The sequence below is a fragment of the Homo sapiens genome, chromosome 1 (assembly GCF_000001405.40).
Source record: "Homo sapiens chromosome 1, GRCh38.p14 Primary Assembly".
NCBI classification, from domain to species: Eukaryota; Metazoa; Chordata; class Mammalia; order Primates; family Hominidae; genus Homo; species Homo sapiens.
Genome location: NC_000001.11, coordinates 198,758,920 through 198,965,111, shown reverse-complemented (window position 1 = coordinate 198,965,111; position 206,192 = coordinate 198,758,920). Strand labels below are relative to the sequence as shown.

General features: G+C 35.5%; 1 long non-coding RNA gene, 2 other non-coding genes and 1 pseudogene across 3 annotated transcripts, besides 9 other annotated features; 3 read left to right on the top strand and 1 right to left on the bottom strand.

Annotated features, from left to right (window-relative positions):
• On the bottom strand, positions 15,270-15,965 carry RPS2P9 (ribosomal protein S2 pseudogene 9; annotated as a pseudogene).
• Positions 27,383-27,432: an enhancer, noted in NCBI's record as "active region_2288". NCBI's record gives its function as "activates an Ori minimal core promoter by ATAC-STARR-seq in GM12878 lymphoblastoid cells {active_cell/tissue: GM12878}" and the evidence as "EXISTENCE:reporter gene assay evidence [ECO:0000049][PMID:35858748]".
• On the top strand, positions 27,683-157,109 carry MIR181A1HG (MIR181A1 host gene). The gene is made up of 3 exons (NR_040073.1): positions 27,683-27,886; positions 64,543-64,701; positions 156,869-157,109. It is a non-coding gene; the product is annotated as an MIR181A1 host gene (long non-coding RNA).
• Positions 27,833-27,892: an enhancer, noted in NCBI's record as "active region_2287". NCBI's record gives its function as "activates an Ori minimal core promoter by ATAC-STARR-seq in GM12878 lymphoblastoid cells {active_cell/tissue: GM12878}" and the evidence as "EXISTENCE:reporter gene assay evidence [ECO:0000049][PMID:35858748]".
• Positions 35,953-36,002: an enhancer, noted in NCBI's record as "active region_2286". NCBI's record gives its function as "activates an Ori minimal core promoter by ATAC-STARR-seq in GM12878 lymphoblastoid cells {active_cell/tissue: GM12878}" and the evidence as "EXISTENCE:reporter gene assay evidence [ECO:0000049][PMID:35858748]".
• Positions 45,168-45,257: an enhancer, noted in NCBI's record as "active region_2285". NCBI's record gives its function as "activates an Ori minimal core promoter by ATAC-STARR-seq in GM12878 lymphoblastoid cells {active_cell/tissue: GM12878}" and the evidence as "EXISTENCE:reporter gene assay evidence [ECO:0000049][PMID:35858748]".
• Positions 105,959-106,068, top strand: MIR181A1 (microRNA 181a-1). Its single transcript, NR_029626.1, has one exon. It is a non-coding gene; the product is annotated as a microRNA 181a-1 (primary transcript).
• On the top strand, positions 106,130-106,239 carry MIR181B1 (microRNA 181b-1). Its single transcript, NR_029612.1, has one exon. It is a non-coding gene; the product is annotated as a microRNA 181b-1 (primary transcript).
• Positions 156,162-157,361: an enhancer, noted in NCBI's record as "BRD4-independent group 4 enhancer chr1:198776880-198778079 (GRCh37/hg19 assembly coordinates)". NCBI's record gives its function as "activates an origin of replication core promoter dependent on BRD2, P300/CBP, MED14 and CDK7 cofactors, and independent of BRD4, by STARR-seq in HCT116 cells {active_cell/tissue: HCT116}" and the evidence as "EXISTENCE:reporter gene assay evidence [ECO:0000049][PMID:35650434]".
• Positions 156,162-157,394: a biological region, named in NCBI's record as "BRD4-independent group 4 enhancer GRCh37_chr1:198776880-198778079".
• Positions 157,225-157,394: an enhancer, noted in NCBI's record as "experimental_1547 CRE fragment used in MPRA reporter constructs". NCBI's record gives its function as "activates a minimal promoter by MPRAs in K562 erythroleukemia cells, with activity observed for the introgressed 1:198776932 or rs12137224 variant allele {active_cell/tissue: K562}" and the evidence as "EXISTENCE:reporter gene assay evidence [ECO:0000049][PMID:34662402]".
• Position 157,309: a transcriptional cis regulatory region, noted in NCBI's record as "Neanderthal adaptively introgressed variant 1:198776932 (GRCh37/hg19 assembly coordinates) or rs12137224 in the experimental_1547 CRE". NCBI's record gives its function as "modulates activity of the experimental_1547 enhancer by MPRAs in K562 erythroleukemia cells {active_cell/tissue: K562}" and the evidence as "EXISTENCE:reporter gene assay evidence [ECO:0000049][PMID:34662402]".
• Positions 176,262-176,381: a silencer, noted in NCBI's record as "silent region_1667". NCBI's record gives its function as "represses an Ori minimal core promoter by ATAC-STARR-seq in GM12878 lymphoblastoid cells {active_cell/tissue: GM12878}" and the evidence as "EXISTENCE:reporter gene assay evidence [ECO:0000049][PMID:35858748]".

Here is a 206,192-nt window from a genome sequence, read left to right as displayed (position 1 = left end):
TCAGACAAACAAATGCTGAGAGAATTCGCCATTACCAAACCAGCACTACAAGAACTGCTAAAAGGAGCTCTAAATCTTGAAACAAATCGTGGAAACACATCAGAGCAGAACCTCTTTAAAGCATAAATCACAGGATCTATAAAACAAAAATACAACTTAAAAGGCTAAAACAAAAAAACCAAAGTACACAGGCAACAAAGAGCATGATGAAAGCAATGATACCTCACATTTCAATACTAACATTGAATGTAAATGGCCTAAATGCTCCACTTAAAAGATACAGAACTGCAGAATCAATAAAAACTCAGCAACGAACTATCTGCTGCCTTCAGGAGACTCACCTAACACATAAGGACTCATATAAACTTAAAGGGGTGGAAAAAAAGTATTTCATGCAAAAGGACACCAATAGCAGCAGGGGTAGCTATTCTTATATCAGACAAAACAAACTTTAAAGCAACAGCAGTTAAAAGAGACAAAGAGGGACAGTATATAATGGTAAAAGACGACATCCAGCAGGAAAATATTACAATCCTAAACATATGTGCATTTAACACTGGAGCACCCAAATTTGTAAAATAATTACTAATAGATCTAAAAAATGAGATAGACAGCAACACGATAATAGTGGGGGATTTCAGTACTCCACTGACAGCACTAGACAGGTCATCTTGACAGAAAGTCAGCAAAGAAACAATGGATTTAAAGTATACCTTGGAACAAAGGGGCTTAACAGATATATGCAGAACATTTCGTCCAACAACCTCACAATACACATTCTATTCAACAGCCCATGGAAATTTCTCCAAGATAGACCATATGATAGGCCTTAAAACGAGCCTCAATAAATTTAAGAAAATTGAAATTATATCAAGCACTCTCTCAGACCACAGTGAAATAAAACTGGAAATAAACTCCAAAAGGAACCTTCAAAACCATGCAAATACATGGAAATTAAATAATTTGCTCCTGAATGAGCATTGGATCAAAAAAATCAATATGGAAATTAAAAAATTATTTGAACTGAATGACAATAATGACACAACCTATCAAAACCTCTGGGATACAGCAAAGGCAGAACTAACAGGAAAGTTCCTGCCCTAAATGCCCACATCAAAAAGTCTGAAAGAGCACAAACAGACAATCTAAAGTCACACCTCAAGGAACTAGAGAAAGAAGAATAAACCAAACCCAAACCCAGCAGAAGAAGGGAAATAGCCAAGATCAGAGCAGAACTAAATGAAATTGAAACAAACAGCCAAATAAAAAAATACAAAAGATAGATGAAAAGAAAGCTAGCCCTTTGAAAAGATAAATAAAATTGAGAGACCATTAGCAAGATTAACCAAGAAAAGAAGAGAGAAAATCCAAGTAAGCTCAGGAAGAAATGAAATAGAAGATATACAACTGACACCACTGAAATACAAAAGAACATCCAAGGCTACTATGAACATCTTTACACACATAAACTAGAAAACCTTGAAGAGATGGATAAATTCCTGGAAAAATACAACCTCCTAGCTTAAATCATGAAGAATTAGACCCTGAACAGATCAATAACAAGCAGTGAAATTGAAATGGTAATTTTAAAAATTACCAACAAAAAAAAGTCCAGGACCAGATGGATTCACAGCAGAATTCTACCAGACATACAAAAAAGAATTGGTATCAATCCTTTTGACACTATTCCACAGGAAAGAGAAAGAAGCAACCCTACCTAATTCATTCTATGAAGCCAGCATCACCCTAATACCAAAACCAGGAAAGGACATAACCAAAAAAGAAAACTACAGACTGATGTCCTTGATGATCATAGATGCTAAAATCCCTAACAAAATGCTAGCTAACTGAACCCAACAACAAATCAAAAAGATGATCCACCATGATCAAGTGGGTTTCAAGTCAATAAATGTGACACACTACATAAACAGAATTAAAAACAAAAATCACATGATCATCTCAATACTTACAGAAAAAGTTGTCAACAAAATCCAGCATCCTTTTTGATTAAAACTCTCAGCAAAATTGGCATACAAGGGACATACCTTAATATAACAAAAGTCATCTATGACAAACCCACAGCCAACATAATACTTAATGGGGAAAAGTTGAAAGCATTCCCTCTGAGAACTGGAACAAGACACGGATGCTTACTCTCACCACTCCTCTTCAACATAGTACTGGAAGTCCTAGCCAGAGCAATCAGACAAAAGAAAGAAAAAAAGGGCATCCAAATTGGTAAAGAAGAAGCCGGGCTGTTACTGTTTGCTGATGATATGAAAACCCTAAGGACTTCTCTAGAAAGCTCCTGGAACTGATAAAAGAATGCAGCAAAGTTTCGGGATACAAGATTAATGTACACAAATCGGTAGCTCTTCTATATACCAACAGCGACCAAGCAGAGAATCAAATGAATAACTCAACCCCTTTTACAATAGCTGCTAAATAAATAAATAAATAAATAAATAAATAAAATACTTAGGAATATACCTAACAAAGGAGTCGAAAGACCTCTACAAGGAAAACTACAAAACACTGCTAGAAGAAATCATAGATGACACAAACAAATGGAAACACATCACATGTTCATGGATGGGTAGAATCAATATCGTGAAAATGACCATACTTCCAAAAACAATCCACAAATTCCATGCAATCCCCATCAGAATACCACCATCATTCTTCACATAATTAGTAAAAACAATTTTAAAATTCATATGGAACCAAAAAAGAGCCCCCATAGCCAAAGCAAGACTAACCAAAAAGAACAAATCTGGAGGCATCACATTACCTGATTTCAAACTATACTATAAGGCCATAGTCACCAAAACAGCATGGCACTGGTATAAAAAATAGGCACATAGGCTAATGGAACAGAATAGAGAACCCAGAAAAAAACTCAAAAACTTACAGCCAGCTGACCTTTGACAAAACAAACAAAAACATTAAGTGGGTAAAGGACACCCTTTCCAACACATGGTGCTGGAATAATTGGCTAGCCACATGTAGGAGAATGAAACTGGATTCTTATCTCTCACCTTATACAAAAATCAACTCAAGATAAATGAAGGACTTAAACCTAAGACCTGAAACTATAAAAATTTTAAAAGATAATGTTGGAAAAACTCTTCTAGACATTGGCTTAGGCAAGGAGTTCATGACCAAGAACCCAAAAGCAAATGCAATGAAAACAAAGATAAATAAATAGCTGGGACCTAATTAAACTAAAGAGTTTTTCCACGGCAAAAAGAACAGTCAGCAGAGTAAACAGACAACCCACAGAGCAGGAGAAGAATCTTCACAATCTATATATCTGACAAGGACTAATATCCAGAATCTACAACAAACTCAAACAAATAAGTTAAGAAAAACTCAAACAGGCTGGGCGCGGTGGCTCATGCCTGTAATCCCAGCACTTTGGGAGGCCGAGGTGGGCAAATCATGAGGTCAGGAGATGGAGACCATCCTGGCTAAGATGGTGAAACCCCGTATCTACTAAAAATACAAAAAAGTTAGCTGGGTATGGTGGTGGGTGCCTGTAGTCCCAGCTACTCATAAGGCTGAGGCAGGAGAATGGCATGAACCCGGGAGGCGGAGGTTGCAGTGAGCCGAGATCACACCACTGCACTCCATCCTGGGTGACAGAGCAAGACTCCATCTCAAAAAAAAAAAAAAAAAAAATCAAACAATCCCATCAAAAAATGGGCTAAGGACATGAATAGACAATTCTCAAAAGAAGATACACAAATGGCCAACAAACATATGAAAAAATGCTCAACATCACTAATGATCAGGGAAATGCAAATCAAAACCGCAGTGTGACACCACCTTACTCCTACAAGAATGGACATAATCAAAAAATCAAAAACCAATAGATGTTGGTGTGGATGTGGTGAACAGGGAACACTTCTACACTGCTGGTTGGAATGTAAACTAGTACAGCCACTATGGAAAACAGTTGGAGATTCCTTAAATAACTACAAGTAGAACTACCATTTGATCCAGCAATCCCACTACTGGGTATCTACCCAGAGGAAAAGAAGTCATTATTCGAAAAAGATACTTGCACACACGTTTATAGCAGCACAATTAACAACAGCAAAATTGTGGAACCAACCCAAATACCCATCAATCAATGAATGTATAAAGAAACTGTGAGATATATAGATAGATAGATAGATGTTATCTATATACATGTATATACACATATGTATCTATATATATATGATGGAATACTCCACAGCCATAAAAAGAAATGAATTAATAGCAATTGCAGTGACCTGGATAAGATTGGAGACTATTATTGTAAGTGGTGTAATGTAATTCAGGAATGGAAAACCAAACATCATATGTTCTCACTGATATGTGGGAGCTAAGCTATGGGGATTCAAAGACATAAAAATGATATAATTTGGGGGAGTTTGGGGACTTGGGGGGAAGAGTGGGAGGGGGCAAGGAATAAAAGACTACAAATAGTGTGCAGTGTATACTGCTCAGGTGATGGGTGCACCAAAATCTCACAAATCACCACCAAATAACTTACTCATGTAACTCAATACTACCTGTACCCCAATAACTTATGGAAAAATAAAATTAAAATTAAAAACTAAATATTAAAAACGATTACTTTCATTTGCAAAAAAAATTTATGTGGAATGTATTATTTCAAGTATAAACTTTCTGTACTAAAATGTTACCTTTAAAAATCTCAACAAGAGGTAATTTGTGCTTTACAAAACCCTATTGGAATCCTTTTATTGTCCTTCACAATTCAGAATTGTTTTCAGAATTTTAAATTCAAATGCATAAAACAGTTATAAGTAGATACTGGCAGATTTTTTAAAAACTTTATTTTCAGTACTGATTTTGTTATCTATCAGAGTACAAGCACATCTTGTTTTATTACTCTTCATTCATTTTATTGCACTTTGCAGATATTGCATTTTTAACAAAGTGAACATTAGTGACAACCCTGCTTTCAGCAAGCCTATCAGTGTAATTTTTCCAATAGCATGTACTCACTTCATGTCTCTGTGTCACGTTTTTGTCATTCTCTCAATACTTCTAACTTTCTCATTATTATTTGATGTGTTATGGTGATAAGTGATCAATGATCTTTGATATTACTATTGTAATTCTTGTGAGGAACCATAAACCACACCCATATAAGATGGCAGCTGAATCCATAAATGTTGTATGTTTTCTGACTGCTCTGCCGACCAGCCATTTCCCATCTCTCTTTCTCTCATTGGGCCTGCCCATTTCCTGAGACACAAAAATATGGAAATTAGATCAGTTAATCCCACAATGGCCTCTAAGTGTTCAAGTGAAAAAAAGAGTAGTTACACAGCTTTCACTTTAAATCAGAATTTAGAAGTGATTAAGCTAAGTGAGGAAAACATGTCAAAAGCAAAGATAGACAAAAACCTAGGCCTCTATGCCAAACAGTTAGCCAACTTGTGAATGCAAAGGAATAGTTCTTGAAAGAAATTAAAAGTGCTACCTCAGTGAACATACGAATGTTAAGAAAGCGAAGTAGCCTTGTTGTTGATTGGGAGAAAGTTTTAGTGGTCTGGATAGAAGATCAAACGAGCCACAACATTACTTTGAGCCAAAGCCTAATCCAGAGCAAGGCCAAAACTCTCTTCAATTCTACAAAGGCTAAGATAGATGAAGAAGTTGCAGAAGAAAAAAATTGAACCCAGCAGAGGTTGATTCATGAAATAAGGAAAGAAACCACCTCTATAATACAAAAGTGCAAGGTGAAGTAGCAAGTGCTGATATAGGAGCTGTAGTAAGTTATCCAGAAGATCTAGCTAAGATAATTGATGAAGGTGGCTACATTAAAACCACAGACTTTCAATGAAGGCATAACAGCTTCCTGTTGGAAGGAGATGCGATCTACGACTTTCATAGCGAGAGAGAAGAAGTCAATGCCTGACTTTAAAGCTTCAAAGAATAGGCTGACTCTTGCTAGAGGCTAAGGCAACTGGTGACTTTAATTTGAAGCCAATACTCATTTACCATTCTGAAAATCCTAACACCCTTAAGAATTATGCTAAATCCACACTGCCTGTGCACTATAAATGGAACAACAAAGCCTGGATGACAGCGTATCTGTTTACAGCATTGTTTATGGATCTTAAGCCCCCTATTGAGAACTATTGCTTATAAAAATAAATTCCTTTCAAAATATTATTGCTCATTGACCATGTACCTAGTCACCCAAGAGCTCTGATGCAAGAAGATCAATGTTGTTTTCATGCCTGCTAACAAAACATCTATTCTGCAGTCCATGAATCAAGGAGTAATTTCAACTTTAAAGTCTTATTATTTAAGAAATACATTTCAAAAGGCTATCATTGCCATCAATAATGATTTCTTCTGCTGGATCTGGGTAAAATAAATTGAAAACCTTCTGGAAAAGAGTCATCATTTTAGATGCCATAAATAACATTCAAGAATCACAGGAGGAGGTCAAATATCAACATTAACAAGAGTTTGGAAGAAGTTCATTACAACCCTTATGGATGACTTTGAGGGGGGTCAGGACTTCAGTGGAAAAAATAACTGCTGATGTTGTGGAAATGGCAGAAGAACTAGAATTAGAAGTGGAGGTTGAAGATGTGATTGAATTGCTGCAATCTTACAATAAAACTTTAGTGAATGGGGAGTTGCTTCTAGTGAAGAAGCACAGAAAGTGGATTCTTGAGATGGAATCTACTTCTGGTGAAGATGCTGTGAATATTGTTGAAGTGACAACAAAGGACTTTGAATATTATATCAATTTAGCTGAGGAAGCAGCTGCAGACTTTGAGAGGATTGACTTCAATCCTCTTTACAGAAAGAAGCTCTACAGTAAGTAAAATGCTATCAAGCAGCCTTTTTAAGTAGAGTGTTGAAAGCTCCTGTAGACCCACTCCATCTGCTTGGGACATGAATCCTCCCTTTGTTCAGCATATCCATGCTGTCCACTACCAGCCTGCTAGTCACCTAGTAGCCATATGGGATATTAGATCAACTGTTGTGGTATTGCAGACCTTGTGTTCAAGTCACCCTTATTTTACTTAATGGTCCCAAAGAGCAAAAGTAGTGATACTCGCATGTTGTTAAAATTTTCCTGTTTTATTATCCATTACTGTTATGAATCTTTTACTATGATTAATTCATAAATTAAACTTTATCCTAGATATGTATGTATAGAAAAAACCATAGTATGTACAGGGGTTGGTACTACGCAAGATTTTGGACATCTGCTGGAGGTATATATCTCCTGTGAATAAAGGGGAACTACTATATTACCAAGAAGTATTATCAAACTTCTCTCCAAATTATTTCATTATAACCAGCTTTAAAATAAAATCAGAGAGTATTAGGTTGCATTTTAAAATTTATTGGAAATACTTGAGGTAATAAGTGAATAACCATAGCCAGATTCACCAAAGCACTTGAATACAGCATCCTCTTAGAATAGATGCACAGTGCACAGTGAAATAACAAGTAGGATTTTCAGGTAACATCGAGGAAATTGAAAACTAAATGTGGGTCTAGTAGACTTAGTAACCACAAATCTATCCAACAATAGTTGGAGAAGATAAATATATTTGCTTACAAATGCAAATAAAGTTGGTTTAATCATAATTGTGTACACAGTATTCTACTAGATATACTGGGGGATTCATACAGATTTGAAACCCAGTTTAGATTCTGCTAATAAACCTCAATAACTGTGTGAAGAAGGTTTTTCTGGGTATGAAAACTTTGCTGTACTCTTCAGTGGAACTTGCATAGGGTTTGGGGTTATGCAGAACAGTGACAGAAAAAGAGGCACCTGCTTAGCCATTCAGTTTTAGCCAAATCAGCCCTGACAATCTACAGCCAGATTGCCCCCACAGCTGTCATTTTGGCTAAAATTAAATATGAATAACTGGAAAACATTACAATATGTTCTCCCCTGGCCCCAGCTTACTTAAGGTATAATTAACAAAAAATGATATATATTTAAAGTGTACAACGTGACATGTTTATATATGCATACATTGTGAAGTTATCACCACAATCAAGCTAATGATTATATCCCTCACCTCACACTGTGTGTGTGTGTGTGTGTGTGTGTGTGTGTGTGGTGATGTGTGTGATGAGAATATCATACATCTATACTCTTAGCAAAGTATACAATACATTGTTATTACCTATAGTTACCTTGTTATACATTGTCTCCATAATTTATTCATCTTCTAACTGAAAGTTTATACCCTTTGACCATCATCTCATTTCTCCCAACCCTGGACCCCTAGTAACTACCCTTCTACTCTCTTTTACCATGAGTTCAACTTTTTTAGATGCCACATGTAAGTGAGATCATGGAATAGTTCTCCTTCTGTGTTTGCCTTATTTTACTTAGCATAATGTCCTCTAGCTTTATCTATATCATTGCAAGTGGCAGAACTTCCTTCTTTTTAAGGCTGACTAATATTCCATTGTAAATATATATATATACTATACTATGATATATATATTCAATGAACATGAGAGTGCAGATATCTCTTCAAGATAATGATTTCATTTCCTTTGGGTATACAGGCTGAGCATCCCCAATATGAATATCCAAAATTCAAAATACTCCAAAATCAGAAATTTGTTGAGTGTTGACATGATGTCACAAATGGAACATTTGACAGCTAACTTAAATGACAGTTCACAGTCAAAAATTTGTTTCATGCATAAAATTATTTAAAATATTATATAAATTACCTTTATGCTGTGTGTATAAGGTGTATATGAAACATAAATGAATTTCATATTTAGACTTCGGTCCCCTCTGCAAGATATTTCATAATGTATATGCAAATATTCCAAAATCCAAAATAGTTCAAAATCTGAAACACTTTTGGTCCCAAGCATTTTGGGTAAAGGATACTCAACCTGTATATCCAGAAGTAGGATAACTAGATGATATCATAGTTTTATTTTTAATTTTTTGAGGAGCTTCCATACTGTTTTACAAAGTGGCTATACCAATTTACATTTCCACCAGCAATGTACAAGAGTTTCTTTTTCTCCACATCCTTGCCACCTCCTGTTATCTTTGACTTTTAGATAATAGTCATCCTAACAAGTATGAAGTGATAGCACATTGTGGTTTTGATTTGCATTTCCCTAATGATTAGTGATGTTGAGCATCTTTGGAAAAGTATCTATTGAGGTCGTTTGCTAATTTTGTAATCAGGTTGTTTATATTTTCTATTGAGTTATGTGAGTCCCTTATAAATTTTGAATATTAACCCCTTATCAGATACATGGTGTGCAAATATTTTCTACCATTCCATAGGTTGTCATTTCATTTTTTTATTGTTTCCTTTGTTGTTCAGAAACATATTAGTTTGGTATAGTCTCATTGTTTATTTTTGCTTTTGTTGCCCATTCCTTTGTTTTTATAAAAACAAACAAAAAAAATCATTTTTTTTGTTTCAAAAAAAAAAAAAATCATTGCCAAGACTGATGTCAGGGAGAGTTTACCCTATGTTTTCTTCTAGAAGTTTTAGGATTTCAGGTCTTACATTTAAGTCTTCAATTCATTTTGAATTAATATTTGCATACAGTGTAATATAAGGATCCAGTTTTATTCTTTTCCATAAAAGATATGTTTTTTCCAACACTATTTACTGAACAGACTATTCTTTCCCCATTGTGTCCTCTTAGTGCCCTTGTCAAAAATTAGTGGACCCTATATATGTAGGTTTATTTCTGGGATTTTTATTATGTTCCATTGCTCTATGTGTCTGTTTTTATGCAGTACCATACTGTTTTGATTATGATAGTTTTGTAATATAATTTGAAATAAGGAAGTGTGATACCTCCAGCTTGTTCTTCTTGCTCAAGATTACTTTAACAATTCAGTTTTGTGTCTGTGGCAGTTTCATACAAATTTTAAATTGTTTTTTAATTTCTGTGAATAATGAACAATGTTATTGAATTTTGGTAAGGATTTCATTGACTCTATCACTTTGGGTAGTATAGGATTTTAACAATATTGATTCTTCCAATTCATGAATAGAAAGTATATTTCCTTTTATTTGTTTCTTCTTCAATTTCCTTCATTTATGTTTCATAGTTTTCATCCTACAAATCTTTGATCTCCTTCATTGAATTTATTCCTAAGTATGTTATTCCTTTTGATGCTATTTTAAATGAGATTAATGGTTTAATTTCCTTTTCAGATAGTTCATTGCTAGTATAAAGAAATCCAACCAATTTTTGTATGGTGATTTTGTATCCTGCAGCTTTACTCAATATATTTAATAGTTCAAAAGTTTTTGTTGAAGATTTTAGATTTTCTCATATGTAAGATTATGTCAACTGCAAGAAGATATTAGTTACCAATTGCTGCTATACTAAATTTTCACAAACTTGGTGGCTTAAAACAGCATATTATCTTATATATCTGCAGGTTATAAATCCAAAATCAGTATTATGGGCAAAAATCGAGGTGTTTTAAGAGCTGTCTTCCCTCCAGGGACTCTCAGAGGCCTTCTTGCCTCTTCCAGCCTCTGCCGATTGCTAACATTCCTTGGCTGTGACCACCTGATTCCAGTCTCTTCCATCTTCACATTGCCTTCTCTTCTTTCTGTGCCAAATCTCTCTTTGCCTCTCTTTCATTAGGACGCTTGTGATTACATTGGACTCACTTGGATAATCCAGGATAATGGCTTCATTTCAAGATGCTTAGTCACATGTTTTACAACTCCATATCAGTCTGCTATATCACTTATAACCTTAAAAAGAAAACCAAACTAAATATTTGTAAAATCTATCCTAAGAGAACCTAGATATTTTTCAGATAATAAAATAAAGCTATCCAGTATTGCTAAGCGACACTTGGGAGTACCTGAAATAGCAATACAAAATATCTATCTTTTTAATATTTATGTAATATTTTGGTTACTTTTGAATTTCTGTTTATGAATCTGTCATTTTAAAGTTGCATATGTACAAAATCCCTGTCCTTTCATTTTATAACTATAATACTAGTACACTACCCTGTTTGGTTTCAGAGTTGGGCTATTAATTCATGTAACAAACATTTTTCAATATCCTCTAAGTGCTAGGCAATTTTTTAGTTTTTAACATGAAAATTTTAGGACAGATATTACCAATTAGGTATTTTTTCATAAATTCCTATGTCAATGAATCAAACTGATTTGTGAAAATTCCTTATAATCATGATCTGAATTAACACATTACACTGAAAATGTTTTTATGAATGCTAGGTATGTTCTCAACATTCTACCATCTTCTTTGAAAAATAACAAAGCATAAACTCTTGTCAAGGAATGTTAGAGCTTTAAGGAAACAGACAGAGGGGATCTAGTTCAAAAAGACACAGACCCCTAGTCAGCACAGCAGTTTAAACAAGGCACGTACTCATTTGCTTCTTATTCTCATACTCCTGCCAGTGTTTCATGTTTACTCCCTCATTAAATAGATGGAATTTATCATTCAATGGAGAAATTACCCACATGAAATAGGAAGTTTAGTAGGGCGAGTGGGCATGAGATTTTTGGACCCAGATAAACATGGGTTGGTTTCTTGACTCTGGCACATGTGTGAGAGTGGATAAATTATTTACTTTGCTGCATTCATTTATATCAAGTGACTAGACATAGTAAGTCTCTCAGTATATGATAATAGCTATTCTGAATAAAAATATAAATAAGAAAATGTAAATAAGACCAATGTTATGTGGTTAGAGACAGTGTGTGCTATGTATGCAGGATTTTTCTTAAAGATGACAATCAATTATTTTTTAGGGACTAAGAGAAAACTTTAGAGAGGAGGTCTTTAGCCTTTAAAGGTTAAAGAAGGAGAATGAGGAAGGAAAGAGAGCATTTTACATATATAGTACACACACATGTACACAAACAAGAAGGAGGAGGAAGAAGAGAAGGAGCAAGAAAATAGTTACAGTGGGGCGAGACTGGCATGACATGTTTATATGATCTGATTGCACCAGGCAGAATCTTAGATAATACTAGAAAATAATGTTTTATAGTTAGAGTAGGGCCCAGGTACTATAGATCTTGAAAATCAGGCACAAATGGTTACATGTGATATGACACAAGATAGGGAACCATTGAAGGTCTTTGAGTAGAAGAGTGACGTGATGGAAATAGTTGATAGTTTGCATATATAGTGAAAGAGTTTAAAGAATACTGATCAAATGAAATTGGGAACTGAGAAAGATATATCTTCTGAAACAGACAATTTAATGGAAAATTGTGACACTATCCAAGTAAATAACATAACAAGAAAACGACTTTGCAGAATATTGATTTAATGCATCACTTAAGCAAGAGAATATCTCAAACCTGCATTATCTATGCTCTATTTCCTTGTACCTTGGACAGCTTATCTATTTACCTCCCTCGAAAGAACAGGCACAGTTTTCTACATGAATTGTTTGCTTATGATGTATAGTATTTAACAGACGATAAACTGCATCTCAAAGAGAATTCAGCACTTTTAGAAGTTATGTATTCTTTAATATGCCATGGGTTATAATATCATGAATAAAAATGACTGAAATTAAATTCAGACCAGCGGAAGATAACTGCCATCATCATCATCTGTTGAAAACATATCACTGCCAAAGAAATCACTTTCAATATGCACAAAAGTTTGTAAATTGCAATTTGACCCCATTGTATAAATTTCAATAGTCATCTGAAACATCGAAAGAACCCATTTAAAATAATTATGTTGATTCTAAATTGTGCATTCAAATGATATGTTCTGTTCACAGTTAGTGGATATGACAAGAATATATGCCATAAAACTAAGATGAAAAGTTGAAGTTAGTTATCAAGCCTATTGTTAATTTTAAAAATGTAGGTAAGAAAAATGTACCTCTTGAAAATGACTAAAATTTTTTTAAGGTAGAAATTGTTTGGTTATATCTATATATTTATCATATTAGAGATAAAAATTAGCCTTTATTACAGTGAAAGCTCTGTGGAATTCTCTTGGCATAGGAAAATAAATGTCACTCTCCATTAAAATGAAGCGAATGCCTTATTTGGTCAAATCAGCATGCATAATTTAATTAGATGCCCTAATATTCTGCAAAATAGCATGAAAGGGCAGCTCAAATATGTTTAGTAGTTCCGAATATTAGAAGCATTATAGTGAAATGGTATGTGTCCTTACAGAACACTTCACGGTAACATCATTCTGCTCATGACTACAGAGAGGTCTTAGCAAGTTTCTAGTCTTCTCAGTCTGCAAAGCACAACAGTCACAGGGACAACTGGATGTGAAAGTTGAGAGGCAGAGAGCTTGATGAATTTTATAACATGGATCTGAAGAGATCAAGGTTTGCAGGAATCTGGAACTGGTAGGAGCTGCAAAGGATGTGGCTTTGGGGAATGGAGGGTAGAGGGAAAATAGTTCTTGTAATTGAAATTCATTTGGGGGATGAGAAGTTTGATCTCACTTTTGCTTTCATGAAAGTAAGCAAATAGGAAAAGTGATATCTTGTAGTTTATAAAACCCTGGCTATTTGGACAAACCCCGAATTTAGGGTTGGAAGTCAGAGTCAGATGAAACACATCAGTGTCATTTGAGTTTCTCTTGCTCCTCTGGGAGTTGACTTGACCCTAGCTCAACAAGAGCATCAGTGGATGTGAAATGATGTAGATGAACTAAAGACATTGATAAAAAGCTAACATAGAGAGCTTAATGAAAGTCAGACCATTTAAGGCAGCAAAGAACAGAAAAAATCAAAGGGAAATAGTCATAAGAGATATTTGGAGAGCAATGCTCTTGACAGCTTTGGTGTTGGTGATAACTGGATTTTTATTTTTTTAATGTAAAAGATTGTTTCCTTGTGTATGGCTCTCCTACATATCATATACTACATAGTATAATATATATTACTCATATATTACAATATATAATCCACTATGTTTAAAGAAGCCGAAGAACCAATAGTACGTTTGTCATTTTTAGTTGCATTTCAATGGTTCCATAAAGGGTTTAGTATGGTAGGTTTAGCCATACCTTATTATCTCTTCTTGCCAGGTAAGAAAAGAGCATTATTGTCACTTTTATTTTCCCATCTGATAATGTTGGTAAATAGTACATTCTCAATAAATATTTGTTGACTGACTCTTTCAACCTCACAATACATATTATAAGTGAAAAAAGGATTTAAGCCTTTCATGGTGCTGGAGAAAAACATTAGGACAACGTATCAATTGTTACAGGAAGATGGGAGTGACTCTAAGGAAAGGAATTGTACCCTTTTTTATTAAAATGCACTGTATTGAATAAGTCAGAGGTACAGTGAGGCCTAGTTATATATGGTATGATGATAATGATTAAAAGTTGCATCAAAACCAGATGTTTGTCTCTGTGATGAGCCCATATCAGATCTCAATCCATGGGTCCTTTGTCTTTGGTCATTGAAGAAGAGATGTCAAGAAACCCAAGGGCCAGAACGTAACTCGGCATTAAGATTGAAATCTATGACATTGTAGAAAACTCTGCAAGTATACCATTCACATCTCTAGGCTCTGCGTCACTCCTTGTTCTTGCTGATGATTGACTTTCATGACTCTCTAGTGTATATTCTTGTTTAAAATGGGCTATTTTTCCCTTCTTAGTCTATAGGCTGAAGCTAAATCTTAGTCACAATTTTAAAGTCCTAAGAAAAAGACTTGATTAACTGAACTTAGATCAAGTCCCAAACCGGGACTGATACATTGTGGGCTGGGATTACCTCAGTTGCAAACATGTGAATGGAAGGCTACAGTGGAATTTCCGAGAAAAGAGGTGTGGGAATCCTATGCAATAGGCATTCACTGTATTTGTCTATCTTGAGCTGCTGGCAGGAGTTGCGCTCTAAACAAAAAGAAGTAAATACCTTCCAGTATGACTGGATTTTCCTCCCTCCCATGTCCCCATATCATTCCAGATTCCCTTGTCTACACTGAGCCAGTGGATTTGTATTTCATCTGCAAGTTTTCAATCTACAGATGAGTTCTACAATCATTTGAGTATTCAAGTTTGAGTTTAATCCATTTCTGCTTTTTCTCCTTCTACCCAGACCTGAAGCTCAGGTTCCAGCATGCTTCATTGATGACTGTGCCCACTGTACAGTTGTTTTCAATCTCCACTAGCTAAGAAGCATATTGTTATCATTTGCTTTTCATTCCTTGAAATCATCCCTAATGCCAAAGCTTATACTGGACTTTTTTTTTTCTTTTTTTCAGGCTTAATTCACTTTATTTTTCTTGTATAAAAACCCTATGTTGTAGCCACAGCTGGAGCCTGGGTCCTCTGCACTGAGACTCTGGTGTGGGTCTTGAGGAGATGGTCAGTGAATTCCTGATAGGGAGACTTGGTGAATACAGTCTTCTTCCAGAGTCGGGGGTCAGGTAGCTGTAGGTCTTAGAAACAGCATCAAAGGTGGCCTTGACAAAGTTGCCCAGGGTGGCAGTGCAGCCCCTGGCTGAGGTGTAGCAGTCATCGATACCAACCATCATGAGCAGATTCCTGGCCACAGGTGCCGAGACGATGCCAGTGCCCCTGGGAGCGGGGATGAGGCGCACAAGCACAAAGAGGGAGCGGCCTGTCACCTTGCCAGGGACGGTGAGGGGATTGCAGATCTTGTTCCCCCAGTAGCCTCTGCGCACGGGGACAATGGAAAGCTTGGCTAGGATGATGGCCCTGCGGATGACAGTGGCCACCTCCTTGGAGCACTTAACACCCAGACCGACGTGGCCATTGTAGTCCCTGATGGCAACAAACGCCTTGAACCTAGTGCACTGGCTGGCGCGGATCTGCTTCTGCTCCGGCATAATCTTCAAAACCTTGTCCTTGAGAGAGACCCCCAGGAAAAAGTCAATGACCTCAGATTCCTTGATGGGCAGGGAGAAGAGACAGATTTCCTCCAGGGACTTGGTCGAACTCCGCGGCCTCCGCCCAGGCCCTTGCCCTGAATGTCACTGCCAAAACCTCCATGGAAGCCACCGCGGTTCCCCATCCCAGGGCCCCAGGGGGCCTCTGCCCCGCCCCGCCTTCCCGCTGCATCTGCGTCATCCGCCATTTGGTGTTTTCTCAGAAAATACTCTAAATTGGAAATTTTTAACATAACGATCATCTGTTAAAGCAGCCAACTGATGTTACTGTTCCCCTCCCCAGCCCCCAAACCCCTATTCCTTTTAAGCAAAAATTGTCTCAGATTTGTAAAAGTGGAGAAAACAATTTGTCCAGGTGACAGGTATAATTTTATTTACCTGCCAATCTTTCTTCCAATGATTTTATTGCCCTCTTTAGATATAGTACATTAGTCTAAGGCAAGTTCCTATGAAGGACTTTTTTTCTCTGCTTTTAATGTCTTTTAAGACAATCATTAAAATTGCACATCCAGCAACACATTTTCTATCTGATATTTTCTCTGCTTATTCTAAAACTTTAAAATTTTAAGCCTTCCTTGTAGAACTTTCTACTTAAATTATTAATCCAATTTAATTTAAATTTTCATAAGTTATTGAAGAAGATTGCATGTGAGTAGCCAATTTTCAGATTTGGCAAGTTCTAATTCAAGACAGTGCTAATGTGCAGCCTTTGGGTATTAACTTTCCTTAAGTAAAACATGAAATAATTTCTTTCATCCAAGATAAAATGTGGATGGCAGATGCTTTTCAAAGGGTTTAATTAATTATCTCAATTTTAGACCACCCAAGAGTTGGAAGTAGAGTTGGAATTGAATATATAGATACAACTCAAAAGTAATATGATGTCTGGTAGGCCTAACAATTTTCATAATTGAAGTCATTAATAGATAATTTGGTGTGTCTTCGAAAGCCATGTATTCACCTACATTAGGAAGCTAGAGTTATGAAATAAACTGTTATTTATTGTGACTTTGCCTCTATTTTATTTTTCCAGGGTCAATGGGATAATTTCATAAAATTAATTGACCATTAGATACTTTCTTTCATTAAATAAAGTATCAAAGTAGTCATTATCATGGCCTGAGGAATATTTTTGAAAAGAAATAACAGAAAATAAACCTTTGTAAAAAGAAAACCCAAGGAACACCAACAGAAGGTTCAGCAGAAGTTTCCATAAATACATACACTCCCCAAATAGTGTTAAATGCACTTCAGCCTTGAATTCCACTGTGTCACAACCACATACATACTTAGTTAATATAAACGAGGCTAAAACGGCTTAATTGAATCATGTGTGCTATCAGATGAAACATAAATACTAACACAAAAATGAAGTAGATAGGCATTCAGTGGTGTTATTTGAGGGTCATATAAGAATCTCACCTTTTATCAAACATTTCTTCACCAAGTAGTCACATTGCCTAAAATTTTTACGACTGGTTAGTTGAATAGGAAAACATTCACCACTGGATACCCAAATGGGTAAATATACTTATTCATACTGGTGCTGTCCAGTAGAACCACATTACAAAACCAGTCTAGCAGAGCACTGAGCAAACATTTCAGAAAAGCAGGAGCTTATTTTGAAATTTATTTTTGTGTAAAAACATAGCAAAAAAACAAACAAAAACAAAGCCAAAGTTGGCTATTATGTTTTTGAGCTCTTGATCATTCAAGAGCTAAGTGAAAGCATACCAGAAATAAAGTTGTGGATGAAAGACAAATGTAACACCTTGGATAGATAAATGAGATAGCAGAAAGTAGAACTTTCGTTAGGAGTTATGGAGTGGTTCAATTAGATTTTTATAAATTCTGTTTTGCTAGTATGTGGCTGATGATGACATAAGAATAGCTGTGGCCTGAAGTTGTCATGTATGGTCAAGTGATAGCAAGGTATGATAAAGTTGGAGGGTGAGGACAAGAATTGACACAGAGGATAAAAAGAAAAAGGGAAAGAGTGTGGTGGGAGAAACTCTCCTGTTGGAGATCGTTATTAAGTTACCTTTAAGTAGTTAGCCTCTGATATTATGCCCTAAGATTTCTAAATGGTTCCTAGTGCCTTGCTAATGAGTGTACTCAGCAGAGCAGCAGATTCAGCATCTCCCAGGAGATTGTTAGATATGCAGAATTGAAGACAGTGCTTCAGACCTACAGAATCAGAATCTGTATTTTAACAAGGTTCCAAGTACTTCATGTGCATGTTAATTTTGGAGAAGCATTCCTGTTTGGTTATCTAGACGTAAATGCTCAAATGGTGTATTGATAAGTGAAATTTAAACTCTAATAAAAACATTGTTCTTTTATATAATTTTGTGGTTTTAATCTGAGACTAGGCAATAATGACACTTTGTTTTGCTCAATTTAATTCTAAAATATAGAGTATCTATTCACAGGCTGCATTCTGTCTATATAACTCTTTCCCTGTGATTAGAAGACAACGAAAATATACTTTGAGTTTTGTCAGCCTAGGCACTGGAAATTGGGAGATTGCCTATCTTCTCTTTTCCACATGAAGTCAAAGCAGCCACATGAAAAATGGAAAACCATGCCAAGTGCAGTGACATGCACCTGTTGTCTCAGCTACTCAAGAGGCTGAGCAAAGATCACTTGAATTCAGGAGTTTGAGACCAGCCTGGGCAACGCAGAAAGACCCAATCTTTAAAAAAAAAGGAAAAGAAAAAACCAAAATAATGAGTTTTCAAATTTGTTCTACATGAATGATATATGTATTTGAGAAATTCACTGTGTCTGAAGGCTTTTATGTACTCATAAGAAATCTGGCCATCACTCTTAAGAAAGGATAATAGACCAAGAAAAATCAAACACCTTACAGCCACTTAAAGGTAAAAAATCTAAGTTCACAGAAAATGTCATCTCTTACAGAGTTCAATGCAAAATAAGAGGCAGCCTTTTTTAGCTTGTTTACTTCAACTCCCTATGATCTGTCCACATATTCCAATATGTACTCATTGTAAATTCAGAACGGTTAAGAAACGTCCTGCTCAGATAACTCTCGTTTCATCAGATCCCAATTTTCCCACCCAAGGCCCAGACCACCCAAAAAACTGGGCAAAATTACTAGCAAGAACTATATAACTAAAGGTTTTATGCATACCTGTGAAAAGTAGCTATTTCTACAATCATTCTCCCCTTTAGTATGCAAGTTTGAGGTCAAATTAGAAATCTTAACATAATCCAATAATTTATTTGCATGTCCAAGATACAGAATAATTTCATAGTCATCATGAGACATGGTGCTGTTCCTATGCTGCATTGTGACTTACCAACAATCATATTATTTTCCAGATCTCAGTTTCTCTCTTTATATTAAGGAGATAAAAATACTAGTACCACATTCCTCATAGTGTTATTGTGAATATAGGTAACAGTGGGAGTTAAAGAGCTTTGAGATGTATCAAGCGCTATATTAATATAAAAGATTATTATTGGTAAGATATTTTCTTTTATTATTATTATTATTATTATTATTATTTTGAGATGGAGTCTCACTCTGTCACCCAGGCTGGAGTGTAGTGGCATGATCTCGGCTCACTGCAACCTCTGCCTTCCAGGTTCAAGCAATTCCCCTCCCTCAGCCTCCCAAGTATCTGGGACTACAGGTGCATGCCACCATGCCTGGCTAATTTTTGTGTTTTTAGTAGAGACGAGGTTTCGTCATGTTGGCCAGGCTAGTCTCGAACTCCTGACCTCGGGTGATCCACCCGCCTCGGCCTCCCAAAGTGCTGGGATTACAGGCGTGAACTATTGTGCTGGGCTGGTAAGTATGTTTTCTTAAAGACACTGTAGGATTTATAAAGTGGTATGTATTTGGGTTTATTTAATAACATGTAGTTCAGGATGTCCAATTCTGCCATCAATAACATTCATTTTTCAGTAGGTTTTTCTTCAGAAAGTTGAACATAGAAATTGACCATTTTAATGTAGACAGAAATATTTTTACAGGGCAACAACATAGATATACTTCTCTTCACTCTGTTTGGCCTTGAACAATTTTTCAAGAGCACATAGATACAATTTTGAAAGAGTGAGGGAAACATACTCATAAATTAAATTGTTGGTATTATTTTTATTTTCATGACTACTACATTTTGAGTACTTTACTCAATTTCATTTTCTCAATCAATTTATTTACAACTGAATATACTTAATGGCCATTATAAAGTGTATTTAGAATTTTTGAGCTCAGGGCCGGGCACGGTGGCTCACACCTGTAATCCCAGCACTTTGGGAGGCCGATGCGGGCGGATCATGAGGTCAGGAGACTGAGACCATCCTGGCCAACATAGTGAAACCCCATCTCTATTAAAAATACAAAAAAGTAGCCGGGTGAGGTGGCAGGCGCCTGAAGTCCCAGCGACTCGGGAGGCTGAGGCAGGAGAATGGCTTGAACCCGGGAGGTGGAGCTTGCAGTGAGCTGAGATCATGCTACTGCACTCCAGCCTGGGCAACAGAGCAAGACTCCATCTAAAAAAAAAAAAAAAAGAAAAAAAGAATTGTTGAGCTCAATTGTTTTACTGCAAACAAAAAAATTTTAGTCAAAATTAGAATGTTAGATAGTTCTCTGAACATTCAACATCAATATATTTTTTGTTAACTTGTATATTGGGTTTTAGCCTTCAGTGATAATGCAATAGTGTTTCTTTATTTTTTTAATATATAGAACTACATTAATTTTATTGTGACAGGTGATTTTTCCCCTCAAATATACTACTTGAATTATCTTATAATTTTTATAATTATTTAAGCATTCATTCATTCATTTAACAAAGACCTGATTGCTTATTATATGCAATGAAAAGTTCTAAGCACTTGAGAAAAAATAATGATGACCAGTATTCTCTCGTAAGACTCATATTTAGATGGGGAAGGAGAGATAGTAGACAAGTAAATGAACTACTAAGACATTTTCTGATAATAATTGCTATGCAAAACAAAACAAGACAAAAAGTTAGATAGGTAGATGTGTAGGGATCATTCCAAAAAAAAAATCGTTTCTCTGAGCAGTGACATTTGAAGAAAAATACAGATGATGAGGAGGAGCCAGCAGATGAAGATCAAGGGGAAGCACATTGACAGCAGAGAGAACAGCTAATCAAACAGCTTGCAGAATGTCTGAAACTAAGGCCAGTGTGATGGCAGTGCAATGAGAGAGGGGTGGGCAAAAGATGAGATCAGAGTGTGAGGTATGGATTATGACAGGATGATGTTATGTCTTATAGGTCATAGCAATGAATCGGGTGATTAATGTAGATGTAGTGGGAAGCAACTGGAGAATTCTAAGCAAGAAAAGGACATAATATATTTTATGTTTTAAAAGCTAGCTGCTGTTGGAGAACATATTGTGGTGGGAGTGAGTGCATGTGTGGAAGAAGAGTCCAGATGAAGATGATTGCAGTAATGCATGTGGGAGATAATAGTGGTTTCAGTGTGCACAGCAGCAAAAGACATGGTGAGAGGTAATTGCATTTCAAGTCTATTTTAAAGGTAAGCCCCACAATATTCACTTATCTGTGGGCATGCAGAGGAGAAAGAAGGGAATTAAGAAAGATAGGCAGGTTTCAGACTGACCAATTGTTGGGCTGCTATTAACTGAGTTACGAAATAATGAAGAATGAAGAGTGGTGAAAGAAAAGAGGGAAACTCAAGAAAATTAGAAAGCCATCTGACCTAACCCACCTTATAATTTCTATTATTGCATTGTATGTTTGGGATGCCCTCACTTTCACGGACCCCTGGAAAGGAAAGAGGCAATATAAAAACATGTAAGATTTCCTAGAACTCCTCTAGAGTTTAAAGACAGAAGATTCATCTGGGGGAAGAGAAAACAGGTCTCTCTGTTGCTGAGAGTGGGCTTTCAATCCTCTTGAAGAAGAAAGATATTGAATCTACTCTGTCTTCATATTCTAAGACTAGAACGTTAGTTCCCTTAGGAATTCTTCATGCCACTGGACAAATATTGTTCACTGCTGATGCCTCAGTTTCACTTGAAGATTTTAAAAGGTTTGAGGGCAAGTTTAAGAGACTTAACTAAGTAAATTATAATGTTATTCATACATTAAACATTTCCATGCATTTACTTTAATAAAACACTGGAGCTTACAAAAGCAGCCTCCTCAGGGACATTCACAGTTTGCCTTAGAAGTAATGGGACCACTAAAAAGTATTAAGCTGAGGAGTAAAAGAATCAGGTTGCCTTTTTAAAAGATCCATTTGGCTGCAAGTTTGAGAAAGGGTTGTTGCAGTCACAGGGATGCTGAAGTGGAGTTAAGCAAGACTGGAGACAAAAGGGACACCTAATGTTAACTATTATGCATACTGAAGCATGCCTACTATGAATGAGATGCTGCAAAGTGAACAGATGCAAGAGATCTATGGTGCATGCTGATTAGCTGGATATGAAAGCCTATGTAAAGGAAAGGAAGAGATAAATATTAGCCTCTTGTTTTCTGTCTTTGGCCCCTGGTGGATAGTGGTACTATTCGCTGAGATAAGAAACAATAAAAGTTACACAATTTTAAGATGAGATGATGACTTCCGTGTTGGACGTATTGGCTTTGAGATATCAGTGAGCCATCCAAGGGAAGGTGCAGTGGGATCTACAGCTCTGGTGCTCGAGAGAAAGTTCTGGTCTGCAGATAGAAATGTGGAAATCATTAGTACAGAATTGCAAATGAAACTGTGTAGGTGAATGAGATGACTGAAAGAGAGTCTTGTGGAGTGAGAAGAGAATATGGTCTACGGGAGATTCTGAAAAATACAAATATTCAAGAGGCAAGAGGAGGAAACACAGGAAACATAGGGAAGATGTGACAAAAGCCAGAACACATGAGGCTGAAGGAGAACACCTTAGGAAACAGAGTGGCCAACTGCACAAACATTTTTTTTATGTATACTTTAAGTTCTAGGGTACATGTGCACAACGTGCAGGTTTGTTACATATGTATACATGTGCCATGTTTGTTTACTGCACCCATTAATTCATCATTTACACTAGGTATTCCTCCCAATGCTATCCCTCTCCCATCTCCCTACCCCGCAACAGGCCCCAGTGTGTGATGTTCCCTGCGCTGTGTCCAAGTGTTCTCGTTGTTCAATTCCCAACTATGAGTGAGAACATGCGGTGTTTGGTTTTCTGTCCTTGTGATAGTTTGCTCAGAATGATGGTTTCCAGCTTCATCCATGTCCCTACAAAGGACATGAACTCATCCTTTTATATGGCTGCATAGTATTCCATGGTGTATACGTGCCCCAACCCAAATGTCCACAAACATTTTAGAGAAGCCAAAGACTGAAAATTGTTCATAGGTTTTAGTAGCACAGAGGTATTTCTCAAAAATCAGTATGATGAGGACAGAAGCCAGATTGATTAAGTAGAGAAACAAAAGGAAATGAAGCAGTAATAGTGAGTATCACTAAATCTTTGAAGAGATTTACCCAGGAAGGGTAGAAGACAGGAAGCAGGACCTGGTATCTATGGAGGAGATTTTTAAATATTAAAGAAAAAAACAGCATTTTTTAAATGCTAATATCAATGAGTTTAGTAGGCAGGGACATGTTGACAATTTGAGAAAGATAAAAACATCTAAGAAAAAATTTCCAAGTAGGTAGAAGAGATTGATATCCATGTACACAGTGAGTGATCTGCCTTGAAAAGGTTGAAAAACAACTTTTCCATTGTGATGAGAATAAATAAGAAAAAGTTGAATCTACATATGGCAAGTTCATTGGTTCTCCTGAGACTAAGAAGGCAACACAATCTGGTGAGAATGCAGAGTAGAGGTGGTGGAGAAAAGATTGGATAGCATTGTGGAAAATGATAAAAAGAGCTGATTGGGGAAACATAGATTTTTAATATAGCACTGAGTAACTGGTCAAATCTGGAGACTATTGGCCTATAGTAACATCCTTTCTAGGCTTAAGAGACTTTTCTCCAGCAGCTCTTAGAAAGCCCAGAATAGCTTAGAAAAGTTTAGGCTGGGCGCAGTGGCTCACGCCTGTAATCCCAACACTTTGGGAGGCCAAGGCGGGTGGATCACAAGGTCAGGAGATCGAGACCATCCTGGCTAACATGGTGAAACCCTGTCTCTACTAAAAATATGAAAAATTAGCCAGGCGTGGTGGTGGATGCCTGTAGTCCCAGCTACTAGGGAGGCTGAGGCAGGAGAATGACATCAACCCGGGAGGCAGAGGTTGCAGTGAGCTGAGATCGCGCCACTGTACTCCAGCCTGAGCGACAGAGTGAGACTCCGTCTCAAAAAAAAAAAAAAAAAAAAAAGAAAAGTTTAACAGTTGGATTGATTCAAAATCTGGTTTCCTTGGGAGGAGGAGGCCATCAGAAGAAAAACAGGGCAAGAAAGTTCAGGACACTGTATGAAATCATGAATCATGAACTCTAAGAGAAAATGAAGTATGAAAGGAAAGAGGAGAAAAGGAATGAAGGGGGTAATAGATAAGGAGAAAATGTAGACACCAAAGGATTGAAGGTATCAGAGAAGCTGAAAAACAAAGCATAGTGATAAAGAGTTGGAAACATTGAAGATGGTGATTAGAAAGTAGGCGGTCTGGGCTGGGCGCTGTGGCTCACGCCTGTAATCCCAGCACTTTGGGAGGCCGAGGCAGGTGGATCATCTGAGGTCGGGAGTTCGAGACCAGCCTGACCAACATGGAGAAACCGCATCTCTACTAAAAATACAAAATTAGCCAGGCGTGGTGGAGTGCGCCTGTATCCCCAGCTACTCGGGAGGCTGAGGCAGGAGAATCGCTTGAACCCGGGAGGCGGATGTTGGGGTGAGCCGAGATTGTGCCATTGCACTCCAGCCTGGGCAACAAGAGCAAAACTCCATCTCAAAAAAAGAAAAAATAAATAAATAATAAAATTTTCCAAGCTTTAACACATGAGCATGGGGTGATTGTCATGGGGAGTGGCGGTGAACCTCATCAAAATTGAGGAAGTTGCTGAACTGAGACATTAGAGTGTTGAATAGATTGCCCTTGTGAACACCGAACTAAAGCAGGACTAGACAAAAAGGAAATCCGCAAAACAGTAAATGAGAGGAATGAAGGAGAAGTTGGTAGATGACAGCAGAGAGGACTGAGGTTAAGTGTGTGCTAATACCATGACCATCAGTTTAGTTAGTATAAGTGTTGTATGTGATTGATTTAGACCAATATTAGGGAGACTCTGTGGTCTCATAATAATTTTCCTACTTGTTCTCCAGTGTCTGATTCACTTTTTTAGACTATATTTTAAAGTGCTAAGTTTTTAAAAAATATGTTCGCATTACCTCACCAGATTTATTTCTGATCTGTTGTGTACCAGTGAATAGGTCACTGAAGGCCAAAAAAAAGAAAATCAAATATTTATCTCATCTCTACTGTGATGGGCATTATGCAGGATTAAAATGTAACAAGATACAGCTCAGTCTTTGAAATATTTGTGATATAATAGAGAAGCTTATTTGATGAAGATAAGGAGAACATAATGTTATCACATGCTCACTATATGAGAGGGCTGACCTGGAAGGGTTCGGGACAGCATGAGGTAGGTGATTGGATTGTGGATCCAGGAAAGTAAGCAGCACTTATGGAAAGAAGCAAAAGTATTCAAAACAGAAGAGGACTAAAAACTCTCTTCCGATGCTATCTGGGACCTGCCTAACCTGTCCTATATGATACTCTGAGCAACAGCAATGTGTGCTTTAGAAAGTGCAGGTGAAGATGCTGTTGCACTTCAGTAATCACCTCCCATCTACAAACAAACCCCACAAGGGTTGCGGGAGCCAATGCAAATTTCCCATTTGTATGATTACAGCTGCTGCAGGAGGGTTACAATTCAGGAAACTCCTTGGTGGCTCTTGATATCTGGCTGAAATGGAATTTTTGACACTATTTTTGAAATGATCTGGTACTTATTCTGCTAAACAGTGGGTTTCAGATTTTGAACCAGCAGTAGGACTCATTAATACCCAGGCTGATGTTCTGAGAGCATGTGCCCCTTCAACTGATGTGGAAGCTCCTATGATTGCAAGACCCTGTGTGAGGCTGCTTGTAGGGCCCCAAGATAAATATGGTTCCATGACTGCTCCTCTGATGCTTATTTCCAGTCCCCTATGGATCACTTAATGGTATGATCTGGGTCTGAACCAAACAGACCCAGATAATGACATGACCACAGTTAATATTCCATATTTATGCCAAAATATTCTAATATATTAGACAAGAAAAAAAAAATGGAAAAATCAAGTCTTATTTAACACTGTGATGAGAATCCATATAGTGTGTAAAACAGATCAGAGCTGATTTGAATCACATGCTACCAGCTACCATCTACATAATACTGAGTAGTATACACCTCATTTCCTCATCAATGAAATCAGCAAAATAGAATAATTGACTCATTAACAGTTGTGAGAACTGAATGAGGGGCTCTAAAGGGTTTTGCACATTACTTGCCATACAGTAGGAAGGAACCTATAAGTGACAACCATCATTATTTGGAAGGACACATACCTAGTTGGAAAAAGTAGGTATGGAATCAGCCACTTGGGTTCAAATCCAGGCACTACCATGGTAGTAAAACATTTGAGTCTGTTTTTGCCGAGGAGAAATGAAAGTAGTCAAACTTATTCTATGGGTTGTACAATTATTGAATTAAATGAGAAGGTAACTGGCTCTTAGTAGGTACGTAAGACAGAGCAAACTAGTATTTATTTCAATGTTTCCTTCATTTATTTTGCATAACACGGTGGATCAGTGTTATGAAGAGAGTCACTACTGTCAGAGGCTACATTCCTCACCTTTAACATAGGGAATGTGAGACTTGATGACTTCTAAGGTAGTTTACAGCCTCTAAATCTTTACAAACACATTTAAGTATTTTTAAGGAATTGGGTGAATTAAAGAATCCTAGCAAAACTAAAAATACCTTCTGACTGGCAGTTTCTGGACATTCTGCCTTACATAAAGTGGTAAATTAAAGAGTGACTTTGATGGAGAAATATATTTCTTCTTTATCCCTTCTTAGTTAAAGCCCCTTATTTGATTTGTTTTGATATTGTTGCCTTTTATTATTTCCCAGAGTTATTTCTAGCCCTCCTTTCTCCAAAATGTAATAATTACTCAAAAGTTAATTCTGTTGTTGGTGTCACTAATGGACAATTTAGTTTATTAGTTTAGAACTACAATAAAGTCTCTGTAAATGTAAAAATAAAATTTGAAAATGCGTCATTGAAAATAATTGATTTTGTGCTTCAAAACATGACAGTTCTGCAAAGGAATATGATGATAATTTACTTTCTGTCACTTCCAAGGTTAACTGAAGGGAGAAAAAAATACAAAAAACATTTTTTCTGACAGGCAAACAGGCAAATTATAGACAAAACTGCAGGGCAGGGGGATAAAAAGAAAAAAGAAATCTTAAAAAAGCTGAGCTTCCAATCACCTCCCACCAGTCTCTGTGAAGGATGACTTCAGTCCCTTTCTTAACTAATTCTGTCACTGTAAAATCCTACAGTCATTCTTCCACACATAGAGGACAAATAAGCTCAAGAGGAGGATCTAGATGCTTTCAGTTTTAACTATTCACCAATGGTGGAAAAGGCAGAATGCCTAAGCTATGTCTTTGTGGCCAATAGGATAGCTCTGTATCTCTCACATGACTCACTGCCCCTGTCTTTCACATGGGCTGTAATTTAGTTCAATTCAGAACTGCAGATAGTACAGCTTCCACAGGAGCAAGGGATGTCTGAGCACAAGTGGCTGAGTTCCGAGTGACTTTATGAAGCACTTTCTACCTTCCTCTCCGGCATGAAAACAGGGATTCTGCACCTGCATCATGGACAGTCTGGCAAAAGCCTCTGCTCTGCCTCCGGGGACAAGAAACTAGAGCAAATAACCGTTTTGAAATTGTAAGTATACCTTTCTTTCCGTCAAGTGTACTGATTAAAATAGTTTTATGTCATAAACATCCAATATTTGAAGATTTCTTAAGGGTACTCTTTCATGTGTATATTGAAGGTTATTCAGCTGGCAGGAAAATATTCCAGGGACAATTGTTGCATACTTTATTCTGTTGAGGATAAAGAATTAAAAATAAAAGTCAGGCATTCCAAAGAGTAGCTGTAGGAGGCTGTGCGCTGGAACATCGCTCTAGTGTGCTGCTTTGTTCATAAGAAAAAATGAAGGCACACGCATATGTACTTAGTTCACTTCTTTTTGCTCTTTATGTCTAATCAGATTTGCTCTGTCCCCAAGAAAAATAAAAGACAAACTTTGCTGACTCCACTGACAAGGGCACCATAGACTTTCCAGACATCTGACAGTTATTATAATTAGCTATGAAAGACTGCAAAGACACTTGGGGGCAAATAGCTCTTAAATTCTGAACAATGGCTTCAAGCCAGGGCTTTATATGTTTTTTTAACCACCACTTTTAATTTTATAATAAGGATAGAGACTGAACTGGTTTCGGTGTTGTAGTCCACACAATGTGAAATAAAGTCCCAGCAGAAGTGAAGGCGACTGAAAGTGGCCAGTGTAAAGACAGAAGGAAAAGACAGCTTTCTGTCTTAGGATCTAGCCTTCCATGTATAAAGATTTTTTTTTTTTTTGAAATTCCTAATAGGGTGGAGTGAGGATGTGGGGGTGGGGAGGAAGCATGCGGAAGCTTCTTTATAGAAGAATGCTTGAAGAATAAAATAATTTGGCATTTCTTCTTTCTAGCAAGCAAAAGATATGATTAGCATCTAAGTTCCTTACATTCATAGTGAGGTTTTTTGATGGAGTTCAAACAGAAGCAACATACAATGCAGTTTTTAAATTTATAAAATAATTGGAAACAAATGGATAGAATGTTCCTGCATTACTGCTTTCTTTTTATATTCAGCTACAGTAATCTAGCAATACATTATGCCTTTACTTTTAGAATTATCCACATCCTTAAAAAGTTATAAGCTAAGTCTTATAAGAAATTAAAAGGCAAATCACACCAGTGTGATTATGACTGATGAAGATTTTGAATGACAAAGCCTCCAACAAAAAGAGTTTGTGAAAAACATTGTCCTCCTCATTTTTAAAAGAGAATATTAACTCCATCAATTATTGAAAGGAATTATTCAAAGGCTCCAGACATAACTAATTATGGCTTAAAGAGAGCTGCCAGAGCAGAGCCTGTGTTCTAATTATAAAAGTCCAAGACGTTAGGATTCATTTTCTTAAGGAGGGCTTGAAAATAAATACAAATTTTCACATAATCTTATAAAAATACACCATTTTTTTTCTTTGTCTGCTCTCATGTTATCTACACCTCCCCCACCGCCGCCCACTGTGTGCTGAGACACCTGAAGGCTAGACATAATGATCAACAGAGCTCCAGCCTGTCTGGACTCCAGCCAGATTTTTTTCCCCTTCTACAATCAAGGAGCTTGCACGCAATGCATGCCGAGCCTATTCCACTGCTATGTGCAGATCCGGGATGGAAGTCTTACACATACTGCGGAAAGATTAAAGACAACAATATCCCCTTTCTCTTACCCTAGACAGCCTCAATTTTTAACCCTTTCATTACCTTTGAAACCAAGACGTCTTACCCATTCAAAGGCAGGTCTCAAGGGACTTTGCAACTCCCGCACCACATCATACAGATGCACATGCCTCATTTGGTGTAGAAATCTCATCTCAACAGATCTTATCAGAATATTTTAGGAACTAATAGTGTGCTAACTAAACATAATGTAATTTGTTTGTGTGGGGAATGCATGTTTGAATGAACTTATGCTGCATGAAATCTGGAACAAGTCAAAGGTCTGTCGAAAGATTCTTGCAAACCTTGCAGAAGGTTATATACCATTTCTGATGATGCTGTTCTTTAAGCATCTTTCTCTCTCTCTCTCCTCACACACACACATACATACACACATACTCGCTCTCTTTTCTCTTTCTCTATCTCAAGATGCACACACTCAACCAGGAAATTATATCATTATATCACAGAGAAATCCAGGTTAGCTGGTGATGTCATCATATATAAAATTTTGCCTTTGTGGGCAACATTTTCAATCACCTAATCGCTAATGTATGTTGGGTGTGTGCCCATAGGAAGTTCACGTGCTCGTGGGGTTAACCGACACCCACAGGAAAGGACTATTTTATTCGCAGCTATCTTTCTTTTGAAGATGTGTTTATGGGGCAGGATGGGTATGTTTATCAAGATAGATGTAGTCAGAGTTTCCTGGTTCTAGGAAGCCTTATTAATATGCTGTTTGAACATTTGAAAGGTGGCTGAATTTCAATGATATAAATAGGATGTAGAAATGGTGAGCATTTTGAAATCAAGTTGGATAAAAATGCTACAATACTTCAATTTATTATGACTTGGTGTTTTTTATTCGCCACTTAACATTTTGTAACAATTAAATCCTTTTTACTTTTAACTTATTTCTTTAGGAGAGAACAGTTTTGTACCAATGATTTAGAAGTAATGCTCTCTCATGTGCTTTTATAAGGGTATATCTATGGATTAGATAGTAGTTGAATTAACTTTCGTGTGAGCTAGTTCAGGGTTTGTATTTATTTTCAAGTCTGTTTTATGGGTCTTATACTGGATAGTTACTCACCAAACATGTGCTCAGATTTTTATTAATGCACACATTTCAGTACATTATTTTATTTCACTCCAATAAAGTTTAATACTTTTACCAAAACATATTGCCAGATTTGAGAGGTAGATATAGAACAACTCTGTATACATTCTACCCCTTAACTACCAAGTTTTGATGTGTAATTTAAATTAATCTTCATTAGAATAGAATGACTGCTATACTTACCAGTTTTTACATACCACGTATCTGATACATGAGTTTTAAAATTTTGGAATTTGCTCTTAATACTTCTTCATTCTTGCGTACTAAAAAGCAATTAATCTGAAAGGAATTTCAAAGCATATATGTATAAACAGCACTACGTATATGTCAACAAATTAATAAGATTCATTTTGCCAATGTATTTTGTGACTGTTTTAAAACAAATGAAAAAATGTTTTGTTCTTTTTCTGCTTTCATGTTACTATTGTTAAGAAAAGTATGTAGCTAAAGAATTGACACATTTTGTACTTAGAGAAAACAAGCTACACAAGTTAGATGACAGTCTATAGGGTAAGACTCCACTATGAACTAATAAATAACTTCGTTAAGAAATTCTTGGCCTAACTCTGTAATTTTGACATAAACAGTTCTTCCAACATATAGTGGAAGATTGATGATTAATTATATAATTTCCTTATCAAAGATTAAAATGGGCAAATAGTTGTGTTTAAATTTTACCTACTTTCAAAAAACAATACATGACATTGCCCATTGGGTACAGGTTACTGAAAAGGCATCTTTCAAAGACAAGAAGATAATGGACTTGATTGAAATAGTTGAACTACGTAACGCCAATTCAAGAACAAATGGTTTTTCAGAGCATAACGGAGAAAGAACAATTTACTATAGTACAGTTTATTCTTCTTACACAATGGCAATGATTTATTTGAAATGGCAGAACAAACATAGTAGATATACAAAAACAACCAGTGGGCATTTTATGTCAAAGATATGTCAAGAGGCTTTTGTTTCATATATTAGAATATTTTAATCCAAGTATTTATCTGAAGACTTAGCTTAAATCTACATCGTTGTTTAGCATGTGCTGATATTATGATCATGTATGTCTCTTACATGCATGTAGCATATTTAGTATATATATATATGTATATATATATATAATGTATTTGAATATAGTCTTCTGACCCCAAATAATTGTTGTCACTTTATAATAAGAGTTCTTGAAGACTACTAATGTACTTCAATACAATAAAATTCAGATTGCGATATCAACTAGCTATGTCTATACTACCAGAAGGGCATTATCAGATATTGGATGAATTAATGTATTGATGTTATAATTACCACAAATACCTCATGTCAAAGAAGAATATCAAAAGATATGACTCTAATTTGACAAACAGTATAAAATGTGATTTTTAAAACCATCTCTGTTTCTTACTACCATGAAAATGATTTGCAAAAGAAGACTCAACACTTAAAATTTCTCTTCATGAAAAGAGAATTTTTTTTAACTTAGCCTTTAGGCATAGGGCCTGAAATTATTGTGAGTAGATACCTGAGCACTGTGCAGAGAATGCACAGGAACCTCAAGTTGCGATGAGAAAACAAGGGAAACTGGTTTGGCTGCTTTATGTTTCAAATTTTATTCTTGCAATCCTACATGACGACAATACTCAAAATTAATTTGAGTGAAAACTATCAAAGTTATTTTCACAATTTTCAAAAGATCCACTGTCTTGTTGACACTCTATGAAGGAAAAGTGTTCTAAAAATGATTGAATGTTCTACTGAGTGAAACTCAGTCAAGCTCAGTGAGGCGCTGGGGTCAAATGGGCTCATGAATCACAGATAGGAAATGAACTGTGTATTGCATATTTGAAAGTTTAAAAAGAAACATTTGGGATATTTTACCGTAAACAGATTTTGGTTTGATTTCTGGCACATCTTTTTAAACATCAAGACTGCAGTTCAGCTGAAATAACTTTTTATATGTATAGCTAAGACCAGATGGCCACGTGCTCCTTTCTTATTTAGATGAGACTTTTCCTTTCAATAACATCTTTCTTCCTGACCTGCTTAAAAATTCCAGCGAATGAAATCAGCACAGGATTTTCAATTCTAATTGACCATGTGCAGAGGAAGGGCCAGTAGAGAAATCAGTAGAGGCATTGTGAGGCTCACTGCCTCAGTTTTGTCTTTGTGTTTTACCATTACAAGCCAATCTAGACTAATCAAAAGCATTTAATTTTTATTAATATTAATATAGCTGCAAGATTTGTCTTCAATGAAAATTATTTGAGTTGGCTTTTTCTATCATTTTATCACAAGTAATTCTTTTAAGTTATTATTCGCTTACACAGTTTCAACTGTCTAGTAAGCACTTTATTGGTTAAAAAATAAAATATTGGTTGAATTAAGATGAAAGAATGGTTGTACTAAATTAATTTTTCTTGTTATTTAAAAAAACATTATTTTTGGAAGATACATATGCTTTTTAAATTTACCATGAAAATATTCACTATATAATATTCTTGGTTCATTATCTGTATAGTCATTTTATAAAGAAAATATTTTTATGTAAATTTTATTTGAACTTGGACCAGTAAAAAAAATCAAGAATAGAACGTGAGCTCCATATTCAGTATAGCTCAGCGAATTACGTATGTATTAAAAGTGGGCATCTAAGTTCCCAGAATTTTTTTCTTTTTGAAAAATTCTTGACTCAAATAATTATCTTAATTAATTACTGCAAAGAGTCAAAGATTTTTTTAAAAGACATTTATTATTCGAATGGTGAAAATATTAGATGAAAACAAGTTATCCAGACATATTGACATTTGTTTGCCTAATAAAGATAGAAAAAACCATAAACCAAAGGTGTATACTTTAAAAATATATAATAGAGTTAAGAAAAACTCCAAATTAATTATCAGGGTTTTTGAAGTGGTCTCAGGGCAACACTCTATCTGATTGGGTGTTCTTTGCTCATTCTTCATCAGGTACTTTATATCTCAAGCAAATCTATTAGTTGTCCAAAAATATGTGCTGCCTAATCATCAAAAGCCATGTTTTTTCAATTGTTTGAAAAGTGCAAGTCTTATGAATGATAAGATCAATTATAATTTTTTTAAATCAAAATTTCAGAGAAAACTGAACTGTATTTGTTCATGGGATTCACAAATATAAAGACATGTTCTAAGCCACCAAAATATGAAGTAAATTCTTTATGAACATGGAAAATTTAAATATCTGAGATCATCTTTTATATATATGTGTGTGTATATATATATTCAATCTATATAGAGAGAATATATAATTATATATATGTTCTGTGAATCAATTTGTGCTTCCAAAATATAAGAATTTTCCAATATTTGATGATTTTCCCATCAATTTAGGAATTATAAAAACCCATTAGAAAAATTAAGGGCAGTGATTTAGCCAATTCTTGTTTTCCTACCTCAAATAAATACAATATTTTTAGAAACTTAAGAAATCAAACAAAATATACACACAAAAAAAGCATAAAAGTATTACATTATACAAATTTCTAGTTTTGCTTTACTTTTAAAACTATACATTTTAATAGTGCTGAATCTAACTTTGTTGGTGGGAGGTAATGGATAATAGAATCTTGGGGGAAAAAACAGTAAAATTACATCGGTGTTATAATTTCAGATGGTTGAAGCTAAGATGTTCTGGACAGATAGTTTTAAATAAGGAATAGAACTCTGAGCTACTCCCATTTTTCTCCTTTTCCTTGTTACTCTGGAAAAATTGGTCTTGATCCTGCAAGATTGTAGATAATCAAAAATATTACATAAAATAAGAAACACTTTCTACTTATCTTTGAAATAAGTTTTGGTACTTTTATTTGTGTTGGGTCATGGTTGAGATTTACTGCTCTGTTTCCATGTATCCTGATTCTGTAGGCGAACAGAGCATAAAAAAATAGGGCCAGTTAGGGAAGCTTTGCAATCGTGCAAAATGTCTGCCCCTTGCTGTATCCTCTTTCCTGTTCTCTAAGACTGCGACAATCAGTTAGGAACAGCAATCCTTGAGAAACCCAGGCCTCTTTTAACTCTCCAGGGACACTACTTCTATCTGTTTTCATGCTCCTTCTAAAGGATCCTCCTTCAGACTATAGCACACTTCCTGAACTTCCACCCAGTTTGCTACATTCCCAGTCATTTCTGCTTAGTTAGGACTTTGCCTCACCCTCAATGGTGCTCTTTATGTTTCACACGCAGAGCTGTCTTCTTAAATTTTTGTTTTAAAATGTTATATTTTTAACTCTAAGGGAAACAGGGTTAACAGGGTAGACATGACATCAAAAGGATAAATGTAGGGACCGACGCAGATGTCTTTGGCATTCTGAAAATCTGCAGTGTAGTAGACAGAATAATACGATTACACTGAATTTGATTGGGCAGCTCTCACTTCTGGTTCATGAAGTGTTCCCACTTCAGAGTGGAAGGCTTCTCTCAACTAATGCACTTGAAGTAGATGCTCGACTCATTCTTGTGGTTTATACTTGATTCGGTATATTTCCTGTAGGGAAATTACTGTTTTAACTTAAAGGAACTAACTTCTCCTTCAGCAAATGTTGGACTAGAAAAATAAAAGACAAGTATGAAAAGAGGAGACTATGCCAATAAGAATATCAGGGTGTAAACTGTATCAAATAATTTGAAATTAGAAGAGTATGTCAAAAATTGGTTATAGACATTTTTATTATACCTATGAATTATCAAGAAACTCATGAAAATACAACCACTGTGTGATGGGAAAACAGAAGTAAAAATTCCTTGCAAGGTTTTAAGTATTAATTTAATTCTATTGCTTTAAAAACATTTATAAAAGAGACATAATTCACTGATTTGTATAATTGTTTGATTGGCTTGTTACTATTAGTTATCTATTCAAAATATATTGGGAGAAAATGAAACACTCAGTCACTACTCTGGTTATTATGAGCCACTTTACAAAGTGCCTCTTGCCCTGAAAAGAGTTAACGATTTAAGCTGACAACAGTGACTATGAAGAAATTCATTATTTGGTTAGTCTGAGGACAGAAAGGGGTTAATTTTTCAAATCTTTTTGAAGGGGGCAGTGGGGGGAAACTGAAAGATGAAAACCAAACCAAAGACTAAGCTGCTAGTGATTTGGTTGTATTTATGGATTATACTACATGTTGAAAAGAGGAAAATCAGAGCTGTAAGATGACGCTGCAGGGGTCGTCTGGACTTTTCACTGAGTCCAAAGTCTATTTAGTCAATGCTTATTAAGGACTGGTTTTGACCTTTGCCCTTCTCACTCCTCCCTGTTCCAGGTGCAACATTTTTGCAAGTGCTTGACCATTATTAGACACTATGTGCAAACTTTAATTGTGAACGGAGTGTGTTGAACATAGCAAATAATCCAGTAGCTATGATGCTCACATTTTTATTAAAAACTTTAAAAACTCAGTAAACTTAGATTCGTTTCCTTTTATAATTAATAAATAGTGCATATTGCTCTTCTTCAAGATATAAGGCTATTCAAGTGCAACTTACATTTAAACCAGATTACTACATTTGTTGTTAGAAAGAATTCTTGTAAGAATATATCTAAAATAGTGATTTCTATTTAAGCTACTTTACTTTGAGGGGGACATAGAAAACTTTATATAATTATTTCCTCTATGTTTTCACACATACACTTTTAGTAATAAATAAAGCTCTTCTATTCTAGGCTTATATTTGTTTAAAGGATTAATTTTATTTTTAAAAATTATAAACTAAGAGATGAATACACCAACTACTTTAGTGTTTTTAGTAAACAATTTTTACTACAACATTTTATAAAATATATTTATGTATTTACATGGTGTTTGATAAATATAAATGAGCATCCATTTATACATACTAATTAATAGATTTTTTTAACAAACCAACCATATATATGCCTCTAAAATCTAATGCTATTATATGTAACATGCATAAACATATGAAATGACTCTATATTAACTATATAAACATAAAAAGGGGAAATAAAGTTTTGCAAGTATTGGATTACATTAATAACATTCAGAATTTTACTTTACTTTTCTGCTGAATGCTTTGTTTAGCAAAGAATTATCCAAATTACATAAATTCATGTATTTTAAATACATGGCTTTGAATTGTGAAGACAATAAAATATCTAACTTGAGGAAAAGGTTGGTTTTAAAATTTCACTGGAGAAATAATATATAAGCATTTCTTTTAGCTAGAAATTTAAAATGTAGAAGAAACTTTATTTTACATTTTGAAATATTTTAAACTACACAGAAAAGTAAAGCAATATGATATACATATCCATATTTCCACGATCAAGATTTATAATTTATAATATTTTGCTATACTTACCCCCAAATTATTAAAAAAAGAACTATTTATATACAGTTGAAGACTCCCATCCTCATTTCATATCCTGATTTCCCTCTGGCTATGGAAGTAATCACTATCTCATAGTTTGCAACTTATCTTTCTTGTCTCTATTTTTACATTTTAATCACCTACATATCAGAAACAATAAAAAGAATGAGGTATCAAATATATAATTCCTAACTAGTTTTTAAATTTGTCTTTAAGTTATTGAAATTTTTCAAATAAATATATTCATTGGATACTGTACTTATTAATATATTTTTAGTTTAAAACTATAACGTTGATTAAAGATTTAAATTAAAAGATCTTTCCACCTGCTTCAACTAACTTTCATGGTTGCAGAAATTGAGAAAATATGCCTCATGCCTTTATTTTATTCAAATTCTTTGGAATTAAGTCTTACATTTTAGCTATTTTTATGTTACATAAGGAATTGGTAATATGGTTAAAATATTATTCTTTAACATTATTTCTGTTTCTCCCATTTTATTGTTTTCATAAAGAAGAATGTATTACAGTTAGCTCCATGCATTAATTTTCATATGCCACACTCTCAAAGGATTATTGTAAAATATTCTAACAATCCCTAAGAATTGTCTTTTGTTGGCCAAGAAAATAGCACCAATATCATAGTTAAAGAAAGAGCATTGACAGTAGGGTTGCTTTTTGGAACTAGATTTTCCTTTAAAAAGGGGCAAACGCAATTCTGAACAAGTGTACTGAAACCAAGATCCTTATTTGAATACAGTATTACTGCAGATTTACATGAACCATGTGGTAATGCATTGCCATACAAACCTCTAATGCTCTGAGTCTGCCACGGCATCAGAGTAGAAATCTGCATCAGCACCTTTCCTATCATGTATGATCCTAAACATAATCTATAGACAAAAAAACTTCAGATGTACGTAAAGGTGAGTTTAAATGATTTGCCCCCTATTAATACTTTCCTCACTAATTAAATTATCTAGGTAGCAATATATCAAGAGATACCTATAGTCAATTTAAAACTTTAGTCAAGTTCTTAATGCCTAAAACATGTAAGCAACTGTACTACCTTTGTTAGATATTTGAGATTGCTATCCACCTAAACTATCTTCAACTCACATTTATTAACTACGAGTTATTTCAAAATTGGACAATTAGTATCCACTAGTAAATATTTACTCCAGACAATGTTTGGGCTAACATGGTCTAAAGATGAAGACAGGTGAATATGAAAGACTCCATTTTTTCTCAGGTTCAGAGAGAGTATATTATAGCCCTCAATAAATGTGACTCCTGACTTTTTACACTAGATCTATGTAAAAAATGCTGATACAATGATTGCAGCCATACCATTTATCAAAAGAGCATATTATTACTATACAATAATATATTTAAAATTCTTTATTCTGTGAGTTTTGTATGCCAAGTCATTTATTCAAAGACATCACATTTTTGCTATAAAATAAATTCAAGAATATGGAAAGCTGTTTTTTAAAGGCTGTCTTCTTATAATTTGGCCAAAAGAACTTGAAATATGTTAACTAAATATTTATTATTTTTTTCTTTTTCTTGGACATTTGTATGTTTATTAGATTTAAAAACTACCAATACTCTTTCCTCCAGATAATTACATAGTCAGTGTCTATTATTTCGGTCTTTTTTGTTTTCTTCTCCACAATTTTGGTCAATTAATTAACTGTCTTTCAGAATACCCATGTCTGTTTCTCAAGATGAAATAGCAAATAAGAAAAGCACTGGGTAAGGAGTCAGAAGACATGTTATTCAACAGCTGGGTGGCTCTCTTTGGACCTCATTTTCCTTATCAGTAATTTAGAGATGTAGGGCTGGTGGATCTCCAAGGTCTTAGGACGTATCTCTACATGATTATCTAAAAATGAGACCATTAGCCAATTAATAAATTCTGAGCTCTCAAAATAATCTCTATATTATACATGTGCCAAGTGGTCCATCCTATTTAAAATGTGGCCTCACTTGTTCAAGGTTATTCTCTTTTAGTATTTAATTTTCATATTTTAAACTCATTTGTATATGAACTTTGGTTCCTATCTGTGTCTTCTGAAAAGCATTCTTCACCAGAATCCGCTGATTTTCTTTATGAAGTATCACTTGTAAAATCACATAGCTTAAAAGGATCTTATTCAATTCTGATAATGCATTTTACAGATAAGCCAAGTAAAGTCAGGAAACAGCATGGGCACTTATTTGTAAAGATTCTTTTGGGGTAGAAATTATTCTCTGCAAATTCTGTAATAATATGGAACCATTGGGTAGCTCAAAAAAAGAAAAGATTCACTGCAGGATACATTTTAGCTATTATTACTGAAACCACATGATATGACTGTGGGGAGTTTCCAACTGCTGATTTAGACATTAATACTAAGAGTTACAAAATGGATGTCCTCAGAGTATTATCAAATTTATTATGTTTTAAGTTAGCACTACCATTATTTTTTATTATAGGAAAGTTGATCATTGAGTGACTGTTGCCAACACTTTTACCCTGAATTTTGTCATTGCAAACTTAACTCAGATTTCTTATTTCTGAATAAATGATAATAAGTTATAAATTCTCTTGCTAATTCAGACTATGCTTTAGGTTTAAATTGGTTTATAACTACGATGTACACATAATGAAGTTCCATTAATAGTAAGCATAAGGGATGGAACTTATAGATTCAAATGTCAGAAGTAGTGATAATAATATAAATCTAAACATGAAGAGTGTAACATGAGTAATGGTAGTCCATGGAGAAAAAAATCACAAGTGAGTTAAAGAAGAAATGTAACATGAATTAAAAATATACTTGAAATGTAAATAGTTATAATTATATTGACAATATTTTTTTCCACTGAAGTCTATACAAAAGATTTGATTTATGAAATTCTAATCAATAACTATTTAGATCATGCCATAAAGCAGACAATTAGAAACAAATTTTTAAATCTATTTGTTTACCAAAACTATCCCCAGGTCTAGAATATTCTATAAACACAGAATAGATTCAAGTTAAATTGCTTTTTAGGTATTCGTAGCATACAAAACTCAGTTATTCTTAATCTATCCATAATATGAAATTGCAGAAATGTCTGTGATTTTCTTCATCCTTCTTTTTAAAAAAAAAATCAGTGTATTCAACTGATATTTGGTCATATAAGCCCAATCTTTAGACAGAGGAAAATGAAGGAAAAAAGGTTAGAGATGCAATAGCAGACCATATTAAATAAATATCAAAAGTAGTTTCTTAGTTGAAAATGTGGAATTATTTAATAAAAATAATGTAGAATTTTAGTAATATTTACTTCTATTAGATTTGGGTGTGATTTGTCATTGCATTAGGCATTGATGTGTCTATACCATGTGCACCTATTAATACACAGTACATTATTAATGATCATATTTGGACTTGGTAGGTAAAACTTTATTTCTATAACTGCTGTCAATGTTAGGCTGAGTTTACGGATCTGAATTTCCCTTCCAACATTTTTTGAAATGGGATGTTAAAAAAAAAAGGAAGAACTGGCCTAGGAGTGCCTAATATCAGTACCTAATTATTACCACAAAATAATCCATAACATTTTTATGGTCAAAATGTGGGTTCCTTTTCTTTTAATTTAGGATGGTTTGTTTATTAGAGTCAAATCTTAGAGTTCAAGAGTTTAATTGTCTAGTTTGTGAAATAATGTAACATCATTTTCTAACAGAAAAGAGCCTTAGAGATTACAGAAAGACAAAGAAACTGAGGCCTGAGAAGAGAAGCAAGTAATCTACATTCATATAGTATCTAGAGTGATAAAAAGTATAGTTCTTTCAATTTCTTGGACTTCCCCTTAAAAATGACTGTGTCAAGGGAAAAAAAGGGCACAATGAACCCATTTGGTTAAAAACATTAGCTCTGATAAAAGTCCTGCTAAGGATAAAGCTTAGCAATTCATTTTAATAAGAAACATCAGACTTCCTACAGAAGGACATAACCCCTTTCTTATTCAGTTTCCTCGCCTGTGAACAGTCATAACAGCACATGCTCTATATATCTCATAATATGAGAAACATTTATTAAGTGCTTACTACAAGTAAATCATAAAACTATGTATATTGCACCTAATTTTAATAAAATTTCTATGAGGCAACTCTCCCATTATTGTCCTATTTTGGAGATGAGGAAACTTAGAAACAGGATGGCCAGGTTATAAGCTCAAGATGCTATAATGCCTATGGGATAGGACTAGGATTTGAACTCAGAGGCTAGAGAGACTTTTTACTCCTGCATCTAGCTGCTTTGCTTCATGGCTTCCCACCACTTTTGTCTTAAAACATGAGATAATAGGTGGGGGGAGGGGGTAACATCAAAGTAATAAATAATTTTTCAAATGCAAGATCATATTAATCCTAGAAAGGATGTGGGCCCTATCTCAGATTATCATCAGTAATCAATACTTAGATGCACAGGTCAAAACTCTGTAATAAGTTCCATTACAAGGAAGACTGAGATAGAACATGTATAAGCACAATGGAAAAGTCCATTCGTTCTAATTATTTATTTAAAATTACTGTATACTAAACTCTCTTAAAATTCATCATAATAAGATTTGACCTGTGTGGATAATACACTTTTCATTTCCACACCACTTATATATATTTTTATAAATATGTTTGTTCTCAGTCATGTTTCCCTATGGCTCATCTGTTTAGTATTTTTATCTCCTTTACCTGTTCAACACGTTATATTCTGCTATTCCATCTAAATAGAACAAATGTTTCAAAAAAAATACCAATAATGGCTGCAAATTTAAAAAATAATCTCACAGTGTTTTAGTAAATGTACTGAGCTTGGCTACAAGACAGTTCACAGTAGCACAGAAGTCCAGCCTGTAGTGGCTTCCATCCAAATCAATGTAGCCACAAATAATCCTTGCAAAAGGATAAAACTGAGTCCAAGGACAGTGTTATCAAATTGTTACAATGTAGTCACTTTATAATCAGTCTCAAATGTTAGCTCAGGGGAAGTCATTGGGCATCAACATAATTCATGTTCTTATGGTTTAAAAAATAAAAACTGTAGATGGTCTCAATCTTGGATCAAGGTTAATGGAGTCTGTCAAGGATTAAAAATATGTACTTAGAAATCCGAAAATCTCACACCTCTCAATTTTTTTTTGGCATTTTCTAAAATTTCCATAAACAACTAAAGTTCGGTTTAGTTAGAGACTTGGTTGGACTCACAAGTCCTTCTCTTCTGTCCTGTGACTCTTTACGCATTAATCAACTGAAAGTTACAAGATGTGAAAGTGTGACTCAAGTCAACTTCTCTCTTAGACAAGTAGTGTTAAGTCATTGCCCGAAAATTTTCTTGTTGGTTCCCAGCTTTCTAAAAAAATAGTTCTTGATTTTATGTCAGGTAGTGAAACTCACTATAGAAACTCATTTATTCCATAAACAACAGAACAGTTTTTGTTATTTGCTAGATCTGAAATAATTTCTAATATACTTAAAAATATTTATGCATTTTATATATATATATATATATATATATATATATATATATATATATATATATATATTAGATATATATATTAGAAACTAGGTTGGCCAGGCACGGTGGCTCATGCCTATAATCCCAGCAGTTTGGGAGGCTGAGATGAGTGGATCACTGGAGGTCAGGAGGTTGAGACCAGAATGGCCAACATGGCAAAACTCCATCTCTGCTAAAAATATAAAACTTAGCTGGGCATGGTGATGTGCACCTGTGGTGCTAGCTACTGAGGAGGCTGAGGCAGGAATACCTCAGAATACCTTCATTTTGAAGGTATCCACTATTTTAAAACATGTCTCTAGTGTGTTTATATGCAATTTCAGCCTACTATAGTAGAACTTTTATTGAAGGTCAAATGCAACATAATAGTAGGGAACAGGAAGCAATTGTGGCAAAGTTCTCTACAGTATTGCCCTAAGTTCTAAGAAATTCTACAATAAATTTGAAATTGTCTGCTGAAGTCATGTTGACTTCCATTATTTATCCCTGAAAAACGAATGAGAGTTCCAAATGTTATTGAGTAGTCACTGCAAAAGTCATTAAAGAAACCAAAAACTATTATTAGAAACAGTTTTGTTTGTGCTTTCTGTTGGTTTGTGTTTGGTTTTGAGACAGGGTCTTGCTCTCTCACCCAGGCTGGAGTATAGTGGCAAGATCATAGCTCACTGCAGGCCTGGCCTCAAGCAATCCTCCACCATGGCCTTCCAAAGTGCTGGAATTGTAGGCATGAGCCACTGCACCCAGCCAGAATGTCTTGTATTTGAGTACCCATTTATAATTTTTCATCAGTTTTTTTCTTCAGCTTCCATACTCATAAGTGATATTTGAGTCACGAATTCAAGCATTCATATATTCATTTTTTTAACTATATAAGTAAAGAGTAAAGCTAATTTACTGATTTGTCCTTGAGGAGTAGAAGACAAAAGAGGAGATGCTGACCAAATTCCCTAGTTAATTTTCAGGGTAGGAGAACAGAGACTGGATCACTGTGCTACCTTAATTCAATATCTATTAATTAAGGCTTTGTTTATTCTAAACACTGCACTACACAGGTAGGAGGATATAAAAAATATGAGAAAAATGTATTATCTGCCCTTGATGTATCCATAAGTAAATTGATTCAAAATGACATTTTAAAATATGAACCATAATTAATTCTTCTTTTATATTCAAAATATATCTTCTGCATGTTTGCAGAACATTTTATTATAAAAATCGTAAATTTGTGGATAGCAATAAATTTCAGGGAATTACATTTTTTAAGTTGTCCTTATTCAATACTTTGCTAATATAATTGATATTCATAATGATGACCAGAGGAGTAAATATTCTAAAGATTTAGAATTATAAAAATAAACACTAAATTGGCCAGGCACAGGGGCTCATGCCTATAATCCCAGCACTTTGGGAGGCTGAGGCAGGTGGATCACTTGAGGTCAGGAGTTTGAGACCAGAGTGGCCAACATGGCAAAACCTCATCTCTACTAAAAATATAAAAATTAGCCGGGCATGGCGGTGTGCACCTGTAGTGCCAGCTAGTGAGGAGGCTCAGGCAGGAGAATTGCTTGAACCTAGGATGCGGAGGTTACAATGAGTCAAGGTCACACCACTGCACTCCAGCCTGGGCAACAGAGTAAGACTCCATCTCCAAAAAAAAAAAAAAAGGAAAATAAAAAATAAAAATAAACACTAAACTATGTTTAGTGTGATATTATAATAAAATCTAGAGTTTTTAAAATGAGACTCCAAGAATTAATCAAATGTATCAGTTTCAGAAAAAAACCTGCATTTCTGTATCAATATTTCCTATGACATTCTTAGGGCATTTTATTAAATCCCATAATTACTTCTTTCTCTGATAGTATGTAAAAAATGTTGTTATTAGTTTACTAAAGTAATATTTTCCCCAGTTCTTAAGGATGTGCATGCCATGAAAGAAAAGAAAATCACCAAGCAGGGACATTTTCTATGTGATCAAAGAAGTAGCAGCTGCGGTAGGATGTTTGTTCCAATAAATGTACAGGCCTTTGGAAGAGTTCAGATATACTACAAATAACACTGGAATCTTAACATTCATTCATGTCATTCTCAATGTTTCAGGATCTATCTTCATCAAATCAATGATATCATTGAGAGTTTAGATGGGCATAGCATAAATACAATTAGCATAACCACTGACCACATGATCTGATCCAATACACTATGACGTATGATTTCCTCAAGAATCTTCAAGATTAGGACGGTGCTCCTTTTGACACCCTATGCCACATAGCTTTTTCAGCAAACCTTAGACCTAAAAACTAGTGGTTTCAGAATCATTTCAGAGCAGGAGAAGTGGTAGGATGCCATGATGCTCTTGGAGCTAGACAGATGAAGACAGAATACTCTCATCAAACTGTAAATTCTGGAATGGCTTGGACTCTCATAGCAGCAGTAGTTTATGGAACCACTGATTTTAGAAAATTGGTCATCTGACACCCTCCAATTGACAAGTGAGTTCTCACCACTTGTCATGTTAAAACTTGGGACTACATTTCTGAGATTCTTGTTCTTACCACTGAAGCTTGATACTAATTCCATCCCGTTCATCAATGTCACCATCATTATCTTTTTATTTCTCTATATGCCAAACAAATGTGAAAGAGCTTAGTTTGATTTTTTACTGATCCACAATTAACCTGAAGAATACAGGCGTGCCTCAGAGATTTTGTGGTTTCAGTTTCAGACTACTGCAATGAAGCAAATATTGCAATAAAGTGAGTCACATGAATTTTCTAGTTTCCCGGTGCATATGAAAGTGTGTTTACCCTATATGATAATGAGTTAAGTGTGAAATGGCATTATGTAAAAAAATTGCATATCTTAATTTAAAATATTGTTAAAAATGCTAAAGATTGTCTGAACCTTCAGAGTTGTAATCTTTTTGCTGGTTTTGGGTATTGCTTCAATGTTGATGGCTGTTAACTGGTGAGGTGGGTGGTTGCTGAAGTTTGGGATGGCTGTGGTAATTTCTGAAAATAAGACACCAGTGAAGCTCAGCACACTGATTTACTCTTCTTTTCATTAAAGAGTTATCTGTACCATGCAATGCTGTTTGGTAGCATTTTACCCATAGTAGAACATCTTTCAAAATTGAAGTAAGTCCTCTCAAAATCTGCATCTGCTTTGCCAACTAAATTGATGTAATATTCTAAATCCTTTGTTGTAATTTCAACAATATTTACAGCATCTTCACCAGGAGTAGATTCCACCTTAAGAAACCACTTTCTTTGCTTGTCCATTAGAAGCAGTTCCTCATTCATTAAAGTTTTATCATGAGATTGCAGCAATTTAATCACGTCTTCAAGCTCGGCTTCTAATTCTTGTTGTCCTGCCATTGGCACTACATCTGCAGTTACTTCCTCCACTGAAGTCTTGGAACTCCTCAAAGTAATCCATGAGGGTTGTAATCAACTTCCTCTAAACTCCTGTTATTATTAATAATTTGACCTCCTCCTATGAATCACAAATGTTCTCTACGGCATTTACTATGATGAATCATTTTCAGAAGGTTTCCAATTTACTGAGATCCCTCAGAGGAATTACTATCTGTGGCGGTGATAGCCTTACAAAATGTATTTCTTAAATAATAAGATTACACCTTGATCCATGGGCGGCAGAATAGATGCTGTGTTAGTAGGCATGAAAACAACATTAATCTTCTTGCATTAGAGCTTTATCAGAGCTCTTGGGTGACCAAGTACATTCTCAATGAGCAGTAATATTTTAAAAGAAAATTATATTTCTGAGCAGTAGGTCTCAATAGTGGGCTTAAAATACAGCATGTCAACCATACTGTAAATAGATATGCTGCCACCCAGGCTTTGTTGTTCCATTTATAGAGAACAAGTGGAGTAGATTTAGCATAATTCCTAAGGGCCCTAGAAATTTTGGAATGGTAAATGAGCATTGGCTTCAAATTAAAGTCACCAGCTTCATTAGCTTCCAACAAGAGAGTCAGCTTGTTTTTTGAAGCTTTGAAGCCAGGCATTGACTTCTCCTCTCTCACTGTGAAAGTTATAGGTGGCATCTTCTTTCAATAGAAGACTGTATTATGTACATTGAAATTATATATTTTTAGTGTAGCCACCTTTTTTAATTATCTTAGCTAAATCTTCTGGATGACTTGGTGCAGCTTCTACATCAGCACTTGCTCTGTAACTTTGCACTTTTATGTTACAGAAACAGTTTCTCTCCTTAAACCTCATGAACCAACCTCTACTAGCATCCAACTTTTTTCTGCAGCTTCTTCGCCTCTCTCAGACTTCATAGAATTGAAGAGTTAGAGTATTGCTCTGGATTACGCTTTGGCTTATGGGAATGTTGTGGCTGGTTTGATCTCCTATCCAGACCACTCAGACTTTCTCCAAATCAGCAATAAGGCTGTTTTGCTTTCTTATCATTTGTGTGTTCAGTGAAGTAGCCCTTTTAATTTCCTGGAGAACTTTTCCTTTGCATTCACAACTTGGCTAACTAGCACAAGAGGCCTAGCTCTTGGTCTGTCACAGCTTGCCACATGCATTCCTCACCCAGTTTAATCATTTCTAGCTTTAAATTTAAAATGAGAGATGTGGTTCTATCTTTCACCTAAACACTTACAGGCCATTGTAGGGTTGGCCTAATTTCAATATTGCTGTGTCTCAAGGAAGAAGCAGGCCCAAGAAGAGGGAGAGAGACAGAGGAAAGGCTGGTCTGTGGAGCAGTCAAAACACACACAACATTTATCAGTTAAATTCTCCATTTTACATAGGTGCAGTTCATGTACCCGCAAAAATTACAACAGTAAATATAAAAAATCACTGATCATAGATTGCCATAACAGATAAAATAATAATGAAAAGTTCTGAATTATTGAGAGAGTTACCAAAATGTGACAAAGAGGCACAAAAAGAGCACATGCTACTGGAAAAATGGCACAGACAGACTTGCTCAATGCAGGGTTGCTACAAGCATTTTATTTGCAAAAAGCACAATTTCTGCAAAGTGCAATAAAGTGAAGTGTAATAAAATATGGTATGTCTGTATTTTGGCCAGATGACAGAATTATACTTCCTAGAAACTGGCCACATAAACGTCAGGGGTTTTATTCTTTCTATGGGGTGAACCTGGAAGATGTAACAAATGAAACTGCTAAAAAGATTTTAAGCTAAGATGGTTTTTAAAATAACAGCTGGAATTGATTTAGAAAGCAAATGAAATTGCAAGGAGATAGCAAAGGAACACATTGTGACGACTAAACAGAAGCCATGCATGGGGTTCTCTGATCTAGGAATCTGGATGAAGCTGGGGAGGCATTCAGAAGCAATAGCCACATTTTTATATGGGTCATAGAGACTCAGGTGTGCAATGCCAGCTCCAAAGAGATTTCAAGTGCCATGAAAGGCAGCCCCTGACAGTCTATGCTCTCTTCTTATTTTTGTGGAAATGGCACTCCCGTAGGATTCCCAGCAGCTATGATAACAACTGCCATGGTGCTCCCCCCAGAGTATGTCATTCTTTCCCATTAACACAGCTGATTGTCCCTAATGACTTTTCGGTATCAATATGGTTCTTTATTAGCCACTTCTAAAGTGTTGACTTTGACATATGTATAGTCTCAAATTATGTTTTTTAGAGTATAATTGTAGCTCATTGTCCCTAATACAGCCAGCTTCAAGAGTTTGACTGAATTGCTATAGCTTTTATGTAGTTCAATGTTAGATGCTAGAGTGGTTATAGGGGGTTTCAATTACTGAGAGAGTAAATGAAAAGGTAGCCTTTTTTTCTGCTCTTGATTTTGATGATTTTTCTCATTGGAGAGAAATAGTACCTCTGAATTAATGGGAACACTATAGGAAAGAATAAGGAAATCATAATTCAGAGCAGAGTTACCCTCTGCTGAGACTCCCTGTGTGCTTTACTGCAATGAGAATTTAAAAAGATTTATTAAGGGTAAAATATGTCAATTTTGTAAAATAACACAATCTGTGGTAAAATAGTTTTAAAAAGAAAGTTGTTGAAGTTGTTTTCTTTTTTGGTCAAGTTTATATTCCTTCATCGAGCAAAATCCAGGTGTTTGCCATCAAACGTCTTAATCCGTATTCTTTTGACTTATTTTCCTAATTTAGGTACAGATTATCATTTTACCTCAGAGACATGAAGTGTCAGCACAATTAATTGAAACAACTGATTTGTTGTTTGAGAAGAAAAATAAGAATATGATAATTAGGCCCTACTGCACACATATTTCTGAATCACAATTAAAAAAGAAAGTACCGAAACAGTAGTATAAAATATAGGTAAATATGTGTTGATAATACTTCATTCCACTCAGAAAGCAAGGTTATATTTGTTTCAAGCCATGCATTAGATAGTTGAAGTTCTTGAGGAAGTCAATAAATAGCACCCTTCTTCCCCACTCAAGTTCTGAAATAAGAAGCAAAATAGGTGGAGGCAGAATATCACCTTTATTATTGCTACAGCTGATCATTTTGAAGAATGTGACTCACACCTTCAAGTATGTGGGCTGAAAATTTATAGCATAGAGAGGTCATCTGGGAGGATTTACATTCTATAGGCAATACAAAGAGAGGAAGGGAACATGAGAGTTAGACAGTGAGAGGATGAGGGAGAAAGAGAGAAAAAGAAGATATGGAGATATGCAGGCTCACGTGTCCAGTTTTTCCTTCCCAACTTCCCATTTAAATGCATGTCTGGAGTAGAATAAAAAGGAGAGCTTAAAGTGTTACATTAATGGAACTCATTACATATGAAAAGACAAGAGTAGGGAAAGAAACTTTTCCCCATAAATATATGCATAAAAGAAATAAAAGGCAATCGAATATAAAGTACAAAAATATAGTAAAGTTAAAAAAATCCTAGCTTTATTTCTTTATTTAAATTAATATTCATAAAGATAGCTCACAAAAACCTACACATATATGGTAATAAGTAGATAATTCTCCACAGGAAAGAGTTACCAAAGCTTGAAGTGATTGCCAGAAATCTCCACTTAAAACAATGGGTGAAGAAGAATTGGGGATTTACACAAGAGGCATATGCCCTTCATTCCCCAGGACTTAGGAATAGTGCTCCAAACTGTAGAGGGCAGAGCAAGTTGATTGTCCACCCAAACCAGCTACAAGAAAATTGCCCCTCAACGTCATGTCTACACTCCACCAACTACTTCAACTCTGGTTTCAACATTAAATTAACCCTACATTTTAAGTAAAGGATTTCATTCAACATTTCTACAAAGTCTCCTTCTTAAACTGCCTATCATAAATACTTGAAAATAATAGGACATGGCAAATATCTAAAAAAGTACATTACCATATGAAAAACTTTGCTGCCTGAGATTCATACATGATGCAAACCTTCTAAAAACAATTAAAAGTTATTTATGTCCTAATCATGAGATGAGAACATCGCCAGCCACATCATTTCACCATGTAGTATTAATTTTTGCAGAGAGTAGAAACAATTTTGCTAAAGATGTTGATGAGGCATGGAATTCTCTCATGCTTTTCCTCCATTATCATCTGTTCTTGGTTCTTCCATTGACATCAACCCTTTGCCTTCCAGGGTAGCTAGCAGTAGGAGGGCTGTGGCATGCAGCAGAAATAGCCTTCAAAGTTGTCACCTTTCAGACCAGACATTCTAGAGATACTGTACTGACTACTGGGAAGGCCAGTCCTGCATGTTGGAATAATTTCAGTGCAAAAGTGAAGCTGACATATCCAACAGATTTCAAGTGTCCTAGTTCTAAAACAATTTTACGAAGGAGTCTGTGACAGGATTTACCAAGGAGTTGTAGAGCAAAATATATGTGAAGAGGCTGGTCAGTATTCAGATGGTCATCTTCAAGCCATACAACTTTCCTGCATTAGTCAATGTTATCTAGAGAAAAAAAATAAGATATGTATATATAAATGTATACATCTGCATATGTATAGACAGAGGGAGGGAGAGAGATATTAATTTTAAGGAATTGGTTTATGTGATTGTGGAAGCTGGCAAGCCCAAAATCTATAGAGCAGGCCATAGGCCGGGGACCCAGAGGAGCTGCAGTTTGAGTGTGAAGGCAATCTGCTGGCAGAATTCTCAGAAAATCTCATGGGTTTATGGAGGCATTTATACAACATTCCATTCTCAAAATGGATCTCAACATATATGTGTATGATTTTATTCTGGGAATGCCATCTAGCTCCTTTGCAAACACCTGATTCATTTATACGACCACGTTCCTTGAACACGTCTATGTATCAGGTAATTGACAGTCACCTGAAGATTGCAAACAAAACTATGACAGGATCAAATCTGCATTTGGAAAGATAACTCAGGCATCAGTTCAGATGAGGTGACATCGTAATTGCCAAAAATGAAATATGGATTTAAGCATGAAATGTAACTCATATTTTTCCTCAAGTGTTTATTCTCTAAACAAAAGACTTAAAAACAGGCAGCCATTAATTTTTCTCCTCGTGTTTTTCTTCATTTACACATTTGAAGCACATGTTTAAGTTGGTGTAGTTTCAGGCCGGATATAATTTTATTATTTCATAGTATAAAAAGCAAATGCAACCCACACAGGAAAAACTCTCAGTTGTTAATTCACATATGGACTTCCCAAGAGTGTGTGCCTGGTCACTTGGGGCTGATGTTGCATGGGCCTCTGCCAGCATTCCACGTAATTGCTCTGCCTTGCTCAAAATCATTCAAAAAAGAAACTATATAAAGCAAGCAATGCTTTCGGATGAGGAAAATGCCTAATACTGACATTCGAACTGAAGTTTACATTTTTTTGCTCTGCCTGAGATTCACACATGATGCAAGCCTTGTAACAATTAAAAGTTATTTGTGTCCTTCTTTGGCCATATATTTGCTAGTAATGCAATGTTTCAAGATAGTTATAGTGAAGTCATGAATTGCACATAGGAGATAACATGTTGATTCTCACTAAAAATACAAAGATGGAAGAGCAGTTTTATCTTAAGTTTCCCTAGCAAGTTCTCCGTGTTCATAATCACTAGGCACAGAAAACATGAAAACCATCTCAGTGTGCATATGTAGGCAGGTATTTTATCATGGAAGCAAATACCTGATAATGGTAACACATTTAAATAGTAACTTAAAGTGTGTGCCACATACTCTGATTACACTGAATATAAAGAATAATTGAAAACTTATGTAATTTTTTTTCTTCAAGAGCTCAAAGCTACATATGCCTACATTGCTGCAATTGTATGTATTACTTATTGAATTTTCTAATGCAACTTAAACATTGATTTTGGGGGTTTTTAAGTTATAAAAGCAGGAAAAACAAAATAATTTTTTATTTTTTAAGTACATGTTTTCAAGTGTATGTACAAGTCCACTTATATTTAGGCCATACTGTGCATTACAGTAAGCACACTCTTGCACAAAGAAATTGAGTGTGTAAACAATCATAGCCCAAGGTTTCCCATTATTATGTGAACTTATTGTTTTGTTTTCCATATACTTCCCAGATTTGCTTATGCTATTTCCTCCTATTGAAATGATTTTTTCTTGCTCTTTTCTGAATATCCAAATGTAGTTCAACTCAAATGCCACCTTCTCTAATACTTACTCATCTACCACTGTGGTACTTAGTCTCTTCTTTAAATGTCAATAACCTTTCACCTCTATTCTTTTAAGGGTACTTACAACAATGTTTCTTGTGTTACTGTATTTTCATCCTTAGAAGACCAATCCTTGGAGGCAGGATCTCAATCATTCAGCAGAGTGCCCTTGATCTAATAGATACAAGTAAATATTTGTTAAAATATTGAGTTAATGTGTAAGGATTTAGAAAAATCCCTGAAGAAATCCAAAAGCCAGCTCTAGAACATGAATATCTCTAGAAATGTGAAGGGTACTAAGTTGCCTCTTCCTAAATTGTAATATTCAAATAGTCCTATTTTTAAAATAAACAGAAAACAAAAACCTTAGGAATTGAGGGGAATCCGATAGGAGTGGGATTCTAATTATATGAATTAAAAATCTATGCCCAATACATGACCAATGTTGAAGACAATGATTACTTTTACAGATTTTAATGGAAGCATGCCCTAAATATGCATCATTAAAAAGCACAAATAATGAGCTTATCAAAGAATAAATCTTGAGAAACAAATGAATTGCATATAACAGAAGTACCATTATAAGACTAGGAGAAGAAGTGATTATGAAATACAACAAATAGATGTAATCTTAAAATATCTTATGGCTGATGTATCTCTGTGACTGATTGCTGTCTGATTCATTGTTTCATTCCACAAGTATTTATCGAGTACCTGTTATAAGTCTGGCACCCTTCTAGTTGCTGAGAAGACAATGATAAACACAAATTCACTGCACACAGTAAACACATACATAATCAATCAGGGGGCTATAAATACTAAAAAGATAAATAAAAGAATTATGAAAGTGCAATGATGTGGTTTGTCTGTGACCCCACCCAAATCTCATCTTGAATTGTAGCTCCCATAATTCCCACGTGCTGTGGGAGGGACCTGATGGGAGATAATTGAATCATGGGGGCAGCTTTCTCCACACTGTTCTTGTGGCAGTAAGTCTCACGAGATCTGGCGGTTTTATAAGGGGTTTCCCCTTTTGCTTGGCTTTCCTTCTCTCTTGCCTGCCACCATGTTAAGATGTGGCTTTTTACTTCTGCCATGATTGTGAGGTCTCCCAGACATGTGGAACTGTGAGTCCGTTAAACCTTTTTTGTCTTTATAAATCACCCAGTCTTGGGTATGTCTTAATTAGCAGGATGAGAACAGACTATTATATGTGGTATGACATTTTATATAAGGCTATCAGGAAAGGTCTCTATGATATGATATTATTTGAGCTGAGCCTTGAAGGAAAGAATGGTGGGAGTCATATGAATATCCAAAGAAGAGCTCTCCAGACCAGACTAGGGGAATAGCAAGTGCAAATGCCCTGAGGCAGGAATGCTATTAGGATGTATGAGCAAAGAGTAAAGAGGGAGGTCGTTAGAGTGAACAAGGAGACAGTGGCAGGGGACGCAGTGAAGAAGTGAGGTGAGCAAATCATGTAGGGTCTTGAAAGGCTCTGGTTAAGATTCAAAATTTTATTCTGAGTGTGATGGAAAACCATTGGGATCTGACCAGTGGACATATGTGATTTGGCTCTAGAATTAAAAGGATCACTCTGGTTTCTGTGCAAAGAACAGCTTAGGCTAGGGGTGGTGATAATGCGTAAGGATGAAGCATGGAGGCCACTGAGGCTGGTATGGCAATAATCCAGGCAAGAGGTGCAGGTGCCTTGTGTTAGGGCGGCAGCTGTGGAGGTGGTGAGAAGTGGCTGGATTCTGGTGTATTTTAAGTTAGAGTGAAGGTCAAATTATCGTATAAGACTTTACCAAGTAAGATTCTGCCAGATGTAAAGAGCATCTTTTCTGAGAGGACTTCATTATATCATATTTATAATGGTAATTATTCTCACAGTTACTCTCTAGGGAGCTCATCTGTTAGGATTAACCCCATCTCTCAGAGAGGCCTGGGTGACATGCTTTGTGTCACAAGTCAAGACAGATCCCAGAGCTCCAAAGCTACTGTTCCTTCTACTAAATTTCACATTTTGTTCTCAGTTTTCTTCTGCATATTCAAGAAGAGTTTTGATTTAAAATATATAACGTATTTTTAGCATGAGGAAAAATTCTGAATATTGACTTAAATGGTTATCTTCATAAAAAATTGTTAGCATCTTATTTTCAAAAGATTAGTGTAGTGATTTTAGCAATGTTTTGCATTTTTTAGGCTGAACACAAACATGCAATAATTCATTTTTGAACAATTTTAACAAGCACATTCTATGGGGAAAATACATCCTATTAGTGATATGTTCTGTGTTGTCTTGTTTTTAAATATGTGTGTTTAAAGCATAAATATTATTAAAAGCATCCTTAAAGATATCATTTAACAAACTATTTCTAGGAGAAAAAGTCTAACTTTATTGTTAGTCCTGACCATTCACATATTTCTTTATTCTGAATCATTAACCAATGACCTGTTTTTTAAATTCTGAAACATTTTTCAGTTACTATGCATTTACAGCACTCTAAAACACTAACCAATCAGCTAACAAGTTTTATTGTAATGATTTTATTGCGCTAGAGAATACTTTTTTATTATAATATTTGAGTTCTAAACTATTCATTTCTTTTTGTTCTTGAATAAGAATTTAAGGGATTCTTGGAGATTCTTAGCTGCTTTTATATTTAGAATGCTAGAACATGATGCAAATACCCTCACTTTAATCAGGAAATATGGACACTGACATTAAAAAGTCTTCCCCCTCACATACTTGTGAGTCATTTTTCCTCTACAAGATTCTTTTCTGCAGATTTCCACTAGACCCACACCTCACTCAAATAGACTCTCAGTCTCTTGAGTCAGGCATTCATTTATTTCTTTTCCCTACCGGCTTCCTCTGGAAACGCAAAGAGAATTTAATGCATTGTGTATTTATTGACAGCCCCTAAAATGCATGATATTCTGGCTAAGTGGTACAAAGATAACAGAGAATTGGAAACAATCCTTGCTTTCTGAGGACCTAACTCCTAAATAATCATTTAAGCTAAATAAGAAAGGAAAAACCTGCCACTAGTCTTGAGAGGTTAAATAACTGATAATCTGGTGACTCCCACCAACTGCTTATTCTCTAAGAAAAAAAAAAAAAGAAAACATTTTTTTCAGGTGTCCAAAGAGAATTTTTTAACCTTTTCTTTGTTCCATCAAAGATGAGTTCTGTCGTCTCTTTCAAGGTATTTTCTCTTAGATCCTTCTTTTCATTTCAGCCCTCAGTGTTGTGCTAATCCTTGATCATAGGGGAATTTGCAAAGTAAGTATGGGAGATAGAAGAGTATAAGAAACAGAGTTAAGGATTTATTAAAATACAGAAAGGAACAGTCTCTTTTAAGTATGGATAGTCACCAAGAGCAATCAAGATGGCACTGCATATTTACTGGGAGTCGTCTCATTGGTTATATGCTAGGTTTCCTTCCAATGAAAGAGGAAAAAGTCACTTTTTTCATTTCTTTTTTTTTTTTTTTTTTGCCTAAGAAGATGCTATAATGGATGCACGTAGATTTGCTAAAAGTAGAATAATTTATCCTGTCAGAGTTATTGATGCTCAACTCTGTCTTTTTGGAAATTGCATTTGTTGAAAGTCGGGCATGCTTAAACCCTGATTGCAAATTTTAGATGTTTTCAAAAGATTATGTAAGAGTAGAAATTGAAGTGTATCATCTTCTGTCTTCTATTTAGCGTTGTTCTGTTCTGCTTCCAATGAGCATCGTAAATGTGATGACAGAGTATAATGAAATGGTTATTTGGTTGTTTTGTTAGGTTCCAAAGTTCAGAATTTTCTAATCCCATTAACAATAATAAAAAAATACTCTGCCACTCAAAACCACAAATATCTCAAATATTTAAGTTTACTAAGCTTATAATTAGCATAAGAAATATTTTCTCATAGAGCTTCAAGAACACAACCAAATAATTCTTGAAATTATAGATAAAAATCTAGTAACATAGTATAAAATATAACATTATCTTTTTATAATATACAAGCAATAAATTTTATTTACAGTGTTAATTTTATGAGCAAACTATTTTAAAATATTACCACATTATGTATAATAAAAACTGTATTGTGCATAATGAAAAATAAATATTGATGGTTTTACATAATAAATATTGTTAAAGGAATGATTTTTGTTATCTGAAATTATAAGATTAAAATTTGTATACCAAGTTTCACTCAGTCACTGTTTGCTGCCATAGAATTTATAAGAGAAAGTACAAAATATACTAAAAAGGAAAGAAAATTGTTGTTTTTCTGTCCAATAAATCTTTCTTCCCAGATATATAAATGGCTGTTAATTCTATTGCCATCCCATGTAATGTGGAAGTCAATGAAGAAATAAGACCTGCCAAATAAAAGGGCACATACCCTATTTGTATTGAGCAATGGATACTTATTTAGAGAATGAAGAAACAACAGAAACAGGCAGAGCTGATTTGTGTTCTATTCTCTGTATACAATTTGACATGCCTATTTATCACACTTCAATAAAAGTGAACTGAACACTTTAGAGATATTGCAACCCATGAAGAACAGAAATGTAGAATCGAAGAGCATCAATTCCCAAAAGTTGCTTATACATTGTTCTAATTTCCTTTCATATAGAATTTATACAACATATTTAAAGTTTCAATAAACCCTTTATCTAGAAGCAAGTAGAATTTAACAAATTGACAATGTATACTTACATTTGCTAAGTAATCTATAAATAAATCCATGGGTTCTTAAAAGTCAGAAACTCTCAAGCAATATCATATGAATTCTCATTTAAACAAAAAAAAATGCAGCTATACTTCAAAATTATTTTTATTTTTAAATATCTGTAGTTTTTGTAAAGCAGAGCTAAATTCGTTTCTGAATATATTATGGATGGGATATATTATGAATATTCTACTTGTTAAACCACCAAGACAAATGTTATACTTTTGCTCTACAAAATTTGAATTTATAAACATAATTTACACTCTAGCAAAGCGAATTTGATTTCTCTTTGAAGGAAGAAGACATGTAAATGGTGAGAAATTAGAAAAAAGGATGCTAATTGGATAGCAGTAATGATTCACCATTTTGTTTTTTATTGTAAGGCCAAAATAAAAAGGTTGATTTTTATATGTTAGGCATGTTCTGTTGTTTATTACAGAAGAATCAGCACTCTTGATATTTATAGTCAATGTGCATGTCCAGCCTTGACCTATAGTTATGCTACAAATAAAATTGTAATTGTTACTTTAATGTAGATCCTATCAAAACCATCATTTATTCACATTTGAATAGATTTTTAAAAACTGCTCTTCAATCTTAATAATTTCTACTGCTAGCACATTATTAACAAAATAACATGTTTTCCTCCAGTGGGCTCAGCGTGTATTACAGGTCGCAGTGTTTAGAATGATGACAATGACAGGAAATATATTGGGATGTTCTAAGCAAAGCACACGACAATGCAAGACAAAAAGATCTCCAGAAACCTGGTTGGAGTTTGAAAGAACTTCCTTGTTTTGGGAAGTCTGAAATAGTCTTAGAGTTTTGTTTGATGATAACAATGAATCTTAAAAGGGAGCAGGAAGGGAGGTGTTGAAACTGCTAAATTCTCTGTCAAAGAATTGTACCAACGCTGTTTCCTTGCTCTTCAGCAAACCCTGTTGATGGGGATTACCCTGTTCATACCTGACATTCACAACAGAAATTACTCTGCTTGTATTGGAAATTTACTAGGTATCAGATAGATTATAGGAGCTACTGAAAGTGTTAGAAGGCACCAAGTAGTCAAGAAATAATTTTTCCAGTTTCCACTTATACCCATACGTTTTATCCCTGTAGAATACCTGTTAGAGGAAATTTACAAAAGACTAACTAAATGAATAAATTAATAATAGAGGGAAAGGCAGAAGTCAAGATGCAGATTTTTACTGTTTTCTGTGGCAGATTACTAAAAAGAAAATGGAAACTAGAAGACAGTATACTAGAGAAATCACCAATCGTGTGTTTATGATAGGATGAGCAAACAAAAATGAAATTTATACACCATACACAAACCACTTGAACCAAAAGACGTTACTATGAGAACATTTAAACAAGTCTAACTTGGAACTTTGCTTGATATATTTTAGCTCTTTGATTAAAATCTTTGTCCAAGTTCAGTGACATGTATAATGCTGTGGTCAATAATATTTTTTCTTCCAGATCTCATTTTCAAGAAATGAAGCTTTCATTAGTACTTTCCTACAAAAGCAAGATAATTTACTGATGCTCTGACAATCATACACAGAGCTCATTGTTCTCTGAAATATATACACCAAATTTTTCCTGTTTGATTCATCTAAAGACTAGTACATTGTGCTCTCATGGAGCCAAAGAAAGGAGGAGAGATTTTATTCCTACCAGGTATTGGGAATTCTATTCAACCTAATCTACCTGAGAAATTAGTGTAACCAGATTTGGGGTGGCTCTGGGATCATATCACTAAACAATGTAAGTCATATCATGTACATGGTCTTTATGATAAACCATTTCCAAGAATAGCTTTAAATATTGTGAAATGAGAGTATGATAATGAATCTGCCTGTGAAAATCATTATTTTAAATTTGGATATCCTCGTTTTTATATAAATTTATGATTGTTACTTAAAAGTTAGTTTATATTTAAAAGTTTTCCGAGAAGACTTTTATCTAAAATTTTTGGAAGGATATTTTATATTTTCCAAAGCATCAATTTGCAAATAGCATAATTCTAGTAAGAAACCTGATTGGCTTTCTTTTCTTTCTACAAGGATTTAACAAACGACAGCTTTATTGACATTTCTTATGATTTAGGATTCATTAACACTTTTTTCCCAAAAAGCTTCCCCAAAAGCTAATATATACCTAAAAAAATATATAGAGTCCATCCTATACTTAACAGCAATTCAAATAAGTACACTTTCATCACTTTAAATTTTTGCATGTTGTTCTTTCTTACCTACAAACTCACTGAAATTTTACAGCCAAGGAAACGTTTTACTTTCTCTTGCAATTAACAAGTGTCTACTCCGATAATTATTCCAACTCAACTGTCCCTTTAAATTCAAAGTATTTGTTTGGTTGATTCCAACTTCCACAATAAATATAAGATTCCAGAGTTCAAGTGTGTCATATGTCCTTCTCTTTCACTCAGGTATATATAAAATATGAAACAAGTGTTATTTATTTGTAATTGGACCTATTCCATTTTGAGTGTAACTTCCTTGACTCAAATTTATATCCACTGCGGATATGGTTAAGAAAAAAAATATATTTGGTTTTCAGTTCCTAAGTCAGTTGTATGAATGTATATTATGCATGTCACAAACCGCTGCCCTTGCCACCCAGGACACTTTCCATTCTCATTTTTCTAGTGTTAAGATACGACTTACGAGGGCCTACCAAGAAGGCAAGTAATTCTACTTATGTAGCACAGTTTAGGTCTCTTTATTACTCTCGAATCATCAAAATACATCCTTTAATGTGCAATACAATACATCATAAAACAAAAACATTTTCTTATTCCCCCCGTCATTGCTTATTCTCTTATTCATCTTAAAATAAACAGAAATAAATATCTGATTAAGCTTATTTTACATTTAACCATTCTCAGATAATCACCTTTAACATGTAATTTTAAAAAATCACTTAAGGATCAAGCAATTCATTCCTAATAGTTAACTTAAATAAGCAGCTAATTCTTTTTTGAAAACAAAAACAAAAATTTTAAACTCAAACTCCATGTTTCTAAGCAGGGACACCATGGATAACCTCAGTTTGCTACTTTCAAGGTCAATATTGGGATCAGAGAGTTCCCATTCTATGATACAATTGGAAGATAAAGATCCATTACTTCCAGGGGAAGCATTGTCCAGAGCTTTAAGCACAAATGGGTCAAGTTGCACAGTGAATTGTCTAATTAATGACTGTTGCATTTAGTGTGCCTGAGACCTCATAAATATACGCTCCCCAAATTGGATATACATTCCTCACCCCCCCAAAAAAAAAGTTACACCAAAATTATCTTATTATGTGTTCCCATTTCATTTCCAGAAGTATGCATCAAGAATGGACTTTCACAATCTTATAATAATTTTTTTTAAAATTGTCTTTCTTCATGTTTACTTGATAGTCTGGAAAATCTATATTCCAGGAAATAATGATTTTCTGCCTAAATGTTAAATGTCTAAATAGCCAGAGATCATTTTCAAATAGTAAGCAGTGGGATAAATGATTGTACTCTGCAAGTATGTGTTTACATGGTCAGAAATATATAATTAATAATCTTGGGCTTTGAGGTTTTATGTGAGTATTGCATAAGTGTATCCAAACCGAGCTACTCTTCTGGAATAACCATACAATGCTGCATTGTTTTCTTTTCCCATGTTTCTGTGTATATGTTACTGTTTCAGTTTCATTTGTCAGCAAAAGTCTGTTTACCAGGCTTCCTGTTATTAATTATGGGAAACAGGTTTTCTTGAAATATACAAGAGACTCTTTAAACTCTTGTCCAGACACTTCAAGGCAAGATATTGATGATTCCGTCCATGTTTGTACAAATCTGGAAAATGAATTTAAATACATTGTTGCTTCACATAACCTACAACTTCTTATTTCCCACAGAGGGGGTAAAAAGACAAGTAATAAGAAACAAATCACAGCAGCTTCTATCCTGGTTACTAGATACTGAGATAACAGAGTTGGTTACTTTCTTCATTTGCCACAAGGATTAATTAACAGATCACAATGTGAATTCTGAAATCTAATGGCCCACAAAAATAAGTTGCACAGATCGACTCAAATTGTAAAGTGCTGAAAGACAATGAGATGTATTCTAATGTAAATATTCTCATAAAGAGACAAAAATACTGACCTGATTATTGGTGTATTACAAAGCTTTTCATATAGAAACATCTGGTCAGTCCGTCTAGCTCTCTCTTTCTCTCTCTCTTTGAAATGGGAAGAAATATACTCGCATGCATTAAAATTATAAAGGAACCAAAACATCTGGAAGTTTTAGAAGAAAAGCAAAATAGTTATGGGGGAAATTCAGATTAAGAAATGCAGATGTTTAATTGGGCTGTCAGTTTTGTTACAAGGAAATAAGAGCAGAAATAACCAGAAGCCACTGGTGGAAAATTAAAATAGTTTCATGAGCCCTTGCCAAGCTAAAAGCAATGAAATCGGTAACACAATATGGACAGGGGCTTTCTAAACTGAGATCTGAAAATGTTACCATGTGCAATTTTGTAAATTAGCCATTTCCAAAAAGTCTTTTTCATTAAAGCACAATAAAAGTTTTTCAGACTCTCCTCTCTTTGGTCATTAACATTGGGCAGTTATTCGGGGTTTGGCTTTCATCAATGACAAGCTCTTCCCCGCACCCTCCTCACCCCCTTTCTAAGACCTTCTAATACTGCTGAGTGGCCAGAAATTACAGATGCAAGAAAAGCTGACAAATGACTGCCAGGCCCCTCCCCCAGTGCCTAGACAGTCAAAGCCCCTGCCAGAACATGCCTGAAAGCAGCGCTCCTAGAGACAAAGACACAAAGATTCCATTTTCTCAGTGAAAATAGATTTCATGTGTAAAACACTAGTGAGAAAAATTGAAAGCTGACACATATGTGCAATTTCAGAGAGGCAGGGCTGAATAATTCAAGATTGAAATTGCATTTGATTGCATCAAAGCCTAACAAATGTTGTTTAACCTAAAAGTCTTTTCAGTCTGTAAAAAGACATTCAGTGGCAAGATATTTTATTTTTTTTTTTAAGCACACGGCTGAAAAGGAAAAGGAATATTGAGCTCAGTAGAGAGATGTTGATTATATACTACTGTTGGATTAGGAATTAACACTGGCTCACATCACAGGGTCTACAAAATAAGGGGGAAAAGTTTTTTTAAAAAAACCATTAAATCAAAGGGTTCTGAAAGATAATATTAAATCCTTATGAGTATGTTTCCTATAAAAAGAATCCCCTCCCAGCAGCCCCAGGGTATCATTACTGGAGAGGCAGCGAGTGGTTTATTAGAGATTCAAACCTGGCATCTGAGCCTTGCCAAGCATGCAAGTTTTAGCTTGTGTGCCCAGGGCCTTGGCTTCTGCAGTCCCTTCTTCTGGCATCTAACAGTGAAGGCCGTCTGGTCGGCCTCCACACCACACCAGGCAGTGTGTAGGTACAAAGCCTAGGACTGGGAGACAAAGAAAGTTTGTCATTTACTAAGGAAGATTACGCTTTTCTTCCTGTCCGCTTACATATTCACCCAAATCCATTCAGTATCATTTTGTTCTTAACAGATAGGCTCAACACTTACAGAAAACTTGGCTTAATATGTTTTAGAGAGTGTTAGACCCCTAACAGGTGAAAGTATAATTAATAGTAGCTGGCAGGAGTAGTAGACCAAGAAATTGCACTGGGGATATTTTAATTAAAAAGAAAGTTTTAAAACAAATTTTTTAAAAATTGAGAACACACTTTGTTCACTCTCATCCCCTTCCTAGCTCCTGAATTTCTTAAATTTCTTTGGTCAATAGGAGGATCAGACAGAGAAAAGAGACTAAGAAATTACTTTATAATCTAATGAGAGATAATTGAAAGGAAATTGAAAGGAAAGAGAATATTAGGTAAACCCTATGTCTGTTAAATGTTTTATACAAACCCTTAAAGTCTCAGAGCAACATTCATGTCAGGATACATTTTCAGTATCATTTCGAATCTAAGAAGAATACTATGGAGTATTTAACCAAGGTGTTTAAAATATTAATTAATAAAATTAATATTTCATTTGAGATATTAAAATAATGTGAGTATTCATCTATTTGTTTATCAAATGGGAGCACTGGTTTGGGAATTTGGACTTTTTAGCCCTATTCAGCTACTCTGAAATCTTACTGAGTTTTAGAGCCTTAGTTTATCTGTCTGTAATATGAAGAATTTTGCCAACTGAAGAAAATGGGGACTAAATCTACAAAGCCAGCATTGACTACAAAATGCTAATATGTGGAGTTGAAGAGAGTGTGCAATACTTTTGTTGTCTTTTAAAACTTTTAAGCTTAATATGCAGAACAGTTCAGTGTATTAATAAGGACAGGAAGTCCCTGGTGAATACAGTAAAATAAATCAGTCCAAAGCTATGTAGTCACTACACCAAAGACCAGTTGATTTGTGTATTTGTTCACTTTTCAGAATGTTTCACATGCTATAAAATTAAATCTGATACTCTGTGACTTTTAATTTCTTAAAGTATATCTGCTTTATTTATTTATATTTGTTTACATGATTGGTTGATATTAACTCACCCTTCCTTTTTTAGTCATTTCACTACTAAGTATATGTACACAGAATAGCTGAGTGAGCCAGTGTGAACCAGAGTGACCCAAAAATCCATCCAGAAAATGCGGGCAAGATTATGCCCTTTCCCAGACTGCCAAGCGCACTGCCTCTGCCTTGGAAGGCAAGAACAGCACTGGATGACATGTGAAGCTTTTCAATACACTTCCTTGCGTTTCAGCCAACAGGGTCATTCACACATCTTTAGTTGTGCTTCCTAAGCAGTCTCTAGAGCTTTGAATATAGAATATCATGGGAATAAAACATATTGTAATATAGAAAATGTTCAAGAAAAAAGTAATAGAAATGCATTCCTGCAGAGATATGTAATGACTAACCTAAGAAGGTCATCAAACTTATAAATTCTAAGCAGTCTCTTACAGTATTTTTTTAAGCAAAATATCAGGATTCTATACTTCAATATTGAAAAGAAAAGAAACAGATTTGTTTGTCTTTATTTAGCCCAATTGAAGGGGGAAAAACCACACTGCTTAATCACATTTAATATTTTCTTATTTGAAAATTTATTATCATAGACTAGAAGAATGATTTTAACATAAAATAATATTATTATTATTAGGTAGATAAAGTCTCTTTAGAGATACTGGTTGATTAAAAAGCAAGTATATTTATATAAGATGTATGAGAATAAAATCTTAGATTTCCTTAACAATTATGCTAATATTTAATGTAATATTTTTAAGTGTTTTTATGCATGGCATATGCATTGAGAGAAAATGTGGACCTTGTATTCAATTAGTATGCCAGAAATATCCAAAACTAGTTTATCTTTTCACTAATCTCTGGTTGTTATTTGACAAAGCTTATTTATAGAGAAAAAAATATGTTTTCTGCGACCAAATTAGTAGCCCTAGAAAGGAGAAAATTTAGAATGTGAAAAGTTGGCAGATCCCTATGGATTGTTGAACTGGAAAACATCCCCATAAGAGGATAAAAATAAATTTCAGCTAATTTGCTCAGCATGGCCTGAGTTTCACATAATATCTTTTTGTTTTGTTTTGTACAGAGATCCTGGCAAAATTACCAACAATCAATGATGGAAACTGAAGGGAGATTGATTTAAATCTTCAATGACAGTTGTACAGAAGTTGAAGAAACACGTCATCTTTCCAAAGAAGAGTGAGTAGCTTGGTTGGTGGTACCCTAAAATTAGGGCATGATTAAGGTACGTCATTTCTTTTAGTTCAATCAAAGTGCTTTGCTGTTTCCATTTCAGAGAATTTCTTATTCTTTTTTTCAATTTCTCTCTCTTCCTCTTCTTCCTCTCATTAGTAGATGTCTTTTATAATTGATGTCATTTACTGTCCTTTCATCAAATGTATGCCACATCACTTAGGCGAACCAGCAGACAGGGCACCAAAATACACATTAGAGGAGACTGGCTTCCATGAGACGCTTCGACTGTCTCATCGGGGCACTTGTAATAAGCATCTTGGTGCCACTGAATGCAATGCTGTATTCAAATAATAGCTTTCATCTTCACTCTTTTTAAATATAAAAGTAAACCTTGAAGCCCTTTGAAGGACCTAACCAAACAACATACCTATGAAAATAGATCAGTAAGGCTTTGAGAAACATTCTTAAGTAAAATCTGTAAAGCATCTTTGCATTTTTTTTCAAGAAAGACCTCCAGGTAAATGATGGCTTTTAATAAGACACATGACAATCTCAATTACAAGAATCATTAGTGTGTGTCCTGTGCGCCATTTTATGTTCCCAGCAGGATATATCTTTTCTCGTCTAGGGTTTCCAGGGCTGTCTACTGTTCTCTATGTGTAAAACGTATTTAAGTGTTCCCCCAATGCTGCACTAATGTTGAAACAAAACAAAACAAAAACGAAGAAACCTTTGTCAAGTGGTCAGACAGACTGGAACTAGAGGATTATAGGTAAGAGAGATAAAATGAAGGGTTGAAAGCTATAATTTCTATTTATGTGGTGGCAACCAAATCAGCTGTTGGAGTCAGGCAATTTAAAGATGTGGCTACTGGAGCTCAGAGTCTGGGAAGAAGACACTTCTGCGTCTGACAGTGAATCAGGCTCCCAGTTTTGAAGATGTGCTGTAGGTAGTTCTCGCTGAATCCATTTCCCAGTTGGTTTCTATTCCCCGCCCCATTCCTGTGTCCCCACACTTTCCACTTGATTTTACCTCTTTGACAATTCTATATTTTACTTTCCTTCCTCTCATTCCCCTTTTCCCACCCCCTTTTTTTACTGTAGTTCTTGGCCTCTGACTACTGTTCCATGCTGGATGTCCCCAGAAAATAGAGTATGTTTAGAAAGGAGACAGTGCATCTCAGAAGGGCCTCCCCAGTCCACTAGTCCATTTTTTAATGTGTTGTGCTCTATGGGTGTCAGGAATATTTGTAGATGAAGTAATTTGTGGCATGAATTTTGATAGAAGCAGGATCACCAACAAAATGATAAATGTAGGTACCTGTCTACCTTGCATAATATTCACTATGATCTTGAGAATTTCAATGTATAATTTGTCTTTATTCTTATTTTTCATTAGAATTAACAGAATCTCAGAGCTGGTAGAAAGTATAGAAACTGTATATACAACTCTCATATTCAGATGAAGAAAATGATGCACAAAAAATCAACTGTCCTAAGCCATTCAGCTTGTCTATAAGTGCTGTTGGCTTAATTATAGTTTTGCATATATTTAGGCAAAGAAAATACTTTCTCAGAAACTGGTTAGGACTGTTTGAGAAGAAATATAATCATCAAAATATATACACAGTAAAATGTAACCGTCCATCATTCAACATAGGCAAGAATATATATTGAATTGCCTGAGTGTATTATTCGTATAGCAAAACTTACTTGAATTTCTAATAAATCTTCTGACCTCTGTATATGTATAAAATATATAAACCAACCAAATTCTGTACATAAATATATTTTTGGATACCAGTACAATCCCTATTTCACTTTTGTGTATTCCAGTTATTTATTACTCACAGTTCTGTAGTTTTAACCAGAACAAAGGGATTACCCAGAAGAAAAGAAGGTAAGCTATTTCATCAGTTTTGGTGGAAATCAGAAGTTTTTTTTTCTATTATTAGCTTTGTATTCTTAAAAAAGAAAAAAGAAGGAGAAAAAAAATCTCATCTTCTCATTTATAAGAATTCCCATAAAATTTGGCAGTGGTGAGGTGGGGAGGAAATGCATTATCAATAAACAGCTAGATCCTATTATTGGAGACAATCAGTTTTATTCTGCAGAAAATATAGTTTGTTCTTGAAGATTTAATAGATATAATATTTTTTAAACCAACATATTAAATATACCAGTAAATATTTTTGTTAAACAAGGCTTTTAAAATTTAAATTATACCCCTAAACTGGCTTTCTAGTTTTTCTGGAGAAATAAAGAAATTTTAAAGGAAATATCCACTCAGATTAATACTGCAAATATCATACAAAAATGTGTGTGGTGATATTACTGAAAATGAGGATTTTTGAAAACTAGAAGAGCAAAAAGTCGTTGCTCCAAAAGGCTTCAAGACTGCCTTAGGATTAACAATGCAAGTCTTCAATGTATTTAGGTAATCATAATTTGATTAGCTTTCTAAACCTAAACATATTTTGATTCAAATGTTTAAAATATGGTCATCTCTTCAGTTAAAGATGAACATTTTGATGAAATAACAATACTTAAAGCGTTCTCCGTCTCCACAATTAAGTGCTACCTGTTATTTATTCAGAGCATATGTTTCAGTCTCAAAACACCAAGGACACATCTCAGTGAAATAAAAATAATCACTTTTTTTAAGAAATCAGAATCATGTGGCAGTCGGCAGGCTTAATTTATATTTTATGGTCTCCAAATTCAGATGAATATCATCAAGATCTGAATTGTCTCAATGGCTGTCATAATTTAAATAATAATATATCAAAAATATACACTACTATCATATAATTAATTTGTATATATGGAAAATTGAATTCTCTTAGCCAAAAAAGTACAGGGAAATCATCACAAAGGAGGATGAACATGATTATTTTTTCCTGTTACTTCTATAGACTTCTCTGTAACAACTGATATGAAGATATCATCAGAGTTTGTAGGGGTGCAGTATCTGTGGTGTTAATAAAGGTATCTATAATCAAATATAGCAGAAATAATTAGGCTTCACGCCAATTGCCTTTCCTAGAATCTTCAGGGACAGGAAGTGCAGCTGTGTATCACCTGCCCATATTCTACAAATAGCACTGAAGGACATAACTCAATGAAACTTGAAATCAGATTGCACAAAAATACATTATTCCCAATTTTCTATTTTTATATTGCTAGATAAATTGTAAATTCACAGCAACATTTGTCTACTGTTATCTTTATGTTGCAAAATTACACTAAATTTTGAGTGACATCTTTAGCCAGGGGAGCCTAGAAACATCCTTTGGCTAAAAAATAAAAAGGTTATAATGTACAGTAGAGAAAACATTTCTAGAAAATATGCCTTTCACTGTGCCTTTAAAAACCAAGAATTTTTTAAAGGCACAGTGAAAGGTATATTTTGATCAACAGCTTATATTGTTTAGAAATTTGGCTGTGGTTTAGTATTTTGTCAACTAATTGTCAATCACAAAGAAAATTTAGAAAGAGATGAAATAGAAATAAAAGTCTTATTAGGAATAGTAATTATATAGATAGTGAAATTACTACTTTTTTTATAAGGAGCAGTAATTTCATAATGTAATAACTTCCTTTTCAGTAAAAGAAAGTGATTAACAAAGCTGAACATTCACACAAGGCAATGTACCACATAATTCAAAATGCCAGTGCAAAAATGTTAGTTAGTCAATAAAGATTCAATGCTTGTCTGTAATAATTAGTCATAGTTTCTGCACTTAGAAGGAAAGCTCTCCCCAGGAGTTGAGAATTAGAGTGGAAGTGGAGATTTTGAGTATAAGAAAAGTGAATTTCACTCATGTTGCAGGGTTACACTGCTGTGATGGAAGGCTTTCATTTTTCAAGTAGGAAACATGGAAATTACAGTAACTATGGCCAATTCATATTGGCCTAGAGAACACTTTATTTTTCTCTGGGCCCGAATTTCTCAACAGGTGCCACTATTGATATTTTGGACCAGATAATTCTTTGTCCTGAGGAAATTTGCTGTGCATTGGAGGATTTTTATCAGCATTATTGACCTCTCCCCAGTAGATGCCAATAGTATCCCCTCCCACTATGGTGATATCCATATATTGCCGAATGTTCCCTTGAGAACAAAATCTGCTTAGACTATTTGTCTAGGCAATTTTGCTTTCTTCATTTATCTTTATGCAAAATTAGTTTGATTGGTTATTTGCATTCACATTAATAGGAATTTTGCACAGAGAAAGTTTATGTAATAAGTTAAGAATAGCTCTACAATGCAAATGTTTCTGCAGGATATAAAAATAAGAATCGCAATGGTACATTCATCTCTTGAAATATTTGCTACACAACACATGTTGAATGTTGAAAGATGTTGAATGTAGGCTCTTATTTTGTGCCTTATTTGAAAATTTGCAGTGCAAATAAGGTAAATAGATGCAAAATGTTTGCCTTTGGGTATGAAAAAGTTTTCTTGTGTATTATAGTTAAATATGGTAATAGGTTTTTAGAGGTAACTTTCTGTGGCAGTGAACAAAACAAGACCCTACTATGATGATTCTACATGGAGCTGATTTTAACAGAAGAGTAGCCTTCATTGTGCCTTTCCATAAATGTTGGCTTTATCCATGTATTAAAGCACAGATTTCTTGGGAGACCACAAACATTGAGAGTGAAAGATAAAATCTGAAGAGAACCTGGGAAATCATCATTAAATTGAGCTGATAATCATGATAATCATGTCTAAAATATGGACTGTTAACTTTTTTTAAACTAAGATGAGATGGCAGAGAAGCTATTAACTTAATATGCCTCTCTCTCTCTCTCTCTCTGTGTGTGTGTGTGTGTGTGTGTGTGTGTGTGTGTTTTGGTGGAAATAAATTGATAAGAAAGGAAAAAATAATAGTCACATGGAAGCTTAGGAGGCAAGTCAATAACAGAGAAATATCTAGGTAGTATGAAATCTTCAGCTTTACACAATAGAAAAAAGTATATTATATGGAATTGATCCATTATTGTTTCAAAAATGGTGAAAGTTGTTAAACCAGTAACTTTTAGCTTAGTTTATCTGTTAAAAAAAAGCTACATGAACAATTCAAGATTTAGTAAATGTTGAAGATTTCCCTTCAGTATGAATTTATAAATATCTAATGAGTGTGTGTGTTTGTGTATATGGCTTCCTCATTGAGCACCTGGAATGACTTAGCTAATTTGCCCTTCATTCTTTATGACTTTCATGGATAATTTCCCAAAGCTCCTAAGGATTATTTATTTATTTATTTATTTATTTACTTATTTTTGGGACTGGTTCTCGCTCTGTTGCCCAGGCTGGAGTGCAGTGCCGTGATTATGGCTCATTGCAGCCTCAACCTCCCCCACTCAGGCAATCCTCCTACCTCAGCCTCCATTGTAGGTGGAACCATAGGTGTGTGCCACCACATCCAGCTATTTTTTAAAAAAATTATTTGCAGAGATGAAATCCTCCTGTATTGTTCAGGCTGGTCTTGGTATCCTGAACTCAAGTGATCCTCCCAGTTTGGCCTCCAAAAGTGTTGGCATTACAGGCATGAGCCACCTCACCTCACCAGGTCACTTACTTTAAAATTTTCTACTAGGTGATGTGAAGGCCCCCAAATTTAAATATACCAATATTTCTCTTTTATTATATTTTTAAAATTTGAGGTTTTAATAAGCTATCTAGATCCATGAATATTAAAATAGATTTTTCTTTTGTAGACCCAGCATTGTTCACTGAGGATAGATGTGGGATCAGTTCCTTTCAGGTATTAATTGTAATGTTGCTAAACATATTACCATGAATCTGTAGTATCAAAATTCAGATATTAAACTTGGGAGGATTTATAGTCCAACTTGTAGTAACTAAATAATAAAATGGTGGCATGATTATAGTTCAATTTTTTTCTTTATGAAGAGCTTAGGGTAACAATGCTTTGTTCCTGTATGTTGCACTTTTAAATTACAGTAAAGTGTTTCCCTGAAAACAAATAATATGGCATGCAATAAAGGGGAAAAGTGGATATGAGAACTTATCCTTGCCAGTATATTTGAAATGTGACTAAACATTTTTACAGTGAATATGTTCATATTGAAAAGAAATTACAATTTCCTTTAACCAAGTACTGGGTCACTATTTCTTCCAACTTAGTTATTGAAGAAACACTCAGCTACCATAGATTTGCTAGGCCGAAGTTTCTCAAACTTTAGCTGTGTCAGCATTACTTGGGGGGTTAATTGGAATGCATATTGCTGGGCTTGATGATCAGAGTTTCTGAGAACTTGTGTTCCTAACAAGTTCTCCGGCGATGCAGTAGTATAGAGAGGCATTGTTCTGGAGACATGCTTAATTTTAGGTACAACTTATTTTGACTTGAGAACTTTCTCTTTATTAAAATAGCAAAGGCGGTGTAGATGAAAATAAATAAATTGTATTCATTTGGGTTTTCTCATTTGCAACAGACCACATCAGCATTACCACTGGAAAGAATGACTTAGGAGAGTGGTTGTTTTAATGAGAGATTCTTTACATGCCATTGAAAGACAGGAAACCTTAAAAGAAAAACAAAACTGATAATCAACTCCTAAATGGGGATTTGAATTAGCTAAAATCTTTTTTTTTTCAAATGCCTACTACAAAGTCAAAGTTCATTCTCCTAGACTAGCAAATACTTTTTTATCAATATTTGTTTATATTTTCCCATAATTATCCTTATTTCACCTGCCACAAAAGAATTAATCATTTTATGTCCTCAGTCTTCAGCCCTCCCTAAAGTACCCAATAGCTCTTGTCCTTCTATAAGTCATCACCTACGTGTACTTTAAGACCCCGCTAATTCAATAATTTTATTTAAACGTTGATAGGATTCTATTAAATTTAAGGTATATTATTAATTAAACTAGAGGACATCTGCTGTAGTGAATAAATTATCCATGATTTAAAAGCAAAATTCAAAGGTAGACAAGGCCACCTGCGGCCATAGAGGCTGTGTAACTTCAGAAAGAACACTTATGAGTTAATGATAGGAATGGCACTCTCTGGAATTGTACAATCCAGTGTGCCTTAGTCAGATATAATAGGTCAGGTTTAGCAAGACAGGCATAAAGTTCTAGCCTTAACTTCAAAATTCCATAGAATGTGGGAGACATGAAATAAGAATGGCACATGGGACTTTTGGCTATTAGTTGACCATGAATAGCTCAGTGTGATTCAATAGTGATATGTAACTGCCCTCAAAAACTATGAAAAGCTTAGAGTTTCAGCAGAGGATGGTGTATCTGTTATGAGTGAGATGAGAAGTCTCTCTCTTCATGGCTGGTAGAATGAATCCAGAATTGTCAACTTCACATAAGTCTCAGAATATCCTCAACCCTGCCTGTTTTAGGTGAAACTAATGCACCAATTATTTCATTCATTTACAGAGAAACTTAAGCTAATATGTACATTCAGTACAATAAGTAATACAGACCCCTCAACAGAAAAAAAAAAACACCAGAAATTATCAAACTGAATTTCTTCAATTAATTTCAATTTAATTTGTGTGGACAAATATGTATTGGTTTTGACAATAAAATATGTCAAAATACTGTAGTGTTTAAAATTCCCATATGGAAATATGGCACCATGATTGTAGCTTCTGAATGAAAAACAGAGTTTTCAGTAATTTGTACTCTTCTGACTACATAGCATGGGAAGTTGAGAAAGAAATTCTTCTAGGTTGAATACTGGAAAAATCATCATCTGTTTCCTCTACTCAGTCACTAGTATACAAAGAAGGACTTAAGCAGATTTGCTGATTAATTTATCGGTATCTAAACATTTTGTTTTCTCTTAATTCAGTGGATGAGCTATAGTACTGGAACATTTATAGCTAAACTTTGTTATTTGGTTATTGTCCTTATAAAACCAACTTTTGCTGATAAAACATATTAACACTTATGGATGCTTTATAAATCCAATAATACAGCTTTGAGAGCATTTACTCTGTTTCCCACAAATTTTAATAAGCCTGGCTCAGCTTTTTCGACTGAAGCAAATGCACAGACCTCTACACTTCAACATGAAGACCTCCAGTTCACAATGTGCATATCCAAAGCACTGATACTAATGCTGTATCCAGAGATTTCAATGGGGAGGGTAATCTGTAATAACAAAATTGTATCCCTTCCTTCCTGCAATTACCTCACTATCCTCACAGCCTTGACATCTGGAAACCCACTGCTACTGTAGCAGCTGTGACTCCTCTCCTAGCAGGAAGTTAACTACACATTCCAAAGAGCACCAATTGTTTTGATATTTTCTGGCAGCTCAAAAAGCTTGGATATTGGTGAACACATTATTTTGTGGCAACCACATTTTGGAATTATACACAAATGTACAACATGTCACAATCTGAACAACTTACAGGTGTTAATGTTGTCTTTCTCTTAATGATATCATATTCCAAATTTAATCATTTTAAATATAGAGTAGTATGTTAGAGAATTAAACCTCATTCTGCTCATACTCACTTCTGCCATCATTTTCTCAAATGATCAACACGGAAGAAGACTTACCCAAAAATATGCTCCTATTTAAATCATTGGAAGAGAATTAATTAATTTGAGTTAGAAAGTAAGTATTGTGAGAATCATCCTGCTCTGTATTTGCCCACGTAGCACCTCTGTTAGCAGAGATTTTCAGATACTTATTAATTTTCTAGAAATCGAGACCTCCAAAAGAAGAGCAGAAATATTAAATGTTGGGCAAATCTAACTGCATTTTAGTGTCACCAAATGCCTAAAATTATTTTGTGTTTTTGAGCTGATAAATCTATATATTTTTTATTCAGATTTCTCTTATTCTTTAAAAATAATCAAAGGGATGACTGCTGGATTGATTTACTGCAAATTTATCTTTGAAATGGCTACAAATAATTGTTATTCTCATTTTAAGAGCATTAGTGTCTTTTGTTCATCAAATTAAGAATGAAATGGATTTTAGTACTGCCCTACAATTACTTTGGTAATCAAAATGATTGCCAATGATCTCCAAGAAACTAAACTGTCTTGCTACAGAACAGATTGAGGATTGTTTTGATTCACAGGAAAGCTCTGCAAAAATATGATTAATTATGATTTTGATTTAGTTTATAATTTTATTTTTTATTTCCGTTTTCCCTCTTCCCTACATTCTTTTAAAATATGGCAAAGTTTTCCATTGTATATTTTTATTTGACCTAATTTCCAATTAAATTTAATATTTCTCCTTGCTTAATTATTTCTTCTGGAATTTTACACTCATAGTGATTAAATCTCAATCTCCTCTCTCTTATTCTCTTTCTTTTTTTATTCTCTTTTTCTATCACACACAATTTAATAGTTCATCTTAAGTGATTTCTGATGCCTTGTATTCAGTGACTCTAATTTCTAATATCCTCTTCTTGTTAAAAATATTTTTGCAATGTATTTATAATATCTTTCTATTACACTGATTCTGTGTTATGTTTAAGCGTTTGATCACTTTTATTCAAATGTTCCTATGATAACCAGAAGATACTGTGCATTCTCATATTATTTTAATGCTCCAATGTATACTGCAGGCTTAAATAACCATAAAAGTAATGTTTGTTTAGAAAGTGACTGGTTTGTTTACCTTCACTGCTGCAGAAAATCTCACTAGGCAATTTGCCTGGGGCTGATACTTGTAACCATTAGCAATTATGGATTCTAGAAAGACGTTGATAGGAAGTTTTTAAAAAGCTATTTCAAAATCGGACACAAAAAATACAACACATTTTCTAGGATTGTTTTTCTTGCCATTCATGCTGCTTGCCTTTCTTATCTTAACTAAAATTCACTTTTCATCAGCCTGCAATGAGTCACAAAAAATGCTGTATCAATCTTGGGTTGTTCCTGGACATTCATAGTCAGATAAATTATTTTCAGAATCAGCAAAGCAGAATTATTTTTATAAAATGGTGTCTTTACACATCATTGATGTTTTGCAGAGGTCTGGACAAAACGCCAGTGATGTACTTTTAATTGCCAAGGGATCCACTTACACAAAGGAGACATGGGCACACCATTCTACCGTCAGGGCACTCATCATTTGACTTATGTATTGGACTTTAGGGGAAACACAAAGAGGATGCCTGGGACACTGTTCTCATCCTCTAAAGTCTTTACTAATAATATGTCAAAGTTGAGTAATAATACACACTAAGTAAAAGCTTTTCAACAGAAGCATCTCCATTAATCTCCACTTTGGGCCAGACAGCAAACTGAGCCTCTGTTTCTATTAAATACAAACTGATCTGAAATATTTAGAACAAAGAAAGCACATCCTTTCAGCTAAAAGTTATAGATATCCTTTGCTACATGACAAATGGTTAAAATTATCAAATATTTATAACAATATGATTGAAGAGTTCAGTTACAGGCTTTGATTTTGACTGTTTGCTTGTTGATGAGTGTTGTGCAGAAATGCCCAATATGTTTGAATTGCTTCACTTTGAGCATGATTTGTGCCAGAAATAGTGCTGATTAAGCTGTTTTTTTTTTCCTTTTTCTTACACATTTAAAAATCACTCTTTATTTTCCAAAGACCTCTTGGTCAGAAACTTGCATTCAAGAATTTTGCTATGCCATAATATAATAAAATGTATCAAGGCAGAAAATAAAATAAGCAGATGATTTATGCATAAGACGTTTTGCCTTTAAGCTATTCAAACCTGACTTTAGTGAAGTTTATTATCAAAAGTTTCTCACCTGATAACATAAATTTTGACAGAATGGAAATGTTAGTTTTAGCCAATAAACATACAGCCTTTAATCATCCCAAAATTTTCACCTAGGAAAGAAACTGGAAATAGTTCTTAAGTCTAATTAGAATGGAGAGATAAGTAACATTTTTAATACTAGATTTAATCTTGGCAAAAATATCTGTATCTCTAACTCAAACTCACTATCTACTTTTTAAAAATAATATTGCTCATCTTTTAATATAAAGGAGAATCACCATATAAGCCATTAAGACCTAAAATACACTGGGTGCTGGAAGCTATCATTGACATACTGTCATTCAAAAATTACATATGTATTTGGCATAAATGTAATAGTTCATGTACAATGAGCCATCAAGACTATGTGCAAATCCCAAGAACTACTTCCTTTTTCTAGTTTTCTTAAAGAAATAAGACATAATGAATCTATTACGAGAATCTCCCACAGTGTAGCTTCCCCTTAATAATGTAGTATATACATTTAAAATTACAATGTAATGCTTAAAAATTGTTAACATTTTACAATTTTTTAAATTTAGAGACTTGATCTGGAGAGCATTGGGTGTGATTCTGCAAATCATGCAGCATATATTTTATTACAGACTTAGCTGCTGAGGTTTCTTACAGAGGTCAAATGTGTGTGTTTATGTTCTGCTTAGTCTTATGACAAAATATATCACTATTGCTTAAAAAGAAAAACATATAAAGAAGAGAACTACAATGTTCTTAACTCCTAGCCTACAAATGCCACTAAGCTGTCCACATCAAGACATTTGAAGTTAGCGTCTCATCATTTTAAACCCAGATGTGTGTATTTTGGGCACATTTTTTTGAGCACTACATAATCATAATGTAACCTAAAATAACAATGGAAGAAAACTAAGCTCTGCTTGATAAAATGCACTTTATTTTACATGGTGTTCACAGAATGGCTTAGATTAAAAAAATGAAATCTGTCTTAGTTTAAGACAGAAGCACAAAGACATTTCCCTTCTGGACAACAGACTTTGGCATTGCAAGATCAAAGGAACAATTTTATCTGCATTGTGACTACAGACCAAAAGATTTTACAGTATTCCTGTCTCCGTGCTAAAGCCTATGTGTCTTTAATGGCATTTAAATTATAGCCCTCTGTAGCCATGCAGTCAAAACACCACATCATCTGATGGGACACCATGTTATATTCTGTCAGTATGTCTCATTTAAAAATTCTTCTATACTGTACTTGCCCTCATTTTTCTCTTCTGGAAGAAAAATTGAGTAAACTGCCTTTTTAACTAGGTTTACGAGTTGAAGTAATCAAGATAGACAAAGACATACTTTGGCTTACATTATTTTAACTTAATAAATTTAAACCAACTTAAAGATTTTTTTTATTCTTTTCATTCTTCCACATTTTTGTTTGTTTGATTTTAGGATTTTCTTCTCTCTAACGTATCACATGGCACATGGCATACTATAGACTTTTGTGACATGAAAAATAAAAATGTGTTCCCATCAGAAAATTATAGCTAAAGCATCGCTTTTTCTAAGCAAAGTATTTTACGTTAAACTGATTTATAATAGAATGACTATTATATATAAAAGAAAGGAGCTGTTCTCTGAATTCTGCTATAGCACATAATGCAGATGGTGTGTTTCAAATGTCACTGGAGAGACAAGTTTTCATTTGAATATGTACTTCTAACATAATGTTTATTATAGTAACTTAACAATAAAAACTTGCTGAAAATTAGCATTTTACTCAGAATATTCCTGTACGTATAAAAATAAGATATTACATTTTCTTGATCTGCAGTCCAATACTCTACTCCTGAGCTGTACACCCTCCTAGATGTTACATTTTCTACAGAATCAATGAGCTTTTTCTCAAAAATAGATATAATCAGGAATACACAATTAACCTACACCTTCCTGATATCCAATATTATATATATTGATAAGTAGTTACAGCCATTTGAAAAAGTAAAACATTTTTTTTCAGGAGCATATGCTAGATTAGTAACTGATGGATAACTTTGCTTTCATGCTTCAGAATACAACAGGGAGTTTCATGCATTTTTAAGAGTAGATTTAAATAACTTGAAAATATAATGAATTTTTAAATCACATGTTCATTTTAAGATTGAGATGCAATATGCTTGTTGAGGATAAGTGATTTTAACATGCCCATGGGAGGCATTTCTTTAAAGTGACACTATCTTAGATAAAATCAACGGAGAATATTTATGAGAATATGTATATCTGTTTTGGAAAAAGCCAACCATTACAATATATTGATTCTGATTTTGACTGACTTTTATACCTATTATTTTTGTGTAGAAAATCACATCTTCTATTTGCCACATATAGGGTAGAAATAAAGGGGGCTACTGGAAACATAACAGATTTGAGGTGTAAAGTCTTTTTCTAAATCTGGAAATGCCAAGGAACCTTTGACATATTTTACTTAGCTGAGGAATCAGGTAAAAAATGCAGAAGGTATTTATTGAGAATGGGGATAATTTATTATAACACTTTCTCATTGAATTAGGATTGGATGTCTCCATACTTGGCTGACATTTGATAAGAAATCATTGTCAAATAAGAAATTATTGTCAGAATATTGTGTAGCTAAGTGGGAACATATGATGCAATATTTTCATTAAAATACTTTTTTTTTCTTATTGGGAGCAAAAAAAATCGTGGTTTTCAGAGGCAAAAGAATAGAGTAGAAAGAACACTTTTCTTTGTGTGGAAAATAGTTAATTTTATATCCCCATTCTCTTCTACCCTACAACACTAGGATAATTCCCAGAATTATTTCTGGAAATATGTTATTTGATAAATACTAAAGACTATGTGCAATATAACGAACACTTGTAAATCTGTTATCCAATTTAAGAACTAGAGCAGCATCAAAATTGATAAAGCAACCTCTGTACTTCTCTGCCTTCTCTCCCTCAGAGGTTACTATTATCAAAGTCTCCACGTACAGTTGTGCAGGTTGTGTACTTTACAAATCTAGGGAATGCCTACCCTTACATACAGTTCTGATATGAACAATTCCCCTTAAAGTGTGCAGCGCATCACCTACACAGGTTTTCACGATGGTTCTCCATCCTCCTGAATTTCAGGGTTACCTTTTCAAATGAAAGTTTAGCTTGGTTTGAGCTTTACAAAAATGGTAATATTTTGTACATATTCCTACTATTACTGGCTTTTCTTCAGTCAAAATATGTTTCTAATTGTCATCTACATTGTTGCATATAGTTTTAGGTTCATTTTATTCCTTGGGGTATAGTATTAAATTATGTAAGCATTCTTAATTTATTTTTTGTCCTCCTTTTTGGACATCTAAATTGTTATCTGCTTTGGAATTAAGCAAGCTGTTGCAGCAAGTATTCTTGTATGCATCTCTTGGTGCACATGGGCAATAAATGCTCTAAAGTATGTACTAGAATAGAAATTTCTGAGTCATAGGTTTGTGGATGGATTAAGGGTATATATGTGGAAGGTAAAACTTTAAAACTCTAATGAATATATATGAAGCATATTATGATATTAATATAAAACTAGACAAGCTTCCTTTTAAAAGACCTAAATATTTTCTAATATTAAATACTTTCATCATTTTTACAAGTATTATTTATACACAGGCATCAATTCTATGTATAAGTAGCTACTTGAGTGGTTTTATAAAATACCTGCCTTGCTAAACCAATCAACAACCATTCTCTCCAAATCTATTATCTAGAAGAGGAAGCAAAGCCAGAATCCATTTTGGTTATCTTAATATTAATTAAACAAATTTATTTTAAACTCAGAAAATGGAGATCAAAATTAAAGGACTGAGCCAATGCAAAAATGACCCATTTCATTTTTCTTCCCATACCCTTTTCAAACCACTTTTGGAAATACTAAATATTAACACCAAACCTGAAGATTATAATTACAATCATAAGTATAAGAAAGTAGAGAATTGTACAGAAAATTACTAGATAGATTTTTATTATTGTGGTAAAATGTACATGATATAAATTTAACAATTTTAACCATTTTAAGTGTACAGTTCAGGGGCATTAAGTAAATTCACATCATTGTGCAAAATCACCATCGATCATCTCTACCTCTTCTATTATTTACCTTTTCAAACTAAAACTCTGTACTCAGTATACAATAACACCTAACACCTATCCTGCCTCTTTCTATCTCCTGTCAACCACCATATTACTTTCTGTCTTTATAAATTTGACTACTCTAGTTGTTTCATGTAAGTGAAACCATGTAATATTTGTCTTTTTGTGACTGACTTATTTCACTTAGCATAATGTCTTCAAGTTTCATCCATATTGTAGCAGAATATTCTTCATTAAGGCTGAGTAGTATTCCATTATCTGTGTGTGTGTGTGTATATATATATATAATATAGATATAAAATCAGAAGATATTATATATATAATCATAAGATTTTTATATATGTATATCACATTTCATTTATCCATTCAACCATTGATGAACAGAGAGCAGTGGGTTGCTCCACCTTCTGGTAATTGTAAATACTGTTTATTTGAACAGACGTATACAAATATCTTTTTTAGTCTTTGCTTTCAATTATTTTTAGCTATGAAGATTTTTAAGAACTCCCATTCGTTATCATCCTGGGCAGTTGCCATCCTAGGTGTTAAAAGAAAACTCTGAGACTGGCCGGGCATGGTGGCTTATGCCTGTAATCCCAGCAATTTGAGAGGCTGAGGCAGGTGAATCGCTTGAGCTCCAGCCTGGGCAATATGACAAAACCCTGTCTCTACAATAAATACAAAATACACCACAGGGCATGGTGGCATGTGCCTGGAGTCCCAGCTACTCAGAAGGCTGAGGTGGGAGAATCACTTGAACCTATGAGACAGAGGTTGCAGTGATCCGAGATCGCACCACTGCTCTCCAGCCTGGGGAATAGAGCTGGACCTTGTCACAAAACAAAACACCCTGAGAATACTTTCTTTAGATTGGCAGAAGGAAGGATAGAGACAATACACGTTTTATATATTTTCTTTTACAATATTTTTGTTACTTGAATGCATTTAATTTTCTAAAAATGAACAAGTGTTATTGATACAGTATCCAAATTGCTATATTCTAATTTCAATAATATGAAACCATTAGAATTTTAAGTATAGACACAAAGTTACTAATTTGAATAGCAGATTTTATAAACACTTTTTTTCATGCTACTCCACTTAATAATGGGATACATTTGCATGGAATACTAATCAAAAAATACTTTATTCTACTTCATTAATATTTGCCAATACAATCAGATGATTATTTGATAGATAAGCCAATAGACAGATAGATAAATGACAGATAGATAGATAGATAGATAGATAGATAGATAGATAGATAGATAGACAGACAGATAGATAGTCAAGTCAGTCTGGCTCAACTCTTTCTTGACCATTTTACAGGTGATGAAACACATTTTGAGAGGTAAAGTGTACAAGGCCCTTCAATTAAAAAGTGGCAGTATCAAAGTTCAAACTTTAGTCTTCCTGGTATCAAAATGCATTTCATCCACTATAGATTCTGCCTTTCTTAGCTAAATGAATCCTCACCAAAACACCATGAAGTAGATAGCGGAGTTGGCAGCTGTTCGTTTACTCTTGAGAAACAGATCTTTGAGATATTAAATAATTACCTTAGGATTTCATAGCTGATAAGTGGTATAATAATATCTCAAATCTTCTGGCTTTTAATGTATACTTTTTCCATAACCTGTGCAACCCATGACCACCATTTAGTTTTTACTGATATTAACATAGAGTATTTTATCCCAGGCAATGAAATATTAACTGTGTATACTGAATGCATATTTTAAATATTAAGTTAAGTATATAACTTGCCCTATGCCATATTGCTTTAATCAGGGGACTGAGCATCACATTTAGATTTGATGAGTTTGGGAAAAGTTCTCAAACATCCAGACCCATGGACCTTAAGAATTACTGCAGAAATCTCCTTCAATATAGTTATAGGGAGCATTAATGCTTTTGTGGTACTAAACATATTTTTGAGCTTAGATACAAATCCTTCTTGTCCTGAACTGATAGGGTAGGAATTGTTTAGGTGCTTCAAATCCAGATCTTTCAGGGGTTGCCACCTAAACTCATCTTTATGAGTAACTCTAGATAATAATACACTTTGGTATCTTCCAAAGTGCTTATCTAGGCATGGAAAAGTTCAGTAATTATCATGAGGACTGTTTGTAGTTTAGTTCTTTTTGAATTTTAGTGAATAGAAGTATCATTCATGCCTTAACACATGAGGGAAATCCCCTAAAGGTAACTACTCATTATCCTTTGGGTTAATCTAGTTTCATGTCAAAGAACTGGACTATCATTTCCACAGGCTCATGCAAAAAGAACAAGCACAGGTGTAGTGAATTTATCCTTCTCTTTATGTGGCCTGAAAATTTCACCCTGTAGTCACTTCATCAAAATATCTTTGCTCCTTTCATCATAATTATTTCCAAAAAGAAGGAGCAAAAGGCACTGTTAATTTTTAAATGTGGAACTATGAAATAAATAATAGTTCACATAATAATTCATAAAATATGAATGGTACTCTTTTAAAAAAGTCCCAGAACCCCTTCCTGTATTTCTCTTAAAAAAACGCAATACTATTACATCTTTGTTGTTACAAGAGTGTTTATCACCTTTACAACTACTGGGCTTCATTTTCAACTAAAGAGATCTATATTCTAAACCTATCAGTAATACCTATGCTATAACAAGCTCTTATCAATGCTCATATAGTGCCTGTCTCCTAGAGCATACAATTTTAGATTCATTTTGCTTTTATTAAATTGATTTCACTTCCTCCAACATTTTTATTTCATTAGCGCAAAACAAAATGGAGCTTAATGATTCCTTAAAGCTGAAATAAAGGACAAAACATTTTGTTGGTAAAAAGTAGTTGGTAATAATGCTAAAATATTTTCAGATACAACTAAAATGGAGTTGACTAGAAAAAAGAGAAACGTAATTTGGATATGAACATTAATTTAAAAATGCAAACATTTTGAAATATTAGTACAACACAATTTTATTTCTGAATGAGAATGGTTATTTGTCTTCATGTCTTCATCATTTAAATGAATAAACTTTGTTTTTCTTATCATGGAACAACTAATTGCATTGAAGTTTTTCCACATAAAATAGAAATAGTTATCTCTCAGACATCAATTTTGTAAGAAGCCTGCTGCCATTGAGCACTGATATAGTCATTTATTTTGGAAGAGCTGCATTCTGACTATGAGAAAATACTTCTCCAAGATCAATTTGCCTTAAAGTTTGGGAAGTGGCCATTCTTTTATATGATACTCTTCCTCCCACTTCAAAATATTTACTGTAAAAATATACACAAAATGTGAGACCCAAAATGTTTTAAAAACTTGAACAGTTTGGAGGCAACCAAGACATATATTCTAAAATATTATGAAGGCAGGTGAATAAATAAAGGCTTCGATTTAAAAATATGGAAGGCAGTCAAGTAAACAAAGAAAGAAAAAGAACAAAGTGGGGAAATAATACAGGTGTCTGTGGTTGTCATTGCTCAGAATATGAGGATCTGTTTGGAAAAGGAAAATAAAGCATATTGACTTATTAGTTCACTTCTAAAAATACATACTACTTAAAGCAAGGCAATTATATAATTTAAAAAATAGATACATATGCATATTACTAAAATATATACATATATAATATAAAATTACATATATACATACAAATCAAAACCATCAGTGCAATAATTCGTTTGCTTTTTAGAAACAATCACTATCATATGCAATTAATTTCATGTTTGAATACAGTATATTGATAGGCACTACAGTTGTTTCTAGAATGAAGTCATTATTTTATGTTGGTAATGTGGTTTGGCTTAACGTAGTTAAATTTAAATTTAACTAAATATACTTAAGAATTAACTCAAAATTTTAGATTTGAAAGTACCTGAAATTGTCCAATATGGTCAAAGTCTAGACATTACTTCTTTGCATTTGCATTTTACATTTTTTTCTTTTTGACTTATCTGTTTTGAAGTGGATTTCTACTAAATTTCCGTACTGCATTTTATATGGTGTTGCTGGAAACTATGTATTGATTTTTTTCCTATGGCTTCTGTGGTAGAGGAACTAATGTGCAACTGACCTTACAAATGATATTCAACAACTCTAGAGGAAAGACACATCTCCAGTTAAAAATGAAGGGTGCACATGGGTTACTCAACATGTGAGTCATCAAGAAATGCAATACTGTGCAATGACTGGTGAATCACAGTCTCTAAAGGAAGCTTTTTGAGATTTTTACACAGATGGCTATGCAAAGCATAAATAAGTGTGAGGAGGAAGGGAAAAGAAAGGAGGGAAAAAATAAATGTGTGGGAGGACAGGCAACTGCAACTTTCATTGTTCTTTATTTTCTTGACCATTGAACTAACTACTTAGATAAACCCTACAACTCTTCTCTTCAATTGCCATTACATGTCCACATAGCCTTTTAAAAACTCTAAATTTCACCTCATTCGATTTAGAATTTTTTTTTTAACTTTACACCTTGTAAGTGATTTGGGGAATGAGTTTCTGTGTTGTTTACATAATGCTCTTGTCTATGCTGTGATAGGCTGCGTGAGAGCAGGAACCCCACGCCTTACAGTCTACAAAGACCCAATACAGGATAGAAAGTAGAGGGGAGGAAGGAAGGCCTCCCAAAGTTATTTTTACACCTTTATAATTTATTCCAATAAATTTTTAAACTCTGTCTCTTGCTTCTCCACCTTCACTTGTCACAATTCAAATCAAGTTGAAAATATTTTAAAATAACAAACTGATTGGCTGGGTGCAGTGGCTCACACCTTAATTCCAGCACTTTGGGAGGCTGAAACAGGAGGATTGTTTGAGCCCAGGAGTTCAAAACCAGCCTGGACAACATAGGGCGAACCTATCTCTACAAAAAAATACAAAAATTAGCTGGGCGTCATGCCATGTGCTTGTGGTCTCAGCTACTTGGGAGACTGAGGCCAGATAATTGCTTGAGTCAGGGAGGTTAAGGCTGCAATGAGCTGTGGTCACACCACTGCACTTCAGCCTGGGAAACAGAGTGAGCTCCTGTCTCAAAACATAAATAAATAAATAAATAAATAAATAAATAAATAAATAAATTAGAAGCTGATTAACTTTTACTGTAACCCATACAGTAGATGTATCACTGACCATGTAAAATATATACAACTCAGATAACTTTGTGTTGCAATTGTCTAGACATTCTGCTGCCCACAGAATCAGGTCCACACTCCCTTCCATGGTATTAAAAGTTGTTCATATTCTGAGCCCAGAAAATTTAGCAGCTTCAAACATCCTTCTTCTCCCTCTACTCACTTTGTTTTTCAGTGACACCAGTCTAATATTTATGTGCTCTTTTTCTAACATATGAATTGTTATACCAAGTTGCCCCCCTTAATAACCCTTTTTTTCTCACGTGCCTTGTCTGTTTCTCTTCACAGATAATGTCTACTCATCTCTTTGGTAGATAAGAACTATTCAAACCTTTCCAGAGTGTTTTTGGGGACTTAATATTTAAAGATACGATACCATAAAAAGAGAAAAAAAGATTTAGGGGTTATCTAGCCCAATCTTTTCATTTTGTGGCTAAGGAAACTGAAGCACAAAGAAAGAATACTGCCCAAAGTCATACAGTAATAAATTATACAATCATGACTAACTATCTATGACTTGCCAGTCTCTATAGCAGTGATCACATGAGCCTTTGATTCAGATGGTTCTGGCCTTAACCTTGAGAACTTCTGGACGTTACCTCATGTAACCTTTCTGAATCTAAATTAAAATTGGGAATAAAAATATCCAGAATAGTGATTTGTCTTCCGTGATTACCAGTTCAGTCATTTAATCTACCCACAACATGTTCTTACTTTCCGAGAGAACTGGAAGCTACCGTAACAGCAGAAGATATTAATTAGAACACAGATTGTGGTGGTATACATATATACATGTATTTTTTTTTCAAATTCAAATATTAAGCCCACTACTTACCACCGTGGTACTCTGGGCAAATTAGTTAAATGTGTGTCAATTTCCTCATTGGTAAACTGAGAATAATTAATTTGTTTAATGCATTCAAACATATTTATTCAGAGATTTCTATTCTAGGCTATAAGGATTTAGTTGTAAACCACACAAATAAAATACCCGTTGCAATGGAGCTTCCATTCTGGTAGTAGGGGACACATAATAAACTGACAGACTAATGATACCCGTCTTCTCCTACCTGCATAGTGCATGTGCATGTGCTGTCTTCTTCCTGGAATTTTCTTCCCACAGAAATCTGAAGAGTTAGCTCCCTCTCACCATTCAAATTCTTGTTTAAAAGTCACCTTCACTGGTTACCTACTTTAAATTTAAATCCCACCCTCATCACAGTTCATATTCCCTTTCCTGTTCTATTAGTTTTCAAGTGTTAGTCCTATTTTTTTTCTAATACACCACGTCTTTTACTTATTTATCTTTATGTTTCATCTTTCTCACTAAACTGTAAACTGCATGAGCCCAGGGACATTTGTCTATTTTGCCATCTGCCATATCCCAAGATCTTAGAACAGTGCCTGGTATGTATCAGCTGTTTGTTACCTATTTACTAAAGGACTGAATTAGTATCTAATGTAATATTCTATGGTGATATTTGCAATTAAGCAAAACAAACAAACAAACAAAAAACCACAGTAAGTTGATAGAGTAAGTAAGGTACTATTACCTTACTTACCCTGAGAGGGTAACTTTTGACTAGAGACATGAATGAAGTGAGAAAAATGAGTCATGGTTCCAACTAATGGTCAAGCATTCTAGATAGAGACAACAGCATGCGCAAAGGCCCTGAGGCTATTTCATATTTAGCATGCTCTGCAAATGGAAAAGAAGCATTTGTGACAAGAGAAGAGTGAGTGAAAAGAAGAAGATGGGAAACAAAATGCGAGAAACAGTTCAGACCATTCATATAAGCTGTGGTGAGGACTTTAGATTTAATCATGTGACTGCCTACCAAGATGTAGTGTTGAGAGGTATTGAAGAGAAAGCATGTATAATTCTGTTCTCAAGCTGCTGATAAAGACATACCTGAGATTGGGTAATTTATAAAGGAAAGAGGTTTAATGGACTCACAGTTCCACATGGTTGGGGAGGCTGCACAATCATGATGGAAGATGAAGGAAGAGCAAAGGGACGTCTTACATGGTAGGAGGCAACAGAGCTTGTGTAGGGGAACTCCCATTTATAAAACCATCAGATCTCGTGAGACTTATTCACTACCATGAGAACAGTACAGAGAAAACAGCCTCCATGATTCAATTATCTCCACCTGACTCTGCCCTTGACACGTGGGGATTATTACAATTCAAAGGTGGATATGGGTGGGGACACAGCCAAACCATATCAGAGCACTTAGCAGAATAGCAGGCATGCACACAAATATTCAATGCAAGTTATTTATTACCATGGACTGATTCACAGTTATAAGTTACAAACAAGGACAATGAAAAGTGAAGAGAACACTTAATTTCATTCCCTATGTATATACTTGACGTGAACAATGCAAAACACACAGACAGAAGGCAACTTAGGTTTGAAAGGGATGTGTGTAAAGTTTTACTTAAGAAAGTATGTAAAGACTAGTAAAAAGATGTATTGGGCCCGGCTGAGGCAGGAGAATGGCGTGAATCCGGGAGGCGGAGCTTGCAGCGAGCCGAGATAGCACCACTACACTCCAGAGCTGGGCAGCACAGTGAGACCCCATCTCAAAAAGAAAAAAAAAATATGGATTGTAGTTATTTTCAAAAAATGCACATTACACGTAGCAGTCACACTCAGAACCTGAAATATTTTAGTCCTAATCTGTGTTATCGATTTTTCTGCACTTACACTCTTATAATATATAGCTGAATTTTATTAAATAATGAGTCAATAGAATAACAATAGTATTCTGTTCACAGAATTTGTTTATTTCAAGCTACTGTTTGTTCTCATAAACACTCCAAAATATTACCAGACAGTTCATTTCACCTCTTTAAAATGCCTTCCCTTGGAGGAAATGATCCAGTATTGTTGATTACCTCAATCTAAATTCTATATATATTTATAATTATTCTAAGCCAGAAAGTGAAAGGTAACTTTTAAAATATTATGCTTTATTATATGCCTTATCAATGAAGACTTTTTTATTCATTATTATTTTCTACATTCAGCACATTCTCTGGAATTTTCAATAAACATGATGACATTTCTGAAGAGAAAATTTTTAAATCACCAAGTAACTCATTGTGAAGGTGGCTATCATTTCAATGTAACACCAAAGTATCTTCTTTCAACCTTACCTGAGAAAGAGGAAAGTGTTTTCATACACACACACACACACACACACACACACAAAAACAAAATCCGAGTTTTTGAGGATTTTTAAAACTAGAAGCCATGCTTATACTTTGTTATTTAGTTCAATTCTTTATGTAAGAGTAAGCATCTAGTACACTTAGCAGATTTTGTCATATTAAAAAGCATGTGCTATATTTAGTTCCAAAAGGAGTTACAGAAATTGATTGAAAAAATTCACATGAAGTTGGTAGAATATATAGGCTTTTAATTATTTTACTTGTCTAAAGGGTACATCAATTAGACAGACTCCTACTATACACCATAAATTAATCCCATTCATTCTAAAAACTTGTTCATTTTTTCACAACTTTGAAATTTGGTTGTCCTAATTAATCGCTGTTATATAATTCAGGCACTGGAGCCTCTGCAAGGGCTGCGTTTTTCCAGCTTGTAATCACACATTCAACAAACAGCCAAGTGCTGCGGACAATGGGTCCTTCACGCTCCTCTGAGACAGACTTTCTGTCTCTGATTTATGGGCTGAGTCCTTCTTGAGAGAAATGCCTGGTTGGGGACAATGCACAGCCTAAGGCGGATTACTTGCCTTGGTTTTTGGCCATATCATCTGAAAACTGTCACTTGAGCACGGGCAAAGCTAAGAGGCCCCTTGGAATATTCCCTAGAAGAAACAAATCCACCGCATGATCAGCCTCTTCAGGTTACATCTGCTTTTTAAAATCCCAGCGCTGAGAAGTGCGCTGTACCCAGGGGCTCTGATTCTGCATTTCCTCACGGAAGGCAAAAGAGCCTGCAGCAAAGGACCCTGGTGGATGTGAATGAACACTGCCAACTCAGGCCTTCCCAGCTCATTAGACGCAGCAAAAAGGGTCAGCCCTTGCCATCCTGAAATTTGCTGTCAGAGTTCTTGGACTACAACATGACTGTTCCCTGCTTCAAACAAACGGAAAATGATTCTTAACTTAGGCCATTCTTAATTTAAATGAATACATTTTAAATGAAATGAATTTAAAATGAAAAAAAAAAGTATTCTATCTGACCTTTCCTAATTATTTTCCTTTTATTTTATATAATGATGCAGAGAAATTACTTACAGTGAGTGTTTCATAAAACAAACATAGAAAGCAAAAACAAAACAAAAACAAAAAAAAATCACCTAGAACTTCATTGATTTTGGGGAAATCTACTGCCTAAATCATCTCAGCAAGAAATCCTAGAGAAAAAGGCAGCACATTATTCTGCCCATTGATTCTTCTGGTAATTGCAGTGGCACGAAGAGGGCCATGACTCTGCCACATATGCCAACAGGGATCCAGGACCCGTTCTGATGTCTGACAATGCACACGGATTTTATAGAGAGAATTGCAGACCTCAGAAATGAGCTTTGTGCCTGGACAGACAAGAATTCAGAAAATTTCTGTTGTATGGAATTCCCACTTCTCATTTTCTATTGTTCTGTAGACTTAGCAAAATTTTACTTTTTTAAGAGTCTAATTATTTATATATTAATGTATATAGGTTGGGCTGGAGGTAGGAGACAAGACAGAAAAGCATAAATAACTCTCAAAGTGATATAATAGTCAACAAATTACCTAAATATCTATATTAATATGAAATGTTGGTAAATATCACATAAGTATCTCTCACATGGATCCAAGATAATTTGAATTTTTTTACATTTTTTAAAGATATCAATTAATAAATGGGAAGATATATTGAAAAAAATACTATTTTAAGGTCTGATGTATATTTCTGCAAGGTAAATTTTGGCTCTGTCTTCAAGTCTTGGTTTACCATTCACCATTTCAAATATTGAAAAATAAGTGATTTATTTGAAGAAGAGAAGGAGGAGGAAGGGAGAAAAAATATTGAGAAGTTTAAGAACCAGGTAAGCATTTTATTTATTACAAAGAATAAAGCATTCAACGCGTTGTCTCACATAAAATAATACAGAAAAATCCGTTAAGTGTCCTTGCTCTTCAGAAGAAAACAATGAATGGATGCTGATGTTTTACAACATTTTGAGATCAAATGTATTTCCTTGTGGCTCTCTGAGAGACAGAAGGGAAGGGCTGGAGATACTGGCTTTCCATGGGTACTGGTGTGATGACACTGATCTGAAGGCACTGCAAAGTTTTAGATTCTTGAGTGTACTTGTTAAATAAAACAAAACAAAAGAGAGAGAAAAAAATTAGAATAGGGCAGTAAGTTTGTATTGTTATAATGAAACATTGTAACACTCTAGGTATTATCTCTGCACTGACATAGAATAAAAATAAACTCATAAGATGAATCAAAAAATGGAACAAGAGCTGAAGCAATAATCATAGTCTTAAAAGTTGGGAAGAGACTTTTTGCCCAACCCATAAATTTCACTGAGCCCCTAAAAAAGAGGAAATAATTATTAGAAATGACTCCAGATTATACATTGACTCCTGGCTCTGTCTTTATATTTTTGTGGGGTTTTAGGCAAGTCTGTTACATTTTCTTAGTCATCATTTTATGAAATTAAGTGCTTCTATTAGACTATGTGGTTAACATCCAAAGAACTAGAAATTTAAGATAAACTATTTTGATAAGGAGTATAATCTAGGTAGAATATTCTTTATAATAAAATAAATAGAATTAGTGTGGATAGGTTTTCATTATTACCTGATATTAATTTTAGGGTTACTTCTTAAGATTTCTTTTTTATCACAGAATCTGTATAGTTGTATAGTTAAGTGAGAAATAACCCAAATTTATACTCACTTTCAGCTGATAATCTATAATCAAAGTAATGCCTAAAGTATAATATAGGCTTTATTAGGTATCTACTTCTTACATTGACATTATCTGAAATTAAACCATAGACTTATATAATTTTCAGTTTCACAAAAGAAAACCAAAATAAGCAATTTAAAATATTTTTTTCTTAAAATAAAGCTGCTATTGCATAACATATATTTGACTATAAATGTAACCTGTTAGCTAATGGGACATGTAAGTACTATCCAATTGTCCAAATATAAAACTCTGCAGTGGTAGTAAGTACAAGAGTTTATTCCTGCTCAGCTCAGGTATGGAATCTCAAGAGAGCCGTTGTTTAGATTAAAGAACAAAAAAAAAGACTCCAGTCAATCCATTAGTAAATATTCTCTCAATTCATACAGGAAAGGTAGATGTTTAGGTGGTTCCAGATCAGCCTTGCCTTTAGCCCTTATGTCCCTTGATGCTCATAGGCCTCTCCTGGCTGTCTACACCCATGACCATCTGTTACAGTGGCACCATGCCCATTAGAAACCTCTCCATTGTCTTTCTCTTCCTCTTTCTCTCTCCCTCTTTCTCTCTCCCTCTTTCTCTCCTTTTTTCCTTCCTTCCTTCCTTCCTCTTTCCTTTCTTTTCTTACTTCCTTTCTTCCCTTCCTTTTCCTCTCTTTCATTTCCCTCCCTTCTCTTCTCTTCCCTACTTTTCCTTTCTTTCTTCCTTCCATTCCTCCCACACACACGCTCTCTCTGTCTCATGGAAGTTAGGATAACAAAAAAAGTATTTATTTATTTGTATTAAAGGCTTTGATAGAAAATTGCTAAATTGTCAGATGAGTAGATTGCAAAAATTTTCTCCCATTCTGTAGGTTGCCTGTTCACTCTAATGGTAGTTTCTTTTGCTGTGCAGAAGCTCTTTAGTTTAATTAGATCCCATTTTTCAATTTTGGCTTTTGTTGCCATTGCTTTTGGTGTCTTAGACAGGAAGTCCTTGCCCATGCCTATGTCCTGAATGGTAATGCCTAGGTTTTCTTCTAGGGTTTTTATGGTTTTAGGTCTAACGTTTAAGTCTTTAATCCATCTTGAAATAATTTTTGTATAAGGTGTAGGGAAGGGATCCAGTTTCAGCTTTCTACATATGGCTAGCCAGTTTTCCCAGCACCATTTGTTAAATAGGGAATCCTTTCCCCATTGCTTGTTTTTGTCAGGTTTGTCAAAGATCAGATAGTTGTAGATGTGTGGTATTATTTCTGAGGGCTCTGTTCTGTTCCATTGGTCTGTGTCTCTGTTTTGGTACCAGTACCATGCTGTTTTGGTTACTGTAGCCTTATAGTACAGTTTGAAGTCAGGTAGCGTGATGCCTCCAGCTTTGTTCTTTTGGCTTAGAATTGACTTGGCAATGCGGGCTCTTTTTTGGTTCCATATGAACTTTAAAGTAGTTGTTTCCAATTATGTGAAGAAAGTCATTGGTAGCTTGATGGGGATGGCATTGAATCTATAAATTACCTTGGGCAGTATGGCCATTTTCACGATGTTGATTCTTCCTACCCATGAACAAGGAATGTTCTTCCATTTGTTTGTATCCTCTTTTATTTCCTTGAGCAGTGGTTTGTAGTTCTCCTTGAAGAGGTCCTTCACATCCCTTGTAAGTTGGATTCCTAGGTATTTTATTCTCTTTGAAGCAATTGTGAATGGGAGTTCACTCATGATTTGACTCTTTGTGTGTTATTGGTGTATAAGAATGCTTGTGATTTTTGCACATTGATTTTGTATCCTGAGACTTTGCTGAAGTTGCTTATCAGCTTAAGGAGATTTTGAGCTGAGACTATGGGGTTTTCTAGATATACAATCATGTCATCTGCAAACAAGGACAATTTGACTTCCTCTTTTCCTAATTGAATACCCTTTATTTCTTTTTCCTGCCTGATTGCCCTGGCCAGAACTTCCAACACTATGTTGAATAGGAGTGGTGAGAGAGGTCATCCCTGTCTTGTGCCAGTTTTCAAAGGGAATGCTTCCAGTTTTTGCCCATTCAGTATGATTTTGGCTGTGGGTTTGTCATAAATAGCTCTTATTATTTTTGGATACGTCCCTTCAATACCTAATTTATTGAGAGTTTTTAGCATGAAGGGCTGTTGAATCTTGTCAAAGGTCTTTTCTGCATCTATTGAGATAATTATGTGGTTTTTGTCTTTGCTTCTGTTTATATGCTGGATTACGTTTATTGATTTGTGTTTGTTGAACCAGCCTTCAAAAGGCTAATATCCAGAATCTACAAAGAACTCAAACAAATTTACAAGAAAAAAACAACCCCATCAAAAAGTGGGCAAAGGATATGAACAGACATTTCTCAAAAGAAGACATTTATGCAGCCAAGAGACACATGAAAAAATGCTCATCATCACTGGCCATCAGAGAAATGCAAATCAAAACCACAATGAGATACCATCTCACACCAGTTAGAATGGCGATCATTAAAAAGTCAGGAAACAACAGGTGCTGGAGAGGATGTGGAGAAATAGGAACACTTTTACACTGTTGGTGGGACTGTAAACTGGTGCAACCATTGTGGAAGACAGTGTGGCCATTCCTCAGGGATCTAGAACTAGAAATACCATTTGACCCAGCCATCCCATTACTGGGTATATACCCAAAGGATTATAAATCATGCTGCTATAAAGACACATGCACACATATGTCTATTGTGGCACTCTTCACAATAGCAAAGACTTGGAACCAACCCAAATATCCAACAATGATAGACTGGGTTGAGAAAATGTCGCACATATACACTATGGAATACTATGCAGCCATAAAAAATGATGAGTTCATGTCCTTTGTAGGGACATGGATGAAGCTGGAAACCATCATTGTCAGCAAACTGTCGCAAGGACAAAAAACCAAACACCGCATGTTCTCACTCATAGGTGGGAATTGAACAATGAGAGCTCTTGGACACAGGAAGGGGAACATCACACACCGGGACCTGTTGTGGGATGGGAGGTGGGGAGGGATAGCATTAGGACATATACCTAATGTAAATGACAAGTTAATCGGTGCAGCACACCAACATGGCACATGTATACATGTGTAACAAACCTGCACGTTGTGCACATGCACCCTAGAACTGGAAGTATAAGAAAAATATATTAAAAAAAAGAAAAAAGAAAAAAAAAAGAAAATTACTAAATTTCCCATAAAAGTAGAGCCTTTAGTTTCCATGTTTGCATCTAAAACTAAAAAAAAAGATTTGAAAAGGTGGCGGGGTTACTCCTGCTTGGAAATTTGAACTTCAGATTCCCGAAGACTTCCCTTATGTTTCCACAGTTCTACAGCAAGGACCTGAACATACCCTTCTGAGAATTCCAAAGCAAACTATAATGCCATAAAATAAGACAATTGGTGCAGCCTCCAAATTCAGCCTTATTGGTGGAGAGAAATATTGTGAAACACCTCTGGTACACATTTTTGTTTAAAAGTCTCTAAAATCTTCAAAAATATAAAAATCAAAGAGTGAGGGCTAAACAAATATTCTATACTACACATCTAAAAGCCTGAAAATAAGTCAGCTTAAAGCAAATTATTACTTTATTCACTCGTAAATTCCTTCAATTAGAAACACTGTCATACTTAAAATAATTTGTAAAAACTCAATTTTGGTTTTATCAGATGTAGAACTTTGAATAGAACGTATTCTCCCTCTCTCACCGCATCATCCTATAGACACACAAAAACTCTCCTAAAGATGAAATGTCATGTTTTGGAAAGATATGCTGTTTACAACGATGTAAATATACTAAATTTTAGGAGACATCTGTTTTGAATTTCTCAGTATGCACTGTATATTTTAATTCCATTATTTCCCCCCAAATTTTTCCAAATTTGTGATGATGTATGTGCATCTAATTTTAAAATTTTACTGTCCTTTCAAATAAGATATCTTTAGTAATTACAGAGGCTTACAAAAATTGTGCTTTCAATATAATGTTAACTTTAAAGTAAAAAGTTGTATTTAAAGACAGAGGAAAATCAAGCCACTTGCCATTACTTCTGCCATATGCTTCAAGCTATTTCCCATAATAGAAGTGAAAGCTTACTCATTGATATATTTTCTCCCCAATAGATTCTCTGGCTTTTTTATTTTAATTGTTTATCCCAAAGAAATGAAAGTATTTCTCTGGAATGCCCTCAAATGTTTCCATTATAGTATGAGAAAATTAGGATAAGTTAAAAGTGCTTACTGAAAAATATTTCACGAGGCTAATTTTGTTCATTACAGATCCAATCTTGCAGTCCTGATCCATAGAATGGTGTGCTTGTGTGATTGATTTTAAGTCAGTATAAATTAGTAACTTTTGTATCATTCAGGTGATCTTAACAAAACTGGCAGAATATAGAATTGAGAATGTGAAAGAAGCTATTTATAAATGAATATTTAGGTTAAAAACGTCCATTTAGTAAACAATTTTTTTACCCTGAAATGAAAAAAAAAATAATAGAAGATTTTTGAAATGGTATGGCCAAAATCACTTTTCTGCTTTATGTGAAAATAAAAGCTAAAAATAGATTGAAGCATAATATATTGTTATAGTTTTTTTTTCTCCAGAATGATAGGATTCATCTGTAAATCTCATTATTTAAAATATGCCTTCCCTGTAGTTAGTTATTAGGTATGGAGAGAAACGAATTGGATTGTTCAAGTCAGTCAATATGTTTGAAGCTATTTTGAGGATGCTTACTCTTTGAGGTGACTATATAATTCAATTTGTTGTTTACTGGTCAGAATTTCTTCCTTTGAACAGTAAGAAGAAATCCAATACAACATTTAGAAGTGTAATTTTAGGTACAATATGATGACCACAGATTACAATGTAAATCAGTGTCTCACAGAGAAAGCTGTACTGAAAGACAAAACAAGAGATGACATGACAATGGAATGATTATCAACTTTTTAGACATCGATATGTGCTGAATTTAATGAAAGCAAAAGAAGTGTTGGAAAAAAGACCCTAAGTTATTTTGTTATTTTTAATGTTCTTTCTAATGATATCTTTGGGGGAAAGTATCTGCTAGCTAAAATTACTTCAATAAAAAAAATCCAAGAATGCTAAAACATTTTCCCTTATGAACACTCTAATTGGCAGTATCTTAACTGTTAGTAAAAAATGCTTTTATTTTTTAAAATTTTTGGCTGTGAAACAAACTTTCCATTTGCTGAGTTTTTAAAATAAATATCAATATTTACATTCATGTGACTAATTTTTGGAAAAACACATCCCTATAGTGTATACATCCAAATGCTGTTTGCCCTTCAGAGTTAAATGCCTTGAAAGATGGCACCATAAGCCAGGGAATCTGCCACTGATCACAGTGTTTTTAGGAGTTGCCATTAAGTCGAACCATTTATTTTTTTAACCCCACTCTTCAAAGATGCTCAAACAAGACAACTTTCCATCCTTTGAGAATGATTCAAGTTTCAAAAATAGCTTTAGAAACTCTTAATGTTGCAAAATATGGTACATATAGTAGTTGATCAGTTTGGTTGATCAGCTTGGTTCACAAGAATTGGAATTTTAAGACTTAGGTGGATTTTAATCTGGGGTCAATGAAAGACCTCTGAAGGTCATGTGGCTGAACACAAGCAGATTAGCTGGATATTTGTCCTGAGCACCTAAGACAATACTAGAAAAGTAATAAAATGGGAAAACATATATATATATATATAACACATATTATATATAATATATAACACATATTATATATAATATATAACACATATTATGTTCAATACAGAACAAATATATATATGTTTTTTGTTTTTTGTTTTTGTTTTTTGCCAGAACTTACCTAAATGAGAAAATAGTATGTAGTTTGGATATCTGGGTAGGGGTGAAACCTATTGCTAAAGATATGTTAGGGTAAGAACAGAAATAGATAAACTCATTTCCAAGGAGGACTTTTGTCTAACCAAGGCATGGTACTGTCTTCTCTGCTTCCTTCCACTTACCTTTTACTAAATAAAACTAGAAACAGTTCATGAATACTGTTTTGCATGGGCCCCAAATTATTATACTTTACATGGTACCCATGTGCATTGATCAACAGGGATAATATAGAAATGTTTTCAAAAATGAAAATATTATTAGAATAAGCATACAGTCTCTCAAAAATAACTTTAAATGCAATAGATTACATTCAGACACATGGGGCACCAATATGAAAATTATCTACTTCTACACTGCTTTTTATGAAGTCAGGTAAATGGAGGATACTGGGGAAATAAACTGTGTTGAGTTGAATATCTAGATATTGATGTGCGCTAGGGAATCAAGGAAGAGGCAACAAGCACTTAGTGAGTTCCTCCTGTCTCCAGGAAATATATTAGGTGCTCACAGTCTATAGATGACTAAAAAACAGCCTCTGACCCAAAGGATTTCACTGGCTAGTGAGAGAGATAGGCCAAGAAAGAGAAACTTTGATTAAATTACTGGTGTGTCTATATTTCATTTTTAGAAAACTTTTCACAGTGAAAAATATGTAGCATTGAAACTAGAATTCTATATCATCTTGGTGTACTTGCCCTTAACCTACTACACTATCCTATTTTCTCCTTATATTAAAGGTCAACTGGAAATATCAGATAGCCTGTAAGTCTCGAGGTACAAATATGGAACTTAATTTATATTGTTTTCTTGTACAATTTTGAAACAAATTCTTGGTTAATAAATAGAAAATAAAAAACTGTTAATAGAAGCTAATACATTATATACATAGAATAATATAAAGGACATGGAAAATAAGCTAGAATTGTGTCACTATCTGATAGCTTGTCTCAAATTGTTCAATGTTCTGAGTCTCTGTGCCAATTTGAGTATGTAGCTCAATACTTCTAGGGAATAAATACTTCTGTCTTCCTCCTATGGCCGTACAATGTATTTGTTTATTTGTATAGTAATCGTCACTTTTTTCATAAAGCACTTAAGGTACTTATGGGCATATTTATATTCTTATGTCTGAAAGTTTTTGATAACTAAGCTTATTTTTTTTAAATCTATGCATTTATAGACCTTTTCCCAGAAGAAACTTAACTGTATTTGCATTTGCGTAATCCACTCATCCCTAAAAGACATCAGTTTCATGGTTCGAATGTTGCAGCTGTTTAACAGCTTCCAGGCGACACTAAAAACTTAGTTTTAAGACAGGAAACTGGGAAGAGTAGTATATTTAATTAGAGTTTCAGGCGAGGTATTTAAAAAGCACCTAAGTTAACTTGATCCAAGATCATCTAATTAATACCCTCGCTGATTAAAAAATGTAAACTATAAAGCCACTGTATTATTAATTGCAAATATTAATATTTTTGAAAGTAATTCTTCAGTTGGGTAATTGTATCAGTTTTTCTCTGCATTGATCTCCGGTAACCATTTATATTTAATGCAGAAAAGAGGTTGCTTGTAAGTTAAGCCCCACAGGAATAACTTTAAAAGTATAACACAATTACATCATGTATTTGCTAGAAACTAGGTGTTTTAGATGGATTAGTGGTAGTGGGAAGGGGTCCTTTCAGGATTGTAGGTAATAAATTCATAAAGATTGTTTAAATGAAATCATAGTTTTCCACAGTTACCTAATGACATCAAATGTGATTTACCTTTATCTCTGATAGGCTATCATCAATAATATGGTACTTTTTGAAAATTTAAGCCATTCATTTTTCTGTACATATGTAAGTATAAAAAGAAAGCAGACCAACAGTGAAGATTTGAAAATACGAATGGAGGAAAACTTTCTTACTGTGAAGTAACTTTCTCACTTATCTGTCTATCTTATTTTCAAGTATCTTTTTTGGAGAAGAAAATATTGTAAAGACTCTGAGTAGTTTAAAGTTGTTATAACATCTGTATTATTGCTACACATGTAATAAAGAACATCCTTATGTTGGTAGAAACACAAAGTAATCACCAGATTAAGTCTTTTGTTTTTTCTTTCCTCAGTTGTGATTTCAATGAATCAAGTAGTCACATGATCCTATTGTTCAAGGAATATGCTCATCTATAAATATTTTTTATAAAGAAAAAAGTACTGTGAATTGTTAAAAAAAATACTGGATTTTTGCCTATTTGTTCTTTTAAATGTAGCATAGAGAAAATATTAACTAAGCCCTCTAGAATCACTCTTTGATTAAGGAAAATAAAAAATAGAAACTAAAAAGTTGCAGAATCTCAGGACTATAATAGATTTCTTATCAGAGTCCAAAATCAATGCATGTATTCTTTAGATAATCCAAACATGTCATAACGGTGTATGTTTGAGCTAAAGTATTTCATTTTTATATTATTTATCAAGAAATAAAATATTTAACTATAATGGAGTCTTGACTTTTGGCTGGAATCCTTTCTCAGTCCACAGGTCACCATGGAGAGAAAACAGTAACCTGCTGGTTACATTAGGGAAGGTTTAGAGAACTTCTTGCATATTCAAGTCTATTTAGATTCTTCATTCTTAAAAGATAAATTTTTATAAAGACAATTGTGGTGAAGTAAACAATCCATGTAATGTGTATCAGAACTCAGTATCAAAAATTTTATAAATTTTCATATTATCCTAACATAGCATTTTATGTAATATTAGAGCCATGAGCAATAACCTTTTAATAGATATTCAGCTTTGTATTTACAACTTCTCAAGTTCTGTCAATTGATTTAAAAATGTCTATGTAGTATAGAAACCCAGAAAGATAGTGTAACTACTTTTATATCATACATTATTTTTAAAAGTTCACACAGATCTTACTTTGTAATACATTTTTGTTACTATTTTTCATCTCTCTTCCACCATTTTAATTACTCAAACAGTTTTTGACTGCAAAGTCAGTGCTTGCTAAAAGCTCACGGGAAATAAAATAGTATTATATACATTGTTTCACACAGATTGATGTAAAAAACAAATGGTATCCTGTTGATTGAAAGAACAGATGCTTGTATAATTTATGAAGCCAGAAATACGTCCACAATATCCTCCCAAAATAGTAAGGTATTCTAATAACATAGTGGGGAATGCAGTCAAAGAGCTTGGGAGATTCCAATTTGTAGACTGTATTTTGAATGGAGCAAAGAAAACTTGAAAGATATTATCAATATTCTAAAAATACAATTATAATCACTCATTCTCCAAAGTAACATGATACAATAAAATAACATTTTAATGATTCACGTAAAAAATTAAAAAGCCTAGCATGTCTTTTTGTTGATTGTACATTTCACGTTCCACTCACTAGCAAATTTTAATAATTTGTCTAAGCAAGGGGGTCTACTTTTCATAACAAATGTCCATCATGTCAATTGTCCCAGAAAAAAAAATTTTCCCCCAAAAATGCTTACTTTCTCTAACACACATATCACTCTTATTTTTCAAATATTAATTTAGTATTAATAATAACAACGTAATAACATAAGTTGTGTTACTGATATGGTAGTGTTTATTTGGGATTAATTTTAAGTTATTTTGAATATCAGTTAACGTATCTGTACTTTCTAAACTGAAGAATTAATCAACTATTAGTACAAATTCTTGGATCGAGGGCACTATATTTCATTGCTAAAAATAAACACTGCTCACTGTGGCATTGGCACAGTTTGTGGAAGTCATGGGGTTATACTATTACACGATGGATTCTCTTTATGAAAAAAATAACATGGCTTCAACTATGATTTGAATTTTTCATTACATTCATTTAACTTCAAACTTCACATCATCATTGTGCTTTTTTCTATAAAAATGAGATTTTTTCTATCAATTTTTTTGTAAATTGATTATTTAAGTAACTCATTGTTTATAAAAGATTACTTTTGATAGCTCAGTATAATTTATCTGCACTATAAGCTCATGGATTTTGAAAAAATTGTAGTTATATATATTTTCTTTTTTTCTTCTCTTTCTCTGTTTTCTTTCATTTTCTCTCCTCTCTCTCTCTCACTTTATTTTTATTTTTATTTTTTGCTTCAGGAAGAAGTCTAAATTTCAGAGCAAATAAACATTGAAATAGCTTTCCAGTAGACAAATCTCAAAATATTAAAAAATATGAAGATTGAACAATTTTCGAAACTACAACAAAATTTAAAAACTAGTCTAATTCTACGTAGACAGCCAATGGCATACTGATTTGATTTAAAATAATATATAGAATAAGCTCAAGAACAAGAAACTATTTTGAAAAGTTATCAGTAATAATTATCCTGAATACACTATAGTCTTCATACTTTGCATTAATGTTGAAGATTAAGACAGGGATGCATTAGATTAATCAAGGGTTCCTAACTTTAGGCGGGTTTAAGATTAATTATAACTTTCAAGTAGACATCAATCCTCTTTAGAGCTACCTGTCTTGGAAGAGCTCTCCCTGTCTGTCAATCATTACCACCTACCAGGTAAGAAAGCCACACAGCAGAGTGCTGTACCTTACTGGGAATATTATTGTGCCATAAATTAAAAAAAGAAATATATATATATGTTTTGAAGCTAATAGATTTTTTTTATTATTTTAGAAGTGGGAAAACAGTTGTTTTTGAGGGAAGAAGCGTTAGAATCTTAGGAGACGCTGATTTAATCTGGTCCCCTTAAATAATGGTATCCCCTATAAAATATCTGTTATAAAGGATTATTCAGAAATATATTGAACCACTGTATATGAGAATGGTCTTATTATCTAGATTTTATTCAGAAAACCAAATCTCATAGAGGTTATACAATGAAGCTAGTGACTGGGAGGTCATGGGTTCATTGACTCAGTTCTATTGCTGTTTCTTTAGTTATTATATTATGCTGCCCAATAAACTACACCTTTACATTGCTGCAATTCATATGCATAGAAAAACTTTATGCATACAGACATAGTGTGCATGTATACACTCTACTGAACAAAAACAGTTTAAACCAGCATGTGGTAAGAAGTGATCAATTTGAGGAAAGTAAAATAAGCAAAATATATCAATAATGATCAATAATATCAATAATCAATGGGAGATTATTAAAATATTAATGTTGAGTTACAATGATTCTTTTTAACTTTCTTATTACATTAAACTCTGAATGTCTGAGTTTGTATGCAGTTTTTGAACAAACAACACACAAACATTTATATCTGTAAACACTTATAAAAACAAACCAAAAAGTTGAGTAGACTGTAAATCTCTAAATCTTTCCAGAGCTTAAAGCTGCTTTAAAAATTTTTAATGTTGGCCAGATGCAGTGGCTTACGCCTGTAATCCCAGCACTTTGGAAGCCTGAGGTGGGCGGATTCATGAGGTCAGGAGATCAAGACCATCTTGGCCAACATGATGAAAACCCGTCTCCACTAAAAATACAAAAAAATTAGCCAGGCATGGTAGCGCGTGCCTGTAGTCTCAGCTACTCGGGAGACTGAGGCAGGAGAATTTCTTGAACCCCAGAGGCGGAGGCTGCAGTGAGCCAAGATCGTGCCATTGCACTCCAGTCTGGGAACAAAGCGAAACTCTGCCTCAAAAATAAAAAGAACAAAAAAGTTTCAGTGTTCAGTATGTGTCAATTGGTTGGATCTTACTATGGAAAAGATTTTTAAATCACTCGAAGTCTGTTTTGTAACAGAGGCACAATGTGGGTTTCTTATATGTAAATACAGTTAATATGTATGTTAAGAATAAACCTATTAATGTTTTTCAATTACTAATAACTTTATCAAATAGTGCAAAGGTTATAGTTGAAATTCTTCCCTTCTCAAAAGGAAATTCATAAGAAATTTTACAAAGAGAGTAATGTAGAATTATTCACACAGTTTTCTGGGATGGAAAACCAGAAACTTTTCAGGCCCTTTGCTGTTATCAGGAGTAAGGGCTATCATTAATTACAAAACTATTGGAAATATAATTATAGTCTTCTGCGGGGTGCTAGTGTTTCGCTAGTAAAAGATACCTCATTGGAGCCAAGCTTTGGCATGACTCGCCCTGATTTTCCTTCTTTCTCAGTGGAGAAACATGTCCAAGTGCCCAACTTGCCTCTCCATCACATTTAGTCAGTTTCTGACCTCTTTTGTGCTTTTGCTTTTTCTATTGAAGCAGCCAGAAGGCCCCATAATTACAATTATAATTACCCAGAAGAACATTTCTGTGATAAGCACTTTAACTGCATAACTGGGAAGGTAATAGTGCCAGTGCTGAAGCATTTATTAAGATTTTATATCCTGAGCAGAGGAAGAAATCTTCTAAGAAAATGGAGACAGACATGAGAAAGGGACTTTGGGACCCCAAAATACTGGTTAAGCAGAAATTTTATTTATGATGGGTTTCAGAGATAGTGTTATCTCCTTCGGAGGAGGAGGAAACAGCAATGGCATTTTTTTTAATGCAATATTTTTCACTTCTTTTGTTTTGAATAGATTCACTTTCATGACATAAAATAAAACTGACTAAACTATAAATCTATTTATGCATACATGCTGCTCATCAGATTTTAAAACTAGGTAGAACTAAGGATAAAACGTGCATGGCAGCAAAGACTCAGTCTCTTTCATTTGTCCAGATCAATGCCCACATGCCCAATTTAGGTCAAGGCATCAGGCAGAGGAAAGGACTGGAGACTGACATTGAGATGCTCTATTTCACACACTTGCCCTCTGGAAGGACTGGCAGAGGCAGTCACTTAAATTAAATACAGATCATCAAACAAGATATATAATCTATTCCTAAAACAGACAACTTCAGCATCCCAAATCCCTATGGCTTTTTACTGAGGCACATTGCACTACTTTTTTATGTTCCTCTGTCAATTCATGTTAGGGTTTGCTTTGTTTAAAAGTGGTATTTCATGTATTTCGTGACCCTCTTGCACAAAGCAAAAAAATTGCTTTGGTTTATTTATGACCTACTAACCTTAAGCAAAACTGAAATACTTAATGTTCCCACAAGCCTAGGGATGAGAAATGAAAGCTACAATAAATTTGGCTTTGATGCAAATTAGATTGGTTTTATCCTACCCACACAGCCCTCCAAAATTAGGAAGAGGGGGATAAGAGAGTATTTATGCATTAATGACCTATTGCTTGTGACTTTTTTTCATTCAAGGAAAACTATGCAAGAATGCATATTGCTACCACCAACTTGGAATTCTGGAATTATGAACAATGTGTTCTAAAAAATTGCCAGAAAATGTGAAATCTCAGTACCATTGCATCTTAATATTTTAAAGATAAATGATTTATAACTAAGGATTAAGTTGTGAAAATAAAGATGGAAAAGATATAGGATTGGAAGGTACATGACAGTAATTGCAAGACCATATAAGTGAGCAGAAAACTAAATTGCACCAACAAGTAGAACGATTTTTCTGTATTGCTCGAAATAATTTAGAATATAGAGCCTAAAGTTTACTATCTTCTCTGACATTAGATTAATTGGAAGCAAGAACACAGAGATCCTATTTTCCATTGTGGAGGATTTAAACTGTTAAGATATGAGGTTTTATCTTTAACAAACTATGACTATGATTAGCCCAAGGAAAGAAAAAATAATTAATCACTTTATTTATCATTGCTATTTTATGTGTAAATAACAAGACATTTAATGTAACTTCTATTGTTTCAAGTGAATCATTATAAGATTTTTAAGAATTTTAATGTTAAATCAATTATAGTTAAGATTTTTATTCTAAGAATGTAACAACTTTAGGATTAAGTTAATTGTATTCTTCCAAAGACTTCTAGGAGAATATTTTGGAAAACAAAAGATAACATAGTTATGCCTTTTAATTATTTGTAACTGACCTAGAGCTTTGCTTACTGGTAGGCCAAATGCATTTTGTGTTAAGGGAAAATACAGAGCATGGAGTCTTTTATCACAACATCCCTATTATACAAACGTTAGCAGATGTAGCAAGAGATGAATAGGCATGATTGAAAACAGTTGTATATTGACCTGACACTAATACCACAATAGGCAGGCAACAGAACAGGAGTGATATGCTTTCAGTCGTAATTGATAATGCAAACAAATGAATCCTCAGTCTCATGATAATATTCTTTCCAGCAGCAACACAGAAATGCCTACTGATAAAGCATTCTTCTAGGGTTTTATTCTGTGGGAGAAATTTGCTTCTTTCAAAAGAATTAAACAATGCAAAATTCAGATACATCACTGTTTCATATTCTGTGCCTATTTGTCACTTTAAAATTTACTTCCAGTTGATCTCTAGTCCCTGTTTCTCTCAAAAAAAATCTGTTGAAGTTTTCATGTAAATAGTTTGTCTAAAAGGTTAAACAATTATTGGCTTTAAAATAATTCTAAGTGACTGAAATGTAAGAATGTGTAAAAATTTGGGATACATATTTCACTAACATTTCGAGAGTAATTGCCTTGACTTGAATAGACCATTATCACCTTCAAAGTAGCATTCCAAATTATTGTGGGTTGTCCCTCCTACAGATAATTACTCTATAACCATATTAGATGCAACTTAAATGTGTGAAATAATGACTTTCTATTCTGGTTTAGATACATCCAAGGTGACTTTTGTTTTAATTGATGGTAGAAAATTATTGAAAATGGCTCTAAAAATAAATTCAGTAGAGTTCATAATAATTTTAAAATAAGCATTAATGATAAAACAGTCTTAGAAAATAAGACTATGAAAAGAATCCCTCACCCATCTACCCATAAAGAGATGTTAGATGTTAGATGTTATTTAAAATAATAGGAAATGAACGGTTTTGTAGCATACATAGATTGTATTTACCTTTCACTGTATTCATGAACTCTTTGTGCCATAAACTAAGAAAAATGTATTGAGCTGGTTTCTTCACTTATAATTTGTTCAGCATTTTCTAAATAAGATTGTTCTTAGGAAGTTATACTAATTTTAAAACCTTATTTTAGAATAAAATATAGTAAATATATAATGTAAATATAAATGATATCATCAATGCCAATTTGAGGAAATCTAAGGTAATTCTGTTTAATTTCTGTATAAGCTATATACATAATGCTTGCTTACTATAAGCGTAACAATATTTAAATTATAAGATATTGTTTGGATTTTATACCACAAAGTACTTTGAATAACAAATTGTCCCTGTCTTTAACAGTGAGATAATTCCATCTCTGGAACTAGCCCAATATCGGCCATGTTTTTGCTTAATGAAACCGATCCTTTTCTCTCATACAATGTGATGTGGAGGTTTGCCAAACTCTTTGTTGGAAGAATCATGCTTCTTATTTGTCTTCTTTTGTAGTCTTTTGAAATGGCATAAAAATGCATAAAATATATGACTAAAGGTACTGTTGTTTCTGTCTCCCATCCCCTTCAGATACTTACAGATACTGTAAAGTGAGTAGAATTCTGAGTTTTGAGGTTGCTTCAGTGAACATTCAACGCTGTCGGTGAGTTTGGAATTAAAATCAAAACCATCGACCGTTGATTGTACCCTATGGCTAACCATCATCTACTCCATGGTGCTCAGAATTCGCTGAAGACAGGAAACCAAAGGTGGACACACCAGGACTTTCTCTTCCCTGTGCAGAGATTATTTTTTAAAAGGTCACAATCAACATTCATTGCTGTCGGTGGGTTGAACTGTGTGGACAAGCTCACTGAACAATGAATGCAACTGTGGCCCCGCTTTTTGCTGTCACAATCAACAGATATTCCATCTTTGAAAGATGTGTTCAAAATAGTACTATTGTTCTTTAAGTTTTCCAATTCGTCAGCATCTTCTGGTTTATTTATTCAATTTATATCATGTGATGAGATTTCAATGAAAAAGACTCTGGTTTAAACAAGAATAATGCTTCTCTATCTTTTGTATGCTATAAACAGAGCATGTTTTAGAAAAGGCAAAACTATTTTGTCCATCAAACGTACAGTATCATCATCTAGGTTAGCTCACCTTCCTACTGTTGTAGTGTGAGTGAAAAAAAGACATAAAGTAGGACCTCAGCACCCATGCCATTGACAATAACACACTTACAAATATGTGTTCTTTACAACTTTTGTTAGATGTTCTGGTCAAAGTGGGATAGAAACACCAGATAATTTTAGCTTTCTGCTTCTCTGGGTGAGGATTTGCTCATATAATTCTGCCTCTTGCTATGTAACATGCTAAATACGAAGAAAATAATATATACATAACTATATAACTATCAGAACACTCATGACAGTCATATAGTAGATTGATTTTCCCAATTCAATTTCCACTTTAAAACTTTACCCACTTTCTATGTGCATGAACTGCGTGGTTAGACTTACAGTCATGGCCCATTAATTGCCTCATGTTTACTCATCTGACTTTGCAAGTAAAAGCCTATGCATATCATGGTTTTTCTTAAGTGGTTTGCCTCTGCATTTTTATATAGGACATCTGTCATTAAATTTGATCACAGCAGTTTTAAGTTTACCATTTGTAATGATAATAATTATATAGCAAAATAAAATGCTTTCTCAAGTGTCTATGTTTGGAGTACCTGGATGGCTTCAATGTTCATTTTTTTTTAATGGTCAAATAAATTATCCTTTCTTTTCCTTGATCTTTTAAATCCCATTTGCCTTTAACTCCCATTACAGAAACCCATTGCTGGGACCCGGCTCTTGACCTCATCATAACCTTAAAATATTTTACCACATTCGATATCTAATATCCCACTCTGTCTATCACTTCTTACCATTCTAGTTTCTCATTCTCTTATCTCCAAGGCAACTGTCCTTTCAATATCAGTGTTGCTGAAAAATAAAATCACATCATCATATGGACACATTAATACACATACTCAGGGGCCTCCAAGTGCCTCAGTCCCTCAACTCTGACCCAGCATTTCTTCTACTCCACTCCCTCATGTTTAGCCTAAATGTTTACCTCTTTCCTCAACTGCTCCTTTCCACGATTCCACTCTCAACAGATGAACTGACTTCTGTTTTTCATTGAGAAGCTTGAGTCCATGTGATTATTCCCTCCACTTCCTTGTTTATAGCCTATGAATGCGTAGGATTCTGCCCTGAGTTGTCTCACGTGAGCCTCCTGCCTTGCTTGGGACATCTCTTCCCCTGTGATATCCCCCTCCTCTCTCACCATCTGGCTCCATTTCACATGTAACAAGGTTCAGTTTTCTCTCTTCTCAAATAGAAAACAAAAGAAATTTGAGAAAAACTTCTCTATACTTGCTTTATCCTCAAGTTACTTACCCCACTTCTTTTCTTCTTTTTAAAAGCTAAGATTTTAGAAATAGTACATAGTAGCCTGCAGCACTGTCTATATTTGTTTACTTCCCATTTCACCTCAACTATATGTAATTTGGCATCTTCTACCATTTCTCTCTCCCACTTGTGCATAACATCATTCTAATGACACTGCTTTTCCCCAAATCACCAGTGAGCTCCATATTGCCAAATACAAATCAAACTTTTCTGCCAGTTGTCCTACTCGAACTCCCCTTGATGCCTGACACAGCTGACCACTTCTTCCTAAACTCCAGTCCCCATTCACTTTTGTGATCCTACTCTCATTTGGATTTCTCTCTTTATTACAGTGATGTCCTATTTATTTATTTATTTTTAAGAAGCTCTTCATCTGCTTGAACTCCCAATGCCAGTATCCTTCTGAGACCCATTCTTAACTTTATGGCTTTTTTTCTCTTCTCTTGTCTCACAATCTTTGAAGGAATCTCAGGCACGTGAATGATGTTTACATCTGCTCAGATGCTGCAGATACCCAAGTCTTTATCTCCAGCTTACACATCCCAAAGCTACATATCTGTCTTCTGCTCTTCTCACAGACCAAAGCCCATCCATGACTACAGATAACGTATCATCTTTTTCCCAAGGGATAACACTCTTGATCTACTTGGAAACCAAAGCCATAAATCTCAATTCATTTCATGTTCCTGGACCTTGCTTCCTCTCCTTTTCTAAACATACAATCGCACAGTCCTGAAGATGTTCACTTTTTATCTTGCTAATATTTCAATTATTCTGTATACTTCTACTGAACTTTAGTCCAGAAACGCACACCTCTTACTTGGACTATTCCAATGGTCTCCTAACTCCCACCATCAGCCATCCATCTGTTCAATATTTTCTTCACAGTATTTTAAAAAGTGATTTTAAAAATGTAATCATATTGTGAAACCGTTTAATCCACTTGGAATAAAATGTTTAATAGATGGATCGTTCTGGCGGGAAAAGCATTGTGAATATTAGCTAAATGAGAAAAAGATAATATCTGGAACTTCGTACAAGTTCTCAAGCTTAATTTCAGTATATTAATGAATTAAATGTAATTTCTGAAAATTTTCTAAAATAAACGTAGTTGAAAATTTAATATCCTTGAAATGATGAAGAACATTTTCAATTTTAACACAAACGAGGCAAAAAGAAAAGACAAGCATGACTTTGACTACATTGAACTTCAAACTATAACGTGTCAAAAATAACCATATAATGAAAAGGCAGATAGCCAAATGAAAATGAATATGAACAATAAGAAAGAAAAAAGATTAATACACTTAATATATGACATTTTTAATATACAAAAAGGAGTAAGAAAAAATTAACAACTAAAGAGACAAATGAACAGTGGACATGAACAGAGCGGTCACAGATGTAAAGCAAATGAGTGAGACCTACATGATGTAAAATTCTGCTTCACTTATGAAAATTCAAATTAAAACCATGAGATGTAATATTTCTTTAGTAAAGCTAACTGATGAAGAAAATTTAGTGATGGTGACATGAATGTTCTCATGCTATACTGGATTGTCTTTGGTTTCTGCTGAAACTTCTGGGCTTGATTTTTCCATTTCCATTACTTTATTTTTTGAACATGGAAACACACCCTTCCAGCTATGGCAAATTAGATCAGAAGTACACACCTGTGCCAAAGGGACTCAATCCATCCATTTGACTGAAACTTTTATATTTTCATTCTTATGAATTTGAATTAAGATAAACATAAATCCTTCAGGAGTAGAAGGTGTGTACAAAATGTATAATTTCATGAAGCTTTGGAATAGATTAACATTTTTCTTTGTTTATATATAAAAAAAGTAAATAAAAGATGGAAGTTGGTTAGTGAAAAGCAGCTACAAGAAATAGACATGAGATTTTTGCAGTTCCCTGAGAGACGGATGAAAAATCTTTAGTCCAAAAAGCTCCAGGTCCAGAAACCATTTTCCCAGCCATCTTTGCTCTGCTTTTTTTTTTTTTTTTTTTTTGATGGCTGTTTTCAGTGTCTATAATAATTTTAATGGCTTAAAATAAGTCCTATTTTATTTAGCTAAGGATGGTTTCTGTTCATTGCCTTCAGAACTATACAATGCTCATGAGAGTATGATCTGATTTAAATGTTATGGAAATAATTTTATCAATAATTTAACAATGCTTGTAAACTTTTATCCAATAATTGTGTTTTTAGAATTCTCATTTACCTATGTATTTATTTTTAATAGACTAATACTAATTATATATGTTTATGGGATACAATGTGATTTTTTTGTTTTAGTTTTTGTTTTATGTTTTTTGTTTTTTGTTTTGAGACTGAGTTTCGCTCTTGTCTCCCAGGCTGGAGTGCAACGGTGCAATCTCAGCCCACTGCAACTTCCACCTCCCAGATTCAAGTGATTCTTCTGCCTCAGCCTCCCAAGTAGCTGAGATTACAGGCACGTGCCACCACACCTGGCTAATTTTTTGTATTTTTAGTAGAGACAAGGTTTCGCCGCGTTGGCCAGGTTGGTCTTGAACTCCACAATGTGATATTTTGATCTACAAACATATTGTAGAAAAATTACATCAAAGTAATTAACATATCTAACACCTCAAGAATTTATCATTTTTTGATGGTGAGAATGTTAACAATCTGTTCTTTTTGGCAATTTTGAAATATACAACACATTATTATTAACTGTGGTCTCCATGCGATACGATAGGATCACTAAAACTTATTCCTGTAGTCTAAGTAAAGCTTTGTAAACTTTAATAAACATCTCTCCTATCACTATTCCTCTCCCATTCTCCCAACCTCCAGTAACCACATTTTTATTCTGTTTCTATGAAATTAAATTGTTTAGATTCCACATGTGTATAAGATCATAAGTATTTATCTTTCTGTGCCTCCCTTATTTCAGTTAGCATAATGTCCCCCAGTTTCACATAGGTTGTCAGGAATAGCAGAATTTCCTTCCTTTTTAAGGATGAATAATTTTCCATTGTTTATATATTCCACATTTATTTTAATCCATTCGTCTATTGAACACTTAAGTTGCTGCCATATCTTAGTTATTGGGAATAAAGTTGGAGTGAACATGAGATTGTCGATGTCTGTTTGATGTACCAATTTTCAATTCCTTCAGATATATACCCAAAACTGAGATTGCTGGATCATACGGTAATTCTCTTTTTAGTATTTTGAGGAACCTCTCTACTATTTTCCAAAATGGCTATACTAATTATTTACATTCCCCTCAACAGTATACAAGGGCTCTCTTTTTCTCCACATCCTCACCAACACTTCTCATTTGTTTTTTTGACAATGGTCATTCTAACAGGTGTGACGTGATACCTTAATGTAGTTTAAACTTGCATTTACCTTATGATAAGAGGTGTTGAGGCCGGGTGCAATGGCTCACACCTGTAATCCCAGCACTTTGGGAGGCCAAGGCGGGCAGATCATGAAGTCAAGAGATCGTGACCATCCTGGCCAACATGGTGAAACCCTGTCTTTACTAAAAATACAAAAATTAGATGGGCATGGTGGCACATGCCTGTAGTCCCAGTTACTCAGGAGGCTGAGGCAGGAGAATCACTTGAACCCAGGAGGCAGAGGTTGCAGTGAGCTGAGATCACACTACTGCACTCCAGTCTGATGATAGAGTGAGACTCTGTAAAAAAAAAAAAAAAAAAAAAAAAAAAAAGGTGTGAATGTTGGCCATGTGTGTATCTTCTTTTGGTAAATGTTTGTTCAGATCCTTTACCCATTTTTAATTAGGTTTTTTTCTTTTCTTGCTATTGAATTGTTTAAATTGGAATGCCTTACATGTTATGGATCTTAACCTGTTACCAGATATATAGTTTGGAAATACTCTCTTCCAGTCCATGGATGAGAATATATATATATATATATATATACACACACACACATTATTATATATCTATATATCACTTATGTGTCTCTTCACTCTCATAATTGTTTTCTTTGCTCTGCAGAAACAACTTAGTTTAATGCCATCCCACTTGTCTATTTTTGTTTTTGTTGTTTTTGCTTTTGGGGTAATAGCCAAGAAGTCGTTGCTCAGACCAATGTTATGGAGATTTTTCTCTCTGTTTTCTTCTAAAAGTTCTAGTTTCAGGTCTTATATTTCAAGTCCTTTATCCATTTTGGGTTGATGTGAGTGTGTGGTATAAGATAAGGGTCCAATTTTATTCTTCTGCAAGTGGCTATCCAGTTTTCCCAACACCATTTGTTGAAGTAGTTGTCTTTCCCCCATTGTGTGTTCTTGGCACCTTTGTCAACAATCAGTTGACCATAAGTAGTTGGGTTTATTACTGGGCTTTCTTGTTTCTTTGGTTGATGTGTCTGTTTTAGGCCAGTACGATGCTGTTTTTGATTGCAATAGTTTTATGAAATCTTTTGAAATTAGGAAGTGTGATGTTTTAAAATGTATTTATGTATGTATGTATGAAGAGATTCAAAGCAGCATTATTTTAAAACTTTTAATAATAGCAAGCTAAATGTTCAAAAACGAGGAGCGGGAAAATGAATTATGACATGTATGATGGAAAATAATAATAACTGTATTTTAATTAAAAATCATGCTTATATTTAAGTATAAATTTTTCAGAACTCAGATAGAGAGTTAAATTCCAACTTACTAGAAGAGTAATCATGGAGAAATTAATTTTCCTAAGCTTAAATTTGTTCAACTATATAATTTGTATAATATTCCCTACCTGAACATTGTTGCTTTCAGGATAAATGAAATAATCCATACAATGACTTTAGCATAGTGCCTGATGTTTAGTAAATATTTAGTAGTAGTAGTAGACTCTATTCCTGTGCATGATCATACCGCTATACATAACAAGTTATGTTTTTTTCTTTAACTCTTAGTGCTGGAATTTTGACCATTTTCTATCATATTCATTATATCTTCTACATTTCTGAGATAAAAACGTGTTACTTATACTCTTTTTAATAATAGTAAGCTACTAAATGATTTTATTTTAAAAATATCTTTATCATTAAATTCCAAATGTATTTGTTTATTGAACTAAAAGCCCTCCAAAGTGCTAGAACTCTAATACCTACTAGTCACAGGGCATTGATGACAGCATTTAAAATTATTAAATGTTATAAAGCACGCATTTATTTAAACATAAACAACACACACACAGAGAATGATACAATGCTTTATAAAAGCGCTTTATTTAACTTTATTCTCATTCTAAATCTGAAGATAAACTCAGGTCCAAAATTTTAAGGTAAATAAGCATAAGTAACAATGAGTTAGTTTGAAAGATTAAGTCAATTATGTACTCTTATCTTTTATATTTCCTCTGAAGGAATTTGAGTGCTTGACAGTTAAATGATATAAAGTTCATTGATGAAAATTCCATTTAATAGTATACTTTTCATGTACATGGACTGGAATTCATAACATAAAATATTAAAATGTTTAATTGACTACTCATTTGGCTTTGAATGTTGCTTTTGATTTTTCATAACATAACATAATCATTAATAATATAATGATTATTATTTCTGTAACTTGATCAGTTACAAACTTTACCAGTTTTTTAATGAAAAATAATAAGAATCAAGTCATAACTCACATGCTAGGATGTGCTTTTAAGTAATAATGGGCAGTCATTGCCCAATGGTAGCATCAAGATATCTTAAGAAAGGTGTATAAAAAATTAAAATGTATTTCAAATATTTAAAGGAATTATTATAAGTGGGTATCTTTTATCAATAATCTTTCTTTTCCAGATAGTTTGAAAAGAAGAGAGAGTCTAATTTTCATTTGTGATTTCCTTTCATGACCAGTCATTACAAAACTTTAGTTTAGTTAAAAATTTCTCTTGATTTTTGTCTAGATTTTGCCTTTTTGAGAAAATTTTATTTTCAAGTTTTCTCCCTTTTTTTGTTTTGTTTTAAGCTGACAACATACGCCTCTTTACTGTTTTAAAAGACTCTAGGTATTGGTTCAAAAAAATACAACACAAGTTGTTCTTCACTTTTTATTTGTTTGTTTATTTATTTTTGAGACAGACTCTTACTCTGTTGCCAAGGCTGGAGAGCAATGGTGCAATCTCAGCTCACTGCAACCTCCGCCTCCTGGGTTCAAGTGATTCTCCTGCCTCAGCCTCCTGAGTGAGTAGTTGGGATTACAGGCATGTGCCACCATGCCGGCTAATTTTGTATTTTTAGTACAGACGAGGTTTCACTGTGTTGGCCAGGCTGGTCTCCTGGCCTCAGGTGATTGGCCTGTCTCAGCCTTCCAAAGTGCTAGTATTACGGGCTTGAGCCACCATGCCTGGCCTATTCTTCACTTTTGATCAATATGCAAAATAAAGTTAAATGGGATTATTATTTACTTTATTTAATTCACACAATGATATGGCTACATGGTCTCCTTTAATCCTCACAAGAACCATTTGAGAAAGGAAATACTATTCTAAAGTTGAGCACAAGATAATAAAAATATGTCTGATGCCACAGAACTGATAAGAGTGATGGCTCTAAGCTATGTTATCTACTTTACATTCAAATTTTGAGAATTTAGCTTGTAGTGAATAACTATTTCTAAGAAAAGAAGAATAGTGTATTCCTTTAAAAACAATAGCTAAGCTTGACTTCTTTGTCACTGGGATTTAGGGCATGATAAACATGTGATCCAAGAACAAAGTTTATACCCTCAGACTACATATTTGGAAACATGACATGCCAATTCAAGTGATTTAAGTCCTGGTTTTCCTTATTAATCATAGAAAAAAAATTTCTACAAGTCAGAGGATTTACCTGCTTTGTTTGCTGCTCTAAGCCTGGCACCAACAACGATGTCAAACATACAATAGGAGCTCAATAAATATTAGTTGAATGAATGAGTCAAGAATGAATCTACTCATAAAGCATATAATCCAGTGCTTTAGGTCTGATGCTGTGAGTCAAAGTTGAGTTGTGGGTGTCTCAGAAAACTACATACAAAGCATGGCATTTATTTCCACTGGAGTCATAGCTTTTACTTATATATTTACCATATGAGAATTTACCTACTATATTTCTTCCTATCTAAGAAATAATTAATGGCAAGACAAACCATCATTGAATGAAGTAGTGAAAGAAGAAAAGAAAGAGAGAAAGAGAAAGAAAGAAAAGAAAGAAATCCTCACTGTTATAATCGTAAAATGCCTTGAATCATAAAACACATCTTAGTTTCAGAGATGTTAAAATGTGAAAGATACATCTTAGAGTAAATGTCATACAGTATTTACCCTCAGAATGTCACCATTGATGGGTTGCATTGTTTACATTAAACAAGGAATACACTTAAATCTGAAAAAGTAATATAAGGAAGAAAAAAATATGGAAAGATTTTGGAAATAATTTTAATTTTCTCTTTACCGTTTTGTGGAAATGAAATGAATTGTTTGAACTTTACAACTATTTTAAGGACATTCAAGGGTTATTTTATTTGTATATGATTTTTATCCTATGTACTGACCTTAAAATCAAACTTTCTCCTTGACGTTCACGTCAGAATAACTTCTAGGTAAAATAGATTTTTCTTAATTTCTAATACTATAAATTATAGCTAGTTAGAAGCAGTAGCATTTATGTTGCAGACATATTTGTGTTTTTCCAAATTATTTCTTTTACTTTACTCGTTGCTATCACAATCGAATACAATTTTAAATGGTTTTAACCACATTTTCAAGTTCACTCATTCTTCCTGCTCCTTCTAAGAAAGCTGATTGTGAATATGCTGAGCTGCTTACACAGCCCCTCACCATGTAAATATTCCTGAAAAATCAACACCAAGTAGTAGGAATAAAAGATTTCTCTGTGTTCACTGCCTGAGTCTCCCTAAGCCCTGGACAGCCAGCTTGGACCCATGGACATAAAGACTTAGCTAGTGGCGCCAAATCCCACAAAGCCATTTTTAAGATGACTGGGTTATGCTATCAATCCTCTTACCTTAGGCAACCCCCTCCTGCTGGTTAAGTGCTAACACATGCTTTACAACTGCAGGAAGGGATATGGTTTACAGATTAAAATTAGATGCAGAATTAAATTGCTTGAACACAGCGAAATAGAAGGGTAGTGGATGGGGTGGAGAAGACAATTTGAGCATGCCAATACTCACACACACTTAATTCCAAGACTTGGATTTCCATGAATTTCTATTAGAATTCTTTGGTTCAGGTTCTGCGTTCATTCCTGAGAGTCATTTTTAGAGCAGTAAACATAGACTCTGTCAAAATATATGCAGCCCCATGAAAATGCATGTTCAAATTATAGACTTTGCAGCCATGAGAGATTGCTGAGTTAAATACCAGAGCTCCTTTAGAAAGCCAAGCAGAGTAATTTAATGACTACTAATGACATTTGTAACTTTTCAGGCTACTATAATAAGAGTAATCAGATCTCAGGCTTCAGGATGTAACATGATCACCTGTGCTTTTCAGAAAAGAATTTCTGTACACATCGACAGTATTGTACAGCTGGCCAAGCACATTACTGGTAATGTCAGAAGAAAGGGGAGGACAGATAGCCTTTCTCCAAATCATTAAATTCCTTTTGCAACTGGTAAGCACATACTAATATAGCAATTAAGATAGATTCATCTATATTCTGTCAAAAATATCAGCCATTGCCTGAAAACCTAAGAACTAAACAACTAGAAAAGAAATAAATAAGTTCATAACATGTTCTTTCCTGGTTTTTAATATGAAGTCATGAAATAAAAAATTATTTATTCATTCATTCAACAAATATGTGCTGAGAGGCCATTTATTTAATGGCATGTTGCTAAGTGTTGGGGGAGATACCATGGTAAGCACAGACATACTACTTTCTGAAAGCTTGAAGTCTAGTGGCAGAGAAAGATATCAATCACACAGTTATATAAACAGAGGGCTCTTAAGTAAAGGCCTAGAGAATAAAAGGAACTAGGAAAAGTTACAGATTTTTACGTGCTAGACAGGGAAACTGTTGGTAATGTTCTAAATAAGAATTGAAAAGGAGCTCTCTGGATAAGCTAAATGAGTCCAAGGTCTATACATGGTTGGATAAAACAAATCTTATAGTTTATTCATTGGTAAAGAATCTTCACTTAGGTCCAGTAAATGTTTGGTGTACTCAGGTTATTCAAAGTTCATAGTCTTTGGGTCAGGTCTGGTGACTCACTCCTGTAATCCCAGCATTTTGGGAGGCCAAGTAGGGTGGATCCCCTGAAGTCAGGAGTTCGAGACCAGCCTGGCCAATATGGTGAAACTCCATCTCTACTGAAAAAAAAAATGCTGGCATGGTGGCATGTATCTGTATCTCAGCTACTTGGGAGAATGAGGCAGGAGAATTGCTGGAATGTGGGAGGCAGAGGCTGCAGTGAGCCGAGATCATGCCACTGCACTTCAGCCTAGGTGACAGAGCGAAACTCAATCTAAAAAACAAAACAAAACAAACAAACAAACAAAAAAGTTCGTGGTCTTTTATGAGCTTCAACTGGTTAGAACTAGTTGTGATTAAAACTAAATTAGTTTTGAGATCTCCTAGGCAAGAGCTGCATTAGTGGAAAATTTTCCACTTAACAGATGTAAATAATAACTGGTAGAGAAGTTGGGGGCATGGATTGAGGATAAGGAGACAAAGAGCATCCCAGGCAGAGAAAATAACATGTGCAGACCCTCAATACTGGAAGAAGAAATGCAGTTCAAGGAAAGCATAGAGACTCATATAATTCGGCTGGAACAGAGCCTCCCAGGAGGCTGCTGTTACCTGAGGCTAAGGAGGTCTATGCCAAGGCCACACAAAAATGTGTAAGCCATGTTAATATTTATTCTAATGTCTCAAAGGCAATAGGAATCCAGCAAAGTGTCCTTAAATGAGTGATAGGCGCAAAGGTTGAAAGGTAGAGGATGATCTGATTTATGTTTCAAAAAAATGATCACTCTGGGATGGTTTTAATGTTGAACTAACAGGGTTTACTAGTTGAGCTGCTTATACATCGTTTAGGAGGCAATTATTATTGCCCAGAAGAGAGATGGTGGAATTCAAAACCGATGATTCCAATGAACCTGGGTGATTTCAACAATGAAAGAGAGTGAGAGTGTCAAGGGAGATTACGATTAAGGTGCCCAAATATCAAACTGCATAATATTTCATAAACATAATAACACACTATTTAACCCTTGATCCAAAGCTTTTCCATCTTAGAGATTGTGATTGGCAACCTGTAAGATAGGCCCCAAAGATCCTCATCTCCTAATATTGGTGCTTTTCTGAAATACCCTCCCTTCAACTGTAGGCTGGATCTAGAATGCAGCAGAGGTGACGGGGGCACTTCCAAGATTAGGTTACAAAAAAAAAAAAAAGGTGGTTTCTATCTTGGTTGTTCTCTTTTGCTTACCCTTGATAACTCTCTGTGAGGACAACCAGCGGCTGTGTCATGAAGCAGACTTTTGTAGAGGCCCATATGGCAAGGGATGGAGGCCAGCCAACAGCCATGTCAATGAGCTAGCAAGCAGATCCTCCCCTACTCAAATCTTGAGATGACTGAAACTTGGACCAAAATCTTGATTACAAGCCTTATGAGAGACCCTGAGCCAAGAGAAGCCAAGCCAAGCCATGTCACATTCCTGACCCACACACACGATGAGGTAAGAAGCCTTTGTTCTTTTAAGCTGCTAAGATTCAGGGTGATTTGTTACACAGCAATAGATGACTGAGAGCTTCCCAACTAAGCAAAGATTTTGCCCTTTTTTTTGCCACTGTCACTATATACTTTTAAATGTCCAGGTGCATCTCTTTACTCTTTTTCACTACTTTATTCCTTTTTACTTTCCTTATTAAATTATTTATTAAAATGTTATTTTACAGCAGTCAGTGTACAGATAGATATAATAGAACGTTTAAATGATTTCAGCTTCAATGGTTTAGAGATTGATAAAGAAAAAAGAATTGAGATAAAAAGTCTTCGTAAAGGTATCTTCTGCAAATTTGGCATGTTTAAAGAATGGATAAGCTCAAAGTACAATATATTTATCTTCTCTGTTTCATCCATTTTCAGCAAAAACTCTGGTTATATTGATTAAAAAAGTAACTGTCTTTAAGGGTGCAGTGGTTCATGCCTGTAATTCCAGCACTTTGGGAGGCCAAGGTGGGTGAATCATCTGAGCTCAGGAGTATGAGACCAGCCTGGCCAACATGGTAAAACTGTGTCTTTGCTAAACATACAAAAACTATCTGGATGTGGTGGTGCATGCCTGTAATCCCAGCTGCTAGGGAGGCTGAGTCATGAGAATAGTTTGAACCCAGGAGACAGAGGTTGCAGTGAGTCAAGATGGCACCACTTCCCTCCAGCCTGGGCGACAGAGTGAGACTCTGCCCTCCCCCCAGCCCCGGCGACCGCACACACACACACACACAAAAGTAACTGCTTTCAGATTATTGTAGTGATTATGTAATGACAGGAGAAAGACTTTTGATGTATCTCATTCATGATATTTTGCTGCTGCTAAATAAGAACGAACAGTGGCTATATAGAAGATACAAAGTTATGTCCGTGAAAACTTTGCACGCTGGATACACCAGGGCCTCAGTCTTCAGAATTTCCTCCCCATCTCTACCTTCCCCAAAGTATTTCTGAAGGGTCCTAGGAGATTTTACAAACCCAGTCAACCTGCACGCTGCATGAGCCACTTTCTTCCACTTGTCTTTTCTTTTGAATTATAACTAGTCCCATTGAGGATCACTGTTCTTTTGGCTGCATGTAATCACACCCAGCCAGCACTGCTTTCTCCTGCTGACAGAGCAATCTCACTGGGTAACAACAACATTGATGCCAAGTTCTGCCGTTTCTGGGTCCTCTCACTCCCCTGGAGTGCTGATTCAAACTGCCAGAGCTTCACCATGTAGACAATTAGGAATTTCTTTCATTTTTCAATTGAACACTCTGGTAAAATGGTACCAAAGACTTACATTTTCCCCCAATGTCATATAAAGCTTTAAAAGAGTGATTCTATTTATATAGGAAATCAAGCATAAATCCATAAGGTGGAACGAACAGACTCATCTACAGGCCATGCACCTTGCGAAATTGAAATCTGCACCTCGTTTTGACGAAGCGTTCATGATTGGGCTAAACCTAAATTTATTTTATTTTGGCTTTCTTAGATGGAGCTGCCTGCAAGGAAGTTTATCAATTCTTCATGCAATAGATTCCAGGGAAAACTTGGCCAGAATCATCTAAATCACAGCAAAGGCAACTACTTGGCCTCTAACTCCAGAGTAAAATAATAAATAATAATATATGGGTAATAGTAATAATATATATATACTAGTAATAATAGTAAAATAATAATAAAAGTAAAATAATAAAAGCAGAACTCCAAAGTAGAATAATCTTCTGTCTATTCTTTATTACTTCCTGCTAACAACAGCAACAATAACAACACCACAAATTTTAAAATGTCTCATGATTTCATGGAAAAAACATTAAATTTAAAATTTGGAAAGCATGTGTCAGCCCAGTCTTACCATGAACCACTTGTTTGATGCAAGTCAGACTGATATTCTTCCAGAATCATATATAGCAATTAATTTTCTTATCTCCAAATGAAGTCTCTGAAAGAGTGGATCTCTAAGCACTCTTGAAACTCAAGATCTCTACAATTGAATGAGAAAAAAATTGGCAAAATTATATAGGAAAAAATTATATAAATGTTAGTTAAAATCTTTGTTTTCCATCTGCTTTATTGATATGGGAATTTTTAAAATGCAAATCAATTTTTAATCACATATCCATTTATTCAACTGAGTTATAAAACAGAGGTAGAAGCATTTGCTGGGGTGCGTTAATGATCAGGTTGATCACTTGAAAATATATAGCTGAGATGAGAAAAAAATAAAACTCCAAATAAAATAAAATAGAAAATACATATTAAGGCAGGATAAGTATAAAAAAGATGTGAAAGAAATGATAATAAAAGGAAACAAATGTAATCCTGATGTTTCCATTTTTTGTACCATCTCATTTCTACTCTTTGAGGAAGTAAGCAGCAGGTTCTGGTTTCTTGATGTTTTCCTTCACACTCGTAATTCCCAGTGAGATGGAAAAAAGATTCCAGGCCAACTGATAAAAAAGGAGAACTGACAAAGACTTCAGATTTTTCGCATTGGCCTCGAATTTTATTTCCAATGATTTTATACCAAAAAATTTTCCTAAGAGCACCCCCAATGTAAATAAGATATGCCAAATGTTTATGCATGTAGGCAACCAAGAAAGACGATTTTATTGCTAAACATTTGTTTGATCTTATATAGCATTTGCATGGGTACAAAAGCTCTCTTTGAGTAATAGAAACACTGTGTGTCTTCTATTATATTTGACTCAATGCTGTCAGAAGGGTTGATAAAAAATATCAACCTAAGATTGATATTTTTATTTTTTATTTTTTGAGACACAGTTTCATTCAGTTGCCCAGGCTGGAGTGCAGTGGTGCAATCTCAGTTCACTGCAACCTCCCCCTCCCGGGTTCAAGTCATTCTCATGCTTCAGCCTCCCAAGTAGCTGGGATTACAGGCATGTACCATCATACCCGGCTAATTTTTGGATTTTTAGTAGAGATGGGGTTTCACCAGGTTGGCCAGGTTGGTCTTGAACTCCTGACCTCAAGTGATCCACCCACCTTGGCATCTCAAAGTGCTGGGATGAGAGAAAGGTGTGAGCTACCGAGCCTGGCAAGACTGGTCTTTTGAGATGTTTTTCCGACTTCTGCATTCTGGCAACTGACTGACTCCATCCAGAGCAGGACTGAACCAGTCCTGTGGCCCCCACCCAGAGGCAGACACAGTGTATGAGTACCATCCTCCACATCCTATGATTTCACCCTCAACCATTCAGCAGCACTTATTTCCTAGCCCACTGCCTGCCAAATTATCCATAAAAACCCTAGCCTCTGAGTTCTTGGGGAACTGATTTGAGTAATAACTCCAGTCCAAACACTTGACCAGCTCTGTGTTAATTAAACACTTTCTGTACTGCAATACCGTAGTCTCAGTGAATTTTTTTTTTTTTCTGTGCAGTGGGCAGGAGGAACCCATTGGATGATTATAATATTGTGACCACATAGCTACGAAAACACACATCTTCCAGCTTTGCAAACAGAATGGGATTAAGAGTGGCTCATAATGGACCCTAATTCCAACATCTTAGGTCAAGGTTCTGATTGATGAGGAGATGTAGGCTGATCACCAATCCCAATCTGGTTGGCTAGGCAGGCAGTATCAGATAAATCCATAGTTACCCTGACTGAAAGCTTGTAGTGCAGAGTGTGGAAAGAATTATTCCTCAGAAGAATGGCATGGCATTCAGAGGGTGGTGTTAGCTCGCTACAGATAAGAAGGGTATTCTGGTACAGGAAAAAATCCAGGTGCGACATCATGGAATGGTGTTATGTCCCCTTAGAGGGCATAAGTTGAATGCTTTTAGGAGACCTTCTTCATAGATAGCAGAGATGTTTGTGAAGATGGTGTAATTTGAGATCAGCAGAGTCAGAACTATATTCACCCTCAGTCCTATTATGGAGCCTAACTTTTCCATAGCTATTTTGTTTTGGTTTAGGTAAAAGCTCTTTTTAAATGTAACACAGAAGTGAGGGCAAAGTAGGGAAATTATAGGTTATCCGATTATAAGCTGTTAATAACTTTTCTCACATTAGTTTCTTTGATGAGTTATACAGTCAAGGAAAGGCTTTGGTGGAATGAGTTATAGCAGCAAGAGAATTTTGATGCCTGTTTTCATGATGTAGTGCCTACGGAAAATATCAAACAAAGTATAAAATTCTATGAAAAACAAACCATTATCCTTAGAAAGAAATAATTCAGAGAACATGAGATATACATAAGGCCTGGGATGAACAGACCTGGCTGTGTTCCACACGTAGGTAGTGTTTACATGTCAAGCTTTAAGTTAGACTCTCAGGTTGGAATTCTGGTGGTAGGAGTTTGAACAAGGTACTTCGTACTCTGATTCAGTCTCCTTGTGTCGAAGCTACAAACAGTTTTAAAACTGACTTCATAAAGTTGCTGTGCATTTGAATGAAGAATATATATATATATATTAATATATAAATAAGAATATGTAAATTCTTTAAGAAGAAAGAATATATAAATAAGAATATAATATATATTTTTATATAAATAAGAATATAATATATATTTTATATAAATAAGAATATAATATATATTTTATATAAATAAGAATATAATATATATTTTTATATAAATAAGAATATAATATATATTTTTATATAAATAAGAATATAATATATATTTTTATATAAATAAGAATATAATATATATTTTTATATAAATAAGAATATAATATATATTTTTATATAAATAAGAATATAATATATATTTTTATATAAATAAGAATATAATATATATTTTTATATAAATAAGAATATATATAAAACACCAAGTGGTGCCTAGCATATCATAAGACTTGAAAAATATTAGTTATTATTATTAGCAGGAATCTTAAAAACTCTCAGAAGCAGTAAGTTTCTGGAAGTAATGAGGAAATGAAAGGGGAAGAAAGAGAAGTTCCAGGGTCTGAAGAGGCACCAATGGTAATACTTCAGTTGAGTGTGCCATTACGTGGTCAGCTGAGTGACTATAAAGTTGGTCTGCGTCCTCTGGTGCCCAGAACTTCACAAGCGTATTTTGAGATGGGATTTTGAGGCTTTTTCCATGTTGTGGGGATGATTCCCCCACTCTTATATCAGGAGATAGGAAGTGTACTATACAGAAACATAGAGACATGCGCACACATACACACACTCATGCCACACAAGCACACACATACAAGCAGGTACACACACTGGACTTGGTATCATAAGACGAAGATCTAAATTTCAGCTCAACCCTTAACAGCTATGATCTTGAGCCTGTCACATTGGGTCCTCAGTTTTCTTATCAGTAAAATAAAAAATTAAATAAATATCATTTATTTGTGAGGCCTGTTAGTCAAAGAAAATCTTACAGGAAGCCCTTTGTATACAATTGATAAGAATGATTCTTATTTGAATAAAATGGGGAAAACAGTGGAGTCCTGAAAATTCTTATCTCCTCCCTTTCCTTGCTAATCCTCTAGATACTTGGATAATACTGGACAGGAGGACTTCCCAGGCCCCTTTCTGTTTTCAGTCAAGTATTTCAACTACAGTACTCTCTTCTTTGAAGTAAAATTAACTTTAGAAGTTGTGTAATACATCTTTTGCCTCTTCTGTGGAATGACTTTATATTTTGCTTTTCCCCTATTTTAAGACTTCTTAAAATATATCCTTATGTCTTAGCCAGGCATGGGGGCACACATCTGTCGTCCCAGCTACTCAAGAGACTAGGATTTCAAGGCTGCAGTGAGCTATGATCACATCACTGTACTTTGGCCTGGGTAACAGAGTGAGACCCTACCTCTAAAAAAAAAAAAAGTCTTAATTAATTTTATTTTATTTATTTATTTATTTTTGAGATGGAATTTCACTCCTGTTGCCCAGGCTGGAGTGCAATGGCACAATCTCTGCTTGCTGCAACCTCTATCTTCCGGGTTCAAGCGATTCTCCCGCCTCAGCTTCCCAGTTAGCTGGGATTACCAGCTCCCGCCACCACACCTGGCTAATTTTTGTATTTTTAGTAGAGATGAGGTTTCACCATGTTGGCCAGGATGGTTTCCAAGTCTTGACCTCAGATGATCCACCCGCCTTGGCCTCCCAAAGTGCTGGGATTACAGGTGTGAGCTACCATGCCTGGCTTGTTGATTTTAAATAGAATAATCAGTAAACCACTACCAGGAACAACTTTAAAGTATGATAAAAGTACAAGTGTGTTCATATTAAGCAATCATTAATAGATCACTCTCAATGATCATGGATGGCTCTTACTTTTATGGCCTAAAAGTGGTCTAAATCTCTCATTGCTGACAAGAAAGGGCTTTCCTTTTGTAACTCTTGTTTGTAGCTTTCATTACATTTATAACAACTATAGCTTATATTCAGGGTTCCAGTATTTTGTAGATACAACCAGGATTTGAAGTCAAAAGAGCTGGCTTTAAATCCAACTGCTACCACTTACTAGTTTTATGAAATTTAACCAAATTCTTAAACCTTTAGAGCCACATTATGTTCTCCACTGTATTCAGCTGGTTTTTAGAACACTGTACTTTCTTGATCATCCTCATAGTTTATCCTCTGTGTCCTTTGTTATGTCTTTCAACTGTCTTTGTTGGTTCTGCCTCCTCTTTCCCACCTGTCATCATTAGAGTGCTCTGGACCCAGATCTTCATAATCTCTTCTTCTCCATTTGTACCCATTCTCTTGATAATCTCAACCAGCCCAAAGCCTTCGCATAATATCTATATGTCAATAATTTCCAAGGTTAATCTCTAGCTCAACCCTTGTCTCTAACTCCAGACTTATATGTCCAACTGCATACTTGATGTTGCCACTGCAATATGCACTAGACATACTTTCAATATGTCCAAAATCAAAGTCCTTGATCTTCCTCCACAAACCTCTTCCATGTACAGTCTTTCTAATCTCAATTTAAATGACACCATCATAATAGTAGTTTAGGCGAAAACCTTAGAATCAGCCCTTTCATCCCCCAAATCAAGCCACTTAGCTATTGGCTATTCCTTATGATGGTTTTCATTGTAGCCAGGGCCACCATCCTATCTGCCTGAATTGTGATAGACTCTCACCTCATTTCTCCTCTCCCTTTGGCTCCTGGCAGTCTCTTCTTCCTGAGGCAGAGGGAGAAATCATTTTGAAATGTAAATCTGATGATGTCACTCCTCTCCTTAAAGCCAGTAATGACCCCACTTTTACACAGAGAAAGAGAGGAAGTCCCTGCAATGGCCCCCCAGAACGCATGTGACCCTCCACCTTCATCTTCTATGGCTCTTCACCTTGTATATTCCCTTCCAGCCCCACTGGCCACCTTGCTGTTATTCTAATAGGCCTTCTCACAGGCCTGTCACACTCCTGCCTTTTCGTCTTTGCAGATGAAGATATACCCTATACCTGCAGCACCTTCCCACAGATATCTTAATAGCTATTTTTTGTCTCTTTCAGGCCTTTGACCAAATATTGGCTTTACAGTGAGACCTATACTGGCCATGCTATCTTATTAGACAAACTGTTCCCCAATCTAACTCTCAAATTTCTCTTATTCTATAACATTTAGCCCCTTCCAATATATTACACAATTTATGCAATTTTTATGTATATTAATTGTATATTTTCTCTCTTCCCCCACTAGAATGTAAGCTCCTTGAGTGATGTTTGCTTTTTTAATTGATTCATCCCAAGTGCCTGGAATAGTGCATGATACATAGCAATAGATGAATAAAATTTTAGTTTACTGAATGAATATATATTTTGAAGTGATTTGTGAATCTTAAATAAAATAATCTAAACCACAGCACCTACCACAGTGATTAGCAAAGAGAAAACACTAAACATACATTGTATCTGTTGTCAAGCAATTTGCTAGGGATATCTTCTGGGGACACTGGATCACTGAATGTATCGTTTTGGTCATGTGGAAATAGCTCTCTATATAAAGTTCTATGTGAATTCTGAAAGCGATGGGGTTAAAACAAGGAAACTTAATTTGAGGGATTTTTGTTCATCAAATCCCTTGCTTGTTTGCATGATGATAAATTTTTGGTGTAAAAAGACTATTCATGAGCATTTTATCAAACAAGATTGCTGTAGAGTAAGTTTCCCACTTAGTGGTAAGCAGTGCATTACCTTAGCTGTCTTCAGGCTGTCTTTTTCTGAACTTATTTATAAGTGTCTCTAGAGAAATCATCACACTTTATTTTGAAGGTTTTAAGAAGTATCTGACACACATGTCTCACAGGTATTTCATTAAGGGCCTAACGAATGAAATGGTTCACATTTATAACTAAAAAGAAATTCCCTTGGAATCAAAACAATTATTAAATTCCTTAATACTTGTGATAAGCGATGCTTGTGAACTCACAGGAATCATCATAAACAGCCCTTCTGGACTTTGCAGGTCTTTGGTTTCCAGGTTGGAAATACATGGTTACTATTTTTGGCATATGCAAGACTTTTAAGAATGAATCAAATTTCTATGTTTACTTTAAGGATTAACATATACAGGCAGGGCAGATTAAAAAGCTGTAAAATCTTTGCAATTTCAATAAAAAGACATGGAAAAACTTTATTACTTTTTAATTATCTTAGATATTTAGTTCTGATAGCACAGGTGAACAAGATGCTAGTGGAAAACACGGAAAACAAGATGCTAGTGTAAAACACCTTATTTTTTTGGTTTGTTTTTGTTTTCTTCAAAGAAGAACATTTATCATGTGTTTGAAGGGTAGTGAGTTAACAAGGCTCCAGTGCAAACCCTGCCTAACCATGGGGTGGAAGGTTTACAGCAGTGTCACTTCCAGCTGCCAGCAGGTGCTGCTCTGGGTGTCAGGCTAAAGACTCGATTCATTAAGTTCTGCCACTCCAGTACTGTACTCTTTATGACAAGAAAAACAAGAAGGAACAGTGAGTCTCTTATATTTAACCCATAAAACTTAACACTCTGACCTCAATCATATAAACCAGAAGTGAAAGAGGCAATTGCAAATCTGACCAATAAAACTGGTAAAGCACTTACATGCTGGGAGTAGAAGAATATATGTCTATGTGTATGGGAAAAAGAACAATCTGCAAATTCCTCTGTTAGGTGGTACCAGAACTGGTGTAGTCCATATCCTCTGCAGCATTTTAGACGTGTTTGTGCATGCTTGGTACACTACTGGGCGGCCCCATTACAAGCTCGGTTACACAAGGGAGTGGGGAAGCCTTGGGGTAGAAAGATATATAAAAGAAGGGCCACACCACCAAAGCCTCTATTGTGGGGAGAAAGTCGAATCCCAAGTCTGTTCATTTCCTTCTCTGGGTCAGGACTGAAAAAATCCATTTGTGTCCTAGAGAGGCTTTAAAGTAGATATGAGAGAACTATTTTGTGCTAAAACCCAGACATAGGGCACAAGGCAATGCTACTTTGGAACAAATCCTAAAGCACCAGGGTATAGAAAAGAGACTTCCAGGCATCCAGCAAACATGAGGCTTTGGTGCACAAGAACCTCAGCTTGTTCTGCTTTATGCAGTTAGAACAGGGAAAATGGTGAATCTCTTTATTTTTACACAGAATAATGCAAAAAGTTCCACCACTCCCATAGTTTTGTTGTATTTAGGACTAGAATAAATCCCTTTTAAAGCTCCTTTCTATGTTCTCCTGGAAGAGGTGGGGTGGGGAGGTTGGGGACAGGGAAGAAGACTCTTGCTGAGAATGAGAACCTGATTGATGCCTCTTTTGTTTAAGGAAACTCCAGATTGTGTGCTTGGATAGCTTTGAGTAGTTTGGGGTAGGTGGTAAACTGTGATACTGTCTTTCTAAGGAAGTCGCTGGTAGGTAGAGCATAAAAGAATAAAACAATCTTAAAGGAAACAGACTCTGAGTAAAGATGGTCAGTGAACTAAGTACGAAGAATGTGAGTAGGAAGAAATTTTAGTAGTTTATTGATTTTTAAAATTCTCTTAAAATTTTTTGTATTTATTATTCTCTGATATCATCTCCTAGTAATAACCCAACCGATAGTAAACATGTGCCATGCACAATAGTTTATTTGTTATACTTTTGGTGAATTATGGAAAATATGTTGCCTTCAGTATGGCATACAGTAGTGTGAGGGAAAGCAGAGCGGAAACGAGGGACTTTTTGAGAAGCAAGCAAGGAGATCTGGAGTAGGCATACTCAAAGTTGTTTATGTGGCTGGCAGCATTTTAAGATGACCCCCTATAAACACAATGAGCTAGCATGGCTGCAATTATGTTATATTACATGGGAAAGTAATTTGACAGATGTAGAGAAGGTTATTCATCAATTGACCTGAACATGGGGGTGTCTCCAGGTGGACCTAATCTAATCAAGCAAGCCTCTTAAAAGCAGACTTTCTTCTAGCTGGTAGCAGAAGACATTCAAGATATTGGAAGTTTCACGGAGATTTGGCATGAGGTTGGCTTTTTGTGGAGGTGGAGGGGGATGGGTAAAAAGACCTCAAAGCAGATTTTAGGAACTAAACGTGACCCCGTGACTGAAAGCCAGCAAGAAAACTGGCACCTCACGCTTGCAACCACATGGAACTAAATTCTGCCAACAACATGAATGACCTTGGAAAGAAATTCTTCCCCAGATATTCCAAATAAGAATGTAATCTGGGCAAGACTTTGGTTTTAGCCTCATGAGATCCTAGACCGAAAACCCAGTTGAGCCCTCCTGGACTTCTGACCTACATATCTGTGCGACAATAAATGGGTGTTGCTTTAAGCAGCTAAGGTTGTGGTAATTTGTTATGCAGCAATAGAAAACTAATACACCTGGGAAAACTGGGATGAGAAAATGCTGGTTTTCTTCAATAAGTGAAAGAACATTTCATTACAGCTATTAAAAGATTGGCCTAAAGAGCCTGGAGGATGTGGAGCCATCTAGGTGTCAGGCAATAAACAAGGGTGTTTTTAGGTCAATACTTATTAGGCATTTTGATTAGGTGTCCAAGGAATACCAAAATCCCCTGTTTGTTTGTGTGGCAGCCATGGGAATGTGCATCTCAACCTTCAACCACAGAAAGTGTAATTGAACTCCAGCTGCTGCTCTTTGAAATCCATCACTGCTTTGTACCAAGACTATGCCTTTCGAGGGGCTGCTCCTTGCCAATCATTGAGTGCAACATGGTTCCTTAGGCACATTCATTATGGAGCAACAAGAGACTTTTCTGATGGCTTTGGTTTGAGGAGTTCTTGACAGCTTTTGTGACACTTCCTTAAACTGTATAGAAGTCTAGGTGCTTCCCTCCAATCTCTCTTCCTTGCCTCCCTCATGGGGGTCAGACTTGCATCCTATCAGGCTGTTTTCTAAGCCCTTCCTTTCTTCCTTCCTTGATTCATTCCTTCCTTCCTTCCTTCCTTCCTTCCTTGATTCATTCCTTCCTTCCTTCCTTCCTTCCTTCCTTCCTTCCTTCCTTCCTTCCTTCCTTCCTTCCTTCTTTCTTTCTTTTTTAGAGACAGGATCTCACTGTCATCCAGGCTGGAGTGCAGTGACATCATCATAGCTTACTCCAGCCTTGAACTCCTGGGCTCAAACCATCCTCCAACCTCAGCCTCCTGAGTAGCTATGACTACAAGTGCATCCCCCCACATCTGGCTAATTTTTTAAGACTTTTGGTAGAAATGAAGTCTTGCTATGTTGCCCAGGCTGTTCTCAAACTCCTGGGCTTAAGCAATCCTGCTACTTTGGCCTTTCAAAGAACTGGGATTACAGGTGTGAGCCACTGCACCTGGCCTTCACCATTTCTTCATGCAGGCATTTTTTTCTAACAAAATCCTTGTAAGCTTAATACTGTCTTAAACAGTCTGCCCTTTGGAGAACCTGAAGTAACATAGCTGGATTATCTCTCCTCTTAGTTTTAATACGAACATAAAACAAATGCTGATGACACAAATATTACTAACTGAGGCTTTGTGTCTGAGTGCTAATGTAGATCTGTTGTAAACTAGGCAATACGTCATCAAGCCCCCTTTACCTCAGCTAAATTATACCCATGTTCACCTGAATGTACAAGGGCCAGAGGATCTTGTCAATCCAAACTTGAGCTTCAGATTCTACCACTACGATAATGGGATGACTGGTTGAGTCAAAGCATCTCCACCAACGCCAGAAGAGAAGAAGTCAGAGAAAAGAGCTATTAGGTTGGTGCAAAAGTTTATTGCGGTTTTTGCCATTTAAAAGTAATGGCGAAGACTGCAGTGACTTTTGCACCAACCTAATAAAAGCAAGTCTTTGCCTTCCTGCCTAGATTCCAATTGGCAGTAACTCTGGTCTAGATGCCAAATGGGTCAAAAAAGCATCCAAGGAGAGGGAGAGTGACTAAGTGACTCTTTGGCTGCACTACCTCAGCTACTAGTCTGGTCGAGTGGAAGGAAAGAATAAATTAAGATGAGAAGAGCTTTCATTTTTATTTTCTTTAAAGCATCCACCCATAGAAAATGTGGAGTAATTAGTGACCTGGAAAATGACCAGTCGATCAAGATCACTCCTTCCTGGGGAGGAAGATATTAAAGAGAGCAGCATAAAAGAGACTGGAACTCTCCTTTTGGAGTCACTTTGTAGCTTGAGGTGTGCAAATTTCTGGTGATGGCATCAGAAGACAGGACCGTTGTAAGGTCAGCAATTGTCTTAGTTCTTTTCTCTGACTTCTTCTCTTCTGGCATGGGTGGAGATGCTTTGACTCAACCAGTCATCCCATTGCTGTAGTGGTAGAATCTGAAACTCAAGCCTTCTCCCTCTGGCCCACAGAAGTATCAGCAGTGAGATATTTGCATGAACACAGCAGGCTGTGGGAATGTCAGGAAAATACTTTCTCACCTCAGGGGATCTGGGCAGAAGAAGAAGAAAATGGCAAATATCAGAGGATAACATAGTACTGGACAAACATAACCCACCCTAGGATCATCTCAGCCATATTGGATGACAATTTAAAGGAAACTTAAGGTCCTATAGTAGCAGACAGGGATTAAAACCTGGGTTGCAAAAGTTACAAATACATTGAAAAATCCTTGGTAGGCATAAATGTATTTATCTGCTCGTAAATTTGAATTTTATGCATCTCTCACTTGAAAACAGACTCAGTAAATACACTTTCGAGTACTTATTCTTTCCCCCAGACTTACTTGGAATTTAGTCCTTCTCTCTAATTAGATGTAATTTTTATGTTTTCCAATAATGTATGTGTATTAAAAATGATGTGACAATGCTTTTATTTTATGAGCCGCAAGTACATTATAATACAAATACTTCTAAATGGTAAAGGTTTTTAAAAGATGAGATGTGTAAAGAAAATCTATGCTCAACTCCTTGAAAGGGATGCACTATACCGAACTGTCTGCCATAGCCCATTTGGGCTATTATAACAGACTATTTTAAATTGGATGGCTTATAAACAGCAGAAATTTATTTATCACAGTTCTGGAGGCTGGGAAGTCCAAGATAAAGGTACCAGCAGATTTAGCATCTGGTGAGAGCCAGCTTCTTCATAGATGGCCATCTTCTCTGTAACTTCACATAGTGGAAAGGACAAGGGAGCTATTTAGGGCCTCCTTTATAAGGGCACTAATTCCATTCATGACCTAATCACCTCCCAGTGGCCCTTCCTTTTAATACCAATACATGGACATGAGAGACCTTGCCTCTCTCTCTCTCTCTCTCTGCTCTTCCTGAGGATGCAAGAAGACGGCTGTCTGCAAGCCAGGATGGGCCGTCACTAGTCACTGGCTCAACCAGTACCTTGATCTTGGACTTCTCAACTTCTAGAACTGAAAAAATATATTTTTTTTGTCATTTAAACCATCTAGTCTATGGTATATTTGTTGTAGCACTACCAATGACTAAGACAATCCTATAATTCACAATTGAAAATTATTTGCCTTAAAACTTTTGGCTTGGCTATAAAAATGACTTTTAATTTTAACTTTAAAGCAATAAATGAAGTTGAAATGTAGTCATTATGAAATAAAGTTAAACTTTGTGTCAACCAATGTCTATGAATTAAATTCGCATTTCTCTTTACACTAGGGTGATTTTTGTATGCTATAGTTGGCAAAGTTTGTAAATTATAAATCAGTAAGAGACCTACTTAAAATTTGCTTTTGATGAGAGACCTGAATGAACCCCTGAGGCTCAAGCTAGAAGACATCTCACCTTCAAGAAATTCTTCTGCATATTATTTGCCTAGACCCACTGAGGGGAAGGACATTAAATGAAGAAAAAAAGATCACTATTTTTTTGTTAAAGTTTTTTTAATAGGTCCTTATCAAGGTATATTTTAAATAATATATGAAACCCTATCATAACAATTGAAAAAATAAACTGGTTCTGAGGCTAGGTCAAGGATTCAGGGATTGAGAGATCAGGAAATCAAATTTTATATAAATAGAGGACCCAGAACAAATCATTAAACCTGAGTTAACATGTATTACTACAGTTGTTCGCTCTCAAAAGGAGTCAACATGGAAGGCACTGAAAGAGCACTGGCTTTGTAATTCAGTTCAAATCCGAGCTCCATCCTTTGCCCTTTGCTTTCTGTAGTTCAGTGTTTCTGTGCCTCACTTTGAAAAGTAAAGGAGATAGAAAATGTGAAAATGAATATCATATATATGAAATGAATGGTAATGAGGACATATATTTTAGGTAATGCCATTTTCTTTTTTTCTGATGCCTTTCAGCCAGCTCTTGGGTCAACTCTTAATTCATGGCAATGAAGTCATTTTGGGAGGCCAGAAAGATGGTGGGCAGTTAGGGAAAAGCTGAGTAACTGAAAACAATTGAAACTTCAAGATTCTCTGGACCCTGTTTTTACCCAAGCTTAAAAAAAAAAAAAAAAATCAGCTATCCTTTGTGTTTTGTTTGCTTTCACACCTCTTTCCAGTTTTTTCTTGGAAATGATACAAAGGGAAGTGCTGGGAAGGAAGGTGTGTTCCCTTTAAATGATACAGAAGAGAGAAAGGGAAGTGTTGGGTAGAGGAGGGCATGGTCCCTGGCTAGGCCTGTCCCCATGAACCTATGTGAGGACAGGTATTTTTGTTTTTCTGATCAAATGTTGCATTTCCCAAGACCACCCTGGCCTGCCACACCCTCATCCTGTGCCTATTAAAACTCCAAAACCCTAGCAGGCAGACACACAAGTGGCTGGACATTAAGAGGACATTGAGGGGAACACACTGGTGGAAGACAGCACCTACAGACGCTGGCACACTGGCAGGCCATCAAAGGTGGAACAATGAAGTTTGGCTGGGGTGGTCAGAGGAAAGCCTGGGCCTTTGAGTGGCTTGACTCCAGGAGAGAACTACCTCCCTTCTGGCTCCCCCAACTTCTGAGAGCTAATTCCAATCAATAAAACCTTGCACTCATTCTCCAAGCTGAAGGTGTGATCTGATTTTTCCAGTACACCAAGGCAAGGACCCTGGGATACAGAAAGCCCTCTATCCTTGCAGGAGTCTAATTGAACTGACTAACACAAACTGCCTACAGATGGCTAAACTAAAAGAGCACCCTGTAATACATGTCCACTAGAGCTTCAGCTGTAAACATTCACCCCTAGACACTGCCGTGGGGTGGGAGCCCCACAGCCTGCCCATCTGTATGCTGCCCTAGAGGTTTGGGCAGTGGAGCACTGAAGAAGTGAGCCACACCCTCATCACACACCCTGCAAGAGGGACATGAGAAATTTTCCCATTTAAATTAGGGGCTCGTCTGGGATCTCGGAAGGTCAGTGTGAACAAAAGCAAAACTGTCAGGTCTGCCTTTCTTCCAAAACCCTGCCACCTCTCTCTCTTTCCTGTGGGTAAGAGGCTGTGTTTTCCTTTCATGTCTTTTCTCTCTCTCACACAGTTTGAAATGGCTCTTATCTCTTCATTTATAATGTTAAGAGTTTTGCTACAGGCTGTGGCAATGTTACTAAGTAAAATGAGCATTTGGCTCAGCCAACAAATGTGCAAATCAGACCAATTTTTCTTACAGTTGCCACGTATGCCTCCACCTTGTCAGCCACAGGCATTCATGGCTCAGCGCACCTTTCCCCTCCCAGCTCAGGCGTGTGACTGTGCCTGCAGCAGGCAAAGGCCAAGTCCAACAGCCACGGGCGGGTGGAAGCCGGAGAAAACCAGTGGTAGCTGGGACCCTACTGGGTGCTTCTTGCCCACCATGCCAACCAAACCTTTCCTCCCCTGGCCAAGGAATTTAACCTGGTCTGACCTAAGGCAAGGATGGGAAAGTTATAAGGATTAGAGGGACCCACTTGCACTATGCAAGGGGTTCTTCTCCTAGCATCTCTCCCTTTTAGCCCCTTAAACTGTTTTTCTCTTTTTTCCTTTTCTAAGTGAGAGGGCTCCCTCTCCCAACTCTGTTTCTGGTAGGGAAGTTAACAGAAGAGCGACCCTTGCTGGCTGAGAACTGCAGATTCAGCAGGGCACATGTGAGACACTCTAAACAGAAACAGCCTCTAAAATGCCTTTTCAGTCCCAACCTTGATTCCAAGCTTCAGGCTGAGGCCCTGGAAAGAAAAAACAGGTCTGAGGGATCCAAAGCCAGGAAATAGGCACAATGTAAATGGGCAGGACCAATTCCTGCCAACTAAACCCCCCACCCTCTGGAAGGAGGCCATGATTCATGGCATAAACAGGCCCAGGGAACTCAGAGTTTGCCAACAGCAGGGAGAAAGGGAGGCATATGCGAGGGCAGTTAATTCTGATTCTCCAGGTTTTCCCTGCTTTATGGGTACACACTGCATTTGTACCTATGGCCGGCACCTGGCCAAGGTCACTGGGGCTCAGGGACAAGAGGTGAAAAGTCAAGGGAGGGCACTGACCTTCTCTCTCCATCTCACCCTGAGTTTTTTGCTGAAAGAAGAAAGGGAAATGAGGATGCCTCTTTTCCCTGTCTTTCTGAATGGACAACCAGTTCTCTTCACCACTCCCAGCTTATACTCTTCTGGAGTGTATCCTGAACCATTGGGATTGCTTTGACCCTCAGAATCTGGAGGAAAAGTGCCTCATAGCCCTCTGCACAAAGGTTTAGCCAAATTATGATTTACAGGAAGGACTCGGTTGGCCCCAGGAAGGAACCATTCATTTCAATGGCATACAGCAGTTGGAACGTTTCTGTAGATGTAAGGACAGGAATATATGTCTGAGGCCCCATATATGCAGGCTTTCTATACCTTGCAAGGCAATTCAGACCCTTGCCAACAGTGTAAGACTGATCCAGCTCTCCTGTTTGCCATCTCAGGGAAGGCTGCAAGGGGAAAGTCCAGGGAATTAAAGATATGAGTCCCAGAGGCACTTCCAGCAGAGGAGACAGCTCCCTCCAGCCCTGCTCCTCTGGGTCCACCCAGACCTCCCTATTCTGCTTTAGCCTCTCACTTGCCCCCTCCTAGAAATTCTCGCCCTAAACAAGCCCCATTCTTACTCTTGCTGCTCCAACAGATGTCCAGTGAATTTGGGCCAGGTAAGATCCAGGTCCCCTTTTCCCTACAGCAATTCCTTAAAGCAAATTAAGGGGGATCCTGGCAAGTTTTCAGATTACCCTGATAGATATATAGAGGCTTTCAAGAATTTCACCCAAATAGTTGAACTCTCCTGGAAAGATGTTCTGTTACTTTTGAATCAGACCCTGGTGGATACTGAAGAACAGGCTGCTCTGCAAGCAGCAGAGAGACATAGGGATGAGCTTTGTATCACATATAGCTTCAGGGAAGGAGGCAAATATTATCCCAACTGGAAGAGAAGCAGTACCAATGGATGACCCTAGACGGGATCCTAATGATGAGGTGGAAGCCTGGAAGAGGAGACACTTTCAGGAGTGCATAATGGAAGGCTTATGTAGAACTAGGACCAAGCCTCTCAATTACACTAAGTTGTCCATGATTGACCAGAGATTTGATGGAAACCCCACTGCCTTCCTGGAGAAGATAAGAGAGGCCCTGGTAAAGCATACCTCTCTCTCTCCTGATTCAGTCGAGGGACAACTAATCCTAAAGGATAAATTTATTACCCAGGCAGCTCCTGACATCAAGAGGAAGCTACAAAAACAGGCCCTGGAACCAGACAGTAGTTTAGAGAACCTCCTTAAACTAGCCACCTCAGTCTTTTATAATAGAGACAGGGAGGCCCAGGAATGAGAGAGGAAATACAGTAAAGAGACAGAAGCTTTAAAGGCCACCAAGCAAGCTCACAAACCCCAGAATTCTCAGTGTGCACCTGTTAACTGCTAAAGATATGGCAAGAACAGTTATTTCATTCTAAAAGTTTATCCACTCCCATGCAAGGTTTAATGTGTTTCACCTGGGTGAAACAGCGCAGGGTTCAATGTTGTTAGTATATTTTACTGCTTGTCTCTGTAATCTTTGGCACTAAATTCTTTTTTTGTATCATACACATATTTAGCCCATACATACTTAACCTTATAAAACTTGTTTTTTTCCTCTTACGCCTAGAAGCCATCAAATTCCAAAGGGTCAGACAACCGGAGCCTCAGACAATGGCTCCCCTTTGTTAGAAACCCTTAGATAGACCTCTGGGAGGAGTCTGACTGCCATTTCCCCCAAAACAACATGTCGCTGTCAGCAGGAAACAGCTAAGACAGGTCATCGTCCGTATTCTAATGACAGTTAGATGTACCTCTCCAGAGTGGGGAAATGATACTGAAGGGAAGTGCTGGGAAGGGAAGGGCATGGTCCCTTTAAATGATAAAGAAGTGGGGAAGGAAAATGCCGGGTAGAGGAGGGCATGGTCTCTGGCTAGGGCTCCACCCCTAGTCCTGTGCCCAGGGACTAGAGGAAGACAGGTATTTTTGTTTTCCTGCCAAAATACTGCATTTCCCAAGACCACCCTGGCCTGTCATGCGCTCACCCTGTGCCTATAAAAGCCTCAAGACCCTAGCGGGCAGGGACACAAGCTGCTGGATATCGAGAGGAATACATCCGCGGAAGAAGATGCAAGCAGCTGGACGTCAAGAGGACGTCGAGGGGAGCAAACCAGTGGAAGAGCACACGACGCTGGCACACCGGCAGGCCATCAGAGTTCGGCCGGGGTAGTCGGAGGAGAGCCCTGGTGCTGAGTGGCTCAACTCCAGGGGAAAACCATCTCCCTTCTGGCTTCACCATCTGCTGAGAGCTACTTCCACTCAATAAAACCTTGCACTCATTCTCCAAGCCCACATGTGAACTGATTTTTCCAGTACACCAACGCAAGAAACCTCAGGATACAGAAAGCCCTCTGTCCTTCCAATAAGGCAGGGGGTTCTAATTGAGCTAACACAAGGCACCTACGGATGCCTAAATTAAAGAGCAAACTTGTAACACACGCCCACTAGAGCTTCAGCTGCAAACCGCTAGACACTGCCGTGGGGTCAGAGCCCCACAGCCTGCCGGTCTGTATGCTCCCCTAGAGGTTTGAGCAGCTGGGCAATGAAGAGGTGAGCTACAACTCCCAGTGCACACCCTGCGAGGGGGACAAGGGAACTTTTCCTGTTTTAGAAATACCAAAGCACAATCAACCCATCAAACGAAAAAAACAACAACAGCCTAAAAGACAAGGTTGATGTGGAGGAGAAAAAAAAGGTATGTATAATGCTCAAACTGATCTTTAGCGCTGGACACTTGAGAGTTGACAATGTTTCTATGATTCAGAAGCGCCAAAAAGCTAAAGAGATTCCCCTAATATAAAGCCAGTTCTATACATTTTAAGAATTATTATGGGGAGCCAGGAGTGATAATTCAACTGAATAATTTTCCTCGAGTGTCAGGCATATGTAGAATTGCCTAATTCTAAAGTAACAAAAATCATTCTATGAGTGTTTCAATTTCATGTTTGCCTAACAACCAGTACACTCGCTATAAATGACAAGTTGTATACATTCCATTATTGGGGAAGCTATAAAGAAGTTCAAACTTGTTTCCTCTACTTCATTCTTAAACATGAAAAGACAACTGTTTTGAGCTGAATGTGTTTGTTTTCTAATAGAGTTATTATAAAGAGTTCTCTGTCCTCTCCTTTCAGGTATTTCCGAATGTTTTTATTTATTGTTTGAGCAATTCCAGGAACTATGTACCTGTGGTTCATGGTATTGATGGTTCTTTATAGGGCTCCACAGTTTTCAGGGAGGTTGTAAAGCTTTTATTATTTTCGGAGAAATCTCTGCTGTTGTGGTCAGGGTGGATATCTGCTCTGCTGTATTTGATATGCCTAAAAGAACCTGCTTATTACAGTACAATAGCGAGTATTCAAAAAGATGTGTAGAAACAGGAAGGAAAAAGTTTGAGCTAACGGAGTTTATGTGAAAATGATGCACAGGGAAAGATAATGGGATGGGTCTCCCACCTAGAGGCTGTGTCTGATCCATGCTGATCCTTTACAACCATCAGTCTAAGCTCAGAAGAGGGAATCTCTTTGCATAAGGGCTGTCTTTCTCCTTCTAACAACTGTTGGAGGCTTGATGTTTTTTGTTGGTCTCAAACAAGGATTAAGAATTTTTATTAAACTGGGGTTTAGCAAACCACTACCAACCAATAGTGATTGGAACCTTTAATAAATAATGAAAATGTTATGCTGTTATGAGATTAGTGTAATCTTGGTAGCATAGACATAGTTCCAGGTGATCTGTTATTTGGTTAGGTGTAGATTTAAATGTACATTTGAGGTTAGTCTGAAGTTAGGACTTAATTTTTAAAGAAATAGTGATCAATTTCTCTCCCACAGTTTATTTTAGATATGCTCAAGCTATCATGTAGACTAATACTGCTATTGCTGTGTCTCAGTTTGCTAACTTACTAGGGGTTTAGCTACACATGCACTGATTTATCTACATCCTTCTACTCCAGTTGGTCTCTCTGAGCTTCCAAAAACTCACAAAAGCCATTTTGAATTGATGACACTGCCAGGGAACCAATGGACTGTGATTTATAAAAGGGTGACTGATCATTTTTTCATGTCTTTGACATGTACAGACCTTGCTGAGAAGAGAGCTTGTGCCACATTTCTTGAGGCAGCAAGTTTTCTCTACATTATGGTATCATGGACTTGACAAAACATGGCTGAGAAAAAACATCTAGCTAATGTTTAATCTAAATAATTCCAAATACGGCATTAACTATCTAACAAAGAAGGTATATTTACACTGGGAAACACTGAAGAGCATATTTAGAATAACTCAGTACCACTTATATGGAGGAGGCAGCTAACTCAGTATTATAATTAGAAGAGCAGCCAAAGTCTCACCTTATTGCAAATATCTTCTCTAATGTAACATGCACACTTCCTATATTATCCATTTTGCCTACTTCACAATATTTGTGTGTGGTTTATGTTTTGACAATAGAGTAACTTCAGCATTACATTATGGCATTAAGTCTCCAGCTAAAATACAAACACTATTTAGAAAAGGTGACATGCTACGCTTTGCCTGTCACAATCATTCCAGCTGTGACATTTAGAGTAATGAGATTTAAAGTGGTTACATATTTAAAAGACTAGATGAAAAACAAATAATTTGAAGCAATACTGAAATTTGAAGTTGGCTCATTGGCATTTCTTCATGGTCCAAGATCACGTTTAACTCGACATAACTGAAGGTAAAATCATTTACTCCCCCGCCACACCTGATTGCTTTATTTAGACCCTTCTGCCTTCCCAGTCACTTAGGATAGAAACCTCAGGGTTATCTCTGACTCCTCCTTCTTCTCGGCTCTTCTCGTGACATCTGTTGATGGATTCTGACATCCCACCTCCTTTTCTATCCCTTTTCTAACCATATGCCTTGGTACAGGGCTTATGATTGATGATGTAGACATCGCATGAACCTGTTCATGAAGCTACTTGCAATTAAATTAATTAATTTGTTTAGCTGCTGTATCCTTTACTAATTGTAAATTAATTTATGATAGAAAACATTATTTAGTCATATTTTTACATCGATTCATCGATATCTAACAAAGCCCATTGCCTAGCATTTGTGTATATGTTTATGTATATTTTCGTGGATGTGCAATGTCTTTTGATAAAATTCAGCATTATGTAAATAGATCCAAGCTATAAGTCCAGGAAAGCCAGGTGACAGCATTAATGATAATATATACTATTTTTGAATGCCTACATTGTGCCATGTAGTTGAGACATATTCTGTAAGATCAGTCCAACAATCTTCAGAGGCAAGTGTTACTGGTCACATTTTCTAGATAACTAAATAAATATTCAAAGATGTTAAGCAATTGTCTAGATCCATCTAACTCCAGAACCTTTATATCCATAAAGCCAGGTGCTGTGGAAAGAAGGAGAAGGTGTCATGAACAAGAGATAGAAAGGTCTTGATGATAAGCTTTTGCCTGTCTTGAGTTTGGCTCAGATTCCCAGTCTGTCCACTAAGATCCTAAGGTATACTAGGAAAACTCATTTTGTGTTACAAAAATTATATTTGGATGAGTAGTAAGAGAGAATACTGGGTAGTCCAACACTCCATACACACATATAAAGTTACTTTTTGATTGTAGAGCTGTCATTTTCAGTTACGAGGTGCATAATCACGTGTATGTGCATATGCATGTATGTGTGTCTGTTGATGTTTGAAAGCCCAATATTTGCACTCCTTCAAGTTTCCTGACAAATCTATTTTCAGAGAAAAATCAGGATACTTATAACTTAGTGTAAATTGTTTATTGCATTTTTGAGAATGCTGCAAATCCTTTCTTCTCTTCACTTGAGCTACTAAGCTGATGCCTAAAGCTGATTAACAATTTTGTCCTAGAGTATTTAAAATAGCTTTTCTATGTGTCAAATGTGATAAATGTTGAGACTGACCATTTGTGATTCTTTCTCAGATTGGGAATTCCTTTCAGAATCAAATCATAAACATTCATGTACAATGTATGTCTGAAGTGGATTTGTTTAAATTTCTCTGTATCCCATGTTCTGGAGAAGTATTCTGAGTTGTATTTACTATGTTGAGATTTATTTTCGAAGTAGAATTTCACTGTACAGGTGTCTGTCTATTGTGCATTAGTGGTTTTTGCTGTTGTTGATTTTTACTTCCTTGGGTAAAAAGAAATAATCGTAAGTCAGTCAATTTGACAAATATTCTTGTAAGAATTTTCCTATTGTCACAGAGGGGTTTGATGTAATTGAACCAACACTCCTTAACTACTTTCCATATGCAAAGAACTCTGATACATGTTTTTGTCTTATTTAATCCCTGACAACACAGTGAGTTGGGTACCATTATCTCTATTATATAGACAAGGAAGGCAGGACCCAGAAACCATAAGGGAACTGCTAAGGTCACGCATTCGGTAATGATATGAATTCTAACTTGGAATTTTGAGAACAGAACAGAATTGTATAAATTGTCTCCTCAAGTCTCAAAGCCTACTAGCCACCACATATGTTATTTTAGCAGTTCCTCGTGGTCTCAGAGGTGTAAAGATTAAGATACCCAAGACGCCTTTGGAACTGAATTATGCCAGATCCCTAGCCTGCTAAATAGGCCAGAGATTTGAATGAACACAGCATTTCGAGTACAGATTCTTAAAACTTTAAAGAAACACAAAACATGTCTAAAATGCTTTCTCAATCAATGATTAACATGAAAGTTTATTTTCCAGTCATAGGAAAGGAAACCATAGAGATTCTGTGGATAAATAGTTAAGGTTGTAGAGTCAAAAGCTTAGGAGATCACCTGTAATACTTTTTAGCTTAGTGACCTTGTATAAGTTTCTTAACATTTTTGAGCCTTGGTTTCTTCTTATGGAGTATGGAGATAATGGCACTTATGAATCGTTGTGAGGATGAACTGGATGTTCACTGAAAACTATTGTTACAATTATTATCATTCCTTTAAAACTTTGAGAAGGTAAATTACATGATAAAACTTTTTCAATGGTTATTACTATATTTCAAGACATGTGATTGGAACTGAGGTATAAATGGTCTATGCAATGCGGTAATTTTTCCCTCAAGTTTACATTATCTAGAGGGTAGAATTATGCCATTACTTTTGGTTTCTCATGATAAAACATTTTGGGAGAAGTTATCATATAATATTCTTCCTGTCTCTAAGAAGTATTTTATAAACTAGTCTGATAAGTCAATAATTTCCTATAATTTATATAGCACTTTTAAAATTCTTAATATTTTTTCTACTTTATATTTATAACAACACTATGATGTTGAAAAGCTAAATATTACCATTCTTATTTACAAAAGTAGAAAGTGAAATTGAAAGTGAAGTTTCAGTAATCAAACACATGTATAAATCCGGAGTGCCTTCTCTTAGACCATCCCAAGGAAACATTTTCCCTAATGATAGGAAAAGAGAACACAAGAAAGACTGAACCACTTCAAAACTACTGTGATTTTTTCACTTTAATGTTAAAGTCTTTTAGAAGCTTCTCAAGCAAACATAGAATCCATTGCAGAAGTGAGAAATCCATTTATTAATTAACGATAAGTTATTTTCTCTTCAAAATCATGATTCAAAGTATTTTCTCTTACTAAGAGGAGAAACTGAGCCTATCAAGACATTCTGTAATAAATTTTTACAAGTAATGACATACTGAACATGCATATTTTATCTCTGCATTATGATTCAGTCTCAAAATAAAAATTAAAATACTTTAGAATATAACATCTTTGACAGCTCATTTAAGATTGCTACATTCTCTTGTAGAGCCTAGATGTTGTGGGTTAATCAATGTGTGCAGCTTTAAAAGACATAAACAAACATACAACCAACCACAACCAAAAAAAACCCCTCAAAATCCACAAGTGTCCCTACTTCCACTGAAGCTAACGGATGCCATTATAATCTTACCAATAGATGTAAGCAGAAGAATCTTGGTGGGGTTTACCTAGGAACATTTAGAAGAGAACCGACTTGTATACTTTGCTTCTCTTTCTATCTGTCTGAAATGTCAACTTCATGACTGCAGGTGCAACAGAAATGAGGGAAACATAAAGAGAAACAAGAGTCTATAGTCAAGATACCCTTGAGCTACTACTGTACCAGACTTGAATTGTCCATCTTGATTTTGTATTATTATAAACTGAGTGAATGAATGACTTAGTGACAGAATGACAGAATGAATTTCAATTTTATTAAAGTCATTATCATTTGAGATTTCTGTTATATAAGGCCATACCCAATTATTAAGTGAAATACTATCCACAGGAAAAAGTGACCATACATGAGCTCAAGCAGTGACTTAGTGAGGCCATCTGCCTACACGTAGTCACTATCTCTACAAAGACACAAGGTAAAACAAGCCCTTTGAGAAGTGATGGAAAAAAAGACTCATTGATGAAAACTAAGAAATTACACATATATATATATAAAATAAGCAATATATAACCACAATTACTAGTATTTCACTTGTTCGAAATTTTATTACACTAAAAATAATCTCACCGTAGACCTGAAAATTAAAGTAATATCATAAAACCTAATTTGCTTTTGTTTTTGTTTTATATCAGCTCAATTCCCTTTACAACCCAGTAAACTTTAATCTGAAATAAATGTAATAGAGCTAAAGGTCTGCCGTAATCTACAGAACATGTAAAAGGTCTGTGTCGTAGACATGAGCAGCCACTAGCTGAGCACCATACGCATACAGGTGATGGTGAAATCTGCAATTTTCAAGGAAGTTGAGGCTCCCTTTTAGCCCTGTGTCTGGGCTATATTTCATAGCAGCAGCTGGAGTGAACCGAGGCATGGAAGCTCAACCACACAGGCCTTAGCAGGAGTTCTCCGACTGTCTGCCTGCCAGGCTCTGTCCTGTGATCTGTGGGCAACATTCATAAACTTGGTTTCCCGTTAAAAAAAGAAATACTTTAAAAATCGTGTGTCTTCTACTCTTTAAAAACATAGACCTGTGATAACTATTCAGATTAAAATATGACAATTAATACTTGTTTTGTTGATTTAAATAGGATAAGGTAGGGAAAAGACCCCAAAGACCTTTTTTTATTAGACCAAAGTGATAGAAAAACTATGTATTTAATAAACTCAGCCCTGGAACCTGGATTCACACCCAGTTTTGTTGAGAGCAACAGGTGATGGGGCTGTGAGCATTGAAGACTTTGCTGGCAGGCCCTGGCCCTGCTGTCTCTCAGTTGAACTCTTGTTCATTGTGCTGCTCCAGGACCCATTCTCTGACTAGGGGGATATCCCATTTCCCTAGCATATAAGACAACTCCAAAAGGTTCTTTAATTTTATTACTGTAAGCCCTGGATATTTTCTTGTCTCTGTTGAAATCTTGCCTTAGCAACAAATAGCTTCTACCCCCAAAGCTTTTAAATATTGCTAAACTTTATCATGAATAAGTAACAAAACACTGTGATTCATGACAACAGATCGGATCCTCTGTCATCATTTCCCCTAGAATGGATCTTACAAATGACCTATTTTACATATACAATATATGTGAAATATGGTTGTAGTTGCATCAAATTATAAAGCTAGAGGAGTATTTGATGATGAAGAATGAAAATGCAAGCACTATGAGGTGGAAAACACTCGTCATTATCAGTTGTCACCCTAATAGGAATTACAAGTTAGTTTTTTGTCCCTCTTTCCAGTGCAATACATTAACTTTCTAATTAAAGTAAATGAAATGAAGCCAACAGTATAAGGAGAAGTAAGGGAAAACTTCCTTGAGGGGTTTATAGTAGGCAGAATAATGCCCTCTCCTAAAATACCCATATTCTAATTCTAGAAACCTGTGACTGTCTTACTCTACATAGCAAAAGGGACTTTGCAGATGTAATTAAGGGCCTTGAAGTGGGAAGATTACCCTGGATAATTTAGGTGTACCCAATACAATCCCAATGGTCCTTATAAGTGAAATAAGGAGGTCAGAGTCACAGAGAGCACTTTGAAGATGCCACACTGCTGGTTTTGAAGATGAAGAAAGGAATTTCTCCATTCCATAAGACAATGTGGCCTCTAGGAAACAGATTCTCCCCTGGAGTCTCTGGAAGGAAGGCAGGCCTGCCAACATCTTGATTTTAGCCTAGGAAGACCTATTTTCAACTTCTGACCTCCAGAAGTGTAAAATAATACATTTCCATTGTTTTATGCTACTAATTTGGGGAAATTTGTTTCAGCAACAATAGGAAACTAATGTAGAGTTGATATTTGATTTGAATCTTGAAGTTTGAATTCAGTAGAACAATCATGGAAAAGAGTGCGTTCTCATCAAAGTAAACAATAAATGTTAAAGCATGAAGGTTAGAAGGAGAATGTCAAGTTGACTTGCATAAAATGAAGATATATGTGAGGAGATATGTGTGTGTGAGGTCAGATTAGGTGACAGAAGGATATTCATATACTCAAGGAATTTATCTGCTCTTCTAAGGAGTTTGAAAAATGAGGAACTACTGAGAAAGACTTAATTATGTCTACATTTGGGAAAATTTTTAAAATAGCAGTCACAAGAAGCGGAGCAAGACTGAAATGCAATGATAGCAGTTAAGATCCAAAGATCTTAATACCAACCAGGAATGATATTTGATATGACCACCTATATAGGAGCACTAGGATGGAGCAAAGGCATAGCTAAGGTGTTGGCTGGGTACCAAAGGAAAACTTGCTTCTGGTTCTGATTTGCATATGTAGCATCTGAGCAGACCTGGCAGGATCAGAATAGTAACTTACTGTCCAAGTGTCTTAGAAATGCCCTGGCCTCTCCATTACTGCAAAAGAAGATGCACAGTAAGAATTTTCAGTAAATTGGAGACATTATTTAATAAAATCATTCTTAGAAATACACAATTTAAACTTCACTACTGTCCAAGAAAAACAGACTTATTTGTGACTAGAATTCATGCACATTAGCAGGCAAATCTTTAATTTTCTATTTATCTTAGACTTTTAACTACTTGATCTGTATAGGAGGTTAATTCTCTCCATTTTTACACTAATCTAAATAAATAAAGTGTCATTTTGACAAGCTTTTAAGCACTGATTAGTCAACAACAACTACAACAAGCAATCCTCAGGAAAGCTTTCTATTTTTCATACTTCTATATATAGGACAATGAGAAGTCATTTATTTTCACCATGTAATAGAGTTTGAATCTTTGACAGGTTTTCTTTGTTGAAGCAATTTACAAGAGCATGAGATACTAAAACATGCCTTATATTAATTCTTTGTTAAGAAAGCATTTCAAAATATTTACTCACTTGTTTTTCTTGCCTTTGAAGCCCAAATCTTTATTTTCTGTCTTTTGCTGATTTCCCAATATGCTTAGGCGTGGAGAGAGCATGTGTTGAAGTTTCTTCTTAGAACTCACCTATATGAATAAATATATTTATAACAATCTGTGTGAATCTTAAATGTGCATTTTACAAATTATGTATCAAATGCAACATATTATCTGAATATTCTAACCATGCCTTTTTTCTATATAACTCATCAACTTCTTTTCACTCTCAATAGAAGTGTAGACCAGCTATTTGTTAGACCTGAGTTAGTTTGGCATGCTTACATGACTTACAAAGAAGGTACCAGTGGAAACAATGTTTATTATATCTCAAAATATAGATCCTTATTTTTTTCTTCTACAAATTTCTGTGAACCATTAATAAAGTGAATATTTGCAGATATTTTATTCACTGAAAGAAATTGACATTATATTCATTTTGCCTAGGCATAATGAAAGGGCTATAATAAAATAAATTAAGACATACTGTGAATATTTCAATATTATGGTACCATGATACTGCTGTAAAAGTATTAAGACAGGAAATTGAAACTGAAAATATGTGGGGTCCGTCTCTGATCAGTAGAAATGTAAATAAACAATTATAAAATAGTAAAGTGATATGAAAATAAATGATTGTGTAAATGTTTTTCATTTTCTGTGAAGAAACAATTAAGAACTTTCTTTTTCAAAATAGAAAATAGACTGATAGTTAGTATAAATCTTAAGACAATGTTAGTAGATGCCTTTAAAGCTAAGGATAATCCACTGAAAATGACAGAAAGATAGCCCTGTTTCCCTCATCATCCCAGTTAAAAATAGCCAAAGTCCTACATATAAGTGAGGCTGTCCTGGACAAGAGTGCATAATTGGTCTGCCTGCTGACCATAGACACATGAGTGAGTTATCAGACAAGCCCAAGAAACAGCAGAATTCCGAATTAAATAAATGCTTGCTCTTTAGGCCACTAAGTTTTGGGGGAGTTACTGTAGCAATAAAGAATTTGTACAAAAATTAGGACCTAGGAAAAGTGATACTATAACACCTAAAATATGTGGTGTTGGCTTTTGGAACTAGGTGGCAGAAAGAAGATGACAAAATGGCAAGCAAATTGTTAGCAAAGCCTAAACAAAAATGGTGAGAAAATTATGATAAGTCTGGTAAAATGGACACATGCTATATAACAGCAAATAAATCTGTGTTCACTTTTGAAATTGATTAAGAAGAACTTCAGGTAGACTATTGAAAGTGTCATCTGGCCTGCACAGTGAAATACACTATCATCAGAGTGAACAGGCAACCTAGAGAATAGGAGAAAACTTTTGCAATCTACCCATCTGACGAAGGTCTAATATCCAGAAATTACAGGGAACTTAAACATATTTACAAGAAAAATACAACCCTATCAAATAGTGGGCAAAGGAAATGAACAAACACTTCTTAAAAGAAGACATGTACATAGCCAACAAACATATGAAAAAAAAAGCTCAACATCACTGATCATCAGAGAAATGCACATGGGCTGGATAAGTAGTTGGAATTAAGTCTATGTAGAGAAGCTTATCACTAACATAATCATAGGTGTTGTTTTTATAATTAGAGTTGAATGAAATCAGATTCATAGAAAACCTAAAAAGTGTTTAAGGGAGTTATATAGGAAGTAGTGCTGCCAGATTAAAAATAAGCTATTTGAAAATTAAAAAGGCTTCTGGGCTTTCAACTTTTTTTGGCCAAGAAGGAACTAAGAAACTTCCTCAAAGGCCCTGTTTTCTAGTATTGTCTTTAGAGTGGCCAAGGAGGTGGGGAAATGGAAGTAAAGTTGACTTGAACATTGTGGGGGTTAGAGATGCCAATATATGCATGGTCAAAAATCTATGTATCCCTTTTGACTCTCCACAAACGTAATTACTAATGGCCTACTCTTGACCAGAAGCATTACCAATATCATATATAGTTGATTAACACATTTTTGTATGTTATATGTATTATATACTCTATTCTTACAATACCGTAAGCTAGAGAAAAGGAAACGTTAAGAAAATCATAAAGAATAGAAACTATATTTACTATTCATTAAGTGGAAGTGGGTCATCATAAAAGTCTTCATCCTTATTGTCTTCATGTTGAGTAGGCTAAGGAGAAGTAGAAAGGGGTGGTTTTGCTGTCCCAGGGTGACAGAAGTGGAAGAAGAGGAGGAGGTAGGAAAAGAGGCAGGGGAGGCAGGTACACTCAGTGTAACTTTATGGAAATATATTGTAATTTCTGTCTTTTTGCTTTTTCATTTCTCTAAAAATATTTCTATACAGTAATAATTCTTCTTCCACCATTTGCTTTAGTATCAGTGCCACTATCAGAGAAGGAGCCTTGTCATAAAAAAAGTCAAAAGCAGTCTTGAATAATCAAAACCTTCCTTCCATCTAATTGTCTAATGTCAATTTGTTTTGTGGCACTGCTTCTTCTATGCCTTTTCCTCATAATCTGGCACTGGTTGGGAAGCACTCAATTCCATTGAGTCATATTCTGTTAATTCCTCTGATGTGGTGTCTATTAGGTCTTTAATTTCTCCAGGACCCAGATCTGGAAAGCCTTCATCTCGCACCTTTTTTTTTCTTTTTGCCATATTCACAATCTCTTTCATGATTTTCTTAATTGGCTCTGTTATAAATCTTGTGAAGTCATGAACAATGTCTGGATACTTTTCTCCAGCAGGAATTTATTGTTTCGGGGTTGGTGGCTTTCATGGCTTTTTCTGTAACAATGATGACATCTTTAATAGTGTAACCCTTTCAGACTTTCATGATGTTCTCTCTATTGGGGTTCTTTTCCATAGAATTGATAATCCTTTTCATAGAGTACTATGTGTAGTGAGCCATAAAGGTCCTTATGATGCTCTGATCTAGAGCCTGAATTAGAGATATTGAGTTTAAGAGCAAGTAGACCACTTCAACACCTTTGGCATAGAATTCATGGAGTTCTGGTTGGTTAGGGATATTGTTCAATATCAAAAGTACTTTAAAAGGCAGTATCTTACTGGCAAAGTGCATTCTGACTTCAGGGAAAAATATAGATTGAACAACTCCAGAAAAAAAAACCTTCTTATTCAGGCCTCCTTGTTGTGCAACTAAAAGACTGGCAGCTGGTGTTCATCTTTTCTCTTCCAGGTTTGAGAGTTAGCAGCTTTATAGATTATGGCAGTCCTAATCATAAACTCCACAGTATTTGCACAAAAATCTTGGGTAAGCCTACCTTTTCTATCTTAAATCTTGGTGCTTGCTTCTCTTTCTAACTAATACATAGTCTTTGTGGCTTTTTTTTTTTTTTTTCCAAAAATGAGGCACTGTTGTCTACATTAAAAACCAGTTTAGGCAGATATCCTTTCTCCTCAATGATTCTCTCAATGGCACCTGGAAACTTGTCTGCTGCCTCCTGGTCAGCAGAAGGTGCTTTTCCTGTTATCTTAGTATTTTTAAAGCCAGCCCTCTTTCTAAAATCATCAAACTATCCTTTGCTGGCATTAAATTATCGAGCTTTAGATCCTTCGCCCTCCTTCTGCTTTAAGTTGTCTTACAATGGCTTTTTCTTCAAATCATATTAGATTCTTATAGGGATTGCCTTTCTCATACAATCCTGCACCCACATAAAAGCTACATTTTCAATACAAGATTACAGGGTATTTTGAAAAAAGTACAAGATTTTCATGCCTGCTGGTATAGTTGCAGTGAGGGCTTCACAAATTTCCTTTTCTTTTTTTACAATAGCCCTTACCCTGGATTCATTTATCTTGAAATGGCAGGCAACCACAGCCACGGACCCCAATATACAGTTTACATTGAGCAATTCAGCTTTTTCTTGTAGTATCATGACTTTTCTCTGGTTCTTCGGAGCTCTTGCCACATCACTAGTGGCACTTTGTGTTGCAGGAAGTCAGGGACCCTGAATGGAGAGACCAGCTGGAACTGCTGCAGAAGAACATAAATTGTGAAGATTTCATGGACGTTTATCAGTTCCCTATAATACTCTTATAATTTCTTATGCCTGTCTTTACTTTAATCTCTTAATCCCATTATCTTCATAAGCTGAGGATGTACATCACCTCAGGACCACTATTGTACAAATTGATTGTAAAACACATGTGTTTGAACAATATGAAATCAGTGCACCTTGAAAAAGAACAGAATAACAGCAATTTTCAGGGAACGAGGGAAGATAACCATAAGCTCTGACTGCCTGCGGGGTCGGGCAGAATAGAGCCATATTTTTCTTCTTGCAGACAGCCTATAAATGGATGTGCAAATAAGAGAGATATCACTGAATTCTTTTCCCAGCAAGGAATACCCTGGGGAAGGATTGCATTCCTGGGGGGAGGTCTATAAATGGCCACACTGGAAGTGTCTGTCTTATGCAGTTGAGATAAGGACTGAAATACGCCCTGGTCACCTGCAGTACCCTCAGGCTTACTAGGATTGGGAAATTCCAGCCTGGTAAAATTTGGTCAGGCTGGTTCTCTGCTCTCGAACCCTGTTTCCTGTTGAGATGTTTATCAAGACAATATGTGCACAGCGGGACATAGACCCTCATCAGCAATTCTAATTTTGCTCTTTGCCTTGTGATCTTTATTGCCCTTTGAAGCATGTGGTCTTTGTGACCTACTCCCTGTTCATATACCCCCTCCCCTTTTAAAATCCCTAATAAAAACTTGCTGGTTTTGCAGCTCAGAGAACATCACAGACATACCGATATGTGATGTTACTCCCGGAGGCCCAGCTGTAAAATTCCTCTTTGAACTCTTTCTCTTTATTTCTCAGACCAGCCAACACTTAGGGAAAATAGAAAGAACCTACGTTGAAATATTGGGGAATGGTTCCCCTGATAACTTTGTGTACTCCCATGGTGTTAATCAGGGCTTATGGTATTGCACTAAGCAGGATGAAAAATTTGTGAGAACTTTGAGATCATTTTTTACTGCAATACACAATTTATTGGAGAGACAACTTGCTCCTGTGGAGATGATTAATGTCACAAGGTGGATTTTAAGTGGATACTCACTACACGTGAGCTCACCATAATAGCAACTGGAGGTGGCTAAAAAAAATCACACTCATACAGTATGTACCACAGTCAGTAACATAGTTATGATTTAATACTACATCTTTACATTCATTTACATTTCTGTCCACTGCAAATGGCACCATGTACAGTTAGTGTTTGTGTCAGCAGTTTCAATAAATTTTAACTTTTTGCAATTGATTTGTGTATACTTTATGATGAGTAAATTATAAAATAAACAAGTATCTATATATATTTTACGCATTCATGACATACCCATATTTTTCTTATTCTTTTATATTTCCAGACTGTATCATTCATCTGAGTTTTTTTCAAATTATCACAAATGTTCAAAGCTTTTTCTAATATAGTTATTGAAAAAAATATCCACTTATAAGTAGACCTATGAAGTTCAGACTCATGTTGTTCAAGGGTCAACTGTAGTTTCAACTGGCAAAGTCAAGAAAGAACACACAGGTAAAATAAAAATCCATAGAGAACAATTAACTTTAGAACATCCAGATTATAAAACAAAAAATAGCACTTAATCAAGGACTATTTCCCACTCCCAGAGTAGGAAATTTGGCAATATTTGCTCAGTAGGATTTCAGAATGCTGTTGGTTTCTGACTACTGTTTCATTCATTCTTTTCCACATGAGAGTATTTGTTATAGCTATCATGCTTCTTTTCTACCTTTGTATGTTAGGAGAATGTGGGACCCATAACTTGTCTTTTTGGTCCTTTAATATCTGCATCAAGAGGAACCATATCAGGACCTGATATAAAATTTCAAGCTTTATGCAGCAATTTCAAGCTTCATGCCACAATTGGATAAAACTTTGGGGATCTTGGGAGGGGATGAGAGGATTTTGCAAGTGGAAGTGATATGACTAGTTGTGGCAAAAGGTAGAGTAATTGTATATTGAAGATCAAGAAATGCCCACAAGTCTTTACCCTCTCGTCAGGGCCTTTCCAATGTGACTTTATAATTCCTCCCATCAATAAGCTCTTACATTTGTGGCATTTTTTTTCCCAAAATGGGACACTGTTGTCTGCATTAAAAACCTTATAAATGTATTATAATTGCCATGTATCTACCTGTCTAATTTTATGCCAGTTCCATACTGCCTTAATTACTGTTGCTTTGTAGTACATTTTAAAATTGGGAAGTGTGAGTCCTCCAACTTTGCTCTTCTTTTCCAAGATTGTTTTAGGTATCCAGTGTTGAGTTGTTGTCTATTGTTAAAAGTAGAAACAAAACCTAGTTAAACATATGTCATTGGCTTTGGACAAAAGAGGTGTTTGGTGCTTTCCCTGTAAATATGAACATGTTTAGCACAGTGCCAGCTACATTTTATGCACCTGGTAAATGTTTATTCCCATTTATGTCTGCTTTCTCTTCACACACAAAGGAGTATCCTATAGTGTAAGATAAATTTTGGCAGCTATTAAATTTCTGTGTGCATATTTTAGATCATGGGATTTTCTATCTTTCAATGCAGTATAGAGGAATAACCTCTAATGAAATGCATGAGATCACAAAGTTAAAACATAGTGATCTTAGTAAAACATGGTGGGAACTTAAATCATCTGGTCTAGCTGTACAGCACCTCGTGTAACAATGCAGGGCCAGATATGCACAGTGCTGACCAAGCTAGGAATGATAATATCTGACAAGCTAGGTTGCTTTGCTTGTTGATATGGTGATCTCAAGAGAGCTGTCAGGCATTTTATGCCTGATGAACTGTAGAGCAGCCTGTGCTTCTCTGACTGTGTTTTTTCCTGTCTGGGATGTAGGGAAATAACAGAGACATAAACCCCCGGAACCTCTATTTAGTGGCGTGGAACACTGAGTTTTTTTGTAGGCTATTTTCTGGGTATTGCTCAAATTTCCCATAGAAAGCAAGAGCCACTAAAATCACTTCTCTGTCTGCTAAAGGGATTTTCTTGTTCTTTAGATCCCTTCTCTCACCTCCACTATTTTGGTCAACATCCCTTTTTGAATTTTCTCCTCTTTCATGAAGGGTTACTTATTATAAGTACATCTTTCATTAGACATTGTTATGCTCTTCTTCCATGTCCTTATCGCTATGAATTTCCTGACTCTCCCTGACTTTCTCGCCAAATCATCTTTTTTGCAAAGGTTTCCCAAACTGGTGTAATTATAATAAAATCTGAAGAGGAGGGTGACAATTTTAGAGAATAGTCAGACACCAAATATACTTTTAAGTAGCTATTGTATTCTAGACATTCTGTTAGCTGCAGAAGACACTTCCATGAACAAGATGGATATCTCCCTTTCCACACTATTAAACAAATACTTATATATGTAGTAAGTGCTGTGAAAAAGTGCACGTTTCCATGGGGAGTAGCATTTGGCCAGAGATATCTAGAGGAAATTGAGACTTGAAGAACAAATAAGGGAAGGTTGATGGAAGGAGCATTCCAGCCAAAGGAAATAATGTATGGAAGCCCTGGGGTGGGAGTAAACACAGCCTATTTGAAGATCTAAGAGAAATTCTGTGTTACTGGAACTTAGAAGAAAGAAAGAAAATGAAGTTGTGCATTTGGAAGGAGATACATGAAGTCAGTCTTAGAGACCACTTTTAGGATTCTACCCTAATGTCTAGGGGAAGATTGATGGTTCATCCAGAAGGCTGGCATGAAGGGAGTGACATTTTCAAAAGATGCATCTATGGATTGGGGATATATTGGAAGGGGGCAAGTTTGGTATGGTTAGAAGATTATTTCCCAAATCTAGTGGACAAATTAAAGTGATATGTGTGTCACGCAAGGAGTATAAAGAAAAAGAAATTAATTTATTAACTCCTTGAAAGACAGAAACTGCAAATCTCGAGGTTTTGGGAGTAGAAGGCATGGAGAATGACATGTTGGTTGTAGCCTGAAAAAGTAGGGGTATGTAGAAGTTAGACATACCATACTGTGGATATTCCAAAATACCAGAATGAGAAGGGTGTGTGTATCACTGTAGGCAGGTGGGGTTATTAACAGTTTGGGGTGTGTTAAATTGCATGTCTGGAATAATACTTTACAGAGGGAAAGCACACACTTCATAACATTCCTAAATATTAAAGTCTATTGAGTTTAAGCTCTTGCTAAGTTAGAAATATTTTTGCCTGCCTGACCTCATCTTATACTGGACTTCAATAAAATGGATTCTTCATTTGAGTAATAAAACTCAGTCTGTTGCTTGTAAAATTTGAGCACACTTCCTCACAAGTCATAGACTGAAGAAGGAGACAGCAGGAGCCAGGGTCCTTGAAGAGAATCAGAAGGTTGATGACTGAGCAGCCTCTGCAAAATACATTAATTTCTATTTTTACCTTCAGATGGGACCTCGAAAGGCAAGGCCACAGGACAAGGAATGAGCCGGAGCAATGCCCTTTACTGACATAGCTTGGGAGTCATGACCATGGACTCTTAATAAACCTGTCATGGTGATTTTCATATTTTGATTCTCTGGAATAAAGCACAAAATTTAAAGGCAGCTCCATGTCATTTTATGAGGAATGAGGGAGTGGAGAAGGTTTGGGAAACAAAAAACAAAAAGGTGCCAATCCATGTATTTTAACAATCAGAGGAAGAAGCTTACTTTTCCCAAGTGAAGTGAAGCCAGTGGATGGCCCTTTCTTGTGCGTTTGTACTGCCGCTTTGCCTTTTGTGGTAGAGAAATAACTTGGATTCAGGAGATTCATATGCTCATGGGATCCACAAAGTTTGTTTTGATGAGACTCTACTGCTTAACCCAGCAAGAGTAGGTAGCCAATATTGCTTGATTTCCTGTCTTTCCTGTGCCTCCTCTCGGTTCTTGGAAACAGACTAAGAAGTTATAATTTTGTTCCCTAAATGCTTCATGCCTGTTTTCCTACTGTGTCTGTTATACATATATGAGTCATTTTCCAAATGTTTAAAAGACAAAAATATTGTGTCAGAGCTCATTGCAGCACCCTGAAATTCCTTGAAGAGACTGAAGTCTCTAATGGAAATTGCTCTGAACCAGGAACCTTGATAATAGCTTTCTATTATAGTTCACTTTGTCACTCACTGGCTGCATGAACCCAGACAAGCCAATATGTGTCTTCAGGCTTCAGTTTCCAACCTGTGTGAAATTTAAAGCATGGATTGGATGATCTCTAATCATGATTTTATGACTTTTTTGGTTGTATGAAGAACTCACTCTGTTAGATATACTCAAAGACTATAAACATACTAACACAATGGTTATCACTACAGAGCTATTGATAAAAAGAAATAGGGAGGAAAAGTGAAAAGGGAGAAAGAGAAGTACAGAGGAGATGCCAGACTTTAGCTGATGTGACTCATTTTAGTACTTGAACTGTTTTTTGGCCAAATAAGAAACTTCATTTAGGTTGTTGCATCAATCAGCTTAAGCTAGATTGTGCTGCAGTAACAAATAATTATCAGCATCATGAAACAATAATTTGTTTTAAATTCACATTTCATATCCAGTATGGTTTGGTCTTGCCTCTGCTTCATATTTAGTCACTTCTGGGCCCAGGCTTACAGAGCAACCTCCACCAGGATATACCATTCTTGAATCAAAGGCTACAATAAAATCACATGAGTGCTCTTAAGCTGCTGCTGAGAAGAGGCATGTTTCACCCCCATTTTCATTTTATCAGCTGAAGCAAGTCACCCAGACAAGCCTGAAATCAGTGGAAGCAGGAAACACAACCATTTTATAACCACAGCAAGAAACAAGTAGAATCAATAATGCAGTTGAGTACAGTAGCATTTTTATGAAAACTGAACAAAATGTAGTGGCCTCATCAAGGTAAGTAAGGTCATCTGACCATAGACATGCTAAACAAAGTCAAATTGTAGTCTACAAAACCATCATTATTGATGATCCATGGAGAATTTGTTCCAGGAACCCTGTCAGATACAAAAATTTGCAGATACACAAGTCTCTGATATAAAATGACGTAGCAATTGCATATAACCCACATACATCCTTTCATACACTTTAAATCGTCTCTAGATTACTTATAATATTTAATACAATGTAAATGCTGTGTAAATAATTGTTATATTGTATTGTTTTTTTCTCTTTTTTGAGACAGGTCTCGCTCTGCCACCCAGGCTAGGAGTGCAGTAGAGTGACTACAGTTCACAGCAGACTCAACCTTCCAGGCTCAAGCAATCCTCTCACCTCGGCCTCCCAAGTACCTGGGACTACAGGCACACTCCACCATTCCCAGCTAATTTTTGTATTTTTTGTAGAGACATGGTTTTGACATATTGTCCAGGCTGGTCTTTTACTGTCAAATTGCTATATTTTATTGCTTTTGTTTTTGAATATTTTTGATCCATGATTGAGTCCATGAACATGGAACCTGTGGACATGGAGGCCCAACAATAGTACTTAATGTCTTTCTAACACAGCTACCTTATGAACTCTGGAAAAAATTGTATGCCAGCCAAAGCAGTGGAACAACCATATTCTACTCACTGGATTGTCCTCAACTGTTCAACAATACCTCCCAAACTTGTTCCTGACTTCCGCCCAACATGCAATGACTCCATTCTCATTGTGCTCTTACCTGTTTCACTTAGTTGGATTATTTCTGTTCAAAAATATGTTTGATTTTTAAAACTCAGGCTTTCACAGCTTTTAAAAGTTGTATAAACCACTGTATTTGTTTGATAGATGTGGGTGAATTTGGCTTCCTACAAAGCAATAACAAATCATCCACATAGGAAAGTTACCATTTCTGCAGATGGAAAAATGTGTACCTTGCTTCTCATATCATTGTTTTCATTTTGCAAGATATGAATTTCTTGAATAGTGGTATCACCTACAATTACTTAAAAAATTAAAATAATTTAGGGCACCTTAGCTTGATAGCTTTCTAAAGATATAAACAAGTTATTTGGTTTAATGAGGGGAAAAAAATTGGTCTAAAGGAAAATGGACTGACAGCTTTGTTACATACTAAAAATCAACCAATAACTGTCTTTTAATGTTGTTGGTGATAGTTGTTTTGTTTTTTAAGCAGGAAACACACAGATGTACTCTAAAAATCATTCTTAGTAGAAGTCTTTAATATCATTTTACTTATAGATACTAAGTATAAATCTTCCACTTAATCTGTGTTAAAATATGATATTCTTTTATTTGTCAGTTAATAGTTTGTAAGGACCAGAAAGTAACCATTTCTATAAAGCAGTTCTCTAGACAAGGTAAAATGGTAAACCACCATTAGATGCTTTTTCTCCTTCTTCTCTGTCACGTGATATTAAAAAAGACTGGCCTGGGCATGGTGACTCATGCCTGTAATCCCAGTAATTTGGGAGTCCAAGGCTTTCAGATCACCTGAGGTCAGGAGTTCGAGACCAGTCTGACCAACACGGAGAAACCCCATCTCTACTAAAAATACACAATTAGCCGAGTGTGATGGCGCATGCCTGTAATCCCAGCTACTCAGGAGGCTATGGCAGGAGAATCACTTGAACCCGGGAGGTGGAGGTTGCAGTGAACCGAGATCATGCCATTGTACTCCAGCCTGGGCAACAAGAGCGAAACTCCATCACCAAAAAATAAAATAAAATAAAAAATATCCCAATAACAGGGTTTTCTTGGGGCATGTACCATTGTGCTAAATCTTCCATTGATGAACATATTGCAATCTTTCCATTGTTGCTTCACTTCTCAGCTTTTTATGCAGATATATTTTTAAAATTATCAGCAGACAAAACATGTCTCATCCTTTTCCTCTTTATTCATATTCTTTTCATTTGCCATTTTTCAGTATTTAGAGTATGCTGCCCACGAGTCCCACGTTATAGACTGGCTCACTGAAAGACTCAAACACTTCCTTCAGTCAAATATTCCCAACTGTTATTTCTAACAATTCCTTGTTCCTTGGTAGCTTTATTATGTTGGGCTTTTGTTTTCAAATTCTGCATATTGATTTATAACTAGCTGTTATTTCTAGCTGTGTGATCTTAAACCAGTCACATGAATTCCCTGGGTTCTAATTCTCTTATCTGTAAAATGAGCAAACTATGAGAATTCATCTGTGTTGTTATGAAAATAAAATAAGCTATTGCTAACAAAACTCTTAAAATAGTGCCTGGCCACGGTGGCTCGTGTCTGTAATCCCAGCACTTTAGGAGGCCAAGGTGGGGGGATCACGAGGTCAAGACATCGAGACCATCCTGGCCAACATGGTGAAACGCCGTCTCTACTAAAAATACAAAAATTAGCTGGGTGTGGAGGTGGGCACCTGTAGTCCCATCTACTTGGCAGGCTGAGGCAGGAGAATAGCTTGAACCCGGGAGGTGGAGGTTGCAATGAACTGAGATCCTACCACTGCACTCCAGCCTGGTAACAGAGCAAGGCTCTGTCTCAAACAAACAAACAAACAAAAAGTGCCTAGCACATAGTGTTCAATAAATGTTAATGATTACTATGGAGATCAATACATGTAATAATATTTAGTTTTCCAATTCAACCTTCCTACTAATGCAGCCCTTTCCATTTCTGACTTTGAAAATAAAAATGCTTTCAATAATACAAAAAACGCATTTAACAATTTTACTTACAAAACATTTTTGCACATAACATTTCAGTAAGCTCCATGAAGGTAGGGATCTCTGGTTTCCTGTCTTGGTCGGTGTGGTAAGATGCTTCTTGGTAACTACTGACTGAATGAAAAACAGAATAATGTCATTTTGCACTTACATTTTACACTTGCACCCCTGAGTCTCATGAAGAAATAGTGATATATATTAAACCAATTGTATTCATTTGGTAGGGCTACCATAACAAAGTACCACAGATTGGAGGGCTTGGACAACAGAAATTTATTTTTTCATAATTCTGAAGGCTATAACTCTAAGCTCCAGGTATTGGCAGGATTGATTTCTTCTGGAAGCCTCTCTCCTTGGCTGTAGATAGCCATCTTCTTCCTCTGAATTCACATGGTCTTCCCTTTGAATATGTGTGTTTTACTCTATGCTTCTTATAAAGACACCAGTCATATTGGTTAAGGTTCACCATAAGGATCTCATTTTAAACTTAATAATCTCTTAAAATGCCCCCTTTCTCCAAATATAGTCACATGTGAAGTCCTGGGAGTTAGGACTTTAACCTGTGAATTTTGGAGGAATTCAACCTATAACACTAGTCTCTCATATGAGAGTAACATAGAGAACCAACTCTCTTTAGTTATCAGATCCATTTCTCTTCCATCGAAATGTGCTTTATCTTGGTATCAGGGGCCATTGGTAAGCAAACATTTGACAAAACTAAGACTCATATAAGGGTCTATATCTATTTTCCTTTAAAATTCACATACAGAAAGACATGGGAATAGAGATTAAAAATCAAGATCAAAATTTTTAAAATTAGCAGAAAAATGCTAGAAAAACTACTAAGTGAAAGGAAGTCAGGAGGAAGGGAGAAAGGAAGAAAAAGGTCTGCTAGAAAAATAAATTTTTCTGTGTCTCTGTTTATTAAAGCTAACTTAGACACACAAAAGAAAGTTGTTTTATGTCAGTAATCTAAGAATTAGGGGAAAAGGTAACATTAGCCATAATATTGTTAGAATCCTGCTTAAATAATTTTTAAAAATTATCCAGATCCTAAACACTCTGAAAGAATTGATAAAACAAGAGCATTAAGAAAAATGTATATACAACAAACTACCAACAAGCAAACAAAACCAAAATTAATTGGTAGAGTTTTTATTAACTGCCCTAGAACTGGCTCCATTTGTGTCAGCCAACAGCTTGTCACAACAACCACAACTGCGATGTCCAAATTGTGCTGCTTAAAGCCTCAGCTCTTGAAGCAGTGTTCCACACACTATTTCTGCATTAATCCATGAACTTAATAAGCATTTGTCTCCCCAGTGGTGCCTCACTGTCTAACTGAACTACTTATATCCTGTAAATTTGCAGTCTGTTTGACTTCTAGAAAACAAAGCAGTCAGGCTTGCCTGATCTCATCAGTTTAATCGTAGAATATCTAACCTACTCCACAACCCTTGAATCTTTATATTTTAAAAATTGGCAAAGCAAGAGCTGTTATTAGAGACATGTGTTCCAGACTGTAATCAGAAATTGTGAGTCCTTCTGGATGAACATGAAAAGATGAATATAGTATATTAAAAACGAATGTGGCTAATGAATTACTATGTGCTAAAATTACCATAGTAGTCATTTATAGTATGACATTGTTGATGTCTTAAGTAACAGTCAAAAAATGCACTTTCCAAGGAATATGATTAGCCCAGAGAGTCATGAATCTGTCAAATAACCCCAAAAAGTGAGTGTATATTGGAGATTCTTACATATTAATCATAGTTTTACCTGAAAGTTTCTCAGCTCTGCTAATTTAAGTCTGAGAAGTCAAGAAATAACACATATCAATCAAAGGAGCTTTATCCCAGAGATATTTGTGAACAAAAATGTACCTTTTTGTGAACTGCATCCTTAGAGGCTTGTACCTTCTTGGTACTAAGCAAATTGATATCATGGTTATATAATGTTGCAGGGAGGCAGAGCGCCGTAAAGATGTATTCATTATAAAGAACAAAACCAGATAAACAGGCCTTCTTTCTGTTTTGCCATTTGGGCAGTACATCACAAAAACCTCCCCTGTTTTGTGCTTAGTGATAAAAAGTAATAATAAGAATGACTAGTATTCATAAAATACCTATTCAGTTCCAATCACATTTAATGATTTAATAATTAAATTTGATGTTAATCCAATTATCAGATTTAATTCATATAACCACCCTGTGTATTTAATACTATCATCAGTCCCCATTTTAAACCATGAGAAAGGGAGGCTAAATAGCTTTCTAATGGTGGCACACTCAATGAGCGGTAGATCGTGGACTTGAACTGGGGTATTTGCTGCCAGAGTACAATAACTAACCACTATGCTCTATAGCAATTTGGGGCATAAACCTTTAGTTAACCTTAGCCTAAGAGAGAAAATGCTGAAATCAGCCATGTGTGAATGTGTCTTAGTAGGACAGAGGCCAGGTTTCTTTCAAGGAAGAAATAACAATAGGACTTAGTCCATGTAGAGAACTTCCCCTGTGAACACCGCAAGCACCTTTTAAGCAGTAATGAAGAGTAAGGGATGAGATCCTGGGTTTGACTACCAGGTCTACTGCTCACCACCTATGGGACAATGAGAAATTCTTCTAACTTCTCTTAAGTTTCAATTTCTTCACTATTTACTTAAGGTAACAATAGTATTTATCTCATGTTTGAAGAAGCAATACAACTTTCTCATTTTTAATATTTTGAAAAATAATGCGAAAGTATTAAGAGGCACACATCATTAAGTCCATTTGACAGAGGAAAAAACTGGGATGTAAAATTTACATTAAATTCAGTAATTTCTGAACTGCAAATCTATGTTTTTCCTCCTAAAATGTGTAGCTTATTAAAAACACTCTTTTCAATCTAAATTTTCAAAAGCTACAATTAACTGTTAGGTGATAATAAATTCACTGTCAATGGGGACATTGATTTATGTCATGGGGTCCATCTAGCAAAGAAGTGGCATTTAGTTAAAATATGAGCTATGTAAGCATCTTTCCTGAGCCTGAGATACCGTGACTTGATGACCACTAAAATATCTGACCATCCATGGCTTTGACTCCTTGGAAGGTTTCAGATTCTATTATCATGCTTCTTCATGTAAGCAGAAAACAGGTGTTATAGTGTCTTTCTCTGTGGCTAGTTACTTTAGTTGGTTATTTTATGTTTCTAATTACATTGAATTATTGGGTTCAGGGCAATGTATTTATTACACTGTGAGCAAGTAAGCTTTGTGTTCTACGACCCTAGGGTAAATCCTTAAATTCATCAAGATTCCTTGAAATGCAAGTATGGATAAATGAACTCCAATCCATTTCCAATTCTGGGAACCAGACTAAGATATATGCACTAATAAAGGCACTCTGGTAACTTTATTTTTTATTCAAAAAATATTAATCCCTGGGTAGAAACAACTCATTACAAAAAAAAAAGTGCTACATTTTGCAGAAGGTCATTTCAGTTTTATTAGTCTTAATGTTGGATCTCCTTTCCTAAAATCTGAAATAAACTTGCAATTTCTGAATTGATACTTAGTCTACACCTGCCATGCTAAGTGAGTTTATTTTTAAACTGAATGTGTGAATGAATGAATGAATGAACAAATACATAAATAAAATACCCGCACTAGAACACAACATTTAATTTAATTTACCATTCTAATACCCGCTGCTGCCTTTTGCAGGCATTATAAATATGTCAGACTGAAAGTTGATTCAAGAAAAAAACAGAATTCTCTTTGAACTATTTTATTTCAACTGTGTATTCTCTTACATGTTATGTGGAGTTTATGTAATTTTGTTTTTGTAGAATCAAGTCTCTCATGAGAGCTTTATTTTCTTTCATTTGCATTTATTTTTATGCCTTGTCCTTGCTATTTTTATGCTCAAAGGCCATACTCAGTTATCATTTCAAATAAACAAGGAAAGATCAACTTGAATGAACTGGAACAGAGAAGAGATATGCACATCAAACAGCACTCAGCCACTTACCAAGATGTAGTGAAATAAAATTTGCTGTAATTTTTAAAGGTAATGAGAATAAGGTTTTAGTCAAAAAAGGGGAACAGATCCTTTGGATCAATGTGGAGGAAGGCTTTGAATGTTGCTCAACACAAATTCCTAAATTTTCTTAAAACATCATGAGACTTGTTTGCATTTTTTTTTTTAGCTCATCAGCTATCATTAGTGTTATTTTATGTGTGGCCGAAGACAATTTTTCTTCCAATGTGGCCCAGGGAAGCCAAAAGATTGGACATCCGTTTTTTAGATAAATCCTCACTGAGATTTTATGTAAATGAGAGTTGTAGTGACTCACAATGTTAGAAATAACATCCAACAACATATATGTTTCAACTTCCACTTCCAGAAATGGAGTAACTTTTATTGGACTTGCCCACCTTGCCACAGAATACTATCTTAAAATGGAATAAAATATGCAAGACAACACTTAAAAAAAAATTGGGCAACAGAAAGGCAAGGCTATGATCCTTGAAAGAAAGAAAAACATATAATGAACCATATATCCAACCCAGGTTTCTGCTTGAAGGAACTTTCCAGACTGCAGTGCAGGGGCGTAGACCCCAGATGGAGAACAGTGATCCATTCTGGTAAAAGAAACAGAGATTGGAGTCTGGGATGATGAGACAGCTGGGATTTCTGGGTCAAGATATCAGTAAGGGGGAAACTACCCAGAATGGGAGCCCCCAAAAGTTTTCATGGGATTCCCTCTCAGGTTCTCTGCCAACAGATGATTTGACACACACAAGGCAGGTCTCCACAGGTTTAGCATAGTGTGGCTCCTGGGGGCAGACTGCTGAGTGAAGACACTCGATATTGTGCAGTGCTAGGAAAGGTGATTTCTGGCTCATCTGGAGGGACCAAGCCTTGCTGAGCACCTTGGGCATTCAGTTGAAACTTCAGAAATGTTACACCTTAAAAGTAAATACCGCTCTCCGGCATAAGGGCTGAATCCCAGAACCAAGATCAAAACCAAAGTTTAGGGTCCTAACTTAACATAACCCATCACTTACTTATATTTCTATAGTTCTTGTCATTTTGCATACCAATTCGTAAGTTTTATTCATTCAGTAAATAATTTAACAAGTATTCACTAAGCTCCCATTATATACATTAGGGTACAATGGTAAGTATTTTCATGTTGTTGAGCATACATAAAACATCTCCTTGGTATTTGCCTTCTTTCTCATTCATTTAATCACTATCTGCCCACCAAAACCCAAAGCAATTTTTCTGAGCCACATCTCTGTATTTCAATTTGAATATAATTAATCTGAAACCACTATTCCCAAGCTAGAATGAATACAGCCATTATAATGGCAACTGGAAAACTCTGTAGCTGTGTTCAATTGAGAAATGAAAAACAATCATAAGTGAGCAGTTCAGGCATTGTTCATAATGTCTATAACTCATGCCTTATTTTACTATCATTGTTTCAGATTGTAAAAAATAGCCTTTTCCTTTCACTCTGAAATTATAAGATGAGAAATATAAACCAATGTTTTAATGCTATACCAGCTTTATAGTAACATAAACATGTTGATATTTTGAATTGATTCAAATACTTTTAGTCATCAAAGGGTATTTATTAGACATGTTCAACAGTTTATAGAGTTATTTGATATATTCTTTCAATATGTACAAACATAAAAGGAACACAAATGTAGAGATTTTCTTAAAAGAATTTAAAGCATAGTTCACACGTCACAAGGATCACATTACTCTCCCTTAACATTTTCAAAAGATATTTTTACCACTTTACAGATGGAAAAACTGAGATTCATTTTATGTTAAGTAATAAAATCCAGACTTCTCAGGCCCTGTCCAGCATACACTGGCTTCCAGCAAAGCAGCTCCTTGAATTTAAATTTTCAAAAGAGCTGTTTCCTATTCTAGGCTTACACGCATTTGATGTTGAACTTCAAAAAAGCAAAAAGCTCTTTGTGTATGAGTTTCGTTCTGGCAAACATATCAAGTGCATTTTGCCATAACATGGAATGAAATGAGAAAAATTGGAAAAGTTTATTAATTATCTACTTAATTGCAATGGTATGAAATAGAATAGGAGTCTCCTTATAATGCTGTAAAGTATGGTAACATATTTTCATAGGAGAATAATAAGCTAAAACTGCATAGAAATCAAATGAATTTCAATATGTTATTAGAAGAAATTAAAGTATGTCTACTTTATTGTAACAGTTCCCTAAATTTATCAAATGTTTATAATTTTGTACTGTATACTGATATTAAAAGATGATAAGGTTTCTAATATATACACATAATAAATCACCAGAAATTCTAACTTCTGGAAGCTATTGTATTAGCATTCAGCCCTAAACTTAAAAAAAAAAAAAAGAAAAGAAAAAAAAAGGTAACAACAGCCAAAATAAAAAACTCTGAGACTTAAGTCTGCTAATCTGAAACTAATCAGTGACTATTTCTGAAACTATCTATCTAAGAAGAGACTCAGAGACAATTGCTTTTTGGGATTAGTGATATAAGTACTAAAATTAAAGTAATATCTTTCACTTTTGAAATCCATGTGTCCCTTGGAAACCAGTGGTCCTGAAGCACCCTGACAATATTGGTGCTATACATGAAGGAATGATACCAACACTGAGCACCAAAAACAGAAATTTACATATTAGACAGATGATTCTCAACCAGGGAACGATTCTGCTCCCAGGAGACATTTGGCAATGCCTAGAGGCATTTCTGATTGTCACAGCTTGGGAGTGTACCTGACATCTAGTGGCTAGAGACCAGGGAGGTTGCTAAACATCTGCTGAGAACAGGAAAATCCCCTACAACAAAGAATTATCTGACCCAAAATGTCAATATTGTAGAAGTTGAGAAACTCTGAATTAAACTAGTATTAATAGTAATCACAACTTTTGAAAAGCATTGAAGTAAACCTATTAACATATGTCTTAGTTTGTATTGTACTGTTAGAATACCTGAGACTGGGTAATTTATCAAAAACAGAAATTTATTTCACACAACTCTAGAAGCTGGGGAGTCCAAGATCAAGGCATAAGCAGGTTTGGTGTCTTGTAAGGGGCCTGGTCTCTGCTTTCAAGAATGTGCTTTGAGCACTGCATCCTCCAGAGGGAAGGAATACTCTTGCTCACACCACAGAACCATGGAAGGGCAAAGAGAAGATGAGAGAGCAGGCAAGACAAGGCCACTTTTTGTAATGGCATCAATCCCGCCCATGAGGGTGGAGCCCCCATGGACTAATCACTTCTTAAAAGCCCCACTGTTGATACTTTCACAATGGCAACTAAATTTCAAACTGAATTTTGGAGGGGGCAAACATTCAAATGACAGCAACATGTAAATAAAGTTGTTTGTAGTAGGAGTGAATTTTTAAGATTTCTTTGTTGGTAATTGAAGTGTTATCATATATAGTACATAGATAAGGTATTTTGCAATCTTCCTTGACTGAAATCAAAGGAGCCTTTGAACAGGAACAATGAGATAGCTGATATGGTAGCTCTGTGTCCAAATTGTATCTCAAATTGTAATCACCACGTGTTGAGGGATGGACCTGGTAGGAGGTGATTGGATCATGGGGGTGTTTTCCCCCATGCTGTTCTCGTGATAGTGAGGGGGGTTCTCATGAGATCTGATGGTGTAAAAGTAGCAGTTTCCTCTGTGCTCTCTCTCTCTCCTGCTGCCTTGTGAAGAAGGTGCTTGCTTCCCCTTTGCCTTCTGTCAGGATTGTAAGGTTCCTGAAGCCTCCCAAGCCAGTGGAACTGTGAGGTAATTAAACCTCTTTCCCTTATAAATTACCCAGTCTCAGGTATTTCTTTATAGTACTGTGAAAACAGACTAATACAGAGAATTGGTACAAGGAGTGGGGAAATGCTATAATGATAACCTGAAAACGTGGCATCGACTTTAGAAATGGGTAACAGGTAGGGGCTGCAACAGTTTGGAGGGCTCAGAAGAAGACAGGAAGATTTGTGAGGCTTTGAATCATCTTAGAGACTTGTTGAATGGTTTTGGCCAAAATGCTGATAGTGATATAGACAATGAAATTCAGGCTGAAGTGGTCTCAGATGGAGATGTGCAACTTCTTGGGAACTGGAGCAAAGGTCGCTCTTGCCATGCTTTAGCAAAGAGACTGGCGGCATTTTGCCCCTGCCCTAGAGATCTGTGGAATTTTGAACTTCAGAGACATAAGTTAGGGTATTTGGCAGAATAAATTTCTAAGCTGCAAAGTATTCAAGAGGTGACTTGGCTTTTTCTGAAGACAATCAGTCATATGCATTCAAAAAGAGATGGTTTGGAATTGGAACTTATGTTTGAAAGGGAAGCAGAGTGTAAAGGTTTGGAAAATTTGCAGCCTGACCATATGGTAGAAAAGAAGAAAAACTCATTTTCTTGGAAAAATTCAAGTTGGCTGAAGAAATTTGCACAAGTAACAAGGAGTGAAGACAATGGTTAAAATGTCTCCAGGGCTTGTCAGAGATCTTCATGACAGCCCCTGCAATCACAAGCCCAGAGCCCTAAGAGGAAAAATGGGCTGGGTCCAGAGCCCTGCTTCTCTGTGCAGCCCTAGGACATGGCACCAAGCATCCCAGCCACTCCAGCTCCAGTCATGGCTAAAAGAGGCCAAGCTACAGGTCAGGCCATTGGATCAGAGAGTGCAAGCCCAAGCCTTGGCAGCTTCCACATGGTGCTGGGCCTGCAGGTGTTCAGAATACAAGAGTTGAATTTGGGGAACCTCTGCCTAGATTTCAGAGGATGTATGGAAATGCCTGGATGTCCAGGCAGAAGTCTGCTGCATGAGCAGAGCCCTCATGGAGAACTTCTGCTAGGGCAGTGTGGAAGGGAAATGTGGGGTTGGAACCCACACACAGAGCCCCCACTGGGGCACTGTCTAATGGAGCTGTGGGATGGAAGAGGGCTACCATCCTCCATACCCCGGAGTGGTAGATCCACCAACAGCTTGGACCATGTGACTGGAAAAGCCACAGGCACTCAATGCTAGCCTGTGAAAGCAGCCACAGGAGCTGTACCCTGCAGAGACAGAGGGGCAGAGCTGCCCAAGGCTGTGGGCGACCACCCCTTCCATCAGCATGGCCTGGATGAGCGACATGGAGTCAAAGGAGATTTACAGCTTTAAGATTTAATGACTGCCCAGGTGGGTTCCAGACTTTGTTTTGCCCATTTTCTCCCATTTGGAATGGAAACAGTTACCCAATGTCTGTACCCCCATTGTACCTTGGAAGTAACTAACTTGCTTTTGATTTTACTGGAACATAGGTGGAAGAGTCTTGCCTTGTCTCAGATGAGACTTTGAACTTGGACTTTTGGGTTTAAGCTGGAATGAGTTAAGACTTTAAAAGACTGTTGGAAAGGCATGATTGTTTTTGAAATGTGTAAAGGACATGAGATTTGGAAGGAGCTGGGGCAGAATGATATGGTTTGTCTCTGTGTCCCCACCCAGATCTCATCTCAGATTGTAATTTTCACATGTTAAGGAAGGGACCTGGTGGGAGGTGACTGGTTCATGGGGGTGTTTTCCCCTATGCTATTCTCATGATAGTGAGGGAGTTCTCATGAGAACTGAAGGTGTAAAAGTAGCAGTTTCCCCTGTGCTCTCTCTCTTACCTGCTGCCTTGTGAAGAAAATGCTTGCTTCCTCTATGATTTCTGCCACGATTGTAAGTTTCCCGAGGCCTCCCCAGCCATGTGGAACTGTGAGTTAATTAAACTGCTTTCCCTTATAAATTGCCTAGTCTAAGGTATTTCTTTATACGAGCATGAAAATGAACTAATACCATAGCACATTAGTTGTGGTCAAGGTGCTGTAACTTAGGACTATATTTAAATTAAGTCCATTTAAAATTTCAAGAAAACCAAATGTTTGTGCTTTTTATCATGGTTTTAAAATACAAATCATATTCTTATGCATTTCTTTTCCCAGATAACATGTTTTAGGGGGCCAGAATCTCACTAGAAATTGCCAGGAAATTTATGTAGATTAACTAAAGCTAAAAATAAGGTAGGTTCATTGACCAGGTTGAAAATAGGTTCTTGCAAACTCTAGACCCTGCTCAGATGCTATTCTGAGCACATTCCTTGATAATGTACCTGGTGTGGTGTCCTACTGCATCAGCATTTGTTGGTGAAAGTGGTATTATTAATGACTGCAGCTACTTATAGCTTCGGAGCAACAGTTAATTATTAATCCCAGACCCAAATATTGTACATGTCAAAACAAAACCAATAAATGCAAAAAGGTTGTGGAAATTTTAAAAAACTGCTCTAAATTCATACAGACTGAATAAATACTGATTTTGAGGCTGAGGATAATAGTAATGACATGAGCAGAGATGTGAAATCCATGTGAATTACACACGGCTTATGAATGCTAATGAGGAAAGAACAAGATGTAATGATTTTTTTTTTCCTGAACTGAATATGTACATCCTTGCTTTTCCTTTGAGAAGTCGTTTTTTAAGGGCTGAGCTAAATTAATAACTTGCTTTCCAATAATATATTTTTATTCACAGAAAACTTAAGTTATTCAGTCACTTTGATAAATTACTGTTTCACTCTTTCTATATAAAGTGGGAATAATATTGTGGCTTTCCCTAGATAATTCAGGGGTGAAAGGTACTATATAAAAGCATAGTATTTATTATGAGACTAGCCTTATAGCTTATAGATTTCATGGTGATTTCATTTGGGCTTAGCTAATGGCTTTTCCATTCTTGCTGGGTAACCAAGAGAACATACTGGATCCTATAGAACTATCCAAACTGGAATAATCTCAAAGGTTCCAACCACAGTGGTAAATGTGTTGGCTGTGCTAGAATCCTTTGAGGGCCCTGTGGCTTATGTTGATTAATCACCTTTCACTCCTAAGCCTTTACATTTAGTATCAAGTGTTTTAAATACTCTCTTTCTGAAGTGATTTCCAAAGCTCTTTGCAGTTCTAAAATGCTGTGATTCTCTATAAGTACTACTGTTTTTCTTTCTCACAAGACAGTTTATTCCTTTGAGTAGACACTGATGGATGAATCATCTCCTGAAATACCATCAACATCATAACAGAAATCACCCTGATGTCATAACTTTAGGCAGAAGAACTTCAGGATAGAATCCACCAGATCAGAGTTAACAAAGAAGGAATGTATACAAGGCATTAAAGCACAATGCTTTTAAATGTTCCAATAAAATTGAATGCAATGTATTTTTCATATATATTTTTAATTCTTCTAATGTGAGAGGTAATTTGTGAAAGAACATGTTAGAAATAAAAACTATAATAATGAAAACTGAAGTTATTTAGAAACACAGTTCTAATGAGCATACATGCTATTCTAGGACAATTTAGGTCATCTAGAAACTCTCAAACTCTACTGACTCCACTGTATCTGTGCTCTTCAGTCAGACCCTGAAGATATTTTCATGATTTCTTAAATAAGAGTAAACAAAACTCTTTGCCATCAAAGATGGATTTTTTTCAGCACTTGCTTTGGAGAATGAAATGCATTGGGTATTGTATATATTTCTAAACTAACTTGTTTTCATTAAAACTATATTCTGCTCATCAAGAAAAATAAAAAGAAGGATAAGGCAGGAAAAGGGAAAAAGTAAGGAAACGTTAGGTGAAAAATAAAGCAGCAGTCATTCAAAAATATTCATGGACTACAGAGAAATCTGAAGGTCTGTGCTTTTAATACTCAACATCTGCCTTTAAAAATGTATCAATCACATGATCACTAGCAGCTGTTGCATTAGACTTTTAATCAGCCATGATTTTCAAAAGAGAGGAAGAATGTCGCTGGATCAGTGGATGGAAAGTTATTGCTTAGAATGCATCAGCTTGGTACTGGAAACCAATTCAAAATTTAAAGAGACAAAACTTTACTAAGCACTGTAAACACTATTTATATGTAAAGTGCTGTGCTATGAACAGCATAAATGGTCCCATATGTTTGGAAGCCTGAAGAAAACAACGCAGGTTGTGACATGTATTCAAACTGATACATTTAATGTCACATGAAATGTGTTTTTTAAAAAACTCTACCAATCATAGCAAGGCAGGAAAACACAAAAGCATCATACATTTCAATCACAATAAATACTGACTGGAATGGATCCTCCAAATTTTAAGGGCCTATTCTTCTCTAGGTATATGTAACTCCCACCGATGCTATTGAAAATTAATAATCCATGTGGGAGTGAGAACATCAGGGATTGTAGCAATTTTACATCTGTCAGGGAAGAGGCTACTTCTGGTTTGAATTACCTACATGCTTCCTTGGAGAAAACTTGTCAGGTCTGTGCCGTTTACCTTTTCATTCTGGCAACATGCTAAAAATTATTGCATTAAAGTAGGGCATGTTGTTCCAAACTAAAGAAAAAAACTGTATTTTCTTCCAGCACAGGATACTTTTACATTTATCAACCATTTGCTTCTAGAGCTGGTCACAGAGGAATCACTGGTGTTCAATAAGATCAAAAGAGAATTAGATTTACATGTGACTTACTCTGGCAAAATAACTGTTTGTTGCACCCCAGGAACATGTATAATGGGAATGTTTTCTCTAGTGTCATATTCACTGAGATCATGGTGATGATAATGTTTTATGTGTGATGGCTAAATAGATTTCAATTGAATTCCCTTGAAAGATGTATGTTTACAGTCAGAGTTCTCCTTAAATGACAAAAACAACCTATTTATCTTTTCCAGTATTTATTATTTATTATAAATAAAAGGCATAGATGAACTATAGACATAAATTTTGCATGGTGGTTAATTTTATAATAGGAAATTATTTCCCATAATGGCTCTAAATTATATCCTACAAGATTTATGAGCATAATCATGATTGTTAGCCATCATATCCTGCTCTAGAGCGCAACAAACATTTATTGAAGACATATGTGCCTATACCTCCATATTCAAATATTGTATGTTCAAAAATGATGATAGATAAACATATACAAAGGTATGACCTTTGCTTTCCTAGAGTTCAGTCATAGAACAAACATAGAACAGTTGCAACTGGGATGCAAATGGAGATTAAGAGGAGAAAATAATGACTTCTGTCTTGGAGTGGTAGGAAGAGTGGGATGAGTATCTGAGAAAGCTTTACTGGTGATGGGATATTTGTGTTAGGCTCTGTGGTGTGTGAAGGGCACCCTAAGTAAAGGAAAGCACATAACTGGTAGCCACATAGGTAGCCCTGAACCAGAAGCATGGCTACAATGTAGCACACATATTGGAAAAATAAAAGGGATGAAACGGAGCCCTTAAACTGTAGCTGGATTGTAAACAGTCTTTCTTGCCATGCTTTCATATGTGCAACAACAGCAATGACAAAAAACTGGAGAATCCATCCAAATACATTATTTTCTAACTCTGCTCTGAGAAGTCATACGATTTACATGGAGTCCACTGGGGACAAAAATGTGGGTGAGATAAGAAGAAGAATGAGTTCCAGCATCCCAATTCCCATACAGATTTCAGCCAGATATGAGCATCATTTATCCACAAGATGCTATTAAAGAAAGAGTTTTGCTATTTAAGTAAAAATAGGTAAATAAAAGAGCGAAGAAGTTTACAAATCACTACGTTATATTTTTGAAATGAGAAATCCACAGATAAGCAATATTTCAGTTGGTTGGTTAGTTGGTTGATTGGTTGGTTAATTGGTTAGGTGGTCAGTTGGTTGGTTGGGTGGTTGGTTAGATGGTTTACAAAGCCATTCTGACAGCTGTTGCAGAACGTGTTTGAGGGTGACAGACCCCTTGTGAAGGAAATGCAACAATAAATGTGAGAGATAATAGAAACCTAAAATAAGTCAATTGGAAAATGAAAAAAAAAGAGGGTAGACTTATCCAGATGGACTGCTTAGCACTCAATACCGAATTAGAAAGTAAGATGGTTTAAAGGTGGGGGTGTACAACAGGGATATCCAAAGTATAAACCATGGGCTAGCAGCATCAGTATCCCTGATGTCTCAGGGCCACCCTAGACTTCCTGAATCAGAATCACTGGGTCAGGAGCGAAGTGGGAGGAAGTAAAAATCTGTGTTATAACAAATCTGCCCAATGATTTGTATGTGTGACAAAGTTGTAGAAACACAGATATAAAGGGTGAGCCAATATTCCTAGTTTGGTAAATAGAGTGGGTAGTGACTGAAAAAAAAGGTATATTTGGATACCAAGATAATTGTTACAGTTTTGGATATGTCATACTTGATATAATTCAAGGGTATCCAGGTAGCAATTAAGAAATGTGAGTCTGGATCTCAAGACAGGAGTTAGGATGAGTTATTGATTAACCTAATACATGCTGCTTTAAGAGTAAACTCCTACATTTTAGTGTCTACACCTGCAGGCATTTGTTTTTTGTTTGCTTTAGGCCCCAATAGGTATTACTGGTCGATAGGTTTCTGAAAATTACTCTGACTGGTGGCCTAACCAGTTCACCAATTCTCTGACTGGTAGTCTCATCAACCTCAGCGTGCAGGTGAAAACGATCATGGCAGACCATGCATGGCAAGCCTGAAAGATGTTGCTTGCTGTGATATTGTGAAATAGATATTTGGTCTTGGTCCATGTTTCCTGGTGCACAGCTCCTAAAACACTTGAAATCTTCAAAGTGATAAGAGTGTCTTTTGTAAGCTAATAAGATGAGTGGCAAGTGGGGCTCCTAGGTAGCTTCAAGATGAGAGTTGGACACCAGAAAAAGCCAGCCATGATTACAGGGTTAGGACTTTTAGACCCACCTCCCAACCTCCAGGGAGGGAAGAAGGGTCAATTGTTGAGCTGATTATCAATAGCCAATAATGTAATCAATCATGCCTATGTAATGAAGACTCCATAAAAACTCAAAAGGCCGGGGTTCAGAAAGCTTCTGGATAGCTGAACATATGGAGGCTCCTGTAGGGTAGCATGTCTGGAGAGGATATAGAAACTTTGCTCCCCTTCTCCTATACCTTGCCTCCAGATGCATCTCTTCCATCTGGCTATTTATCTGTATTCTTTGTAATATCCTTTATAATAAATGGGTAAGCATAAGTCTCTCCCTGAGTTCTATGGGCCATCCTATCAAACTAATCAAATTGGAGAATAGGGTCAAGGGAACCCTGATTTATAGCCAGTCAGTTAGAAGTAGAGGTGACAATCTACTACTTTTGATTGGAATCTGAAGTGGGTGGCAGTCTTATGGGACTGAATCCTCAACCTATGGGATCTAACACCTGGATTGATAGTGTCAGAATGGAATTAAATTATAGGACACTTAGTTGGTGTTTACTGAAGAATTTCTTCGTAAATAGGCAGAAGCCCACACATCCGGTGTCAAAAGTGTTGTGTTGTGTGACTATGTGAGAACAGGAAAACCACTTGGTTTTTCCCATTTCTATACGGGCATGCCAACTTGAATGGGATAATTCAATCGTTTGGTCAAATCTTGCTGCAAGACAGGTGAGAAAATATGTTCTAGCTGTGAAATCAGGAAGAAGGAGAAAGAGATTTAATAAAAAAAAATCAGCCAGTCCGGGCCACTCTTGGGTACAGCAGTTTGAGAATCAGAAGTACATGGAATGCTTTTTGAAACTGTGGAAGAAGACAGGCTGTTCTATTTAACATGCCTTTTGCCAAAAAGCAGCATAAATATCATGATAAGACATGCCGATATGCTAGTCAACTGATGAGATGTATTGCATAAGCATAAAAAATAAGTTCACAACACTTTCAGACACAAATGTAGAAAATTAGGAAAATAGAAGTAAGGCCAATAATATTCAGGGTAACAGAACTGATTTTGCTTTCTTTTGGAGGACAGCTCATATAGCTAAAGATCTCTTACAGTTTGTTGAGATTGAAGGAAGCACAACTATTCATTAAGAAACCCTATTCTTATCCTAAAAAGTGATTATTGTAAAACAAATGCATACATACTGCTTTCTTGAATAGATACAATATTTATGTAAATATCCTTTTTCATAGTATTATTTATATTTTGACTTTTCTATGAAGCACTCAGTTTGTCTTATATTATCTCATTCCTTTTTTAAAAAATCACATACCTAATAGCTAAGATCGTAGATGAATTGAAAGGTGATAGAATAAGAACTTAGCTGTAAAAGGTTTTTTCCAAAGGCACAAGATAAAATCAAATCAACTCTATTCATATAGAAGGGAATTGAAATTTCCAGTGTTGATCTAATTTGATAGCTGAAAATGATCCATACAGCATTATGTTTTTTTCTTCAGAAAACAATCAGCTTAGTGGTGAGCAGGAAGTTAAGGAACCTAAAATAATTCCTTTATATGGTATGCAGAGCGTTTTTGTCATTTACTTTTCTCCTATCTTTGTAGACTTATTCACTTTATAATTCCTGGCTCACTAGTTTCTCATTGGCATTCTCCCATCCTCATCACCCACCCCCAGCAGGCCTGGAGGGGGCTTCAAGAAACTCAGAAAGCTTTGTAGAGCACATTTGAAAACAACTAAGCAAGAGAGGAAAACAAGCAGAAAGACACACAGGCTAGATTTAGAAAATGGTTTAGAATGTTTTCCTCATGGCTTTTCCTAGTAAGGTAAAGGGCCAAAGTAGTTCACTCCATTGATATTTGAATATTCGCCATCGTAAGGCCTTTCTCACACATGGGATGATAATATTCTATAATTCAGGTATGTGTTATTAGGTATAAAGGAGATAAGAACTACCTGAGACCTAATAGTATTTAATAAAAACTCCAAATGTTCTCTATTTTGTTATCATTAGTTCCCGTGACAGCACTAGATGAAATCTCCCAGAAGAGGGAGCTGTGGTCGACTGGAGGTTTGCCCTCCCTCTACTCAGACAGGTCACACTGCTAACAGTGGGCTATGGGTTGCTATGGTTATCACAGAAGGCTGCTGAATAGGGAGGGAACTGTGACAGCTGCTGTAATGTGGAGGGGCCCTTAACCCCTGTAAACTTTTGTGAAAGTGGTTTCCTTTGTGATGAGCTTGAGATATTACACTGCTTACTTTCGTGTTGCCTGTGTATATCCTGAGGTCAATAAAGTTTCCTAAGATTGTGTGACCCAGGCTGGTGTTTGCCTTCAAAACATTACCCTGGCAACCAGAGGGAAGCCTCAGCTACAGAGAGAGGTAGGGGCATCCTAGTGACCTTTTGTCTGGAATGTACCTCCCTCTCTTCTTGAGAAAATTCTAATCATATTTCAAATGTCATTTCTTTTCCTGAAGTTTTCCCTACTCGTTCCCCCAGACCATCTCAGAAAAATCACTTCCCCTTCTGTGTTCCTATTGAGCTTTAGGCCAAATTGCAAACACAAAACAACTACTTTAAGTTGAAGTGGTAGAAAAGGTAGCTACACAGCTTTGCAAATTTAGTGTCAGCATATCTTCATCTCTCAAACTCAGGTGGGCATCTGTTTTTCCTAAAAAAGCCAGGATAGGACAAAGTCTATTTCAATTAAACTGTAGGCCAAAGGGATGTGAGGAACGCAAGATGCAAAGCAGAGAAAAAAAGTCACACAAATAGAAAGGCTATCACTGCATCAATAATTCACCAGTGACAGGCCTTTAGAAGGTTTACTGGGAAGAAGTAACTCAGTTATATACAAAGAGTAAATAATCTGAATTTAAATGAATACCAAAAATGTCAAAATGGGCAATTTTTCTGCAAATAACCAAGAGAAACCCTAAAATAAAGAACTCATATTCCAATCCAGATTAATACTTATCCAGAAAATGTTGAGGTCTTGTACTTCAAAGAAAAAGAAAGGAAAAGTACCTTTAGTTATGAGGGGGTTTTTGTTTGTTTTGGTTGTGTTATTATTATATTACTTTTTAACTAATGTCTAATAATGAAAAGTATAGTAATAGCTATTAATAAAATGTACTGATAGCTTATGACGTGCCAGGTACTGTATACTAAGGACTTTACATCAACTATACAACTAAGTATTTTTATTGTCGATATTTTTCAAGTGAGAATATTGAGACCTAGAAAGGTTAAGTTACTGGCTGAATGTGTCAAAGCAAGGTCAGTTACAAAAGGTAGGATTTAAGTCATGCATTCTGGGTTAAGAATGTGCTCCCTTCACCTCACTATTATATTCTATTGTGAGGACTTTTATGTGAATGTCTATAATACTGTTTGCCATCGTCATAATTTGTATCCTCAGTGGAGGAGAAGACAGGAGCAAGGTCCAGGGCACTGATACCACAAAGCAATGAAATTATTACTGATGGGGCAACCTCCTCCAAGGGAGATAAATGGATGGGTACAAGAGGACAATGAGTTGACAAGGGACAGAAGAATTTTCTAAGCCAAAGAGAGCAGAATTGACTGAGTGGAAGCATAAATCAGTGCCTTCCTATGAGCAGTGGCTTTGAGACCCAAGCTAGTTTCCTCATGCTACCCCATGATGTCAGAGTGCTTTGTTTCCAGGTGTCGGGATGAAAGAGAGAGTGGAGAAGGTACACCTGTTGTTGACTGACTTAGATAGAAGTTCTCTGCTCACTGTCCTTCAGTGAGAATTGCTCACATGACCAGATCCATATGTATGTGGGAAAAGAAAACATGGATATTTGGTGAGATCTGAAATTCTAACAAATCTATTAATGGTTATAACCCAACAGTTGATTTGCTTTCTGCTTATTTCTCCAGCCCCAATCTAACCAAACCAGTCTTCTCTTCATCTCTTTTTTGACACCAAGACTCCACTTGGCAGTCTTCTCAAGTATTGTTTCCCTTCCTTTTTCAGTAGCTAATTCCTGCATATCCTACAGAGTGCCTTTTAATTATATCTTCAGGGAAGCATTTTTTGGCTTGACCAAATCCTAGATAAGGTTCTCATAACACCACCTACCATTTTTGATTTCAGTATCGATTTTATACTTTGTAATTATTTGACTAAATTTTATTCTCCCCTTCCACTAATAGACTATAATTTGAATAGGAGCTGTCTTTTTGGTTCATTGTTTTGTTTTTAGAGATTTACAATAGTAGATACTTAATAAATGCTAGCTGACTAAATGATTGACTGACTGGCAGAATAAATAAATACATAGTATCTTTATTAACATTTTATCACTAGAAGCTTTCAAAGAGTAGAAAATCATCCGTCAAAAATACTATAGAAGAAGTGGTATTTGAACTCAATGGATTATTCATTTTTTTATTCATTACATACATTTTGAGTGTCTGTACTGCTAGGGATTATGAGGCACTGGAGACCTATTTGGAACTCAGATAAACTTTCCATGAATCACCATGCTTACCCTCATCTGGTCTTTGAACACTCTTCCTTCTACCTGGAGCCCTCCTTCACTGTGCCTTTTTCTCTAACTAATTCTTAAATATCCTAGGAGTCTCAGCATAAGTGAATTTCATCCGGGTACATCCATGACTCCCAAAATCTGTTTTTATTAAAGGCATAGCTCACTATCTATCTCTTGTATGTTAGTTATCATGGGGTATATAGGATGAGTGAAAACAGGTGTGGCAGACCACTGCTGCTCCCCCAATATCCACCCTTCTTCACTTACATATCGTGGGCTTTTAGCTGAGCACAGAGCCACCCAGCTAAAGACCACATTTTCCATCCCTCTTGCAGCTAGGTGGCTTCTTGCAGCCGGGTGGCCACATGACTACACATTGATGAAAGAGATGGGAGTAGATGTATGTATGATCCTTTCAGGTCTTTTCCTTGTTTATGATTGTCCATAAAGTCCCATGATCCCTTCTCCCTTTCTTCTGGCTGTAGTATAGCAAAAATTGGAGCAGACTTCTCGGGCCTATAAGTGTGGGGCATGGCCCTACCAATCCACAAACATACAGGATAGAAATGCACATTTGCTTATTTATTTCATTATACTTTGGGGTTTCTTTGTTAACAGAAGCTTAGCTTGTACCTGACTAGTGCAACAGAGATCATATTTGTATAGTTTATCTTTGTATCCACTTCTTGATGCATTGGATCTGGCAGATAATACTTATTGCCTAATAACTACTTATTGAATAAATGAATGAATGGTTTGGTAATGTCAAAATGAGGAGTGTGATGATTCAGGCTGGGAAATGGCCAGTCACCAGGTAACAATATGAACCAAGAAATACATATTAGGCTTGATTATTCCTTGCATAGAGAGACACATAACCTAGATGAATATATATTTATATATGATATATATATTTAATAAACATTATATATTTCAATAAATATTGAGTACATTATATTAAATATAATATAATATAATATATTATACTTAATATGTACTATATTATATATTATATCATTCATATTATTATAATTTAATATGTTATGTCATTATAATATGATTTTATTATATTATACATATCATTATAATATAGATTTTATATATATAACATATTATTTTCCTTAGAGGAAATCAGTTCATTATTTAAAGACTGAAGGAAAAATTGAGATGCATAGGCTGAAAGGCAGAGAATAAAATAGATTTCAGGAAGTTGTTATTAACTCTTTGGTGATTTTTCTAAAAAATGAAAACTCATATTTAAGTAAATGCAATCTGTGAGAATCCTGAGGGACAGTAGTACAGTTTCTTTCTTTATTCTTTAATAATTTGTGTTTCATTTTCCCTATTTGAGACACTTGGCTTAATTTTGGAGTTCCATGTTTACCTCCCCAACTTGGCAGCAGTACCTTGTCGTAGACTCTTCAATCTAGGGCTAGAATTGGGTATTATCATTGGAACCAGCACAATGCTAATTTTCTTTATTCCATTTTTTCCCATTCTTATTTAGACTTAGTTCATTTTTAATCGTTCTTTGTGAGTGCAGCAATATTTTTAAATACATGCGTACTAATACAAGATCTACTTAATAGCAACAAGAAGGACCTCCAGAGCAACTGCCCCAATTACTTACCAGGCTACTTTTTATCCTCTAAATATAGATTATTCATTGCTATCACAATTTTTCTTTGTAGTCTCTTTGTTGGGGTTATTCTCTCCAGTGGTGATCACTACTACCTCTATGCAGTTATTTCATTGATGAATCAATCCATACAATAATTTGACAAAAATCTTAAAATGACTTTTTCAGGTCTAGGCAGCAGACTACTGCAATGTAATGATTACTGAATTCAAAATATATGCAATTCATGTAGATGCTGAGTGTTAGGAAAATCCGAGAGTTCAGGAAAGGAAGTCTTCGTTGAGATGGTGTTACTAAAGTAAAAACTGTTAGGCCTCCTCAGGCCTTGACATGGATGTCCCAGAATGTCACTTCTACCACATCTTATTAGTAGAAGCCAGTCCCAAAGTAAACTTCAATTTCGGTAACAGGAAAAACAGTCTACGAATGAAACTGAGGAGTACCAGGGAGTAGCACTTGGTGCCCATCTTTGCAAACTATTTACTATACACAGCACACTCTTGAAGTCCAGAAATTTATCTCCCATTATTTCAGAAAAATATGTTTGAATATTCAGTTTCCTCCATTTTCCTCTTTATTTACCAAACTCTTACACATAAGGGATCCCATTGTCCATTTTCTATAAATATCATTTTTCCTATTATTTAAAATATTTGAAAATATAGATTTAAAGCTTTTTTCTCTCCTATAATTTTTCTCCATGTTCCTAATGAAATTTTCAACTCCTCTTTCATTTTGCAACTTAATGGCTTTATTTTTCTCCTTCATTTACTTTCTGGTATCTGTCAGTTCAATATTTTAAATTTTATTCTCTTCTTTAAACACTTGTAGCTCTACTTTAACTAGAGTTCAAATTGCCATTTTCATAAATCTATTTGAGTTCTTGAAGGGTGGCTTGGGCCATGATATCCATCTGTTTCCTGGTGATGATAATTTTATACCTGTGTTCAACAACCAGCTTTTTTTTTTTTTTTTTTTTTTTTTTTTTTTTTTTTTTTTTTTTTTGCCATTTTACCTCTTTTGGGAGGTAATAGTTTTGCAGAGATTGTATTTTCTTTCTTTTTTGAGTATTTTTGAATGAACCATCAGTTTGTGGAAGAATATGGTAAGAGAAAATTTCTTTGCTGTCAGTAGGATATTCTCTAACAAAAGGTTCTGTCCGTGTATGTGAAAGTTGATTTAAATTTTCCTTCTATTTTCAGCTATTAAATATCAGCAGCTGTATATAGCTTATAAATCCCACATTTTTCACTCTATCTCTTAGTTGCACAGATGGTGCACTTACACTCTTTCTCTCTCCTCTGGATGCGTGCTTTCTATGCATGCTCAGCTACAATTTTTTTTTTTTTTTTTTTTTCTGAGACAGAGTTTTGCTCTTGTTGCCCAGGCTGGAGTGCAATGGCATGATCTCGGCTCACCACAACCTCCGCCTCCCAGGTTCAAGCCATTCTCCTGCCCCAGCCTCCCAAGTAGCTGGGATTACAGGCACGTGCCACCATGCCCAGCTAATTTTGTATTTTTAGCCATGTTAGTCAGGCTGGTCTTGAACTCCTGACCTCAAGTAATCCACCCGCCTCGGCATCTCAAAGTGCTGGGATTACAGGCGTGAGCCACCGCACCCGGCCACCTCAGCTACAATTCTTAATCTCCTTCTCACCGTTTCCCCCCTTCTGCTGCTTCCTCTCCCTTCTTACCCTCAGGCCTCTTCCACAGGCACCAACATGGCCCAGTATCATCATTCCAAGCAATGAGTTCATAGTTTTATCCTTTGGGAGATGCGATGCTGTTGGGGAAGCCCGTTCTTTTCCACTTTTTTCCTGATTGTCTTCTCCCAACGTCTTCACTCACCCTAATTGTCTTCATATATACTTTATATATACTCTCTTATAATCAGTGATGTTAACACTTTCTTAAATGCTCCAAATTGCCTGTTTAAATATTCTAGCTACAGCTTTAAAATAATTCTTCTATTGTCTCTTATATTTACAGTTATGGGCTGCATAACAACATTTCAGTCAATGATGGACCATATATACATTGCTGGTCCCATAAGATTATAATATCATATTTTACTATACTTTTTTAATGTTTAGATATGTTTAGATACACAAATACATCCTATTTCATTACAATTACCTACAATATTCAGTGCAGTAACATGCTGTACAGGTTTGAGGACGAAGAGCAACAGGCTGTACCATATAGTTTAGGTGTATAGTGGCCTATACCATCTAGGTTTGTGGAAGTATACTCTGATGTTCTCATAATGACAAAAGAGCCTAACAATGCATTTCTCAGAATATCTCCCCATCGTTAAATGTCTCATGACTGTATATATGTATTTACACACACACACACACACACACATACACACACATAGACTAAATATATGATGCAAACAAATGAAGCCACAAAATTCATAGGCAGAATTCAAAGAATTCAATGAGTGAACACCCAGTACTCAGCTGGTGTTCTGAAAGAAACAGAATATTAACAGACCTTTGACGCTCCTGTGTGATTTTATCAATAGCATGGTCCTTCCCCCGTCCACAGGTAAGCATGTCCTGAAGACTGTATCATTAGTTTGTTTGTTTATATTTTTAGAATATTGATGTGTATACATGCATGCATACATACATATATATGGTGTGTAAACTGTATATTGTTTACTTTTACCTGTTTTGGGCCTTTATAAAAATGAATTGATTTTTTAAGCACTCTTCTACAGTTTCTTTTTCTTTTCTTTCATACTTGTAGCTGTCAATCATTCATTTATATTCATTTTATAATTATGAAAGAGTTTCTCAAGTATATATAAAATCAGAGTGTTATAAAGCCTCAAAGCTTCAAATTTACACATTTAAAACTAAATGTTTGTTAAAGCGATTTAGTAGATATTTATTTTTCCAAGCACTACTGTATAGAACCTGTTCAGCTTTTATTATTTTTCTTTTTCAGTTTTTCACAGGACTTACAATTATGTGTGCATGTGTATATATTTGAATATTGATTCTGCACTGGTCATATGTGTTACAAGTATATACTCCAAGTTTCTGGCTTACTTTTTCATTCTTCATGTATCTTTCAATGAACAAAATCTCTTTTAAGATAATGAATTCTATAATTTTTTTTCCTTTAGGGATGGTACTATTTGTACCTTGTTTACAAAGTCCTTCTCTATCCTAAAACAAGAAAGTTGTTCTCCTGTTTATCTAAAAGTTTATAATTTTCCTTTTGCATTTAAGTTTATAAATTATGGAACTAACATTTGTGTGTGATATGAAATAGGGAAGCAATTTAATTCTTTTCCATATGACTAATCAATTGCCTCAGTAGCTTTCCCCATTGATCTACATTGCTAAATCTATTGTAAATTATGTTCCCTACATATTCACAAGTCTGTTTTATCAGTCTATCCCTGGATTACTGCCACACTATATTAGATTGAGTAGCTTTAAAACTTATTTTTATGTCTAGTGACAGAGGTTCTTTGTCCTGAGTTTTCCAGTCTCCTCCGTTTTTGTGATCCTCCTCCTCCTTCTCCCCACCCTCACCAATTTATTCTCCTCGCATTTGTCTCCATCTTTCTTCATATTTCCTTCTCTCCATCTTTTCTACATCTCTTCTTTTCCTTCAACGTCTTTTCCTATAGTTTTTCCTTCTACATCTCTTCCTATAGTTTTTCCTTTTTTCTTTCTCTCCCTCTCTTCCTTTCTTCCTTTATATTCCAATCTTCCCATTCCCTTAATTTATTCTTGAAATGACTAATAATTGTTTGACTCTCAAATAAACTGTAGCTAAGTATAGGAGACAAAAATATGAGTGGGATTTAAGTTAAGGGAGAAATTATATCCAAGAATAATAAATTCAAAGGGAGCAGTGAGGAGGGATCCAGAAATGATTCTTGTAGTAGGTAGCATTTGAGTTAGAACTTAAAATGACAGCTAGATTTTAGAGTGAATATCTCCAGGCTGAAGGTCTTCCAAGTAGAAGAAACGTATTGAAACAAGTTTCAAGAAGATAAAAATATAGGTGATAGCATGCAGTAAGTAGAGCATTTCAACTAGTCCATGGGGTGCACATGGTAGAGGATCCTAAGTCAGCAAAAGAGAGTGACCTTAGTGTCCTTTCCTTGTGAGTCATTGAAGAACCATGAAAAGATACGTTATAGGAAAGTTATTTAAATGTGTTAGATAAACCAAAGTTGGGAACAATTGGAGTCCAGGAAACCATAAAACAGTATTGACATAGTTTAGTCAAAAGATAGCAAGAGCATATACTAGAGCCTTGGCAGCAGGAATCAAAATAATAGACACCTGCCAGAGTCTTTGCAAAAAGACAATCAACCAGTCCTGGTAATCATGGGCAGTGAGGAAGGGGATGAGATCAAAGACAACACTGAGGCCTTGACCCTGGAAGAGTAAGAGGTTGCAAATTCCATTTACAAGGACTAGATGGGAATATCTAGTAGCGTATTGAAAATGTGAGTTTGGTCTCTCTGAGGAGCAGCTGATGCCATACAGAGGAGGAGAATGTGTAGAAGTGGGAAAATGCGAATTTGGACGCTGTAGTATAGTGGAAGCTAAGAAAATATTCACCTCATCATGGAAAATGATCAAAATCAGAGTCACCATCCTACAATTAGAAATAGGCCAGCAGGACCCCTTGTTCTTGGGGACATCAGTGTCCATCTACTAGGTCCAAAGCCCTTAGAATGTTTAATGCCGGACCATGGCATTGAGGGAAAGACAGTGGGCTGTTGGTGTCTGTAGGCCCAGGTTAGTGGAGGATGGGGATGAGGAAATTCGTCTTTATAGTGTCATATGCTACAGAAGTCAGGAACCATGAGGATTAAAATGAATTACTAAATTTAGTAATCCAGAGATTATTATTAAATTTGGAAAGACTAGTTTCAGGAGAAGATATGGGGCTAGAGATGAGAGTTCAAAGATTTGAAGAGCAACTAAGGAAGGAGAAAATGTAGACAGCTGATTTACACAATAATTTTGAGAATTTGGAGTTGATCAGGAGGGAGGTCTGGTGGGCTGAGGAGCTATGGGGGATGGAAAAATAGAGCATTGTTTTTAGAATGGGGAAAAACTTGTTTGTAATTCAGAAAGATTAAGAGAAGAAACATGTTTGAAGAAGCAGAGACTGATAAACTTGTGGAGTAGTTTGAGTCTATGAAACCAAGAATACAGGTGGAGGGGGTCTCATGCAGAAAAGAAGGCATAAGCAATGCCTAATCCTTTGAGGGAAAAGAAGGCCTGAAGGAATTGGGATATAGAGGGATTTTGAGTTAGGAAAGGACCTACCAAGGACACCCTGAATCTTGCTCTCAGTAAAGCAGAAGGAGTAGTCATCTGCTTAGAGTGATGACGGGGCCTAGTGTACTCAGAACTGAAAATCACAAAGGATTGCAAACAATTAGCTTCGCAAAATGTGATCAAGATTTAATCACCAATCTGTGGCAGTATCCATAGAAACATATCTGGTGTTTTTACAGGCATACCTCGGAGATACTGAGGGTTTGGTTCCAGTCCACCTCAATAAAGTGAGTTACACACAACTATTTTGGTTTCCTAGTGCACATAAAAGTCATGTTTATACTATACTGTAGTCTATTAAGTGTGCAATAGCATTATATCTAAAAAAAGTACTACCTTAATTAAAAATACTTTATTGCTGAAAAATGCTGACATAGAGACTTGAAGTGAGCACACATTGTTGGAAAACTGGCACCAATAGATTTGCTCGAGGCAGGGTTGCCACAAACTCAAATCTTCAGTTTATTAACATAAATCAGTATCTGCAAAGCACAGTAAAGCAACATGGAATAGAGCAAGATATACCTGTATTATTATGCTGTTGTCGATATTGCTATGGATTTGCTTAATTTCAGATTTGCTGTCCTAATAATATTAGCACTGAATAGTTGAGGGAAAAATTTCATTTTCTGCCTTACTGCTTATAAAATATGTTAATAGGTAAAAATAGAAATCAAAGCCATCTTTTCTTTTTTATGTGAAATTACAGAGTACAAGTTTAAAAAACAAGTTTTCCTTTAACTCTAGAGGCAGACCTAAATCTTGAGGGGCATAAAAAAAGATTTCACATGGGAAGCTGGATTTTTAGGCTAATGAATGCAACTCTATTTTTGATACTATGCTGTGTGTTTATATAAAATAGAGGAGCATTTTATGCCAATTAGTGGCTTGCAAACCCTATACTTTTTCCAGCAAGGACTAAGCTTGAAAAACTTGAGAAGTTAATACAGAGAAGCGTTGGCAGTGGATCATGCGGTTGGCTTGACTCAAGGCAACAAAGCTTTAGCATAAATTAGTTTTTATTTGTTAAAAGAAAAACAAATTCTGTTTGTTTTTATAATACAGTTTGTTGGTTCTTTTAATTTGGGGGAAAATTTGGGGAATTCCAGTTCTCAGAGAAGTGAGAAGCTGAGCTCAGCATGAGCCAGGCCCCGGCTTCCAGGCCCTGTGTAAACAGCCACATGCGTCTTCCTCAATACACCTCGGTTTGAGGCAGCAGGGCGGGCCTGTTATGCCTGGACCTCAGCTGAACCAAGAGTCCCAGCCAGCCAATGACTGCTGTGTGATCCACAGTAGATTATTCAGACCACCAAAGGGAGCCTGTGGCTCTTCTCCCACCAATCTTTAGCCCTGACTTTTATGTAGTGGCTGAGGAAAGCAAAATTTATAGAATGCTATTACTTTGATGGAGAGATGATCTCATCCTTTTCATTAGTTTTGCAGATAAGAAAAGTGAAAATTGGACTCAGAATTTGGCTTAGTCAAAGCAGACTGGTACAGTACCTGACAAACTCAATTCCCAAGTCAAAGGTCCTTGAATATAAGGTGTACAATCAGTAGACTCCTTTTTCAGATGTCTATGTGAGAACTACAGTAAATGAGAGGTGTGTGTGTGTGTGTGTGTGTGTGTGTGTGTGTGTGTTTTCATCCCAGTCTAGAAAAATGGCATGAAAATCAAATGATTTGCAGCACAGCTAATGGTAAAATCTTCCAAATCCAGAATTCCTGTGATCATTGTGTACTTCACTCAGCAGCATAAACCCTGGTTTTCGTGGCAATTCCCAGTTGAAGTGAAGCTAGTTGCGCCTGGGGAAACTTGATGTGATTGTTGCTAACTATTACTTATTTTCATGAGTTGGTACCATTTCAAGATTTGTGGTGCAAGGGTTTCTTTAGAAGTCTGCAGCCAGTATTAGTTCAGTCCTTTTGAACTTACAAAAGCACTGTCACATTCACAGTGCACTTGGTACTCATGATAACACTATGAAGTGTTGTGGCAAATATTGCTAGTTGTTGCCAATTTCTATGTTCTTCTTCTATAGTAACAGAATTTCTGCTTTTTGTATGGACATAAAAGCCACATATCCCAGCCTAGTTAGGTGTGGCCATATAGTTAATTATGGCCAATGGGATGAGAGTAGAGGTAATGAGGTATAAGTAGAGTTAATGTTTGTAAATTCAGTGCTCTGTCAACAAATGGGGACAGCACACTGTCTCCACTGGCTGGAATAATGCTGGGCTTGAGAAACCTTGTTCTAGGTGATTTTGAAATATTCATGAATAATAAATGCAGATTATTATCATTATAAAGATAAATGGTTGTGTGACCTTGTACACATTATTTAATCATTCTAAATTTGCTTCTCCAATCTAAATTTGAGATACTAATAGTCGCCACAAGGGATACAATAAATATTAGAAGGGACGTATATAAAGTGTGGATGACAGTGTTGTCAGTACTAATAGCAAGCAGAGCCTGGTTTTGAGAACCGTAGAGTGTGGAGGACAAGAGGGGAAGAGATACAGAGGCGACTGCAGGAGTGGGACTGAGAGGCAGCGGCCGGAGTCAGAAGGCCTTCCTCTTTCTCATGAGGTGGCTGTGGTGCATTCTTTACTGAACAGGACAAGACTCTGTGGTTAGTGCTGGAACTCTTTGTCCTGAGTTAACAGTAACAGGAAGAGTGACTCAATATCCAGCCTCAAAGGATGGAGAAGCTGAGTCTGGTTTGAAACTTCCTCTCTCAAATCAGGGTTTGTCTGGGAACTAGATGAGTAGAAATGACTGTTAGTGTGCTCCATAGAGACCAATAGGCCCAGCTAAGACAGGCTGGGTGGGAAAAAAGGCCAAGGGAATGAGAAGGTTTGGGCAACAGGAATTTTTATTAGCCTTGTGGTTTGAGCTAAGTTTTAATAGCCAGTAGACCTATGCTTGAATCCCAGATCTACTACTTAGCAACTGTTATTGGTACCAATTTCCACATCCTTAAAGTGGGAATAATAGCTACCTTTTGAGGACTGTTAATCACAGCCATCATCTACTGAATTCTTACCGTGGATCAATCACTTTCGTAAATATTTGTGTTCGTTATCTCAAGTAATCTTCACAATGCTGGAAGGTAAAAACCGTCATGATTTCCAGGTTACGGAAGAGAAAAGTGGGGCATAAGGAGGTCAGAACATAGACTCATACGATTAAACTCTACTTCTTTGTTGCTTTTCCACTTAGGATTAAATGAGAAAATATAAAGTACTTAACACAGTGGTTGGCTCATTGTCTTGAATAAATGGTAACTTTTAAATATTATCCCAATTTTAGAGATGAAAACCATGAAGCTAAGAACAGCAAAGCAAATTTCCCTGAATTGTGTGACTGTTGGTAGAACAGGGTTCACGCGTTTCACTCCACACAGTTTTGATGCATTCTGCCTTGCGCCAAAAGGGTATCCAGCAGAGTGGAAGCAGCTGCTTCACCCGGGATGGAGGAGGATGTTCAACCAGCTCTCAGAGGTCATGCCTGAACTCTAAGGACATGGCTTTATCCTTCTCAGGATGTATTCTTCGCCTGCTACATCTTGAACACAGCAACCACGAGCAGTCTTCATCCCATGACCGCTGCCCCCGCCTTGTTTCCACAGACCCAAGCTCCTGCAGTGCTCGAGTCACATGATCAAGCGCTCATTTCTGTTTGTGAAGTTTCTCAGCCAAAAGGAAAACCATTAGGTATCAAATTGCAAGTAGAAAGCATCCAAGAAGCTGCCTATTCCAGCACCAGTTCCTGCCAAAGAACCTTAAATAAACTTGGTGAAGGGAAGATGTCTGAAATTACTCTATACTCAGTATATTTAGTTAGATTAATAATAGAACTTGATTTCATCTAACTAATTAATTTGAGTTCTAAAAGCAGACACAAATAATAGGCTTGTTTTTTTTCATTTTTTTTTCATTTTGATTCCCTTTGGGGATTTTTTTTAGGGGGGGTGGTGTAAAATGTTAGTCAATGTACTACTAAGGATAAAAGAAAAACTATCTATCTAAAGAGTGAAGTAGCTCTTTATATTTTTAACCAAAGGTGAGAGGTAAAGTCAAGCAATTTCTCTAACAATCAATTGTTATATACAGCAGTAACATGGATAGAAAAGGATACTCAAACAGGAAAAAAAAATCAATACAACTTAAAAAACATAATTAAACACGTAAAATGTTTGCCTTTATTTTTGAAAATTATCTTATTTCAATACAATATTTTCTGAAGGAAAGTGAACAGTTATGTCCCCATTTAAAAAAAATAAGTCTAATAAGGTAGACACTCCTTATGTTCTACATGACAATGAATTTCATGACACCTGACTGACTTCTCATTGCAAGGCACATTAATATAAATGACTCTCACTAAGCAACAAAGGCTGGAGGAAGAAGTTCCTCTGCCCTGAGAGCTCCCTGTGAGAGAGAAGAAGATGAGCAGGAGTCAGGCACGTCCTTGTTCCTAGCACTTGAAATGGGAGAGGACTGGCCAGAAATCAGAAGAAAACAAGATCTGATGTTTTACCTTTGAGTAAAATTTATTTTCTTGGAAAAAAACCACATGGGTGAGAGTACAGTTCTCCGTACTCGTTTAAATGCTCCAGGAATAATTTTTGGAGGAACTGGAGTAAAGTTTGAGGCAGATGTTGAGACTGGGAAACCAGAAAGTAGTACAAGATCATTTAGTAAGAAAGGGTCAGAATAGGCTGAAAGGAGGCAATTCAACAAGACCAGGGAATAGTTGAATGTCAGAGTCAGGATTAAGCACAAAAGAAGTAGAAAGTTGGATATTTAAACTGTAAGATGTTAATGCGTGTAGTCAAGTGAGGCAGCAGAAAATTAGCTGAGTAAGGAGAACAGGCAAAGCATCAGGACAGGAAAGAAAACCCTAAATTAATGGGCAGAAGAGTTACAAACACAAAAGCAATGAAAGGTCCAAACCCCAAGCTGCAAAACCAGTTGGTTCAAACCGCTAGTCACAAATAGTACATGAAGGAAAATTTAAAGTACTTATAATTAATAAAAAGAATTTACCTCTCCTGGGACAGCAGCAGTTTGAAAAGGAGAGAAAGGGTTTGTATAAAAATCAAGGATGTTTTGCCTTTTCCCATGAAGCTGTGAAGAAAGGAAGAAAGCTAGGGGAAATAAGAAAAGACGATTTGCCTCTCTGGGACACATTCCTCCTGGTGACAGTCCTCTTTCTCCCCCTGGTCCTTCTTAGCACACAAAGTAGATAGGCTATATGCTCTATAAAATAAGAGTCTGCCTTCTTGGGATCTATAAATCAAAGATGCCACAGATATGTGATAGTGAGTCTGAAGTCAATACAGGTCATAAGGACAGATTAATCAATCCTGTGAAGATGTTTTGCAGATGACAAACACTTGACCAAAATGATAACTGACCATGTGGTTAAGGGGCCATATTTTCTCATAAGGTAGTACTTTCCAAACTTGTTCACCTCAAGAGCTCTGAGTAAATGAAGTAGTTAGAAGACATACTGGAGCCAGGCATGGTGGCTCACACGTGCAATCTCAGCACTTTGAGAGGCTGAAGCAGGAGGGTCACTTGAGCCCAGGAGTTCAAGACCAACCTGGGCCACATAGGGAGACCCCATCTCTACTTAAAATAAAGAAATTAAAATAGACAGATGTGGTGGCATGTGCCTGTAGTCCCAGCTATTCAGGAAGCTGAGGTGGGAGGGTCTCTTGAGTCCAGGAGGTTGAGGCTGCCGTGAGCAGGGACCATGACACTGCATTCCAGCCTGGGTGACAGAGGGAGAGACTCTGTCTCAACAAAAAGACACAGCAGAGTAAAGAGGATGCAGGAGAAGATCTAATTCTTGTGCGAGCCTTCTTTATCCCTGCAGGTAACCTCAAGGTTCCCGTGGCTTCAGAACAAGGTGAGGGATATGAGGATCAATGTCAAAGTATACAAGGGCCTCCTTCATATGGTTGGGAAGCTTTGCCTTAAGAGACAGTTTTAGATCTCCTGAGTAATTACTCTTAGAGGCGGGGAGCCGCACAGTAAGAGGAATGGATATAAGCAAATGTCAAAGTTAAACAGAAATCTTGGAAAATGTTGTATAGGGAAACTGAGCCCAATACAGACTAAGGTGATGTCTCAAGTGGTAAATATAAATGAGCAAAAGAGTCATTATTTCCCTGGAGTGAAAAGGGAGATCCTGTCTCTTCCCTCTTCATTTTCTTCTTCCTCCTCCTCTTCCTCTTTTTCCTACTCTTCTTCCTGCTCTTCCTCCTCCCAACATGGAACTTACAGTATACAAATGCAAGCAACAGAGGCAGATAAAGAGAAAAGTAACCCAGCAGACCAACAGCAACAGTTTTATACAATGGAAATAGGACTGGTAAAATATAGTGTTGAGGTGGCCAACGTTCAGGCTGCTGTGTTTTGTCAGGCCAGAACCATGTTTTTAAAATAATTGAATTTGAGTACTTTTCAGTAAAGTATATATTTTCTATGTTTTTGAAGCTGCCACCACTTAATATTTTATCAAGTTTTTTCATTTGTTTTTGTTATTTTCCTAACCTCTGAAGATATTTGAGTTTTGCAAACCCCAGCTTTTGAGTGATTCAGAGAGGACCTTAAAGCCAGCATTGTGAGAGGCATAACCTCTAAAGATGAAGAGTCCAGCAGAGATAAGCTTGGGGCCCAAGGAAAATAATGTACAAAAACAAGACCACAACTAGCAGGAAGACAGAAATGGCTTCTAGTAAGGAAATATTGTTACTATGAGTTATCATAACTGTTTCTAATTTTTAAATTATAAACACAGATTTGTGCATACACATTTTTCTAAAATATATATTTCTTATAGTATTTTTATTAAATATGTCTAGTTTACCACTATATTTTGTTATTTAGTGAATTCTTTCATTTCAAAATGTATCCAGAGAAGATGTTGGAGTATCTAAATTTACATGAACTTAATCTGTCATCTAACTAAGATACTGCTAACTAAATATTTTGGCAGAGAAGACTCTTTATTGAGTCTTCCACATAGCCTAAAGTACATTACATAAATGAACTTCAGGGAATGTATTTTTATATGTCTCAAGATACATAAAGCCTTTGTAACACTGTTTGGATTTGGGTCAAAGAAAAATATGACCCAAACTGTAGCTTTTTTTCTATATATATATATATATAAAATACAGAAAAAATATATAATCTACATATACATATATATAAAAAATAGATAGATAGATAGATAGATAGATAGATAGATAGATAGATAGATTTTGCTTGCTAGTGTTGTGTGAAATGAAGAAAGGTATATGGCTGAAAAAATTAGAGTAAGAAATCTACAAGTGGAATATCTGACTCTAAAAAGGCACTCACTTCCCAGGACTGCCTGCTGTCGTCAGTGAGCTACGAATGGATTTCAATAAAGAGTAAGTAACGATACCAGGCTGGTCCACTTTGGGAAGATTGTATGAAACACAGTATAGAAAAAAAAAATATTTTCCCCAGGAAGAATATAATTGATTTATTCTATAAGTACTTTTCTTAAGTAAGTGTAGGCAACCTCAGTAATATAAAATATCAGCATACTCCTGAAAACCTGTAATGAAAGCAGGTATGACAGTACTGTATGGTTTATTGACATGCACATGTAGGTTGCAGCATTTAGAAACCCACCCACCCCCATCAGAATCAAGCCATTGTAAATGTTTTAGTGCAACCTGGTGGTGATTCTGTTTTCTGCAACAAGGTGATAAAAGGCATTCAAACACATCTATTTAAAAATATTTCAGTATAACAAAATTATCCCAGAGAAAATAGATTGTTCCCATGAATTACTATTCCATGTTACCTAATAATAAAATATAAAAATAAATTGATAAAAACATAGTTTTTTAAAGTTTGCTTTTAATTCAGCATTCATTTAGAAAGGAAATCTATATTTTGGATGAAAAAGTGTCCAAGACTGAAAATCCAGTCTTCACAAATTCATTTTTTTTCCTCAGAGGATAAATTTAGTCAAACTAATTATTTAAATTATTTAAAACATTAATAACTTGGTCTTAGAGAAAGGAAGAGTTGGAATTTAAAAATAAGTAAATTATATTTACATAGAAAAACTCTTAGAAATCCACATCTAAAAACTGAATGCTTATGAAATGTTTTACTAATTAATAAAAATTTCATTTAGAATAATAAAAAAGTATAAGATCATTGTATAATTTACTTCTCTGTTATCTCTAGCATACAAACACCACAGAATTCATTTAGGTTGTATGTGAACCTTATAAGTTTTCTGTTTTTTTTTTAAAGAAAAATTTGTCTACTTCTCATAAATCAAGACTTAGGAGACCCAGTTTGATTGAGATTGAAATCCTGCTGCCAACTCAGAGAAGATTTACTTTCCCGAGAGCATTCAGGGACTTATTTCTTCTAATATTTTAGATGATAAATTATTGGGGTCAGAACTGTTGAGAAGTTTGAATATTCTTTCAAGATTTTCTTTTTAGACTTTGAAGAACAGTATCAAGCAAGTATATAAACAAAGCCCAGAGTTTCCACAGTGCATTTATCATGAATCCACTGCCTCTCACCTCTTGGGGAATATTTACATTTTCTTTAAAGATTTGATGATTGTACAGGATTAAATATCAGTCTTATTTCTAAATTAATGATTTAGTGTTAATCATCAAGCCAGTTATTCTAATTTAGAGATGTTCCTTTATGGAGAACTTTAGCTTCAAATATGATTATTTTGCTGAACTTGGATGGACTATCTACTTTGTTGTCTATAATGGGTTAGCCCAACTTTAAAGAGCTTTACACAATGGAAAAAGCAAGTGCTTCTCTTATTTAATACCACAAAGAAATTATACTTTCCTTTGGTAAAATTCACTTATTTTTGAGCTTATTTCTATGAACATGAGCTATTTCATACTTATAAAACTTCATTTATTAAAAATATAGATTCTCATGAATAAAATTATTAATGTTTTAAATGCCCATTTAGTAATAAAGTCACTTCACTGTATCCCTGTAAAATTCATGAAACATTACATTATTTGTGCTATATGTTGTCCTATGACAGAACTACCTGTTTGGTTTGATGCAGTGAAATTGTTCAATATGCATCCAGATGGAAGTTAATGACATTTATTTTTGCACATGTCTGCTGGGAAAAAACTCCAATGGAGACTTCTGGGGCATCATATTTTATTAGCTCCTTTAAAGCAATCCCCATTTCCTGTCTTAAAACTTGGTAGGTGGAGTGTGAAATTATTTTTAGTGAGGGTAAAGAAACTAAGCAAGAGGTCCTACAGCCAGGTGCTCCCCTCCAGGTCAAAAAAAAATCTTCAAGAGTGAGAAGCCTCAGAACAACTTTGCTAAGTATACTTGGCTTCATTCCGTCACTTTTTAAAGTTCCTCTCTGAATTCCCCTTACTTAAGCCCCCACTTTCGTGTCCCAGTCTCACTGACACAGTGTTGTATGAAAATTTACTCTGCTCTCTAAATGGGGTTTGGGGCAGACCATAAAGGCCCCCAAAAAGCTTGCTTCCTTCCACTTAAAACACCTCCAGTAAATGTCCCCCAAACACATCATGTGCCAGGTGCTTGAAAGACAAGGGGCAAAGTGGCAAGCTCACTGGGGGATGAACTCTGTTAAGGTGAATCAAGATGAAGAAAAGACACAGGGGGTAAAGCATGCAGTGAAATTGTTGAAAATGATTAGTCCCATTGGAGAACTAAAGCAGCTAAGCATCCTGGAAGCTGGGGAAAACAGCACAACATTTATTCTAAGACAAAAAACCAAGTTTGTGAGTGATGTGGTTGAGAAAAAATGATAATAAGGTTGAGAACTAACTGTAGTAAATATTTTACTGGAGGTTGATATAATTTATATTTCAAAAAAGTTGTGAGGGTGGCTATGTATACATAGTGGCAGAGGGTATATAGGATATCATCCTGCCTTCTCAATTTTCTTGTGAACCTGAATTTACTCTCTAGAAAAGTCTCAAAAACTAAAAAAAATTAAAAGTTCAGACATGACTAAAACCAAGGTGGTTTATTCTTATAATAGCAATTAAAACATACCTATTGAACATTTAGATGTTTCCACTACTGCAAGTTGCTACAGAAAAGTTATACGGATAGGTACGGGTATAGTTTCTGATCTTGAGGAATGATGTTCCCTAAGGGAGATACTCATAAAAAGATTACAGTGGAATATGATATATACTATGGTAGAATTATAATCAATGTGCTATGAAGGTAAGATGAAGAGACTAATACATTCTGGCTGTGAGGCAGTGAGACCATCTTTACAGATCTGGCGATATTTGGAAGGTGTCTTAAAGGCATTGATGTTTACGATAACTGGAAAAGAGCTCAGGTTATCTCATCAAGGAAGTCTGGAGCTGGGCAAAGGAAACATAGATAAAAAGAGCAATACCTGGAATAGGAAAACGTTGTAACTAATATGCTCAGAGAGCTATTTCCATCATAGAGCACCTATACAAGGTGATTAAAAATGAATACCCTGAGAATAAATTTAAAAGAATTTGTGGAAATGAAATTATATTTAAGAGAGAAAACATCAATAGAAGATACAAAAAGTTGAAGATTCTCGAAGAGTAGAATGAAAGGACAATGAGATTTTTAAAATTGGCAATAAAATATAAGAAAATTAGGGAATGCAGATGTTCAATACAAAAACAAGGTTCTGTATCTTCACCCTTTCACACGTAAATACACAAAGAAGAAGAAATGGGTAAAAGAGAGAAAAAGAGATACAGAAAGAAATTGACAGGATAGGCAGAAGGGAGCAAATTATCCAGGAAACAGTCAGCGCTGAAAAACAAAAGAGATTCCTTTAAAAATCTGAAGGAAACTAATAGATGTGGACAATTGAACAACTGCCCCTGAAGGATGCCAAATGCATGAAAGAGAAATTCAAAGATAGAGTAAATTTAAAATTTCGTGAAAAAAATTAAAATCTGAATATAAAGATTAAAAATACACATTGTGTCTCAGGAAGAATCCATACAGAAAGATTGGCACCAAGATTGAGCAAGATGGACTTCATAATTTCAAAGATCAAGAAAGAATCATACAATCATCCAGGAAGAAAACACAATTAATGCTTATAAGAGAAAACGTTTGGTCTGGCTCCAGCATTGCACAGCAACAATCAATGACAGAATTCCATGAAATTAAGTTTATAAAATTCTTTGGGACCAAAAAAAAAAATGACTCTCAATGTTTTTTTTAAATTTTTGCTGTGCTTTCTTTCAATCATAAAAATGCTAGATATTCTCAAATATTCAAGATCAGAAGGAAACAGCATCATAAAGAAGTTTGATAAGACCCACTTTCACTTTATAATAAAATCATCCTAATTAAAGATGAATGAGGCCAGGGGTGGTGGCTCACACTTGTAATCCCAACACTTTGGGAGGCCAAGGTGGGCTGATCACTTGAGGTCAGGAGTTCGAGACTAGCCTGGCCAAAAGGTAAAACACAGTCTCTACTAAAGATGCAAAAATTAGCCGGACGTGGTGGCATGCACCTGTAATCCCAGCTCCTCAGGAGGCTGAAACAGGACAATCACTTGAACCTAGGAGGCAGAGGTTTCAGTCAGCTGAGATTATGCAACTGCACTCTAGCCTGGGCAAAAGAGCAAGAGTGAGATTCTGTCTAAAAAAAAAAAAAAAAAAAAAAAAGATGAATGAAAATAAGGATTTAAGGATTTTAGCAAAAGAAAAGCCCTACAAAGACTCTAGATTCTGATTCATTTTAAATATAGGCCTACTGCAGGGCTAGTTAGTTCAATATTGTGGATTTAGCAACATAAATACAAAAAACCTCAAGAGGTGTAGACAGACGATGGAGGAAGTTTGAATATGACAATTCATTATCTTTAATAGCAGGAAGATAGGTAATAGTAAGTGAAGTTGAACAATTTTGAAGTTTTTTGATCTTTGTTTGGCTTAGGTTCAGTATAAAGTCATAAAATATATGTTGTAAAAAAAGAAATTTAACTATAGGTTAAAAAATTCTTTTTTAACTTGTTACAATTCTTTTTTCTTATGTTTATGTGAATTAAAAGTAATCATTTTTAATATAAGGAAAATCTATATTTTATGTTTTCAAATTTTTGTTATTACTAGATTTTTATACATCTTTTAAAATCTAAAAACAGGCCGGGCCTGTAATCCCAGCACTTTGGGAGGCTGAGGTGGGTGGATCACGTGAGGTCAGGAGTTCAAGACCATCCTGGCCAACATGGTGGAAACCTGTCTCTACTAAAAATGCAAAAATTAGCTGGGTGTGGTGGCACGCCCCTGTAATTCCAGCTACTTGGGAGGCTGAGGCAGGAGAATGGCGTGAACTTAGGAGGTGGAGATTGTAGTGAGCCGAGATCGTGCCACTGCATTCCAGCCTGGCGACAGAGCAAGACTCCATCTAAAAAAAAAAGAAAAAAAGGAAAAAAAAAAATGGAAAAATGTTCTTATTTAGCCTTCCTTCTTCCTCCTTCCATCCTTTCTTTTCTCCCTTCTTCCTTCATTTATTTCTTTCTCCCTTCCTTTCCTCTTTTCTTCCTTCTATGTGTATAGAGAAATAACTAGAATAATATTCACAAAAATATAATGTTTATATCTGTAAGTGTGTTAGGGAATTTTCTTTAATGATTTTTCAAATAGGGAATAGATGCACAGTTTAAAACTCAAAACTGTATGCTAACATGTCCAAGCTCCTTCCCATGTCACCATCTCCTGCCATTCCCTATAGGTAATGAATAGAATACCTTAGTTTATTTAACTGAATAGCTATAGATGGGCACTTTAGTTGTTTCCAATAATTTCCCACTTCAAAGGAAGATGTAATAAATAATCTGTACACATATTTTGTAACTAAATAGATATTCCTCGAGGGTAACTCCCCAGATGTAGAGTTTCTAGGTAAATGTAGAAACACCTATAAATTTGATAGCTATTGCCACATTGTCCTTTTTAAGGTTGTTTATTTTGTACTGGTAAAATAATGAAAGTTCTTATTTCCCCACAACCCTGACAACAGGATATATTTACTATTGAAAATTGTTATCTCAATGAAGTTTTAATTAGCATTTTTCTTATCTGAGTGAAGTTGAGCATATGTTTAGGGCCTTTTGGAATTCTTGTTCTGTGAACTCTCTTTTCTCCTTTAACCGCTTTCCAGTTGGATTTGGGATAGTTTGTTAACATTTTTATTGGTGCTTTTCTGTGTCACTTGCTTTTTTACAATAAGGATGTATCATTTAACAAAATAATGTTTATTCCAAAAAGTGCAAAGACCACAGGTAAAGAGTTTGGCCCAGTAAAAGATAGGGAAACTTCTTCTGAGATAGGAAAGGAAAAGTGAATATGATAAAGTTAGAATATATTTTTAAATGCACAGGAACAAATTCAGGTGAATGTCTGCTATTTTTTTCTAAAGTAAAAGAATCAATGGCACTTGATGAAAGTAGTAGCCATGGAGATGTTCACATTTGGGAGAATACCAAGGGGAATAGTAAAAGAGATCAATTGAAAACAAGAAAAAGATCTATTCATTACATTGTGGTCCTGAATCGATGTTGGAATCATTCATATCTCATAGTGCCAGTAGGTAAGTTATGTTTTTTAAAATAGTAATAGTTTCAAGTAAAGCAGCAGCTAGAGTGGGAATAGAGGCAAGGAGGAGAGAAATCTGACTGATACAAGCTTAGTTGTCAACAGAGCAATGGAGGTGATAGGCCACTGTAGGAGAAGGAGCTAATGATGCTGTTGCACAAGGAATTGAAGTGAGGGCATGGAAAAAATTAAATAATTGGAATAAGAAGAAGTACTAGAGTTTTCAATGGAGTAGTTAGAAACCCCAGACAATATCCAATTCTTCCTCTTTTTTTTTTTTTTGCAAAAGTTAGTATCATAACATGTCTTGCACTTGTAATAATTTCAGTTGCTACATAAAATCACAAAATACAAGTCTCAGCTAATATTCCTGGACAGATGTCTTATATGTAAATCTCCATAGAATTATATTAAATAATAAATAGCCTACAAAGGATGTCATCTTGCGATGCTAACTAAAATTAATCTCTTCCTTTAACATTATATAAATATATAGTTGACTTTATTTCTGAAATTCAGATGTTCCCTAAATGACTATAGGGCATTGAATTAAAACATACTGTACAAATCTGTAGAGAGAAACTTATAAGATTTTAGTAATTTGACTAAAGTTGTCATTGATTCGACTAGTTTTGACCTTTTTTAACTTCCTGCATTTAAATTGGAAACAAATATTTTGCTATCTCTTGAAAGAACAAGTAGAGTTTATTTCCCACTGACTCCCATCAAAGAGAAACTTGACTTCCATGATTTAATGCTAGTTTAAACAAAGAGAAAGCCGCCAAAGCACATTTTATTTATAAAAATAACTTGGTTCATTTAAGAATGCATTTTATAAAACTGAAACTGACTGTGAGCTCAGATGAGAAACATTCGACTGTCTTAGGGGAAACCCATATACTTGCACACACACTGGAAAAACCAGATTAAGGTGTACTACATTTATATCCTTTATATGCATTTTCTCAGATAATTCACTTGACTCTAGCTATTGAACAATTGCTTCTTGTTTGTTAAAGTGTGATTCTTTATGTTTTACTTGTGTTCCTTCAATATGGATGCAAAATTATCATTTAGGATTACCAGATGCTCTAAGATAGTATGGGATCAAAGTCAAGATTCAGCATCTAGGACAAAGATCTAGTAGATGATTGAAGAGTTGGTAACCTAATCAGTATACATCCAGGTGAGAAAAAATAGTGTAAGGTAAAAAAATGCATTGAAAAAAAAACATGATGTCCGAAGAATCAGTGCTAAAACCTTCTACAGAGTGTAACCTTAAATACCTAAGAGTTCTTTGCTATTGTCTGCAAGGATCCACCACAATATAAGAGAAATGATGGGAAATTTATTTGCCAAATCAATTCAGAGTAATTCAAAGCAGATACTAGATGGCCCTTGAGAAAGTTTAGTTTTTTTAATATCTGGTAATTATGACAAAAACATTCAAACTTTTAGCTTTAGATCTTTTGCATATTCTTTGTTTCCATTCCTGCCTTTAGCCTAAGTTGTCAGTGCAATGAAAACAAATACATATAAATGAAAGCTCTTTAATAAAGGCATTTACTACATGCCATGTTTTTAAACTATAATAATCCCTTTCACACCTGTCTTATATAGCATACAACAAAAGCACAGAAATGTAATTCATGATGTACTAATCTGTATTAATGACAAGTCAGAATTATTGATTACCCATACAAATTCTTAGCAGGCAGTGACCTAATACACCATCAGGAGACCCCTACATTAAGCCTGTGTTAACCAGTGGGGGCAGGTTCTGTGGATGACCAGGTTCTCTTCCCAGCTTTCATACCATGGACAGATTATTTCCTTTCCTGGTGCCACATCTTCTTCCCACTTCAAAAAGTGTGCATAAAAAACTAAAGATTACACAATCCATAAAAATTCAATAAAATATTTTTATTCTTTGATGGGACGCCAGCTTCTATAGCTGTGATTTCCCTGCTATCTATGAAAGATACCACTGAATCCAGCAAACTTCCCTTTTCTGGAAAATGAAATAAAAATGCACCAGAGTTTCCATTTTTACTCTGGAAAGGGTGAATACACATCAACAAAGCAATGTTTCTCTAGAGGGAAAAACGTGTTATTTTACATAGAAAGTCCATTTTCAGTTCCCTGGCATACTAAATTGGGGACAACTAGATCAGAAGAGAGCTCCCTTGGACTCAGTGTGCCACCCCAGATAGAGTTAATGAGTCACACTCCCCATAAATGTGGTTTGCATTTTATGGTGCCCTGTTAACTTGTTTTAAATACTGATTGATGGGTCGTCTGACAAACACACAGAAATGTGATCCAAACAGTGAGAACTTGTTCTGATTACCAAATTGTGGGACAATGGAACAATGACATTTGTTATTTATTGTAGTGTTTTATTTCCTGGCACTCACTTCAGCAATGAGGTGATCTTTGCTCATACAAATTATGAGAACAATCCTTTCCCATGGGTGTTTAAGAGTGTGTTTATTTTTATATAATAACTTCAATGCTGTGAGTTCATCTAAGCTCACTATGTTGTGCAGTGTTGTTGAGAGCATATATTACACACGGTTTTGTTTTTGTTTTAATCATGAAATAAAGAAGAGACAGAAAACAATTTCAGGTTGTTTTCTTCACCAGTTTTTCAAAGCACATGACACTGATATTTGCAAGGTGGATTAGGAGCACAGCCTACAGTGTTTGTAAGAGCTGGTTCAAGTCCTGGCTCTGTCACTTGCTGTAACAGACCAGATACTGAACTTTTCTAACCCTCTACCCCATATAAAATGGAAAAAAGAATATATGTGGCATAGGATTTGTCTTATGAAACCAATGCAGGTATAAAACAAGGGATAAATACCTGGCATGTGTTTATCTCAATAAATGTTAATTATAATAATTATTTTTTATTTATAAGTAATGATATGAGATACATATTCTTGATTGAGTCAGTATTTTTAAAGTTCCTATTTGCACACTAATGTAAATAGTTTCATTTAATCTTTTCATCTCAGGATCTTACAAAGCTGAACTCTCAAATGTTCTTCTAAATATCTTTAACTTTTAAGTTCAGGGGTACATGTGCAGGTTTGTTACATAGGAAAACTTTTGTTGTGCGGGTTTTTTGTACAGATTATTTCATCATTCAGGCATTGAGCCTAGTATCCATTAGTTATTTTTCCGGATCCTCTCTGTTCTCTCTCCCTCCAGTAGGCCCCAGTGTGTTGTTCCCCTCTATGTGTCCACGTGTTCTCATCATTTATCTCCCACTTATAAGTGAGAACATGTGATATTTGATTTTCTGTTCCTGCATTAGTTTGCTAAGGATAATGGCCTCCAGCTCCACCCGTGTCCCTGCAGAAGATATGATCTCATTCTTTTTATGGCTGCATAGTATATCATGGTGTATATATACCACATTTTCTTTGCCCAGTCTATAACTGATGGGCATTTAAGTTGATTCCATGTCTTTGCTATTGTGAATAGTGCTGCATGTGTCCATGTATCTTTATAATAGAATGATTTATATCCCTTTGGGTGTATACCCACTAGTAGGATTGCTGGGTCGAATGGTAATTCCATCTTTAGGTCTTTGAGGAATCTCTACACTGTCTTCCACAATAGTTGAACTAATTTACACTCCCACCAACAGTGTATAAGTGCTCCTTTTTTGCCACAACCTTGCCAGCGTCTGTTGTTTTTTGACTTTTTAGTAACAGCCTTTCTGATTGGCATGAGATATTATCTCATTGTGGTTTTGATTTGCACTTCTCTAATGATCAGTGATGCTGAGCTTTTTGTCACATGATTATTGGCCACATGTATGTCTTCTTTTGAAAAATATCTTTTCATGTCATTTGTACACTGTTTAAGGGTTTTTTTTTTCTTGTAAATTTAAGTTCCATATAGATTCTGGATATTAGACATTTGTCAGATTCATTGTTTGCAAACATTTTCTCCCATTCTGTAAGCTGCCTGTTTGCTCTGTTGATAGTTTCTTTTGCTGTGCAGAAGCTCCTTAGTTTAATTAGATACCATTTGTCAATTTGTACTTTTGTTGCTATTGCTTTTGGCATCTTCATCATAAAACCTTTGCCAGTTCCTATGTCCTGAATGGTAGGTATTACCTAGGTTGCTTTCCAGAGTTTTTATAGTTTTGAGTTTTACATTTAAGTCTTTAATCCATCTCAAGTCAATTTTTGTATATGGTATAAGGAAAGAGTCCAGTTTTAATCTTCTGCATATGGCTAGCCAGTTATCCCAGCACCATTTATTGAAAAGGGAACCTTTTTCCCATTGTTGTTTTTTGTCAGATTTGTTGAAGATCAGACAGTTGTAGCTGTGCAATCTTATTTATGGGTTCTCTATTCCGTTCAATTGGTCTATGTGTCTGTTTTTGTATCTGTACCATGCTGTTTTGGTTACTGTGGCCCTGTGGCATAGTTCGAAGTGGTGTAGCATGATGCCTACAAGTGTGTTCTTTTTGCTTAGGATTGCCTTGGCTATTCAGGCTTTTTTTTTTTTTTGGTTTTCTGTGAATTTTAGAATGGCTTTTTTGTTTGTTTGTTTGTTTGTTTGTTTTTTAGTTATGTGAAGAATATCAATGGTAGTTTAATAAGGAATAGCACTGAATCTATAAATTGCTTTGGGCAGTATGGCCATTTTAACAATATTGCTTCTTCCTGTCCAAGAGCATGGACTGTTTTTCCATTTATTTATGTCATCTCTGATTTCTTTGAGCAGTGATTTGTACTAAAACAACTAGAGAACCAAGAGCAAACAAATCCCAAAGCTAGCAGAAGACAAGAAATAACCAAAATCAGAGCTGAACTGAAGGATATTGAAACACATGAAAAAATTCAAAAGATCAATGAATTCAGGAGCTGGATTTTTGAAAAAAAAATTAATAAAATAGGCTACTAGCTAGACTAATAAAGAAGAAAAGAGAGAAGATTCAAATAAACACGGTCAGAAACGATAAGGGGGATATTACCATTGACCCCACAGAAATACAAATAACTATTACAGAATATTATAAACACCCCTATGCACATTAACTAGAAAATTTAAAAGAAATCGATAAATTCCTGGACACATACACCCTCCCAAGACTGAAGCAGGAAGAAAATGAATCCCTGAACAAAACAATAATAAATTCTGAAATTGAGGCAGTAATAAAAGCCTACCACCACCACCAACAATAAAAAAAGCCCAGGACCCAGTGGATTCACAGCTGAATTCTACCATATGTACAAAGAATAGCTGGTACCATTCCTATTGAAACTATTCCAAAAAAAAACTGAAAAGGTGGAACTCCTTTTTAACTCATTCAGTGAGGCCAGCATCATCTTGATACCAAAACCTGACGGAGATACAACAAAAAAAGAAAACATCAGGCCAATATCCTTGACAAATGTTGATGCAAAAATTCTCAACAAAATACTAGCAAACCAAATCCAGCAGTACATCAAAAAGCTTATCCACCATGATCAAGTAGACTTTATCCCTGGGATGCAAGGTTGGTTCAACAAACACAAATCAATAAATGTGATTCATCACAGAAACAGAACTAAAGACAAAAACTACATGATTATCTCAATAGCTGCAGAAAAGATTTTTGATCAAATTCAACATCCATTCATGTTGAAATCTCTTGATAATCTAGGTATTGAAGAAACATACCTCAAAATAATGAGCGCCACATATGATAAACCCACAGCTACCATCATACTAAATGAGTAAAAGCTGGAAGTATTCCCATTGAAAACCGCCACAAGACAAGGATGCCCTCTCTCGCCACTACTGTCCAACATAGTATTGGAAGTTCTGGCCAGGGCAATCAGGCAAGAGAAAGAAAGCAAGGGCATGCAAATAGGAAGAGAGGAAGTCAAACTATTCCTGCTTGTAGCCGTCATGATCCTGTATCTAGAAAATCCTATAGTCTCAGCCCAAAAGCTTCTCAGGATAATGAATAACTTTAGCAAAGTCTCAGGATACAAAATCAATGTGCAAAAATCACTAGCATTGCTATAACCAACAATAGCCAAGCTGAGAGGCAAACTCCCATTCACAATTGCCACAAAAATAATAAAATGCTTAGGAATACAGCTAACTAGAGAGGTGAAGTCTCTCTCTGCAAGGAGAACTACAAATGTTCTTTTAAGTGAAGTAGATATAGTTGATTCTTTCATGTTAAAGCTGCGAGATTAAAAAAAATAGGATGCCAAGTTAAATTTAAATTTCTAATAAACAAGAAACAATTTTTGGTGCAAATATGTCCCAAATACTGCATGAGACATACTTGCACTAAAAAACTATTCTTGTTTCATTTAAAATTCGAATGTAACCCAATGCCTTGTATTTTATCTGACAATCAAATTTCATGTCATTTTGAAGAAAGTAATCATGGATAGTTTGAATAAAGAAGAAGAGTTTTCTTTACGGGATCTTAGCAAAAAACAAGAATTCATTTGTTGTAAGTTATCAAAAGCTTTTAATTGTCCTACAAATATAATTAAAATTTAGGAATCACTTTTGATTTGGGCAAAGAATAAAATGTAAAGAGAAATGTAAAGAGGTTTACAAAAGAATGAATACAAATAAAATGGACCCTTAGAAGAATAAATATTTTCACTTAAAACAGGACATAAAAAAGCCTAATTTTGAATGTCTTTGAAGAACCTTCAGATCATTCCAGATGTAAAATTTGTGTAGGAGATTGAAAGCATAGCCTTTTCTACTCATTTTAACAGATATTCATTTCCTTTGAAGTGATATATTTTAAGGTCTTCATATCAAGAAACATGCTGCAATTAGCTAGGAGCAAATAGCATTCACTTATTCAGATCTAATATGGTGTTATGAAATCATCTTATAACCAATATCTGGTATAAATCTAA